Source organism: Anguilla rostrata, chromosome 15, assembly GCF_018555375.3.
Source record: "Anguilla rostrata isolate EN2019 chromosome 15, ASM1855537v3, whole genome shotgun sequence".
In the NCBI taxonomy this organism is placed as follows: Eukaryota; Metazoa; Chordata; class Actinopteri; order Anguilliformes; family Anguillidae; genus Anguilla; species Anguilla rostrata.
In genome coordinates, this window is record NC_057947.1 from 4,706,389 (window position 1) to 4,994,746 (window position 288,358).

The 288,358-nt window shown below is 41.6% G+C and overlaps 13 protein-coding genes, 6 long non-coding RNA genes and 2 other non-coding genes across 37 annotated transcripts in view; 10 read left to right on the forward strand and 11 right to left on the reverse strand.

The window, feature by feature from the left end:
• The first annotated feature begins 7,452 nt into the window (after positions 1 to 7,452).
• Positions 7,453 to 19,520, forward strand: LOC135241051 (NXPE family member 4-like). The gene is made up of 6 exons (XM_064311159.1): positions 7,453 to 7,652; positions 8,601 to 8,750; positions 11,066 to 11,715; positions 12,280 to 12,341; positions 15,643 to 15,861; positions 17,885 to 19,520. The coding sequence occupies exons 1-6, from the start codon at positions 7,617 to 7,619 to the stop codon at positions 18,424 to 18,426; spliced, it is 1,659 nt and encodes a 552-aa protein (XP_064167229.1). The 5' UTR covers positions 7,453 to 7,616; the 3' UTR covers positions 18,427 to 19,520.
• Positions 19,521 to 22,332: 2,812 nt separating this feature from the next.
• LOC135240996 (uncharacterized) lies at positions 22,333 to 30,708 on the reverse strand. Its single transcript, XR_010325849.1, has 3 exons — positions 28,262 to 30,708; positions 25,054 to 26,656; positions 22,333 to 24,939 (listed from the first exon to the last, which is right to left on the reverse strand). It is a non-coding gene; the product is annotated as an uncharacterized LOC135240996 (long non-coding RNA).
• Positions 30,709 to 40,880: 10,172 nt separating this feature from the next.
• On the reverse strand, positions 40,881 to 58,670 carry LOC135241039 (acetylcholine receptor subunit alpha). Of its 2 annotated transcripts, none has more exons than XM_064311146.1 (9): positions 58,620 to 58,670; positions 52,510 to 52,652; positions 52,375 to 52,419; positions 51,997 to 52,106; positions 49,933 to 50,128; positions 47,654 to 47,891; positions 46,915 to 47,138; positions 43,037 to 43,276; positions 40,881 to 42,387 (listed from the first exon to the last, which is right to left on the reverse strand). In XM_064311146.1, exons 1-9 carry the CDS (start codon positions 58,651 to 58,653, stop codon positions 42,256 to 42,258), a joined length of 1,362 nt encoding a protein of 453 aa, XP_064167216.1. In that variant the 5' UTR covers positions 58,654 to 58,670; the 3' UTR covers positions 40,881 to 42,255. The 2 variants fall into 2 exon arrangements, with proteins under 2 accessions (XP_064167216.1, XP_064167215.1); XM_064311145.1 differs by lacking the exon at positions 58,620 to 58,670 and adding an exon at positions 54,936 to 55,174.
• A 1,542-nt stretch (positions 58,671 to 60,212) lies between these two features.
• LOC135240608 (cyclic AMP-dependent transcription factor ATF-2-like) lies at positions 60,213 to 80,764 on the reverse strand. 7 transcript variants are annotated; one of them, XM_064310274.1, is made up of 13 exons: positions 80,611 to 80,756; positions 79,571 to 79,616; positions 79,339 to 79,409; positions 79,140 to 79,236; positions 78,942 to 79,060; positions 77,401 to 77,526; positions 72,912 to 73,090; positions 71,431 to 71,545; positions 71,157 to 71,246; positions 68,121 to 68,294; positions 67,106 to 67,312; positions 64,216 to 64,321; positions 60,213 to 62,385 (listed from the first exon to the last, which is right to left on the reverse strand). In XM_064310274.1, exons 3-13 carry the CDS (start codon positions 79,384 to 79,386, stop codon positions 62,153 to 62,155), a joined length of 1,494 nt encoding a protein of 497 aa, XP_064166344.1. In that variant the 5' UTR covers positions 79,387 to 79,409; positions 79,571 to 79,616; positions 80,611 to 80,756; the 3' UTR covers positions 60,213 to 62,152. The 7 variants fall into 7 exon arrangements, with proteins under 7 accessions (XP_064166344.1, XP_064166345.1, XP_064166348.1 ...); XM_064310275.1 differs by lacking the exon at positions 80,611 to 80,756 and adding an exon at positions 79,700 to 80,598; XM_064310278.1 differs by lacking the exon at positions 79,571 to 79,616 and having other exon boundaries at positions 71,157 to 71,243; positions 80,611 to 80,764.
• A 1,228-nt stretch (positions 80,765 to 81,992) lies between these two features.
• LOC135240609 (ATP synthase F(0) complex subunit C3, mitochondrial-like) lies at positions 81,993 to 85,721 on the reverse strand. 2 transcript variants are annotated; one of them, XM_064310281.1, is made up of 5 exons: positions 85,591 to 85,721; positions 85,299 to 85,393; positions 84,355 to 84,432; positions 83,395 to 83,582; positions 81,993 to 82,329 (listed from the first exon to the last, which is right to left on the reverse strand). In XM_064310281.1, exons 2-5 carry the CDS (start codon positions 85,335 to 85,337, stop codon positions 82,215 to 82,217), a joined length of 420 nt encoding a protein of 139 aa, XP_064166351.1. In that variant the 5' UTR covers positions 85,338 to 85,393; positions 85,591 to 85,721; the 3' UTR covers positions 81,993 to 82,214. The 2 variants fall into 2 exon arrangements, with proteins under 2 accessions (XP_064166351.1, XP_064166352.1); XM_064310282.1 differs by having other exon boundaries at positions 85,571 to 85,595.
• Positions 85,722 to 97,656: 11,935 nt separating this feature from the next.
• trnal-caa (transfer RNA leucine (anticodon CAA)) lies at positions 97,657 to 97,768 on the reverse strand. The gene is made up of 2 exons: positions 97,731 to 97,768; positions 97,657 to 97,702 (listed from the first exon to the last, which is right to left on the reverse strand). It is a non-coding gene; the product is annotated as a tRNA-Leu (tRNA).
• Positions 97,769 to 97,970: 202 nt separating this feature from the next.
• On the reverse strand, positions 97,971 to 98,081 carry trnal-caa (transfer RNA leucine (anticodon CAA)). Its single transcript has 2 exons — positions 98,044 to 98,081; positions 97,971 to 98,016 (listed from the first exon to the last, which is right to left on the reverse strand). It is a non-coding gene; the product is annotated as a tRNA-Leu (tRNA).
• Positions 98,082 to 103,923: 5,842 nt separating this feature from the next.
• LOC135240595 (endoplasmic reticulum junction formation protein lunapark-B-like) lies at positions 103,924 to 116,048 on the reverse strand. 5 transcript variants are annotated; one of them, XM_064310243.1, is made up of 14 exons: positions 115,890 to 116,006; positions 114,782 to 114,923; positions 114,627 to 114,693; positions 114,043 to 114,084; positions 113,398 to 113,585; positions 111,943 to 112,001; positions 111,749 to 111,789; positions 110,795 to 110,875; positions 110,644 to 110,695; positions 110,175 to 110,375; positions 108,576 to 108,681; positions 107,946 to 108,016; positions 106,265 to 106,426; positions 103,924 to 104,987 (listed from the first exon to the last, which is right to left on the reverse strand). In XM_064310243.1, exons 3-14 carry the CDS (start codon positions 114,651 to 114,653, stop codon positions 104,731 to 104,733), a joined length of 1,287 nt encoding a protein of 428 aa, XP_064166313.1. In that variant the 5' UTR covers positions 114,654 to 114,693; positions 114,782 to 114,923; positions 115,890 to 116,006; the 3' UTR covers positions 103,924 to 104,730. The 5 variants fall into 5 exon arrangements, with proteins under 5 accessions (XP_064166313.1, XP_064166310.1, XP_064166311.1 ...); XM_064310240.1 differs by having other exon boundaries at positions 113,398 to 113,605; XM_064310244.1 differs by lacking the exon at positions 103,924 to 104,987 and adding an exon at positions 105,646 to 105,788 and having other exon boundaries at positions 113,398 to 113,605; positions 115,890 to 116,008.
• Positions 116,049 to 116,464: 416 nt separating this feature from the next.
• LOC135240598 (uncharacterized) lies at positions 116,465 to 187,240 on the reverse strand. Of its 4 annotated transcripts, none has more exons than XR_010325729.1 (5): positions 186,799 to 187,240; positions 185,402 to 185,538; positions 121,186 to 121,319; positions 120,883 to 121,058; positions 116,465 to 116,707 (listed from the first exon to the last, which is right to left on the reverse strand). It is a non-coding gene; the product is annotated as an uncharacterized LOC135240598 (long non-coding RNA). The 4 variants fall into 4 exon arrangements; XR_010325728.1 differs by lacking the exon at positions 186,799 to 187,240 and adding an exon at positions 186,454 to 186,578; XR_010325730.1 differs by lacking the exon at positions 186,799 to 187,240 and adding an exon at positions 186,225 to 186,438 and having other exon boundaries at positions 121,211 to 121,319.
• Positions 132,856 to 135,499, forward strand: LOC135240753 (homeobox protein Hox-D12a-like). The gene is made up of 2 exons (XM_064310652.1): positions 132,856 to 133,419; positions 133,781 to 135,499. The coding sequence occupies exons 1-2, from the start codon at positions 132,894 to 132,896 to the stop codon at positions 134,017 to 134,019; spliced, it is 765 nt and encodes a 254-aa protein (XP_064166722.1). The 5' UTR covers positions 132,856 to 132,893; the 3' UTR covers positions 134,020 to 135,499.
• LOC135240687 (homeobox protein Hox-D11a-like) lies at positions 139,035 to 140,961 on the forward strand. Its single transcript, XM_064310526.1, has 2 exons — positions 139,035 to 139,669; positions 140,176 to 140,961. The coding sequence occupies exons 1-2, from the start codon at positions 139,063 to 139,065 to the stop codon at positions 140,406 to 140,408; spliced, it is 840 nt and encodes a 279-aa protein (XP_064166596.1). The 5' UTR covers positions 139,035 to 139,062; the 3' UTR covers positions 140,409 to 140,961.
• Positions 145,465 to 148,094, forward strand: LOC135240596 (homeobox protein Hox-D10a-like). Its single transcript, XM_064310245.1, has 2 exons — positions 145,465 to 146,374; positions 147,280 to 148,094. The coding sequence occupies exons 1-2, from the start codon at positions 145,648 to 145,650 to the stop codon at positions 147,552 to 147,554; spliced, it is 1,002 nt and encodes a 333-aa protein (XP_064166315.1). The 5' UTR covers positions 145,465 to 145,647; the 3' UTR covers positions 147,555 to 148,094.
• Positions 149,796 to 152,392, forward strand: LOC135240597 (homeobox protein Hox-D9a-like). The gene is made up of 2 exons (XM_064310247.1): positions 149,796 to 150,702; positions 151,039 to 152,392. Exons 1-2 carry the CDS (start codon positions 150,111 to 150,113, stop codon positions 151,281 to 151,283), a joined length of 837 nt encoding a protein of 278 aa, XP_064166317.1. The 5' UTR covers positions 149,796 to 150,110; the 3' UTR covers positions 151,284 to 152,392.
• On the forward strand, positions 165,555 to 167,905 carry LOC135240991 (homeobox protein Hox-D4a-like). Its single transcript, XM_064311076.1, has 2 exons — positions 165,555 to 166,627; positions 167,053 to 167,905. The coding sequence occupies exons 1-2, from the start codon at positions 166,234 to 166,236 to the stop codon at positions 167,352 to 167,354; spliced, it is 696 nt and encodes a 231-aa protein (XP_064167146.1). The 5' UTR covers positions 165,555 to 166,233; the 3' UTR covers positions 167,355 to 167,905.
• On the forward strand, positions 172,272 to 180,541 carry LOC135241098 (uncharacterized). Its single transcript, XR_010325884.1, has 3 exons — positions 172,272 to 173,049; positions 175,149 to 175,205; positions 179,227 to 180,541. It is a non-coding gene; the product is annotated as an uncharacterized LOC135241098 (long non-coding RNA).
• Positions 187,241 to 233,707: 46,467 nt separating the features above from the next.
• Positions 233,708 to 235,224, reverse strand: LOC135241348 (uncharacterized). The gene is made up of 2 exons (XR_010325976.1): positions 234,788 to 235,224; positions 233,708 to 234,487 (listed from the first exon to the last, which is right to left on the reverse strand). It is a non-coding gene; the product is annotated as an uncharacterized LOC135241348 (long non-coding RNA).
• Positions 234,658 to 288,358, forward strand: part of LOC135241338 (oxysterol-binding protein-related protein 6-like) — a 109,645-nt gene continuing 55,944 nt past the window's right edge. The window contains exon 1 of the mRNA XM_064311612.1: positions 234,658 to 234,750. The gene's annotated coding sequence lies outside the window, so the exon portion shown is untranslated. The remainder of the gene's footprint in view (positions 234,751 to 288,358) is intronic.
• Positions 242,215 to 246,756, reverse strand: LOC135241110 (uncharacterized). Its single transcript, XR_010325886.1, has 4 exons — positions 246,579 to 246,756; positions 245,137 to 245,179; positions 244,095 to 244,420; positions 242,215 to 242,862 (listed from the first exon to the last, which is right to left on the reverse strand). It is a non-coding gene; the product is annotated as an uncharacterized LOC135241110 (long non-coding RNA).
• On the forward strand, positions 251,027 to 254,458 carry LOC135240997 (uncharacterized). The gene is made up of 2 exons (XR_010325850.1): positions 251,027 to 251,307; positions 252,302 to 254,458. It is a non-coding gene; the product is annotated as an uncharacterized LOC135240997 (long non-coding RNA).
• Positions 281,501 to 284,342, reverse strand: LOC135240460 (cytochrome c-like). Its single transcript, XM_064309925.1, has 3 exons — positions 284,182 to 284,342; positions 282,564 to 282,738; positions 281,501 to 282,454 (listed from the first exon to the last, which is right to left on the reverse strand). Exons 2-3 carry the CDS (start codon positions 282,730 to 282,732, stop codon positions 282,309 to 282,311), a joined length of 315 nt encoding a protein of 104 aa, XP_064165995.1. The 5' UTR covers positions 282,733 to 282,738; positions 284,182 to 284,342; the 3' UTR covers positions 281,501 to 282,308.
• Positions 284,813 to 288,358, forward strand: part of rbm45 (RNA binding motif protein 45) — a 10,207-nt gene continuing 6,661 nt past the window's right edge. For both annotated transcript variants that reach the window (XM_064309923.1, XM_064309924.1), the window contains exons 1-6: positions 284,813 to 285,306; positions 286,089 to 286,211; positions 286,740 to 286,866; positions 287,585 to 287,704; positions 287,811 to 287,984; positions 288,317 to 288,358. The exon at positions 288,317 to 288,358 is cut by the window's right edge and continues 88 nt beyond it. In XM_064309923.1, the coding sequence (XP_064165993.1) occupies positions 285,031 to 285,306; positions 286,089 to 286,211; positions 286,740 to 286,866; positions 287,585 to 287,704; positions 287,811 to 287,984; positions 288,317 to 288,358 (862 nt within the window). In that variant the 5' untranslated portion in view covers positions 284,813 to 285,030. The remainder of the gene's footprint in view (positions 285,307 to 286,088; positions 286,212 to 286,739; positions 286,867 to 287,584; positions 287,705 to 287,810; positions 287,985 to 288,316) is intronic.

The window sequence follows — 288,358 nt, forward strand, 5'->3', positions numbered from 1 at the left end:
ATGCGCACTGCAATTCCAGGCATGAGAAGCACTATATCCAAATGCACTTTTACCCAGTTCAGAGTAGACACGCGGCACCTGGAGAATCAACCAGTCCTGAGAACGAATCTGATAGGCTCCAACTCTCCATTCAATAAGAGATAAAATATAAGGAGGTAGCTTTTGGAGAAGTGCTTTATATAAAAAACAGGAACCAATGTTGATAGGGAGGGCCAGCCCACAATGGTGAGTACGGCACCTATCTCCAGTGATGTAACATAAGGCTGAATGACAGATGGAGTCTAAAGACTTTAAGGTGGAAGCAGCAGTGTGTTTATATATTATATCACTGTAATCAAGTACTGGAAGGAATTGCCTCAACAATCCTCCTTCAACTGTCAAATGAGAAACAAGATCTATTTCTGTAAAGGAAACCAAGCCTCACTCCTCGTTTTTTTGATTTTGCATTCCTTACAGAGGTAGAGCACTTATTTCTTATCTGTCTGAAGGCCAGCCAATCCAAGGAGCTACCGGTGAATCTGGCTTGAGCCCAAGCTTCCTTTCTCAACTGAATCAAGTCAGTGAGCTCAGATGTAAACCAGAGATTTTTCCTATTTTTAACTCTAAGTCTTCTCATGGGTGCATGCTTGTTTGTCAGTGAGATAAACACAGATGAATAATGGTCAAGTGCAATCTCAGAATCATTTGCAGATATATCCAGGATCAGCATAGTTTGTGATCACGCTGGATCAACATCGGCAAATATCCAGTGTGGCACCGTACTGGGCGTGACGGTGCAGGCGGGGCGGCACAGAAATACCAGACCGGAGGTTTGGGGAAAAATAGCCCAACAGGGCCTTTTATTTAACAAAATATGATATACAAAAACAAAACCGAACTCAACAACTAAAGTCTCTTGTCTGAATTAAATTAAATTAAAGTAAAGTAACTGTAATTAGGGGTAACGACGACCGGGAGACCGCTGAGGGGATCCCTCTTCAAAGCAGGAAGAGGGATGTGATCCTGCGTCTCCACCGGATTCTGAAAAGTAGGGAAAAAGTTACAAACAGGTATCAACAGCTCTTCTGCAGCCCAAAAACCCTCCCTTCAAGGGAGACAAAGGCCTCCTTTTAAGCTCCCAGCCCATTTCCCTGGAGTGGCGGCAGCTGTGTCGCCTCATTGATTGCAGGTGTGTTGAGTGCAAAGGAGGGAGTTGGGGAATTTCCAGGTTGCCGCTCTCCAGGGTCCCGTGGCTGGGCTTCATAGCGTGGCGCTGTCCCGGGTCCTGAAGAGCTGGCCTGGTGGCAGGTTGGAGCTGATGCCTATAAGGCTGGGAGGGGCACTGCGGGGGCATGCCCCGATCCACGCCACACCAGGTTCAAAATATGCTGAGATGATCATTCTGGATCAACATGTGGTAATGATTCTGGGTCAACGTCAGACAATCTATCCACAGTCAACACAGTGATGATCATCCTGGATAAACATTTGCAAATATGTCCAGGAAAAGAACATGGAGAGAAGCCCAGCGAAAGTCTTAGGAAAACTGGTGAGGAAGAGGGACCCCATTAACACATTTTCATCAACTATATAATATGTACTGTAGTCGTTGTAGTATGACTGTGCGAACATTTGCTACTATAATGCTTGTTACAGGCAAGAGGAAACAGGAAGAAAAAGGTCAAAAAAGGATAAGGAGAGGCTTCATTCACAAGTCAGAGTGAGAAAAACATACAATAAAAGACATAGCAGACAAATATGAGAAGAGAATTAAGGTTCTACTGGTCAAAATACCTGAATCTCATATTGACTTTGAATAAGTAAATACACAGACCACTTACTTTGCAACACCACACTAAGATAAATATAACAATCTTCTGTAATTATAAACAAGATAACAGTTAATAAAATGAAAAAACAGCAGATAAGCATGCACAATAGTTTCCCAAAAATTCCTAATAGACTGACAGGCTATTAAAAAATAGAAGAGCCTGGAATCATTTTATTGGTGTACATTTGCACAAGTAAAAGTTTAAAGTGAAATTAACTGATGAAATTATTATGGGGTGTAATGGATTTTGGCATATTTTTCTCCTCAGTCATGTAACTTCCACTTCATACTGCAGTCAAATGTGAAATAAATGAATAGATAGCAGTATCTGCTATCTTGAGGCAGCGGAAAGTGATTGCGCGACTGACCAACAAAAACCTGGTCTTAAGTGGCGCAGTATTTTACTGTTATTTTAGGGGCGCATTATTAAGATAATATGCGCCTACATAGGCGGGTGCACAACGCACAATATGTTTTAAAAAATACATTCAGCGTTTCCCCCAGAAAAGTTGTTAGGCCCGGTGGCAGGTACCTTTTGATGGGGGCCCGGCGCGGGCCAGAGACAGACTGATGGCTATAGGTAGGGCCCTATAGTTTATGTGATAACAGAATCACGGTCGGAATCACGGAATTCAGAATTTAAAAAAGCTATAACACAGCTTCCATAGGGCCCTACATTAAGTCAGTGCTAAAAGCTGACTGGAGATTTGAAAATATGACTATGTAATGTGAATGTTGTTATAAATAAGTCATTTATTCAACACACGTAACGAATTGTGCTGAATTGTCGGCAGATGCTCTTCTCGGGCTTGTCGAAGCCGCGGCGGAGCTGGGCTTTCGTACAACTATTAATAAAAAACAATATTTTAATAAAAATATAAAACAGTGGATGAGCATGCACAATACATACTTAAATTAAATAAAACACTTGAATGTTACATTTTATTGTAGGCCGTTATGTATTTATTGTGTTCATTTGCAAAAGTAAATTATTTACGTAGAATTAATTGATGCAAGGCTTTTTATTTTGGGGTGTAATGGATTTTGGCATATGTCTCTCCTCAGTCATGTAACTTCCACTTATACTGCAGTCAAATGGGAAACAAATGAATAAATAGCAGTATATTGTAGTATCGAGTCACAATAATAAGTGTGTAGTAAAAACACAAAGAATCAAAATTGTATGGTATTGTGACAAGTATTCGAAATAATATTGTATTGTGAGGTCCTTGGTGATCCTTACCCTAACTGACTTCATCGTGGCAGGCACATGTCTGTTTGTATGAGAGTATTTAGAAGCAAAGTCCGGATGAATACCCAGTGTGGTTAATTATGTTGCTGTGATTAATTATAAAGAACAGCATGATTCAGTTTTGCGGATTGTCATTCCCTCTTCCAGCGTTCCTTTTCTGTTCTGTACCCACTGAAGGTACTGGATGTGTTTTACTTCTGCCCTCCTTCCATTTTATGAACCACTCCCCCAATTACCTTGGCGGTTCTGATGTTTTATCATGTACATGTCTGACTTGTTTTGATCCTTAGCCGACACACAAAAGGTAACTTCCCTATAAATTCAAGCCCCACTCGCGTTTTCACTGGTTTATCGTAAGGCTTAGTATTACGTAATATTATATTCAATATTATTTATTGAAATATTTATTTCATTGTGATGTTATAATTCTATGATTATTATTATTATTCTTATAGGTGCAACAACCTCATTCCATTTCAGATGGAATTTATTAAACCCATGGACCAACCTGGGGAGGTGAGTACTCCCGTGTAACGCTTTTTTAAAATTAGCTTTTTGTGCGTACTTTTTAATCTTTCTTAATGTTTTCACGCAAACTATTTCTTAATTGTTTCTCTCAGGCAGAAGACTAAAGAAAAGTAAAAAAATTAATGTTCCCATGTTGGAACATGTCTGAACTGGTTCCGAATGCACAGTGCAGACACGTTTGATCTAACAGTACCAAAACTTTTACTATTTGCTTAATATTATTGCTATACAATGTGATTATTATTTTCAAATAATTATTACTATTGTTGGTCCTCTAAGATTATGGGACCACAACATATGAAAACATAAAATAAAATTTAATTCAAAACATTGTTAAAAAATGTTTAGTTTGATAATAAACAAATGACATTACATAACAATGAATGGTAGCAGTCCATTACAGGACTGATGATCAATTTGGTTATGATAAGATGGTTTTCCTAAATACAGCCTAAACTGTATGATCAGGTCAGTAATACGAAGGAAAATTTAAAAAACCTTTTACATAAGTATAAGTGATTTACCCATATGCAATGTTACATTTTTCTCTGGGCGGGTTGCCCACAGTGAAAAGTGGCAAGGTCTCAAAAAGGTTAGCAAAGTATAAACAACAAACACCGTAAACCATGTCACATTATTATGTCATGTTTACTTTTACAACTGTGTAAAAATGCTCAGTGCTCTTTGGTGCTCTTTGGTGCTGTTTGATTTGCTGCACTTTTGAATTTTTAAATCAGCCCAGTCTGCTAGCAAACACATATTTTTATCTCTTGGTCTCCTTACACTTCTTTCGTAATCTATTATGTTTGTCTTACACACTGACTATAATCCTCTGGATCATTGCCAAGGCACACATCCTTAACCATCACATAGGCTTCAGCCTAACTTACAGGGACTGTATTCCCGGCACTTATTGTGTCTATAATCTGTTTATATTCATTTGTCCTACAGAGCGCAACAGACCCTCCATCAACTGAAGTACATTGTTTTGGAACACAGCAATGCAAATATTCAAGAAAGAAGTTCATATGCATTTCTCTGTGTGCCATAGGTGTTTTGTTTATGTATCTTTCCAGACTATACAAACGGACATCAATATGGGTAACAGCAATTCCATTTCTCGTTCACTTATGGTGGCAGTTAATTCTCAATGTAAGGATTTCAGAATACAAGTATCATTATTTGATATATATATATATATATATATATATAAAACTTCATCATGCTACTTGAAAATCAAGGTCCACATGGAAGGTGTATAACAGATGAGGGTTAACAATTCCAATGTAGGTCACCATCAGGTTTGTTATCTGTGAGCAAACATTTTTATCTGTGAGCAAACATTTTTATCTCTAACAGTAGATATGGTGTGTAAAGGTGTATGAGTAACAAACAAAAAAAACTGACTATGTCCACTTCATTAAATTTCTTCCAATGTAATGTAATGTCTCGAAAAGTGGGTTGGCCTCTCTGAATGTGTCCTAAACTGGTTCCAAACATACCTTACAGAGAGACAATTCTATATTAGTATAGGAGGCTATGAGCCAGAGAGATATAACGTCTCTTTCGGGTTTGCACAAGGAAGCTGTCTTGGCCCCCTCCTTTTACCAATATACATGCTGTCCTTAGGTAATATTATCAGAGAACACAATGTCAGTTTGCATAGTTAAGCTGACGGTACGTAATTGTACATTTCTGTGGAGCCGAACGATCTGAGTGCCTTATGCTCCCTGACTGCCTATCTGCAATTCAGAACAATGACTGTCTGAAACGAAATGAGGATAAGAGAGATTATCTCGGTTGGCCACAAGAAGAAAAGAGATATAATCTCAAAAAGGCTAGGAAATCTTGCCCATCAGATTAAATCGGAAGTAACAAGCCTCGGTGTAGTTCTGGACACTGACTTAAGTTTTAAATCCCACATAAACAAGGTGACCAAGACAGCGTTCTTCCACCTGAGAAATATAGCCAAGGTACGATCGTTTTTAATCAAGCAGGATGCCGAGAGGCTAATTCATGCTTTTATATCAAGCAGACTTGATTACTGTAATGCTCTTTTTACTGGCCTTCCTAAAAAGACAATAGAGAAGCTACAGCTGATTCAGAACTCTGCAGCTAGGCTATTGAAATAAGGAAGAGAGAGCATATAACCCCGGTCTTGGCTGAACTGCACTGGCTCCTTGTGTCTTTTAGAGTTGATTTTAAAATTTTGTCACTTGTTTTTAAGGCTCTTAATGGCTTAGCACCCCCATACATTTTAGAGTCCTTGGTGTCCCATGTCCCCTCACGAGCCCTTAGGTCCTCTGAGGCAGGTCTTTTAAATGTACCAAAGGTTCCCCAAAAGAAAATTGGGGAAGCCGCCTTCATCCACTACGCGCCAAAATTGTGGAACCTCCTGCCAAAAGGTATTAGAGAGGTGGACTCAGTAGACATTTTTAAACGACAGCTGAAAACATATCTTTTTAACCTGGCATACAATTAACGATACCCTTTTCTACTCCTTTTAATTATTTATTTATTTATTTTATTACATTTCTTTATTTATTTTTATTTATTGTTGTGATATGGTTCGTTGTGATTTGGTGATATGGTTTTATTCTGATATTGTGGTATGACTGTGTTGATCTGTCAAAGCACTTTGAGCTAAATATTCTGTATGAAAGGTGCTATATAAATAAAATTATTATTATTATTATTATTATTATTATTATTATTATTATTAATCACAGCCAAGGGATGTAGGTTGTTTGTATTTTTAAAAAAACGATGAATCTATCTCTACTAATATTTTCAGAATTGAGTCTAATACGAAAACCTTTATTTCCTGGCTCTCCCCTAACTCCTACTTAAGCTGCGAGCCAAACGCTTCAAAATAAAGAATGTTCAAAAGGAGAAGGGGACAGCAAGCAAGGTACGCGAGAAGGAAGTAACGCTTCTGGGCACTGCGGGAATAAGCGTGTCTGTGTACGCAGGCGGCAGTGTTAATAGAGTGGAAAGGTGGCCATATCAGCACGTAACTAATTGTGCTGAATTGTCGGCAGATGCTCTTCTCGGGCTTGTCGAAGCCGCGGCGGAGCTGGGCTTTCGTACAACTATTAATAAAAAACAATATTTTAATAAAAATATAAAACAGTGGATGAGCATGCACAATACATACTTAAATTAAATAAAACACGTGAATGTTCTATTTTATTGTAGGCCGTTATGTATTCATTGTGTTCATTTGCAAAAGTAAATAAGTAATTTTATTTACGTAGAATTAATTGATGCAAGGCTTTTTATTTTGGGGTGTAATGGATTTTGGCATATGTCTCTCCTCAGTCATGTAACTTCCACTTATACTGCAGTCAAATAGGAAACAAATGAATAAATAGCAGTATATTGTAGTATCGAGTCACAATAATAAGTGTGTAGTAAAAACACAAAGAATCAAAATTGTATGGTATTGTGACAAGTATTCGAAATAATATTGTATTGTGAGGTCCTTGGTGATCCTTACCCTAACTGACTTCATCGTGGCAGGCACATGTCTGTTTGTATGAGAGTATTTAGAAGCAAAGTCCGGATGAATACCCAGTGTGGTTAATTATGTTGCTGTGATTAATTATAAAGAACAGCATGATTCAGTTTTGCGGATTGTCATTTCCTCTTCCAGCGTTCCTTTTCTGTTCTGTACCCACTGAAGGTATTGGGATGTGTTTTACTTCTGCCCTCCTTCCATTTTATGAACCACTCCCTGCAAGTTCTGCTAGTCATGATGATGCTCTGACGCATGAAATTACCTTGGCGGTTCTGATGTTTTATCATGTACATGTCTGACTTGTTTTGATCCTTAGCCGACACACAAAAGGTAACTTCCCTATAAATTCAAGCCCCACTCGCGTTTTCACTGGTTTATCGTAAGGCTTAGTATTACGTAATATTATATTCAATATTATTTATTGAAATATTTATTTCATTGTGATGTTATAATTCTATGATTATTATTATTATTCTTATAGGTGCAACAACCTCATTCCATTTCAGATGGAATTTATTAAACTCATGGACCAACCTGAGGAGGTGAGTACTCCTGTGTAACGCTTTAAATTAGCTTTTTGTGAGTACTTTTTAATCTTTCTTAATGTTTTCACGCAAACTATTTCTTAATTGTTTCTCTCAGGCAGAAGACTAAAGAAAAGTAAAAAATTAATGTTCCCATGTTGGAACATGTCTGAACTGGTTCCGAATGCACAGTGCAGACACGTTTGATCTAACAGTACCAAAACTTTTACTATTTGCTTAATATTATTGCTATACAATGTGATTATTATTTTCAAATAATTATTACTATTGTTGGTCCTCTAAGATTATGGGACCACAACATATGAAAACATAAAATAAAATTTAATTCAAAACATTGTTAAAAAATGTTTAGTTTGATAATAAACAAATGACATTACATAACAATGAATGGTAGCAGTCCTGATGACCAATTTGGTTATGATAAGATGGTTTTCCTAAATACAGCCTAAACTGTATGATCAGGTCAGTAATACGAAGGAAAATTTAAAAAACCTTTTACATAAGTATAAGTGATTTACCCATATGCAATGTTACATTTTTCTCTGGGCGGGTTGCCCACAGTGAAAAGTGGCAAGGTCTCAAAAAGGTTAGCAAAGTATAAACAACAAACACCGTAAACCATGTCACATTATTATGTCATGTTTACTTTTACAACTGTGTAAAAATGCTCAGTGCTCTTTGGTGCTCTTTGGTGCTGTTTGATTTGCTGCACTTTTGAATTTTTAAATCAGCCCAGTCTGCCAGCAAACACATATTTTTTCCTCTTGGTCTCCTTACACTTCTTTCGTAATCTATTATGTTTGTCTTACACACTGACTATAATCCTCTGGATCATTGCCAAGGCACACATCCTTAACCATCACATAGGCTTCAGCCTAACTTACAGGGACTGTATTCCCGGCACTTATTGTGTCTATAATCTGTTTATATTCATTTGTCCTACAGAGCGCAACAGACCCTCCATCAACTGAAGTACATTCTTTTGGAACACAGCAATGCAAATATTCAAGAAAGAAGTTCATATGCATTTCTCTGTGTGCCATAGGTGTTTTGTTTATGTATCTTTCCAGACTATACAAACGGACATCAATATGGGTAACAGCAATTCCATTTCTCGTTCACTTATGGTGGCAGTTCATTCTCAATGTAAGGATTTCAGAATACAAGTATCATTATTTGATATATATATATATATATATATAAAACTTAATCATGCTACTTGAAAATCAAGGTCCACACTGAAGGTGTATAACAGATGAGGGTTAACAATTCCAATGTAGGTCACCATCAGGTTTGTTATCTGTGAGCAAACATTTTTATCTGTGAGCAAACATTTTTATCTCTAACAGTAGATATGGTGTGTAAAGGTGTATGAGTAACAAACAAAAAAAACTGACTTTGTCCACTTCATTAAATTTCTTCCAATGTAGAACATCTATCGTCTATTTGAATTAATGTCTTGCAAGAGAATGTGCTTTTTAACAGTTTTATAGCTGACAGTGGTGTCAGGAAAGTGAGGATTAAGTAAAATATCTTTACTTTCTGAATCCAGCAATTCCAGCAGTCAATGCCCATGTACAATTTTCAGCACTCTGGATACTGAACACAAGGGGTATTGCATGCTAAAACCCCTCACTCAACCTGCATTCCAAATATATTTTATGCAATCTCATATTACTGAAAAAGACAATCATCTAAGTCGCCAAATTTGTTAACAGGTCAATCGAACTTGAGACTGGTAAAATTTTTCAATAAGCCAAAGCAAACTCTATATCAGGTCTTAAGATGAAATCATTTTATATATGAACAACAGAACTGGTCAATTAGAATGATGAATTTAAATCATACCATCATTAATGAGTTGATCTCAGCTCACTACTTATTATTAGCTAAATAAGATATTAAAAAACATTAATTAGGAATTACCAGTAAAGAAAGATACTGATAAGCTACAACGTGCCAAACTATTATTTTACCCTCCACCAGGTATTTCACGGAGAGACCATAATAACCTACAGTATTTACATTACATTACATTACATTACAGGCATTTGGCAGACACTCTTATCCAGAGCGACGTACAACAAAGTGTATAACCAAAACCAGGAACAAGTGTGTTGAAAACCCTAGAGGGAAGTACAGTTCCAAGTGCAGGGAACGACCACGTAGTTTAACTTGGACCCTGTAGGTTAATCTGATTAACACAACAAAAACAGCAACAAAGCAGTCTATGCAAATAAAACAAGCAATAGTTATTGCACTTGTGCCTACTCAACTAAGTCAACTAAGATAAACAGCTTACCTAGCTACAACCCTAAGATTACAATCAACTAGAGACTACAGGGAGGTAGGGAGGGATGGGGAGAGGTGCAGCCTGAAGAGGTGAGTGGAGATTTGTATGCATTGTGTAGCCTAACTACCTGGGAGGGTGTGAGCTGTGAAATAATTATACCCAACTCCACAGCAGGTACAGTCCTGGCAGGGAACACCCAAACTTGTATTTTGAACTGAGATTTATCTCCAATGGAGAACAAAGAAAATCAAAAAAGTCCTAGCTCCAAGTTGACCCTTTCTACTGAACATTGAACAACAAAGTTGGTTCTTCTCTAAAACTGGGCAGCTAAGCTGCTTGCCGGCCTCACGCTGAGCTTGAAACAAAAAAATTGAAGACATATTCAGCAAATGGTTGCAAATGGACACTCGTAGCCAACGAAAGTGCAACCTACGGGTGCGAGAGAACAATCTACAGTTTCTGCAGCTCTTGAGTTGTGATGTCGATCTGATATTCACAATGAGGGCAGGGCTGTGTACTAAAAGTGACTGGAGCCAGGCTGCCAGGAAGCATCTCCATTCACTGACCATGCCCCTTGCTGCACCACAATGGATAAAGGGGGAGAGGGACACACAACAGGCAGCATTCTTATGGTCAGGTCAACCAAAGCAGGCTACTTAGCAACAATTCAGGCGGGCGAGGCAGGCATGATTCAGGCGGGCGAGGCAGGCATGAATCCCAGAACACAGTGACAGTGCGGTGCTTAATCACCCTTAACTGCGCCTCCTCTCACTTGCGGACGGTGAGTCCCCAAATGACATGCTATTTTCTATTAAAAATATATATAAACCAAATGGAGGAGTGACAAATGCAGGACATTTTTATTTATTCTGCAAGAAAATATTTGATGCTGTCACTTTGAAGAAAGGGAGAGAGTAAAAGGGATGTTGAAGATGATTAATATATTTAACATTTGTGGTGGGGTGGGGGTTGGGGATTAGATTATATGTTTCCTAGAACATTTATCTCTGCTTTGAGCAACCAGCACAAGAAAATCTAAAAAAAAAAAAGGCTTTTCAATTTGAGATATTTATGAATATCATCATTAAATTTCCCTTGTAATGTTCTGTCATTGCAGGAGCAATCCAAGACCACTCATAAAGAAATGACCGTAGATGAAGTAATATTCTCATTATCATGGCCTCCCTCAACTTCCAACTTCTCCTCTTTCAAGAACTCCACCAGTGCTCAGCACAGTGAGGTCAGGCTAGAGCAGTCTAGGGCTCAGTACTGCGTGGGGGATACACTGAATGTGCTGGTGGAGATGAGGAACTATTCAGGGCATCCAAAATCCTATGGAGGAGACTTCATCCTGGCCCGGATCTACACTCCAAAGCTCCAGGCATTTGCCTCAGGAGACGTTACTGACCTCCTCAACGGCTCCTACCGTGTGCGTTTCCGCTTGTTTTGGCCTGGCGAGGTGCACGTCTCTGTGCGTCTGATCCACTCCTCTGAGGCAGTTAGGGTCCTCCAGAAAGACTGGATGCAGGACTATAGTAAGGCTATGCACAAGGGAACCTTCATCAGTGGGAAAAAGAGGGAGACGTCTCAGTGCGCCCTCCGGCTGAGCCCAGACAGGCCCCTGTGTGAGTACAGGAAGAAGGAGGATGGAGAATATTACGCCTGCTACAAGCCCCAGACCCTTCCCTGCGACTCTCTGACTATTACAAAGTCCTACATTCCCCCAGGTCCTCATCTCACAGAGGAGGAAGTTCAGCTCTTAGCCAGGTAAGGTGTTTAGTACTCAAAATGCTGTATGTCTGCAAGTCTAATGTCACCCAATAGGGTAGTTTACATTTCAGCTGGCGGAGTCTCGCCTGCTGCTTAATAATGTTTTGAGCTTGTTTGGTATTAGTGATATGATGCTTATGATTAATAAATAGAAATATTTCTTCAACTTAAGGAATTATATCCTGGAGCTTGAGTTTGATGTTCCTGATTTGAAGGGATCCGTTTTTTGTGCATTACTGATCCTTGTAGTTGATCAATGTACATACAGATCCAACATATAGAATTGTAGGTAAACTGGCATTTAATTTTACAATGCAGTAGCTTTTGTGTTTAAACACAGTATAAACCCTTGTTTGATTGGCCTTTGCTTGGGGCCTCCTTACTATAATATCTGTAGTTGGCTTCATCTAATGTTTGCCTTATAAATCAAACAAAATGGTATTAGATGCAGCTGAACTTCAGCTAATGTGGGTGAGTTGAAATGAAACTCTTGAGTTTTCTGTGAAAGTTTATTTAAACATCTCATAACATAAATTTCATGTTCATTATTGTATTTTGAAGGAAAAATACTGGAATAGAAATAAAAAACAGCTTCAAGCCTGTGACAGTCGTTGGTTGTACTGGTATGTTCCTTTTCACCTGTGCCTGTCATTCCAATGCGCCTTCTTAAAATTCTAATTTCAGAAATCAAGGAATTAAAAAATGTACATGAGACGATTTGGATATAATTGACAGTTCTCAAGAGAAAATGTGTTATTGATTAGCGGCTTTATTTCCTCTTAACATTCTGCTAACAAATGGCTCAAGCCAAGGAGGGATGGGCTTAGTTACTGCTTGGATAGGAGACCTGCAAAATTAGTTGGCCAGTAGGCAATGCTATTGAGACCAAGTAAATAAACATGTGCCAATGCAATGACAGGGACACCTGGAAGACACCTTCTTTCAAAGATCTTAAACTGAGGTCCTGACGACTGAAGATCTCCCTATGCTTATCACAAAGAGTATGGGGCATTCTCCGGTATCCTGGTCCTATTCCCAATCTGCTTGACAAACTGGCCACCTAACTCTCTCTAAGTGTAACTGGCTGAGTAGTTCCCTCTCCCCTAACTTGACTGATGTATGATATGATCTTTCATACATCAGTCAAGTAAGTGATGTAAGCTTTCGGTCTAAAAATGGCAACTATGGGTGGTGGTCAGTGGTGGACAAAGTACACAATTCCATTACTTGAGTCAAAGTATAGATACCCCCTGGTCAAATATTACTCCACTACAAGTGAAAGCTGTTCAGTCAAATTTTTACTTGAGTTAAAGTACTGGAGTACTTGCTTTTAAAAATACTTAAGTATTCAAAAGTACATTTTATTTTTAATGTCAGCGCACTGTTGTATTGTTTCTACGATGCATTTACAGAAGCTCATTTACAGATGTATGTTTACTGTTATTAGATAGCAACACATGATAGACAGGGGTTAAATTGGGATATGGGAGGTGGGTGGACCCTGAGATCCGGTGGGAGGTGGGTGAGAAAAGGTACAAACCAATGAATGTCTCAGCTCAAAATAGATGTATCTTTAATGTATTGTGCACATAATTGTAAATAAGGAAAACAATGTTTTAAAAAGAATGTATACTATTGATGCAAGCTTTTACATAATATATTTCAAGTTTATTGAGTGTCATTAATGCTGAGAATTTTTTTTACCCACAAAAATAATCGGTCATCCTCCTCTTGTCATCGCTTTTTCCTCCTTTATCCATCTTTCTTAAACTGGTGAGGCGCAAAACTTTCCTTTAAACTAATAATTGATCTCAAACTGTTTTAATGAATTTTCAGTGATTAACAAGCATGCAAACATCTGACTAATCAAATGGAAAGGGACACCGCTTCTTTGCATTGTGTTAGGGAGATTAAATGATACATGCGATTTAGAAAAATCCGTTTTAAACGATAAGCAGTGGCAGAATCTTCCCCTGATTTTCCTTGAGTATCAATACAATAAATCCACAAAATAGGCTACTCAATACTATCATATATAGCCAGCTCTCCCCAAATAGGCAGTTTTAGTGAGTAGCCTAGGCCGTATAACCTACATTTATTTTCATTTGCAGTACAAAATAGTGCACATTTTTAATCAAATATCTGCAAAGCTTTGGCTAGACTGTAAACACAATTGAAGTGCAGGTTTTGTTTTTGCTGGTTATTCTGAGAGCTAACATACTAGATAACAGACCGGTGTATCTTATTTGTTAAGTGTAGACTACTTGGTGATTAAAACGGATTTTTAACGGATAAATTGAATTTATGATTTAATCCCCCTAACAGGGTATGAAGACGCTGTGTGTTAGGCTACTTGTCATTTGATTAATCCGATCGTTGGCACGCTTGATTATAAAGGAAAATTACTAATGAAAATAGGTTGAGATCAATGATTAAAGTAAAGTTTTGCGCCCCACCAATTTTCAGCTCACCAGTCGCCGCTGAATAAAACGTTATGTATGTGGGAAATATTCAATCCTAGCTTATAGCTGCTGACCAGCAACCTGCTGATTTTGTTCAAGCAATCAAAGTTGCCCTTAATAATAGCCGGCGTCTGTGGGGGCTGTTAAATTAAATGATTGCATAGATAAATTTAACATAAGCAGTGGAAACTCCTCCGTTCCTAGTATCAATCAATCAACCACAATGCTACTCAATATTCTTTATGCCAGTCTCAAAAGGAGTGTTCTCCTGGTAACCTTTTTTTTCATTTCTGATGTGTTTTGATCAAAGCAACTGGCTAGACGTAAACACAATGAACTGGAGTCTAATTTGCTGGTTATTTGATAGTTATTACTGATAACAGCCGGTACTTATTTGTTATTTACAATTGGTGATTAACGATTTAACGGATAATTAATTTATGATAATACATTCTAACATGTGAAACAGCTTGGATGGCTCTTGTCAAAATTTGATTAATCCATCTGACAACTTAATAAAGAAAATTACTAAATGAAAATAGGTTGAGATCAATGATTAAGCTAACGTTCACATACCCACAATTTTCAGGTTGCACAGTTCTTTAATAAAGTTCATGTGTAGAGGAAAATATTTAAAACAATATGAATCTTTTTGAATTTCACAAATCTCGAACATGGACTTGAGATATGGCCGTGGGTGCTCTGGTGGCGAAGAATCATCCTTATCTTCTGCCGTCGCCGTAATTACTGCCGCGGCGCCGCCAAGTTCAAAATTGAACTGCTCAACCACTGGTGCAACAAGCAAGCACTTTGAACTAGACAGACGGCGTATTAGGAGTAGGCTACTGTGATTGGTTTTTCTCCTATGAGGAACACAGCGTGTGGCCAATCGCATTTTAGAAAATAAAAAAATATTCAACTGTTGACTTCAAAGCTATGCTTCAAAGTTACGAGGAACGACAACCTTCATAGAAATGTAGTGGAGTCAAAAGTACAATATTTATCTTTCAAATGTAGTGGAGTAAAAGTCATACGTTTCCAAAAGTAAAGTACAGATACTCAAGAAATGTACTTAAGTACTGTACTCAGGTAAATGTACTTCGTTACTGTCCACCCCTGGTGGTGGTTGAGGTGATTTTCCCTGCTTCTCAGCATATGTACTGTGTGAATGCAATCCATTATTTAAATTCATTCCATAATCTATGCAAACAAATTCTGTTGTTATATGACTGAAAATGGGATACTACTTTAGGAAGATGTTGGTGCTGCTAACTTCTAAGATCATATTACATCTAGTGTAGATAAACTTAAATTCCAATTACAACTGCACTATACTTTTAAAACAATAGCCGGATTCATGTCTTTGTCTAAAATATAACATAATATCATTGAACATCATGGAGGCAATCAGTACATTTTTTACTATATTCATTCACTTTTTCTTTGTTTTTCCATTTTTCAGATGCAACCCACAGACCAACTGAAAAGTGTGTGGCTGGAATGAATTCCCCTTTTCCTGGGGGATATTTCTATTCAAACAGGTGGTCTTCTTCCATTTGTCAGATAGGCCCCTTCCTCGGTGAAGAGGCCATTACCAGATGTTTAAAGGGAAAGACTCTCTACCTATTAGGTGACTCCACTCTGCGCCAGTGGATAGAGTATTTGGGAAGAAAGCTGAAAGGTAACGACAACTCAAAGGGAAAAATACAACAGCTCAGGTTTACCATTGCTTAAGCCAAGAATGTCAGTTTACATATATGCCCCGATCAGAAATATCATGACTTTGTAATACATTAGCCATGTTCAACAGCCAACAAATACAATGTGTGAGTTCCTGTTGATTCTTTTGAATGATCATAGCAGTGAACCTTTTGAATGTCATGCGGTTTGTTAAAGGGAACCATGCCTGCTAAGACGTATTGGGCTTAATATGTTGTAATTGTCACGGTACGGGTAGGGGGGACCCAAACGCAGAGGGAAAAAAAACACAAACTCAAAAGGGAAAATTAACAAAGATTTTACTAACAAAAAGGGCAAACAACCAGGGAACAAACAAGGGCACGAAGGCCAAAACAAACTCAAAAAATCTAAATAAAACAGAAAACAAGAGGAACTCACAAACACAAGTAGGGCAGAACACGGGAAGGCAGAGCACAAGGGAAGGTCAAACAAAACACAAGTCAGGAACAAGGTACAGGCAGGTACATACGGTATGCAAACAGACATCGGAAACAAACACAAGGAACCAGCACCCGAGTCAAGGGGACAAAGAACTTAAATAGACAAGGGGTAACAAGACACAGGTGAACTCAAAAAACAATCAAACCAAAAGGAGGGGATAAGACACAGGTGGGAACAATGATGGGATAACGAGACAATTGAAACAATCATACAATTAACAGGGGGGGAGCAGGACACAAAACAGAAGTGCCGCCATCTGGCGGCCCAACAAGGGAAACACAGACAGGAAAACAGGACCATGACAGTAATGCCCACAACTATGGAAATATGTTGTAAAAATCACACAAAATATTTGGTTTTTGGTTTTTTAAACCCAGCCTTTAATAGAAATTTTGACCTGTGGAGATTGCCATTATTTTAGATGCACAGTGCACTTTGGGTAGATGATGTAAAATGGTTGCACTGGAGGTGAACTCAGTTGTTTTGTCCAGCAGTTGCGGTTATTAATAGTGAAAAATATCAATACAATGCCACAGAATATGTGTGACGTGATTCACAGGATATCTGTGAATAGGGTGGATTCAATAAACATCTTAGTGTATCAGCATGTATTATCATTTAGGGATTATGCATTTAAAGGAGGTATCACCGGTTTAAGCTCATATCGTAATGTTATTATTGATCCACGTCGTATATATATGTTACGTCAATTAAATTAATGGGGATGCTGACACGTTTCAGTTTCAACAAAAATGATAGTTTGACCCATATGGTAAAGTGACTTTGAACAGCTGCTGCTAGAAAGCACAGCTCTTTACAACAGGCAACTTTTCCATCTCTGTTGGCATAGGTGAGCAGTTGATGCACAGACAATCTCTAGTCTTATGTCCTACTCTCGTCTCCTCCGATCTTCATCGTCTTGATTTATTTGATGAGGGATATCCTCCGTGCTTTCCTCCTGAGTAATGTCCCGCTCTTACTCAAATCGAAAAAGCTGAACAGAAGACATTTTCAATGCCACTCAATGCACAACGGCAATGGACCAGAGACCGAGCGATCATTTGACGTCACTACCGAGTGCATTGCAACAGTAACAGTAATGGCGGCCTACGACCTGAAGGATTTTAAAAATATTTAAATAACTCAAATCTTTCATGTGGTTATAATAACACATTTATATAATTGAAGGCACTGACACCATATTAAAGCTGACAGGTCTTAACAGGCAGGGTTCCCTTTAAGAAATACTAAAACTGTAACTTCAGAAATCTTAAGTCATATTCTGTAGAATTTCTCTCATTCCATGGTGCTGAAAATAATAGCATGTTCTGGCCTCTTATTTTACACTGGACATACAGAGTGGCATATCCACTGAAAGCACTTGTCCTTTATACAGTGACCACACCTACTGTAAGTGCAGACCCAAATTCTGCCAAATGGGTTTGGATTTCTATGCAAAATAGTAGGCCACTTTGTCAAAAGGTACCAACAACTTGCCCTATTTATTCATTATGTTTCCACAGGCCTGAGATACATAGAAAAAGGAGATGATTCAAAGTTGGCTGCTGATGTCCATAACAACATCACTGTCCGGTGGGCAAGGCATTCTCATCCCTGGATTGGCTTTCGCGCAGCCAACATAAAGGCAACAATCCCCCTTCCTGAAATACTGGACAGGATAGCTGTTGGTAGTGGGCAGGACGACGTGATATTGGTCATTGGAATTGGCCAGCATTTCCGGCCCTACCCCCCAGAAGTCTTTATCCGAAGGCTACGAAATGTCCGCCGGGCAATCCTACGGTTACATGCTCGTAGCCCACAGACAACTGTTGTTATAAAGCTGGAGAACAGCAGGGAACTGGAGTCAAAGATGACACAATTCAGTAACTGGTATGGCTACATGCAGAACCTGGCTCAGAGAAAGGTGTTTGAGGACATGAAAGTCGGTTTGGTAGATGCCTGGGACATGACTGTGGCCGCCAACACTTTTGCCGTCCACCCGAATGGAGTCGTTGTATCTAATGAGCTGGCTCTGGCCCTGTCATTCGCCTGTCATGAGGCATAGGTGCCCTTTGAAAGGTCACTCTGTAATTGTATGTATTTGCGCACTTCTTTGTAAATTGCATTTGGAGATGTTGATAGCATAAGTATATAACCCGTGATCAGGCAGCTCTAAATAAATGAAGGTGCAATAACTCCTTTATTTGTTATAAACCTTTACTGAACCATACCACTTATTTATTGGCCTTATTTATCTACTCTGCGTGCCATAAAAGTTATTATGATTTCAAGATAAAAACACATGTTCCCAGGAGGATTATTGGTCAGCACAGGTTTATCAATATACATATCCCACTTAAAACCATCTCTATAGTGAAGCATGTTGATGGTAGTATTATGCTATGGGATGTTTTTCTTCAAACGATGACAAGTTAGACCCTATACACCCATGAGACCTCTCTGTTCTGCTACCTCTTGGTGGCTAGCACCCCTTTTTTTCTTTGGACAATATTATACCTATACCAGGGGTGAAAGTATAAAGGTCATCTTTCCAGTGGTTCTTTCTTAGTTAGGGGCTGAAGCCGCTGGAACCCTATTCTTTTTGTTAGGATTCTTTTCCCCCCCTCCCATTTCACCTCAAATAACCATGAGCTGGAATGGCCTAGAAATTGAGTGTCTTTCAAGAGGTTTGTGCTATTCTCTAATGTGGGTATTTCACATACTGTAGTGTAAGCATTCAGATGGCTCAATCGTGTTATGTTTGATGCCTGGTTTACCGTGAAGCTAGAACATCGCCAATATTTTTCTAACGTGGAATATAATTTTATTGTAATTTTATTGTATTAGTATCTCCATGGGCTATAATTGTAACTTAGAGTAAGGAAAATGCCCATTCAAATTCACTGTGTGCTCATTATGTGCTAGATGAACATAAAATTTCCCATGGAGTGATAATAAATGTAACATTTGTAAAAGGCCATCCCGCCCCCATGCAACAAATTCGAACATACTACAGAGTACAGAAAAACATACAAACATGAATGATTACAAATTTTGGTATGAGTACCAGTGTGTCATAATGATTTTGCATTATTTTTCAATGTGATATCAATGTTTCAAAATAAACCATCACAAGGGCCAAATGAATATGGTTTATAGTGGAAAACGTGTTATTTTATTCATTTTTGCAGAGGTTTTGGTTGTTTTTTGGACCCCTAGATATCATAGACCCCTATTGTTGTGACCTGACTCAATAGCCAAGACAAAAAGGGTGATGCACACTGACCCATTAAAAAAAATCTCACATTAATTTTAAATAACCTAATTATACAAAACACAAGACAATGTGTGGTGTGAAAGTAGTATTAGTATTATCAGTAGTGTAGGTGAGTGGATGTTTGAAAATTATGGTGAAGCATTGTTGTATGGTGCAAAGCAAAACTGCAGCCAGCACCTAAACAAAAGCCAAAAGGTGGGGAGAGAACTCCCCTCCAACTGGAGACAGGCACATCTTAACATCTCTGGAAGGCCTGGCCCATCAGTTGAGTGGAGGGACCGCCACACCTATACTAATGAAAAAAACAGTAATTCCCACTTGAAAATAATATAAAAGTGAGTTTCATGAGTTAAAAAAGCTGATCTGTAGTGAAATAAATGATGATGTTATGATTTAGAGCAATGCACAAATGTAGACATTTTGGACAGATTTGGAGACACTAAGGGTCACCAGGATACACTGCTTACTCTTTGCAGCATAGATCTTAAGCAGTTTCCACATATCACCCTCAGATTTTGCACACTTGTAGTCAAGGAGTTTATGATCCAGGACAGTTACACCTGTTTTATATATGTGATCTCTCAGCATTTCATTCCAAACTAAAGGAAAACAACTTTTGCATTTTCACCCAGATAACTGCATCTGTGTCACTTTATTTCCACTTATTTCCACTTCCAGTCATTTTACAAGTCTCTGTGATGAACACACCCGAGTTATGAAGCTTTAACCAGAACATCCCCTAAATGGTGAAGATTGGCTAGATTTGCATTTGAGCAAACGCGTTTAGAGAAAACCGAGGGTGTAGGTGTTCCTTTAAGCACGATCACGTGAGTGCGCTAGCACCGTAATTAACTAAGTTTAAAAGAGAACTAAGCGTAGCTAAAAGCCTCTTTGAAAGGCTAATTGCCCAAGATTCAAAAAGTAAACCTAAACATTCCTTTCAATACTGCAATAAGAAAAGAAAGTTAAGGAAGTGGTCAAGTGGATGAATAATAAATTAGGAGCATGTCTTTAAAAGAATAAGGATATTATTGATGCCTTAAATAGTTACTTTGTTGAGTTTTACTAGAAAGGAGGTTGCTAATAAGCCAGAAGGCATATTCAGTACTTCAGAATGTCTTAGCCGATATTGCGATAGGGGATTATTACATAAATTACATAAACTAAAGACAAATAAGGCAGCAGGCCCTGATGGTATATACCCAAGTGTACTCAGAGTTAGTTGAGATCATCTTTAAACCACTGAAATGGGGAAACTGTCATATAACCATCACGCTTCGAAGAAACGGAAAGAATATCTTTAAACCACTGGCAGGTATTTTTAGGCAGTTTACGGAGAACAGAGAAATACTGGACAACTGGAACCAAGGTAATATAATACCTAATATATAAGAATGGGGACCAGGAAACTACAGGCCTCCCAGTTTAACTTGCATCACATGTAAAATACAGGAATCAATCATTAGAGCCAAGTCAGAATTATACCTTGAAAATAACATCCTAAGGAATAGCCAGCATGGTTCTTTGGAAGGTCATGCCTGACAAATCTTTTGGAATTCTTTGAGAAAGCTACAAAGTGTTTTTATTGTAGCAAGGCTTATGATAGTATAAATTTAGATTTCCAAAAAGCATCTGATAACGTACCACATGACTTTAAAAGAAAATTAAGACAGTAGAAATTGCAGGATTACAGGAGGTATTTCAGAATGGGTTCGGAACTGGTCACAGGGTAGGACACAGAGTAGTAGTACAATGGATCTTATCAGGGCAGGGTAATATGGGAAGTGGTGTCCCACAAAGATCAGTGCTGGGACCACTGCTCTTCCTCATTTATATAAATGGCCTTGACAGGGACATTGAAGGTACATTAGTTAAGTTTGCAGATGATACAAAAACTGTGAGATTCAGCAATCATTTTTAAGTCCATTAAATTTAATCCTAGAAAATTTAAACAGAATCCATATGTATGTGGGAAAAGGCAGGATTACTTTATGGGAGGAATAAAATTGGAATGTGCTCAATTTGAAAGATTTGGGAGTAATAGTTGATCAAAGCCTTTCAGATTCTAGGCACTGCGCTGTAGAATAAAAATGCCAACAAGAAGCTGGGATATACAGTCGAAAGTATTGAGTATAAACCCAAGGATGTAACACTAATCATATACAATATCTTTGTCAGACCACACTTAAAAGAGCATTGTGTGGTCTGACAAAGACCACACAATGTTCTGTGCGGTCATACGCCAATATGCACTTATATCTAGCCAGCGCTACAGCATTTTCAAAAATATGGGAGCATGCAGCTGAAATCCTCTACAGAAAGCAACCTCACAACGATCTTATCTACGATCAGTAGGCAGTGTTGTGCTTCACTTCGGGGGCTTATTCCGCTCTTACAGCTTGTTTCCAGCCCAAACCACTGCAAAGAGAGAACTCTTTTATTTTATTTTTTGTCAGTGACATTTCCTTCTGACGTCTACGACGGCAATCGCGACCACAACATTTATTTGTTTAGTTGGCAAAACTCAAGTGTTGCACCTTTTTAAACGAGGAGGGATGCGACCAGTCCAGAATTGCCTGCACCTTCCAAGGGTCCATCTGCAGTCCATCCACAGAAATAATGAAAACTAGGAAAGAGACCGGGCTCACATGAAACTAGCACTTCTCTGGTTTGACATAGGGTTGATTGATGTGTTGTTCTTTGGGGTCTTTGGTGAATGTTGGGATGTCATCAAAATAGACAAACAAAAACCAGTTGCGGTACTCACAGAGCACACTGTAAGCCAAACGGTATCACCTGGTATTCTTAGTGCCCATGGTGAGTGTTGAAGGCGATCTTCCCCTATATGAACCAGATGATAGGCATTTCTGAGGTCTATTTTGGAAAAACCCTGGGCTTCTTGCAGAGATTTGAAAAAGGAAGAGATTAGTGGTTTGGGGTATTAGTTCTTTATGTTATTTTTGTTTAGCCCCCTATAATCTATGCAAAGTCTAAGACCACCAGCAAAAGAAAAAACCCACACCCACAGGAGTAGAGTCTCCATGGTCTGCATCTCGAGAAGGGACAGAAAGAATATGCGTCCTCGAGGCAGAACTGACTCTGGAAGGTTGATGGCACAGTCAAGTTACATTACATTACAGGTATTTAGCAGACGCTCTTATCCAGAGCGACTTACACAACTTTTACATAGCATTTTTTTTTTTACATTGTATCCATTTATACAGCTGGATATATACTGAAGCAATTTCGGTTAAGTACCTTGCTCAAGGGTACAACGGCAGTGTCCTACCTGGGAATCGAACCTGCGACCTTTCGGTTACAAGCCCAGTTCCTTACCCACTGTGCTACACTCCGTCCTCAGTAGTCTATGAGGAGGAAGCACGGTGCCGACGCTCTTACTGAATACCATCTTTCAGGTCCCAGTATTCCTACAGTACCCCAAACAGGTCTGAATCCTCCACCCAATCCCTAGGGGGCTCTCCAACAGAGTCAGGGGCAGAAACAGCACACATGGCACCACCAGACACCAGCCTGATATTCGCACCCCCAGTCCTTAATACTGCCTCTAAGCCAGTCAATGGCAGGGTTATGGTGTACCAGCCAAGGATGACCAAGCAATATCGGCAGCTCAGAATTAATGAGGTGGAACTGGATGCACTCTGAGTGTCCCCTCCATCAGGTCCAGATGTATGTGTCCATGCAGTGGAAGATGCAGCCCGACCCCAGGGGTTGTCCATCCAAGGCTCTAACACAAATAGGCACAGAGAGGGTAAAAACACGCACATGGTTTTTCTGTGCAAATCCGCAGTCCATAAAATTACCCGCAGCCCCAGAGTCAATAAAAGCAACAGTCTCTATGAAACTAGAGGCCCAACTAGCGGTCGGTTTCTGTCCTGCTAGCCCTGTGCTGTGCAGTTCAAAATCTTTGCTCATATCTTCTGCAAAAGGTTGAATGCAGGAAAACACAGGGATGCTCTCTCACACAGAGCAGTGGCCCAGGCAAGTGCTCTGCCGGACAGTAGGGAGGATTACAACAGCCACCTTGGAGTCATACCACTCAGGTGGTGGCAGACTGGGTTCATGAGCAAAACTTTGAGTGTTTCTGGCTCTCAGCTCAGGTGAGTCTTCAGGAACTGGAGCAGGAAGGCAGGCAGGCTGGTCCCTCAATTTACTGGAGAGGGCCTGCAGATTCTAAGAAAGGGTCTGCATGAGTCTTTTGTGTCTTCCAAGAGTCACACCTTGATTAGCGACAGCAGTGCGCACTTGGCTGAACACTGCTGGGCCCATGTTGTGTTCTCTGAGTCCTTTAAGCTCTATTCTGATGGGATACGCTTTACCAGAGGAGGTCCTATCATGTATTTTTTACTTTGTGGTTTATTATGTGGGTAAATCCTGTGGAGCATTCTGACGGGGTAAAAACAATCCACGATAACCCCACCTGAATTACTGAGCTTGTCCCAGCTGTTAGATATCAAGACTTCTGGTGGCTAAAAAAGCGGCACATTTTGCAACAATAGACAGCTAGAAGTTCCAAAAAGAAAATGAGACATTGGACTCTGCTACAGAGTCAATTGTTATACCACACAAGGACAAAAGTGCACCAGAAATTAATTACATTCTTAAATTACTGAGATGCCTATTCACACAGGACTAGTATTACCTCGGTTCCTAACTTTCTCCTCTAAAAAACAGTAGGTTATCCAGTCCAAGAAATCTAGGTAAAAAATACCGCCAAGGCAGATTCTGACAGGATTAAAATCACAGGAGTAATAGATAATAATTCCAATTACAGGACATCCTTAGGTAAAATAATCCTGTCAGAATAGGGCTTTAGTCACAAGGGGAAATCAGACGTTTGGACCCAAGTGCAGAGGTAACTCAGAAGCCTGGGAGCAAAATCCAAAAAGTCTTTACTAATTTCTTTTAGGTAAAAAATACACTAATCAATCACAGGAGACAAAACACACTAGAGAGTAGCACAACAAACAGGGCACATAAGAAAAAACTGTAAAAAGTACTCAAGGAGCTAGAGCACAAAGGGCTGATGAAGAATTAGGTAAGTTCACAGAGAGACTAGGCAAAGACACTTCCAAAGACAAAGTTGAACACACCTCTTGAGCTTTCCCCAACTAATTTGCATTACATACAAAATAGGGTCAAGCACGCAATGTCAAACTAAATAATGACTGTACATAAGTACTGAGCAATAAATTAGGAAAGCTGGTCTCCCTTGGTGAATGGCAAATGGCAGCTTTATCAAACCAGGTAACCAGAGACAGAAACGGCCCATCTGATGACGAACTGGAAGAATGAAACACACACACAGCAGAGATAAATGTAAACACAAAACACTCTCTAAACCAAGAAGACAAATTAGTGAAACTGGGTCGTATAGTGTATGGTTACAGCAAATACCTGTTTGGTAGCCTCAGGGGACTGCTGCTTAAGATTTGTGCATGGTGCCACATGCAGTTGTACATGTGATGTTGTGGAGTGGGATGGTGACAATACTACACCCATCCATGGCTTCACTTTGTATTGCACCACTGGAAAAATAGCAAAATCAGGAACCATTTCTCATGAAAAGCATGCTAGACTATAATTCACACATTTCAATCCTAGTCTGTCCTACCCCTAATACCTTTGGCTCCGTTGCCAACCTCCCATAGCGTATGGAGGAGTAATGTGAGGCCAGGCCACGTGTAAAGATTAAATTAATTTCTTCAAACGTATTGTTGGACAGTTTTTCAAACAGCCTGCTAAGAATATTACAACACTGAGAAACACATAACTATTTACAATTAACTGGTTATCTTTGCATTAGCTGTTCCATAAATAGACCCACATCCCTTGTTCAGCAGGGACAATCTGTACCTTTTAAAAATACATAAGAGCCTATCCCTGTGGACAATTTGTCAGAGCATTTCAAGGCACACCCACCATTCACTCACACACTCATACCTAGGGGCAATTTACACTCTCCCTCCAATTGCCATAACCTGCACGGTCTCTGGTCTTTGGGAGGAATACAGAGTACCCGGAGAAAACCCATTACATTACATTACAGGCATTTGGCAGACGCTCTTATCCAGAGCGACGTACAACAAAGTGTATAACCATAACCAGGAACAAGTATGTCGAAAACCCTAGAGAGAAGTGCCGTTCCAAGTGCAGAGAACAACCGCACAGTTCAACTTGGACCCTGAAGGTTAAACTGATTAACACTAACACAAACGAGAACAGTAACAACGCAGTCTATGCAAAAATACAAGCAGTAGTTAAGACAAGTGCGTTAACTAAGTCACCTACGAAACAGCTACCTAGTTACAACCCTAAGCTTACAGTCAATTAAGAGATTACAGGGAGGTAGGGAGGGATGGGGAGAGGTGCAGCCTGAAGAGGTGAGTCTTCAGTCGTCGCTTGAAGTGGGTCAGTGTCTCAGCTGTTCTGACCTCCATGGGGAGGTCATTCCACCATCGTGGGGCCAGAACCGACAGGAGACGTGTTCGGGAAGCGCATGTGCAAAGAGGGGGAGGTGCCAGGCGTCCTGAGGTAGCAGAACAGAGGGGTCTGGCTGGCATGTAGGGTTTGAAGATCTTGTGGAAGTATGCTGGGGCTGATCCCTTGACTGCCTGGTATGCTAGGACCAATGTTTCCAATTTGATGCAAGCTATAACAGGCAGCCAGTGGAGGGTAGTGAGCAGGGGAGTGACGTGGGAGTGTCTGGGGAGGTTGAAGACCAGACGAGCTGCAGCATTCTGAATAAGTTTCAGGGGTCTGGTGGCAGATGCCGGTAGTCCAGCCAGAAGAGAGTTGCAGTAGTCCAGGCGGGATAGTAGCATTGCCTGGACCAGGAGCTTGGTTGAGTAGGTGGTGAGAAAGGGGCGGATTCTCTGGATGTTATACAGAAAAAATCTGCACGCCCGGCTTACTGCTACGATGTTCTTGGAGAGGGACAACCTGTTGTCCATCACCACTCCGAGATTCTTGGCACAGGGTGATGTCACTAAGGTGTCCCCTAGGGAAATGGAAAAATTGAGGAGGGGAGAGGTTAGAGCAGGAATAAAGATTAGCTCCATCTTTCCCGGGTTGAGCTTCAGGTGGTGATTGTCCATCCAGCTCTGGATGTCCCTCAGGCAAGCGGAGATGCGGGCAGGGACCTGTGTGTCCGATGGGGAGAAGGAGAGAAAGAGTTGTGTGTCGTCGGCATAACAGTGATAGGACAAGCCATGGCAGAGATTACAGGACCAAGGGATCTGGTGTATAAGGAGAAGAGAAGGGGACCGAGGACTGAGCCCTGGGGAACTCCGGTGGCGAGGGGACAGGGCGGCGATACTTTACCCGCCCAGGCAACCTGGAAGGAACGGTCGGAGAGGTAAGACTCAATCCAGTCAAGGACTGTGCCACAGATCCCTGTTGCTGCCAGGGAGGACAGGAGGACGGAGTGCTCCACAGTGTTGAATGCAGCGGAGAGGTCTAGAAGAATCAGGACAGAGGAGAGGGAGGCTGCTCATGCGGCATGGAGTGACTCACTGACTGAGAGGAGTGCAGGCCCTGTCGAGTGGCCAGGCCTGAAGCCAGACTGGTGGGGGTCAAGCAGGTTATTCTGAGAGAAGAAAGCAGAGAGTTGGTTAGGTGCAGCACGTTCAAGCGTTTTGGATAGAAAAGGAGGAGAGATACTGGACGGTAGTTCTGGATGACTGAAGGATCTAGTGTGGGCTTCTTCAGCAGCGGGGTGATGTGGGCCCACTTGAAGGATGAGGGGAAACATCCAGAAGATAGAGAGGAGTTCACGAGGGAGGTGACAAATGGGACGACGTCTGGTGTGATTGCCTGGAGGAGAGATGAGGGGATAGGGTCGAGGGCGCAGGTGGTAGGGCGGTGGGAGAGCAGGAGCTGGGAAACTTCAGTCTGTGAGGAGAGAAAATGTGGAGAAACAGGGGGCAGAGGGCACGGAGGGGGCAAAGGAGCTGCGGATGTCTGCGATCTTTTCGTCAAAGAATGCTGCAAAGTCATCTGCAGAGAAGGAAGACTGGGGTGGGGGAGGTGGCACGCTGAGGAGAGAGGAGAAAATAGAGAACAGTTGATGAGGGTTAGAAATGGAGTTATGAATTTTAGTTTGGTAGAATTTTGCCTTAGCGGCAGTGACAGCAGAAGAAAACTCTGTCAGGAGAGATTGATAGGCTGAAAGGTCAGATGGGTCCCTGGATTTGCCCCACTTCCTCTCAGCAGCGCGGAGGCTGGCCCTGGAGGTGCGTAGGATGTCAGACATCCATGGACTGGGAGGGGATGAACGTGCTGGCCTAGGGACAAGAGGACATAGGGAGTCGAGTGCTGAGGAGAGAGATGAAGTTAGGGTGGGGGATGCAGAGTTAGTGGGGAGCTTGGAGAATGATTGAAGAGGGGGGAGGGAAGCAGTCACTCTGGGTGAAAGAGAAGAGGGTGAGAGGGAGCGGAGGTTACGGCGGACAGTGACAGTGGGGGTGGGAGGAGGAGAGGGAGGATGGGGAGCGAGAGGGAGGGAGAAGGAGATGAAGTGATGGTCAGGCGTATGCAGGGGGGTAACCGTGAGATTTGAGCTGGAGCAGTTCCTCAGGAAGATCTGGTCTAGGAGGTTGCCTACCTTGTGAGTTGGGGGAGAGTGTTGTAGGGAGAGGTCGAAGGAGTGGAGTAGTGGTAGGAAGGCAGCAGACTGGGAGGCCTGTAGGTGGATGTTAAAATCTCCCAGGAGGATCAGCAGGGTGCCGTCCTCAGGGAAGCAGCTAAGCAGGGTGTCTAGCTCATCCAGGAAGCTTCCCAGGGGCCCCGGGGGACGATAAATAACAACAATATAGAGGTTAGTAGGGTAGGTGATAGAGACAGGATGGAATTCAAAAGTGGATATAGACAGGTCAGGGAGGGGGAGAACAGAGAATTTCCAAGTGGGGGAGATCAGTAAACCAGTACTGATGGCAAACCACCACGGCCAGATCGCCGGGGGGTGTGGGAGAAGGAGTAGGCGGACAAGAGGGCAGCAGGAGTGGCAGAGTTGTCTGGTGTGATCCAGGTCTCTGTGAGGGCAGGGAACTGGAGGGATAGGAGGGAGGCATAGGCGGAAACGAAGTTCGCCTTGCGCGTAGCAGACTGGCAGTTCCAGAGCCCCCCTGTGACCGTGAAGTTCTCACAGGGGGTCAGCGGGGGGTAGCAGAGGTTAGAGAGGTTCTGTTGTCGAGGGGGGCCATGTCGCTGGAAGCGCCTTCTGAAGGGGAGAGAGCAGACTGGAATGGGGAGCTGACACAAACTAGAAGGGAGCGATGCTAGTGTCGCTCCGAGTGTACCTAATTAGCAAGTGAAAACCTGAATCGAATAACGCGCTGATTACACAGGTTCACAGTCAGTAATAACACAATAATCGCAATCGCTATGCCCAAGTAGCCAATCTATCAATTCTAAGAATAAAAAAGCGGCAGATAGAAACCTAACACAACCTAACACAAAGAACAGTTACCACACAGGGAAAAGTTTAAATCTAACGTGGTATGTAATTAGCAAATGAACACAGTTACTTAGCCAACTCTAGCGGGACGGCTTTCGGCAGTTCTACACACCTGGACAAATTATACACTTACTACCTAAACTGCGAGTTAGCAGGACTAATACAGCATCGCTCCGAGTGTACCTAATTAGCAACTGAAAACCTGAATCGAATAACGTGCTGATTACACGGGAACCCACATGGACATGGGGACATGAAAACTCTAGACAGAAAGGCCCAGGCCAGGATTCAAATCAAGAAACTTCTAGCCACTGCACCACTGTGCCACCCATGTTCTAATACAAGAATTGGAAACACCTATTGTTAGAAGCTACAAAAAGTAAAACAGTTTTATGGCTAGACCGTACTTACATTTCATATTACTGTTTTAAGACGCAGGTATGGGGTGAGGTACATTTTGGAGTTCATCTGAGAATATATTTAGCCATGTAGGCCTATGTTTCAAATGACTGTGGAAAAATTCCTTTCCTCTGCCTCTGCTACATTTTTGGAAGGTACTGTCATCAGACTATAAAGGGCAAACATAATCACGATTGTGCAACTGATATTAATAAGAAAAAAGAAAAGTACTCCACCTCATACTTGTGATCTATAATCTCACAGATAAAAAGATTTTCATGCAGATGACAGGGTGGAGTCAGATTCAGTCTGTCTCTCTGTTGTGCATGCCCTCATTCTCTTTTTCTGCCACTGCTACTTTTCTCTACTACCTTCGCTACCCTGGCCCCATTGGATAGCAGGGGCAAACTCTTTCTCTTTCTGTCTACTCTCTGTGTTCTCAAAAATTTAATCTCAGGATGTGCTCACAAAAATGTGTTCTCTAGCAAAAATTGGTACAAACCTAGCTAAACCTGCTCAGCCTTTTATATCTTCTCAGGACAATTTCCTACAAGCCTCTCACACATCTGTCTCATGCTATCAGAAACTCAGAAACACAGAATAAATAGGCAGGAAGTAGAAATTAATTTGAACAGTTCACTCTGAGGTATGGGAGTGAACAGTTCTTGACATTCTGTGTCTAGAAGGAAGATCAATATTGTCAATCAGCTCTCTCTGGTGTATAAGCTATTCCGATTCCTGTTATTTTATCACTAAAGAAATCATTACTACTACATGAATTTGGAATTTGATTGATATGTTTTGCATGATTATTCGTTAGTTCAACAACTGCTTTGAAGAGAAACAAGGAATTATTTGTATTCCCTTGTATAAGCTTGGGAAAGTAAGAAGACTTTTAAGTGGAATTGCATTTTGAGTTCCAGTTCACAAGACGTCTGTTTAAGGATCAACGTGTCCTCACTTACTGTACATTTCTTTGTTCTGTTTAAGACACCAGCGCATCGCCACTGAACCGGTTCATCCAGGACGCATCTTTTCTACATCATGTACTGAAGGCACTGCCTGAAGGGAATGCTTCTTTCCTACGTGGAGATTATGGAAATTTCTTCGTAATTGCGTACTTGGCTATTTTTTATAAACAAATTCCACCCATTTTTGTTTTAGAACTTTTGGTAATGAGTGGAACAAAGTTTCTACCTAGGGATTGCATCTTAAAACTGTGCAGACTGTTATGTTCAACACACAAGATAATAATAGCAATTATATTAAACTTTCATTAATAAAACAGCTTGACGTATATTTGAAGCACTATTTATACATTTAACAAATCACCAAAAGACTCCCATACCCCCCATTTTTGGATGCCCGCACCTGGTTCATCCATTCACCTTGAATTAACATTGAAAAAAAGTCTTAAATTTCAAGTTTTTTTGTGCTTACTTAAGTTATAAAGTCAGTTGCAGATTGCATCTATTTTCTGTATTATATGTCATTTCAGTTATAAATGTTATATGTCTATCCACTAATTTTCGTCAACTCTATTACATCTGTTATAAAACTGCATAAAGCCTCTAAATAAAGCGTCAATCTAAAAAGGATGAGACCTGCACCCAAACACTTGTGGAAAACATCTGCAAGATAGTGAGGCATGTCATGCTTCTTCTCTCATTCTGTACTCATTCTGTACAAAATGCTGAGAATACATCAGCAGCGTTTTAATTAGTTGTCAAATCTGTTATTGTAATATTACAATTAATCTCACAGACTATTTTTTGATGTGGGCCATGTTACTGTAAAGTAAACACTTGTGATGCACTACATTTCCAAAAGTATGTGGACACTTGAACATCACACCCATATGTACTTGTTGAACATTTCATTCCAAAACCATGACCCCTTAGCACACATGCCAAATTTGCACTTTTTTATTTTGCAATGAAATACTGAGAGGTTAACATATACAGCAGGTTAAACTACACATGTGCTGGATCAAAAACTTCTTGACCAAGTTCATAAAATCTAAGGATGGATATGTAGAACTGCTATAGATGTATGAAGCAAAAACTAAGCAGTGTACCCAGCGTCTCCAAATCTATCCAAAATGTCTAAATTATGCATTCTATTTTGATTTTTTGTCAAAACAATTGCATTTGTGGCACTTTATTTCTTCCAAAATTATGAATATAAAGTAATCTGCGTTAGTATTGTAAATTGTACAAATGTCTTGCTTCATTTAAGCCATTTTTCAAGTCTCTGTGGTGTTCACATCTGGAGTTATAAAGCTTTAAATAGGGTACCCCCTAAATGGGCAAGGATTGGCAAGATTTGGCTTGTGCGCTAAGGGGTTAAAAACTTATTTTAGTAAGCGAGAGGGAATACTGTCTAGGGGGCAATTTGTAGGCCGCAGATGATGAACTACCTCTCATAATAAGGAGAGTGATACACGGGCTCAAACTGATCGAAGACAGCTGGGCACGTAGGAGGAACAGAAGGGTCTGGGTCTAGGGCAAAGGAGGTGGATGGAGATCTAAGAGCAGTAATCTTATCAATAAAAAATTAAAGAAAGTTTTCACAGAGTGTAGGCGATGGCACAATATGAGCTGTATCACAAGGATTTATAAGAGAGTTAAAAGCAGTAAAAAGAACCTGAGGCCTATGACTGTTTTGAGAGACGAGGTTTGATATAAATTCTGTTTTGCCAGTTTTAACAGCTCTCTGATATTTTGATAAGCAGTCCCGTAGAATTCCTAGAGAGACGTGGAGCTTATCCTTCTTCCACTTTCTCACAGCATGCCTACATGCGCGTCTGAGAGCGCAGGTAGTAGGTCTATCATTCAGCCACGGCTCTGAAAGTGGCTTAGAGCATCTAGTCCTAAATGGGGCAACAGAGTCCAAGACATCAGTGCAAGTCAAAAAGGCTGATAAGCTCCTCTGCACTTATCACAACAGCCATTCAGGGTATAGAGCATGGAGTTTTTAAAAGCAATAGAAAACTATTACACTACTAACTAATGCTTAAATTACAGTGTGAAATATCCACATTTTATAATACCACTAACCTATTTAAAGACACTCAATTTAAAAAAATAACGTATATAACCGAAGTATTTTGAGAAGTAATACTTACATAGCAATGATGAAATCTTATCTGTGTACAGTAGATGGAGACAGACAGTAAATCAATGATACTGTTGTATTCGCTTCTGTTTTGCTCCAGAAAACGATGTCAGCTAGGTCTATCAGCAAACATATGGCTTAGCTATGCCGAGAAGTCCTCAATAATGATAGTATTTTCCAAGAAATTATGAAAAATCGTTGACCACGTATTTTACAGCTACCACAGAGTGAATGCGTAAGTGAATGCGATGATAAGAAAAATTTTGGTTACGCTGACCTAAAAAACACTATTCCAAAAGCAAAATTAGACATGTTATACATAGTTAGAAATCTTATACTCTCACCTACTGAATAAATGAATTGTCAATCAAGCCAGACTGTACTAAAAGGGACACCGCTGTAAACAAAGTCAAAGTGTCAAAGTGTTTTTATTTGTCAAGTGCACAGTATAACACAGGTCATTCTGAGCAAAGAAATTCTTGTGACATGGCAGGCAGCAACTACGTAGAAGCAAGAGGAAAATATCGAAAATATCTAAAATATATCAAAGAAATATCACACATAATAAAAATACACATAATATTAAACATAGTGTTAAATATTAACAGCAAATAAGTACCAGCCTGTACAGATGGGGGATATGGACAGTGGGAATAGGAGTATTAAATATTTAAATATTAACCATATATAAAGTGCAGGAGTGCTGATGAATATGTGCATAAGATTGTACATTGAACGTACATAGCATACACAGGAGGACGTGATCAATGTGATCCCAGAGATTAATGTTGCTGGTTGAGAAGCCTGATGGCCTGAGGGAAAAAACTGTTTGTGAGTCTGGTCGTTCGTGCCCGGATGCTCCGGAAGCGTCTACCAGACGGCAGCAGTGAGAACAGACCATAGCCTGGGTGGCTGAAGTCTTTTATGATTTTCTGTGCTTTCCTGAGGCATCGTGTGTGGTAGATGCCTTGCACAGATGGGAGGTGGCAGCCAATGATGCGCTCCGCTGTCTTCACCACCCTCTGGAGGGCTTTGTGGTCAGCAGCGGAGCAGCTGCCGTACCAGGCAGTAATGCAGCCAGTGAGGATGCTCTCGATGGTGCACCTGTAGAAATTGATGAGGGTCTTAGCAGACATTCCAAACTTCTTGAGTCTCCTCAGGAAGTATAGGCGCTTTTGGGCAGTTTTCACTGCTGCGTCTGATTGCCTGGACCAGGTGAGGTTATCATTTATGACCACACCGAGGAACTTGAAGCAGGAGACTCTCTCCACTTCAGCTCCGTCGATGTGAATGGGGGCGTGACCCCCCCCTGTCGCTTCCTGAAGTCTACGATCATCTCCTTAGTCTTGCAGACGTTGAGGGAGAGGTTATTGTCCTGGCACCATGTTGCCAAGACACTGACCTCCTCTCTGTAGGCGGTCTCATCGTTGTTGGAGATGAGACCCAGGATGGTGGTGTCGTCTGCAAACTTGAAGATGGCATTGGAGCTGCGTGTGGCCACACAGTCGTGCGTGAACAGGGCGTACAGGAGGGGACTGAGTACGCAGCCCTGAGGGGCTCCGGTGCTCAGGGTCAGTGCAGAAGAGGTGAGGTTACCCATTCTCACCACCTGGGGTCTGCCCGTCAGGAAGTCCAGGATCCAGTTGCAGAGGGAGGTGTTCAGACCCAGGTTCCTGAGCTTGGGAACGAGCTTAGCAGGCACAATTGTGTTGAATGCTGAGCTGTAGTCTATAAACAGCATCCTCACATAGGTGTCTCCTTTATCCAGGTGGGAGAGGGCGGTGTGCACTGTCAGTGCGATGGCGTCGTCTGTAGATCTGTTGGGGCGGTATGCGAATTGGAGGGGGTCCAAGGTGTCAGGAAGAAGGGAGCAGATGTGGGTCCTGACTAGCCGTTCGAAGCACTTCATGATGATGGAGGTCAGTGCTACAGGGTGGTAGTCATTCCAGCAGGAGATGGCAGGTTTCTTAGGTACAGGAACAATGATGGTCTGTTTGAAGCAGGTGGGGACTGCAGACTGGTTCAGGGAGAGGTTGAATATAGAGGTGAATACCTCCGCTAGCTGGTCGGCACACGCGCTGAGGACACGGCCTGGAATGCCATCTGGCCCTTCCGAGGGTTAACTTTTTTAAAAGCTCTCCTCACGTCAGCCGTAGATAGGGACAGAGTGCAGTCGTCCTGGTCCTCATCTAGCCTTACAGTAGGGATGGCGTTACTTGCCTCAAACCGTGCATGGAAGGTGTTGAGCTCGTCCGGAAGAGAGGCGGCGGGCTGGGCATCACTGCTATTTCTCCCTTTGTAGTCTGTGATGGAACGCAGTCCATACCACATGCGTCTTGGGTCGGAACTGTGGTAATCAGACTCCAACTTGTCCCTGTAGGCTCTTTTGGCGTCTCTGATGGCTTTCCATAGGTCATATCTGGACTTCCTCCAGGCCTCCAGGTCCCCAGAGCTATGGGCAGAGGACCGTGCTCTGAGCTTTGCATGGACATCACCATTAACCCAGGGCTTCTGATTGGGGAAGATCCTGACATTGACTTTCGGGATGACATCATCAATGCACTTGGAGATGTAGGCTGAGACAGAGTCTGTGTATTCATCAATGTCCCCAACAGCTGCAACACAGAACATCTGCCAGTCTGTGGTTTCAAAACAGCCCTGGAGGGTGGAAATGGATTCCTCACTCCAGCGTTGGACTGCCCGAAAAACCGGTTTTTCCTGTTTTAGTCGTTGTCTGTAGGTTGGGAGGAGAAGAATGGAGGTGTGATCCGCCTTACCAAAGGCCGGGCGGGGGAGGGGTTTATAGCTGTCCCGTATTTGAGTATAACAATGGTCGAGAGTCTGGTCACCACGGGTAGGAAAGTCAATGTGCTGGTGATATTTAGGCAAAGCTTTCCTCATATTAACCCTATTGAAATCGCCAACAACAAGGGTGAGCGTTCTCTAGTCCATTGATTACTCCGTAAAGGTCTTCTAGCACGCGCGTTTTATCCGCCAGCGGGGGTATATAGACGGCTGTGATTATAGCGGAGCTGAATTCCCGAGGGAGGTAGAAGGGACGGACTTTTATAGTTAAGAGCTCCAGGTCTGGTGAGCAGTGTTTAGTGAGTACTGCTACATCCGTACCCCAGCGAGAGTTAACCATAATGCACACCCCTCCGCCTCTGCGTTTACCTGACTCCGTAGTTCTGTCCTGCCGGTAGATGGAAAATCCAGCCGGAGTAGCAGCCGAGTCAGGCACCGCAGGGTCTAGCCAGGTCTCAGTGAACGCCAGCACGCAGCAGTTTGCAATGTCCCGCTGGAAGTTAATCCGTGCATGTAGATCGTCCATTTTGTTATCAAGGGATTGAACATTTGCCAGTAAAATGCTCAGTAACGGCGGATTGCAGTGTCTCGTCCGAGATCTGCATAGGATACCAGCACGTTTGCCTCTTTTCTTTCTCCTTCGTCGGCGTATTGGTAAACACGGCGGCGGCAGGACAAAGGGGTCGCAGCACGTACTCCGGTAAGTTGAAAAAAAGTTCGTGTCCAGTGTCGAACGAACTCCCAAAAGTGCTTGTCGATCATACTGTATGAGCGACAGTGCAGTATGTGCAAAGATAAAAACAATAAAAATAATAATTAACAAGATAGTAAACAAATAGCTACGAGTTGGTTGCGGAGCCATTGTCAGTGCAGCCTTTCCACGGCGCACCGGAACCGGAAAGCACGTGTGGAACCGGAAACGGAAAACACGTGTGGTATTACGCACAGCTATTTTGGAAGGTACCCAGGCATCACAAATGCACGTATATTTCACAAACGGATTGTCCAAGACAATATATGACTAGGGTTGGGTCGGTTTCCGGTTTTGCCGGTCCGGTCCGGTCCACAAGCTTAAACCGGTTTGATTTTATGTGAACCGACTGAACCGGCATGAGATGTTCTGGCAAATTAAAAAGTAGCCTACATTAGAAACCTGTGCCGACGGTGCTAAATCCAACTTGTATTTCATTAGTAATAAGCAATATGACAACGTGATTAACATAATATTATATTTGTTTATAAACGGAGCTAGTGTGTCTGAGTGCAAAAAAAAAAAAGATTGACAGGCCGTGCACAATTTAGTGCCGAGGCCAGCAGCAAGGAGATCAGATTTCAGTAGACCAATCAAATGTGGGTGGGGGGAAGACGATGCGCACGGCGCACGGTGTGTTGTTAACTAGAAAGTTCATGTGTTTTTTGGGGTGACAAGATGAGATGGCAGAGTTTTGTGTCAAAGAAAATGAAAACTGTGCCAATATGGCAACATTTTGGGCTCGAAGCCAACAAAAGAGGTGCATGGGCCTATTCTATTGGATAAACATTTGAAAGATTTCCTCCCAGTAATTGCAATCTGGTCAGGTCGCATTAAAGAATACAAAATCATTATTCTTAAACAACAAAAAACACAGGCTTGATGAATGCATAGAGAAGCTATACAATTTGTATAGAGCCAGAGAACGGGAATTCTGTGAGAAAATAAAAATAAAAACAAGAAAAAGGAGACATTTTTTTAAAGAGCCAGAAGAAGCCTGGGATGAAAAGAAAAAAGTCCCAAAACACCTTTGAAGGTCTTTCCAGAAGCCACCGCAGAAAAATAACAAAACGTTTTACCTCAATACAAGGACCAAAGAATTGGCAACATCTAATGCTTTACTGTCTAAGATATGCACATTTTCTAATAAGTACTCAAACTGTTGGTTTAACTCCTCACTGCAAAGCTTTCTGAATCTTAAATCAATACAGTTCTGCTTGAAAACAATAGGTCCACAATACATGACAAGAATTCCACGGAAATTTTCTGAAATGCTACACCATGCTGTCCAAACCCCTGGTTATTCATTTTCACCCAATGAAATTCATCTTGTTTTGATAGAGCTAAATTCCTGCATTCAGTCACTGCCATTCAACAACCAAAATGACCCATTAGATTTAATTTATCCATTCATGGAATGGGTACATGAACTGAAAATAAATTCAGGACATATCTGCACTATGAATTAAGCCAACAAGTTTTGCTTTTGTAAGTCACACAAAAAATGTCACTACAAAAATTCTGTTCACTGATTATTGTTATTGCTTAATGTGAAGGCCAGTTGTACTTTACATCCTGTTACAAGCCCAGGTGTCCAATACTGGCTGTTTCCTGCTATGAAATGTATCATGACTAATGACTATGTGTGTCATATTCTGAATTCATAAAGAGATTTTAATTTATTCAAGACTGTTTGACTTGTATGTGCACTTGTTAAAAACTGTATGTATTCAACAGTACTAGCAGAAGATAGGAATACACTATTTGCCGAGAAATTTCATGTTTAAACCCCAGCAACGTATTCTATGACACTTATTTGATATAATTGACACCATATCTGAAGAGTGGAGGGTCCAAGGTTTTCAAAACACCCCCATATCATTGAGACAACATGTCCAGGGGAGGCAGCAGAGCATGTTATCTGTTATAGTATCAGAAAGCAATTGGGACTTAATTGAATGAAATTCGTCCTATGTACTGCATGTTCAAACCCCAGCTACATTTTTTATGACGCCTATTTGATATAATTGACACCATATCTGAAGAGTGGAGGGTCCAAGGTTTTCAAAACACCCCCATATCATTGAGACAACATGTCCAGGGGAGGCAGCAGAGCATGTTATCTGTTATAGGATCAGAAAGCAATTGGGACTTAATTGAATGAAATTCACCCAATGTACTGCATGCTTATACCCCAGCCATGATATTCTGTGTGTGATGTTTTCACCTTTACAAACAAGTGTTAATACTGTCCTATTCTCCTTCCCATACTAGTGCAATATCCAACCACATTTTCATATTTATTTGTTTTAAGATGCATAGTTGATGTTACAATGTAGCACAGAATGTTGAAGTAATGCATTTTAAATTACTCTAATTCTTCCCTTACCATTCAGTTAAACTCATGTACTGATGTAATGTTGTATTGGATATTGCAATAATAATTAAAAGTAATGGGTGTATTTTATCTTTAATTCTACATTTAAAATTTTGCATTGTCATTGTTAAAAATGTATGGAAAAAAACATACATTTTTTTTTGCTCTCTTTGCAGTGGTTTGGGCTGGAAACGAGCTGTAAGAGTGGGATATGCACAACACTGCCTACTTATTGGCTACTGAATCTTACAACAATGTACAGCATTGGAATCCTGGGCACATTTCAACAACAACAAAATATCTATGTAGGCTATCTGTGTTACTGACTGTTTGGCTAGCTAGCTAAGTTAGCTAAATGACCATGTTGTCGTGCACATCAATGTCATCAAGCTAACGTTATTAATAAGCAAGTGAAGTCATTATTTCTATGGCGATTAATGTAATGTAATGTTACAGTGTATCGAACGTTACATTCATGCTATTATTTTAACGTTACCTACACACTGCATAAGTTAATATAAAAAGAACGTACTTACCGACGAGATGAAGTGATAACGCAGTTTGTAACGAGGTTAGTTAGCCTACTAAAGAAGAAATGGTGGCTTGCTATGTAACGTTAGCTTGTGATAGCTGGAAGCGTCAAGTGTTGAACGTCACTCTACGCACAACAAGGGTAAAGAACACTGATCTCAGACCACAGACATAGGCTACGTCTATGTCTCAGGCCTACTGTTTTCTAGTGCGTTCACGTTTTAACCAACAGATGTCGCTGGGGAGCTTTCCAAACGAGCCGCCCCACTGTAACTGTAGTTTAAAAAACACATAAAAAATACATTAAAGAAATAAAATAAAATTCCCCAATGCTTAGGCCCGGCGGGGGGTCAACGCCGGGCTTGCAATACACTGGCGGAAACCCTGATAGGTATTCTCTGACCTTCTCCGTATTTTTTACAGTCTCTGGTGTTGACATATGGTGAAAGTATTTTCGTGTGGGTGTCAACTCATATTTTTACTAAAGTGAAACAGGATGTCGCGGATGACCACTTAAGAGTTTACCAAGACTTTAAAAAAAGTAAAATATAAATGGCAACATACTTCTTTTAGTTCATAAGAATTTCTATGGGTGCCAATAATTATGACACGTGTTTTTGTAAAATGCTTATTTCTTGATGAATAATTTTCTTTGAACAATCTGACCTCAGTTAAAGGTTAGATTTCTGTTACATTTTGAGTTCAAAATCAAACTGATAAAGAATGTAATTTTATCATAGCCTGTTTTCATATTTACCAAAGATTAACAACAGTTCCAACAATTCTGGAGGGCAATGGAAGTGCATTTTCACTTAACTGCATATGTCCTTAAACAGTCCAAAAGCATTTGATTGAATTTCATATGCCCTTAAACAGACCAAGTGCTTTTGATTGAATTTCATATCCCCTTAAACAGATCAAGTGCATTTGACTGAATGTCATATCCCCTTAAACAGATCAAGTGCATTTGACTGAATTTCATATGCCCTTAAACAGACCAAGTGCATTTGATTGAATTTCATATGCCCTTAAACAGTCCAAAAGCATTTGATTGAATTTCATATGCCCTTAAACAGATCAAGATCATTTGACTGAATTTCATATGCCCTTAAACAGACCAAGTGCATTTGATTGAATTGCATACACCCTTAAACAGTCCACATGCATTTGATTGAACTGAATAAGCTCTTTAAAAGTCAGTGTTTTTTTTCCAGAAAAAATTGTCAGCAAAACAATTAATTTTTTTCAAATAATAATTTTATTAGAATAAATGTACATAGTTTTCCCAGGTTTCGGTGCTGTTTAGTGTACACAGCCCTTTCCTCAGGTTTACATTGAAGACCACAGCTGAGGAAGCCTGTGCAGAGGCTTGTCAAAACCAACGCAGTATTTGGCTGGACTGCAACAGCGAGGCCAGCCATACAAATGCGAATGTCTGTGACTGAGTGACTGAGTGAGTGATGAAGTTACACCATTAGTCGGCTGAGTTATGAAGTTACACCATTGGTCGGCCGGATCACATGTGTTAGGTCCAGCCATATACTAGGTTTTGACCTGGTCTTGTTTAATGTTAGTTTAAGTGAGCAGCTGTCACTACATTTTCAGCCATCACTGCACAGAGATAGTTGCAGCACAGGCTTTTAAGTCTTTGGTCAAAATGTCCCGGTACAGTATTTATATGTGCTCCAGGATCTGTATATGCAGCACAATTCAGAAACAAAAAAAACACCACCATATTTCACACAGGCACACTTCTGATCCCAAAATAACACTGGTGCATATGTAAAAAAAAAAAAAAAAAAAAGAGCATTTTTTAACAAGAAGTTAAACAAATAGCGAGCTAGTTAGCTAGGTAGAAATTAAACTTCACTTCATTTGACCTTTCTGTATATTATTGAAAATGAAATGGCTTTCGGTAAATGAATATGTGTCTATGTTCTCCTCTTGCCAGGCCAAGGAGAATAAAACTAAATACATGAACAAGCTCAAAAGAACAGTGAAATCAAAAAATGATTTTATTCTCTTATTCTCTACTATCAACACTGTCAGTTTAAATATACAGGAACATTTCATATTATTTTCCACTTGGAAATATAAAAATGTCACTTTTGCCTACTTTTGTGAACTTATGTTTGCCTCCGGTTATCCTTGCATCTCCCACAGTTTGACTAGTCTTTACATGATGAGTTTATTAGTTAAGAGTTCATTTTACCCAGACTAAACTGTATTTACAACACCTCCTTCACCCACCTCACAGCCTACTACTCACTAAAGAGTACACAGAAGTTTTTAGAAACCCATAGAAACCGAGAAACCTCCCCCCTTAGCATGTTTAACTAATGATCAGGTTATTCATCTTTTTTTAAATGAACCTATAGAATCACAGTAAATATAATCATTCATTCAGAAAAGCAAAGGGTAACTGAATAAATAAGTGAACTTTGATCACTAGTTTTCATTTTAATTACTTTTATCTTTAGTGTATTCAAACACCAGCTTCTTTTATTTCATTACTAATTTCATTTTTACTTTTAAAAATCTGTAAAGAACTTTGAAAACCATGTATGAAAGGTAACACCTAAATAAACTTCTAATTGTTCTTTTTTATAATTACAGTATTTAAAAAGGTCCGAATACCTCAATATTTTAAGAGTAACCAGCTGATTTGTTCCCCAGTTTTAAATGCAAAGAAGACTGGGTGCTATAACAACACCGGAGCAAAACAGAACAAGGCAAGCAAATCTAAACCTGCAAACCTCCAAAACTCTACCTCACTGGAAATGTCTGCATTGAAACCCAAGTGAAATTAAGGTAATTTCTCATTCAAGATTCCAAGGATTTGTGTCTCAAAGTTCCTCATTAGATTTTCTGAATGTGATAAAAACTAGTATTCAAAATTCAAAATTTCTTAAATGATCAGGCAATCAGGCAAGTATACAATCATCTCCATAATTTTTTTTGTTGTAGTTAAATTGTGTGCAAGAAATACAGGGCAAACTGGTTGTAAAGACTGAAAATTAACTGAAAATGAGTGAGTCAGGAACTGTACCCTGGGCGAGTGTGGGTGTGCAACTGTAACCTGGGTGGGTGTGGGTGTAGAACTGTAACCTCCTGTAGGACAGTTGAACTGTAATCACCAGGGAACTGTGGGTCTCAGGGCTTCTATCCTTGGATACTGAGCTCAATGAGGCGACCAGCAAATACACTCACAGTGCCGATAATGCACACAGCCATGAATACACACAGGAGAATGTGATCCAGTACCATGGCAACAAACTTCCACTCCTCAGCTGCCTGCAGAGAGCAAAGGAAAGAAGAGAGTCAGACAGTACAGATCAATGGATCTTTTTATACATAGTCACCCTATTTTAGGGGAGCAAAAGTAACTGGACAAACTTACAAAAAATAGGGGGAACTACAGACGGGTGGCAAATTACAGGAAAAACCTGAATAAATGAGTGAAGAAACATAACAAATGCAGATGTTTCCATACTGGTGTACTGCATGATACAATGATACAATTAAGCAATTAACATACAGTCATGCCCTGTGGCATGTATAAAAATACTGAGCAGGCCCAGCTGACCTAAATTTTGGATGAAGAGGACAAAAGATCTGAGTAACTTTGAAAGAGGGGCACGGATGGCAGTAGCTGCAGTTACAAAGACTACTTAACTAGTTAATGTTTCAACAGGAACAGTGACTGAAGTGACATCTGCATTTAGATCTATAAGAAAGACTTCAATAAATAGGGTCAGAAACTGTGATAGAAAGTGCACATTCGATGACTGGGAAGCTTGTGCATTAGTGCGATATGTAAGGAAGAACAGAAGAGCAACTCTTCCTCAGGTGATTGACATAATTTAAGAGACAGGACAGGCTCTGTTTTGTTTGGGAAAAGCCGAAGGCTCCTAAAATGCTAGCCTGTTGCTTAAGGCCTTACGTTATTGGATTCCTCATCAGACTTCATGGTTTCGGCAATGTAATTGACCCCCTCGATGGCTCTGCGGACGTCAGCGTTCTTGGTTATGGGGGACTGGAAGACGACAGCTTCTGGAGTCGGCTTGCCAGAGATGTCCGAGATGTCGAAGTCGGCTCCAAAAACAAGCTTTGCTTGCTTCTCCTTTGAAGGCCTCTTCATGGTGGAGAAGAACATGATGTTGGGAATGGTGTCGATGAAAACCTGCAGCAATAAGGAAGGAATGCATTTACAAACTCACGCACATTTACCACATGGTAAATATCACTCATGTACTATGTACATATATACATTCGAATGACCTATAAGGACCATGTTAATATCCAGTTGCTTCAAATATCCGTCCCGCTATTAACACTACCTATATTTAAACTTAAAATAGCCTACCCTTGTAACTTCACTTTTTTTCAGAAACAGGATGTCTCCCTGAAATGACTGACATATTCTAATATATATTTTACAATCCACTGAGGAAGTGAGGACATTTGGAATGTTCAATTAGCTATTTGCTACCAATGCCAATTTGGGAGGTGTGTAGGCATCCGCAGTTCTCCTCTGGAACACATGGTGTCACCAGTCTGCTTTTTTCACACCGCAGCCAACAGCTAAACTGCACCCACAGGAGGCTGGGTAATTTAGCAGTACCCACAGGAGGCTGGGTACTTTAGCTGTACCCACAGGAGGCTGGGTTGTTCATCTGTACCCACAGGAAGCTGGGTGGTTTAGCTGTACCCACAGGAGGCTGGGTGGTTTAGCTGTACCCACAGGAAGCTGGGTGGTTTAGCTGTACCCACAGGAAGCTGGGTGGTTTAGCTGCACCCACAGGAGGCTGGGTGGTTTAGCTGTACCCACAGGAGGCTTGGTACTTTAGCTGTACCCACAGAGCGCTGGGTTGTTTATCTGTACCCACAGGAGGCTGAGTACTTTAGCTGTACCCACAGAGCGCTGGGTACTTTAGCTGTACCCACAGAGCGCTGGGTTGTTTATCTGTACCCACAGGAGGCTGGGTAATTTAACAGTACCCACAGGAGGCTGGGTTGTTTATCTGTACCCACAGGAGGCTGGGTACTTTAGCTCATACCCAGAGGGGGCTTGGTACTTTAGCTGTACCCAGAGGGGGCTTGGTACTTTAGCTGTACCCAGAGGGGCTTGGTACTTTAGCTGTACCCACAGGGGGCTTGGTACTTTAGCTGTACCCACAGGGGGCTTGCTATTTTAGCTGTACCCAGAGGGGGCTTGGTATTTTAGCTGTACCCACAGGGGGCTTGGTACTTTAGCTGTACCCAGAGGGGGCTGGGTTGTTTAGCTGTACCCAGAGGGGGCTTGGTATTTTAGCTGTACCCACAGGAGGCTGGGTGGTTTAGCTGTACCCACAGGAAGCTGGGTGGTTTAGCTGTACCCACAGGAAGCTGGGTGGTTTAGCTGTACCCACAGGAGGCTGGGTGGTTTAGCTGTACCCACAGGAAGCTGGGTGGTTTAGCTGTACCCACAGGAGGCTGGGTGGTTTATCTGTACCCACAGGAAGCTGGGTGGTTTAGCTGTACCCACAGGAGGCTAGGTTGTTTATCTGTACCCACAGGAGGCTGGGTACTTTAGCTGTACCCACAGGAGGCTAGGTACTTTAGCTGCACCCACAGGAGGCTGGGTTGTTTATCTGTACCCACAGGAGGCTGGGTACTTTAGCTGTACCCACAGGAGGCTGGGTTGTTTATCTGTACCCACAGGAGGCTTGGTACTTTAGCTGTACCCACAGAGCGCTGGGTTGTTTATCCGTACCCACAGGAGGCTGAGTACTTTAGCTGTACCCACAGAGCGCTGGGTACTTTAGCTGTACCCACAGAGCGCTGGGTTGTTTATCTGTACCCACAGGAGGCTGGGTAATTTAACAGTACCCACAGGAGGCTGGGTTGTTTATCTGTACCCACAGGAGGCTGGGTATTTTAGCTCATACCCAGAGGGGGCTTGGTACTTTAGCTGTACCCAGAGGGGGCTTGGTACTTTAGCTGTACCCAGAGGGGGCTTGGTACTTTAGCTGTTCCCACAGGGGGCTTGGTACTTTAGCTGTACCCACAGGGGGCTTGGTATTTTAGCTGTACCCAGAGGGGGCTTGGTATTTTAGCTGTACCCACAGGGGGCTTGGTACTTTAGCTGTACCCAGAGGGGGCTGGGTTGTTTAGCTGTACCCAGAGGGGGCTTGGTATTTTAGCTGTACCCACAGGGGGCTTGGTACTTTAGCTGTACCGTGAGGGGGCTGGGTTGTTTAGCTGTACCCAGAGGGGGCTGGGTTATTTAGCTGTACCCAGAGGGGGCTGGGGTGTTTAGCTGTACCCACAGGGGGCTGGGTGGTTTATCTGTACCCACAGGAAGCTGGGTGGTTTAGCTGTACCCACAGGAGGCTGGGTTGTTTATCTGTACCCACAGGAGGCTGGGTACTTTAGCTGTACCCACAGGAGGCTAGGTACTTTAGCTGCACCCACAGGAGGCTGGGTTGTTTATCTGTACCCACAGGAGGCTGGGTACTTTAGCTCATACCCAGAGGGGGCTTGGTACTTTAGCTGTACCCAGAGGGGGCTTGGTACTTTAGCTGTACCCAGAGGGGGCTTGGTACTTTAGCTGTACCCACAGGGGGCTTGGTACTTTAGCTGTACCCACAGGGGGCTTGGTATTTTAGCTGTACCCAGAGGGGGCTTGGTATTTTAGCTGTACCCACAGGGGGCTTGGTACTTTAGCTGTACCCAGAGGGGGCTGGGTTGTTTAGCTGTACCCAGAGGGGGCTTGGTATTTTAGCTGTACCCACAGGGGGCTTGGTACTTTAGCTGTACCCAGAGGGGGCTGGGTTGTTTAGCTGTACCCAGAGGGGGCTGGGTTATTTAGCTGTACCCAGAGGGGGCTGGGGTGTTTAGCTGTACCCACAGGGGGCTGGGTGGTTTATCTGTACCCACAGGAAGCTGGGTGGTTTAGCTGTACCCACAGGAGGCTGGGTTGTTTATCTGTACCCACAGGAGGCTGGGTACTTTAGCTGTACCCACAGGAGGCTAGGTACTTTAGCTGCACCCACAGGAGGCTGGGTTGTTTATCTGTACCCACAGGAGGCTGGGTACTTTAGCTGTACCCACAGGAGGCTGGGTTGTTTATCTGTACCCACAGGAGGCTTGGTACTTTAGCTGTACCCACAGAGTGCTGGGTTGTTTATCTGTACCCACAGGAGGCTGAGTACTTTAGCTGTACCCACAGAGCGCTGGGTACTTTAGCTGTACCCACAGAGCGCTGGGTTGTTTATCTGTACCCACAGGAGGCTGGGTAATTTAACAGTACCCACAGGAGGCTGGGTTGTTTATCTGTACCCACAGGAGGCTGGGTACTTTAGCTCATACCCAGAGGGGGCTTGGTACTTTAGCTGTACCCAGAGGGGGCTTGGTACTTTAGCTGTACCCAGAGGGGGCTTGGTACTTTAGCTGTACCCACAGGGGGCTTGGTACTTTAGCTGTACCCACAGGGGGCTTGGTATTTTAGCTGTACCCAGAGGGGGCTTGGTATTTTAGCTGTACCCACAGGGGGCTTGGTACTTTAGCTGTACCCAGAGGGGGCTGGGTTGTTTAGCTGTACCCAGAGGGGGCTTGGTATTTTAGCTGTACCCACAGGGGGCTTGGTACTTTAGCTGTACCCAGAGGGGGCTGGGTTTTTTAGCTGTACCCAGAGGGGGCTGGGTTATTTAGCTGTACCCAGAGGGGGCTGGGGTGTTTAGCTGTACCCACAGGGGGCTGGGTTGTTTAGCTGTACCCACAGGGGGCTGGGTTGTTTATCTGTACCCACAGGGGGCTGGGTTGTTTAGCTGTACCCACCTTACGGACCCACTGTGGCATGGTGTGGGTGCTGGGGGAGCGGTGGTGGGTATTGATGACAATGACTGTGATGATGATGGAGGCTATGACGAAGACCATGGTGAAGAGCATGTACTTCCCGATGAGCGGCACAGCGCTGGAGGTGGATGGGATGAGCTCCACGATGACCAGCAGGAACACAGTCAGGGACAGCAGCACAGAGATGCTGAGAGTCATCTTTTCACCTGAGGGACACACAAGGCCCCACCAAGCCCACATGACACACAAACACACACACACAGACACACACAGAGACACACACACACACACACACACACACACACATCATATACACTGAGTATACAGAATATATAGAACGTATACTTTTCAATCCCATGGTCTTACATATTAGGACATAACTAACCCTCCTCTGGTCCTCACCAAGTCCTAACAGTAAATAAATCTTACCTCATTTGACAAATCACACAAACAACAGATTTACTTTTTTATAATTTATACAATCAATAATAACCCAACATGCCGAAGCCTTCTGTGAAAAAATTGCCCAAACCAAAATCCTAAATATTTTCTTTTTCAGACTTTGAATTGTAGGTTTACTGTTGTGCTTAGGACCGTTGCACTGTCCTGTACGGTCTGCTTTAGCTGTCAGACAGACAGCCTCACATTTTCCCCTGGAAAACGCTGGTATAGAGGAATTCACAGTGGACTCAATGACTGTGAGGCGTCCAGGGAGCCATACCTGAGTCAGTGGGCAGGTAGAAGACCAGGCCAGTGAGGAAGGAGAAGAGCATACAGGGGATGATGACGTTGACAATGAAGTACAGTGGCAGCCGTTGCATGAGGAAGTGGTAGGTGATGTCCAGGTAGGGTGTTTCCGGGCAGCAAGCGTAGAACACCCAGTGCTTCCAGCTGCGAAAGTCCTTCATTACCCACTCGCCACTCTCCATGAAGTTGCTCAGGTCAGGACGGTCACTGTCCTGGTGGGCAAACAGATCATCTCATGGAGATGAGTACACTAGCCACAGGCATTCAGTCACACAAGTAAATTAAAAACCCCGTTTCCAAATATGTGTATATACTCAGCTATTCAGCAAATTGAACTATTCAGCTATTCAGGATAATTGAATTGAGTGCATTCTTATCTACCTTTAAGTTTTCTTAAGCCACAGGTAGCCTAAAACATTTAGCCTGTAGCGCAATTAAAACAGGCACTAAAGTTGCAAGAAATATGGCAAAGAAGAAGGAGTTATGCTTAGATGTGTGCAACCAAGTAAACATATTGTAGCAAGAAGGTTATTCCCAGTGAGAAATTGAAAAGAAACTTAAGATTTCTAGGTGCAGTGTTCAGTACACACTCAGGAAGGTCCAGCTGATGGGCAGAGATGTAAACAGTAGAAGAAGACTTCCAGTAATTTGTTTAATTGTAATTAAAGCCAAATTAGGCTATTTTAAGGAAAGTCATGTCTAAGATTGTTTTTAAGTAAAACACATATTTTTGTGTTATTGTAGGTAGACATGGGAAAATGGTTTGTTATTCAATAAATGCACATAAATTAGCTGAAGTTTTCTCTACTTGATGTTTTTTTTTTTAAGAGCCACAGGTGACCTAATAATTTTAGCATGTACGGTATAAACACATAAACAGAATGTAAATGGGATCAAGTGAATGAGGCAAATTTAAAAATTGACCAAACAGTATCCCAACAGAGTCCTTTCCAGAGACGGTGAGTTTGGCGCACAGAGTCCTTTAAAGGGATGATGAGTTTGGCGCATTAGTACAGAGTCCTTTAAAGGGATGGTGAGTTTGGCGCACTAGTCCTTTAAAGGGATGGTGAGTTTGGCGCATTAGCACAGAGTCCTTTAAAGGGATGGTGAGTTTGGCGCATTAGTACAGAGTCCTTTAAAGGGATGGTGAGTTTGGCGCACTAGTCCTTTAAAGGGATGGTGAGTTTGGCACACTAGTCCTTTAAAGGGATGGTGAGTTTGGCGCATTAGCACAGAGTCCTTTAAAGGGATGGTGAGTTTGGCGCACAGAGTCCTTTAAAGGGATGGTGAGTTTGGCGCATTAGCACAGAGTCCTTTAAAGGGATGATGAGTTTGGCGCATTAGTACAGAGTCCTTTAAAGGGATGGTGAGTTTGGCGCATTAGCACAGAGTCCTTTAAAGGGATGGTGAGTTTGGCGCATTAGTACAGAGTCCTTTAAAGGGATGGTGAGTTTGGCGCATTAGCACAGAGTCCTTTAAAGGGATGGTGAGTTTGGCGCATTAGTACAGAGTCCTTTAAAGGGATGGTGAGTTTGGCGCATTAGCACAGAGTCCTTTAAAGGGATGGTGAGTTTGGCGCATTAGTACAGAGTCCTTTAAAGGGATGGTGAGTTTGGCGCATTAGCACAGAGTCCTTTAAAGGGATGGTGAGTTTGGCGCATTAGTACAGAGTCCTTTAAAGGGATGGTGAGTTTGGCTTGCACAGAGTCCTTTAAAGGGATGGTGAGTTTGGCGCATTAGTACAGAGTCCTTTAAAGGGATGGTGAGTTTGGCGCATTAGTACAGAGTCCTTTAAAGGGATGGTGAGTTTGGCGCATTAGCACAGAGTCCTTTAAAGGGATGGTGAGTTTGGCGCATTAGCACAGAGTCCTTTAAAGGGATGGTGAGTTTGGCGCATTAGCACAGAGTCCTTTAAAGGGATGGTGAGTTTGGCGCATTAGCACGAGTCCTTTAAAGGGATGGTGAGTTTGGCGCATTAGCACAGAGTCCTTTAAAGGGGATGGTGAGTTTGGCGCATTAGACAGAGTCCTTTAAAGGTAGGTGAGTTAGCGCATTAGTACAGAGTCCTTTAAAGGGATGGTGAGTTTGGCACATTAGTACAGAGTCCTTTAAAGGGATGGTGAGTTTGGCGCATTAGCACAGAGTCCTTTAAAGGGATGGTGAGTTTGGCGCGCTAGTCCTTTAAAGGGATGGTGAGTTTAGCGCATTAGTACAGAGTCCTTTAAAGGGATGGTGAGTTTGGCGCATTAGTACCGGATTGATCACCACCAGGTTTCCGTCATAGGTCCAGGTGCCAAGCTTCATGCTGCAGTTCTGCAGGTCGAAGGGGAAGTGCAGAACGATGATCTCACAGTAGCTCTTAAAGATGGCGGGTGGCGTCCAGGTGATCATGCCCGTGTACTCCAGTAGCACCTTGGTCTCGTGCACAATGGCAAAGTCACCATCAGCACTGCCAGGAAAAACAAACAATACTCTGGGTAAATGTCGAGCCATACAGCCTGTTCTCCTCATTATTCTTATGTTCTTATGTTCTAGATGGGCTCAATAGCCTGTTCTCCTCATTATTTATTCTTAGGTTCTTCTGTATTTAACTTTTATAACTTAAATTTTCTTGTTGTTTTGGCTCTGGACTCATCCAGGTCCTGTGGCTGGAAAACAGATCCAAATAATCACCCGTCCGCCCCCGTACTTGATGGTTGGCATAAGGCTCTTGTGGTGGTAGGCAGTGCTTGGTTTTCACACATTGGATCTGAAATGAAACAATGGCTATGAGGTTAAAGTTCAGAATGTCACCTTTATTTTTGAGTAGGAATTACAGCCCTTTTTTATAGATAGTTCCCCCATTTTAGGTAGAACCCTAACCCTAACCGTTGCTGCCGTTGCTCCATTTCAAATCCAATGTCCTGGAGTACAGAGCCAAAACAACAAAAAGTTTCAAAAAGTTACACTTTCATGTATATTCACATTAACTCATTTGGCTAACGATTTGCTGATTCTTTTGTCCTGCCACCCCATCCCCCCCCAAAATGTATTTTCAGGCCATCTCTGTCAAACTCTTTCAGGGAAAACAGCTGTCAGACTTTCTCCCGGATCACTGCCCTCATTCACAGGGTGGGAAGTGGTCACCCGAGAAGATTAAGAACGGCACCAGTAAAATGATGTAACAGGAACGTCTATTTATAAGCGGGTACGAATAACTCATAGCACATGTTTCAAAATGCATTTCTTTAATGTTCGCCCACCGAGAAACAGAGGATGTTAATCCATCCTGACCAGCTATTATTTAGGAGTAAAAGCATTCCTGTCTATCCACTGTGTGGTACGATCAGAAAACACACCATGCAACCTAGGATAACTTACCCCTGACATTCTTAGCATTCTGACAGAGCTTTGTTCTAATGTCCGGGGTAGTGGAACTACTGCTAAACAGCACCACTAACAAGCAGTGTAAATAATTACACTCCACAGAATTATTTCCACAAGTCAAGACCGGCAACTTTTTTTCTCCTACAGTATATGCCACAGCCATATACTGTATACACAAATTTCAGTGCAGGTAGTTACATTTAAGAGGGCTTTAAGGCCAAAATACAGGACATCCATGGTAACATCTATATGGCTGCTGTGAAATTTAAGCCCTAAGATCTACTCAAAACAATGTCATTGACACCTTGCATTTACACTCTTTAAAACTGAAACTGAATACTAGAATGAAAATCCAATTTATGCCTTTGTAGTATAAGAAAAGGTGGCTTTCAAACAAAAGGGTCTAAGTGGTCATACCATTATAAAATGTTTTTTTCTTTAACTGTGCCAGTGCTTTCTCCAGCATTGAGACTTTATATCCTCAAAATAGATCGTACAGCCTGTTGAAGCCACTTGATGAGTATTTCTATCACCCATAATCTCCTATTATGACACAACTAAAAATAATTATGAAAAAATACACATTCCACATACGTCAAGAAAGCTCTTAAAATAGAAAATGGAGCATTCCCTGTTCCTCCCATTTCTGTCTACATAATCAGACCTTGATCACAGGTACTTACAATGCTTTCAGAAACAGGAGCTACAGCCACACACTGTGGATTTCAATGGAATTGCAGGTTAAAAAACCTTTCAATTAAAAATGTGGGGTCTGCCTTTGGTAAACTGAAGCACCTTCCGCTGTAAGGCAATTAACTCTATTCAAGCAGGACAGATGGTGGAGAGTCCTCTGACTGGAGGATTTAATCTGCATACTCAGATAGGCTGAGGACTGGGCTGACCATCATGCATCAGTAAGATTAATAATCAGCGTTCTGTCCTGATTCTTACTTGTTATAGAGAACAAAGTCAGGACGCCAGATGTCAGTGGATGGGACTCTGATCTTTCTAATTCCACCATAATCAGATGGGTTCCAGTGCAAGTTCACATCTTTCCACGTCTGGATTAAAAAAAAAAAAACAAACACAAAAGCATACGTCCACAAATTAATATATCATGTCACTGTTCATAAAAACATTTATATTTTTCAGGGAAAGACACTTATATGACTAAGTGTCAGCTTGACCATCTGCATATAACTCAAAACCAGCAGCACTGGAAATAACGATGTGACACATTAGCGAACTGTTCCCAAAATGCACTGCAGGAATCCCTGAAGTAGCAAGCCGTTCCCAGAACACTCTGAGCTGCACTCCAGAAATCCACACCTGTTTCAGCCGCACATTGCTGGTCACGATCTGATTGACTTCATCCTATGAAGAGAAGGAGGCATTTAAGGATTAAAACCACGGCGTGAAAGAGGATAAACAGGAGGAATGCGTGGTGGGTCCGTTTATTCATACCACATTGATGAGCTGGATGAGCTGAAGGCCCACGGTAACCTCAACCGGATCCTTGAAGTCATTGACAGGCCGTACCACCTTGTTGTAGCCTTTGAAGAGGGTTTTGACCAGGCGGGTTTCGTCCTCGGAACACCAGGCAGAACCTGCAGAACACAACAGTCACGTCTGCAGGCCAGGCAGAACCTGCAGAACCGACAGGGCACCAGATAGAACTGGCAGGGCACCAGATAGAACTGGCAGAGCACCAGATAGAACCGGCAGGGCACCAGATAGAACCTGCAAGGCACCAGATAGAACCTGCAAGGCAGCAGACAGAACTGGCGGGGCACCAGATAGAACCTGCAAGGCAGCAGACAGAACTGGCAGGGCACCAGATAGAACTGGCAGGGCACCAGATAGAACCTGCAAGGCACCAGATAGAACCTGCAAGGCACCAGATAGAACTGGCAGGGGACCAGATAGAACTTGCAAGGCACCAGATAGAACCTGCAAGGCACCAGATAGAACTGGCAGGGCACCAGATAGAACCTGCAAGGCACCAGATAGAACTGGCAGGGCACCAGATAGAACCTGCAAGGCACCAGATAGAACTGGCAGGGCACCAGATAGAACCTGCAAGGCACCAGATAGAACTGGCAGGGCACCAGATAGAACCTGCAAGGCACCAGATAGAACCTGCAAGGCACCAGATAGAACCAGCAGGGTACCAGATAGAACCAGCAGGGCACCAGATAGAACCTGCAAGGCACCAGGCAAAACTGACGGGCTAAACTATTCAATGGGTCTTCCCAGAATTGGCTTTTGGAATGCAGAGCATTTGATGACACTGCCATTTTAACATCGCTGTCAAAACGTTACAGGTTCCTTGGATTTCTGCTCTCGTCTTTCTCCTGTCAGCGCCACCCAGGTTCTCCCAAGATTGCGACTGTCTCCTTCTAATCCCATTGTGTTTGAGTATAGTGCTACGCACTTTGCGCACAGTATGTTTGAGTAGAGTGTCATGTGCTCTGTGCACAATATGAGTATAGTGCTATGTGCTTTGCACACAGTATCTATGATTAGAGTGCTACATACTGTGCACAGTATGTTTGAATAGAGAGCTATGTGCTCTGTGCACAGTATGTTTGAATAGACAGCTATGTGCTCTGTGCACAGCAATCAGCTGATGGGAGACAGCAACTGTACAGACAGCTGGTAAGAGAGGAGGCCATTCCAGGCATGCCCCACATGCATCGCATACAGCCAGTCACTGTGTAATAGGTGGTCTGTGTGTTCTCGCCAATGCCTACCGTCATCACAACAGGAAAAGACTACAGGACTAGAGACAAGATGCTGCCATTCATCCCCCAGTAGTATTCAGCATTGCATGTATAGGCCAGCATTCCTTATATAGGCTACATACAGGAAGTCATAAAGCCCAACAAAGAGCAGGCTGGATGGCCGCACACTGTTATTGCATGATACTCTGTAGCTGTTTGAACACATAGTATAGAGCACAGCAGAAACCTGCCCCTTAATACAAGCTAAACCCACTGATGTCTCAGCTGTAGTCTTTTCTACAACCCATCCTAAATATGACCATCCCTCAGTCTGAATTGCCCCACTTACTCTTCCTGTACAAGAGGTGTGTGCCACCTGTCCCACCCGAGTTAGCTGATGATGCCTGTAAACATGGTAGGGTCAAATATGATTTCATCACTTCAAATCTGAGTGTCTAAAGGGTTCATAATGTGCTTGACTAAGGTCTCCTGAGTAAGTCATCATTATTGTAGAAAAGTACCCCCTAAATCCCAAGCAGGTTTGACCCTATCCCATTACTCTATGAATGACCTTGAAGTATAAATTTAAGCACAGAACTCCATCCAAAGATTAATTCATGATTGCTCTCAAATCCAAAGGAGAAAATTAGTGAAGATTAAATGAACGCACCAAAAGCCTTGATTTTATTTAAAGTCAACGGACCAGACAAGGAATACATCTGCCTGTTCTTACAACAGAATTCTGTCAATCAAGAAACTACCTCCTCGGCTGCAGAAAAACTTTTTATTATAAATTATTTCCCTAGGAGCAGTGAATCCTCAATGTTCACGAAAGTTTACCCAGATCTCCATCTGTTTCAAATACATTTTAAATCAATGGAAACGTGGAGTTTTGTCTTAGTGGGAAACTATAGGGTAAATATTGTACGAGAATTAAAGCTATCTGATGATTTATCTTTCATTTGTGAGGTTCCAGCCAAAGAAAGCAATTTAGCATTACACCTAGCCTATATACAGGAAGAAAAAAAAAAAGCAGACTGATACTCTCCGGTAAAAGCAAAATTCCAGAATAAGCGTGACATCCGGATGAGTCTCATTCAGGAAATTTACCGGTATACATTTCACAAATAGTAACAGATCACGGAGATGAAAGGCATAAAATCTTACCTGTTAGAATACTAATAAGTGGCAGAAGTTGCGAGAGTAGACTTAGATAATTCATTGCGTACTTTCACACCATAGATCTGATTTCAAATCCTGTTATTTCAGAAGTTTAACTCTGCGGTATTGGAAATATCCCGATGGCGGTGAAAGGCAAGAACATGAATGCAGGCTACAAACGAACAGTCCTGCGTGTTTGTCTTCGCGGCTGAGTGACAGGAACAACGGCACTGTTGTGTTCCAGTGTAGCAGCTGACGTTTCTCTCTTCTTTTACACGTGCAGTTATCTAAGGGATAATGTTTCATCATTATGTTATTCATATCGCTTAGGAAGTTTGACCTCACCAGGTTAGTTTGCCAATTTAAAAGAAATACGTAGCATCATAAAATATATCCAAACTAGCGCGAAATAGCAACATTTTCTCAACGTCGCATAAGGCTACATTTGTATAAGTTTGGCAATGTTGTAGCAGCGTTTTTTTTTTTTTTTTTTTTAAATAAGGTTGTATTTCTTTACCACTCTCAAACCACAGCTTTCCGGCAATGCTGTACATAAGTTCAGATGACTTATTCATTTAACTTTCCACGACCGAATAACCCAGTGTTATGTTTTTTTCCCCTTGGTTGTAGAAAGAAAGGGAAGCGTTTTCTTTTTCGTCAGATTGAAAACATGTCCCTGTGAAAAGAATAGGTCCTATGTATAATGTGGACCGATTAAAATGTAAATTAAACGATATCATGCCGTACAGCCCTTCTTCATTTTCTAGCGTGTGGCATTGGGTTAAGAGTCGTGGTTGGTCGCTCGCGAACGATATCTTATTTTAGGTGAACGAAATGAACTGCAGTACTTCGATATAACGATACATTCATTTGGTTATTCCTGTATTTTATTTCTCAACGACTGCTAGCATGCGGGTTCTCTTTGAATATGTCTAATGAAAGTCCACACGAACAATTTGAGAGAAAGATAGACCTAGATGCTTTTCATCTTGTCAGTCCGCATTTATGAAAGATCTCAATGGCGAGGACTCACTGAAGGCATACACCCCTAATCGGTGCATCCACTTGTGCACTTCAAAGAAAAAGTAACTTGATGGATTTGATTTACGATAATAATTCCAGACTATAAAACAAGTTGGCTAACTGTTCAAAACTCAATTTAGTTTAAACAGAAATGCGTATGATGTCATTTAGGAATACAATCAGTTTAGCTATTGAACCCAGCCAGACAGGATTAATTATGGACCCTTTTATCAGAATCCATATATTTTTTATCAGCAATGCATACTGTAGCGTCCAACATTAAAACTGATAATGCTGATATATATATAAAGCTCCTTTGGTTTTGTAAAGTAGGAACATGCACTCCCATGTGCTTCTTTCTCTCAGCACACGCACAGTAGTGGTAAGGTTAATACACATGATACACAGGTGTACCCAGGTGTTGGTCTGATTTTTGGCATTTAATAATCCACACTAAAAGCTGTTATTCTATCACTTTAAATAATATAAAGATTAAAGGATTTTACAGAAAATTAGAAACAATTTATCCAATTAAATGACTGAATGAATAAATGGATGTGACTCCAGTGAATGAAGAACGGGTTATTTAAATATTTGAAGCACCTTAACTCCCACAGCCCCTCTGAGACAGACACATCAATCACTGTGAGTGGCTGTTATGAAAATGTGATTATGTAAAAATATATATATATATATATCAATGCCCAGGAGCCTGTGCATCTCCTTCATTAGTCAACACAGGGACTGAGAGCCCATGGCTTTTACAGACCCTTCTGTTTTTTTTCTGATTTACGAACGCTAACATACAGAATGAATAAACCATCACTCCAAATCATTTATGCTGAACCATCATGCTGAAGTGAGCCTTTGCCTATTAATTAATATCTTTATCATACAGTCTACTGAAATAAAAATAAAAATAAAACTCGGCATCTACTACTGTCTAGCAGTCTTCGGGACAGAAAATGCTATTGTGAACTGACAGTCAACAGAATGCATTTGAATTGAGCTCTATTTTCACCGCACAGTGATCTCTTTCTCTCTAAACATCTCTCTTTTTGGCGTACAACATCAGACGTCAGCCAAGTCAATCACCTTGAACATGGATTCTGGGGATGATGTGAACTTAACCTCTGCCACTGTGATTTCTGCCCTACATGAAATGACCTGACCTAAGTGAGGTCTTCTTCATGACCTGACCTAAGTGAGGTCCTCTTCATGAACTGACCTAAGTGAGGTCCTCTTCATGACCTGACATAAGTGGGTCTCATTCAGACAGGTGATAATATATTTATCTCACATACAGGCATTTAGCTGGTTCTCTTATCCACACAGATTACATTTTTTTACACTATTCATTTATACGGCTGGACAGGTGAAATGCCTTGCTCGAGGGTACAATGGCAGTGTCTCACCTAGAAATCGAACCCACAACATCAGAATTACAAATTCACAGCCACAGTGCAACATAAGGAATGTTTTGACCAAAGACCTACTGTAAACCACAAACAACTACGACGCAGGGAGTTTTAGTCTACATTTTCTGTTCTGCTCAATTAAAAGTGCTATAAAAAGGAAAAGTTTAAACGTGCCCTACTGAATTAATTTTATGAATTTAAATTTGAATGCATTCCTCTGGTATCATTTGGATCAAGCAGGTGAGCATAGCCATTTCCAATGTTACAACCCAACTTCCACATCTAACGCCTTTAAATGGTTTAAGGGAAAATAGATTTATACTGTACCGTAGCTCTAACATCATACCAATCAAATCACCTTAGAAAACCCGCTATAGACTTCATGCATATTCTTTCCATTAAACCTGAGTTCTGCAACCCTGGTCCCGGAGAGCCACAAGCTCTGCCGGTTTTTGTTCTCACTAAAAAGTCAGCAGCCAGTTCTGACCTGAGTAACCAGGGGAAGAGTGTTATCTGCGTAATCAGTTGTTCTAATTGATTAATTAAGCGAAGAGTATAAACAAAAACAAGCAGAGCCTATAGCTCTCCAGGACCAGGGTTGCGGACCATGGCATTAAACCAACCACTTCCTCATAAACAAGGTTTTTCAAACACTGCCTTTTAACTCAAACAGACCAGAAACCAGCCGACAAGATTATTAACATCATCTGCAAAAACCAAATGAAAAACATAATTTTTATCATTCATTTTAGAAGAACCATAAACAGGATGATTGCATACATTTTTCTAAGGCTTTTTCTTACTGGATAAGAGCGTCTGCTAAATGCCTGTAATGCAATGTAACAGATTACGTTTGGTAATTGAAAGGTGCACTCGATGGGGTAAAAGTTTGAGTGTAAAAACTGTAAACCGTGACAAAAAGAAAAATCATTCATGCTTTTGCATCCAATCAAGATCATTTTCACAGCAGACATTTCAAGGCCAACAAACATCACAGCAGCACATATATGATATCAACTTATATCAAATTATATCAAATATAATCAGTCACTCAAAAAGCACACTGTACCAAACTTATGGAAGAGATCTATCACATTCCCTGTGCCAAAGAAGAACAACCCAAGGGATCATTATGACTTTCGACCAGTGAAATTAACATCTTTCAACATTAAGTGTATTGAGCACCTGGTTCTTTCACAAATCTAAGCAAGCATAGCTGAGCAGGGCAGACCAAGTACAGTTTGCCTACCAAAGGAACAGAGGAGTCGATGATCTTCTAACATTGCTTCATCTGGTTCAATCCCATCCGGAGATACCAAAACAAAGAAGAAAAAATAGTGATCAAAGTTATTTAGACATTCAATTGATATGCTGCAGGTAGCCGTAGAATGTATAATACCTGTTGCTGTAGTAGCTGTTTATCTCTTGGTACTTCATGAAGCTGTAGGATGTATAATACCTGTTCCTGTATTCGCTGTTAATCTCCTGGTGCTGTAGGTAGCTGAAGGATTTATTTCAGGTAACCGATGATGATGGGGGGGGGGGGAGAGGTTGTCCTGAAGTGGATGATGGAGAAGAACAGCTCACAATACCACAAGCACAGGGAATTCACCACAAGCACAATCATCCACCACAAGCACAGGGAATTCACCACAAGCACAATCATCCACCACAAGCACAGGGAATTCACCACAAGCACAATCATCCACCACAAGCACAGGAATTCACCACAAGCACAATCATCCACCACAAGCACAGGGAATTCACCACAAGCACAATCATCCACCACAAGCACAGGGAATTCACCACAAGCACAATCATCCACCACAAGCACAGGGAATTCACCACAAGCACAATCATCCACCACAAGCACAGGGAATTCACCACAAGCACAATCATCCACCACAAGCACAGGGAATTCACCACAAGCACAATCATCCACCACAAGCACAGGAATTCACCACAAGCACAATCATCCACCACAAGCACAGGAATTCACCACAAGCACAATCATCCACCACAAGCACAGGGAATTCACCACAAGCACAATCATCCACCACAAGCACAGGGAATTCACCACAAGCACAATCATCCACCACAAGCACAGGGAATTCACCACAAGCACAATCATCCACCACAAGCACAGGGAATTCACCACAAGCACAATCATTCACCACAAGCACAGGGAATTCAGAAAACGTACAGGAAATTTGTCTGTTTTTTTCCTGGTTATTTTGCTGGTTAAGTGTCCCCTTGTCGGACATTTTAAAGGACACACCTGCTATAGCTCCTCTCCTGTCTTCCCCACACAAGCCCTTTTCACACATACATCTTAACCTGTAAACGTTCTGGAAATTTTCTGTCGGCATCCTGTGTGAAGAGTTGAGGTTGAATGGAGTTTATTTTCCATGTAAGACGTTCCTCCAGTTTTGCCGTTGGGACCTGGTCAGATTTATGGGAATCGCAGCGCAGCACAGTAGCTCCATATTACAGCCGTGCCCTGCTGTCCACCATCCCACTTCAGTGAATCTATCGAAACTACAATCTTTTAATTTGGATGAAAAATCCGTTTCGCCCTGAAGACAGTCAAAGTCTGTCAGCTGATCTTTCCCTGGTAACACTTGACAAAGCAATGGACCTGAGATCATAGCGCTGGTAAAGTGTTCCTTTACTGTCCACAGGGTGGCAGCGCGCATCAGAGAAGATTCTTACAGCAATTTCAGCTATACTGTGCCTATTCAGCAGTAAAAAAAAAAGGCTTATATATGCAATATGAGACATAGGGCAGATTCAACAGCATAACTTTCACAGTCCATAAAAGACTTCATAACGAGCCAAAATAGACTTTAAAGAGATATTAAAAGATTTATTCCAACATTTTATATTTTATACAGAACTTTCACAAGTTACAAGTTTACTGCCAACACAACAGTATCACACCCTTTTAATGCAGTTAACCAGGATTAACTACTTACAAGACCAGTGATGAAGCTTGGATCACCTGGCCACAATCCAAGGTCGTACAACATGTTCAATTTTACTTCTTTAACTGAGACATTATTTAAATATTGGTCTAATTCTCTCAGAGAATTTACACATGCAAAAAGCACAAAACAATGAAAGTACAAACGACCTTAAATGTGAGAATTTTCAGTAGAAGATTAAAATAATGCTGCAATGTCTCATAGAACTACACAGTAGTAAGCAAATACATTTTAATGGATTTAAAATAATGATGTAGTGATCTGTAACCTACAATTAATTCTGGCTATTGTCAGTAATTGCATTAACTGATAAATACATTATACATTTTTTAAATTTACTGAGCAGCATGAGATCTTATTCTGATTATTGATATAAAATACGCAATCATGTATTCTGCTTGGTTTCTAGGATGTGGAGTTCTCACGTTAAGGTTAGATTTTTTATGAGTGTGTGTGTGTGCATGTGTGTGTGTGTGTGTGTGTGTATACACACATATACATATACACACACACACACACACATATATACACAGCTTATTTGTGGGACTTGTACAGCAATAAAACGATCCTATTAAAAACAATGTGCATATTCTCTGGAAGGCTCTAACAAAATGTATCATCAATAATGCCATTTACAATGTTTCCTAAAATGTCACACTTAAAAAAGTAAATTAAATAAAGTACAATTTTCATTGCACCAACTGCCAAACCCAAAAGTTGTGAGTAAGCAGAAATGATATAGCAAATGTAAATAAAACATATTTGATATTCAAATGAATTCATTATGTACAAAGGACACCTTCACGACTGCAACACTGAATGGACACGGCTGTCTAAGCATTACAAGTCAAAATAAAGTCTTAGTCGTTTAATAATAAATATTAATGGCACATTTAGTAAAGTCAACATCGAGGAGATGTCTAAACGTTGAGAAAAGAATTACTGCAACCCTACAATCAGCGCATCTGTGACAATCAGACTACACAGGGAATGTTAGTCGACGCAATGCTCTTAAAACACACGTTTCTAATCCAAGCTGCTCCTTTCAGACTATTTTACAAGTGGAGGCAACCGGCGACATTCAAACGACACCGCGCCACTGCGAAGGCAGCCACACTACTCACGCACACAAAATATCCTGCCTGCCCCCCCATTTCAGTTTAAATTGATGGGGGTTCAGTAACAAGACAAGTATCAAAACCTATTCTAAAAGCCAGGACTTCAAACTGCTATACAGCCAAAATCTGTAAAAAAAAAAAAACATATTTAAAACCTCTCTTCCTCATGTGCAAAATGAAAGAAGGCAACGAAACGAAAGTGACGTCTTCTCCTCACGCCTCCTGATAGTGCTTCAAACCGACGGAAAATCATAAAGTGAATGAGCCAATGAGCTCGCGGACACACTTTGGTAGGAATGTCCCATTAACAAATCACCGCCTCGTCCGCTGGAAAGTGACACGCAAAACATTTACGGTGCTCAAAAGCTTCCACAAATCAAGCGCATGGAATTATTTAAATAATCGAATAAATACAATCAACGGTAAACGGCAAACCACGGGAAACAGAAATGAGAAATCGGTCCGGATTTCACGTCGTCCCGAGTGTCCATTCCTTTTAAATAAGACGGATTTGGCATTTAAGTAACATAAATAAAACAATAACACCTTAAAAAAATAAATTAAATTAAACAGAAAATCAACAGGAAAGATAAATACAGCAGTCTCTGACACGGGCATGAGTGACAGGTCCTCCGGCACCGCCCCCAGCGGTCGTGTGAAGAACGCGGCGGCTCGTCCGATCAGCTTCCCGACGGCTGGGTTTGGGCGGGCGCGTCGCCCCCCGCCGGCGGTCGGCTCTCCTCCGTGCTCTGGTCCGCTTGGGGGGCGGGGGCGGGGGCGGGGCCGGGGGCGGGGCCGGCCGGGGTCGCGGAGGAGGAGCTGACCCCGTTGGAGGTGCTTACGGAGCTGTGCTGGATGGCCTCGGCCTGGGGGCTTCCGGGGACCGACATCACCTCGCTGTCATCCTCGGCGTCTGGAACAAGGAGAAGCCCTGGCCTCAGTCACCACCAGGGAGGCCCATGCATCTCCCTCTCTCCCTCTCTCCCTCTCTCTCTCTCTCTCACCAGGGGACCCATCCCTCTCTTGACTATCCTTTGAAGTGCTCAGCCATATATGCGCTGGAAAAAACTCTCACTCTGCTATGTGTACTTAAAAGCACCCACACCTTACATACTGTATAGTGCTTATAAGAACCCGCATCTGATTGTTACACGCTGTATAGTGCTTATAAGCACCCTTATCTGATTCTTACATGCTGTATAGTGCTTATAAGCACCGTTATATGATTCTTACATGCTGTATAGTGCTTATAAGCACCCATATCTGATTCTTACATGCTGTATAGTGCTTTTAAGCACCCTTGACTGATGCATTGTCCTGTACATGCTATATAGTGCTCATACACACCCTTATCTGATGCTTTTGGACCATGGATTAAAAGATTACATGTACTTAAATGGAACATCAAGATACATTTACCCTAGAAAAACCAACTAAATATGCATGAAAGGCATTAGCATGTCACGCCTTACCAAGGAAGTTTAGCGATATTTACATCTTTTATATTCGACTAAATACAATGAAATTGAAATTCCAAAAAAATTTCAAAATTTATGCTTTATTTCATGAATTTAAAACAGCTCAAATTTGTTCTGTGTATGAGATGTAATCAATATACACAAAATGAGAATAATCTGAAAAAAAAAATTCCCTTCACAGTTACCAAATTATGTATGGAAACACAGACTCATAGGTATATCCTGAGGGAAAGTTATGGTTTTATTTGACTGAGATTGCATCAGTCTGTCGAGCTTGTGCTAAGCTATTGCAGCGAGCAGTTGTAGCTGAAGTAAAACGTACAATATTCAACTTTTTGTAGAGCTGAAACAATTTCTGCCATCATGAACTGTGATCACATACAGTAGCATAATGAGTGAGACATTGTAAGTAAATGGAACATGGCATTTAAGGCTTCTCGCATTATATTATAAAGCGATATTGTCTCGATATGATGATCTAACACCAAAATGCAATACAATAAATAAAAATACGAAGTTATTGCCAACTTTGTTTTCAAGACCTAAGTCATACTGAGTGGAGTGGTGATTGTTCTACATTCTGCTGTGGTAACCCACATTTGGAAATGGCCTAGCATGAATATTCAGGAGTGACTGAGAATGTTCAAAAGTTTCACCAAAAAGAACCAGCAATTATGAATGACTTTTCCTTGCATGTAATCTATTACACCTGTGTGTGTGACTTGTGTTTTTAAACAGTGTTCTTCCTTGTGGACTTTGTCTTTGGACTCTGAAGCTGAGCTTCTGAGAATGCAGAACCCCAGGTAGGAAATAATGATATAAAGTATGAGAGTACGGCACAGTGTGGCACATATGAAATACGAGAGTAGGGCACAGCGTAGGTAAAAGCAGGAAAAACAGGTAAAATCACTCTGGGATTCATATTAGCATTCAACACTTTCCTGTTTCTATTTAGCCTTAGGGTATGGGTAAGCGAACACTCCCTGTGATTTGCCTGAATGTGTAGGTAAGGGAACATAACTCACTATGATTGGCCTGAAGCTACAGGTAAGGGAACGCCACTCACTATGATTGGCCTGATGGTGTGGGTAAGCAAACATTCACTGCGATTGGCCTGAGGGTGCGGTTAAGCGAACACTCACTGTGATTGGCTTGAGGGTGCAGATAAGGGTACAATACTCACTGTGATTGCCTTGAGGGTGTAGGTAAGGTAACAACACTCACTGTGATTGGCTTGAGGGTGTAGGTAAGGTAACAACACTCACTGTGATAGGCAGATTTCTTCTGCATGGCGGTCACAGGGCAGTCTTTATGAGCCAGGAGGAGCTGTTTGAGCTGAGCCACCTCGTTTCTCAGCAGGGTGACTTCACTCTGCAGAGGTGGAGACACAGCACAGCACAAGAAAGTCACTTTGAAGTACTAACACAGCATACTATAAAGTAGAAACCCAATTAGAAACCTTTAGCATGACCAATCAGATGCAACCCATTGTGTCAACCACATGGTGAAGACTCATTTTTTATGGGCCAGAACTTCTGCCCTCTTCCACTGTCTCTCAAAACACTGAGAAAAACTGAAACTTTGGAGAAGAGGTGCCAGATTGATCCTGAAAGGTCTGTTTTGGTTTGATCGACGTGTATGCGTCCATGGACTTACTTAAAGTGTCTTACACTTGTCTTGATGCACCTGAATGTCACAACTATTTTGATATATTTAATGAACTCCATGATCATGTATAGGCAAGGTCCCGATTACCATGCAAGATTTTTTTTAAATGACCCAAAACGACTCAAATTCTTTCAGCCAAAGTTTATAAGATTATGAAAATTAAAAAAATAAAATAAATACAATGCACTTTTTCAATTATGCTTTGTCTGGGAGATAATTATGATCTTTTAATGGCCACAGACCCACAAGTTAATCATTATGCAGGTGAGGTGCATTAATGTGCATGCAGATGGGGAGCATTAATGTGCATGCAGGTGGGGTGCATTAATATGCATGCAAGTGGGGTGCATTAATATGCATGCAGGTGGGGTGCATTAACGTGAATGCAGGTGGGGTGCATTAATGTTCATGCAGGTGGGGCGCATTAATGTGCATGTAGGTAGGGTGCATTCATGTGCACACAGGTGGGATGCATTAATGTGCATGCAGGTGGGGTGCATTAATGTGCATGCAGATGGGATGCATTAATGTGCATGCAGGTGGGGTGCATTAATGTGCATGCAGGTGGGGTGCATTAATGTGTATGCAGGTAGGGTGCATTAATGTGCATGCAGGTGGGGTGCATTAATGTGTATGCAGGTGGGGTGCATTAATGTGCATGCATGTAGGGTGCATTAATGTGCATGCAGGTGGGGTGCATTAATGTGTATGCAGGTAGGGTGCATTAATGTGCATGCAGGTGGGGTGCATTAATATGCATGCAGGTGGGATGCATTAATGTGCATGCAGGTGGGGTGCATTAATGTGTATGCAGGTGGGGTGCATTAATGTGCATGCAGGTGGGATGCATTAATGTGCATGCAGGTGGGGTGCATTAATGTGTATGCAGGTAGGGTGCATTAATGTGCATGCAGGTGGGGTGCATTAATGTGAATGCAGGAGGGATGTATTAATGTGCATGCAGGTAGGGTGCATTAATGTGCATGCAGGTGGGGTGCATTAAATTCTCACTAAAACAGGGGGATGCACTGAAGCAGATGAAGTACGGATGTCCAGGCTGGGAGATCAGCCCACCTGTAGCTGCCCGTTGAGGGTTAGGGTTAGCGTTAGCCCACCTGTAGCTGCCCGTTGAGGGTTAGGGTTAGGGTCAGCCCACCTGTAGCTGCCCGTTGAGGGTTAGGGTTACCGTTAGCCCACCTGTAGCTGCCCGTTGAGGGTTAGGGTTACCGTTAGCCCACCTGTAGCTGCCCGTTGAGGGTTAGGGTTACCGTTAGCCCACCTGTAGCTGCCCGTTGAGGGTTAGGTTACCGTTAGCCCACCTGTAGCTGCCCGTTGAGCGTTAGGGTTACCGTTAGCCCACCTGTAGCTGCCCTTGAGGGTTAGGGTTACCGTTAGCCCACCTGTAGCTGCCGTTGAGGGTTAGGGTTACCGTTAGCCCACCTGTAGCTGCCGTTGAGGGTTAGGGTTACCGTTAGCCCACCTGTAGCTGCCCGTTGAGGGTTAGGGTTACCGCTAGCCCACCTGTAGCTCCCCGTTGAGGGTTAGGGTTACCGCTAGCCCACCTGTAGCTCCCCGTTGAGGGTTAGGGTTACCGTTAGCCCACCTGTAGCTGCCCATTGAGGGTTAGGGTTACCGTTAGCCCACCTGTAGCTGCCCGTTGAGGGTTAGGGTTACCGTTAGCCCACCTGTAGCTGCCCGTTGAGGGTTAGGGTTACCGTTAGCCCACCTGTAGCTGCCCGTTGAGGGTTAGGGTTACCGTTAGCCCACCTGTAGCTGCCCGTTGAGGGTTAGGGTTACCGTTAGCCCACCTGTAGCTGCCCGTTGAGGTTAGGGTTACCGTTAGCCACCTGTAGCTGCCCGTTGAGGGTTAGGGTTACCGTTAGCCCACCTGTAGCTGCCCGTTGAGGGTTAGGGTTACCGTTAGCCCACCTGTAGCTGCCCGTTGAGGGTTAGGGTAACCGTTAGCCCACCTGTAGCTGCCCGTTGAGGGTTAGGGTAACCGTTAGCCCACCTGTAGCTGCCCGTGAGGGTTAGGTAACCGTTAGCCCACCTGTAGCTGCCCGTGAGGTTAGGGTTACCGTTAGCCCACCTGTAGCTGCCCGTTGAGGGTTAGGGTTACCGTTAGCCCACCTGTAGCTGCCCGTTGAGGGTTAGGGTTACCGTTAGCCCACCTGTAGCTGCCCGTTGAGGGTTAGGGTTACCGTTAGCCCACCTGTAGCTGCCCGTTGAGGGTTAGGGTTACCGCTAGCCCACCTGTAGCTGCCCGTTGAGGGTTAGGGTTAGCGTTAGCCCACCTGTAGCTCCCCGTTGAGGGTAAGGGTTAGCCCACCTGTAGCTCCCCGTTGAGGGTAAGGGTTAGCCCACCTGTAGCTGCCCGTTGAGGGTTAGGGTTACCGTTAGCCCACCTGTAGCTGCCCGTTGAGGGTTAGGGTTACCGTTAGCCCACCTGTAGCTGCCCGTTGAGGGTTAGGGTTACCGTTAGCCCACCTGTAGCTGCCCGTTGAGGGAGTTGAGGTCCTCGGCCTTCTTCTCCAGGGACTGGACCCACACTTTCCTCTTCTGCCTGCAGCGGGAGGCGGCCGCGCGGTTCCGCTCCAGGAACTTGCGCCGTTTCTCGTCGGGGTCCTCGCTCATGGCCCTGCGTCGCCGCCCCCCCGTGCTGGGGGTGTGCTGGGCGGGGGGCGCCGGGGAGGCCTGCCACAAACACACCACGTCACCTCGAGTCTCCACGCGTCATTAGTGTACTGACGGTGCATATGCACGCGAGTACTTACACACACATGCTGACAAGCATATGCATGCACATACTCACAAACATATGCATGCACATACTCACAAGCATATGCATGCACATACTCACAAACATATGCATGCACAAAGCACATACACTCGCACCTGCAAGCACACACACACACTTAAACACTCTCACACATAGACATGCATGCGTACACACCCACATACACACACAAACATATATGTACAAACATGCACACACAGACAAACATACAGGTGTCTCTGTTAGAGGTGGGACACAACTACACACATACGCACGCACAGGTGTCTCTGTGGTAGAGGTGGCACACACACACATTCACAGGTGTCTCTGTTTGTAGAAGTGGCGCACACACACACACACACACACACACTCACAGGTGTCTCTGTGGTAGAGGTGGTACACACACACACACATACACTCACACACACACACACTCACAGGTGTCTCTGTGGTAGAGGTGGCGCACACACACACACACACTCACAGGTGTCTCTGTGGTAGAGGTGGCACACACACACACATACACTCACACTCACAGGTGTCTCTGTGGTAGAGGTGGCACACACACACACTCACAGGTGTCTCTGTGGTAGAGGTGGCACACACACACACACTCACAGGTGTCTCTGTGGTAGAGGTGGCACACACACACACACTCACACTCACAGGTGTCTCTGTGGTAGAGGTGGCACACGCACACACACACACACACACACTCACACTCACACTCACAGGTGTCTCTGTGGTAGAGGTGGCAGGCTGCTGCAGAGACTGTGGACAGGGCTCCTCAGCTGGGGCAGGGGGTGGAGTATTAGTATGAGTGACAGCACTGGTCTGGGCATCTCCCGCCTCTCCATTAGGTACCTGAGCGTGCTGCTGAGTCAGAGCCGCTTTCAGCCTCTGGAGAAAGAAGAGGGGGAAAAAGCCAATCAGAGAGAGGAGACAATAATAGCCAATCAGAGAGAGGAGATGAGGACAGCCAATCAGAGAAGACAAGAACATCCAATCTCTCTTTACCTCTCTCCCTCCCTCTCCATGTCTACCTCTCTATACCTTTCTCTCTCTTTATCTCTCTTTTGCCACCTCTCTCTTTCCTTCCTCCATACCTCTCTCTCTTTTTATTCATCTCTCCATACCTCTCTCTATCCATCTCTGCATCTCACTACCGTGCTCCTGAGGCATGCACTGCAGCCCGGAGTAGGAAGTGTTCCAACAATGCTGTCATTAATCCGACAGACTGTCAGCTCACTGCTAATCCAACATAGGTCACAGGACACATATTACACATATATTTATAGATGCTATTGTACTGGAAAAACAATATCAATAAGGTACTGAACCTTACCATCATCGACGCATCATAAAACATGACTGACATCATAAGAATGTGCACGCAGATGCATACAGAATATGACAGCCATCAGGAGACAGGGATATTATCAGTGGCTGCGCTTAAAATACTCTTAATTTATAACGGACTAAACTACTCAGACATCAATCAAACGCAAGCAGTAGGTTACCAACTAAAGCCTTTATGAAGGTGCAGTGATTTGAGAGAAACCTGACCACAGTTCTCTATTATCCATGGCTGCCTATTGGGTCATACTATCCCATCCCTTTATTCAAGCCCTTTACATTGCAAACTCTCGATTTATCAGGATAAAATTACACTGCTTAAGGTATAAAGCCAACTAGCCAACATTTTTATAGAGAACTATGAGAGAGCCGTGTGTTGTGTAATTAAATACCGTTACGACATCAATTAAGCAAGAGTAGTGAGTGGTTTTTCAGTTCACTGCTTACAGTCACTTCTAACATTTTTAGTCAAGTGTATCATGGGAGTGAGATCTGTCACAACAGAGGAATACATCTTAAGTCTATGCGGTAAAATGGGAAACAAAAGGCATAATTCTTAATGTTCCTTTTGTATATGTAAATATTGCTAACCACCTTCTGTGCCTATGGAAAAGAGGACTCGGATAACTCACTGGGAAGTTTCCTTAGAAAAGGGCAGGAATCTGAAGCTTTTGTACCATGCTGGGGCGACATAGCTCAGGAGGTAAGACCGATTGTCTGGCAATCGGAGGGTTGCCGGTTCAAACCCCACCCTGGGCGTGTCGAAGTGTTGCCTTTTTACTATGAAAAACTAATATATTCACAGAAAATGACCTGGACAGAAGAAAATAACTTGCATATTTATTCTTCCACATTCAGCATAAGTACACAGCCTTCACAATATTAATAGAAATTTACATGGGTAAGTAAAATATTTTGTTTATAAAAATAGTGCTTTCATCTACGAAATTAAAATAATCCCAATATTTTACTGGAAATGCTTAATCTCTTCAGCAGAAACAAAGCATACACCTGAGTTACAGCATACCCGAATACAACCTCAGGAAAAAAGGCAATAGACTTATATATATATAGATATATATATATGCTATAAACAATCTGAAGATGAATGAACCATTCTGCGTCCTTACAAAAGAGAACATTTTTACACTGAGGAACATGAGACCTCAAACAGACACTCATGCCACTTAAATCTTTCCACCAAATTAGGTTTCTGCTACATGGCATAATTCTCCCAAACAAAAGCTCCATAATTCACAAACGAAACATATGAAAGAAACATTAATTGCAGTCTTCTTCCAAGGGGTGTTACTCCACCATCTGCTGGTGTTTCATATACTTTATTATACAACTGCTTAACAGCACAGTCCACTAGATTCAGCCCAGTTCAGTATTACTTTTGGGGGAGAGGGAAGGGGCTGTATGCTGCTGACCTTGGGGTGGGTGGAGAGAGCGGGCAGGACCACAGGCTCTGTGGCAGGCAGGGCAGGCACAGTGGGCCTCTCTGACTGTGTGCCAGGGCAGGATCACCCTCTGCAGGTGGGCTGTGTGACACTTTTGGAGCTGGATATGTGAGTATGATACCTCTCACTTGCCTGATGTCTAAGCATGTGCAGATGGGATTCCTTTGCATGCCAGCTCTGGAAGTTGTTGATGCTCATGTTTCCGTTAGCAAAGTTTATTTCGGTCAGGAAAGTCAGGTTTTGCAAGGGGACTGAAATCAGCTGGCATAATGAGCACATGGCATTAAAACTACCTGAGTAGAGCTGGAGATTGTGTGTTTGCCACACAACAACATCTAATGCTACGTTTGCCTGATGGAAGAAATAAACTACCACTGTTCCCACATTGAGCTGTAACTCCCAGTGTCTGAGCTGTTACTCGCACAGTGACTGACCTGTTACTCCTACAGTGACTGAGCTGTTACTCACACAGTGACTGGGCTGTTACTCACACACTGACTGAGGTGTTACTCCCACAGTGACTGGGCTGTTACTCACACACTGAGCTGTTACTCTCACAGTGACTGAGCTGTTACTCCCACAGTGACTGAGCTGTTACTCCCACAGTGACTGAGCTGTTACTCCCACAGTGACTGAGCTGTTACTCACAGTGACTGGGCTGTTACTCATATTGACTGAGCTGTTACTCGCACAGTGACTGAGCTGTTACTCACACAGTATGCAGACTCATTTGACGATTCAATGCGGATATACTAGAAATATATTAGAAACAGGTTAAGTGGCTAGTTAGCAGGGAACTTTCTTAGCTTTATAGCTGTGTATGAGCAGTTTTAAACTCTAGCTAGTAAATGAAAACTGTCAATCGATGTGAATGAAACCGAACTTGACAATCACCGCGCCCCGCCAGCACACACACACGCTCAGCGAGAGGAAGGAGCATTACCAATTTGGCCTCTGATTGGATGGGTTGTGGTGATGAGGGGCCTGGGATTCCTGGGACGTTAGGCACTACGGTGACAGGTCTGACCAGCTGCTAACAGACACAAGGAGAGAGAACACATCAAAGTGAGCAATTTTTTTTCTTCCTGGAAGTACATTCCAGTACCACCAAATCCTGTGTAATGAAAGGAAATGCGATATAGGTTCAAATAAAAACAGTTTCTAGGTCGGAGTTTGACAGGCCTTGCATGTGCACGACAGAAACAAGTCAGACTTACAGGCATGGTAGTGGGAATATGCACACTTGGGTTTGCAATGGATGCTGGGATAGCGACAGGCATCGTCTGTCCATTGGGAAGCTGCAGAAGCACGGGGAAGGTTCCAGACACGGGGCTACAGACAAATAAGAGCATATTCTTTACACAAATAAATTATGCAGCCACCAATCACAAGACAAAACAGGAAAAAACACTCATATGATTCATATCACCCACAAATACTGACAAGCAGCTGTCCCATCTTATTTAAAAGGAAAACTATAAGATTTGAAACATCTATGTAAAGGTGACACACTACACAGATAAATCATTTCATTTCATATATGAAGAGCAGTTAGACTATTAGCCTGTTGGCGGATGGCACCTGTGTACAGTTACTCACACTATGGGTCTGTTAGAGGATGGGACCTGTGTACAGTTACTCACACTATGGGTCTGTTGGAGGATGGGACCTGTGTACAGTTACTCACACTATGGGTCTGTTAGAGGATGGGACCTGTGTACAGTTACTCACACTATGGGTCTGTTGGCGGATGGGACCTGTGTACAGTTACTCACACTATGGGTCTGTTGGCGGATGGGACCTGTGTACAGTTACTCACACTATGGGTCTGTTAGAGGATGGGACCTGTGTACAGTTACTCACACTATGGGTCTGTTGGCGGATGGGACCTGTGTACAGTTACTCACACTATGGGTCTGTTAGAGGATGGGACCTGTGTACAGTTACTCACACTATGGGTCTGTTAGAGGATGGGACCTGTGTACAGTTACTCACACTATGGGTCTGTTGGCGGATGGGACCTGTGTACAGTTACTCACACTATGGGTCTGTTGGCGGATGGGACCTGTGTACAGTTACTCACACTATGGGTCTGTTAGAGGATGGGACCTGTGTACAGTTACTCACACAATGGGTCTGTTGGCAGATGGGACCTGTGTACAGTTACTCACACTATGGGTCTGTTAGAGGATGGGACCTGTGTACAGTTACTCACACTATGGGTCTGTTGCGGATGGGACCTGTGTACAGTTACTCACACTATGGGTCTGTTGGAGGATGGGACCTGTGTACAGTTACTCACACTATGGGTCTGTTGGCGGATGGGACCTGTGTACAGTTACTCACACTATGGGTCTGTTGGCGGATGGGACCTGTGTACAGTTACTCACACTATGGGTCTGTTAGAGGATGGGACCTGTGTACAGTTACTCACACTATGGGTCTGTTAGAGGATGGGACCTGTGTACAGTTACTCACACTATGGGTCTGTTGGAGGATGGGACCTGTGTACAGTTACTCACACTATGGGTCTGTTAGAGGATGGGACCTGTGTACAGTTACTCACACTATGGGTCTGTTGGCGGATGGGACCTGTGTACAGTTACTCACACTATGGGTCTGTTGGCGGATGGGACCTGTGTACAGTTACTCACACTATGGGTCTGTTAGAGGATGGGACCTGTGTACAGTTACTCACACTATGGGTCTGTTGGCGGATGGGACCTGTGTAATGACAGAGCTGGAGGTTGGCGAGGGCAGGGTGGGCTGGACCACCAGGCTGGCGTCTGGACCCGCCAGCAGGACGCTGGGCACCTGCAGAGACGCGGGGCGGATGATGGTGGAAGCCGGCTGGGACGAGGGCTGCAGAGAAACGTCCTGGAAATATAACCACGTGGTTCAGAAGCAGCGAGAGCTGGGGCAGATTCAGACAGCACTGGGGCAGTTTCAGACAGCACTGGGGCAGAATCAGACAGGACTGGGGCAGTTTCAGACAGCACTGGGGCAGTTTCAGACAGAAATGGGGCAGTTTCAGACAGCACTGGGGCAGATTCAGACAGCACTGGGGCAGATTCAGACAGGACTGGGGCAGTTTCAGACAGCACTGGGGCAGTTTCAGACAGAAATGGGGCAGATTCAGACAGCACTGGGCAGTTTCAGACAGCACTGGGGCAGATTCAGACAGCACTGGGGCAGTTTCAGACAGAAATGGGGCAGTTTCAGACAGCACTGGGGCAGTTTCTGACAGAAATGAGTCAGTTTCAGGCAGCACTGGGGCAGTTTCAGACAGCACTGGGGCAGTTTCAGACAGCACTGGGGCAGTTTCTGACAGAAACGGGGCAGTTTCAGACAGCACTGGGGCAGTTTCTGACAGAAATGGGGCAGTTTTATCATTTGTGAAAGAGTCCAGATTGAAACTAATCCAGGGCAAGACAAAAGCCTGTGAAAAAGAGCCTGGGACCAAGAGAAAGGTTTTTTTTTACCCTTTACCAGCCAAATTCACGGGTAAAGCTATGCAGAGTCCCAGCAGCTCTCTATACTCAAAACCTCTGCTTAATTATAAAATAAGAAAGTTTAAAAAAAAACTTTATTTGCTAAACAAATAAAGATATTTTGTTCCCATACGAGTTATTTGAAGTTTGTGTTCATCTACTTCTTCCATGAATGAGAAAACTTGCATGGGTGCTTTTAATGAAAAACAGGGAGGCATCAGTATAATTATTATAATTATTATTAGTAAGATATAAACCGTGAATTATAGTCACTTATGAGGAGATAAATACTCATCACTGAGACTGGCTCCAGAATTGACATTTTGTGGACCCTTACTTATTTCTAAGGATGCCAAGAATTTTGTGCTTTCTTCAGAGTAGTAGACCTCAGTGCGGACTTGCCCCATCTATCTGTACTGTATGCACTCCTGTCTACAGGTTATCTGTCTATTACTTGTTATTACTGTACATGCTTTCAGAAGCTTTAAACATAAAATTCCGACCAAGTGCAATAGTAACCATCTTCTGAGAACTGGACACAGTAGGATCTCTTAGAAACAGACAAGAACACTATTAGCATGGAAATCATCAACGTCTACACATGCATCCCTAATAGCTTTATGATTTGATGCCGTTTAAAGCAAGGAAATAAAATGTGCTGTCAGAGGGCCTGTTGACAAAGCTTGATCTTATTCTGACCAGTGCGATTCTCTGGGTCCTTCATCTCTTACGGTGTTGTTACTTGAAGGACATTATAGTGACCTTGTTTGGTTGTCCAATGTTTGCTGTTATGTTTTTTAATCTGTGTATTCCTTTGTCTGTGTCACTTGTAATGAGCATTGAGCTGAAGGAAATTTTCCATTTTATTTTATATTTAATGGACAATAAAGTTCTCTATTCTATTCTATTCTTTGGATATAATGGTTGCCTCAACTAACAGAAAAAACTCACTCCATCACACACTCTCACATCCGTACAACGGTTGTTCAAATCTGAAGCATAACCCCAGATAATATATGACAAAACAATGAATTTGTGAATAATTCTGGATGATTATTGTTATGATGTGAAAAGAGAAAAAAATACAAAAAGAAAACACTTGGAAATATCTGTCTGTGCATTGTCACAGATCTGTACACCAATATTTTTCTCAATAAAGCGCATTATAATAATGCATACAACCATAATAACATGGGAAAGAATAAATACTGCTGCCAAGTTTTTTCACAGACATGAGAAAAGCAGCTTAAACCAGCTGTGAAAATCTGACTGTTACTTGTCTAAACTATGAAAGAACTTTATTCTCTTAACTAGGCGATTAACTGCATTAACATTCCAACTCACAAAATACAGATCACTGCCTGTATTGTGTTTTATTACGATGTTAAAGTTCTGATAGCAATATAACTACACAGGCAGGCAGCAGTTGGACAGGCACCTTTAAAAAAACCCAGCCAGAGATCTGAGCCTAAACCAATAGGGACCAAATGCAAACTAATCAAAAACCAAAAAAATGTAAATAATAAAGACCCACACCACCACCACCACTGTGTGGCCCACCAACATGCATCCAGGAGATGTCAAAGCAGCCTTTATGGTGGCAGGTCAACCCAAACTCAGCTTTTACCCCACACATCAGCAGCAGGTTAGCCATTACAAAAACCCAACGAACACACGGAAAAATGACCGCAAGGTAACTACAACACACAGGCGCCATATTTAAGAGGGCAGCATTGCGGGCTGCTGTAAAGCTACAACGTTCGGTCCTTAAAGGCTAAGTGGAATTAAACCATGAAACCATAAGGTTCCCTGCTAAATTCAGCCATATAACACAGCACAGCTGAGCTTATTCTATTCTTTATTTACAGTTGTGTCAGGTGTGCTTGAGGTGGAATGCATCAAATACCTGGATCTGGCTAGGATTACCCAAGAAGAGGTTTGCAGGACCAGTGCTCTAATCTGACCGTTAAATATTGGGAAATCAAAGGTTACACATTCAGTTATTCAAGTTGCAAGGAGCAAAAGAAAGAACAATTATGAGTGAATTCATGGCCATTATTGTGTATTTTTTTGAGTACCCTGAAGCATGCAGCGGTCATCTTTAATGTTTAACTGCACAATTACATTGAGTCACGAGGAACTGTGAGGAATCTGAGTCTACATAAGCACGGACACCACAGGTGTCACACTCCAGTCCTGGCGGGCCGCAGTGTCTGCCGGTTTTCTGTGCTGTTTTTGGCACACGCTTCACATAAGTGATTAATTGGCTAAGGAATCCACACACTTTCTCAAGGCCTTAACTGGTAGCAGACTGAAAGGAAAACATAAAAACCCGTAGACACTGCTGCCCCCTTGCATCCAGTTTGACACCCCTGCTTTACACACACAAACAAAAACAGGAGAGAAGGCCCAAACAGCACTGCACACACATGTTACAGTCAATGCTCAGCACAGTTTATCCCACTGAAAAACGCTCTGTGGCATCTTGTTTGGATGAGCCATATATTTACTATTTGTCCCATTAATTTAGCCACTTAACCAGCTAAATCACCAAAACACCACATAACGGCACTGTAGCAGCAAGAGCTAATGTGTGGGCAGCAGTTTTAAATAAGTCTAAACTAAAATGAAAATGAACCAGAAAACTTTAACAGTGAACAGCGTGAGTCATGGCTAGGGCGGCCGCTGTATCCCGTGGTGAACAGACGGAAACACGAAAAGGGATAATTGCCTTGTTTCGCAGTTTATTAACTCGCAAACAAAGGAGCACCGAAACCTTCCCACATGAACTGGAAAAAAGGCTCAAAGAAAACAGGTCCACAATTGGAAACCCAAAAGTGAAGCACACAGAATACCTCCCGGTTACAGCCAACCAATCCTCCTAGGCTTGAAACTCAGGCCTCTTTAATAAAGGCACAGTTGTCCACTGCCAATGTGATTACCATGAACCACAGCTGCGGCTAAACCAGTAACTAGGGTAGGTGCTGCCCCCTGGCAACAGTTACAGTATCTATGCAGCAGCCTTTGCTTAGCCTGCATATAAAAGTCCATTCCAACAACTCAATAAGGAAAGCAGATGACAGATTGTGGTTGACTCCGGTACTGCAAAATGGCAAATATTTAACTTTCTTCACAGGCTTAGAAGTGAAGGATATGGTATGCGCCAAACAGTTTCTTTCTGGAACCTGTTGGTGTGTGTTGCCACCTCCGTCTCAGATGCTGGTCAGTGTTTTTTTTTAATTAGCTTTGGGTATTTATGACAATAGTAGGAGTTTTGTGGGTTTTATTTAAAAATGTGTTTAAAATAAAATTCATACTGCATGACTGGAAGCTCGCCTACTTAATTTCTCTGACAACCAGAAATTGCTTATGTTCTACTCCTTTTTGTGAATTATGTTTTGACACAACTATAAGAGGTTTTTTGTCATTCGCAATTGTAAATACCTTATCATTGATGTCTTTTTAAAGGTAAATTAACTAAAAAGCAGAGGTCCTAAACTGACACCCGGAGCACCTCACCTCCCACAGCCCTGAAAATTCCTCATAGACAAATGGACCTGAACCTTGGAATAAATTGTAAATCCACTTTGAAAAAAACATTTGGCTGCTGTAATTCCCTCTGGTGTCAGTTTTTCAGTCAGAGTTGGGAGGCCCACCACATGAGCCCCTAAAGACACTGTGGCAGCTCCACCTTACCCTGTCATCACTGGTGGTGGACTCGGGGTGCGGCAGGGGACTGTCCCGCTGGGAGACTGCAGCGCAGGGCTCCTCAATTTTACTTCTGATGACTGGCGTAGCAAGTGGGGACAAGTCCAAGGGGAGCTGGGGTACACCAGAGGACACCAAAGCCAGAAAAAAAGACAGAAAAACAGAAAACAAAAATCTGTTATTAACTTTGCACTGACAATGTCGCCAAGAAACAGTGAGTAATACATTTAGGACTCCATTTTAATGCATAGGTAGTCAACACAAGAAAAGCACTGGCATGGATTAATAAAGCTCTTAATCAGTTTAGCTATTATTAGGACACTAACGAAACACGTCTTTCGCTGAAGCACATGATGTCATCTGCCACTTCACATTACATCACAGTTCACAAGTCAGGCTCACATAGACAGGAGTCGGAGGAAGACACTTAGTGTGTAGCTCAGAATGCCAACCACAGGGGGCACCAGAGAGAGAGGAAATGCTTTCAGCCCAGCTGACACAGGAACGTCCCAGATTCTACATATTCTAATAACGGGATTATTCAGTATTGAGTAATGCAACTTCTGTCACACTTACACTGCCAGTGAAGTGAAATCATGCAAAAATGTTTCAAGTTACACATGTCAGAACCCAGCGATTGAGAAATGGATGCTCGGAGGCACGGAGGTCATTGCTGGTTTATTCATTTTATTAATAACTGGTGCATATCACATAGAAGTGATAACAAGTTCTAAAAGACAAGTTTTGCCGTCATGTCATCATATTGCACAAGTAGAACATTTTACTGTTTATGTACTCTACATAGAGCCCATAGCATTTAGGCCACCTTGTCTGTGTTGAACTGCAGGTCTATACTGACATTATTACCACACCTGTACTTAAAACTGACTGATCCTGTGTGGTCCTGATGCTCTTTGCAATCGCATGTTTACAGATTTACCTTTTCTTTCCCAATGTAACATTAAAAATGGTTGTACAATGAAAAGACCATAATTATTTATTGTCCTATGATGGATCTATGTGTGGATGCCAAATATGTTTTGGCAAAAAGGCCACCTATCAAAGACTCTCGCTCACAAATGGTTGACTCAGTGCTAAGACCTGGGGCCTGCCTCACAAAGCAGGATTACTGAGTTAGCTGGATAACTGTAAAACCTGGAACAGCTCTTGTTACTTTAATCCATGTTCCAGTTTCGGGAGGGTTCTCAGTGCAGTTATCCAGCTAACTGAGTAATCCTGCTTCGTTATACAGGCCCCAGGTTATTGGGAGTGTAATCTTTAGACCCCTTAAACTTGTCAGAATAACATTATGCCATGTACACCAATCCACATCCCAAACAAAGAACCCCGCCCCCTTTTCATCCAACCAGTGTGACCACTAAAAATCATAATGAAAATATCAATCTGCAATGCTCCAAAACATACATCTGAATTTGGGAATTCTGAATTTAAAATGGAGCCCTTAAAGTTCTTACACATTTAAGGACACTGGCTCTTATTTCTAGCCATTCCACAACAATGAAAATTACCTTTTTGATGTCCTCTTCTGTTGCTTTTTTGAAGTCATGTTCAAAAGGACTAGCAAGTTCATTAAACAGTCCCACTTCTTCACAGTTCTTCAAAAAGCGAGTGGGTGTTGGTGTTTGGTCTGAAAAAATTAAACAATTAAATTAAACTCATTTCTCACACCCAAAACAGCTTAACCATTGACCACACCGGAGACCTACCAGCAACAATGACACTGTCATTCCGAGCTGGACCAAACTTTAGTGTCATCTCATGTTTGTGTTTATGGACGGCCAAATGGTCTTCATTGGTGAACCGCTGTTAAAATAAAATAAAATAAAAGTGCGTTTTTTATTGAGTTAATGTGTCCGGTTAAAAGTTCTTGCATAAGGAACGTGAACATGTATAAGTCTTGCATACCTGACCACACCCAGGAGCAGTGCATACGAAGGGTTTGTCATCACTCATATTCAGTCAATCCGTTTTATATCCTGAATAAAAACATATGTCAAAGGGAACAGGAATCACAATTCATCAAATTACAGTGATTAGCAGAGCAATTGACGTTCCTAAACGAGACGTTAAATCTTTTCCATGTTTCCAACATCTCTTTTTTTTTGGTGAATGTATACACCGGCACACTATTACTCACATTTTAACACTGCACCGGCCATCGTATGCTCCAGATCTCGGCTAAACTATAATAAACCCAATATTCGTTATTACATTAATGCATGTGCAGCGTTATTATCATAGCAGCCTTCTATTTAGCTTTACTCACCAAACTGGCATTTCTGATCGATTTCTGACCAACATTCTGGCGTGTACATATATAGTATTAGCACAGCTTTACGGAATCGTCCTCGCACAATCTTATTTCGGAGTCCCCCATTTCCTCTTATTGCTGTTTTTCCCAGATTCATCAGGACATTACTCAGAACCCGCTGGATGATAAGTGTTCTCAGCTAGAGTCGCTAAAATGATTCGGCTTTCTGTGCGAGATAGGTAACTGGTTCTATTTAATCGACGATTAGCTATGCCCGCCATCCAAAACAGGTGTGCGAGCTGTCAAAATTATACAGTCAAGCAAATGCAGGTGTCTGCTACATTGCTGTGGATCTTGTGCTAACTGTTCATATGCGAAAACAGCTGCTTTGATGGCACGTTTCAACAGTTCCATACTGGTAGTTCTAGGCAGCTAGCATTAGCTAGCTTGACAGATCATAGCAACATTGTCTACGGTAAGTTGTCAGCTGGTGAAACAACGATAACCATGTAGCTACCTGCTGTCGTTTACGCCTGCTGATAATTACTACCAAGCAAATTATTTTCATTCTTGCAATAATGGTAATGCTAACGGGGAAACATGCTAGCGATCAATCAAACAATGTCACGAATTATTGTCGTACACATCGATTGTTTTGACTCGCCAGTTAGCACCCCTCTCTTGCTGAGGTATCCTACGGGTTGGATTTGGCTGAGGGTAATGTTAGCCACACTGTTACCGCTAGCTGGCTGCAATCACCGTCGCCATATTATAAGCTATTATTATTACTACAGACCCGTGCATGTAGTAATAATTCAGAATGAGCATCATATGATAATACTGAACATCTGTAGGATTTCACTTAACCCGTGTACAATATCTTTGTTTCCAACCGCTATCAATTTAAATGGAGTATTTACACTTACCCACGGGCTCAACCTTTCCACGCGCAAAACCCCACGACTGCCCCCAGATCTCGCGACGTGCGTGCTTCGAAGCTGTGGGCATCTTCCGTAATCGTCAGTGGAGTAAAGACACATTACGTAATCAATCTCCCTGTGCACACGTGTGTTTTGACAGATACACTGCAGCCAAATCTTTGAGGTGTCGGTGTACTAACTTCAAAACACACTGTCTTACAGCGTGGAAAATTATTAGAGCTCCGGAAAATTAACGTTCATATCTGGATAATATTATGGAACAGAATCAACGAGCTTACATCATTTGCTTAGCATATTTGTTTGTATCCAGTGACATTGTGATACAAACAAATATGAAGTGAATTGTTAAATAATATTAATTTATACACCAGAGTATATAGTGACTGAAGCAATTATGGTAAAATACTTTGAACAGAGGCACAACAGCCAATTTATAGCTGGTGTCAGTAGAACTGCTTGAAGAAAAATTAGAAATGCATAACGTGAACAATGAATGTGCAAACATTTTTCGTATAATCGATTAGATTCTACATACCAAAGCTTACATTTTTTTTTTACAATGAACAATTTGTTGCCACATGTTGTTCAGAATCTTTTGCACAAATCCTGTATTCAAAACACAACGGCTGCTCAATGAGAACAGAATTCGCTGGTTACCCAAGTTTACCCAAGCAATTTACTCATAACAAATTAGCGAGCAAATTATGCGTTGACCGGGGCATTCTGCTTGTAGACACGCGGCCAAATACAGCGCGTCAGACATACGATTGACCCCTTTTAATCACCGAGATTAAAGATATTCAGATGCATTGTTGCTACTTCCGAACCAGCCTCGCCGTGCATCCGATTAGTGACAGAATAAACACCAGCATTTCTTATTTAAATATTAGTTGGGATATGTAATCTGCTTTTTATATATTTGGTCTGCAGTTGGCTCATGTAAGCAGTTGTTTTCACCCGATCCCTGGCTGTAGCAACCTGATGTGGGGGTGTTTAAAGTGGGACATCCTCTGGAGAAACCACTTTACATATTAAACTATGCACATGAAACCTTATCTATGCAAAGTGCCCCCATTCGTTCATTTTTGTTTTTTGTCAACCTTAATAATTGGTACAGAGGCAATTGATCCACTGCGGATCTGAGATGAGGTGAAGGAAATGTTATATTATGAAATTGTGTTATTATAATTTCCAATTGCAACAGTCCAGCACATTTATGGAAAGAAATATGTAAATTCAATGCATAAATCCACATTCTCAGAATGATTGCAGAGTCACCTTCTGATGTGGATGCCCAAGTTGACTTCCCTTTGAAAGCTGATCATATAAACCAAGTCCTACAGAAGAAAAATGCCCGCTATAAGATCTTTAAAATGGTCAAAGACACGTATTTTAATTCTGTAATTGGTTGCATTTGTACAACACGTTTTTTTTTATTTTGACAGAACTGAACAAAAAAAACCAGGAAAATGTACATTTTCATGACACCAACACAGAACAATTTTGGTAGCCACCCTAAAATTTGTAGATACATCTGTAGATACATCTTTAGAATCCCATCATGTGAAGCTGGTCTTTATTTCCTTTCTTTACATGGCAAACAAGATCAAGAAAGCAACCATCAAGCAGAACAGACCCATGGCTTCAGACAGGGCAAATCCCAGGATAGCATAGGAGAACAGCTGTTGCTTTAGAGAAGGGTTCCTGTAAGAGAGGGGACAAAGATGGAGTCAACAAATACTTCAGATGACAGACAATCCTTTGGGCTCACTGCAGACGACCAAAAGAACGTGGACAGAAAACACCGAGTGCTATATTTAAAGGCATACTACGCAGGATTTTTACCTTGAAAATATTATAAAATAACCATGCTAAGGCATATCTATGATGCACTGGCAATCCGTATGCACTTTCACCGAATTTGTGCATCTTTAACTGTATTTGTTATTCTAACAGGTGTTTGGAATGTTTCTGGGCGTGGCACTCTTTTCTGTGTGGGGAGGGGTGGGTGTGAACTCGCTAACAAAGAAGTCCACATACAGTGAAAAAAGACAAGCCAACAGCGCTCGTTCAAGAACTAGTTAACCTTGGGATTGCTTTTCCTCTGTGGCGTCAGCTGAAGTTCGCCAAGGGGATTAAAAGCAGCGTGGAGTTGGCTTGTTATCTGTTGGACCTGTAAATAGGGGGGCGACATAGCTCAGGAGGTAAGACCGATTGTCTGGCAGTCGGAGGGTTGCCGGTTCAAACCCCGCCCCGGGCATGTCGAAGTGTCCTTGAGCAAGACACCTAACCCCTAACCCTTAACTGCTCTGGCAAATGAGAGGCATCAATTGTAAAGCGCTTTGGATAAAAGCGCTATATAAATGCAGTCCATTTACCATTTACCAAATAACGTTACTGGCAGTGTGAAGCTGGCAACAATAAGGACTTTCACAAGGGTCTGAAATTTTTTAAAATGATAAAACCACCACCAAATCTGCCTTCTTACTGTTCACGGTCACGGTCGATCACTTCACACTACTGACATCACCTTTAGCTATCCAACTAGCTACGCTAGGTGGGGTAACCTATTCGCCGTGAGTGGGTGGGGTAAAAGACAGAGGAGGAGACTCCATTGATTGTAAACACAGGCTAAGAAATCCTGCACAGTATGCCTTTAAAGCAATTTCTTTCACAGAAAACACAAGCGGGAAAGGTTTACAAGCACAAGTTTTCAAATCGGAGACAAGAAGCATTTTGTTTTTCCTTAGTAGAAGGGATGGTTCAAACCTGGCGTAGCCGATGATGAGGCTGCCGAAAACCGTTCCGATTCCGGCCCCGGACCCCGCCACCCCGACGGTGGCTGCGCCGGCGCCGATGAACTTGGCGGCCGTGTCGATGTCCCGGGTCACAGCACTGGTCTGGAAGCCTCGCAGTGCAACCTGGGACATGCTCTGCGGCCCCAGGACAGGGCTCATCTACAAAAAAGGAAACATCCCTTTAGACAGACAGTAAATATAGCAATGAGTGAAAGAAGGGGTTTAACTTTTTCAGTCAGAAAATTCTGACAAATCACAGTGAAATTGCACATGGATTCCTTCTATAAGCAATGCAATGGCTGTAGCTAATCAACTAACAGCAGGAGAGGGACGGACCAATGTCCCTCTGAGACAGTGAGGGGAACAAGTCCATGTCCTTCTGAGACAGTGAGGGGAACAAGTCCATGTCCTTCTGAGACAGTGAGGGGAATGACCCCATGTCCCTCTGAGACAAAGAAGGGAACAAACCCATGTTCCTCAGAGACAGAGAGAGGAACAAGTCCATGTCCTTCTGAGAAAGAGAGGGGAAGAAGCTCATGTCCTTCTGAGACAAAGAGGGGAACGAGTCTATGTTCCTCAGAGACAGAGAGGGAAACAAGCCCATGTCCTTCTGAGAGGGGAACAAGCTCATGTCGTTCTGAGACAGAGAGGGGAACGAGCCCATGTCCCTCTGAGAGGGGAACAAGCTCATGTCCTTCTGAGACAAAGAGGGGAACGAGCCCATGTCCCTCTGAGACAGAGAGGGAAACGAGCCCATGTCCCTCTGAGACAGAGAGGGAAACGAGCCCATGTCCTTCTGAGACAAAGAAGGGAACGAGCCCATGTCCCTCTGAGACAGAGGGAAACGAGCCCACGTCCCTCTGAGAGGGGAACAAGCTCACATCCCCCTGGGACAGAGAAGGGAAAGGTGAAGCAAGAGGCAGAACTGTACCTCTCCAGCTTGGAGTTCTGGCCGTGACACCACAGCAGCAGAGAGGGGTCTGTACAGAGCCCGGGATCCAGCACGCACCTGCAGAAACAAGAGACACGCCCCCCACAGTCAGCCATACCGAACATCAACCACCAGTCACGTTTAAGTCTAGCAAAACAAAACTAAAGAATTGCTGTTTGACAGTAGGCTGTTCACTACTGGACAAAATAGTTGTGCATATATCCATCTGTAAAGGGTTCAAAGTTCAGCTTGTGCTTAAGGTTCATAAATGCTGGTTTGAGTTGGACACCTGGTTATACAACTGGTGAAAAGTAAGAGGCACCTTCAGGGCAGTCAGGACCTTCAATGTCTTATCTACCACAGACTTGCAGCATATTCTTTACATTTGACATTGGTAGAACTTATGAACACGGAAGACCATTAACCAGGGTTACCAAATATTAGTTAGTACTGCAGTCATAGATAGTGATTTAATTTCGCCACACAACCAAGTCCTGTGTTAGAGGGCACTGTATATACCATTACAAACAAGGTCAAAATCTAACGAGAAAAACGAGCTGCATTCACCCATTGCTCTGAATATATACCTCTTTCTAGAGAACATAACGACTGATCATGATTCATGACCTTGGAATCGCGAAAACCGCATCTATTTAGCCACAGTTAGCTACAACTAGCTAGCTACAATTAGTTTGAATGACAGTAGCGATAGTTTGCACTGTAATTCAACAGACCGACTGTAAAACTATTTTCACTCAATTTGGCTGTAGATGTTCTCAAGCCCCAACAAACAGATGTTAAAATGTTTGCATATTTTCCAGCTATAGTTAAAATGTTCGCTACCTACAGTTAAATATGGCTCGCTCGTTAGCAAATAGCTAGCTTTTATATAACAGGCCCGTGCAAATACACATATGCATTAATATATCTGGAGAATAACTCACCAGTGCAGGCGTGGAGACGAACTTCGCACAGGCATACATTATATCTGCTGTATTACCGGCTATTATAAAAGTTTATAAAACACCGGGCTCTTTCTCTGAAATTACAAGACACAGTTAAGGTCAATGAACATTTCAACAATCAAATTACATAACAGCAACCCTAACATACTGAAAGATCGCACAAATACATAAGTATTCAATGCTCGTGCTTTTAGCATATATTTAAAGGTTTTATAGTGGTCGATTAGAGTGGATTATATGTGCATATTCACAATTTCCAGTCTCCATTTACCTCCCCTTCTTCTCTGAATTGCTGTTAACAGAGGTCGAAGCGCAGCCTACAGCGCATGCGTGTACACCCTCGCACAGGCTCCCGGATGTTGGCTTTATGACGTGCAAGGTCATTTCACCGTAACTTCATACAACAGATTCAGATTCAAAAGGCAAACAGGATGAAAGGTTATTTAAAATTGAAAGGGAGAACTATATAAAAATGTCGAAAAATGTAAGAAGTAAAAAATTCAAACGTAGCCTATCTTTGATTTATGCCGTCTAAATTAACGTTGATGAAAATGGATAAGACCATCCTCTGTATGTACACTAAAATTTTCAGATCTTAACATGCCAGAGCAGTGAGCCAGGTTTTCTCTGTGATGGCTATTATACGTATAATTGCTAGTCAATTTGTTATATATGATGATTTGGTGAAAGGGTGTTTTGTAAAACTCAAAATCAGAGCACTGAAAGTCCTTGGATGGCAGTGATCCAAAAACACTGTTAGTGGACAGCCAGTCGGGTTAGGGTTAGGGTTAGTGCAGATCAAGATGTCCTTTCATACAAATCACAAATCCTGGTTCTGATGTGCTGTGGTTCATAACGTTTCTGAAGTATGCCAACACAGAGTTCACACCATTGCTAGGTCTACAAAGTGGAGATGATGGTGGTTCGTTTGCCTGCATCCTGCTGCATTGGCACCGATTTCTGTGTTCTCTGACTCAGTTGTGGTGTGGAATTTGCATGTTACTCTGAGCACAGGTGTTTGTGCACCTCTCTGTTTGGAATTCATATGAATTCAAGAAGAATTCATTTTCTGGACCATGATTCCCCAGGCTATAGGACAGACAGGTAGCCAGCATGCAGAGAAATGTGTCTGTCAGCACCTTCTGCAGCTCATGATGTCATACTAGTTCCAATCTGTGCAACTGGTTTTGACTCACAATCTCCCGATCTCACACATCTGAATCACTCACGCAAAGTGCTCCATATTCTCCAAGCCTAAAAGACATGTTTTGGAACGTGGCCTCTTTCTCAGACAAACAAATTTACAGAATTATTTCTGCTGCACAGTTGCAATGAAAAGACTGACCACTAATGACATTACTGTAAATTCAACTGAACTGCAAAAAGGAGGAATTAGGGGTATGGTACAAACGCTGTCCAACAGAGGGCGCTGTTTCACCCAGTATAACTTAGTGAGCTTGCAGGTTTTATCAGTTGCAAAAAGCACATTAGTACAGCATTGGACGAAACAGACCAGCCAATGAGACCAATCAGAGCAGGACTGGACGGCTACAGGATGGGTGCGTGCGAGTCCCAACCTACAGAAAAGGAAATGTATTTAATTTAATGGGGGATTCACAGACCATAGATGTATTTAATCTAATTGGGACTTACAGACCATAAATGTATTTAATTTTATAGGGGGCTCACAGATCATAGATTGAATCTGTTCTGTTCTGAAAAACTTCAAGGTTAGACTTAGGCTAAACCTTTGAAGTGGCTTTGAAATGCACATTTTTATGAAGCCATTTGTATTTGCACAGAACACACAGTAAAAGATCAGCTGCAATAAACTGAGCAGCCTCAACTTTAGGGAAAGAGACCATCCTGTCCTTAATTAGCAGACCTACATCAAAGATGAAAGAGTCAATGGGGCTAGTCTGGCGTTAACTGTGGAACTGCTGTATGTTAGCTGCAGATGATATTCTCAAAAACACCTCAACACCCACTTAGCTGCTTTCATTGGGTTCATTAATGAGCATGGAGATATGAGCACAGTAACTGCAGCCTCAGTAATTTCACACAGAGATTTTTATTAGATACTGACAGAACTGAGTACATGACACGGGGGAGGTGGGGATTAAGCATGTACATGGAGTTCACTCTAAAAATAGAATTGGTGACAGTTTCTCAAGGTAAGATACAGGAATAGATTTGAACTATTCCATGCATTTAGTACAACGGGACAAAGTTCTTGCAACTGATAGTCTAGTCCATTTTCCTTCACCACTAATGTTGATTACAAGCGAACTCTCTCAAAACTAAAGAAACGACAAATAAAGAAAAGTCAGAGAACAAAAATTCCAGTTTTCATAGAACATAAACAAGCAAACAAAAAAAAAGAAATGCACACACACACACACATCAGTCATAACCCCATTATTTCCTGGTTGCCACAGAAACATACAAAGCCTGGTATCACTCCTGCAACGCAATAAATGGATGTGGCGGAGGTGCTCTGGGATTGGCTGTTTGCGTTTATTAGCCTGTAGCGCTCTGCTCAGTGTAAGCAAGTTCAGCTCCTCTGTACCCCCGCTAACCGCAGCTGTTCGGGCACATTAAGATAAGCACAACGGCGACTGTGGGAGCCCGACAGTGTTTAACAAATAAACATTAATCTGTCATATCGGCCGCGGGGGCCTCTGTTCTCTCAGCCTCACAGGTTTTGTGGGCTGTGAGAGACCTGCGGAGTGCGGGGGTCTGCTGCCTGATAAATCCTCATAAAACCACCATCTGAACGGAATGCCTCCTGTTCCGACTGCAGGCAGTACCGCGACGCGAGCCCTACGGTTTCCGATGCGAGCTATTCATTTGAACTTTATCGTGTCCCTTTTGCTTAGCTTAAGCAGACCGCCCTGTCTTTTTCACAAAACAAATTGAATCCCCCGCCTCGCCCCTACTGTCAGTCAAGAAAAGAAAAAGAAAAAGAAAATGTTCTTAATATAAATGGAAAAAGAAAACAAACTCCCAACAGACTTTAAATAGTCCAAAATACATGTATAAATCTTTGGTCAGTCAATTTTCATAGCATGGAGCCCTTCATAACAGTGAGTTATTTTTGACCACAAAACAACTCACCCAGTTCAGTTTTTGCTTTCATCTAGAAATGTTTACATTGCTGTGTAGCCTTGTATAATTAAACCTTAAATAATCCAAGTAAAATAAGTCATATTTTTCACATTTAGATAACAGTTTTTACATTAGATAAATAGGGTGGGTAGCACTGTGGCCTCACAGCAAGATGGTCCTGGGTTCAAATCAGGCCTAGGCCTTTTTGTGTATAGTTTGCATGTCCCCGGTATTCCAGTTTTCGTCCACAGTCCAAAGACATGCTAGTAGGCTAATTGGAGACTCTAAACTGCACGTAGGTATGGGTGTGTGGGTGAATGGTCAGTGAATGGTCTGTGTGCACAGCGATAGACAGGCCAATGCACACTGGGATAGGCTCCAGCACCCCCTGCGACCCTGCTCAGGATAAGCAGGTATACAGTAGATAATGAAAGGATGGACAATAGATAAACAATGCTGCACTAACACCTTCAACCTAAACAGTCTAAAAGTAAAATCCATACCTTAAGGTCCAGATCTCATTCCCCATCTCAAGAATATATGTCTTGAGAAATAAATAATAAATAATAATAATCAGCCGAAGTTTCCACAGCATCATATGCATCTATTGTGAATTTTTAAAAATCATGCTAAGTATGAAAACTAAGACACAATTCTAAATTCTGCTGGTTGAGCTGTACACTATGGAGCTGTTGCATCTTGTTTAAGAGGGCGTGTCACAGCGAGATGTGCCTATTGACAGCAGGATTTGTTGGATGACAGCAGAAAGTGTCTGTTAACGACAGGAAGCATCCCATAGTGAGCACCCTCCCATAGTAAGCATCATCCCATAGTAAGCATCCTCCCATAGTAAGCATCATCCCATAGTAAGCATCCTCCCATAGTAAGCATCATCCCATAGTAAGCATCATCCCATAGTAAGCATCCTCCCATAGTAAGCATCCTCCCATAGTAAGCACCCTCCCACAGTAAGCACCCTCCCATAGTAAGCATCATCCCATAGTGAGCACCCTCCCATAGTAAGCATCCTCCCATAGTAAGCATCCTCCCATAGTAAGCATCATCCCACAGTAAGCATCATCCCATAGTAAGCATCATCCCACAGTAAGTATCCTCCCATAGTAAGCATCCTCCCATAGTAAGCATCCTCCCATAGTAAGCATCCTCCCATAGTAAGCATCCTCCCATAGTAAGCATCATCCCATAGTAAGCATCCTCCCATAGTAAGCATCATCCCATAGTAAGCATCCTCCCATAGTAAGCATCCTCCCATAGTAAGCACCCTCCCACAGTAAGCATCCTCCCACAGTAAGCATCATCCCATAGTAAGCATCCTCCCATAGTAAGCATCATCCCACAGTAAGCATCCTCCCATATAAGCATCCTCCCATAGTAAGCATCATCCATAGTAAGCCCCTCCATAGTAGCATCATCCCATAGTAAGCATCCTCCCATAGTAAGCATCATCCCATAGTAAGCATCATCCCATAGTAAGCATCCTCCCATAGTAAGCATCCTCCCATAGTAAGCATCCTCCCACAGTAAGCATCATCCCATAGTAAGCATCATCCCATAGTAAGCATCTCCATAGTAAGCATCATCCCATAGTAAGCATCTCCCATAGTAAGCATCCTCCCATAGTAAGCATCATCCATAGTAACATCCTCCCATAGTAAGCATCATCCCACAGTAAGCATCATCCTAGTAAGTACCTCTCCATAGTAAGCACCTCCATAGTAAGCATCCTCCCATAGTAAGCATCCTCCCATAGTAAGCACCCTCCCATAGTAAGCACCCTCCCATAGTAAGCACCCTCCCATAGTAAGCATCATCCCATAGTAAGTACCCTCCCATAGTAAGCACCCTCCCATAGTAAGCATCCTCCCATAGTAAGCATCCTCCCATAGTAAGCACCCTCCCATAGTAAGCATCCTCCCATAGTGAGCACCCTCCCATAGTAAGCATCCTCCCACAGTAAGCATCCTCCCACAGTAAGCACTCTCCCATAGTAAGCATCCTCCCACAGTAAGCACTCTCCCATAGTTAGCATCCTCCCATGGTAAGCATCCTCCCATAGTAAGCATCCTCCCACAGTAAGCACCCTCCCATAGTAAGCATCCTCCCATAGTAAGCACCCTCCCATAGTAAGCACCCTCCCATAGTGAGCACCCTCCCATAGTAAGCATCCTCCCACAGTAAGCATCCTCCCACAGTAAGCACTCTCCCATAGTAAGCATCCTCCCACAGTAAGCACTCTCCCATAGTTAGCATCCTCCCATGGTAAGCATCCTCCCATAGTAAGCACCCTCCCATAGTAAGCATCATCCCACAGTAAGCACCCTCCCATAGTGAGCACCCTCCCACAGTAAGCCATAATATTGCTACCCTGTAATATTGCCCCCTGCTGTCCACCGTCCTCCAGAATAACGTTCAGAGGCGTGTTAACAAATGAGCATCAGCTACAAAATGTGCTGTCACTCCTTGAGAGGCAATAAGAGTGTGTTTAGTTCCCTTAGCTGGGGACCACTGGTCCTTTAGCTTGGCAGGCTAATCATGTCTCTGTTCTGGAGCACAGCTGGTGTTGAAAGCTGGCAGCAGACCCTCCCCTATTGCACCACCACTCTGAGCTGATCAAATATACACAAATACATTATTTAAAACCCCTGTACAGTGCCAGCAGGGGGAAACAGAAAAACAAGGGAAAATGGAGACTAAAAAACACACTCCCCAAATGGTGACAGTAAATAAATAAAAGGCATCATTGAGTCCATGGGGCAATTTTACATTTTACAACTTTTTCAATGAAGTAAACTCTACTGCCACAATCATAATGCCATTTCCTTGAAAAATACTGCTTTGTGTATGTGCGTGTGTGTGTGTATGTGTGTGTCTGTGTGTGTGTGGGTATCTGTGAGAGTGTGTGTCTGTGTGTGTGTGCATGTCTGTGTGTGTGTGTGTGCGTGTCTGTGGGTGTGGGTGGTGTGTGTGTGTGTGTGTGTATGTGGGTGGGTGGGTGTCTGTGTGTGTGTGTGTGTATGTATGAGGTTGTGTGTGTGTGTGTGTATGTGGGTGTCTGTGTGTCTGTGTGTGTATGTATGAGGGTGTGTGTGTGTGTGTATGTGGGTGGGTGGGTGTCTGTGTGTGTGTATGTTTGTGTGTGTATGTATGAGGGTGTGTGTCTGTGTGGGTGTATGTGGGTGGGTGGGTGTCTGTGTGTGTGTATGTTTGTGTGTGTATGTATGTGGGTGTGTGTCTGTGTGGGTGTATGTGGGTGGGTGGGTGTCTGTGTGTGCGTATGTTTGTGTGTGTATGTATGTGGGTGTGTGTCTGTGTGGGTGTACATCTGAAACTGCACTAACAGCCTATGTTGGTGTTGTGTGTTGGGCCTGACAGTTTCCCAGCCTCAGGGAGCTATTGTGTCAACTGCATGAGCACGAGCAAAACAATCCCTCGCACATGCTCAGTGGGAAAAAATGTGTTGAGAATAAGTGAAAGAACTACTGTAGTGGAGAGTTTGCATAGCAACAGTGAAATATTTGTTATTGGTATGTTTTAGCACTTTGCTGTTGGAGAAAAAGTCAAGATTAAACTTTTTATGTTTGACATGGGTATAGTTTGGTTGTTTAGGCTCTTTATTGGCAGTCATCGCTGACTGTGTGTGTATGTGTATTTGTACTTATTGTAAGTCGCTCTTGACTTACATCTAAGAGGGTCTGTTCTGACCTGGGGAAAGCCTAGCAGCTACCTCAGAGGGTCTGTAGGAAGACGGACCATGCTGAGACTGTGGCCAAAGGCACTCCCTGATCAAGGCAACGAGACACACCTGACCACCGGTCAACCTCAGGAGACCAGTCCTGTGTGTGAGGCCAGCGCTGTCCGTGGTGCTGAGAGGGCCTTCCAGGCTGCAGGAGGGAACAGCAACAGTCCTAGGGAGTGGGAGGGAGGAGAAACAGCCCCAGGTAGTGGGAGGGAGGAGAAACAGCCCCAGGTAGTGGGAGGGAATGGAAGAGCCCCAGGTAGTGGGAGAGAACAGGAACAACATCACATTGTTGGAGGGACTGGAAACAGCCCCAGACCATGGAATTGAAATATAGGAACAGCCCCAGGCCGTGGGAGGGAGGAGAAACAGCCCCAGGTAGTGGGAGGGAGGAGAAACAGCCCCAGGTAGTGGGAGGGAATGGAAGAGCCCCAGGTAGTGGGAGAGAACAGGAACAACACCACATTGTTGGAGGAACTGGGAACAGCCCCAGACCATGGAATTGAAATATAGGAACAGCCCCAGGCTGTGAGAGGGATTGGGAACAGCCTACAGAAAGGCAGAAATTGTGCTTTTCTCCCATGGTTCCATGGGAAGTGATGAATTTGCTGGTGTAACTGGTGGCTTTAAGGCTTCGTGGAAGCCTCCTAGTGGACAGGAGGGCAGCATCCTGAAATTACTCAGCTCAGACATTCAGTGCTCCTGCAACCAAACTATGAGTGGAAACAACAAATTATGTAGCTTTACACAGAGTTTCTTAGTACCACCATTGTCACATAGGCCATCCATTTAAGAAGCACCCCCTTCCTGCAGCCTCCTCTGCAACTATACCCCCCAAGCATGACATTGTGTCTATCTGGGAGTTCATAAAAATATTTTTGTAACCACCAAAAATTTGTATTCATTCATAGCAACAAGACACACCAAACAATAGCTCAAAGGCATGCCAATACAGCGATGAAATAGCTCACTGAATAGCTAAATACATTTCTTATGGAATTATACCATGTGATCTTACTATCAATATCTGCAACTAAATATGGAATAAATACATAATCTTACCATTGGTTTTACACATGAAGATCTCTTTCAAGATTCAGTGGTCGTATAATTTGTTTGAGAAATAAACAGGGGGGCTACCTCCATATGAAAAACAGCACTTGCGATTTAGACAGGTGTAAATCTGCTCAGTTCATTGTGGTTTGATTGATACCTCAGTTATCCACTAAAGGACAGTACAAGCTTCCCAACTGTGCACCGCGTCACAACAGCCTGAACTGTTGCTTCGTCACAGCATTGTACATTCAACCGTAACATTACCCAGTAATATGTAAGCACTCGTTGTGATGCAATTGTTTTTTCCTTCAGTTTTCAGAAGATTTTACTAATTTTGGAAACACATCAGCATGGCTAAAGCAAATTCTCAAGGGAGTGGGGCAGAAGAGGAGGAACCATGACGTCTAGCCTGGACACATACGAAGACGTAAGTATTACAGCTTGTAACACTTCAATTATTGACACTGTCATATTTTTGATATTGTTAAGTTTGCATTAGTTGGAAAAGGCAACTATTCGCCTTTGCTTATAATGCTCAAAACCTTTGTATTGGTGGTTAATTAACAGGCCTGATGTTTGCATAGCAACTTCGTTAAGCATACACTGGGCAGTGTCAGTGTAGTGTAGTGCTCGGCTAAATTGTGTATTATGTATTATGTTCAACTTCCTGTGAAACCCGAACATTGCCAACATTTTTCTGATGACAGAATGTAACTTATTGTAATCTTATTGTACATAATGCGAAGTATTAGAATCTCTGTGGGCTATACATCACTTTGGGCATTTTTGGAGAGCTTTTGGATTTTTTTTTGATGCAAACATGAGTTTCATGGGTCAACAGTTGATTTCTATCGAAATATATGATCATGTCATGATTTGCAGAAATGCTCAATTTAGACATTTTGGATAGACTTGGAGACACTAAGGGACACCGGAGTACACTGCTAACTCTTTGTTGCACAGATCTTTAGTAATTATGCATATCACCCTCAGATTTTGCATACTTATGGTCCAGTTTATAATCCAGGACATGTATTTGTTATATATATATATAGTGTGTGATCACTCAGTATTTCATTCCAAACTGAAGGAGAACAATTTCAGTTTTCTATTTTCGCCAAGATAATTGCATTTGTGACACATTATTTCTAACTAAATTATGAATATAATCTGATCTTGCTTCATTTAAGCAGTTTTCCAAGTCCCTCTGATGCTGACATCTGGGGTTATAAAGCCTTAAATAGAACACCCCCTAAATGGGTGAGGATTACCAAGATTTGCCATCTACACAAAGGGGCTAAGATTGCTGAACAATGCTCTTCATTATTTGTTGGACTCCATGCAGCTTGTGGGAAGATTCAATAGAAGGACACTGTAGTTTGGAGAATTTGCAGAAATGAAGCTTTGATATCACACTACATCATTCAATCTGATTGGCCACTTACAAGCTCCACATCCAGCAGAGGTCACAGTGATCAGAGAGGCGGACGAACCTGCGTCTAATCAGCCACGCGTAACTGCATTTTCCTTCCCCTCGTCCACACGTTACCCACTCGAAAATACCCTTTTGAATGTATTTGGGTGGTTACATTTTTAAGGGAGGCATATCCTAGTAATTTTCATACTGAGCACCTGAAGCCTACTTGCCATGTGTCAAAGTCATGATTTTGAACGTGGGACTGACAGGAGGGACAGGCAGCACCTGGCTGTGTTGATTGCAGCGGTTCCACTTGCACGCCTACCTCCGCGGTGAGTTTGACTCTTATTTTGCACGATTACCTGATCAAGTGGGGGGGCGACATAGCTCCGGAGGTAAGAGCGGTTGTCTGGCTGTCGGAGGGTTGCTGGTTCGATCCCCGCTCTGGGCGTGTCGAAGTGTCCCTGAGCAAGACACCTAACCCCTAACTGCTCTGGTGAATGAGAGGCATCAATTGTAAAGCGCTTTGGATGAAAGCGCTATATAAATGCAGTCCATTTACCATTTACCAAGTCCCTTTAAGATGCCTTGTAACTACCCTCGATTAAACCAAAAGCTACTAGTAAGTGCTTCACATCCCCATTGCCTAGGAATAACAGGTTCTGCTACCTTTGATGGACTTTCCCGGTACTGGGTCATCCCATTTGGCCTTCAATAGGCAGTCAAGAGACAACTTACCTGGACGACAGATTATTCCCACAACCTTTCCTGTCCAGAGAGATACATCCTAGAGAGCTCTTCTGTCTTCTGTCCCAAGGATATTGTAGTGGCGGCTGGCTGGCGGACTGGCTAGCCACCACGTCTTGTGCATAGTTTGTGTGTATGTGTGATACTTCGTGGTTTACAGTATGCAAAGTTATTCTAAGTAGCAACCATGAGAGTCTTTGGCTGTTATGTGTATGGTAGATTTGAATACGCGCAACAGATTGTGTATAAAAACAGCAGACAGCCCAGCACTCCCACCAGTTCTCTTAAACCTGTGCTTGTTCCAAAGCTGTGTTTTACCGTACCTGTTAATGACCGCAATGGCTCAAAGAAATGATCCACTCGGTCTGTCCCTTGCTGAAATCTCTACAGTATGATGGCACAGAACACCTGATCATCAGTCACAAGCTCTGCTGGCCTCCCTGCCAAACCTTCGCTCCAGATTCTCCGCTACTCCATAAAACCCTCAGCGCTTTTCTCACCAGCTGCCACCAGAGGGCGACAAAATGCCCCTTCTTATTTTTTTTTTCAGTATTTTGCTTCACATGTTCTGGTGTTTTTTTTTTTGTTGTTGGTTGAACCCTATGAACCAATACATTGGCTTGGTTTATGTTGATTCCTCTGGTCTGAGAAATAAAAGCCATATTGATGCAATATTGAACCATGCTTGTGTTCTTCTATCATGCTCTTGTGTTAGGTCTATCACACTCCTCCTGTTTAGTTATGTTGTGCTACCCAGAACACCAACACCGCATTATATTGTCAAATGAAGCAGGAAATGCGCATCTTCAACAGCTATGATGCTGAGATGGGTGCTCGCCTGTCTGTTAAGCTACACATATTTAAGCAGAAATTTGAGCAAACTTAAGGAGAGGTGTTTTAATGAACATCAAAATACTGGGGCTCTGTGTGCCACAGGCAGTTCAGAGCATCCATTCTTCAGATTTCACAAAGTTCCTGCTGTCTTTTGCTTGGATGGTGAACAAGTTAAAATCTAAAGACACAGCACTCCAGACGCTAGTAAAAATAAAAAGAAGATTTAAAGGGGGGGGGGGGGGTTGTGAAATTCCCCACAGCTCTCACACCCCTGCAGTAAGGAGCACAGATGTTTCACACCACACAACCCCGACTGTTAAAACTGCAATGGCCATGGGTCAGCAGCAGGGAGCGCATGAGTTCCAGAGTCCAGCACAGCCTGTGACGCACAGAAGACTGCAATCTGAGGGACCTATTGTAATGACTCTAAAATCAAAATGTTTTATTCGAACGACCTCAATTAGTACAAAAAAAGTGAGCTGGTCTCTCTCACGTTAATCTCAGTGGCTGAAGGCATCAAGGCAGTTGAAGCACATGCAAAATGAATCCATTAAATATGAAAAAAATACAGCTGTTGAGTAAAAAGTGATTTTCTACCTCTCATCACCAATGGTTTTTAACAGTGGAACACCATGGCCATGTTTATGAACATTAACCCGGGCATTCACGGTTGAAATTATGGCTATATATTAAAAACCATCAGTTTTAACAATACATTATTTACGTTTTATATTCCAGTCAAAGTGCTGCTGAAATTGTTATTGTCATGTAAGGCATCTTTCCAGCTGCATGAAGTCATCTGCCCTGTCCTCTGCTATTGTTTTGCAGGTGCACAGAGCTAAAGGAGATTTTCATAAGTCAGCAACCATGAGCTTTAAGCCGTTTAGCTGCACAAGCTGCGTTGTGCTGTCCGCACAGTCGTTTGTGGCTGCCTTTTGTTGCACAGAATTAAATCCATATAATTGAACACGGTACCTGATGAGCGTCAGGTTAATTAACATTCAGGAGGTTTCAGGGATACCAACAGAAATGGAACAAATTCACTGTTTTGAATGGAATTAAGTGATACACAACCCTCTCCTAGACCATGGCAGGTAAGAAGGAGGAAAGAGCTTCAACTGTGCATGTTACAAGATGCAGTTTCATTTACATTACATTTATTTGGCAGATGCTTTAATCCAAAGTGATGGGCATAAAAATTTGTCAGAAGATGGATTTGAACCCATGCCTCCATTCAGAGACCAGAATACAGGCAGAACAGGCAGAACAATACAAATACAATACAAAAAAGAACAGGCAGAATGTATAATATACTTCTCAGAACAAAATAGACAGAACTTGGGTCAAATGCAGTTCCATTTATATTACATTTGAGATATGCTTTTATCGGAAGTGATGTGAAGAAGCGCATAAAGTCTTGTCAGAAGTGGGATTTGAACCCACGCCTCCATTTGGAGACCAGAATACCCCATATGATAGGAAGGTGATCAGCCTTGAGTCTGGCGCCTTAGACCACTCGGCCATCCTGACAACATGCAGCTGCAAAACTGGCAGAATGTGTTTCCCTGAATGGAACAGGCAGAGCATATCCCCTGAACAAAAAAGAACAGGCAGAATGTATAATATATTTCTCAGAACAAAATAGACAGAACTTGGGTCAAATGCAGTTCCATTTATATTACATTTGAGATGTGCTTTTATCAGAAGTGATGTAAAGAAGCGCATAAAGTCTTGTCAGAAGTGGGATTTGAACCCACGCCTCCATTCGGAGACCAGAATACCCCTTTATTAGGAAGGTGATCAGCCTTGAGTCTGGCGCCTTAGACCGCTCGGCCATCCTGACAGACTCCCCTAAACACAATATATTTCCCTGAAGAGAACAGGCAGCGTATATTACCCTAAACGGAAAAGGCAGCACATATCCCACCTGAACAGAACAGGCAGAATATATTTCCCTGAACAGAACAGACAGAATGTATTTTCCTGAACTGAACAAGCAGAATATAATTCTGCGAACAGAACAAGCAGAATGTATTTTCCTGAACTGAACAAGCAGAATATAATTCTGCGAACAGAACAGGCAGAATATATTTTCCTGAACAAAACAGGCAGAATGTATTTCTGTGAACAGAACAGGTAGAATATATTTCCCTGAACAGAACAGGTTTGGTGTTTATGAGTAACTGGTGCAGTGAAACAGGGGGAACCTTGATATAAATCCAGCTAGTCCTGTAATTTATGGGGGTATATGACCGTATTTTATCCACCACCCAGGCTGAGGAACAGTCATATATTTCCAATCTGTGTGGTTATTATGAGCTTGTACCTCCAGCTGAACCCATCCCCCACCACCACTACAGTACAACAGAAGCTGAGGCTGAAATCTCACAGAAGAGCTACCAGTAGCCATCCAGTCAAGGTGAGAGGCAAGCCCTCCAATTAGATGGGTGAAGGAGCAAGGTACACACCTCCAATCCCACATTTTATCCCCGGCTTCCTGTGTGTTTATTTCTGCGTCCCCCGATATGCTGGGATTGAGCTGATATACACATTATCTGGATTTACTTTCTTGACCCATTTAAAAGAAGCAATGTACGAAAGCAAAGATCGGTGTGCGAAATCTATATGGGATCATTCTGGCTGAGACCCCGATAGTTTGTCTTTAAGAGGGAAAGGGGCACCGTTCTCTCATAAAACTCAGAATAACTGCCCTCACACTCGAGCGAGTTTATAACCAGCCAGTCCCGGGGCCTCAGAAAGACAGGATGTTTAATGTTCCTGTTTATTTATTTATGGGACATGTCAGCTGCATCACTGATAAACACCGCCATGCATCCATTTCTCCAAAACATAAATAATGCTGCCAAAAAAATTAATGTTTTTTGCATTTTACATGTCCAAGCAGGAGCATTTTGGTTGAATCGTATACTAAACAATTATAAAATTGCATTTTCTTTTAATGTTACATTTCTTGTTGACACTAAATTCCATTTAAAAAGATTTTGAGGGAGGAGAATTAGGACGGGGGAATAGTAATGGCGCTCTAATAGGGAGCGAAAAAGGACACAAATCTGCGGAGTTTCCATAAGCGCGCGGCTGATTTACGCAGCCCTTTATGACAGAGAGAGAAACGACGTGCTGCGGGTGTAAATCAGGAAAAGAGCAGGAAACTGAACTTGGATATCATCGTGTCAGATGCTTAATGGCCGTCTTCATGTCACATTCAATAGAGCAAACTTGGAGATGTAAAAAAAAAGACGGTTAACAATGCCAGTGGAGTCATGGATAAAGCTGTAAAAAATCAACCTGCTGGCTATAAGTTACTCTCTATGAATTCCACAACCCGCTGGCTATAGGCTACACTCTATGAATTCCACAGCCCGCTGGCTATAAGGCTACACTCTATGAATTCCACAACCCGCTGGCAAACACTACACTGCTATGGAATTCCACAACCCGCTGGCTAAGGATCACACTCTATAGAATTCCACAGCCCGCTGGCTAAGGCTACTCTATGAATTCCACAGCCCGCTGGCTATAGGCTACACTCTATGAATTCCACAACCCGCTGGCTAAAGGCTACACTCTATGAATTCCACAACCCGCTGGCTAAAGGCTACACTCTATGAATTCCACAACCCGCTGGCTAAAGGCTACACTCTATGAATTCCACAACCCACTGGTTAAAGGCTACACTCTATGAATTCCACAACCCGCTGGCTAAAGGCTACACTCTATGAATTCCACAACCCGCTGGCTAAAGGCTACTCTGTGAATTCCACAACCCGCTGGCTAAAGGCTACTCTGTGAATTCCACAACCAGCTGGCTAAAGACTACTCTCTATGAATTCCACAACCCGCTGGCTAAAGGCTACTCTATGAATTCCACAACCAGCTGGCTAAAGACTACTCTCTATGAATTCCACAACCCGCTGGCTAAAGGCTACTCTATGAATTCCACAACCTGCTGGCTAAAGGCTACACTCTATGAATTCCACAACCCGCTGGCTAAAGGCTACTCTATGAATTCCACAACCCGCTGGCTAAAGGCTACACTCTATGAATTCCACAACCCGCTGGCTAAAGGCTACTCTGTGAATTCCACAACCCGCTGGCTAAAGGCTACTCTGTGAATTCCACAACCCGCTGGCTAAAGGCTACTCTGTGAATTCCACAACCCGCTGGCTAAAGGCTACTCTGTGAATTCCACAACCCGCTGGCTAAAGGCTACTCTGTGAATTCCACAACAGAGTAGAGCAGGAGCAGAGAGCACTGCGCAGATTCTAAGCCTGTCAGTTAACACTGTATAATCAACACTCAGAAAATCCACACTAAGAACAAGCAGCACTAAAACCCCCTTTCACACAAGGAAAACCACAACATTGCCTGGCTCCAGTTATCTGGGTAAGGTAGTGGTTTTCCCCATTCGCACATATAAGGATTTCTATGTGGAAAAATTCTGTCGAGTCTGTTCACATCCGTATAGATTAGACAAGGCAAGAAGTCTACCCTCTGAAGCAATGCAGAAAATATTAACGTTACATTAGTCTTTAAAACAGCCTGAGATTTAGCTGAATGATAGTTTTGGCAGATAAAATAAATCCTACCAACATAACACAGTTGAGGAGTGATGGATGGATTTTAAGTATTGTACGATAACATCTTAAGCCAATAGGCCTCAGGTACATGATTCAAAACAGCTAACAACAGATTAAAAATGGTTAACAATGGTTCCTCAGCTAAAAATCAATACTTACAAGCAGAGTTATTTTTGGTAAAATGCAACAACAATAATTCTGTTAGCCAAGTTAAATAACTTGAAATAACTGATATGACGACTACATAGCATGTTACATTGGGTAAAAATTCAACTTAAAACTGCGTGCGGGTTTAACTTGTGTATGTACTATACATTCACAATTTTAAATCCACCGAACATCTGAAACTACGTTGTGTTATATGATCCAGAATAATCATTTGAACATTGGTAAAAATTTTATGTCATCACATTGCAATGTCAAGCAAAATCACACAATGAAACTCCAATATCTTGCATGTGCCAAGTCTCATATTTGTGCGATTTGTAGACAGGGCACATTCAGTAAAGTATTTATTAAATAATTTTCTGAGAAATTAAAGGTCTTACATAAGTATGGTGTAACCTTTTGTGATCTCTACCCAGGAATGTTGCTGCTCTTGTTCTCATTAGAACTATGATGGAAGATTTCCATAAATCTTACTAGGCGCTGACTTGGCAAATTGTGGGAACCTCTGACTTGAAATATTGACTCCTGCTCAAACATAATACCAAGATGAAAAATTGCCAAAACATTTATGGGTTCTTATAGCCCCAAAGACATTTGAATCAGACACTGTTGTGCAACTATAATTTTAAACAGGCCGAGGGGGAAAGCAGAGTTAAAATGCATGTGTGAACAGGGCTTAAGATAGAGAACTTACCAGTCTGCATTCACGGGAAGTCCATTACACTAAGCATACTCAATAGTGTGTGCATTCATGGGAAGTCCATTACACTAAGCATACTCAATAGTGTGTGCAATCATGGGAAGGTTCTTAGACTAAGAAAGAACACTCACCAGTGTTTGCATTTGTAAAAAGGTAATTACACCACGATAGTGCACTTACTGGTGTCTGTATTCATTAGAAGATGATTAAACACTTTTAAAAAAGCAGTTTCTGTGCTGTGTAAAGAAAAAAAAAAACCTAATTACATTTTTTAAAAAGGTGGCTGACATTCATTGTTTCTATTAGATGTTTTGACAACAATTTCTTGAAAATCTTGGAAATAAATGAAAGTTATGAAATTGGTCTGTAGTTTTTAAAAAATTTTTGGATTGCACTGTAAGCTACTCAAATGAAAAAGTCACTAAACGTTACAGTTGGAAGCGCTCTTTTTTAGTCAGATTATCTGATTAGAATGGAAAAAGTTGTGTTCATTTAGAACTTATTTCCTCTCCTTACAAGTAAAGGAGGTTACACTAATTAAATTAGCCTACCTGCACGTGGGTGGACAATGGGTGGAAACTGGAGAACTCATAGAAAACCCACACAGACACAGGGAGAACATGCAAACACCACAGACGCCTAGGCCAGATTTGAACCAAGGACACCTTTGCTGTGAGGTGACAGTGCTATCCTCTGCACCACAAATACTTTTTGAGATTTATTTTTTGTATGTCGCATTGAGTGTGCATTTCGAATGAATTTTTTTCAGACAGAGAAAAATGTATGTACAAAATCAACCTGCAAGATGTGTCATTTTGGATCTGTTTCTAATCTAAGCCCATCTGCTCCTGCAGCAAAGAAAGATGAAACATTTACATGCAGTGCAACACCATTTCACTATTGCCTGTGTTTCTTTTGTAATTATATACGGGAAATCCATCTAAATGGTGATGTGCGTGCTTGATCAAAATTCCTTAACTGCCTAAACACACCATTCTTCTTCATATCCCGAGAGTTTATATTCAAACTGCACACAATTCAACAGGGCCAGCAACTGCTCATGTCACACTGACGCGTGCCCACATGCACAGGGTCATGTGAGTGTAAACATACATCACCAAATCCCGGGGGACCATGTTCTACGGCAATCCGGCAACCAGACGATAAAGAAGGGCGCACACGGTGCAGGAGCCACAGAGCCGCGGAGACCGCGCTGTGCACATGAACAAGGTCAAGCAATCAAGCCAGGCTGGAGATCCGCATCAGCGCCATTACCGAGCACTGTCCCCGGTGACCAACGAGCTGCAATAAAACCATCACAAGCCAAGAGAGCCCGGCTAATGAAAACGGAATGCCGCGGTTCAACGTTCTTTCCCCTGTCCCCCGGTGACGTGAACAGATAGCGCGCTGACGGGCTAGCGGGCAGAGAGCGATAAATTAGACCCGCGGGGAGGCCGAGGACCTCTTTTCAAAACAAGATGGTCTTTCACACACGATGCTGAATCTGCGGATATGGATCCGGATCTCGGGAGGTCAGAAACATGTTTTTTAGATTAATTTCACTGTTCATTGGGTCAGCTGGTAAAATAACGTATATAAAAAATTGCGCATGCTTGTAGGTAACGCATGCACACAGATCACTTGTAATCAACAGCTATATTTATTTACTTACAATACATCTTTAGCGCCATTTAAATTCAGAATTCTTTTTTCAAGGGAGACCAGGCCAAGTAAAACATTACAAACATCGGAATATAACACAGTAGTAGATATAGAGTTCCTGAAGAAACTCTGTTTGCTTGCTGAAGGCTCAAGAGATAGTTAAAATAGTATATTCTTACTTCAAGTATAGCAAGTAGATGAGTTGCAGAATTGTTAGTGTAGTAATAGTAGTAGTGGTAGTGGTGGTGATAATGGTAGTAGTTGTCATGGTAACAGTGGTAGTATATCAGTAGCTGTGAAGAATTGCATTTTCACATGCGACTTCAAAAAGTGATCTGAATTTAGTTGTTATAGTCATTGACAATCGTTAGCTAGCTGGCATCCATGCATTTTTCCTGCTAATACACACAGCCAATTTGGCACAACCTTTAACTAGCTATTTAAAGAGATTTTAATATTATAACTAATTCATTATAACCATTAATTAGGCATCCAATTTAATGCACTGAAACCCTAGCTGAAGGAGATGGCATGAATGAACAAAGTCATAGGCGCTGGGTTTTAAAACATTTAATGAGCGTGCAGCAAAACACTTGACAATACCAGCCTTTTACAAAGGTGTGCTGTTCGCAAAACAAAACCCGCAGCGTGAACATAAAAAAAAAAATCATGTTTTTTGTTTCTTTTTTCATTTCATCTCATCAGAGAACTGATAAAACACACAGACACACGGGTGGGCAGTTTATGACTTCACAGGAATAAATAAAAGGGATTTCTGCTTTCTCCTACAACTGTAAACGTGAGGCGGGCCCTCCCTGTGCTACGAGTAACCAATACCTCACAATACTTTCATAAAAGGCACCGTACCACAGATTTAAATATTACTCATAAATAAGCTTTAAAATGTTGAAACATTAGTCATTCGTTTATACTGTAGGTATCCTGTTACACACACACACACACACAAAAAATCTGTAAACTAAAGCGAAACAAATCTGTACTCGTTTGGCAAATTATTTTGGTGTTCAAAAAACTGACAGAAAAGAGAAAAGGTCCACCCGCATGCATTAACTCAGCGACAGAATGAACTCCCTCCTAGCATCTCTGCTGTGCATACAAAAGTGTTTCAGTTATCAAACCCCTGGCCGAGGACATAGTAAATGGAACATTTTTAAAACTGTTACTGTTATTATTCCCATAATTCCCGTTTCCACCCTACTGAATGTCCTTCCTAAATCCTAGACATGAATTGGTTACGTACAGCCTCAGTTAAGCTAGTATTCGTTGAATAATCACTCTGAAAGCAAAACAAAAATAAAAACTGTGGACCAATCACTTGCTTAGTTGAAATCATGTGACTTTTCTTATTCAGCTTCCACTTGAGATGTCTTCTGCTCGTCTTCAGATCCTGGAGACTGCTGCTCTTCTTCAGATTTTTCCAAATCTGGCATTCGAGGAAAATCTTCCCCAGGGGTCTCCTCAGCTGGCTCAGCCTCGTCTTCCGGGAGGCCAGGTACTGCAGGGGGGGTTTCCGAGCGGGGGGTTTCAGAGTGGGGGGGTTCTGAGCCGGGGGATTCAGAACGTGGGCTTTGCGAAGACGGGCTTCCTTGCTGGGGTTCGTCTGGAAGGTAATGGGATTCGTGCCAGTTTTAGTAAGTATCCTGAGATGCAACAGGTACACAACTTAAACACAAAGGGTGCACGTCTACACATTCTTTGGCTCGTCAAATCTTAGTCAGATGAACATGCTGGACGAAGTGGTTATCGTTCCTGTTAGGCATTTTTGTCATATTTTCATGTATATCACAAAACACTTTTAACATCAATATATATTTTGATATTTTTTGTCAACACAACACTGCACTGCACTCATCGAATTGGGAATGCCAAAGTTGTGCATGCAGGTCCCACAGAAGGACCAGCATGCACAATCACTCTTAGGGACAGACACATCTACAAACACAGCAACAACAACGAAGACCATCCAAACTGCACTTCTGCAAAACAAGGCAAGCGGCGTCTTGAGGAAAAGAACTAATGAGAATCTCTCTCAAATGTTTCTCAATCGTCGAGAAAATAAAATCAGATCATCGGAAGAAAGGAAAAGCCCCTCGTTTTCCGAATCGAGCAAAAGGAAAGCAGATTCTCGTGCTTTTGGTCTTATTCTCATGCAGCTTCGGGCGACTGATTTCAAAAGCGGTTCCAGCAATCGGGCTGCACAGGCAAACAGGTTCAAACTTGATTTGAGCGCAAGCGGTCGGAGAGATCGTCCCGGGGGGGGGGGTCTAGCCGTGTTAAGGGAAACCTGTGTGCAGGCGCTGAACGCGGATGAAACTGTGCACTTCGCTCCACGGAGCCGAGGCTAAAGGCCGAGCGCTCAGCCCTTCCTGAACACTCCGGCCGGCCCCTTCCCTCCAACGACCTATTTAAACAACAGCAACACCAACTGTCATCTACTGAAGCCTGACTCTATGGAATAAATACTACACGGTTACTACAATACTACAGAGTCTTCCACATAATTTACTGTGTGTTTAATTAAACAATACTTTTGATAATCACTCGCAGCCAGCAGTCCATCAGCTGAGCTACTGGAGGACCCAAACAGGTCAAGTAGAAAGCAGGCACGTGATTGGCCAGAGATCACATACATCACGCTAAGGAGTACGGACCACCTTCCACGCCTGGGTGGAGGTACAGCTAATCAGCCCATTGCCTCTCTGGACTATCAGGGGCCAGGAGCCAATCGCGGACCAGGAGGCATGTCCCGCCCTGGGGGCGGTGCTTCTAACCACCTGACCCAGGACCGCAGCTGTCCCAGGACCCCAGCTGTTCCCTTACAGTGGAGCTGGAGTGAAGGCAGGTTAAATGCGAGGGTGAAATATCAGGGCGGGGTACCTGTGGCAGAGGGGGGGTCTCCATCCTCAGAGGCAGTGGAGGGGGCCGGCGTGGGTGACTCGGGGCGCTCTCTCCTCTCAAAACTGAACTCTGGGAGCCGGGGGGCCTGGGGGCGGGTCTTCCTCGCGGGATTCAGGAAGTAACAGTATGCGCATCGGAAGGCTGGAATAAGAGGCGTAAACAAAAACTCTAAACACGCAAGTAAACGCACGCGGGGTGTGTGAAGAGCACCAACAACCTCTCAGGGCTCCTCTCTCACCTCATGACATTCAACAGCAAAAGTGCGAGACGTAGAAGCAGAGCTGGTACCAGTGCAAGCCTCACAGCCACCATAATAAATCTGTATCGGTAGTGATATGACGTCACACAGCCACACACGCTAGTTAATAACACTGCTATATGCAGAGTGGTGCTAGTTAGCTATACATTGCTAAACGGAGTTTGAAGCTAACCACCGACGGGTGGCTTATTACATAGTTCGAAATAATGACTCACTTCAACGCTGGACATGGTTTATGTGAATTAACTAGTATGAAACAAGAAACACAACACACAATGTGGCCAGAATCACAATCTGCACTCTGTAAAGTTCACCCTTTGCAACATTAGCACAACTGATGCGTTAAACTTAAGATGATCTCTACCACCTGTCCCACATGGTACATAGTGCAGGAGAACCAGGATGAATCATTAAATAAAGCATTATCTGGGGTTTTTCCTGCATATAAAAATCTTTGTCTTGCTCCAAAGCAAACTTTGTGAGCGCCAAAATGGAAAAAAGAAAGAAAGAAAAAAAAAAACATTAAAATGTAGTTAGAATATTATTTATTTGGCAGCACAACGCAGCCCTCTGACAATCGGGTAAAAAGCAGAGGCAGAGGCAGAGAGAGAGAGAGATAGGCAGAGAGAGAGGCAGAGAGAGAGAGAGTGTGTGAGTGTGAAACATGACAACAAGACACCACACATGAGATCTGTGGGCAGGATTAATAATTATATGCAAGGACGCTTGGCTTGTTGGCGTTGCCACATGCTGATTGGGGCTAAGCTATGAGCTGGCTGAAACCAGTTTTGAGTTAGAGGTCCCAAAGGCTTGTCTGTATAGAAACACCATTTTTGTCAGACACTGACAGTTGAACTGTGGAGCCTTATTCTCAAAAACACAGTTTGGTGACAGTTATGATTCAAACGAGCATTAGCACTGAGCGGTACACTTTATCTTTAGGCATACCGGTATGAATTCATGCAATGGTAGGCCTACGTGGTTTTTCAGCACTATGAAAGATATTTCATTGTTTTTCATGCAATGAATATTAAAAATTGGACATTACAACAGTACAACAAATAATTTGCGGAATAAACTTAAGGCGAATTGTCGGTTTTGAATGAAACCATTTCATTAAAAATACATGACAGGACTTTGAAAACAACATGTACAGAGAAAGTATCTGATGAGATATTTTGGCCATATCACCCAGCAGTATCCACATCTCACAGACAATTTGGAGTAGAAAGATGACCTTGGCTCAGTAATAGGGAGCAGCAAAGACCATTTTCATGCCAGTTAAAAACTGATTATGGTGTACAGTACAAACCAGCCATACAAAGAGGCAACATTGCAAAAGAGGGCAAGGCAAACAGCACTTATTAAGACGTACTCCACAGACACAGACAGCAGTCTTACCGATGTATTCGAACTCCTCTTTCAGTGCCATGCCATTATGAGACAGACACTGCTGGCATATCAGGGCATATCTACAAAGAAAAAGAAAACAAAAGTTATTTCATGTTAATACAGCTTACACTACATTACACAAATGTTCAGAAGGAAAGCATCTTTATTCCTGAATTACTGTAGATACTGCTTACTTCGCAGCCAATGAAACTCTGTAGGATCTACAATTGTCAGTGATTAATAATAAACTGAAATCTGCCAAACCTTAATTTTGAAAGCAATTTAAAGGAATAGTTCAACCTTTTGGGAAATGTGCTTTTTGGCTCCTACCCATAAACGATAGCATTAATACCAATTTCATCCATGTCTTGCTTACCTGCCCAGGGACTACGGGTGGAAATTAGCAAATTGCTATAACCCGGTACATTACATCTTTCCTTGTTTTATATAAGGTTAATGTTCTTTGTACACTGTCCCTGTTTAAATAAACTAAATAAATAAATAAAATAAAATAAATAAATGTGCGTCCAGCACAAACATATTAGACGATATCTATGGGCTGCATGCTAACTGTGCTGCCTCTGTGTACGGCTTGCAGACGCACGCACGCGCGCAGCATCCTCGCAGCGCAGCGCTGACCTGTTCTGCGGGCCGTCCCCCACGAGGTACTCGATCACTCGGTCCACGGCGCCCCTCTCCCGCGGCAGAACGGGCCGGGCGAGGGGCGGGCCCGGAGGGTGCATCCCTGCCGTCATACACAAAACCGCAGACACGGTCAGGATTTACTCGCTCTTACCAAACTCCTGCAAATGCGTTATTTTTTAATTTTTTTCAAAGAAAATCCTGCATATATCAAACTGCATCTGAATTTGCCATTTCATTTCATTTCGAAACAGACTCATTGTTAAATCCAAGCACAATCCAAATGTCGTCCTAAAATAAAGAATTAAAACAAATTCTGTTTTCATTTCTCACTGTAATTTCAGCGAGGGCAACATACAACATCAGTTGCAAGCTTATCAAGCGCACCACACTAGCATTGTTAGCCATTTATGCAGCTGGTTGGGTGTCCTGTGGTACAACGCAGTGTTCTCAACGACTTTGAAAGGCACACTGTCTCTGGGTGCGTAGTGAGCCAGCGTGCCTTCAGCTGGCTACGCTACATTAAAGGCGCTGTGGGCACGAGCAGCTTCTTGTGTGAATAATTGTGCTCAGACTGCAAAGGCATTATTTCTTCCTCCTAGTATGGTCAGAATACCGTTTAAGATACTGCATTTCAATACGCAAACCTCGGTATTTGACTAACATACTTCAAATGTGACTACACATATACGCCTGAGAACAACGATAAATACTGATAAATCCCTTAGGAACCAGCACGGATTACCGAACGGGCCCAAGCCCAGGGGCCCAAAGGTCAGAGGGGCCCTCAAGGGCCACAAAAAACTCTGTTGTGCTACGTGCCCCGGAGGCGGTCACGCCAGGGGCCCTTGGAAGGGACTCATGATCCGTCTGTGCCAAGGAACGCAAGGCTAATTCCAGCGCTAAGCCTCACGGATTTACATGTTCTCGTTTTACCCAGAGATATTAAGGTCTTTTAAGGTCCTGTTAAATCGCTTCTCCAACTCATACCTTTGCATTTTCACTGGAGTTACCAGTGGGCTATCATTAACAGCAGTAGGACCCAGGGAAATTTTATTTTAAAGGGTTCTGAAGTCACAGGGAAAAAATGTATTTATAGTTAATATTTCCAAATGCATAGATGTAAAATATAACAAGGGAGCCAGAGGATTGAGGGAGCGTGGTCATTCTCTAATGAATATTAACCAGTTTGTTCTTGATGGAATGCCCATTAAACAGGCTCACAGCAGCATTGGATCAGTGGTGTGCGTCGTGTAGTTAATCAGTTACCCATCGGGTGTTGACATGCGTTCGACTGGACATCCAGTTTCGCATGTTCCTGTATGGTTATCACTTGTTGTATTTGGATAACTGCCAAATGCTTGTAATGTAATGTAATGTAGTTGGCTAGCACACAGTGCATTATGGAAAATGACCCAGACATTGATGACACCAAAAGCAGAAGAACCAGGAGCCCGTGTTCCCTGCGTTAGTCCAGATGGGCCATGCATTCCCAGGGGGCATTCCCACCGTGGGGGGGGGGAGCTGGCCGTTTGAAAAGCTGCAGAGGTGTAGCCCAGCGTTCGATCGAGCTCCCGCTGCGGGCGTGGCACTCACCCAGGCCCGGGATGGGCGTGGCCGGACTCATTGGCCGCCGCAGCGGGCTGTGGGGGGTGCCCGTCCTCTCGGGCGGGCCCCCGGGGGCGGAGATCAGCAGGGGCCCCGAGGGGGTGGCGCCAGGGGCCAGCGGGGGCCGGGGGGTGCCGACCGGCGTGGCCATCACCGGGGGCCTCTGGGAAATGTTCCGCTGACGAAGTTCTGTGGAAGCGGCCAGCGAGACACCGTTATCTTTACCGGTCACCGGTACTGGAAAACCATTTTAGAGTCTTCATCATTTCTAAGGGCTTCATTTCATTTCAACTCTGTCAATTCAGGAACTGAGTTGCAATTACATTCATGAATTTAAAAATGTCCTGTGAAGATCCTTAAATTCATCGAGTGAATTTGAACTCACTTCCTGCATTGACTAAGTTGAAATGAAATCACCCTCAACCTTGATCGCTATACAGAAACAGCACTCACGTACCTTGGCCTGGTCTTGGAGTCATTTGGGGCCCAACTGGTGTAGATTCTTGATCCTTAATGAAAATAACAGATTTATTTAGTTTGATGAACTTTTACTTATCTTATAAATAAATCAAATTCACCCACTTGTAAACTCCTAATACCAAACTTACCTTTTTCTTTGACTCTGGATCGAATCTTTCCAGGATTAGTTTAGCATTTTTATACGTTTCCTTCTCCATAACTTCTTCAAGCTTTAAAACAGAAAGAAAAAAATAAAGACGAAACCACTCCAGCTACAGACAGTATCATTACAACTGGCACATGGACAAAATCAACTCATTGCCAAGCCTTAGTGTTATAAAATAGCAAAATCTCCAAGATGATGTGCTATTTGTTCTGAACACAGAGGCAGAGCAAATATGGAAATGAATGTAATAAAAACGCCTGATGAGACCTCTATTCGTGCTGACCTATTTTGAGCTATAACCTACAACGGTCTAGCCTGACACATTTTTCTGTCTTCTAAGTGCGCATATGACCTTATAAAAACTTTACACACGCTTTTTAAATGGACAGATTGAAGCAACTAGTCTTGTGCTAGTGATAAAAATCAAGCATTACAAGAGTCCTCACGGCTGACCCAATGACTTTAACACCATTGCTTTCAGTTAAATTTGACAAGGAAAGAGAACATGATCTGTGTGCGATAAAAAACTAAAGTCATCACTACAAGAATGAAAAATCCATCAGCTATAATTACTGGAAATTATTAAACATCACTGTATATAGCCTTCCATTCTCACAGATCTGCAATAATTATCATTTTAAAGGATAAATTTAGAAGGTGCATTTCCACCCAAGATGTAAATCATCAGCATAATTCAATTTTAAATTATGTAATAAGGCAGTTTCTCTTTTTGGACAGCACCTTTCAGACCCTATTCATTTAAGAGCAAAATGCTGTTGAAATTTTGCAGGACTTGAAAGACACAGCATTATTCAGGTCTAATAAAGAATGGTTTTCAAATCAGCAGAGAAACACTGCACAGATCCTAATAAGACAAAACCAATTCACAAAACAGGTAGGAAAATATGCTTTTCAAAAAAAAAGTATGCAAACTCACTATCTTTCTTTTCTGGTTTCTGAGATCTCCCAATTTTTCATCTGAAATGCAAAACAACATTTGGGTGACATCAAATACCGGCATGCATTTATTTTCAGCAGGCTTTTTTATGTTTTGAATTAAGATTTACTCAATATAAACAGTCATATGAATGAATGAGAGATTTCTGCAGTTACGAGTTAGGCGGCACTTACTGTTTCTTTCCGTTCTTTTTGAGAAGAGGTAAATCAGCAGTTTCCGCATAAACCAAATCCTAGGGAAAGAGAAACAACTGTGACCCCTCCAACAGCAAAAAGACTGTTTACAATATGCAATAAAAATTTTGATCACAGGAATAACTAAAACATGTTCACGATACCACCAAACGTGTTTACTGTTTAGTGGTGAATCCCAATGTAGGCCGGACTCAGTAAGAAAAGCCTGTTCTACTGAGAAATCCCCAGGCATCAGGCATGCAAATTCAACACAGTTGCTGGGTAACCTGAGCCAATCATGTCCTGCCCTGCCCTGTGGGGCTGCTGGCCACAAGGCACAGGCGTGGTCTGGATTCAAAACCGGACCATAGACCCTATCCATGTACTAGAACATTTTCTTAACATATACCAGACCACAGAGCCCAACCATGCACTAGAACAGATCCTTGACATAAGCCAGACCAGAGACACAAGCCAGAGTCAATCCATGCATAAGAACAGTGCCTTAACAGGACAAGCCACCCAGCAGCCTGTGTATTGGCACTTCCGTAAGGATAAAGTACTACATATCTCACTCAACTGCAACTTGTATTCAAATTTTTACAGTACGTATTCAAATTTTCTCTTGTTATATGTGCAGGCGTAGTAGTGCAATGCTAGTGCCAGGTGCTTGGAGCACGGGGCTTAGGAAGAAGCACATTTGCTTCTGTTAAAGCCTACATTTCCCATAATCTTCAGCCCAGTTCAAGACAAAGAGCTGAAACAGTGCACAATGTAAATACAACCAATTAACAAAACATCCCTTTGGGAGGAGGGGAAAAAAAACCAAAACAAACAAACTGGGATTTGTTGCCAAACTGCAACAAAATCCCACCACAAATCCAGGCACCGCAGGGAAGGATAACAGCGGGATGAAAGGGGAGCTTTTCACAGCAGCTCGGAGTTTACATTACATTACAGGCATTTAGCAGACGCTCTTATCCAGAGCCACGTACAACAAGTGCATTAGTTCAAGGTGCAGAGGTGCAAAAGAAACACACTAGAGTGAAGTAAAGATTGTAGTGCCAGAAGTGACCACATAGATCAGGACTCCAACCCTGTAGAGTAACCTGTTCAGCAAACAAACAAACAAACAATCCTGCCAAGTACAAAATAGCACTGAAATCACATTTGCCTAATCAGAATCAGACAAAAACAATCCTGCCAAATAAAAACTAACGTGATCGTATTAGCCTAACTAGGTACATTGAGCTAAACTATAGGCTAGGGAGGGGTGGGGAGAGGTGCAGCCTGAAGAGATGAGTCTTTAGTCTGCGTTTGAAGGTAGTCAGATTCTCTGCTGTTCTGACCGCCACGGGGAGGTCATTCCACCAGCGAGGGGCCAGGACAGACAGCAGACGGGAGCGGGAAGTGCAGACGCGAAGAGGGGGAGGTGCCAAGCGAGTGTTTACTCACAGCACGGGGAAAAGAACGAAGGGCAGGGCCAGCAAGAGCCTCTCTATCCACTGCTCCGGGAAGCACCAGAGATACACGCTCACGCACGTGACCAGGTACAGGAGAGAGGAGTACAGGAGCAGCCTTCCCACCCACAGCTTCAACAGCCTCTCGTTTTTCTCTCGGAATTCCTCCAGGTTCTTTATATCCTGCAAACAAACGGCACTTCCTGTAAACATACGCGGATTATCCAAATTTGCAACACAAAACTTTACCAAACTTTGAAACCATGTGACTGGTGACTTACTGGTCCAAAATAACAGGGCAGAACACAGCTCTCTGTGAAAAGCCACAGCCTTTTCATGAATCATATGACTTATTTGAGCTTTTATTTTGATTATTTAAAAACCGTTTAAAACACTGAATGGCAAAGCCAGCCCTTTCTGTTGTTAGTCTCCCCATTAAGACACATGTGGCTAAAAGTTTCTGGTTCAGTCTTCAGGGCAAACCACTGGCTGAGGTCTCTGTGCCGGAGAAGAACCGGCCCATTGAAACAGAGAAGCAACGTCCAAAAATATACTTCTGCTCCTCACACTCCATCCCGTTTGGGAATGTAACCTAAAATACCATGTAGCGTTCACAGGAATGACAGTAAAAGCGGTTTACCTTGTCTATAGTTTCCAGAACATCCACGGTGGAAGGTTTTGCCTGTTAAAAGGAGGAAAAGGGTATTAAAACTGGGCATTTCCATGACAGAACAGCAGCGAGTCACCTGGCTCTGCCCTGGATCACCGCCGTGATCAGAAAAAAGAAAGAAAAGCAAACGCCCAGGAATAATGTTGATTTTTAACGGTAAAAACCGGAATGAACCTGCAGAAACGCAGCACAAACTATTAATGGTGATTTATTGATTTCTGAGATATATGGCATGCCAACTTCACAGAGCTCCATTTAATCTGGTATTGACTTTACCCTGCCATGAAGATTCCCCATTTCACAGTTGGGTCATTTCAAGCCGAAATGGACCATTTCGCAGGCTGAGCACCTCAGATTTTACTAGAAGAACTCTGAGGCAATAAAGTGCTGTTTACTGCCTTTTCTCCAAACTCTCCTTTGACATGTGACTGGTCAGCATAAAATGAGAAACTGACTTTTCTGCTCAAGGTCCATGTCGAAAATGAATGCCCAGGTGAATCTGTCCACCAAAATCTATCGTCAGCACTATAAAATTGAGGCTCATTTCCACTTACCTTCCACCGTGACACGACATTCCCCATCTCTCTGCGGTGGAAACGCAGTCACACTACTTCTCTGCTCCTGTTGAAAAACATGGTCAATCAGAACGTTTACGAGGCATTCTAGATGGCCTAAATGTTGTGATGCCATGGTTTTGACGTCGACTTACAAATTTAAGCATGGAATATATACGGACATGTACTGCTGAACATAACCGGCGGATGTCAGGTCAATGCGCCATCGTGCAGTAGACTGACCACCCATCTTGGTGTCCAACTGTATTTACTGTAAGGCGGATTCCCTTAGGCACACTGAGAGTAAATAAGAGCATTGTCTATCACCTCCCAGACCCATCTTGACAAGCACGCGTGTAAATTATGCATAGATCTTAGCCGCCTGTCATGCAAATGCGCACCTGCAGTCTCACAGTCTCACACATCAGGCGCGAACACAGTTCTGTGACAATGGTGCGGGACTAACGCACACAACAGATCTGGATTTTCAGTGTCGGACACCACATATCAAGCATATTTTAAAATCGATATTATACCCTCCGTGCGCATATTTTTACGATCCGGCCGGAAGTGGATAGTTCACTCAAACACTCAGCAATGCTGTACTCCTTTGTCAGCGTTAAAACTTTGCTCTGGTATTATCGCGCACTATTAAAAATATATATATATTACCAACTGTCTATCTAGGGAGATGGTGAACAAGTCCCAGCAAACGTGTCACGGCAAAGTTAGCTACCTATATAGCACCACTCATATATAATGAGCTATACGACATTGTTCAGTCGCCAGCTAGACTAAGCTTGTGGTCAGAGCAAGCAAGCAGGCGAGCTGGCAGCAAGCAGAAGTAAAAACTGACATAAACGAATACCAACATTTAGCGAGGATACTGTAGCTAACTTCAAAACATTTCCGGAAGCTGACGGTGACATATTAGTGTTACATATTTTACACCATTTCAGGTAACTGTTAACTAGTTAGCATATGCTAGAAAATAGAATCAATGACATAGGAAATGAATCAGCCTTCAGGCAAGCTATCAACGTTAGCAACACACGACACAGAAAACCCAGCTAACAAGCTAATGTTCGCCTAATCGCTTCACATTATATAGCGTTGAACCAGCAGCACCATACACTCAGGCCCTCACTAACTATTGAGGTTTACAATGAATTACGACATTGGTAAGGTTAAGCTGATGGGAGTGGGGCTGCTTAGATTCATATTTTCTACATGAGAGCTTTAGCCCCGTCCTCACCAACTTACCTCTGGAGCGGTTTCCTAGCTTGCGCGGCGACACGAAGAGCCCAATACACCCGCTAATAATGTTGGCTAACACTCCCATTTGCTAGCATTTCAGCCTCCTTACCAGCCTGTGCGAAACTCCTTCCCATCATGCCTTGCCACAGACCAGCCGCTCTGGCTTCATCACGTGAAAGGGGTTTATAACAGAGATTTTTGACGAACCCAAATGATACCCAAGCTGTCACATTTTCTTGCACGAACTACAAACACTGTGGGCAACTTGCAAGCAAGCTAGACTGGCGGACGTTGTTTTGAATTGATCTCCATTAACATGTATATCTTAGCACAGCTTTCAACTTTGTTTATGCTTTGCAGCTGGCGTACAAGCCATTCTACCCCGCAACTGATGATGCTTCTGTAAATGCACTGTTAATTACAGAACGGACCACTGAATATTAACTTATCACAATCTATTTGGCACATTTCTGCAAAGATCCATGCTGTCGAAACAGTTAAGACAAACTTCAAAACATACTCTTTAACTTGTGCTTGCATTGTTTTCACACAATGAATCCCTCATACCCCAAGAATAACCAGGGGACCTTACCCCTGGCAGCAGGGTGAGACGTGTTGTGTCCCACACCCCCCCAGAAATCCCTGGAGTCACCGCATCGCGTGCACTCTGCCTTGGCTAAGGTGAATGCGCAGAGAGGAGCAGACTGCACACGGGAAGACTGGTGCTTCAATTTCTCCTGGGTACTAAATACAGTCCCCCTGGGGTAGAGTCTCCAGTTCCGCGGCCAGCTTCCACCGTTCAACCAACTACAGTGGGGGACTCCCTGAAAAGAGAAAGCCTGTTAGACAACAATGCAGTCAGGCCTATCAACAGCCGAGAAGGTTCTAAACAACCCATTTCTTGGTACCAAAGAAAGATGCTATTGGTCCAGGTCAATGGTTCACTACCATCAATCTGAAAGGTGCCTACCTCCATGTAAAAACCCATCCAGCTCCTATGTGTTCAACGGCGTAGCTAATGTGTGCCAAAAGCTGCCTGCCGGTCTCCTCGACAAGATCATTTACTGAGTGCATGGATGCCTCACTGGCCCCTCTGACATCACAGGCATTAATAGCCCTGAATGACCTCAACGGTAGCCTAACATGCTCAGTCTTGAGGGCAAACGGCAATAAACATAGCATCTCTCCTGAGGCACAAATCAGATATCAATATATCAAGGCACATATTAAATTGCAAACTGCTGTTTGGTCTAATGGAGGCAATTTCCATGGATAATTGCAAACACTTTTTAATGCGTGGCCACATAAAAGGTTTTACTTCTGAAACTGACTTTAGACTCTTCTTAACTGTCTGAGGCGCTGGCCTGCTTTCAAAATGTTATTTGTAAACCATTAAAATAAGAAAACCTCCAAACTGCCCATCTGGTATGTGAATTAACTCCCCATTCATCATCATTATGGGTTGATACGTTAATGTAATCATTTTGCTTGGCCTTAATGAACTTGGCTTAAATCATGTCACATAATAAGCTAAATGAAAGTAGAATTTAAATGTGAGCTCTTATATGAGACACGTGGAGGGTAATGGCGTTTTGGATGAAATACCTTCACTCAGCCTTTTAGATGCTGGTTAGTTTCAATGAGGGGTCATTTTTATTGTCAGCTAAACCAGGTGCACCATATGTTCATGTCCCTATACATAATTTTCTATGGAGTAATGATGATTCCTAATGTTTGTATTTAATTTACACACAGTGAAGACTTAAATCAAGTCTTACCAGTTTATATTTAGGGTCTATTCAATACTCATTTAAGTCCAACATAGTCAAAGATTGCTCAAGAGTACTCCATCAAAATGCACTCGGTCAGAGTTGACTTAATACATTCATGTCCCATAACCCTGAGTGAGAATTTGACAATTTACTTCAAATTCCAAGCTCCTTTGGGTACTTAGTGTCTCCTTCAGGCCAGGACCTGACACACTTCCTGTAGTTCGGGTACCTTGACCTCTTGCCAGCAGCTGTCAGTCTGCATTACTGGCAATCAGCTACATGAAACATTATTCCAAACATATGCGTCGTATTCTGCTCGGCCACCGTTATTAAGCCAATCAGTCACTCGGGAACAAGCAAATTGGTCTGTAACAGCTCATAAACGGTGCGCGAGGGGAACCCGGAGCACAGCCTGATGGGGTGATCAGGTAATGTTAAATCAATATGGCGGATGCCAGTAAATGCAGTTTTCATGCCATTTTATAAGATCTTCAGTTTAAAACAAGCAGTTCAATTATCCAACACAGGCAAAATCAGGATGGCCTGACAGTGTGGGTGTACTGTGGGGGATAATATATATTCTACTTTTCAAAAAATATAATAACATAGCTTGTAATAACTTATTTGCTGATTGGATATGTGGATGGTTGTTATTTTGAGTGCTCCTGTGTTTTATTTTCCTATGCAGCCTATCTCTGAGGAGCCAAAAACCACCCTAAGAAGCCCACAAGAAAGCAGGATATCTAACCAGCTTTTTTTCTTGTATTTATTTATTTATTTATTCATACGTAATCCATCTATATTTTCTTTTATCGGGGAGTTACGGCCCAGAGAGAGCATTTCCAGTATCTATAAGTGAAATTGAAAAAACATATTGTTTGTATCCTTGTAGGAATACAGAGTGATATGTGGAAGCACCAAATTGACCTCTGATAGTCAGTTCGTGTTTCCCAGCAGTTCTCAACACCATTTTAATTGATCCCAACCAGGCATTCCAGAAAGACAAAATGGGGTATAAACGTGTCAATAAGATGATAATGGTTTTAATGAGGAAAGCTAAATAGGCCTAGGCCAACTCATTTATCACTTTTAATGGAATGGAAATTCAAAGCAATAGGTTTGTGTTTTCCAAGAATTTAACATTTTTCAGTCCAGCCAAATGATGACATGTAGGCCATGTAAAAAAACAAGTCATGAGAGTGAACAATATTCTTTCTGAGAAATGAGCTATTTTTTTATAGAAATAGGTAAATTAAATGCTTCTATTTGAAATACTAAAACAAAAAAGACATGCCATTATTTTTCTAACCTGTGTAATAAACCCACATTTAATTTGTCCCAAAAAAGCGAAATAAACGTAATTTTCTGGGTAGCAAAGACTTTCGGACGCGCGCTAATATTTTTTGTAACAATGTAACCTTTGTCACCTATTAACGATGTTATGCCGGTATGATGCTTTAGAATGCTCTTATATGATACATCTTCGACTCTTAAATTTGTAATTCCTTGTGTATGAAAAAAATAAACGATGCAAAAGCCTATAAATAATCAGACATGCTCCGGGCATTCGGATATACATTCTAGCGCATATTATCCAGCATCAGTGGGATAAAGCGGCTCTGTTGGAACTATCTGGTTTGATTGAAACTATGTTTACCTTCACTGGTACAAATCAGAGGTCACACCAGTTAATTGCAAAGAAAAATAATACTCTTATAGTTTACGTAATTAACTCTGATAGTTACTGAAAATAACTGTCTGGAATAGGCATGTGGGCATTTTAAATATTGGAGTAAGAAATACATTAGTACGGAAACATAACTGGATAAATAATACAACAACGATAGAAATTATATTTTGTAAACATTTTCAGTTCCACCTTAGCGTCTTGTGTTTAGTGATTGCTCCCTCGGATCTGGTGAGAGAACGGCAGTTTTACTACACAGATGGAATTATTGTGTAAAAAATTCCCTTTCGGGAGGACAACAGTAGTCTAACAGCTAAGTCAGAAGCATCGAACAGTACCGGAAGAAGCATTGACTAAAAGCATAAATTAAACTTCAGTCAATAGTAGGCCTATCTTATTTGAGCAGCATTTGGACTATGTAGTGAATTGAACAGAATACGCACTGCCTTTATCTTAAACATTTATAAAATGTATTCTTTTAGAAAATGTTGGCATTACTGGTACTGGCATTACTGGTAATAATACTAATTCTGCTGCATTAAAATCCTCTAAAGATCATATTACCGTTATGTTAAACGTATTAAGGTTACGGTCAGTGTTGAGTAAACTACTGAAAGCGTAACTACCAATTATTTCACACTGAAAGTAGTTGAACTACAGCAAAGCTACGCTAAAGTGAAATATAGCTTGTGAAACTACAAATACTGAAAGAATTCCACCCAAACTACTTACAATAAATTAACATTATCATTATCATCCCCAGACATGACGCGCATGCGTGAGCAATGCGTTCTCCTTGCACATGGGGACCACAACTCTCAGTAGGGAAAACCAGCAATGTGGGTCATTTGGCAGTTGACCGCTGGCAACTATAGTGGAGCGGAATAGTGCTCACCAATCAGGATTAGAGGGAAAAGGGAGAGAGGTGGCAGGGGAAAATTAAGGCAAAAACGATTTGGTAGTTCCTGTAGTTAACTACACCGCAAAATGACCAACATGTAATTTACTACAACCACTGTACACATTTGAATGTAGTTGAACTACCAGCAAACTGCTGTAAAATGTACCCAAATAGCCTACTTGTTTATTTACATATAGGTAAACTAATCCCCAGCACTGATAATAGCATATATCTGATTACAAATAGGCAACATAGCCCTAAATTAAAGCGCAATGGTTTTAGGTAAGCTATAACAAAGGTAGGCTAACGCAAGCTATGGGGAACTAATGTTTCATTGTAATGCGATCGAATGAAGCTATTACAAGAGGAATGATCGTAATTAAAAGTATAGGCCATTTTTGGCAACAATACTTTACACGTAAAAATCTCCTGTGCCAATTCATCTATTACAGTTCAGTCCAACAGTGGTCACAATAAATCGATCTTGATTTAAAACCGAACATTCTATGATGAAAAAATCTTAAATATCATTTAGTTTGTTTACAATACACTGCAGATGCCATTCGTATTTGTATATAACTGGAAGAATATATTGCACCATACAGAAACTTCAGACTTTAGATTAAAAATGTGACTCACCTTTGTTGCGTTCCTTGCGCTGGTTGAGTTGCTTGCTGATTATCCCATCACCACCTCGCTCTTCATGTGTGAGTCGTGTAACTCCTGGATATAGGCCGATTGTCTTTCTGTTTTCAGAGTGGTGTGATGACGAGAGATGGACACGATTTACGCGCGGCGTCCACTTTGCTTTTGTACTGTAATCAACGAGATGATAACGCACATCAACTTAAATTTATCTCAGGCTGGGGCAACCGCCGTGCTGAGAATTTTCCAGCGCTTTGCATTTCTAACTGAACCTGACACATTTGTGAGTCTTTAAACCTCAGCGAGGCTGTGAAGCGCAAACCGTCGCCAGAATCACCCTGTTCGCTCCCTCTCCATCTTTGAGTTGTATGGGAGAATCCAACGTTCCAGTCCTCCGATGAGTTGTGGCGCACGCTAATGCGCTTTCAGCTCTGCAGCGAGAGAGAGAAAGAAAGAGAGAGAAGTGCCCACAGTGAGTAATCCACACCATCAACGCAGGTGTCTTCCGAGGTTGTGTCCCTGGCTAACTACCGCAACATCCGGCGCCACCACCGCTACGACCAGGTACATAGGCCTACATATTAACAAGGAGCCGGTAAAAGTAATAAAAGACTGCACTCACCACGACCTTCACCAGCATTCACAGAGAAAAGAGGAAATCGACTAGCCTACTTTTCATCTAAGCCCAATGTCTTCATTGACTAGTAGGGCTAAAGCCATTGCAATAATGTGGCATTTCATTAGAAACTGAAATGTACTCAAAGGGTTTTCTGGTCAGCGTCAGCAAAGAGAAAATCAAGTTTTAATAAGATCAAGTTTGTGAAATATTCGTATCAGATCCAAGCGTGTGAAGCCACTAATCCTCCATAAAAAGGTAGCCTAACCACGAGGAATGCATTTGCATCAATAATCCTGTAATATTTTGTATAGATTGTGTGTATTTTTAAACCTTTCTCGCAATGGCGGTGGATCTAAAAAAATAAAAAAAAACTTACTGGGAAGTTGGCCTATACTGGCATATATAATTGCCTATATTTTTTGTACTGACATATCTGATAAACACTAAAATGTTCAGTGTTTAATTAACTCTTACAGAGTACACATAGTCCCTATTGTGGACTCACATGTAGCCGACTCCGTTAAAGTTGAATTTATACGGGACATTTTACTGTGTGGACTATATTAAATGTATTTTGCGATAATTTAAGTTGCGTTTTATGTGCATCGCCAGTTACACTGAATATATAATTTTAAGATGCTGTTTACATTTTCATATTAAATTTATTTACACGGCTTATTTTCTGTATTCATCTCAAATGTGGTTATATCGATCGTATAAGGTTCTACAGCAGTAAGGGCTGAAAAGAAGCGTCGACCTACAACATACTTAATATTCCCAAAATTTTCAGCAAAGCCTTAACTTCGACGAGTTTACAATGAGAAGCCCTTTTAACAATAAACCTTAGGCAAATAATCGCATGGCCCCTTACTGCATAAAAAAGGTAAAGCAGGGCAGCTGCATACATTTTTTACTACACCCTTATCTCACCCTTTCTGTTATACCCATATCTTACCCTTTACTACTACATCCTTATCTTACCCATACTATTACACCCTTATCTTACCTATGCCACTGCACCCTTATCTCACCCTTTATACTACACCCTTATCTGACCCTGACTACTACACCCTTATCTTACCCTTTACTCCTACACCCGTATCTTACCCTCCCTACTACACCCTTATCTTACCCTTTACTACTACACCCTTATCTTACCCTTCCTACTACACCCTTAGCTGACCCTTTACTACTACACATTTATCTAACCTGTACCACTACACCCTTACCTTACCTGTACCACTACACCCTTGTCTTACCCGGACTTCTACACACTTATCTTACGCTTACTACTACATCTTTAATATACCCTTGCTACTACACCTCTATATTGACCTAATAGAGCCATCTAGTGATCAGTGTGTTCCATTGCAGAATTGGCTTCCTTTGCAAGCATTGTTTCTGTAGACTTTCTGCACAGGACTCCAATTGGCTAAGCTTCCCTGTGGCAAGAGCATGTACAGCTTCAAATCCCTTTCCCTTGAATTAAAAACGGTAGCCTGTTGAATGGAAATGCGATTCAGAGTCAAGTGTTCTTCAGAAGGCTCATGTTAAGAATGGCCTGTTTCTCCATTTACTTCATACTGGCACACATACAGGCCAAGGCGCTCTCTGCATTCAAATATGAGGAACACACTCCACTTTCTAATCTACTGAACGAATCACATGAAATGCCATCCAAGCTCTGCCTTCCATTGCCCTGAAAACTGTGTTGGGTCCACCGAACTTCTTTCAAAAGCACAAATAATTCACAACCCAAATACTTTAAATATTTTAAATATTGAAAAGCCCTGGAAAATACAATAGGTGAGAATTTAGTTAATAATGCAATTAGTCAATAATATTATGATTTAACTTCTCTTAAAATGGAAAAAGCATATTGCTATCTAAAATTTAACCCTTTGTTGTCTCAGAGGAGGAAGACACAGAGGTCAAACCGGCAGTGAGCAGGTACAGCCAGAAAATACATAAAGAATTTATCAATGAACAGGTGCAGCGGTTTAGATTTTATTTAGATTTTATTTAATCCATCTCTATGAAATCCATTGACGTTTCGGCCATATTGTCAGGCCTGCGTCAGAATCCTTTGTTGTCTTAAAATGTTTTACTGTAAATCCACAAAATGAAGATGAGCTAAATCCATTTCTGGAGTTGTGTCATTCGGTTGTAATAGCTTCCAACAAACTGGGAACTAGGTATTACTGTATATGACTCTCTGCTTCTATTTCTGTGACAGCACATTCGACTGAATCAAACTCCTGTTGCTCCAAGCAGTATTTGCCGGAAGTGATTTTTATCACTTGCAATCTCGGCGGTTATTTTGTCCTGCTTTTTAACTGCACGACACTGCTATGTAGCACGCAGTTCAAATGCAGTGCACATGCGGTGTCTGTCAGCCCATAATAGACTATGCCTGCATGCCGTGCTTCTTCGGTCCAAGTGCATGTGACACTTTGAAAGTTATACGCAGAACCTTAAAGTCAGTCTTATACTTAAAGTAGCCAGTACAGCAGTGTAAACATTGTGGTAAATATGTTCATCCTTCGTTGTTCTAGTCAAAATACAAAATACAGAATATCCAAGCTATGCAGTTGGGTCTATGTTTAAGATCGCCTTTATTGATGATAGACATTAACAAGTTTGCACTATGTTTGTGCCTTGTTATATGTTAAGTTTGGTTTTAATATATGCAGGCTAAACAAGCTTGTACTTAATCATTTTTGTAAGATTATCAAAATGCATTTTATATATTGACTTAAAATCAAACCAAAATTTTAAACCAGGTATTTAAACCATTTTTTTAAACTTATTGCTTGCAGCAGTTGCAATAAAACTAATTTAAGCAGGAACATCTTATTTACATCTACATTTCCATCTTATCCAAAGCCAGTTAAACAAGTGATTTGAACTTCAGAATGCCAACCTATAGCTTTAAATCCACATAGCATTTACAAGCTTTGAAAGCGGTTTTTAAAGATGCCGAATCTGATGAAATACCATCGGCTGTGGAAAAAACAGCAGTACCAGCATGTACATGGATGCTACTGTTATTGCATACACTCGGGAGGTCATTCACAAATCTAGAAAAAAAAGCAAAGGACCCAAGATGGTGCCTTGTGGTACTGTCCTTTCAATGGCTAGATGTTTGGACTGATGTCCTCTTAAACACATAGAATATGCCACAGTGCATTAAAACCTGTGAGGCCCTATTATGCTCCACATACCATCAGTGAGCTGAATAACATGGTTGCTGAGATAGAGACTGAAAGCTTCTCATTCACTGCTGTATCTCACTGACTGAATAACTCTGGACTGAAGGACAGAGCCTGAAGGGTCGGAGGCTCATTACTACACTTGCAGCTGATTGGACAAATCAGAAGTACTGCTGAATGAAGAGTCACATGGGAGCCAAATCAACCAATCTTCACAGAGAATGGAGCCAAACCATCACTGGAAGGAGACAGAATGCCCACCACTACTTCCTTCCCAAACCCTAAGCTGTACTGAATAACTACTCACAAATTTTGTTTTTTCAATATGCAAAAGCCACATTACTCACGGATGCAAAACATACTGCTTCCATGCATCTGTTAAAAGGCACTTCCTAAAATCAGTAAAAAATACCAAAATACTAATATAAAAATGGCAACTAAACTCAAAGATACATATTCACCTATTTGTTTCAAGCGCACTAAACAAGCCCTGTTCCAAAGCGGTAGGACATACATTTCCACACATTTATTAATGTAACTGTCTTTTTTTCCTTTTACAATCTCATCTTTAACGTTCTCCAGATGCTGTGTCACATCGAGCAGACAAATCTCCCAAGTCTAAGGTTTTGTATATAGACTGCACTTGGAAATAGCAGCACATAAAGCCTTTATAAATCCTTCCAATCACGGTCATTGATATTTCATACTCCATACTTAGGCGTCCCAAAGCATCTGCTACAGTGAAACACACTGAGACTTCCAACGTGCTTCACATTTTTATTATGATCGGTATTCTATCAACACTAATAGACATAAAACCGCATTGACCTAATTAATCTGCTTTCATTTCCAATAGCTTTACCATGTTTTATTAAGGCCAAAAATAGCACTGATCCTACAAGAATATAAAGTACGTTGATAGTATGAAAACACTTGCACTTGCTTTCTTGTCTAATTCTGACTTCCTGTTAGCTGCTGTCACTTGCTTTCTGGGTTAGCCTCTGCTAAGCCGTTGATGCTCTGGCGATGAATCCATATTAGTTTGAGAGCTTGCTGAATTGGTTGGTTTACATGGTCTCATATCAGTCCTAAGCTTGACGCTCATTTATTGAAATATTCCACAGTAATCTCTTAATACGCTTTCATGCATCCTACCATATTCGTATGCTACAGGTATTCCTTCTGTAAATATAAAAAATTAACACTCATTAAAAAGCTGCGCACAAAATCAGGTTGCATAACCCTGGATACTTCCATTTTTGTTCTGTACAAAACATTATGATTTAGCTGGTTTACATGGTCTATATATTTGAAATTGTTGGTTGTTTCGCCTTATGCATATAAATATTTCAGTGAACATCGAATTTAAGCCCAGACTAAAATTCGTTGAACCTGAGGCTACCAGGGCACTACTAGTATATTCTTCAGTTTTTGTGAAAGGACCTTCTGCTTCTGAATTATTTTAGGGTCTTGAAACTGCTATGTCTGCCCCGTAAACAGCTAATCAAGTTAGATTATTATTAAGGTCTGAAAATTTTGCAAGTTTTCCTAATCATTGCAAATAATACCGATTGTATTTCATTGACGGATTTGCGTGGCGGTACATTGCAATGTTCTCCCGTATTTCTTCATGTATTCATTTTATTATTTTTGCAAGTTTTCACAGTTGTTGATGGCATACATTACATATATTCCTCTTTTTTAATTTTTTTGCTGTAAATGAAACTTGAGAAAAAAATCCACGTAAAAATAAATACACTGTAAATACCACTTTCTCAGTTTACCGGGAGTTAAGAACATGCTTTAGTTGATTCGAATCTTGTACTGTATTTGGCATATACTTTTTGATGCAGGTTCCACATACTGTATTTGGTATTCATTAACACCATCACCATGAAGAATGAAAACAAAACCATTTCCCCCCTATTCTTTTCGTGTTGATATAGGAATACAAAATTTATTTTGTATTTAATTACAATTATAGTCAATGCGATCGGTCTTAAAATGATTTCGACAGTGAACACAATCCTTGAACAAAACATTGTACCACAGAAGGATATCGGATGGTTAAACAGTATTCGCCCTTCTATTCTATTAAAACGTTTTTGATGTGATATTTTATTTTTCAAGCCGGTTTCTGAAGCGGTGATAGCTTCAACGCAGTGTCTTTCCCAATACCTTAGGCTGTCCTGTCGTGTGATATTGGACAGAGGGTAAAAGCTTCTTCGATTGCAACAACAATTAAATCAAACGTATAGGTACATTTTCATAATTAGCATTTGGAAGCAATTCATCATTAGAGCATGCCAGTCAAGCGTGTACACACACACGCGCGCGCGCACACACACAAACTTTCGATTTCATGTAAACGGGACAATGTAGTCTGTTCTTGTGCACTTTATTTTCGTCCGTCTTTGGAGTTTTATTTTCTGCTCAAAATCCTCCAGAATGAAACCAAAACAACACCGGGAACCTTTGTTTTGGAACGGCACCATCACCCAAGGCCGATACTTTTGTTAAAATCATGTCAAATATGTTTTGTTATAATTGAACTAAAATTTGACTGTACTGGATTTGCTTATTTTGAATCTTTTATGTTCTGAATTCAGCATTTGTTCTGACCAAATACACTGAAAAAATGTTTCATTGGATAAACATAAACGTTTAGTTTGTTACATCTAAATATAGATTTTTCTCAATTGAAAATGTAGATTCAGTCAAATTGACAAATGTGGTGTAACAAACTAAAGTATAAATGTTAGTTTCATCCTTTGAAATATGTTTTCATTGTATATTTTATTATACTTGCAATTCCATACATTCGCTTGGACCAGCGTATCTAAGCTTCTCCTGATACACCACATACTTCAAAGCATGCATTTCCAAGCTCAGACTTCATCAGAAGAGAATCACTAAATTAAGTGCAGGCTCATTTGGATCAAACAGTCTTGCTTTCAGAGCAGTGCTGTATGTGGCAGATATTATGTGAATGATCTGTGTAGCTCAAGGCTTTGACAGCCATAAGGTCCAGAGTTAAAGCTGAGCATCAAGTTTATCGCATAATCACACTAACAGTGTCTTACGCGCACAGTCATCTAAAACACCAGCGGGTTCGTGCCGTTATGTGAGTGACTCATTTATATGTTGTAATACTGTAATACGGACTTTTGTGAAGAGGACCGTGTATGTTTGTGAACAGACAAGCGGTTTTCAGTAAGGAGCGGTACGGATATCGACAGCAAAATGGAAGAGAGGAACTGGGTGTGGAAATCCCTCCAGTTCAAGTGCGGATATTTTTATCCGTCTGTGTGTGAAATTCTCGCAGCCTAGAATCAACGGCATATCCGCTTCTCGACTCAACAGTTGCAAATCCGTTTGTCGATTTAGGTAGTAATGTGGGAAGTGCTTTGTATCCTGTTGTACGATTCCAAAATGCGCGCAGGGCTGGCCCCCAGAATAACACAATAACATGTAGGCTAAGGCACATGGACGGCTAAATTCACTGACCTATTCCAGGTTTTTTCACCGCCAACAGACGCTTTATGTCAGTTTGGGAAAACTGATTTGATATTTACTAAGGAAAAACTGGTTCTTATTCCTAGATATCTGTTACGGATAGGATACCAGAAACTCTTTTGGCCACTGGTGTTTATTAGCGCTAGAAAATTAATACCAAATGAATACCAGCAGAAACCGAACCCAGAACTCACCTATCTGGACAAGATCTCTCACATATAGTATTTCAACGGATTTCAAACTGAGTGGGTTAAACAATAATAAAAATAATAACGACAAGGATAATAATAATAATGCAAACAGAATCAACAGTCATAATCATAACAATAATTAAATAATGACAAGTAGGCTTTAGTTATTTTACATAATGATAATAATAATAATAATAATAATTACAATTATAATAATTATAAGATGACTGGTTGTTGTTTTGTGGTTGTTAGTAGCAGTCTTAGCAATATTAGTATAGTGTTCTTGCTGGCGTTTCAGACTTTAGGGGTTAGCCCAATGTTCTGTTTTTTTCCGCGTTTGCGCTTTATAGATACACATCATTTACACATAATTAAACGAAAATACTCGTTTTATTACCTTATGACTATGTTGAACATGTGCCTTGGCATAAAACCTACAAATAAGTACACGTATTTTGCCAGAGTAGTCACAGGAAAGTATTTTTCAGAAACATGCATCATTTAAAATTATTAACCAGAAATGTTATTTTATTAAACTGGATAAGCGCAAAACCCGTTGAATGGAACAGGTTTTTGGCTAGGCCACAAGCATTCGTTGCAAAAAAAAGCTATGAACACTCTAAAATGTGATACCGATATTAACAACAACAATAAAAAACGAATTAAAATATATAGGCTAGTCAGAAATTCTCCATTACAATCACATTAATATTTATTAGGCCCAACTGAAGCAAAATAAATATTGAGAAAGTTAAGGACAAATATAACAAGAAAATTGAAACTACAGCCTGTAAACTGCATTATTTCAATGCATTAGGCTACACGGATGGCATACACGAAACCTGTACGACTGTTGGATACCATGGACACCCCAAATTAAAACGGTTTTAGATTATTATTTTCTTTGGGAACGAAACTACTGAATTAGCTTCCCGTGTCAACGATTCCAATGGGCAAGAGAGAGAAAAGAGAGGGCGTTACTACGAACTGCGGTTTAAGAAACCCGAAGAATTAACCATTCCCATCAAGATACCAAATATTCCTGAATCAGTCCGCCACAGACACAGGCCACAATTTAACATCAGATTCGTAGAGTTCAAGACAGTTAGGCTATATTTACGAACAAAAAGTTAAACGCATGCTGCCAGAAAGCTAATATCGGCCTAAATAGCCGACATAAGCCCCAATCTGAATAACCTGACCTGAAATCTGTTGAGAAGCGAACATTTTCTTTTCATGTATAGTATATTTCTCAATTTCTTTCTGTCCTTGGTTACAATACATATTATTTCTATGTAAAATATTTGTTTTCATTCAGTCAGTACAACATTTATTTATTTTCAAGCCAGACTATTTAAATATTTATAATTCAATGCGTAAATCTGATTTTCTTTTACTTTTGATTTTAATGTATTTTTTTTTTAGGTTTAAATTTAGGTTGCATGTACGCGTGTGAATATCATACCTAATATTTGCATCAGATATGAACAGATAAGTACTTTATGAGGTAAAGTAGTATTGCTCAGTTTAAGAGTACAATTGAGTTGCGCTTTTGAAAACTACTTTGCAGTTCCTTCACATTTGAGACAATTACAACAATATATATCCGAACATCTACTGGCCTGCTCAATGCAACTTTGTTAAACTTGTTGATATTCATGTCTTGACCAGCTCATAGCCTACAGGATCTGTAAAAGCAGCTTTCTGGTTAAATATTGGTTAAATATTGTTCGGATGTGTGGTACTGGGCACGTGAAGTTGAAAAAACGCTTCAAATGTAACCTTGATAACTCGTTTAAATAACAAGCATGGCTATATAAATATCACTATTGTAATTAGGACACAATCGTAATTATTATTACGGCATACGCATGCAATGGAAATGGTTTCTTTTTTGGAAGTCGATCCTTTTTGCCTCCAGTCTCTTAAACATGGCCAGACATACCGAATAAAATGGCAGTCTATTTATAGTGATGCTTAAATTGATATGAACGTCCGTTTAAATTTAAATACGTTGTACATAATATATCACTTTTAAATAAACAAGTAAGGCACACATTACTCCAAATGCATATTTGACATATTAAGCAACAGTAATACAAGTGATTTTGTTAATAGTCAAATCCAATCACATTGGATAGCCAGCTCATATTGTTCAAAGGTAACTGTATTCCAATAGTCTTGGTGTAAACTCTTCAGAACAAGTACCAGCACGATGCAGATTTTTTTTTTCAATATCAGTCCTAACATTTAAATTAGAAGTCGTATTGCAGAAGTATAACTTAACATTTTCATCACTATCACTTTAACACTATTTCAGCAGACCGTGACCTTCACTTAATAAACAGACTGAAATCTGGACCAATGTTGCCATCTGGCGGATGAAGTATGTTATTGCATCGCAGAGGAGACTCCGTCGATTTTAATCATAAAATGGGCGAACTGATACAACGTTCGAGCAGTAGTAAGACATAAGCTGCTTTCTTTGGGTAGCTTAAAGGATTGCGATTTTAAAAAAATAACCAATAGATGACTATAAATAACCTAACTGTAAAAGAAGACCAGGCCTAAATAAGGTCAAAGCTAAGTAGATTTCTATTCACCTGACGCTGTACTCGGCTCTCTTTGCACCTCCGCACATTCAGAAACACATGCTACTGACAGAGTAAATAAAATAATGCAGACGAAAAGAGTGCGTTTGTCTGCGCCGCATGCGCCTTGTGTCTGTAGCGCTCATTTGAATTTTGAGACAACACTATGCTTTTTCCCGCTTGACGCAAACTGCGTTTCATGATAGAGCTGTGTGAAAGCTGCCATTCGAATTGTTTAGTTTTAGGATTTAGCTGTCTGAACTCTGAACTCTGTTGCAGCATATAGATTCTTAATGGCTGATTTTTTTTCTGGCAAAGAAACTGCTTTAAAGAACTCAAGTCAGAGCAGTATTTAACAACAAAATAACATGTGTTTTCCCCGGGAGAATAATGTATTTCAGTCTCTTCGAGTATATTCGACTGCCTCTTGAAGCTTTTCAGCGAAACGGTCTTTATCAAGTGGGAACCACGATTAGCGCTGAAGGGTAATATACACCGGGCGCGTGCACTTGGGGACATACAGTCGCAGATGAGTCTTATATGTCGCACGGATAGTTTACGTCATTAATAATCGTTTATATGTTGGGCTATATGATATATTTAGGAAGTTATTTTCTCTTTAAATGTATTCTATTGCTACAAATTATGAATGACGAACGCAGATGGGCTGTATGGCCTGTTGTCCTTAACTTTTCTAATCTTCTTATGGCGTCATGTACAGCGGCAATAATAAATGAATGATTGTTGTCGATGTTGTTGTTGTTGTTGCTAGTAATTATGCAAAACATAAGATATTTAAAAACATGGATTTAACCTATTAACATTGAACATGGCATTTATAACATTTAGCCTATTTAGTTTATAGTGTCTGTTTTCAGAATTGTATTTACAAGAAAATACATGTTTTGGTCGTGCATTTTATTTAGATCAAAATTTCATGTATTTTATGGATGTTTAAATATATTCATACAGTGGTCTACTTACAGAATTTTATGCAAATATTATAGTAGGGATTTGATGTCTAAGCTCGATAACTGAACGAATGAATCAGCACGTAAAGCAGATACAACAGAAAAGAAATAACAATATAATACCATTATGGAATTACATTTTTGCAATAAAATGATTTAAATATATAATATTCAATTTTTAAAATTTATTCTGACAATACATCCCAGTATTGTTCGAGAGGAATAATTTTATACCTGAAATTCCGTATTATTTACATATTCGGCATTGTTATGCTTCAGTGATGAAAAATAACCCTTTTTATAACTCTTGCATGTTGACGCACAGCGCGTGCGGCACTGGGGCTCAGGTCAGGCGAGTGCTAGGCTATTTATTCATTGCATGCATAGCAAATTGTAACTGTAGAACTGTAGTAAGGGCATTTAATCCTTACTGAAGTCACTGGCGTTTTCCTATTACTTTTGCTACAAGAGCAAAGCAATAAAAAGGTGTAGTGGTTTGCTCACTACCAGTGGCTTGAAAAACACTTACTTGTAGGAAGCACACAACTGGATTTAAAGTCAATAAATTAATACACGCGTGGTATTTTTCACAGCATATGAGGAAATGCTTACTGCGGTGTTGGCCCACAATGATTCTTATCAAAACAACTTAATTCCAAATAGAAAACATGAACACCTAACTGACACATATGATTCATACTATATATATATATATATATATATATATATATATATATATATATATATATAGTTGCATATCTCAGTAAAACTGGATGGGGAGGAGCTGTACAACATGGTTTGCATATCACGTGATACAGTTTTACCAAATCAACTATTACCTTCCGTCTACTCTTTAGGTCAGGCTAAAAAGGTCTGCAAGAATCGTTTGTGTTTTCTCCCTGGAAATGTGTGAGCACAATATCCTTAACTCTGGCTATGTCGGTTCTCTTTTGAATTTTCCCTCACCGGACTCGTTTTACTTCTCCAACATACGAAGCAATGGAGGCCAGGTCGCGGGGCTTCCCCCGATTTCGTACAGCAGAAGAGACGTATGCTCGTTCCCGTGGACTTCATCAAGTTCGTGCACATCTCCACCGCAGAGCCGAGCCTTCAGCGGTTACTCTCAGCCGTTCATTACGAATTCAACGCATCAGTGTACAAGCCCAAACAATCACAAGGGCCAACGGGAAGATTCTAGTAAATACTATTTTCAGGATACAAACCTCAAGCCCGAGGAGTCTGAAATGCAAACATCCTCTTTTGCAGGTGATTGTGGAATAACATATTCTGTTGCTTCCCTCAAACATGGAATTTCAAACTTGGAGAGACTTTCGCAAAACGCTGGCCACGCTGAACTCAATTCCAGCACTCAGGCAATAACCGAAGGCATCAAACAGTCGGTCAACTCCAATGTTACAGTGGCATCTTCAAGTAAGTGAGCCAGGGCATCGCTTTCCGATGGTACACAACTCTTCATCAATATTCATAATGCTTATAGTCGCACTACATCCAGTAGGCCTTTGCAGGCCTATTTGAACACAGATAGTGCTGTATGGAGTAGTCTTTTGATTTTTAAAAATTACGCATAACCTACAGAGACATTTAGTATAACTCACATTTAGGTATGTATCATATTTGACCTTAGTGCAAAGAGTCCACCGAGATTAAGCACATACTATATATATACTATATATATATAGTTAGTCAAATGAGTTGACCGATATAAAGTGTGGTTTTGATACTGGTGCATAAAAAAACCATTTGTTGATTGGATTTGATTTCTCTTTTGCAGGTGTACACTGGGGCCCGTTACAAGTGAGATCCAGAAAGAAACGTAAACCGTATACGAAGCCACAGCTCTCTGAGCTAGAGAACGAATTTCTGATGAATGAATTCATAAACAGACAGAAACGAAAGGAGCTCTCTGACAGACTGAACCTCAGCGACCAGCAAGTAAAAATCTGGTTTCAGAATCGAAGGATGAAAAAGAAAAGACTGATGATGCGCGAACGCGCATTTTCAATGTATTGAGAAGTCCCGGCGACAATGACCTGCGCACGAGCCTAGGCGAGTTTCCTTTCCGGATGAAGGGGACCTTTTCGGAAGTCAGCCAGATGAAGTCCACCGTCGAGCTATCGGCTCAAGATAGCTATGAACTCTCACTAAGAAGTGTTCAAATGTGTCTATTTCTGAATTAATATGAAAGCATACGTCCCAGAGGTTCTGCTTTGCAGCTGCATAGTAAATTGATTGGAATGTTTGAGTATATGAACGCATATTATCTTCTATTAAATCGTTAGAATTTAGAGGAAATGTGGAAAAACGTTTTAGCCTTACTCAAGTAATGGAAGCAAGTGATGAATAACGCGTATTGTGTCAAGCATGCAATTAGAATATGAATACAGTGTTTAAAATGTCTTTATCTCCCCTTATGAAATTCTGTCATTTACTGTAGACGACAAATTATATTTTAAATTTGACAATTTGGCATGTTACAAAGTATTTCCAGAGGATCTGTTTGCGCCTGTTTTAGTGTCGCATGATCAATATGTCGTCCATGATTATTTGTGTGATATAGAAATGCAGTAACTTAAAATCCAAGAAGACCACCTCGAATAATGTCCAAATGATTGCAGGAAAAAATGATGCACAATACCGCTGTCCCATGTATGGGTGTATGTATGTGTGTATGTGTGTATGGATGTATGTATGTATGTATATATTTGTTTTAATGTATAACCAATTCAATTGTTTTAATAAATATAAAGACTGCAATTGGGCCCTTATTCTGCTGAGTGAAACAGAACAAGTTAATCGTGTTAATTATTGTACCTGTATTATTTGAATGTTTATCTAATAATTTAGTATATCCAATTCATAAAGCGATTGTTGTTCATACATACATAGTAGAAAATGTTCAGTATTTGTACAAGTCACAGGACAACGTTGTTTGTTGTTTGAGACAGATGTCCTTGAGTGCGAGTTGTGTATTCTGTGGGTCTTTAAAAGTTTAATTGCGGGCAGAGTCCAAGCTCAAGTTCGCTGAGAAGTAAACCAAGAGAAGTATAGACTAAGACTAAGAGTAACTAAGTTACTACAACTCTCCAAACGTGGTTCATTTACAACGAAGCTTAGATGTGTTTAATAATATATTTTGGAGCACACAATGGCCTCATAAAATCATTTTTGGCAATGCTGCATCACAAGTTGTTGATTATATCTGTCAGGGCGGAGTAACAGGGTATTTCTGTTGCTATGTTTATGATTTGGTCATTTGTCGATGCAATGTTTATAATAGATCAAGGGTAATAGATAAATGTTGTCAGTATAAGAATGCTTACTTACATTGGTCTTTGTTGTGTATATTATTGCGTAAATTGAATAGTTTAACAGCATATAATCTGTTCTGGGATGCATTATCGAAAAGAAAGGTAACAGGTAGAGATGTATCAAATGCTATCGGTTTAAATGGTGCACTGTAAGAAACTACCACAACTGCAATTAAATAAAAGTGGACTACTCAAATAAATAAAGAAATTGCATTACATTACAAATATTTCATTTGAATACGAATGGATTCACAATTTTCTGTTTACGGATACTTGGGAAATACAATTCAATTCAAATTTCGTCTATACCATATCATTCTTTAGAAGAATTTTGATTTCAAAAATGAAAATATGATCCACATATGTGCCTAAATGAAGAACTTGTAAAACTTCCCACTGAAGTCAATATTATTTTGTTTCTGCTTTGAACACACGCGACATACGAACAGCAGCGAGGGCATGATTTTGTTGATATTCTGATTTGTCCCCTTTGGCTTTTGAACCGCCAACTTAGGATGCGTGCCATATAATAATTTAATTGAAATGCAAACGAAAATCAAAATATTGTTAACGTAACGACAGCTGATAAGAGTTTTTTTTCATTCAGCAATTCAGCAGAGCCAGCCGCTAGCATAAACACTGTATGTTGTCGTTTAGGGTCTCAGGCGTTCCTGGGCCTCATAATTCAAGTCTTGATATACTTGAGCATTTTGGGGCCACAACAGCATTCTTATTTTAGGCCACCAAAACCCAAAGGTTCTGTGTTTGAGACTAAAGTCCTCCGAATGTTCGAAGGTGTACCACTCAACAGATTTCCGGCGTCATATTAAAGTAGCCTGACCACTCACAAATATAGGCAGCTACTCCCCGATGCCACCACACATTTATAAAAAGAACAAAATTGTCACTTGTAAGCAGTCATTTTGATTTAAGAAAATAGAAATGCATCTATACAGGTTTTGAAAACATGTCTCCGCAAATGGCTGGGCACATCATGTCATTCTCAATTCTTACCAGCTAGACCATGAGACGGTGAATTTCTTGACCTTCAAGACTGCTTTCGTCCTTGGGAAAGTAATTTCACTTTTGTTGTTGTTGTTGTTGAGCAATTTATCCAAAATAATTTTAGGAAACTTGAAAATGAACAAATGTTGAATGACGTCGTTTTCCCATTCTGTGGGGCTGTTCACGAGAGCCCTGCCAGACGGCGTCTGTTCAAGGTCTCTAGATGCAGGACGCCATAACAAAGTTAAGGTCAAGTTAACGTCCCATCTCGCAATGCAGTAATTTAAATACACACCCCTCCATTTAACCAAAAATGTAGCCATACAACCTTTAAGTCACATTTAAACAGCTTTTTTTTTATTTAAAGATGAACGAGTAATGTATAGAATGTATATAAAAAGTAAGGACTTGCCTTTATGTTTGGTATGTGTGTATGTGTATGATTTTGTAATTCTATTTAAATGATTATTCTTAAAGTTACTGTTACTTTAGTACGTAGTTTCAGCACGTCACATTGTAATGTTAAGAGATAATAATGATATTTTTAACAATATGTTTCCAGTTTACATGTATAACGAAATAGTTGATCTTAATAGGCGACCAAAAAAGTGATTAACAAACTTAATCGACTCTGTTGGTATCTTTCGTTGATAGTCAAGAAATTAAAGCCACAAATCCGTTGTTTTTTTATTGAACATGCAACACATTTTCACTGTAACTTATATTCCAATTCTTGGGTTGATCTTGACATTGTCGGCAGCCGATCTCCACCCTAGTGCCTGTACACTTTAACACAAACATGTCCCTTTGTCTGTATGTGATAAAATGAATTGAATGGTGACGGTTACTGGCTAATGTGGGGTCTCGTCGTCAAACCGTGGCAATTCCCAGCCAGAGGAGTTTTGTACTTTGAGGTGTAAATGTTCTTCAACAAAACATTTTAGAAGTAATCTAACTTTTAACTACTGCAGCGGATTCGATTGAAAATGTCAAGTCTGTGAATATCATTGCCTGGGTAAAGTATCAGTTTTTATTTAATATAGTTGCATTGATTGAACTTGTGTTTGCACTGCAAGTAGATCTGGATAAGAGCGTCTGCTAAATGCCAGTAATGCAATGTGATATTCTATTTAAATTTATGTTTGCTTAAAGTCCATCACCAAATCAGCACAATTGTTTCATCGCGAGATAAAAAGCGGCGTTGGTGTAAGATAAAGGGCGTTTATAATAACGTAAGATTGCGTGCAATCTGCACGCAGATCCAAATAGTTAACATAATAAAGTAATGTAATATCGCTTTTTCTTTTAAGATTCCTTCCTTTCTTTCCACTTATTTTCTGTTTTTTTTTACTGTATTGCTTGAATTAATCCTTCGCATTGTTTTTTTTCCTATAAATTTGCTCTCTGTCAGAAAGTTAGTTACGCCTTGAGAATATACTCGAATAACTAAATGCTAATGGTCATACAGTATAATCTTCCGTGTTAATTCAACTCCGAGATGAGAAATAAATGTACTCGATTACAACATACTCTTTCAGAGTAAAATTCACCCTATCAAAGTTCAACACCAAACATTTTGTTGTGTAGCCTGTAGTGCAGATTTCAGAATTTTAAGATAAATAGTTTAAATCACTAGCAACAAAATACTATTTATCGAAAAACAGTACTGGAGAGTATGTCAAGTAAGCAATATAATTTCCTCAACTGTTTATTATTAAACAATGTGCATATTTATCTTCGTGTTAAATATAAAACGTTTCTTGCTTCAGCGCAGAAATGCCACAACTAATCCATAGCCTATACTTAAACAAATTCTCATTATCTTAGAAGTTATTCAACAATTTTCGCTTTCAGTGCCACGTATTTTACTTGACACGTATTATGTGGGCTAACTAGTTTGTACTGAGGTTTATTTATTTATTTAGTTATTTATTTATTTATTTATTTTTGGAGAGGGGGGGCGAGGGACCTTGTATATATAGTGTAAAATAGGCTGTATGGGCTATTTTAAGAGTTTCTGGGACGATTTTGTTTACGCATTCATAAATATAATAATTTCGCTATATAATCCATCTCAGGGAAAAACGATAGCATGATGCGCCTTGAATCGTAACTTCTCGGTTAGAGATTTTGAATTTAATACAAAAGAGTTGGCTGCTGTTTGGTTAAAAACAAATATTTTAAACCCAGCTAGTGAATGCTCCACCGAGCAAAAAGTCACACAAATAGATAGTCGGGCGAATCATGTTTAAACCGCGTTTTCAACTGTGATAAAACATGCATGCAGCCTACACACTTTATATTGTTATTGGTGAAAGAAGTAGGTTTTGATATGTCTGATGTTTTGCGAGATTGTGATGCTTGCAACTGCAACCCAAACAGATTCCTTGAGAGCAGGCTACCCTTTGATGCAGTATTTCAGCAATTGTTTACTAACGTCTAATTCGTGGGCGAAAGTCTGATTTACATTTGGGTCTCTGGCCGAGGCAACCAATGAAAGGACTTGCACATTCGTCTACGGGTTGCTCAGGATAGCTTATAATGACCGATATTGATATATGGTAATTTCTTTACCAGATCACATGACACGATTGCCTCAAGAATCGATCAAGATGAACTGCACGTCAGCCCACGTTTCCGATTTCCCCTCTCGCGGGTCCTGTACTCGCGCCTGTAGTGCAATACATGGCCAAAGTTTAACACGCTCGCGCTGCCTCTTCCTACTCGCAAAGAAGAAGACATGACGGAGTGTGATGATCGCAGCAACTGTACCTCAAATATGTATTTGCCAAGTTGCACTTATTATGTATCGGCAGCAGATTTTTCATCTGTCCCGTCGTTTTTACCGCAGACGTCTTCGTGTCAAGTAAAATTCCCGTACTCTTCCAACATAGCTCAAGTCCAACCTGTTCGAGAAGTTGCGTTCAGAGACTATGGACTCGATCACCCGAGCAAATGGCATTACAGGGGTAATTACGCTTCTTACTATCAAACGGACGACTTTATGCATCGAGATCTAATGCAGGCTTCGGGCAGAACGGACATGATATTCAAAAATGATTCAATGTACAGCCATCACGGCGGCACAAATCCATCTTGTAATTTTTTCGCAAATACTGGTAGAAATGGCGTTCTCCCACAAGGATTCGATCAGTTTTTTGAGACCATGAACTCCAACACTGAAAAATCTAACTCGGACTCTTCGAAAAGAAAGTCGGAATCCACGCCACCCGGAAATACGGAATGTACTAAACTGTCTTCAGATCAGGCGAAACAAGAGCCAGCTGGATGCATGGACGAAGACTCCTCTGTATCAAACAGCGGCGAAGAGAAGAGCGACGGCTCAAGTAAGTACAATCATTGAATGGAGGTTAGAGTACAAGTCCACTTCTTTGTCTTCGTTCATTTTACGTACATGTTTAAAATCATGCAAAGGTTCTTTTACACACTCTTTAAGTTTTACTTGAATGTTGTTAACACATTTACGAGGGTAAAACCGTTTTGGTGGCTATCAGTAATATTACAAATGAATAATGTCAATCTGTTTTAATAAGCAGCAGTTTACATTGTTGTTCGCCTTCTTTTATTTTTATTAAATAATGTGAATGGGTTTATTATGTCTATATTGTTTGCTGTTGAATTGTGTTCATGAGTATAAGCGCTTTTTTGTCCATTTAAAAGACCTATATAATTTGAATAAAATACCTGACCATTAACCTGCTTTCTGGTGAAGTGAATTTATGTGACCAATACATTGTAAACAACGATACATCTACTACAGCTTAACTAAAGGGGATCTGGAAAAGTATATTGATTTTTTAAAATATAAATAAAATGCAATCTTTCTTTGTAGGTTTATTAAAGTCAAGGAAAAAGAGATGTCCCTACACCAAATACCAGATCCGAGAACTTGAAAGAGAATTTTTTTTCAACGTATACATAAACAAAGAAAAGAGGCTGCAGTTATCAAGAATGTTAAATCTGACAGATCGACAGGTGAAAATATGGTTTCAGAACCGAAGAATGAAAGAGAAAAAACTGAACAGAGATCGGCTCCAGTATTTTACTGGAAACTCTTTATTCTGACATTCTGAACATTGAATTCGTGGATCTTACCAGCAACCTCCAAAAAGGAACGCTTGTGGGTCGTGAGTGTTCGGACGTTTTATACACCGAGCTTCCCTGCAGTTATGCAAGCTGCCTTAACGAGCCAAGAAAAAAGACCGAAATGACATTAACTATGCAAACCTCGTAGCACGAAAAACTCGTATCACAAGAAAAATGGACGCAAAACCGATTTTAAAAACAGAAGAAAGTAAATTGTTGGACAGAGTTACGGAAGTAAGGACATCATGACAACCTCACTGTCCATTGTGCCTCCGTTGAGATGTTAATTGTCACATTGATGTAATTGATGTGTACTATATGTTTACTTATTGCATTTCACCCAGTTCATTCGAATGATTGATATATAATATTGCATTAAGCAACGAATGGTTTGATTACAGTAATCAATGATATTATCTACTACTGGATCTATCTACGTGCATTTATTTCTGAGACGCATGTGATGTATTATCTTTATGAATGGGAAAGTATTAAATGAAACTAAAAATGGCACACGTTGAATTCTGTAATTACTTTCAATATGTTGTTTTAAAAGCATATACTATATACTAAAAAATGGAGTGCGCTGCCTCATAATGTAGATAACGGAATATTTATGGATTTTATTAGAATAAAGACATTTAACATTGTGTAACTTTTACCCGCCACAGCATAATGGATATCTGGCCTGTGAAATGTTAAACCCCAACCACAACATTAGACAGTATATGTTCAGGAGAATCGCGGCGACGCCTCGTAAACGCATTTCATCCAAGCTTCAAGAACATAAAGGACATTCACTAAAGGGTGTTTACTAAACCTTGAACCGTCTAGACAACACAATATAAGGTAGTTGTAAATGTCTAAATGGGAGGATGTTGGACGTTCTTGTAATACTCGAAACAACCAGTGCGCCCCAAACGGGCAGCGTGTTAATTTTCAGGAGGATATATTTTATCCGAAATGAGAAATCTTGAACTCGGCAGAAAGATTTTACACTGGTAAATTTCAAATTTTAATTTCAAGTTGCCTACTATTTATTTTCTTATCTGCTTACCTACGGTGTGTGTGTGTGTGTGTGTGTGTGTGTGTGTGTGTTTGTGTCTGTGGGTGGGTGGGTAGGGGTTTGTTTGCGTTTGTGTGTGTGTGTGTGTGTGGGTGGGTGGGTGTTGGCTGTTTGTGTGTGTGTATGTGTGTGTGCGTGTTTGTATCTGTCTGGGTGGATGGGTGTTTGTGAGTATGTGTGCGTGTGTTCGCACTGTTATATTAAACATTCTAGATTGCAGTCGTGGAACTTTTATAATGTCGAGGTCGTCACCTTTAGCCCAGGTATTCGAGACTGTTCTCTGAAAATTTCAAATATCTGCACTGCATCAGTAGATTCCAACATGGCTGTCGGCCCATCGTTTCCAAATAACTAAAAACTCATTTTCTTATTTAGTAAAAATTTGTTGTTCTTGTGGTGATTTTGTGTATTCAGAAGAATTCTTCCGTTTTTTTAAAAGATATGCTTTGTATATTGTATACTATATATATATATATATCACAAAATGAAACATCACTTCAATAAAAACAAACTACGACGACTAATAATAACAATAATACTAATATCAGAGGTGGCATCATATACATGGTATTACATGTAGGCCTAGTTATTTTTTCTGTAAAAAAGAAAAGAAAAAAATAGGCAAGAGCGCGTGTGAGTTCACACGCGTAAATATTGTTCCGAATGATTGAAATATGTTCCATGTTTTAGACTCAAATATTAAGAATAAGATCACTTTCAGTGCAAATGTATGGTATATTAGTTTCCTGGCGAGGTAAATAATGTTTTATATTAACGAATTGTATCATAATGAATTGTAATAAATGTAGGAAAATACAAAAAGACAGCCCATCTCAACCAACAGTTTCATAACTGTGGCATAAACGTTACGGTTTAGAGACCACGCCTTCATAAAGAGAAAAAATTGCTTAAGGGTTAACTTTTAGTAAAGTGAAAATAGAATACAATATCACTAGGCCTAACTTTATTCAAAATATATCATAGGCGACTGAATTTTTTAAAAAAATTCAAAGACATGTTTATGTTTTAGTGATAATGATATTTTTTGTTGTTATTAACGGGTTTTGAGAGATATGTCGGTTGAAATTCCAGTTTATTATTATTATTATTATTTTTTGGTGCTTGTCATTTGTTGTTGTAACCGCACGAGGGCGTATCTCTACGTTAGTAATTCCTATGTATTAGTAAATAAACGTCTAATGCTATAACTGCTGAATTACTTTACATCTGCAGTGATATTGTAATACTATTGCATTTAGCGAGTAGGCTACATATCTAAACTGAAGAAACTCTTCAACTTATACACATATATTGCGATTTCACTCAGCGTTTTAGCTCTGGCTTTGTTCGGTCAAAATATCACACATAGGCCTACAGCAAAATGCGTATATTCAAATTGGTACAGTTTAAAAATGTATTATTATTTCAATTTTAGCTAAAATAATGTCTACAATTGCGTGCAATTTTTTTTTTCGGTTAAAGAGCAAATTAAGGGTTTATAAGCTATAAGATATTATACGGTAATGATAGTAATGCAGAAAGACCTTTATAACCTAAAAAGCTACATGAACTAAGACAAATGATGTCAGTAAATAATAACGCGTTTATATGAAAAAGGGCCTAGCGATGAAGTTGTGGTAACTCGTATTATGTGAAATATGTATTGTATATTAGTTGCAAGATTAAGCAATATTGTCTGAAGAGCAACTCGAGTCGAGTCTAAAATGGCCAATGTAAGATGTTAATTCAAGTAGCCTGCTCGTGGTCTTTTGCTGTGGAAATAATGAAGGCAATAGACAGGCAATAGACAAAATTACGTTTTCGGATATAATTTCAGTGCTGACTGAGTAACGAGTCACAAACAACTTAATTAATTTTTTTTTTTGATGTTTCAAGATGAACTACGTACATATATTCAAAGGGTGTCTTGCTAAGCTCCATAACACTCAAAATCAAGTTCAATCACGGTCATGGAAACACACATGGATATAAACTCTGTTGACTAGTTTTCATATTACTATCAATGAATAATACATAAATGAATTTATAGGGGAGGGTAAACATTTTGTGTGTCCACAGAGACCTATAGCCCTATCTTTACACTCACAGACTTCAAAAAGCATCGTTAGTTTCTCAACGTCTGTGTTTTTGTTTACTGAATTTAACGCAGATAAACAATTGGGCCTATTTCGCGATAAAAATAAAAAAACAGATAAATACAAATAAACGAAAGCCTACTCCATTTGAAATAGCGCGTAAAATGGTAAGCTAACATAACAACAATGTAATGTTAACATTATCATCTCATGGGTACGTGTATATGCATCTCAAAAATTATTACTAAGCTCATTTCGTCTTTGGTTTGTTAACATGTACTGAAAAAAATGAATAAATAAAATAGCCTTAGCTTTGCTCCACAGTTTGTTCAGCGTGTCTCGTTGATCTTATCTCGTGGATCATATTTTTGTTCTAGTTGTTCAATTTTTTTGTTGTTGGCAATAGACTAATTGCATTTTTTGTTCATTATTTAGTTTGGCGTCTGTGTATAAGTTAAAAACCCAGCTTGAACAAAATTCGGAAAACTGCCTTGTGTAATGGACGGGTACGACAGAACCGCTTGTATAAGCGAAACCACCTCTCCCACGACTATTTACATCTAACTTCCTGTGGTTTTAACCGCTTACAGCTAATCATTCAAACTGAATTTAGGAGATAGAACCACAGCAGCGCACAGATACAAACACTGGATTTATTTCCAAAGGCCGTCAAAGCCTTTATTGTTCGGACACTTGAACGTGCACGCGGTCATTTGAAAGTAAGTACGCCCTTCACAGAGCCGGAAACAACGTCATTCTTTTTTCTAATTGCAGTTTATTATATTATATTATATTATATTATATAAAACATTTGCATACTAGTGTTACAATTCTTGGTATTTAAAAAAGTATTTTGTATGTTCAAAGAAAACTTTTTTTTTAAATCACATTGTTAAAGTACACACGCTTGGACAACAACACACCTTTCAACCAGCTACATGATATTTATTTGGAAAATGCTGAAGGCAAAAAGGTCAAATTAATAAGCATGCAAACACACATAGCTTTAAATAAACACACACACAGACGCACGCACACAAACAAAAAATTCCAAGCACAGAAAATAGTAATTACATAAAGCATTCAAATAATTAATAGGGTTACAGCATACAAATATGAATCTATTAATCTTGTCCTTTACAAAATCGCAATTGATTTGGCAATAAAAGGGCCGAAGACTTGCTTTTACTGTGGGTATAATTCTGTAATAATTTTCAAGACCAAAAAAAATTAAAAAAAAAGACAACAACTGAAAGCTTACGAATGCAGATGAGAAATATATTGATCGACCTATCTCCCAGATATATATTAATAAATTCAACAACCTTTGGTACCCAGAATGTCAGGCTTAAAAAGCTTTTACCTATCTATAATTCATACGTACATTCGTCCAGAATTATAACTACAATGGTGGAATTCATGAATGCACTTATCTAGCAAAGTCTAGCGTAAAATTATCTAGCTGTACACCTCAGCACTACTTTTTTAATAGAGGTCCTCTGTTAGCGAACCTTGTGAATTCGTTTGTATTGGATTTTCATAAAACACATTTGTTAGTGCTGATTTGTTCCCCATTAAGTTAACATAAACGGTGAAAATTCACTTAAATACATATAGAAATGCTTAAAAGAGCAATCTGTTTATCGTTGAACTTGAATTGAGCATTTGGTTCTAAAAAAAGGCAGCTATATATGCAAACGTGCCTCGACAAAGTGTTTCTTAAATAAGGTACAAGTCCTCTGAATACTGCTTTATGTGTGTTTTCATATTTATTTGCGTCCAGTAAAAAGGGGCGTTTAATGTTCAAGTTGTATTTTGCTAGTCTTGGAATCAATTTCAAGTCCGTGTTCTGGGTGTCGCTGTCGACCACTTCTGAGATCCCAATTAAGCGTAATGCATCCACGTGACGAGCGCGGAGGCTGCGTCTCAAGGCCATTTTCAAATTTCATTGGCGAGGTCGTCATGCGGTAGTAGAGAGGCATCTGGAGTAACACGGGGATTGTTAGATATGTCAGCCTACAAAGGACATCTCTCTTCTCTTTAAAATCTCTCCAAAATGTCCTTTCCAAACAGCTCTCCCGCTGCTAATACTTTTTTAGTAGACTCTCTGATCAGTGCTTGCAGAACTGACAGTTTCTACTCCAACAGCAACATGTATATGCAATCCACAGCAGAAATGGAAACTTATGGAATGCAAACCTGTGGACTTCTGCCGTCTCTCGGTAAAAGGGAAGTTAGCCACCAACATATGGGCATGAACGTCCATTCTTATATACCTCAATTTGATAACTGGGCAGATCCGAACAGAACGTGCAGAACAGAACAACCGTCCACACAGATACCCACCTGCACGTTCTCACAAAACATAAAAGAAGAAAGTAATTGCTGCATGTATTCCGATAAGAGAGCAAAGGTCAGCTCGTCCGAAATCCCCACGTACGCTAATTTGATTCCCGAATCTTGTTCAGCTGATGGTCCCGAAATTCCCGTTCCGGGTTATTTCAGACTGAGCCAAACTTATGCGTCTGGAAAAAATCAGGAGTACAGCAACGATTCGAGTCCAAGCAGACTCTTGCAGCTGAACCGAGTCGCTCCTAAGTCGCCACTATCCTCTCCTGCCGGGGTGGAAAAGAAAATAAGCGAAAATCAGAAAAAACAAGAGACAACTGAAACACCAACCCGCGTGGACAGCCCAGATCCCAAGTCGAGTCCTCGAGAGGAGAAAACGTGTTCTACTGAAGCGTCTACCTCAAGCCCCGAATCGCAACAAAAGGAAGCGAAAGGTGGGTATAATGAAAGGACCCAATCTCGAACGCTCTGGCATCATAAAACTTGGTATAAAACACAAACAACCCTAAAGTCGTAATGTTTAATGAGAGCCGTAGTCAAGTTGCAGTAAAATGCTTTTACAGGAAAAGACGAGCGACAGCCGCGCTGTAGCGTTCATGCGTCCGTGTCCTTGGCCACTTATGGCTTAGGCAATTATCTTACTTTTAGATAATGCTTAGAAGTACCATGTATTATATGCCATATTTTCTATACAGTATATGTGCGGAATACACGTTTTTTTCAGGTCTTCATATGAATTTGTAAAATTGCACTGTTTAGTATCATTGGATATTTTCACCTTTGCCCTGCACTTTATGATTTGATTATAATGAAATATTTTTTATTGCAACAAAATATATGTCAAATATGTGTGTTATACTACACCATACTGAGCATGCACTTCTTCATGTTTTAACATGTTCTTCATGTTCTTCATGTTTTAACAACCAAAGTAGTATATTGAAGTGCATATATATATATATATATATATGTGTGTGTGTGTGTGTGTGTGTGTGTGTGTGTGTGTGTGTGTGTGTGTGTGTGTGACCGTAAAAATTGAAGCACTCAGAAATATGGTGTTGCCAGCTGATACCAACAGAAATGATAAATAGTATAATATCTAATATCTAATTCTGTTTGATTGGTATGTGTTGGTTTATGAATTCCTTTGATTTGAAATGTCCCATTTTGAATAAATGGATAAAATAGCATATTATTAATTAGGCCTTTTTTCCAACGGAAAAACTCATGAACGATTTCGTCTTTTGTATATGCTATCCATAGCTTATAGAGAACTGTGCGAATGTCTTGGACTCAATATTTGCGTAACGTTCTATTTTGTTGTCTCGTAATTTTTCAGACAGTAAAAGTGATTCTCCCAAGACCAGCTGGTTAACGACAAAAAGTGGTAGAAAAAAGAGATGTCCCTATACAAAGCACCAGACACTGGAACTGGAAAAGGAGTTTTTATTCAATATGTACCTGACTCGAGAGCGCCGCCTAGAGATCAGTAAAAGTGTCAACCTCACCGACAGACAAGTGAAAATTTGGTTTCAGAACCGCAGAATGAAACTGAAGAAAATGAGCAGAGAAAACCGAATTAGAGAACTTACTGCCAACCTAACTTTCTCGTGAGCAAGTGCACGAATGCATATTTTTTTCTCTACGCTTTCCATCGCAACTCTCTCAACATAACTCTCAATGGGGAACACTGGAAATCTGTTTTTCCCTCAAATTTGGAGACTGTGGCCTGTATGCTTCTTTATATTTCTTTATATTTAGTTTTGTATTGTATTGTATTTACCTTCTGGTCTATCTAAAGTGATACATTGTGTAATTTAAATATTGTCGTCACAGGGTAATGAAGGACTGGTTTACGTTGGGGTTAAATTATTAGAGTGTTCCAGAAGATCAATCTGCGAGGTTTTTGTTTTCCAAAGCCAAGCTTTTGTTGCGATTTTATATTTCAAGAACATTCGTTTGAACATTAAAGCTTATTTAGTGTTTATAATCGTGCGAAAGAAGAGAAGATTCCATAAAAGTACACTCTTTCCATTTTGAATCATTTTAACGTTATTTGTAGACTATGTTAAATGTGGTAAGTATTGTTAACAAATGGAACTAGTTTAATGCATGTTTTGTGGCACGTACACTGCAATAAATTGAATATTCACATATATTGGTTTTAATTGTCTTCTGTCTTTATAATCATCCACAATCCATATACATTATCTTATACAACTAGCAGGCTACACATCTCCGCTGATAATAAGCCTACAAATATTAGGGTTAACAAAATAAGGGAAGCAAAACTGGCTAACACTGATCGTAAACATGAATCTCAAACTCTTAACATAAATGTGATCATAGAATTAAACTAGTCAAATATGCTACTAAATTGATACTGTGTGTAGACAGCCACCTATTAGCTACTGAGGAATTCATTTTTCATCGCCACGCGATGTTTCAGTGAAAATTATTCGCCAGATATTATTTGTAAGATGCAACTTCTCGTTACATGTTTTACACAATAATATTTTCCTACATAGCCTATTGCAGACATTTTTGATGGCATTGCGACTTAATCTCAATTTATTTTTGTTTCCTCTTTGGATTAGCATACGCTTTGAATTAGCAGCGCCAAGGATAGGTTAGTGAACATAGCCTACTTTCACCGTTTAAAACGCACACTACATGCGCTCAGATATAGCATGAGTTTTAATTCACATCCATCGAATGCTAATAAAATAACCGGAGTACATGGACACATTTGGTTTTAAACAAGACTAATGAAAAGAAGGAAATAAACTGTCTTAAACAAACATACAAAAACACGCGCGCACAAACATAGCGCACACAAAATTAAATTAAGAGGGGAAAAGAGGGAGAATGAAGATAGGCCTATCTCTTCATTCATAGCACATTAGTATTAATTAATTAATCTATTTATTTATTCATTTATTTTAAGAACAGTTGCATAGTACTGTTTCGTTTTTTTCCAAATTCAGACTAGTCGGTGAAGTAGGGTAGCATTACACATTTAATAATTAGGAGTGTTTTGCAAAGTCAAGCACAAGTTGATTGTTGTATGCCTGGTCCGTTCACGGCTACCAATGATACTCACTCACTGCTACTCACTGAAGCACTTCGTTTTGTTAAGCCCTGAATATAAGCGTCTACTGAATGAATCAGCTGCTTAATGGAAGTCGTGTCGCTCCACTCTGTGTGTTTTTTCATTTAGCTTTTCCGCCCCATGTAGCATTATTGAACGAAACACAATTCTCGAGGAAACAGCGATGAGATGATTACTGTACAGCCGAATTCTTCATGTCAGACTTATGCAGAATTGATCAGTGAATCGAAATATGCTTGTCCTTCCCTTTAAAATCTGCCAATGGTTGATTTGCACTTGGTCAGGCCCTAATACAACAGGTCTAGAAGTTCAAAGTCTATAAACTTGAGCAAACACATTACCCACTATAGTTTCACATTGTTGTGGTGTTCGTTTACTAAGGGCGCATTAATGTATATCATAATCAAATGCGCCTCGTAAAGATTTTATTGATACACATAAAAATATTATGGCGCTCTTCTTGGTAAATACAACCAGTGGGTACAACAAAGATTACTTCCTTTGCCAAATATACAACACCACCTGAAAAAATGTGAACGAGGGTACTCTTCTTTGAACAAACCATAAAGGAATATAAAGCAACGTTATTTTTATTTTATAGCACACTGTTGCGTTCATTTTACGAGGAGTTACTTCTCACCAGTCTATAAAAATATTTACAAGCGTGGAGAGTACAACATACCTTATGTCGATCTCTTTTAAGATTTTACACACATATGAAATAATTTGCCAAAGCATCAATGCTGAGTGGGGCATATGACATTAATGGGCGTATTAATCTGTCTACGTGAAGAAATAGTCCCGGACCACCATCCGCTTTTGTCTAACAGCCGACATTAATGGACGCACAGATCCAGCGAATGGCTTATTGTTTAAAGTTCAGTTCATTTATGAAGATGTTCCTTTCAGTGACGAGCAAAATGGCAAAATTAAAGACACCACGATGTGCGGATTAATTTACTGTAGCTATTGGTAAATATGATCACGTGAGCCACTCAACCAATCACCGAGGATGAAGCCAGCAAAAATACTATGATTGTACAGAGGGAAGGTAGCCTATGTGCTGCAGTGTAACCTTTTATATGACTACGACGGGATTAAAAATGTCGACCAGCGGTACACTTAGCAATTATTATGTGGACTCTCTGCTAGGAAATGACGCAGAGGACGTGTATGGAACTTGCTTTGTCCAAGGCTCGCACACCACGACCTCAAGGCCACCAGGTGTAGGAGGTAATGCAGATTTTTCTTCCTGCAGCTTCGCACCCAAGTCCGCAGTTTTTCCCACGTCTTGGCCCTCCGTTCACCCGCCGTCCACCGCCGTCTCAGGCATTTTCCATTCTTACTTGCCCCAGTCTCACCTTGCAGCAGCGGACAACAGATACGTTCGCTCCTGGATTGAGCCAATCTCCAGCTCAGTTTCCTATCCCGGTTTCCATCCAAATTCGCGGCACTGCGGGACGAAGCTCGAAAGCTCACCGCCGAAAAGGACAGAATCCTCCACCTTTGAGACACCGGTTCCAGTTGTCTCTGACTATGCTAGTGCAGCAGTATCAGAAAGTGAAGACAAAGCAACCAAAGACCCGTCTGGCAGCGATATTTCGAGCAACGGCGAGGCCAAAGAAGAAAAGCAACAGCAACTTGACCCAAGTAAGTAAAAGAAATTGACCCTTGATTTACAGCCTCAGAAAATGTTCGAACCAGGGTGTGTAAAACCGAGGGGTTTTACTAACCTATAAAAGGGTCTTGACTCTTAGTATAAGTGCGAAACAAACTGCAGTCATCGTTGCAAATTAAGTAGACACAATTTGGCAAATTTATATAAGAACAGTGTTTACGAAGTTAATTACCTAAGTAATATCAAAGCTAACTTTGTGGAGTATTCATTATAAGAACAGTCAAATGCGTAGACGGTTACACAGAATAGGCTGTGTTAGCTATGCCTGATATTTGTTGATTTACTTCTTGTTTGCATTATTTTTACAGGCAATCCGGCAGCAAATTGGATTCATGCTCGTTCGACAAGAAAGAAACGATGTCCATACACAAAATATCAGACCCTGGAACTGGAAAAAGAATTTCTCTATAACATGTACCTCACAAGAGATCGCCGCTACGAAGTTGCTAGAATTTTAAATTTAACAGAACGGCAGATAAAAATCTGGTTCCAAAATCGAAGAATGAAAATGAAAAAGATGAACAGAGAGAGGGGCAATAAGGATTTACGCTAAATCCCGGCTGACAGCACCAAAAACGAACTATATTGTCTTTCCTATTCTATAGCTACGTAGTAGGCCTAGTGCGCAGCCATGTGTGCTAGAATAAAATTAAAATTGGTGCTTGTGCATCAAATACTAATGTTTTCTCAGATAATTGTACATATATTCACGAAAACTTTAATACACCTGCACGTATGTTTTATAGCTTCCAAACGAAATAAATTATGAGCATTAGTTCAAACAAACTGAACACTGTGATCCCCAAATTAAATTTAACGGGCCATTTTAGAAGGCTGATATCGAAACTTCTCCACCGTGCCCTCTTGTAATCATGAGAGCTAATATTTTTAATTTAGGAAGTTTAACTACTATATGGGCCAAAGTGCCTATTTATGAGGAAAGCATCCATATAATTCTATGGATGCTTTCCCCATACACACACACACGCGCGCGCGCGCACACACACACACACACACACACACATATATAATGATTTTTAAATTGGTAATAAATTCATAATCCATTCAGAATTCCCGTCTGTGACAAAATGGCGGAATGTATTACAACGAGTGCCGTGTAAACATTAGGCCAGAATTCCGAGTACATTTATATTTGAAGTTTATGTGTCTACGCAATGGGTTGATATCCCAAATCTTTATTTATCATTGTATGGCTGCGAGGCCTGTTGAATTCTCGTGCATGTAAAAAATGAACCATGTGAGAAATCGATTCAGAGGCTAAAAAGTAGCTCAGTTTATGCCTGTATACGATGGCCTATATTAAAATTAAACTTTAATTTGAAGTAAAAATGAAAACGCACAGCGCGGTTGCCATCATTTCGGAGGCGGCTTTTTGGTGTAATCGTTCTTGTGTTCCTTTTTGTTGGTATAGTTCATATTTATCCTTTGGAACCCAATCATTTAAAATCTGAAATACTTGGGTAATTGAAATGTAATTCATTAGTCTTTCAAAAAAGATTAAGAGCATGTGATAAAATAGCCTATACTGAAGCATTTAAATGAAAATTTCTATCCTGTTATATATGAATGTGTATATATGAAGATGACTTACCTATATTACCCCTATACTGAATGTTAAATACAATTTAGACCTTGTCACAACTTCCTGGCTCGAATTTGAACGTCTTTCCCTCCCAACTTAATTTTTAAATGGTTAAATTGTGGAGAAAACCCTAAAAAAAATTATAGGATCCTTAGCTAGAGGAAGTGTTTATGATTGAGAAAGGTGTTGCATACCCAAAGATAATGTCTAAGCTCTAGTCTACCTACAGGCCAAATTACTTTAGAGCAGGAAGACATGCAGTCTAATAAAGCCATAGAGGTGGCTAGACGTCTGGTTTAAATGAGTTTATAGAGGAGGGTTGTAATTGTACGGTTCTTTGAAACCGTGCTATTTGGGTGCTTGGGTCTGTTGCTGACAAACAAAAATGCAGACAGTTTTCTACAGGGTGTCTGGTCAATAAATTGTCTTCTTGAGTAGCAAAATGGAAATCAGTCGTCTCTAAAACACAGAAAGTCACGTTCATTCATCACCACCATTCCTCCGCTGCGACGGTTCTTCGAAATGGTCTGGTGCAATGTTTTTCACTGTCATATTTAAATATTCACTATGAAAGGTTGCACACCCTTTTCAATGATCTCAGCTACACGGTTGTGATTGAATTTGAGATTGAAAGTGGGCGTGCAGTATTCGTCAGAAAACTGGTCAATTTATTTGAGAATCATAACTAACATAGATTATATACCGCGATTTGTTGACTTTAATTTGAACATCGAAGTACATATAAAAAAGCATACGTGCACGTGTGTGAATCCAGAAAATAAATATTAATCTCATTCTACATTTCCTTATAATTATCTTAACTATAGGGATAAGACGAAGCAAACAACATCATCACTGCTCAATATATCTGTGGTCACCTGAGGGCGCTGCTGTTCCACCGTAGAGCCTGGCGGTGTTTCTCAATGTAGGCCTATTTGGACCAGCGCTGGATTTATTTCCAACTGAGTTCTTCGTTAGTTATGTTAGATTGAACAGAAATAATTGAATACTAATCTTGGTTTAACATCACTTGAGATGTAACTATGTGGCGTTTTGCCCTTTCAGAAGTTGCCTAAATGTAAGCCTACTCCGTGGTTGTTTGAGATCATAGCCTGTTTCTTCCCATGCTGCCTTTTAATACGAATTAGAAGGCCTATTCGTTAATGATAAAGTCGTTTTTATGCCTTAAAACAATTAATTGGCCAATGAGTTATGGTTAACTGAGGCCGTTATTGCTTTTATGTCCCGTGGAGCCGCGTGGTCTGTCGATATTCGTTGTAACCCCACACTTTAAATAATACGAAATTAATATTTTTACGATTTTAGAAATTACATTTATATATAATTATAAAAATATAATTATATTTAATTAATGATATCAGCAAAGATCACCCCCATATTATTTGTTTTATTTAATCGCAATTATGATGGCTTATGGGGGTATAGGTTTATCTTATTCGTCCGTATATTGCAATGTTTGCGCACGTTGCAGTTAGACTCGGGGTCGTATTAAATGTTCATTTTTCAGATTGCATTTTGCAATATAGTCAAATAGGAAATAATTAATATTTTGATTGGGATAAGAAATTATAAAGGAGATTATCTGAATCGTATATCGTGATTATATTGGTGTCGCAATTGCGGTAAATGTTGGCCATGTATTTAATTAGTTCATAAAACTGCAGGAAAGAGTCATATAACCTGCTGTTAGTCGCCGCTTTTCTGCACATGTAACCAGTGTTTGTATTTATAACACAAACCAAGCTAATTCTCCAATGAATTCAGGAACAGTGGAAAAGTGTCTTCATCACAATTAAGACGTTAACACCAATTGCATGTGCGATCGTATCACCCGCATTGGCCTATTTTAAGCGATTACAAAGCAGAGTTACAGTCTTGGGATCTCTCCGGTCCGCACATTTTATTACGCATCTCAGTTAAAGATAATGCTAATTTCAGATAATCCGCACAAGGATAAATTGGCACATACGCATTGCGTAACCAGCGCAAATTAATGTTTGGATTCACAATTAAAGCTGAATGATTTAAAAGATCAGCGTATAGTGTCGACTTTTAGAGGAGGACAGTACAAGCAAATAGGCATTTAATTCATTAATTTAATTTAATTCTTTTTTAAAATTATTATTATTACTAGTAGTAGTAGTAGTAGTGGTAGTAGGCTAGTAGCTAGTAGTAGTAGTAGTAGCACAAAAGACATGTTCATTTATATTTTTCATTTAAATAATATAAATGCTTAATTCCTTTTGGAACGTGGAATAATCTTTTTTTTTTAGCGTGGTTAGTAGACTGATGTTTATTTTTCTTCTTACGTTTCTGGACACAACTGATGTTTTAAAATCTATGCCTACCATGTTCAGTTTAATTTACGCAGGCCTATTTACCAACACTGATTATGATATACAGACCTAGGCCTACTTCTCTTAATAATGTAATACAATATTTACAAACTTTCTGAAATTAGACCATATTCGGATTAGAGATCCATTTTGGGCCCGTGCAGAAAATGTAAAAAAAAAGAAGACACACACACACGTTTATATATATATGTGTGTATGTGTGTGTGTGTGTGTGTGTGTGTGTGTGTGTGTGTGTGTTAAACAGTAATTGACCGCATTATTATTATGAAGCCACAACGAGTTCAAAATATAACCATGGATGCCAGACAGCTTCAATCAAATGTGATATGTGGATATTAATTAATCAACTAAGGTCTAACTGTAAAATGCATCCTCATGTTGTCAGTCAGCAAATCCGGTGAGAAAACAGGCCTAGTTGCAGCGCAACACGATTTTAACAGAAGCCAGATACGTTAGCTATTTATTCATGCATTCGTCGTATTAGTGTGGGACAACAACCCCAGGTTGTGACAAATCCCAAGTCGAGGAATTGTATATCACGCAGTGCAGCAATGCCGAACACAAGTCATCAACCGAATCGCTGCGAAATTACGTGTCATGGCGTCCGCTCTAAATTTTACGTAAACGATAACTTAGAGACAGCAGCCCTTTACGACCGCGCGAGATTCTGCGCTGCTACAATACTCCGAGCGTAAATCGCCCAGCAGTTGTACTGGCCAGCAACCAGAACACTTAAATCACAAATCGTCCCCCTCTTTGACGATTCTGCTGGTGAGATCTCAAGGCTGGGAGCCATATAAGAGGCTTCCAAAAATCAGGGATATTCTGGAATTTTACATTTAGCTACAAATACTCTTCTCAGTTACTAAGTTTGAAAAACTTGGGCAAAATAATTCTTATTGCAGGGTAAAGCTATGTTCACAGAAGCAGCACCAAATTAATGAATTTATAACCCGATAAGTACAAACATTACAGAAGAATGTGTTGTGTTTTTGGCAGAGCCGACAGAAGGTATAGTCCGAAAATCGTCAATCAGTTAGGTTTTCTGTGTGTGCATGTTTTCCGCGATAACTCGGCAATCTGCATTTCATAAAATACAATCTGCACTTTACTATTTACAATTGAGTCATTTGGCGGACGCTTTTATCGAAAGCACTTTACCACGTGGTAAGCAAACATAGTCATGATCAGGACCAGGATGTTGAGGTGCAAAATGAAAATACAAATTTCCAGATTATGTCCATATTCAAATGATTAAAAACCGAAATGAACACAGGAGTCTCTAACAACGCATTGCTTTAAGTATATGAGGCGTTAGGCCTACAAGTAGCCTATAGAAAGGTGTTAACTTCCCACAGGGCATCTGACGGTCTATTAAGATTGTTTTTTTGTTTTGTTTTTTTTTTCTGTCGGGACGCCACATTGTCGAATCCCGAGGTTGCCTAAAGGCAATCAAAATATGTGGTTAATACACGACGTAAAATTTATATCAAGAACACTACAAAGTCGTCACCAGACCACATATCACCCCGAAGGTCAACAGAATTCTAAAATCAAATGTTGGGTGTGGATACATTTTGATGAGGTCTCGATGTAAAATCTAGTGAAGTGGCGTGTAATCACATAGGCTACCAATCCCCAACAGTTTAATACGGGAACTGCTGAAACCTAAAAAATAAATAAACAATTTTTTTAAATCCTTGATAGACTAATAGTGACAAATTCACTTTAAGACTTGTGCAAAGTGAATACATGTTTCATAGACACAGATTAAGTTTAGTCCTGGTCTAAATGGAATTTTGTATGGAGAATCTCCATTCAAAATAGTATATAGTCTAGGCCTAGGCTTAATCTGTGTGCGAAACTGGCACAACACCGCACACCAAATTTCAAAGAAAGAAACGTTTCGTACCTTATTGAACCTGTGTTTTGTAGTTGTCCATGACCATGAAATGCATTTTTGTACGTCGCTTTGGATAAAAGCGTCTGCTAAATAAATGTAATGTAATGCAGCCTAATGTAATGGCTGTTGATTTCCATTTGGTACGCCGCAATCACAGGCGACGGACATTAGACAAAGTAGGCTCCATTTTAACCCCCGTGTTGCCAAAACGGGATTAAAATTAGTAAACAATCATGCAGAAATTACTCTTTTCACAACATGTCTCTCTTAAGGTATTAGGAGTATTGCTAATGATAAAACCGAGTGTCTCCATTGTGTTTTATTCTTGAAGCAAGACACCATTTGTAATATCTCATATCGAATCATATGACCCATAGTAGTCATACCATTCGAGAAACTCTTATGCATATCTGCAGGTCGTTGGCAAAATGTAACCAAAATCCCATGTCAGATTTAAAAATCTTCAATGGCTGTTAGTCAGGGTATCCTTAAAGCAAGATGGATAGTTTCTCTTGTCAAGGAGTATCATTTCTGATGTGACAGGAAATTTTTTATGAATGTCTATTAGGCATACCGTTTCTGTAAGGAAAACATGCAAACACCCGCGGTTTGCAAATGTGGGATTATACATAAATTTAGCTAAATTCTCTAATTTTCGTAATTTCAGAGGAAGTAGAAGCTATATCTACCGTTTGAAATCAACACAATCAGTAAAACCCATACCACAGCACGCATCAGTCAATTCATACACCTAATTCATAGTGCGTAGATGTAGCCTCCTTTTTTCTTGAAATCATTTGCAGTTATAAGTCTCTGTAACCCTACGAAACTGCGTGGGTCTTCAATTCCGACATCTAAGATGTATTTAAATAATTTGCGATATAGACTACAACATATACAGTCTACAAAATCTGTTATATTGTTTCACATTACAAAATATTTAGATAATTTCGAACTACAGACTACAGAACTATAGCTACTGCACATAATTAATCTTAATTAATTTTACGCAAAATGATACCGTGGGTGTACCTGCATGTTCGGTTTGTGTAAAATTATATGTGCGATTGCATGTATTTTTTGAGAGGAAATATTTGTTTTGTTTTTTCAAATGGAGACCGGTCATTTTACGGAGGTATTTACCCCCCAGTGCTGCAGGTCAGATTAAACAAAAACAATCTATTTCTGATCCATTTACAAAACACCGTGACTTGAAATCTACACATCCGAGAGGCCACTCCTGCCAACTGCAGTAGCCTACAAAATCCAGTTTGACAAACGCGAGCACTTTTCAGTGTGATATTCATATTCGCATCAGGTACCACTGCAGATTTGCTCCCTGGGCGTAGGAGTCACAATAATTACAGTGGTTTTATTCAGTAGTGCATGTTTCTATGCAATGTTTGCGACTAAATTTTGTTTTATATATTTAGTTTTATCTTTAAAAAACTAACATAAATTGTAGGCTAGTTTTATGCGGTTCAGCAGTTTAACTGGTTCATTTCATTCCCTGTGTTTTAACAGTGAATCCAGTTACAATGTAATCTGCTGCATCGTAGTTTTCTGATGTTATAACGTTGTAAAGCCAGGCCAGCGTTCATTGAGTCACTTCCGGCTTTCCCTCAGTTTCCTTTTATTGTCTTGAGTTCTACCGTTTGTTTATGAACCCTAATTATACTGGAATGTCGAGTAAAATCTCCAATTTCCCTAGGCTTGGTACTTGGCTGTTTGTTTGTTTGTTTGTTAGTTTTTTAGATAAAATACTGTCCAATAATAAAAGCATATACTAGTACTTTGCATCAGCTAATACAACATAATAAAATGAACGTTTGTCCAACACACTCTTCTTAAAAGATACATTTTTGTTGATGGAACACTTGACATGCCATCTGCGAAAGACACTGCCGCATTGTTCATAGAAATAGCTATTCCATCTGTTGTTCATATCTGAACGAAACATGATTAGACATTAGTACGCAATCCTACAAACTATTATTCATTCGTGTTGGAGGGTATTTTTGCTGTTTTCGGACCGAGTTCACACAAGTGTTTGGCTGTTCGTGGCTCCAGAGCTTGCTCGCTTTCACTAAGAAAGGGAAAGGCTTCCTTCATTATGCGCAAAAACGCAGTGGTTTTACAGCAGCCTAAATTCCTTTTTGTTTGAACACAATTTACAACTTGGTAACAGACCTTTTTATGAGCAGCTATCGCCTGTCATTGGGCGCCCCTGGTCATGTGGAAGACGCTAACGTCTTCATGGCCCCTTTTCCTCTTTTCCCAAGCGATTTTTTTCCACTGCATTCTGCTGCTAAAGCGTTTCAATCCCATCCTGTCTACCTCCTCTCTCTCCGCGCTAGTGTTTCAATATCGGTGGTACGACAGAGGTGTGAAGTTGGTCGTCGATTACAGAGATTCTGCATCTTTGCTGTGTTCCTGTGTATCTTCAAACGCAAGTTTGAGCACTGAGTATCCCATGTTCTGTCAATGTACACACTGTCTCCTAACACTAAATAGCTTCTTTCTTTTCTTGTTTTGTTAAATCGTATTAACCTGTGAAGAAAATGGATTACCCCCCTCAATCAACAAATCTTGGTAAGTTACGTTTGTGTCACCTTTACGTTTTTGTCCATTTTTGAATTTTTGTTAAATCTGAAGGATAAAATAATCTGCTCATTCGAACATCGATAGATTGGGTTGCAACACGACATTTGATGGACAATATAGCTTGGTGTTAACTTACAAAAATTAAAAATTTAAAACATGAACGATAATTTTCCTGATCGTTCATACTTTGGTTTTTGCTAACGAATTAAATTGGTTGTTTTGTTAAATACAATTTTTTTTAAAAATCATAGCGTATGTATTACACAATGTTGTAAACATTAAAAATTGCATTTCATGACAAATTTCGTTTTTTCATCCTTTAACAGGAAGCATGTAATGCTCATTTCATTTTACAGCACGACAATAGAAATAGGCTACGATTTAAGACTATACTATTTAATACTGTTATATTTCTGTGAGTGTTGACATTATTTTCAACCAACTTTTAAAATAATACACATTCTTATATAACGGAGTTATCGTTGTTGTTGTTCTTCTTCTTCTTATAATTCTGTATTATTAGTATTATTATTGTTATTGTTATTATTATTATTATTATTATTATTATTATTATTAACATCAGTATTATTGCCAATAGCATCGAATTACGATCATGATGGTTATGACAGATTATTGTCCTCGCTATTACAACGTCAATTCATAAAAATCTGACTCACTTTTCAAGGCAACCTTTTGTTATTATAAAGACAATTTTCAATAGTTTAGTTTCCAAAAGTAAGCCACTTTTGACCAAATGTTGTATATTTCTTCTAATTATACGATACAGTACGTTACGTCATTGCCACTGACATTTTCGATATGAATATAATTTTGTTTTAAATTTAATTGATGCAATACGTTTTATGTGTAATGGTTATTGAGTCATGTAAGCTTATCTACACTTTAAATGAATGAAACAGTGTATTCGCTGTTTGGAGTAGCACCCTGATGCTGGACGTGCAGGCTACTGTAACATTAGTCTTAAATACGACGGTCTTATCAGACGTTAACATAGACACTACTACTGATATTGAACCTGCATACGTTCAATGATTTAATCGAGAAAAAAAATGATGTGTGTTTACATTTGAATATTAATGTTTTAAATGCAGATGTTTTTCAGACAGCAATGACCAGGAAAGATCAGTCCCCCTCCCCCCCCCCCCCCTTCTCTCCCCCCTCTCCCCCAGTTGTAAGCTGCAGTTTTGAGAGGCGCTCTCATTGGCTGGTGGGTGAGGTCTGTGGAACAAAGACAGTATTTCACCGCTGCTAGTCTGACAGCTGCGGAAGCATTTACTGCAATACTGCAATGCGGCAAACGTGTTAGAGACTCCAAACAGGGCGGGAACCAGGCCCGGCACTGAGAATTTGGAATTAAAAGCGCAGGTGAAGATTCGCTCTAACGTGGAATTTTGCTGTGGTAATTCAAAGTAGGAACCTAGTATAGCCCCTCTCATTGAAATAGTTTGCATAATTTGGAATGTAAAATAGCCCCTCCGGAATTATTTTAATCTTAGGTATGTAGAGCCTGCTCTAGTAAAACTGCACGTGTTCACATACCGACATGGTAAATTATATAGAAATTACTTTTTTTTTTTTCAATTCCACGGATACTTTAATATGCTGTTAAACGGAGCTTCTAGTTCATTGTAAAATTATCATAAAAAGATAACATTGAAGAAACCCTTAAAACATGAGCCGTGATGAATGGAATCAGTTCAACTTGGCTACCACATGTCATTCAAACTTACTGGTGATTCAGTGAATAAACTGTAGTCTAGACACAAAATTCAATATTTTTTTATTGTATTTATGTTGTCTCCGAAGAACAATGGTTGGGGAGATGCAGCATAAAAACTGGGCCTACCATGTTACAAACATATGCTAACGCTAAAGCTACATTTGAAGAAATACGTGTGGAAATCAGAAAAACAAGGTAAAGGTTTGGTTTTCCCTAGGAAAAACAATGGCTTTTTAAATCCCATAGACGGCGCTGTTGCACCACAGTCTTACAAGCCTCCCCCTTTCTCTATTAACCAGGACGCCAAGCGCCAGAATTGTTACTGATCCGTTCCGTCACGTGATTCACATTCATACTTTGTCTCTGTTAGGAAATAAAGATTTTTTGGGGATTATAAGATTGCTTATTGGTTATGTCCCTGAAGTGAAAGAAAACGGTATGTGGACAAATTAAAAGGGAATACTGAAATATGCACATAGATTCTAACATGCATTCTTGTGCAAAATTGCCATTTGGTTGTAGCCTCTCTCCTAATATGAAAATATTCATATTTGTTATTAGTACGGCGTATGAAAAATTTTATAGTCGCATGTCATAAATATTAGGACACATCTGATGTCCATTCGCTCATCAGAATTATTTGACGCGATAAATTGAATCAAATACTTATTTTTTTTATTTAATATAAGAAGTCACTCATAAGAAATGTTTCAATTGACTATTCTTTTTAGAAAGTAAATATGGGCAGCTCACCAATGCATGACCAGCCTTCGACACGTGATCTATCCTTGCCAATATAGTATGAAGGTATTTTACATACGGGAAAACGAAAAAGCGTAATTCTATTTGATATCCAGAGGAAGCGTTGCATGTGCAAGCAGTTTTGCATATTTTAATATGCAAACAGACCAGGAATACAGGAGCAGGATATTTACATCCTAGCGCGACTAATGTAAATGAATACATTTTGACATTTCATTAAACTCCGTTCACGACTTCTCGACATTACATTCTTAACGTATTTAAATATTTACTTAAACAAATAAAATCTTATGAATTAATAAATATGATTGAGGTGTTTCCTGGATGTACATGTACAAATCTCCATATTCAATCTAATCTGAAGGAGCGTTGTAACGATTTCAAGAAGACGTTTCTTTGCGCCCGATACAATATCATGCGTTTGGCTGTGGCAAAAATTAACTTGTCGCTCGCAGATAAAGTGAGGCATTTGTGACGAGCCAAACATAGGCCTGAAAGTGTGATAAATTCACATTGCTTGGATTTGGCGGTGACAGAGGTTCAACTGTCATTATTGAATAAGTGGAACTTCGAAAGTTATTTATGGCACCAGAGCAGTGTCATGAATGGCTACGGAGGAGCACGTGATTTCATTAAACTTTGTTTAATAGCCAGCGAGTAGAAAAGCCAAAAAAAGTAACAGACATTGGATATTACCACAGAGCGGCAGAATGCTGTACAAGAGCAGAGCGGTCACTCTTTAGGAGGATTAATCCAGTGGATTTCCCTGCATCATGGCTCTGTATGAAGGCCGGAGCCCGCCCTATGAATGCGCTCATCAAAGTAAGTTTATGTTCTGTTTAAGCGACTGAATGTGCACGAGGAACTGGAGCGGGTGCATACGAGTTCCTATCGTCAGTAAAAACGCGTGTATATTTGAAAGCTAAATGTAACCATCTTAAACATTCTTCAGAAGAAAAAAATCATATTACATAGCCCATGTAAATGAGTGGTGACAAATACATATTTGAGAAGAAAGATTTACTGCGGCTTCAGAATGTGTGAATTCATGTACCTGGTTAATTGGTTTTAACAAATTTTCAAAAGCCTACAACATTTTGTTGATAACTTTACAAGAATATAAAAATATTCGTATATGTTTTACGTATTTCGTAGGATGATGTCAGAGCCATACCATTAGGTTTTCTAAAACTTTTAAACTTAGCATTTTGTTTCACGCTTGGGTAGCTCCAATAGCTAGTTATAATACAATGGAATGGCGATTTTGCTTTATTGCAGGCAGCTAGTGGCTAATCAAGGCAATGGGGAGCACTTCCAGTTGTGGGACAGAGTGCGGTAGCATAGGGAGAATTAATATGGAGATTGATGATTATTATTATTATTTTTACATTTTCAGTATGAATGCAAATGGTCTTATGCTGGGTACAGTATTAGTGTAGGCCTCCCTTGGCCATCCACGTTCAAAGTTAATGTACCGCACAGCGCCCCCCAGGGCGCAGTACAATAATGTGTTACATTTTAGTTCAATGTTGAACAGCTTTAACACTTCTTCATTCTCGTCTGTAGAATTGTTATGGTACAGTAATTTTAAGCGCGGGTATTTGCAAATTGAAAATTTTAGTTTATAAGAGCAAACGAATAAGAGTTCCCTGAAAAGCCAAACAGTTATTGGAGGAAGTGTCTGGGTGTGGATATAAAGACTGATCCTCCGTGTCCTGCCTTAAATCTTTATCCAACTCTTTCCGAACAAAAGACAGTTTTCCATTTCAATGTAGAATGTTAGAGGGAAATAAGCTTCCATTCTCTGCTATCCAATGACAAGGAAACCCGAAACAGTGGGAGAAGTGTATTATGTTTACGCGTACATGTTTACGTTGGCTATAGCCAAGTTACTGCATATTTTGTGCCAATTTCTAGAGGAGACAAATAAGCTAACACTTTGTGTAAGTTTATACTAAAAGTGCACCCATCTCTTTGAAGAAAATGAAATCGTTTGAGCAAATGTATATATTTCCACTGTCATGTATATCCCAAAACTACAGTCCATCAACATCAGACGATCAGAGAATAATATATTTACAAGAACCTAATAGGTTGAAATTCAAATAAAACATGTATATTTAGGAGCAGGTCGGGACAAGAACGAAGATCCCTTAAATCTATTCATCAGTAACATGGCTTTGACCCGTCTAATCATGTGGCGCGCGCTGAAGGTGAAACGCAGGTCACGCTGTCTAACAAATATGAAAATGCAAACTATCCAACAGTGATGTTTTGGATTATTTTTTTTAACCATGTCGTCCCCCATTTCCACATTTCTAAACTCAAAATATGAATTTCTATTTTTCAAAATGAAAATTAAGCATATATATATATATATATAGTCAGAAGAATTATTGCGTTTTTTTAAATGTATGCTTTCTATACTAGACTATATATATCATATATACACACACACATGTATATATCTCACGTCCATATGATATCCGACGACGTTTTCTTTCAACTGAGTTTTTGGGAAATAGGTCTAATACTATTTAAATACATTTTATTTATTTTTAGTAACACTGAATTACGAAGACACATTATTCTTTCTCCTCGGTGGATTGTTCGGTTATTTTAGAAATTATATTATTCATATTACAAAATACTCCAAAAGTGTATTTAATAATAATATTAAGAGTAAGAAGGAGTAATTACATTTTTAAAGCGTGCTAAGAAGAGTTTTCCACAGTTGCTTCACTTGGACTGTGCAGGTTAAACCTGTGGCCCAAGTTTTCAGATGGTTCATGTAGAATTCATGAACTTTGGTTGTCTTTGGATTCGGCTGTCGGCCTAGAAAAAATAATGAAACTTTGTGAATGATTTGGTTTGACCTCGCGCCCTATAGCCTCTGCCTTCGTCCAGTCTATAAGATTTGGAGAGTGCGGACGCCGTATGGCTGCTGAACTGCATTTTCAATGAATAATCACACCTTTTGACAAATTTAAAATAAGTAACGCATGGAACTTAAGATGCACAAGAACTTAAAAAACACAATAAAACGTAAAAAAAAAAAACTTCATGCCAATACGTAACGTTTACTGTAACTCGACATGTTTATCCTTTGGAGAGAAGGGATCACAAGGATTTTCAACATACATTTGTGTTTTGCACGTAATTCCGCTGCACACGATGCCTACAATGATAGTGTACACTCATTCTTTACATTGGTGTATAATATTTTAATATTCTTATATTCCGTCGTCTATATATACCCTGTAGAACCGAATTTGTGTGATAAAATCACGGTCACAGATTCGATTTTAGGGGAGTATATGGTCGATGCAAGAACTTCGAATATTACATGCCATTCACAATTTTGCTGTGCAAAGTATTTTCTTAATTTCGTACGATTATTAAAAAAGTGTTAACTTAAATAACAGGATAATTTCTTTGCCAAATTATCATTTCTTGAATGTGCAGAGGAAGTAAAACATCGGGTTTTCTTAATTAGTCCACCTGTGACTTCAAAAAAAAAATCTAAAATTATAATTGAGAGAGAAAGTGTGAGAGAGAGAGAGAGATAATAGCTTTGATAGAATGTAAGAAAGTATTTTCCGTAAAGCACTACAATGTTTTTGGTATGAGGTGCTATAGGCTATAAATTATGATGATGATAATGATGACGGTGTTTACCACAGCCTTAGTTATATGATAATATATATTATTACATAAAAATAAAAACACCGTACTATATATATATATATATATATATATATATATAATTAATAGGTTATCATACTATATATATATATATATATATATATATATATATATATATATATATATATATATATATATATATATAATTATTTTTTTCTTTTTGGTCTTCTGGATCGCTTTCAAGTGAATTAAGATGAAATGATGAGATTCCTGTAACTTTTGGATGACCCCTTACTTGACAAAGACCGTCCCCATCAATTGTCCTGAGAAGTTAGGCTCTATTTCTGCGTGCCACGGGACGTCTTTCATGTGATTGTTTTGTGTTTTTTTTTTCCCAAACCACTGCCTCAGTAGTTTACTCTGATACAACACAAGTCAAAATATGCAACTACTGAATCACTGAACACACGAATTAATTAATGAACATCCCTGAGAGTGCACGTTTTATTTATTTTACTCTTTACTTTCTAAAAGATAAATCTATCGAAGAGATAAATTGTTTACTTCCACTGCCCCAGGGATGGTTGAAATTATATTAATTGTATTTTGTTTAACATTCATCATATTTAACCAGCTGTGTTTCAATTTTTCTACTTATTTATTTTTTTTAATTGAAATAGGTTGTTTAGTTTATGAAAATAGCTGCTATGTGCACACACGTCCGTTTATGGATTCACTTAAGCTTGATTGGCTAATCCGGTCACATGGGTGTCTAATATTATTCAATTGACAGAAAGTAGGAGGGCTTTATGGAGGGAGAAAAAACACAGCTCGACAAAAATTAGGATTTTCCACCTTTAGAAATGAATGGCCATGAGTTCGTATATAGTAAACTCCAAGTATGTGGATCCAAAATTCCCTCCATGTGAGGAATATTCGCAGAACAGCTACATCCCTGACCAGGATACAGGATGCTACAGTCCATCGCAGGACACTGATTTCCAGAATTCAATAACCTATTCACGGTCAAACTACACCGAGCAGCACTTCAGCTGCAACACTGCGCGGGGCTCCACCGTGCAGCCGCGGGGTCATGCACAGGAGCATGCGAGCCGAAACAGCGCTTTCGCCGCGCAGACTGAGCCCTGTGCCCCGATCCAAACGTCCGGGCCGCATCAAAACACAAAGAGCCAAATCGGAATATCCGCCAAACAGCCAGCGGTAGTTTACGCCTGGATGAAGAAAGTCCACGTTACTACGGGTAAGACCGACTTTGTCCTACTATCACAAGCCCACAATGACCCGGTGTGCTAAAGTATTCTTCTCCCTAAGAATCATTCCCTGAAATATTTATGGTCTCTTTTGAAGGGGCTGCCAATTACACCAGTCATAAATTTTTATTGCTCAGGAAATAGGCCGCTAGCGCTGAAGCCGACTCTCCAAGCAACTAAGAAACCATACTGCTTTTAAGATTGCGCCGCATTTTATTGTCTTCACCTAATCGTATTCTTTCTTAATATTGAATTTTTCGTTGACCTTAAAATCTGCATTTGAGGCTACTTTTGATTCATACTAATTTCAAATAGAATATTTCAAATTAACAGGCCGAAGTTCATGAACAGGCTATGTGATTTTCCATTGGAGAGGCGGGTGTTTTGCTTATTTGAGTGCTTTTTTTTCCTTCAGTGAACCCGGATTACACAGGACCAGAGCCCAAACGGTCACGGACCGCGTACACGAGACAGCAGGTTTTAGAACTGGAGAAGGAATTTCACTTTAACAGGTACCTCACGAGGCGGCGCCGAATTGAAATCGCCCACACGCTCTGCGTCTCCGAACGTCAGATAAAAATCTGGTTTCAAAACAGACGGATGAAGTGGAAGAAAGATCACAAGCTCCCAAACACGAAGGGGAGATCCTCCACGGCTCCGAGTCAGCATTTACACAAGGCGCGGGAGGACAGCCAGGCCGATATTACAGTATTATAGGAGGGGGAGACACCTCATGGCCGTGACTGACTTACTGACAGTGTTTCGTGTGGCCCCGGCATGGTTTCCATTCATTACATTTTTTGGTCAGTGTCATTTAACATTGAACTGAATCCAAACTGGCCAGTATACAGCCTGCAGAAGATTAAAAGACTCGCTGAATTGCAATGTATCATTTCTAACTGTAAACAGATGTCACGGAAGCAATGTGGAAGAAAGAAATGAGTAAACGAGGTACAGGAGATCCTATGTAAATACCTAATATTGCATTTTTGTACGTCAAATTATGTTTTTTGTTAACGTTGTTCACTTTGTTTTTATCCAGGTCCACATTTCCCATATGTTCAGCCTATGTGTAATAATGGGCTGTAGTCGATTACTTGTTTATTTAAATTACAGGAAAAATATATATGTGGAGCTTTTATGTAGGCTACAGGTATACCTAATTGCTACTCTGTGGTCATGTTAAGCTTTTAAAAAAATAAAAATTAAAAAAGGAAGACTGATGCATACGACTGTACATAATAAAACTCGGTAGTGCATACAAAATAGCAGTTTGGTGTAGCATTCTTATTTTTATTTTTTATTTGTAGGCTATATTCGACATTTGAGTGTGGTTTATCTGTAGCATTAACGCGTGTTCAGACGTGTGGATATGTGGGTCAATTTATTCGCTTTGCTTTCCCCCTGTATAACACGTTTAACTTCAATCACTGAAGCCCAAACGAAATCTTGGAGCATTTTTCATAAAGAAGCAAGCAAGCCTTGTTTGGTACTCTAATATGTGCGTACTGAACTCTGTTAGGCTGTACATCTTTTCATAACATATTTGCAAACAACTTTTTGCAATTGGGTTAAATAAGAGCCAGTGTACTATGTAGGCCTACGTGTATGAATAATATGTCTGCTTACGTTGTTTATGTATTTAATATGATTACAAATTTTTCTTAAAGCGTTCTTGTAGAATGAGGAACATTGAGAAGGCCAATTATGCGCCAGGAGCCTATTGCACTTTCACTGAGGAAGGAATTATTTTCCTATAATAAATCAGAAAATAAATATAAATTTCGCTTTCTACCTTCTTTTTTCACTCACACACAAACAAACACACACACACACTGTATGTGCTCAGATTCTCTATATACTTAAATAGTTTAGGGTACTATCAAACGGGGTCATTTTGAGGCTAAGATGAGGACGAGACTGTCTCTAAAGGCTCTCTTTAGGTCTAGCGGTAAAACAAATTGCACATCTTAACAAGGGTTTCCGCGTTGTGATATTTAAATTAATATGTTCAGGTCGTCAGTTTCTGTTACAAAGAACAAAAATGTTGAGAGATGTTCAGAAATGGTGAAAATATCTTTGGTGCGCAGAGAATTTAAAAGGGTATTTTTTGAATACTGAAGTTCGACAAAGCTGCAGAGGCAGGTTCATCTCGAGGACACGTTTTCTATCACTTCAGCAGCATTTCAGCCGCGAGGGCTGACCTTTAACCCCTGGCCTGCCGGACCAACCATCTATTGTTCTGCAGACACGACTCGCATTCGGCAATTGTAAATGAATTTCGTTAAACAGAGTGCATTGTACAGTTAAAACTGCAATTAATAACATAATTTGCTTGCATACGGTGCCTCACAGTCTTTATTAAACGCATGTAGCCCTGGTTGCGTCATGTCTTAAAATATTGTATCCACTGCTGTGGAAACCTTGCGGCAAAAGTAATCAATGGATTATCGGTTTAATTCAGCCCGTTTAGATGTATTACAAGCTCTTACATACACACACACACACGTAATGGCATACAGCAGTAGAAGCCTAAGAGTACAAGCGATGCAGTTAATTCAAATAGCATTTAATTGATGTTTCTCATTGATATTGCATATAGTACGCAATTGCATTTATATCTTTATATTAATATAGATACCACTGGATATCTTAACTTGGAACATTAATCAGATGGATTAAAATTACTGGTAATACAACAAGCTTACATTTTCTATCAGACACGTTTAAAAACTACGAACTCCTTACAGCAACAAATGATTGCATCCATAACGTCTCCACATTCAATAATTAGTAAGACTTCAGGTATCCTTTGAAGGATGGGATTTTTTGTTTCACCTCACAGAGAATTCATAATTAATTTTTGGTCAGAAAATAATATCATTACGGTCCTAAACGCTACTTCTCGTTTTTTAATGAAAAACAGGAAACGATTATTGTTTTTTTCCCAAATACATAATTTGACGAAACGTGTAACAGTGTCAATAAAAATGTTTTATAATGCACATAAATGGGCAGTCTCAATACATTTGAAAATACACAGGTTTAAATGAAAGACAGTGATTGTGCGCGCACCCCCACACAGTGTCAGCCATACAGATATGAAATCAATTGATTTGCATGTTGCATGCATGCTTTCCAAATTCAAAACATGTATTTCTAATTTCACCTTATTGTTAAAGAAAAAAAAAACCAGTCTAATATTGCTTAATGCCCTACAAACGTCCACCACATGTACATTACAAGCGATCTGTATTATTTGTAAGTTTTTTTTTTTAGTTTGATTGTTTCATCAGAACTCACTGGTTTGAGGATATTCGGTGTACCTTCATTTAAAAAGCCTCTTTTTGATGCTTTGAGGGAAAGCATTGAACCTACAGGTATGTGGTTCATTTTTTTTTTTTTACAGAAATATGTGGAAGTAACATCCCGTAGAATTCAGGTGCGAATAAATCGTGACAATCAGCCGACGTTCCGATCTGTATTAAGCGTTACATGAACGCGCGAGGCAGGGGAACCGAACCACCACTACCACGCTCACAACACACGGCCATGTTTATTGTCCAAGTGTTTGAAGAACCTATGTCTTTGCCCTTCAGTGAAGCTCAGTAAGATATACGCAGCACTGTTTTTGCATATCACAATATATGACTCGGGACGATATGATTCCTTAATTATTTTTATTTAACTACACATGATTTTCTAAATAATTACTGCAATAGGCTATGCCCTCTGAAAGCCCGGTATCGTCAGTAATAGCTAGGACTCTTGCCAAACTAGAAAACTGTGGAGAGATCCCGATAAACTATAAACAGAAACTCTTATCCTTCGCACTGTAAAAAACATACGCATCTGAACGAATATAAGCTTGGGTAAGCATTTGTTTCATTTTGAATAAGACCGTAAATTAACTGATCTGTCGTGCATTTGACAAATAGCGCCCTTTGATACTTGAGCTTGGGCTTGAGGCAGCTTTTAGTTGAAATGAGTTATTATGCACAATGAGCCTTTTCCACCGAAACCTGATCCTTTTCAGTATCAAACCAAAAGAATGAAAAACACTAAACATTTTGCAATTATATCACAGTTGCGTTTAAAACTTAAATGTTTTCGGGCGTTTATGTCGTTTTGTGGTTCCTGAATCGTAGCGGACGTTGATTTGAGAAGTAAGGCGGTGTTCTTCGTCAGCTATTGCCTGTTCTTCGTATCCATAATGAGCGGCCTTTGTCTGGTGTACGCTAAGATTCTGGAAATGCTTCTTTCACTCACTAGCTTGTTGCAAAAAAAGTGCATTCTTGAACATGTTTAATGTCATAGGCCTATTTTGTATTATTGTTTTGAAAAAGAAATAAGAGTAAGCAAATGTTTAATGCGCCTACTGCACAACAAATTTCGAAAATTTAACTTCGTTCTATTTTTCGTTTTTTTTCATGATTATGGGATAGAAATCTAGAAGCTCGACAGAATAAAAAAATTGAGAAAGCATTTAAAGATATATTTGACATATGTTGTTTACTTTCCACAGAATCGTAAACAAGATGGACATTTTGGCTTAGATTCAAACGGCAACAAGTAAGATCATACTCTGTAGCCATTTTAAAGCATTAACGAACATGATAATTTCACTGAAAAGAAGAGGTGAGAGATATTTGGCAGTGGTCTGCCTCGTTCTAGCTTAAATCATTCCCAGTCGTTCCTGAAAGGGTACGAGGCTGCTGGGGGCGGGTGTAGGCTGTAAATCTTTCGGTTTTATTGCACCGTGAACATACGCTGTTTTGCATCTTTTCCCCGGGACGTATTCCCCCGCAAGCAGGCTCTCGTCGCGGATGAAGGGTTGAAGGGCACCACGTCTTCGCGTAACCAACCTCGTTTTTAATACCATCTTCCAGTGGAGATAAGACAGTTTGGATGGAAGAAATCCGACGTCATGAAATGACATTTTGGTTGTATTTACACAGACAGTGCTTACAAATTCCATGGATGCAGAAGAAGAAAATCTCAAAGAACATTTTAGTCACTCCAGTTTTGCAGCACACTCCGTTTGCACAGGGACGCGACATGTATTTAGACTTACACACCATAACTGTCCAATTGCTCGCTATCGTCTCCGTAGGCATACATTACATTACATTACATTATAGGCATTTAGCAGACGCTCTTATCCAGAGCGACTTACACAACTTTTACATAGCATTTTACATTATATCCATTTATACAGCTGGATATATACTGAAGCAATGCAGGTTAAGTACCTTGCTCAAGGGTACAACGGCAGTGTCCTTACCCGGGATTCGAACCTAAGACCTTTCGGTTACAAGCGCAGTTCCTTACCCACTGTGCCACACTCCGTCCCATACACTTTCAAAACTGATGTTACATTGTGTACTAAAGCATAACATGATGAAACAAGTATAAGGAATGATTTTCAGAACCACTGCTTTCAATAAACATTGGTTATATCGAACCAGTATTTAGACTACCGATGGGTTGAAACTGTAGCCTATTTCAGGTTAAGTGACCTACCAGAAAATATGCACGTCAGAGTATATTCACTGTAGGTGGATTATTGGGCAACTGAAACAGTTATCCTAAAATTATTATACAAAATCAACGAGAATATAATAGGCTACGGCAGGTAGAAAATAATCCCGACGTCACAATGGATGATTTGTTACGATTTGGAAATGCATACAATTTTGGAGTACAGCAGCAATACTGCAATGACTGCAGCTTCGTAGCCACACGAGCATTTTAAAAACCAAAACCTTGTCAGCATGCAACACACGAGTATATATAGATACAAAGCAGAATTCTGATTTGTGCATGCTAATCTCCCAGCCTCCCTAAAAAAGATGCAGAAAACGCAAAAGAAAAATGGCTACATTTCTATTTTATATTCGATGGGAGGTGGAATATGGTGAAGAGGGAAAAACAGATGAACCTGTGCACACACCCACTCAAACTCCGCCACGTAAAAAATCGTGTGTGCTGCACGGCTTTGTTGAAGGACCAGCCTCAGCAAAGACAATCGGGCACCACGTGAACGAATGTGCTTATATGGGACTGCCTTTATGTGCCGTTCTAAAGGGATTCCAAACGGCTATCACAGTCATAATATGTCACCTTAAAAATTGGACGTAGTGCTAAACAACGAGAGGGTGATTGTCAACCATATTTTAGAAGGGTATCAATTGCATTGGCTTTTTTATTGGTCGTACAGCGCGCGCCGGTCTTTATTTTACGGGGAATAGCCTACTGTCCACACATTAACATGGGAATGCCTTTAAAACCGCATGATGGGGTTTAGGACAATATTATCAACGGACAAAGGGCAAAGGATGAATCCAGGCAAGGAAGCATGCTGAGAAACAGAGACATATGATGAACTGATTCACAGGTAAGCAGTTGCATGGTAAAACGTAAATTTTAACGCACTGTAGGCCTATATAAATACAATTAATTCCGTCAGAATTTGAGATTTTCCATGTACATTTTGGAGAATTAAAAATATATATTCCAAAAGTTAATAGTTCTTTATAGCAACCATGGGCAGCGTACATGGACGAATGGAGCACCGAAAACAGGACACAATGCACACGCGCACAAACACACGCCACACTTACACACACATGATACTTAGCTGATCCTGCAATTTCAGAGATAGAGTGAAATAAAAGAGGACGGAAACTGACATCTTTAATCACATTCATTCGTTGTCTCATTACCAATGTATGTTGTTTGGACGTGATTCATGTGTTGTAACCTACATATACCCACATTAGGCTACTTGGGTTTTAGGAGTCCTACCATATCTTTTAAAATTTCTTTATTCTAAATTCAGATTTACATGCTCACAGAAGGCTAATCTAATCTTGCCTATTCTCAATTTAATTGTAATTTAGTTGAACTAGGTTACACACCTGGTTATAGTCCTAAATGTTCTCTTTCTTCTAATTATTACAATTGTTGTTAATAGTTCTGTAACGACCGCAGCAATAATAATAACGGTATTATTATCTTACGATCTTGGTATATAAACTACTTCAAGCCGGTGAAATTATGTGATTTCTAGTTCTCCACCCGAACCTCTTCTTTTAACACTGATATGTAAAAGCGGACTAAATATTTAAAAGCCAGTTTATGATTTTATAACTTTAGCATGTATCGTACTGCTGGGGGCACTGACTGTGTCTCATTATTATTATTGTTGTTTATTATTATTATTATTATTATGGCGTTGCAGGGATTTAAGCTAAGTCGTCTGTGATGTATATGGATTGTCTAAATAACTGTCCAGTAAGTAATAAAAGTGTATACGATTAGTAACACGTGGACATAAAAGCCCAAACCAGTTTTATATAAATCCATTGTTTACAGAGACTGGCATGAATGGTTCAGACATGGGAAATTATCGGACAGAATGCAGTTACTTAATCCACAACCCAAGCGAGCTGGAGGGAATGCTTTGGCTGAAAAATTCTCAAAATAGCAGCAATATATATTAAGTTATTTTGTAGATTCAAACAATAGCCTAGCTTCTGATTTTACACATTTAGGTGAAAAGACCGAACCCAGAGACACAAAACTGAAATAAGTTCAACTGATCGTCACGTTAGGCCCACTGCGCTATTACAAACTTGCCGTAACATTACTTGGGCTAGACACATTGTTTCAGAAAATATAACCATGCCAAGATATAAAAATCTAAATAACGATCCCACGAAATGAACAGGGGAGCTGAGGTTCCCATTCCACTAACCAACTTCACACGTTAAATCATAAGCTCCTTACATCCATCGTAAATTAAAGTAAATAGTCTCCTCGCATCGCAAAGTCCAGGATATATTTATTTCATGTGTGACTTGCGTAAAAATGCAAACATCGTTTGGCATATAAACCCATCTCGTGAGAACATCTAAAAGTAAGATGCAGCTCATTCTTTAAGAGCCTTAAATATTAGCTTCTGATTTGAAATCTTTAAAAAATGATAAAAGTTTAGCGACGGGTAGCATTCCCAGTAACTTGAGTGCCTCTCGTTCGTTGTTCATTAATCTGTGAGTTATTGCCGAAGGGGTCAAAGGTCAGTCTATTACTGCTAAATATTTTGGCCGGCTATCTTTTGGATAGTTTCCATTTGCGATTTTATAGCATTAACCATTCTTGATGAATCCATCAAAAGTGTGGTAATAGTGGTACAGCGTGCAATAATTACAGTCAAAATAATACATTTGCATTTAAATAACAGGAAAAACACGCGCACAGTTAATGATTAAAGAGATGTGGTTTGATCAAGGCATGTGGAATGGGTTATGCACACACTCACTCTCTCTCTCTCTCTCTCTCACACACACACACACAGAGGGGGGCTATAAACAAAATATGCTTTTTAAAATAACTTCATCCTATATATGGTTAAATGATCAACACACAACACAGGAATGAAGAGATAGCACCAGAAACAATAGGCCACCTGTACTGGATAATTTGCTTTTCGCCTTTTAGAACGGGGAGTCCATTATGAAGAACCCGCGAAGGAAAAAAAATATTCCCGATTCAACACAAGGACAAGTAAGATACAACTTCAAAGAAACACGACCTCATACCACGCAACAGCAACCACCACTCCCTGGTGATATTTTGAAAAGTACGCCAGGTCTCTGCACACAGATATAGTTTACATTGTATTGTATCATGCTGAGTTTCAAATCTAACAGCAAAATACATATGCATATGCTGCATTCAGAATATTGAATAATTCGAATAAGGATATTACAGTTTTCAATGAGCATCTTAAACAGGCATTTTAAATATTTAAATAATTATTTATTTCACATACGAATTATGTTAAAAACATGTTCGTTCAGGCATTCCTACCAGTATCCAGGACATGACTAATAACAGCATCGTAAAAAAACAAAAAAAATTCTCCCCAGATCGACGAGGAAACATCGCTAACACATTTTATACGACACAAGAAAGCTCCTAAAACGGGACAGTTCTAATGTCTCAAAACACAAATTAGACGCATAAAGAAAACGAAATAGTCTGCTCATTCCTACTCCTAGTGCCATTAACAATTTCCTAATTTGCGGCAAAACGGATAATCCTTTTCATTGTTAATATTGGCGCCTTCTTGGTTTCCCGTTCACGGTGTTGGGCAGGAAATGGCAGTGCTGTGGAAGCTGAGAGTTCCGCTTATAAGCAGGGGAAGAGGCAGCTGAACAGGGAGTTCTACGGCTGGTCTTCCGCCTACGGACTGTTTAACACTTCTGAAGGTGCCAGTCTTGAGGCGTGCTTTTCTTTTCATTCCTAAGTAAGGCACTGAAGACCACAACGTCAGCACTCATAAATTCTTCCGCACTTCTCATTGACAGACGCATTGATAAGCGCCGTGTGGACTGCAGCGCTTCCTAACTGTATGTCAGTTGGGCTGACCGCGAGTACAACCTATTATGTCGTTCGGGACATTATCTGTGACACAGAAATAACCATCTCGATATTTATATGTGATATATATACTGTATATAGAAGCATGTAGAAGACAGTCATGAATCTGCTTGCTTCCCTTCATATTTATTTTCAGTACTTTTTTCAATTATGTCTGCGGAACAAGGTCTAAGCAAAGTACATAAATACAAATACAAATACACGAGTAGAGAAATATTATGAGATAATAGTGAAAGGAATAACATGGGCCTCAAAGACAGACTCACTCCTTTTTCATTAATGAATTTTATGCAAAATAAAACAAACAAAAAAACTGTTTTATGCTTGAGTTATCCTTTAAACCTCCTATTGTGTCCCTGGTGCTTTCAACTGAAAAAAACAAAACAAAATGTGGGAGCAGAAACCCACTCACACAAACATGCACTCATACAGACACACACACAGACATACACTCACACAATCAGACACACAAACACAAGCTCACACATACACACACTCACACATACATACTCACACAAACACACACTCACACATACACACTCACAGAAATACACTCACACAATCAGACACACAAACACAAGCTCACACATACACACACTCACACATACACACAGACACACACACACGCAAATATTCACAAACACAAGCTCACACATACACACACTCACACATACACACTCTAACACAGACACACACACACACACAAACATTCACAAACACAAGCTCACACATACGTACACTCACACATACACACATTCATGCAAACACACACACTCACACATACACAAGCTCACACATACACACACTCACACATACACACTCAAACTAACACAGACACACACACACACAAACATTCACAAACACAAGCTCACACATACGTACACTCACACATACACACATTCATGCAAACACACACACTCACACATACACAAGCTCACACATACACACACTCACACATACACACTCAAACTAACACACAGACACATACACACGCAGATATTCACAAACACAAGCTCACACATACGTACACTCACACATACACACATTCATGCAAACACACACACTCACACATACACAAGCTCACACATACACACTCACACAAACACAAGCTCACAAATACACACACTCACACACAAACACAAGCTCACACATACACATACTCACACACATACTGTACACACACACACACACACACACATACAATCACAAAACCACACACTCACACACACATACTCACACAAACACACATAACTACAAAGTGGTTTATCTGGCTACAACATTAAGTGACACATTTCAGTGAGAATCACCACTTCATTGCACAGATAATATCTGTGAGTAATATCATTTGGTTTTCTTTTGTGAATACTGTGCTAAAATGGTCCTATTGCTTTTAAATGACCCATTTGTCTTGCATGACTTCTGATCCATTCGAAAAAGGAAAATCACAATTCATTTCTGGAGTCCAATGACTGCAACTTCAGGGTTGCAGGTTTGATTCCCGGGTGGGGCACTGCCCTTGTAACACTGAGGAAAAGGTACTTAGGCTGAATTGCTTCAGTAAATATCCTGCCACATAGTGTGCTTCATAATGTTTGGGACATATTAATGTTATGTAAATGAAAGTGCTTATATTTACTACTTTGTTGCATATCCCTTGCATGCAATGACATGCTGAGTATCTTCTCTGGTGAAGCTCTGCCAGGCCTGTACTGCAGCCATTGTCAGCGCCTGCTTGTTTTTGAGACTAGTTGCCTTAAGTTCTCTCTTCAGCATATGCAATGCATGTTAAATTGGATCCAGATTGGTTGAATAATTGGCCAGTCAAAACGTTTTGGGCTTTTGGCTGTGGAAAAGTCCTTTGTTGCTTTAGCAGTATGTTTGGGATCATTGTCTTGCTGTAGGAAGAAGCGCTGTTCAACGAGTTTGGAGGAATTTGCTTGAACTTGAGCAGATAAGATGCTTCTGTACACTACAGAATTAATTCTGCTGCTGCTATCTGCAACATCACCAATAAAGACAAGTGAGCTAGTACCTGTGGCATGCCCAAACCACAACACCCCCACCACCAGGTTTCACAGATTAGAAGGTGGGGTACAGATTGGATCCTGGACAGTACCTTTTGGCCTCCATACTTTGCTCTTGCCATCCAACAGCACAGGGGTCCTCAATCTTACACAGAACGGGCCGGTGTGGGTGCAGGCTTTCGTTCCAGCTAAGCAGCTACACACCTGATTCTACTAATCAACCACTACAATCTTTGCTAAGGGCCTTGATTAGTAGGATCAGCTGTGTAACTGCTTGGTTGGAGCAAAAACCTGCACCTACACCGGCCCTTTCTGGATAAGACCTCTGCCATAGCAGATTGCATCTTGCAGTGTGGCCTCCGTTGTCCTGTTCCTGAAGTCTTCTGCAGACACATCCATGCCTGCCTACTGAAGAGCGTTTCTGATTTTTCTTAATGGCGAGAATTCTTTGGTCATCAACTGTAGAGGTCTTCCTTGGCCCATTGCAAATTACTGAGCTCGCCAGGGCTCGGATTCTTCTTAATGATTGCCCAAACTCTTGATTTTGGTAAGCCTAAGGTTTGGCCGATGTTCCTGACAGTTTTTTTATTTTATTTCTCAGCCTCATAATGGCTGCCTTGACTCTCATTGCACAGCTCTGGTCCCCATGTTGACAAACGCCAGTAACAGACTCCAAAGTCAACCAAAAAGCCTAGAATAATGAGTAGATACAGAAAGCTCTCTTATACCTGCACTAAGGACGCAACAAAACACACCTGTCTCATCAGAAGCACCTGTGACGCCATTTGTCCCAAACATTATGTTGCCCTGAAATGGGGGGACCATGTATAAGTTCTGTGTAAGTTCTACATGGTGAAATGAAAATGTCAAAAAATACGCTGATTACAAATCTAAAATTGTGGAACATGGAGCCAAATCAAGAAAAAAGTATTTGTCCCAAACATTTTGGGTCTCTCTGAAAATGGGTTCCATGTACAGTAAGTAAAAAATACAGTAAGAATGTTAGTCCTATGTAAATAACTCAAGATTTGAGCATCTGTCAATTGCCCAAAATGTATATGTAAACGCTGTTCTTGTGGGTTAAAAGTCGAACTGGATTCCCTAGTATTCTCTTACAGGTGAAAAAGAAAACAAGAAGTGGGCTCTTCCAGTCACGTGACAGCATCAAATCCATGCCTTTGGATAAGAGCACGCAGACCTTCTCAGTTTAAATCCTAACAATGCAGAAAGTCGCTTGCTATGACAATTCGGGATTATATGGAGGCTACTACCCAAAATGGGATTCTTATACGTGCAGATCCACTGATCAGCCGTATACGCTGAAAAATTTGAGGGTCCAGTTTTCCCAGTACAATCACCGATGGGCAGGTGCACGGGAACAAATAATAGCCAGGTAAATGGACAAGTACCAAGCAACCATAAGCGACAACATGCTTCTCCTTCGCCAGCGTCTCCAAACTCAACTTGCACCTCCCAGAAAAATAAGTCATCCCACAACAGTGCGTCCAGTACTGTCACCCCAGTTGTAACAAAGAAAATATATACATGGGTGAAGGACACTGGCGCAAAACTGATGTTGCCGCTTTTTATGAACTCCATAAAGTTTTCCAAGAGTTGTTTTACTAGCCTTGTTATATACCGTTATTATTACTAAAACTGCAGTGGCACATTTTTCTGTTCGATGAACATCCGTACAGGGATTTTTAAAATCTATTTCAAAATCGGTATACTGCCTAACATAAAGACTGAAAATACAATGCCATTTTGCTTGAAGGTAAGTCCTGTGTAGCTCACCATGTTTGCAAATCACCTAGATGGCTTTAGGCAAAAACCACAAGTGTGAAAAAACAGCGGATTTCTTTATCTGGATCTGGATCTGGTATTAATTTCTCAGATTGACAATCAATGCTTATATATATTACATTATCACTTAATATACACTTTGGCTTCACGTCTTAAACGTGCGACGAATACGAAACAGAACCTTTATTCTTTTTCTACCTGCTTTCTTTCAATTTTTGATAACTATTTTTAAATTATATCCATGATCATGCAGATACATTTTAGACTAAAATCTCACACAAATGTGCTAAATGCAATCCTAAGCAGAGGATACTGCACAGAAGAAATAATATGAAATAAAGAAGCAGACCTCCATATGCTTATTCAAAAATATACTTAGACTGTGTTACTTGTATTGTTTTACAGCCTGATTCGTCAACCTTAAACCCCACAAAAATTATGCTAAGGCCAGTCAGACCTTAACGCCGACACTTGGCACCATTGTGGAAAAAGCGTAACATTAAGATGATTCTTTCCTCCTTCTATGAAAATATTTGTGTTCGGATTCCTCTGAGAAGTGACTTCGCACTAAAGAATGGAAACGTGTTAATTTTGTTAATTTATTATTTGTAACAGCACTGACAATAAAACAGCGATGCATTACAATTTTAACCGATTCTTGATTTTTTTTCCCCCCACGATATGTGTAGGCCTTCTTTGTTAACAGTTGCAACAATATTTTAAATATAGACAACACAAAAAAGCCAAACATTCTGTCACACGGCTGCAACTTAATAAAAGCCAATAAAAGCACAAAAAATATTCAGTAAGAAATACAGATATTTACACAGCTCTGGTTTGAGCCGCCTCAGACGTGCCTGAGTATGCAAGTTAAATGTGTGGAAGTTGATGGCAACAAACTCGAACCCCCCACCTCTTCCCCAAGAAATCAAGAAATATATGAATGACTGCGGAAAACTGTTAAATAATTCACCCAGTTCCCTATCATTCCCCCAACAATCTGTCGGCACACCCCCGTCATACTTTGTCATAAACATTAACATTATGAAGTCATTCACTCACTTATACTTACTGACACTGATTGACTTACTTACTTAAAATGTTAAATGAGAATTATCCTGAACAAAAATTAGGTGAAATGCAGCACAGAACTTCATGTCAGCCACCAAAGCAATGGCACACAACTGACAGGGGGATTAAGTTTTACCTGCGAATTAAACAGCAATATAAACATCATAAAAAGGCAACATTAAGGCTATTTAGAGAATTTGAGGTCATGGAGATGCACGTGAACAACTTGTATGCATGCATATGATAATGTGTGTGAGTATATGAGGGAATTTGTGTGTGTGTGTGTGTGTGTGTGTGTGTGTGTGTGTGTATGTAGGTATATGTGCATGTTTCTGTGTATGTGTTCGCATGTGCGAGAGAATGTGTATGTGAGTGTATTTGTGCATGTATGTGGTAATGCATGTACGTGCGCATGTTCCTGTGTAAGTGTGAAAGAATGTGTATGTGTGTGTGCCTGTGTATGTGTACGTGTGTGAAAGTGTGTGCACAATCACGTGTGAGCAAGTGGGTTTGTTGTCCCTGTTACACACCTCAGGATTTGAGGTGGCAATCATTTATACCACCAGTGTCTATGACGCCACTCGTAGGTGTCCTGTCCCACCACAACTGAGGCTGAGCAGTATTTAACACTGTAGATTTTCAGCCCCTTCCTTATGATACATTTCAGTACGCAACACCACACACAGCAGGCATGTGCAGTGCGTAGTAAGCATGTTGCCTGCATTAAAAATGTCATCGGATTTGACGATCTTCGTGAATCTAGCATTATCCCGGGAAGAGCTGCAAGGAAGTCAATGAGCCATGCAGCTAACATGGGCTTTAGGGAAGCCATTTTCCTGCAACACTGATGCCTCGTGCTATGATGGAGTTAAGACATATCAGCATACAGAGCTTTATGGGGCTTCGGGGAAGTGCATTTATTTTTAATAATGACACATAACATGAGGCTAATTCACAAGAGTAACCTTTCTTCATTATTCAGCGAAAGCCAACACACATACATCAGCCTGTGTTTCAGCAGACAAACCCATGCACTGTATAAGCAATGGAAGATAATACAAAATCAAACATATAGACATTTGGTTTTAGACTTTGGGAGCATTGAGAACCACCTACAAAACCCTATTAACTCAATGCTCCTCTGCACACAGCTCATGGTGTTAATCACTGAACATGGTCCTCTGCACACAGCTCATGGTGTTAATCACTGAGCATGCTCCTCTGCACACAGCTCATGGTGTTAATCACTGAACATGCTCCTCTGCACACAGCTTATGGTGTTAATCACTGAACACGCTCCTCTGCACACAGCTCATGGTGTTAATCACTGAGCATGCTCCTCTGCACACAGCTCATGGTGTTAATCACTGAGCATGCTCCTCTGCACACAGCTCATGGTGTTAATCACTGAACATGCTCCTCTGCACACAGCTCATGGTGTTAATCACTGAGCATGCTCCTCTGCACACAGCTCATGGTGTTAATCACTGAACACGCTCCTCTGCACACAGCTCATGGTGTTAATCACTGAGCATGCTCCTCTGCACACAGCCCATGGTGTTAATCACTGAGCATGCTCCTCTGCACACAGCCCATGGTGTTAATCACTGAGCATGCTCCTCTGCACACAGCCCATGGTGTTAATCATTGAGCATGCTCCTCTGCACACAGCTTATGGTGTTAATCACTGAACACGCTCCTCTGCACACAGCCCATGGTGTTAATCACTGAGCATGCTCCTCTGCACACAGCCCATGGTGTTAATCACTGAGCATGCTCCTCTGCACACAGCTCATGGTGTTAATCACTGAGCATGCTCCTCTGCACACAGCCCATGGTGTTAATCACTGAGCATGCTCCTCTGCACACTGCTCATAGTGTTAATCACTGAGCATGCTCCTCTGCACACAGCCCATTTGGTCTTAACTTCATGAGCATGCTCCTTCACACACCATGGTGTTAACAACATGCTCCTTGCACACAGCCCATGGTGTTAATCACTGAGCATGCTCCTCTGCACACAGCTCATGGTGTTAATCACTGAGCATGCTCCTCTGCACACAGCCCATGGTGTTAATCACTGAACATGTTCCTCCGCACACAGCTCATAGTGTTAATCACACAGCATGCTCCTCTGCACACAGCTCATGTGTTATCACTGACATGTCTCTACACAGCTCATGGTGTTAATCACTGACATGGTCCTCTGCACACAGCTCATGGTGTTAATCACTGAGCATGCTCCTCTGCACACAGCTCATGGTGTTAATCACTGAGCATGCTCCTCTGCACACAGCTCATGGTGTTAATCACTGAGCATGCTCCTCTGCACACAGCTCATGGTGTTAATCACTGAGCATGCTCCTCTGCACACAGCTCATGGTGTTAATCACTGAGCATGCTCCTCTGCACACAGCCATGGTGTTAATCACTGAGCATGCTCCTCTGCACACAGCCATGGTGTATCACTGACAGCTCCTCTACATGCCTCACACAGCCCATGGTGTTAATCACTGAGCATGCTCCTCTGCACACTGCTCATAGTGTTAATCACTGAGCATGCTCCTCTGCACCCATGCTCCTCCAAATGCACAACAGCTCTAAAAGGCTCATCAGAAGCGAGTGGGGGGGGGGAATTGGGCAGAGACCAGTGACAACACTCCACCCTTCATTTGGGCGCCGCTAGCACGTCGCAGCTGTCAGAAGACGCCCACGCAATGAAGACCGACAGCGGCCGGCCTCCGTCTCGTAACCACTCATCTTTCCCTGCGGCGAACGCGCCCTCCTCCTCTCGCGTCGGGCCGAGGCCGGGCTCACGGCGGTTAATTTATGAGAGGTTTACGCGGCGGTCGCCGGGCGGTTTCCGTGGAAACATGCGCGCGGTTCGGCGCTAAACCGGGTCATCTCAGGCGGACGCCGGAGGATGTTCTGGTGCGCTGTTATCGCCTGTCTAAGGGAATGCCATCAACTCTGTTTTACAGATGGGCAGACACTACTGCTACACCCTGCCTCTACACTAGCTGTCATGGTATGAATGCACAGGCTAAAAACAGACTGGTCCATTTATTATGAAGCATTAGCAATGGCATAGCTCTACAGATTGCAATGCTCTACAAGGCAGCTTGTACTTCTAATATTAATTGCATTGGAGGAGGAGCAGGCCTTTTAGTGAGCCCATAGTAAACACCCATCGCTTTCATGTGTTTATCGTAGATTGTTCTCAACTTCTTAATTATCTACATGGCTAAATAAATGATATTTTGTTCATAAAACAAATCTGTTATCAAGACGGCACCTGCCGAAATGCTGAAGGTGTGAACAATTCTGTCCACCACATTTATTATGAGTGATATGAGAGCATTTTCATTTTTTTTTAAAAGTAATCATTCCTTTCACACTGTACTGAGGATATGACAGATATGACATATGAATGACTCCAGCCATAATCCACCCTCTTTCCAGCCCGAAAAACAGCTCACTGGTTACAGACGAACAGGGTAATAAACAATCTCCATCTTGTCTGTAATTTTTTGGAGCAAAATATATTAAGAATCCTTTTCATCTTTTCTGTTACCTGTGTGGACAACCTTTACGGCATTTTCGATATAAAATTACGGCTGAATAAATTGCATATGCATTTATCTTCAAAATCTCCTACTGTGACAGCCATTCTTGGCTTTTGGTTCTTCCGGGAAGAATCGCATTACGACATTAAATTAGTTCTGCGCTTCACTGAGAAATTGATTGTTCGAGAAAATGAAAATGGCTTTGATATAAATTACGAGTATGGATTTTGTGGAATCTGTTATTTTATCTATCAGAGTGCCAATGGCAGTAAAGGCATTTGGAATGTAATTTGTCCGTGGAATACAGAAGCATCACTTAAGAGTAAGAAAAATAGACTGATGTGCAGACAGCTTCAACCAGGATTTTAGCTCCTTACGGTTAGCAGTTGTAACCACGGAGAGGATATTGTTTAAATGTGGCCAACTGAATAACTCTTCTGATGCTGTCAAAAGCTGCGGAATTACCATGGAAACCTGGTCATAGGGAGATGGGCCACACCTGAAGCAGGAAAATCTGTATAAATAATGTTCATGTTGTGGAGAAGAACTCCCATAAGCCAACAATATCCTGGCCTGTCCGCAAAACTGGTTGCCATCAGAGGAAAGAACCACTTTGCATTTCGACCGAAACGTATCAACAGTGTCTCCTCTAAAAATAAAGCTTCACTTAAATACCTCCTTGCACTACTGAGATGGGTTTCCTTCCTGCCGCTACCACACAGGCCAGTTTAACCGAGTGACCAAGGTGTTTATTTCCCTCTAAATCAAATGGCTTTTTCAAAGGCACCACTGGCCTTGTCATGGTTTCCCTGCCCAGCTTCAGAAATTCTGACAGAATATTACACCAGCTTACCCCCAAATCCTTCTTGTCCTTAATGATTCACTCTGCCACCATCTTTAAAGCAGCTGAAAATTTCACTCGCTTTGGTGCACCTGGACAGGAAGTTCTTGGCACTGCAGCTCAAAGCAATACGAAGCAGAGAGACCCATCTGTATCAAAGAGAGCCCCAGAATTATATATGCACGCTATCCAAAAGTTTCCAGAGAAAATTATAGGCATCACCACGTGATTACTGAAAATATCCAAGGTCCTCCCATTTAGCTACACATCAAAAGAGAATCTTTAATGAGATTAAATCTTTCATGTTAAAAATGCTGTATCCATTAATTTCAGGTATAAGCTGCTCATTTCAGCAAAGTTGAAGGAACAAAGGAAGATTATCAAAAGGTGTGTTGCATGTATGGACAGCACAGAAACATCAAGATACTCTGATATTGTGTACGGTTTTAGTCTTGGATCATAGCTAGAGAATACTTAAGGACCTTGTGGACAGAGTAGTCAAAATAGTTATTGACTACTTAAGGACAGATTGATAAGAGTGTTAATTATAGCTATACAATATTTAAGGACATTATAGATAGTGCTTATTATAGCCATAAGATACTTAAAGGCATTGGAGGCAGCAGTGTAGGAAGGAACTGGTCTTGAAAGCTAAAGTTTGCAGGTTCGATTCATGGGTAGGACACTGCCTTTGTGTCCTTGAGCAAGTTCTTAAGTGTATATCCAAATGGATGCTATGTAAATGCAAAAATGAAATATAGGAATCCTACTAGATAGCTCGTTACGTAGCAATTTACCAAACAATGCAGACGACTTAGACAGCTAAGCACCTTACCAGCAACTTGCCTGATTAGTCAGCAAAACGGAGTGGCTAATTAAGTAAGCAGCACGCTTAATAGCTAGCTATGATACAACGTAGGATACATAACCAGCTTGCTAGAAACTCGGCAGTCAAGTGTGTTAAATGGTTAGCACAGAATGATAAACTGGCTCTAGCTACAGAAAGCAGTGTGCTAGCAATTTAACGCAAACTACTTAGCACATTACGCATCGCACCGACGCACCCTAGTCCGCTTGAGAAAGGACTCCGGAGCGCTTCCAGGTGAACCCCGAGGGCGGAGGGAAACCCATTTAACGCTGTTTTGTAACGCTTATTTCCAGTTGAAGACAATGTATAAGCTTATGGTAATGGCTTATTCTATCATTAATATTGGACTAAAAATTAAATAATATTTATAAGAAATATTGTCTTGATAGGCTATATTATTTAATAGCCTATTGTATCGTTTGTGTAGCCAAAAATAGTCTACTTTATTTACTCTAATTGTATGTTATTAGTTAATCTGTAAGGATTAGTGTAGCACTGCCGGTAGACATTTTTGTCTGTTCATTTTTCAGACTGTAAGCACCTGGCTTAATTTGGCCTACCCACTCGTCTTCCTCGGAGTGCAGTTCCGAACGGGTCATGAATTGTCGTCGCATCATATAAAGCCTTCTGTGCTTTTATCTTCGCCTGATGGCAGCGCGAGCGCGTCTGCTTTGGAATGTAGGCTACCCTAGGTGTAGGCCTAATTGCACACTTTTGCCACCTGGTGTCTTGACAATCTTTCCCTTTCCCCTTTCTCTTATTTTTAGAGCCACTTTTAACATATCTTTAATTTAAACCTAATCCCCTATGCTTATAGCTCTTATATTGAATGTAGCCAATTTTTCCTCATGTTAGTCTTCCACTGTGCTTATGTTTGAACAGTGACACCTGCATCTTGCTGTTTTATTGTAAACAATGTACTCTTTTTTTTTTTAAGAAAGCACTGAGCTGTGTTTGGTTTGGAGCTGTGTCAGAATGAAACAGACTAATGAAAAAAATAAAATAAAGCAATGTATCCCACCTCAGCAATCAGTGATAAAGCGCCAGATTGGTCATGTAGCCAGCGAACTAGCCAGTTAATTTGCGAGCAGCTTGCTTGGCTACTTAAAGCACATCCCAGCTGACAGAAAGACTCAATCCACATTAACAGTGAGAACGGACACAAACATAAACAAAAGACAGATGCACCAAACATCATGGCTGCCCTGTTTAGCACCACCAGAGTACTCAGGCCATCTGACAGCCAAGTACCCTCTGCAGCTCTGAGCTGTGTGGCTACTGGCAGGACAGGCCTGCTTAGAATACAGATCACCAGTGACATCTGCCCTAAACCCCCCACCTTTACACACACACACACACACACACACCAAGACCACTGCAGTCAACCTGTGTTTGATTTAGGATAGCTGGGTCCTTGAAAGATTAAAAAGTTTGGCTGCTATGGACCCTCACCCTGAGCCAGCCCAGGCTTTGGTTGATCCACTAACACACTTCTTTCCTCAGACATGCAAAGTGGTTACACAATAAATAGATAAAAACATCTGGCTGAGGAAGAAAATGTAGCATTCTGGTATGTGGTCAACAAAGCTAAAAAGCATTATACCTGGAACTAGGAATGTTGATCGGATCTAAGTCTGCTAATTGAATGTCTTTTGCACATCTGACTCCCCCCTCTGAAGGCACATCTGAGGATGTGCAATCTGCCCGTCCGCGTAACCGGCCAAGCCAACGCTCGGTACATGCCTCCATCTGGTGGGGTCTCCATTCTCCCCACAGGCTTCGATGGGACGCCGACTCCAGCCCGTCACCATTAAAAACCTCATCTAGCAGCTGTAGAGGGAGGCTTGTGCTGGCTTGTCCAGGGTTGTGGGAAATGGGGGCCACCGCTTCAGTGTGTGTACTGTGTCCGTATCGGTCTTTAGTCTTTATTCTGCCAACATCGCCGTGCTTATGGGTAAACCTGATTAATATTTAAATATGGCGTCTGGCGCTGTCTGGCCTTATTGTTGTTCTAAAGGTAGGAGGACAGATTGAGAGCGCTCTATTGGTTATGGGTGATTTGTTACAAGCTCAACCGTGTCAACACTGGAGTAGCAAGGTGTAACATTGTAGCTGCAGTAACAAACACTTCCATTAAGCCTTGGGTCATTTAGAGGAATTTAAATGGGGCCAGCTTGCAGTAGCTTTAATGCAGGTGTGAATAATATCTTTTCACAAAAGCTCATTCTTTCCCTCTGATTTTTAAAGATTTTTTGGCAGAGCCTGCACTAGCATTACTGCCATTTCAACCCACCTATAAACCTACCTAAAATCCCACCTATGGCAGGGTTTGGGGCAATCTGGGGCACGCCTACTGGTTAAGTGAGAACATACACCTGGGCTGAGAAAGAGAGAGAGACATTACATGTACAGAACATTTTTCGCTTATAGATCTCGAAAACAAGGCACAATAGTCCTGACTCCTGGGCCCTGAACCATCCATCCATCCATCCATTTTCCCACCGCTTGGTCCAAATCAGGGTTGCGGCGGCAACAGGGCAAGCAGAGCAGCCCAGACGCCTCTCTCCCCATCTACTTCCAATCATCCCAGGGTATTCCACAGTGATCCCAGATCCAGCACTGCCTAGATCCAGCACAGCCCAGAGGCTGCACAACCCGGATCCAGCACAACCCAGATCAGCACAGCCCGGATCCAGCACAACCCAGATCAGCACAGCCCAGATCCAGCACAGCGTGAGGTATCCAGGCGCCCAAGCCTCGGTTAAGCCACGTGTCAGACGTCCTCTCACCACGAATGGCTGGCGCGGCACAGCGGGGGCGGGCTGTGGAGGTGAGGAGGAGAGGAGCAGCTTTCGGCTGCTCCGCGTGAGTAATCTCAGGACTGAGGATCCACATCCATCATCCCCCAGGCAGGCCGGCCGGCCGGCCTCAAGCCATCGCACAGCCCAGGTCCCTACCGGCGCTTCTGCACACAGATGGCGCCGACGGCCTCGGCCGTAAAGAGCTGAGCTCTGCGCTTTCACGCCACTCCCCACTCCTTTCCTTTCCTTTCCTCCCTCCCCCTCCCCCTCCCTCCCTCCATCTCTCCTCCCTTCTCTTCTGGACGCAGGACGCCAGCGGGAGGAACCGTGTGTGAAAGGCGGTGTGAGTTATCTGGCGAGCGTGCGCGGGGCACTGGCCTTGTAATAACCGTCAGCGGAGTGTCAGTAGGGGCTGTGAATTGTGTCCCTGCTGCTAATGTTTTTTTCTGAAAGGCCTTTCCGTTGCTCTGGGCTTTCGGTTCTATCGCTCGGCGCTGCCATGGCAACATCTACTGTACTCCGCTGTGTATGGAGCGCCGCGGAGAAGCCACACTGTGAAATGAGCGATTTCGCTATATTGCCGAACGGATATCCGAGCACAGCATAATTATGACTTAATAAAAGTGTTGTTTTGATTGCAGCAAAGAACAGCAGCAACAACAGCACATCTGCTCTGGTATTACAGATTAAATTTATGTATGTTATATACTGTAACTCCGCATAAAACTGCCTTTTAAAACATTTTTTTGTGTTCATATAATCTTATCCACTAATCATAAATTTTAGCTTCCATCTTCATGCAAATGAAGGTGAGTGAAATAAATATGTACAATATTGTAATATGATGCAATAATTAGGACATTAACATTTGGTAACAGCTGGGACCAAAGAAAAGCTGCAACTCCACTGCAGTTCTCCCACTTAATTGTTTCTTCTTTCCTCAGCAGATTTGTTCTGTTATGATGGAGGAACGTGCACATTGCAAACATCTGTTCACTGCATGATGGACGTAGCACACCTTAACTTTAATGTTATATACATTGTCTAATATATATTTTTTGTGATTTAGCATAGTCCAACATGTATTTTAGTGTTTCCTGATTGTAAGGTATTTATAAGTTCTATGCAATTTATGTATGGACGTTCTAACTAAAATTTCCTGGGTTGGAATGAAAACCTACAGGACGGTCGATCTCTGGGAACAAGGTTGGGTAGCCCTGCTTTATTTCCCTCTAACCTTAACCCTACCCTCAACACAGTAAAAGCTCCATTAACAGAAGGATCATGCTTCGACAGGCATTAGATTCACAGCAGTCAGTTCTATTCGACATCACCAGGCAGCTACATTATCCTATTAGAAGAATCAAACCTGAACCTAAAATACTTGACTTATATGATACACATTTATCTACTGGCTGTTTTGGAAGGGGGGGGAAGAAGAGTAAAGGGGCCTGGTGGTGTTAAGAAATGGCATATGATAGTGCATTAAGCTGTACTTATGGGCTGTAATATGGAAGGCAGTGGTGAGCAGTGCTTGAGCTGTCATTAGTAATGCAAACCTTAGCAAACTCTAACTCTAAACTCTGGAAGCTCTGAGACCTGATGTAGATGGGTGTCTGCTCCAGGAGCTCAGTCCATGTGAAACAGGAGAATTCACTCCTGCATTAAAGAACCATTCAGGTCTTTATTCATTCAGATTGTGGCAGGTATGTGTTTTATTGTGATGTGTATGGTATGGTATTTTTTCAATGTTCAGATTGCCTCATTGATAAAAAGCCAAACAGCACCGTGTGGCAGGTCCTGCTGAGGGAATTAGAGGTCGGACGGTTTCTTCGTGTTGCATAATGCTCTCAGCAGTACACCTGCAGCTGCCAGGTGAGATAGATCTACCAGCAGACAGGAAGTAATCAGCTGCCTCACATTCCTGCAGCTCACACAGCAAGGAGCTTGCTGGGAAAATGAGCTTTACTGATAGCCCAAAGATTGACTACAAAACTGCTCTTTAGGCAAAGATAGTGATGGAAGAAAACATTTAATTGCATGTGCTTTTGAATACCAGCCGTATATTATATTTTTTACCATGTAAAGCATCTTTGTGACAGTTCTCTGTAAAAAAAAAAAAGCGCTAAACAAATAAAATGTAATTGAAATTAAACAGAATTATTGTAGTTGCAGAAATGGCATGAGGGTGCATAGAGGAACAGGACGGAGTTGAAGGAGTCGAATGAGAGCCCCAGTATCAGCAAAACGAGTCTCTGTCTGGGGTCATGACCTGGTGAGGTGAGGAGCTCTTCAGGCAGGCAACTCAGCTGACTCAACTAGATACTGCATTTCAAAATGGCTGCTGCGTTTCATCTTTAAACGTGTGGCAACATGACTCCTCAATCTCAGCAATTTATGAAGTCCCACCAGCAGAGAGGGTGCGGAAACACTTAGTGAGGACACATTATAAGCAGGAATAATTCACATGAAGGTCAGTTTCAACATGAGGTCAGCTTAAGCTGGAAAAGCCTTCTCTGCCGGGGTGTCAGTCTGATTCCGCGAGGTCGCCCCACGAACAGGGAGGGCATTCCGTCACATTTCGTCAGTCAACAGCAGTGTTTTATGGCAGCCATTTTGCCAGGACTAACACTGACCCCACTGGTCCCTGACTAATAGTGCTCTTCCATTCATTAGATTCTGAATGTGGGAGGTGATGTGTGAAACCAAAACAAGTTTTTTCTGTGTTTGTTTTCATATATAAACACTCAGGGGTGAATTTATTATGTACTATTTATTATGTATAATCTATCCAGTACTGGGCAGGACCAACTTCTGCCATCAGACCAGACTGAATTCTTCATGTCATGAATTCAACAGGGTTCTGGAAACATTCCTTAGCGTTATTGGTTCGTGCTGGCCCAATAGCACCGCACATTTTTCGACCACACGGTCATAATGTGAGCCTCCCTTTCCACCTCATCCCAAAGGTGCTCTATTAGGTTGAGATCTGGGGACTGTGCAGGCCTTTGGAATGAGCTGAAGCCACTGATATGTTCCTAGAACCAACCTGAGATGATGCATGCTTTCAGACATGGTGGATTATCCTGCTGGAAGTATCCATTTGGAAACTGTAGACCGTGGTCATGAAGGGACAAACGTGGTCAGTTTTGGTGATCACATGCCCACTGTAGCCTCACCTTCCTGTTCTTAGCTGATAGGAGTGGAACCTGTGATCTTCTGCTGCTATAGCTCATCCGCTTCAAGGTTCGATGTGCTGTGCGTTCAGAGCTGCCCTTCTGCACACCACTGCTGTAAGCAGCTGTTATATGAGCATTTGTGACCTTTCCATTAGCCTGAACAAGTCTGCCCATTCTCCTCTGGCTTCTCTCAGTAACAAGGCACTTTTTCACCCACAGAACTGCCACTCACTGGATGTGTTTTTTTTATTATCACACGGTTCTCTGAAAACCACAGATACTGCAGTGTGTGAAAATGCAGTACATGAGAGAATGATATTTATTCATTTATTATTTTTAATATATCATTTTCTACAAGTTTTATATCTTTTTTGTCTGATTTTATTACACCCTGTTTTGTTGATTTAAGCCACTCAGTTACTATACCAAACACTTCCCCCATTTGAACAATATTTCCGGAAACCTCTTTCCAGCTGAGGTCTATAGTATGTTTTGTTGCTCACTTTGGGGCACTTACTGCCTGGTTATGATGTGACATTTTACTTTCCCATCCTCAAAGTAGTGTACATGCTGTCATTTCATCAGAAAAAAAACCTTCAATGAAAAACGCAGAAATTATTGCATGTGTGTAAACCTGCAAAATCAATCATATAATGCAGGTCACAGAGAGCTTCCGAGTCGTTGCATTGACCGTGCTGTGAGAGGTTCCAAAACATTTAGACTGTGAATCACACCCCCTAGTTGATCAACTTTCTGGACATTTTCCCAGTGATTTTTAAAAACCATCTTTCCGTAAAAGACCTGCCACATTCACTAAGTAATGCGTCCTAAATTAGAAAGAAAAGGGATTCCACCGCAATGCATTTTCACCCCAGGTAACTCACGCCTTTTTCCAAGCACGAAGTGAAGAAATTCACCGTGGTAACCCCACGCTATGTTTACAAAACCAGCCGTGTAAACCTCCATGCTCGCAGTAGCCCTTTGTTTGCCTGGCGGTGTTGTTGTTGTAGAAAACCGAGGCCCTGGGTGTGAATGCGGTGGATTAATTGCTGGCACAGCAAAGATGAGCCAAGAGCCATTAGTGCTGAGCTGCAGTGGGAGAGAACTCTACAGTAGAGCAGGTAGCCAGAAACACAGATAAATCACGGCAGTGTAGGGGAGGGGGAGGAGGGAGGGCATGCCTACAGTAATGAGCTTCAGTTTCCCCCCATATCACAGATGCTCTGCTTCCTTTCAGAAATCAGCTCATACCAGCATGTGTAAGACACCTGGTATAAGACAGAGCGGTGTGAGGGGGGTGGAGTCAAGCATCCTCCAGCCAAATTTTCACCCTTCATTTTTAAAGGCCCCATCATGCCAAACAGTTTTTTTTTTTACCTGATTTTGTTTCCTTTGTGTTTTCTTTCATCTTCCCAAATAAACCAACTACTCCAATGTTGATAACAAACATTATAAAAGGCCTGAAGCCTGGGCTGATGTGGGCCAATGTGGGAAAATGTGTGCTGATGTGGGCTGATGTGGGCTGATGTGTGCTGATGTTGGCTGATGTGGGCTGATGTGGGCTGATGTGGGCTGATGTGTGCTGATGTGGGCTGATGTTCTCTGATGTGGGCCAATGTGGGCTGGTGTGGGTCAAAGACGTCTGTTAAAATGTGAAGTTTCGTATTATGGATACAGTATGTATTTAAATTCTGACCAGCCCTTGACTGTGGGAGGACTTGTTCGGTAGAATCTGGGCATGCTCTGTTCTTTGGAAATCCATCATTTCCCTCTGTGAATGGAGAAGGCTTTTACTGTTGATTTTTGAGTGTTTATGGAGGTGAAAGTCATTAGAAAATAATTGCAGATACTACTGCAGACATAGCAATAACTGCCTTCACTTAGGATGTTATTTTATACTCCTGCTGTTAAATACACTTAAGGGACTATTTCCTGATTGGTGGAGTGATGTATAAGCATTTTGCTGATTGGAGGTTGAGATAACAAGTGTGGCTCTCATGGGATTTTCTTGCATTGAACACAGTTTAAATGCTGGCACATTTTCACAGTAATGCGCAGCCGTAAATATCATATCATTCATGCGCGGGCTAGTATTTATCAGGTAACTGATACATCAAATTAATAACAAAACATACTTATGGCCTCTTTCACAGCACAAGAAATCGGGAAAAAACAGATTTAAATGAATGTGTATATATATGTCTTAATGTAAATCAGGACTGCCAAACCCTGTTCCTGGAAATTGGAGTGAAAACCTACTGTCCTGTAGGTTTTCACTCCAAACCTAGCAAAGCAGACCTCATTCAAAAGCGAATAAGCTGGCTAATTATTAGAATAATTTGTGCCAAATGAGAGCTGAAATGAAAACGTTTAGGACGGTAGATCACCAGGAAAAGGGTTGGGCAGCCCTGATGTGAAGTTTTCAATGCCCTCTTGCTTTCTGTATTAAGAGCTGATTAGTGGTCTCAAGATATCCCTCTGCCGTTTTTTTGTCTCAGTTTGCGGTATAGAGCTGAGAGTGGGCTCCCCCCAATGGGAGCACTTGGTATTGCATACTCTGCAAACAAAAATGTTGGCCACCAAATGAACAGCAGTGAAGGCCAAGTTTGCCAATGCAATATATACTGTACATCACACAAATATAGTGGGGATGACACATTTGTCTCCCTGTTTATATTGGAATTTTAAAATGTAATTGAGTTAAGAGCATATTGAAATTAGTATTGATTAATTAACTGCATACTTCACGATGACACAAAGTGTTTTCCAAAATGCAACGGTTTCCTTTGGATACCCAGAAGTAACAGACTTTTCAACAATAATTGTCATTTTCAGAACACTTACTGGGTTTTGAATTATACAACCTTTATGTTATGTGAAATGTACAAAGGCATATTTCACTGAATATTTATTCTCAAGAAAATTATGTTTACAGATATGTTAACTTTAATGATACTAATGAAAGATATAGCCATTGCAAAGAGGTTCAGTGTATGAGAAACTCATTCAGTATTCCTGAAGAATTATGACATGTGATCATGTGATCAACGGATGGCAGACAGTGTAGCATTGTCCAGCCACAGGACTTTAAAGAGCACTTCCACCCTAGGTCACTTGTTTCTGATAGAAACAACTGGTAGAAAATGCTTTGGTGCTGCCCTCTAATGTTTGAAAAATGCTTTCTGCATTCCACTCTGGCCCCGCCCCAACTGAGACATCCAGAGTACCTCTTTGGAGGTGCTACTACGTCATGTAAATGTCAATCAAGATATCCAGCTGGAAAATTGTTGCTACCCACAAATTAATCCGATTATATTTTAATATGACGAAACGCTGCCAGCGCCTGTTTGGCTGGGTTGGTTTCGGCCAAACATTTCTCAAACCAGAGAAACACGACAGCCTGTTCATAAACTTTCTTATTCCACATAAACACTCCACTAAAATATGTTTCTGAAAACAGAATGGAGAAATAGGCCATGTTGTTGCTGAGTCCTGTTTCCTATTTGAGCTGCAATGCCTAGTTTGACGGTTCGATCCAAGTTTCATGAGCCAATTCATTTGCATATAGAATACTTTATGCAAATGCGAAGGACACACCTACACCACCCACCCCTGGACGCGTTTTGCGAAACTGTGCCGTAGGCGGAGCCTTGCAGAAACAGTGAGTGCAATCACCCTTTAGGGGTCATAAGGGTAAGCAGAGGTTATCTGTTATCATATTTCAGCAAACATGAAAATAAGCCCTCTCTGTCTCTCAGAGACAGCAGTCATAGTGACAGAATCCTACCTGTGTCTGACAGTGCAACACGACAGACATTCTTGGGGGCACAGATGCTTCAATAACTTACTTCACTTTATTGCACAGATATTTTTTGTTGGATATGAGAGCAGGATGAGAACAGCAGGCTTTATTGACACAATCACGTAAGTCCGCGTTACCCAGTCCAAGTGCTTTCCTCTAACAGCTGTCTGCAATCCCCATCAAAGACGTCAGCCATAGCTACACACACAAACATGTCTAATCATCCCTTAATAAGTACCCTCTATTCCCTGTGTTTTCCATTTAATAGTCATATAAAACACTTTATTAGAAGCGGGTTTTAATTTATATTCTATGAAGTCATGTGGCAAGAATCAAATGATTCATTTTGTTGTTCATTCCCAGTGAAGGCTGCATGTGTGTGGATGATGAGACAAGAAAAGTGCTGTTTATTAATAATAAGATGAACTTTGTTCATATTAGGCACATTAAACTGTCCTCAAAAATAGACGAAGGACAGCTTTGCTGAAGACAGGGACATTTTAGTCACGTGTGAGCATAACAGCACGTACTGTATTAATAAAATGTTGGATGCTGTTTTAGATCAAAATGAAAGCTTTTGTCCAAACAAACCAGCAATGAGTTTGGCTGGCATCAGATGAATACCTTTTATGTTGAGGAAGATCAGTGAACAGTGAAGGATTAAAGGGGGATCTTTGACGTTATGGGGCTGTTTTTGCATCTTGTGGTCCTGGGGCTCTTAAGGTCAGTGCAATCATGAACTCCAGACAGTGGCCCCCTCTGACAGGAGGCTTGAAAGGCAGCTCACCTGGCTGCTACTGCGTCTTTCGGCAGTACAATGATCCTAATCCAGCGGTTCTCAAACTCGGTCCTGGGGGACCACTCTGTTTTCTGGTTTTCAGAGCTGGGGCCCCCAGTCTTATCCAGAAAGGGCCAGGAGGGTGCACACACCTGATTCTACTAATCAAGGTGCTTAGCAACAACTCTAGTGGTTGATTAGTAGAATCAGGATCAGGTGTGTGCACCCACACTGGCCCTTTCTGGATAAGACTGAGGACCCCAGCTCTAAAACATGAAAAGCACCTAATTAAGAAAAATTAACAGCTTGTTAAAATTCTGGGTTTGCAGTTGAGGTTGGAATGAAAACCAGCACACAGTTTGAGTTTGAGAACCACCGTCCTAATCATATCTCAAAAACAACCAAGGAATGGCTAACTGACACCAAAGTAAATGCATTGTAATGATCATCTTAGTCACCATGTTTGAACATTATTGAAAACAGACCAAAGTGTCTGAAGGTTCTTGAAGGGTTCTGTCTGGAGGATATCAAAGCATCCCCACAAAATACTACAGAGTCAGCAGTGCTCTCCTTGCAAGGGAGGGTACACAAAATACTGAAAACAGGCATATCTAACAAATCATTTTTTTTTGAGCAACTGTAATAGTATAAAATATTTTTTTCCTGTTTTTGAGAATACAATATATCTTATTACCTGTTCTGCTTAATTCATTTTTTTGCATACCTTTATCAAGGATGTGGATAATTTCGGAAAGCTCTGTACAGTCCATAAATTCCATTCGCTCCTTTGGGGTTGCTAGATTTTTTATGATTCAGTCCAACTGTTTCTGTTTTTCTATCATTTTTATGTTTGCTAAATCATTTAATAGGGTTCATATTTCTCGCTGCAGTTTTACCCAATTATCTCCCACTCGGTATATTCATATTTTTATATGTAGACAATGTCAGTATGTAGATACTGACATTGTCAAAAGAGAAATAAGTGCAATGTTTGTACTTTTCAGTCCTCGTGAGAATGGTGGGGATTGTTAATGATTTAATTTTTCATTCAAATGCTTCTCAATAAGAACTCATGAAAGATCATTTATGCACAGTGCATGTAAAGATACATCTGTGAAATCCATCCTCTTTCTGTGGAAGGAGGGAATCCAGTTGTTCTGCAGCCAATGGGAAGGCTGACCTTTGCCCTGTCGGATGACCCCTCTGTCTCCTTGAAAGTTCACCAGAGGGTCAGGGGGATCCTGCCTCTGTGGGCGTACTGGTTGTTTTGATTGACATGACCCCCCCCCTCCCCCCCCCCGGCCCCTCAACCGTGCAGGCCCAAGCAGCGCACAAGGGGCCCAGACGTGTACAAGCTCAAAGTCATAGGAGGCACACTGCGTATGTAAATTTATATATTTCTACATATTTATACAATTTAGTCAAATGAGCAGATCTGGCTTCTGCCTGTGTAGGGGACGCTTGGCCGTGTGTTATCCCACACAGCAATGAGGCCAGCACCTCATACAAAAGTAGAATCAACGTGTTCAGCAGAGAAGTTAAGGAGAAATGAAGGGCTGCAGGACTCCTCATAAAGGCCTGTGACTCCTCTCATGGGGCAGACTGCAGAGGTGCTAAACCAAGAGGATTATGGGATGCATGCAGGGAGAGCTAAAAGCTCAGTGGTCACACTATCAAACACACTACCAAACGCACCTATTAAACACATCAAATACATCTACCATGTACAGCTGCCAAACACATCAATCAAACACTTACCTCACACCTACTAAACACATCAAATACACATGCCAAACACTTACCAAACACACCTACTGAACACACTACCAAACACATCAAATACACCCACCAATCACCTACCAAACACATCTACCAAACAGACTTAAAAAACACTTAAAACAAACCAACCAAAAACACCAAACACACCTACCAAACACCTTTACCAAACACACTTACAGAACACATCAAACATACCTACCAAACACACTACCAAACACACCTACCTAGAACTACCATACACATCGACCGAACACACTACCAAAAACTTCAAACACACCCACTAAACACCTACCACACACTTACCAAACACATCAAACGCACCTACCAAACATACTACCAAATACACCTCCCAAGCACTATCAAACAGACCTATTATATGCCTTTCAAACACATACATGGCAGAAGGAGAGATTGGGAGGTTTGACGCTGTGAGCGGCCTCTCCCTGTGGTGCGGGGGAGGGGGGTGTTCCATATGCACTGGTCGCACACTGCAGCCTTCATGGAGGGGGGGGTGGGGTGGGGTGAGTAACCGATAGCAGTCCTCAAACACAGACCCCCCATGGTCACTGCTGTACGGTCTCTCACTAGCGTAGCGCTGTTTTCATCGACAGTGAGGCACCGGTTTGCATTTAAATGAGCTCTTCAGCCACAGCCCTGCGTAGCCTGATGCATCTGCAGCCGCAGACCAGTGATGTCACTCCCACTGCGAGATAAGGAGACTCTCCCAGGGTCCTTCAAATCAGGGCGCTTTTGTGAAGGATTAATACGATACATAATTAATACAATAAAATGATATAATAATACTAACTAAAATGGGGGAAACCTACACAAAACCTACTAGCACTACCACAAAAACTACTAGCGATGCAAAGAATGGAGCTGGTGCCTCACCGGTTCTCTCTCTCTCTCTCTCTCTCTCTCAAATTCAAAATATGAAATAAGATTATGATTATTTTATTGCAATTCATTTATTATAATTAATATTCATTAATATTAATATTAATATTGATAATAAATCATTAATATGTACATGTTTATACGTTTGCCGTGGATGGTCACTCAGGGTCAATTGCAGTGTGCTTAGCTGAAGTTTAAACCTCAGGTTTTAAATGTGAATACCACAGAACTGCATGGCAACTGGAACAGCTATCCAAGCGCTGTGGAATAAGGATTAGCAGTTTCAGTCATAAATCAGTTATGTGGTCTAGAGGTTTAAACCTCAGGTTTTAAATGTGAATACCACAGAACTGCATTGCAACTGGAACAGCTATCCAAGCGCTGTGGAATAAGGATTGGCAGTTTCAGTTGTAAATCAGTTCTGTGGTCTAGAGGTTAAAACCTCAGGTCATGACATGTCTGAAATGAGCTGTGCTGTAATTGGGGCTGTTGGTCCTTCTCCTAACATAACTGCACATTTTTCATCTTTTGATAGGGACATGAAATTATTTAAATTCATTTGAATTAAAATTGAATTAAAATAGACTCCCCCTCTCCCCTCTTTCCCTCTCCATCTCTCTCATTCCCTACCTCTCCCCCCCCGCCCCCCCCCCCCCCCCGCCCACCCTGCTCCCCGCCACACAGGACAAAAATACTGTTGTGCAGATGTATGTGGCTTTTACATCCTCTCCCACTTCTTGCTCCATAGTGCCCGGCCTCATTGCTGCCGACGGTGTCTGACTGGGTGGAAGCCTGTGGGCAGACAGTTTAACTAACCTGCTTTGCGGTCACATTAGGACCACGTGAACCCGTGTGTAGTAATTTACTGCCGCTAATGCCAAACTACTTCAGGCATGTAGCAGGTTTATAGTAGCCAAGTGCATGTGATAGTGTGGATGAACTCTGGTCTGCATCCCCTAGAAAAGAGACTGATCTACTTGCCTTACGCATTAAATCAGGGGCTGTCCTTTCCCAACACTCCCTTAGCGAGTGTTAAAAGGGCCATTAGTTCGGTGGCAGGCGAATCGGGAGCGTCGTCAGATGTCCGCCGCTCGCTGTCAGTCCAGGAACCTGAGCACCTCCAGCACGGCGGCCATTAGTGTCCTTGCACGCCTGTGAGGATATGTATCGTAGGCGTGCGGCCAGGGCCGTAAGAGGCAGGCAGAGATGCAGAGATTCGGCTGCAATTGTGGCCATTCCTTAACCTTTAATGTGTTATATATAGTGCACTGTAATGCAGTTCCTGTGTTACCTGTATTTCCTGAATTGTATGCACTTTCTGTGCGGCGTGAATGCTTTTTGGTCATATGAATTCACCTTGGTTCCGCTCACCTCGGGCCATGATGAAGAAGAGTAAGGCAGAGCGTGATGAAGATGAGATGCAGAGTTTCATGAAGATGAGAGGCAGAGCATGATGAAGATGAGAGGCAGAGCATGATGAAGATGAGAGGCAAAACATGATGAAGATGAGAGAAGCAGAGTGTAATGAAAAAGAGTAAGGCAGAGTGTGATGAAGATGAGAAAGGCAGAGCATGATGAAGATGAGAGGAAGAGTTTCATGAAGATGAAAGGCAGAGCATGATGAAGATGAGGCCAGTAGTCCCATAGGCTTCCTCGGTGGGAGAGCGAAACAAATGGCCTCACTGCTCACTGTTTGTCTCACCTGAAGTGGCTGTTTCTGCAGACAACTTTATGGATCTTGCCAAAAGCTGCAATCGCTTGGGCCCTCCCCGTCATGGCTTAGACCCGCCCCCTCCATGGCTTAGACCCGCCCCCTCCACCCTCCCCCATGCCCTGACTCAGAGACCCAGTGGCTCCTCGCCCTGCCTGTTGGGTTTTATCACCCTCATGCCCTGTTCACTTCAACCTTCGAGGTGTAATTCCAAGTAGGAAATATGCAAACTTTCTGACGGCTCTGATATCTTGGATGAAAAACACAGAAATGTGTATATGCAACTTGGCAACTGTTAAAGAAAGCAAAATCAGAAGATCATTTTATATTTCACCAATTCACCTCCACCTCACACTCTGATTAATAGTCGGGCTACTACCTACTGTAGTTGGTTGGGTGTACTTTCATGTGAAATACAGGGAGCTATCATCTGCGATAACAATACTTCTAACTAGAGATTCAGATGGACTTCATGCTTTACTGGTGTCAATAGATATTGGATCAAACTATAACCTTAACCTAATTTTTCTGGTTGTGTATCTGCGTTCAACAATGACAACATGCAACTGTTTTGAGATCCAAACAAGTCCACCCCAACCAGTGTGCAATGTGTGAACACATCCAAGTCTGAGTAATGGGAAGTCATCCCATCAAGTCGTCCCATCGTTCCAATTTCTCCTATCAGACACAATGCAAGAACCCCCTATACAGCCACGCCCCTTATCTGGGTGGGGCCGGTCACCATACAGCCACGCCCCTTAACTGGGTGGGGCCAGTCACCATACAGCCACGCCCCTTATCTGGGTGGGGCTAGTCTATGCAGCCGAATCTCATCCCCATTGTGTTTATGGGGGAAGGGGCTGGCTGTGTGGGCAGCGTGCTCCCCGGCTCACAGTGATTTACGGCTCCCGGTTATTCCGGCACATTCTTCCCGCTGCTCAGGCCCGAGCGGCTGGACACCCGGAGGCGCGGGCCCCAGAGCTCCGCCCTCTCTGGAGTACAGCGCGGAGAAGCGGCCAGTCCTGGCACGCAGCCGCGGGGTCCTGCCGACTTCCTGCCCGGACAGGAAGAGCCCCACGCAATCCTGAGCAGAGCAGGGAGCGCAGCATACACACCTCCAGAGAACTGCTGCTAATGCACTGTGAGCAGAGCCACAAGCTTCAGAGCCACACCCTGCAAAAGCGATTTCCACAGCAGGCTGTCTTTCCTTTCTGTGGCAGTGCTTTCAAGCTCTAAATGAAGACTTTAAATCTCGGCCTTATTATTAGTAAATTATTCAATTGTTATTCATTAGTGCACAATTTTCTATGAATTGCACACACGCACGCACACACACTCAGTTCGGCCATCCGTAGTAAGATTTTTGGACTTCTATTGCTACCTAGTGGTCACATAGGGAATTACACTCAGAATTTGGATTCGGCAAAGAGGAACTGGAGGTGAAAAGGATCTCTTAATTTGTACTCGCCTCAGGGGGATAGAGAATTAATTATGCATCCCTGTCATCTTACTGGGTGTGTGTGTCTGTGTGTACATTCTAGCACCTAATAAAATTCTAGTATTTGCATTCAATGTTTACAATACCACTTCACCTTACAGTGCACCTGTGTCCTGATTTACCTGTTTGTCTGATATCTGAGCTCAATGGAATTAACAAGATAGAAAAAATTTACCATTAATATTTCTCTCACTCACTGTCCTCAAGACAACACCTAACAGCTAATTCCCAGATACAGCTGACAATATGTGAGACTTTTTGAGAGAGAGAGAGAGTGAGAGAATAAAAGAGAAACAGACAGATATTGCTTGTTGTGGTTTCCTGTTGGTATCTCACAGATCCCGTCTCTTTCATCTATCAGTCCCGGGCCTCCAGACCTCCTGCTTCCTGTCAGTCTTGGCCCCTCTCTCCCGAGCTGGACCTGGGGCCGTCCGCCGGGTCCGTCGCGCCGACCAATCGGGGCAGGAGGACCGCGGCCCTCACCCCTGACCCCGCTGCCATCGCACCGGTCTCCCCCTTATGCGCGCCTCTAATTGGGGGACCAGCAAAGCCACATGTGCGGGAGTGAGGGTCAAACGCAGTGCAGCGCCTCCACGCCCCGCCCCCGGCCATCTTCAGCCAACAGGGCGATCCGATCTACCGGGGCATCCACTGGAAGGTCATTTCCTGTTTCACCATAGACGCTACCTGAACCTAATATTACACAAATACAGCACGGCTTATGAGATGGTTCAAATTATACTCTTAAAACATTTTTAAACAGTGAAAACATGTTGTCACAAGCACGTATGTTTTCTTCCTTACACATCCTGTAGAACTGTGGATTTCACTACGGACGAGACGTACTTTTTTCCCCTTTTTTCTGCATTTCTTTCACTCACCGACTTTACTATCCGTAATTACGCTGCGGTATGTGGTAATATGTGAGGCATTAAATGCCAGCTTTGAACTGTGACTTCCCTCTGGTGTCTTGTCGCGGTTATTTACGGCGATCGTAAAGATGAGAAGCCGGGTTGTGCGTAAACCATTTTACAGGTATGCACAGAACGGCCGTTAAAGCCCGCTGCCGCCTCGGACGCAGGTGGAAACACGAGCTTCCACCGCGAACCGAAATGCAATTCGCGAAGCGACGCTCGTCCCCGACCGAGCGCTGGCCTCGGAGCTCGCCTTGTTTGTGTGGACGAGGAGCCCGGCAGATTGGTTTTAACTGCAGAAGGGATGTGTACACAATGTCTTATGAGCTTGATTATTTCAATTCTCTGCACTCGTGCCTAAGCCAGGATGCATTATTCCTTCGGCATTTGGCTCAAAATTCAGCTGCTGGGCTTCTCACCAACAGAAACAAAAGATCTCATCAACCACATATACTAGCTTCCAGTATCTTTTAGAACTGCTTAAAAACTTTTAATGCTCACTTATAAGGGAAGGTCTGGTTTAGTCCCAGAAAACACTGCCAGCACACCGCCCCTCATTGTGTCATTCACCAATTTTAAAACGAGAGGGGACCTGGCGTTCACAGCTAGGGCTGCAATTTAATGACAATAATTTGCCAGGGTCTCTGAATCTTTACATTACATTACATTACAGGCATTTGGCAGACGCTCTTATCCAGAGTAACGTACAACAAAGTGTATAAATCTGCATCTTTTTTTGCATATTATGCAACCCCCCCCCCCCCCTTTAAAATATCTTTCAAGCCTATGTAATTTTTTTAACCAGTATTACAGTTTTTTTATTTAGTGTCTATGTGTTTAACCTACATTTTATTTCGGAAAAGTGCTTTGCGTGCCATGTAAGAAAAGCACACAATAATAATAATGATAATAATAATAATAATAATTGTTATTATTATTATTATTATTATGACATGAATAGATCTCCGTGTGTCTAGTTCTGTCAATTTCCTTACATGAACGGTGAAGAACAAATCAGATAACGTGATTACAGTTAAGTGTAATTGTGCTTGCCTAGCCAGGGGGCAGAGATTATAGCAGTGAACAGGGGGGAAGTACAGTGTGTGTTCCGCTGTAGAGCTCACTGCTGTGGTGTTCATACACAGCGGGGGTTCAGGAGGAAAGAATATTGCTGCATGCTGTCAGTGACCTGCTGATTTTCAGCATGTTGCTGTTGAACGCTCCTGTAAATATGTTGGTTGGTTCAAAGAAATCAATGATTGATAGCTCCTTGTATCTCCACCCCTTATGCTTAAAAAAAATTTTTTTTGAGACCTCCTATTCCCATCACCATAGCAACCATTTCCTCTCTAGTTCCGCCCATCTCCGCTCTGGGCATGCTACCACATGACGCGAGTCGAACAACACCGCCATGCGTAATTCTGTTAGCCTGCGATGATCAAAAGAGGAGATTTATATATATTTTTCAAAAACCCCTATTGGTAACTTACACGGCATGCACCTTCAAATCAACCACAAGCGTGTCATTTGGGTTCCGTATAATTTTAGCGTAGTTTCAAATTTCCATCCGCTCGTAAAAGCACTCTCCCCGACAGAGGCTGTCTCTGTTATTATAGGCCGGTGGGCTGCACCATGTGACCTCATAAATAATGGCTTCTGATCCAGCTGATAGGACGCGTGACTAGCGGCGCGGTCAGGGCAAGCAGGGGCTGAACACTCGGGGTGAGGGGAGGACGAATTCCTCCTGAACATGGGCCATTATCGTTGTGTCAGATCACAGGGAGGGGGTTTGGATCATAGCAGGAATAACTAAACACCCCCGGGGACTGTGGCTCCTCCGTCTCTGTGCGTGAGATAGCATCGCGTGTGCAACAGCTGCGGTCATATTCACCCTACGGTCGCCTCCAGAATGAGGCTGGAGACAGAGAATGTGCCTGCAAAGAGAACCTCTTTCAATCAGAGGATCTGAAGCGCACACTGACTTCATATTAACACTGTAACCACACATGGTAAACACACAGTCTGACCACACACAGGACCCACACACAGTCTGACCACACACAGGACCCACACACTGTCTAACCCCACACAGCAACTAAACACAGTCTAACCGTACACAGTAACCACACACACTCTAACCATACACAGTTTAACCACACGCAGACTAACCACACAATACAGTAACTACACACTATAACCACACCCAATCTTACCACACAGTCTAATCACATACAGTCCTATCTGTGAGAATCACACACACATAAGTAGCAGCCCTGCAATAGATTGGGGGCCTGTCCAGGGTGTATTCCTGCTTCTTGCCCAATGCATGCTGGGATAGGCTCCAGCACCCTCTGCGACCCTGCTCAGGTTAAGCGGGTATAGATAATGGATGGATGGATGGATGAAACGACATTTCGTATTTACAGTATAACATGTTGGCCGGGTGCATTTCCATTTCAATAAGCTAATAGAATTCAAGCAAATTTTTCCCCCCAAAATGCCTTGATATATTTTATTATGGCCAAGAACTGTCACGTAACTGCTGTTTGTCTTCTTAATGCATGCAAATGTAAGACACATCTGCGATCAGGACTTTAAGATCAAGTTTATTCTGTTCTTTCTCTGAGAATATTCTATTAGCTCTAGGTGGTCATTAACCCTGTTTATAGTATACACCCTGCACAGCGGTCAGCGGAGCTCCTCATTGGCTTTCATTTACTGCTGTCACAGCCAGCGGGGCTGCTGATTGGCTCTGCTTTAACTGCTGACACATAGCCAGTGGAGCTGCTGATTGGCTCTTATTTATTGCTGTCACACAGCCAACATTATAATTGTTTGCCCGTTGAACATTGCTCCCTGTTTAGTTCAAAGACCGTAAAATTCTATTAATTTGTATTTATAATGCCATCTCTGCAAATATGAAACTGATGTGATGATATTGCAACCATTTGGTTAATGCTTGCTGTTACATTTCCACAGATTTTTAGATAATTAAGATAATCAATGAATTGATCTGTCATTGTGAAACTGCCACAATATGTTTATTTGAAGAGCATAGTAAACCTATTATTGGAGAACAGCCAGCAGGGGTGTTAAATCTTGCCCAGCTTGGGTTATGACCAGAGTGGGAAACATTACTGTCCAGGTTGAGTCCGTCAAACGTGTTGCAAATATCTGCATTTTTGCGGAGGAAAACATTTTAAAGATGTGTTTTGTCACCTGACAAGGTCATAGGAAAGAAATATTTCAGCTGGCTATTACAAAACCCAAGACCGCTAATTGCAGATGCTTCCAGATTTCTATGGCTGGAACAAAAACAACCAATAGCTGTCATGGAACTCAAGGGGGAAAGTGCTCTGGTACATTAGTGCTGTTATATACCCTGTCTCTTGGGCAATAGGGCTGATATATACCCCCATGTCTCTGGGGCAGTAGGGCTGTTATGTACCGCCTGTCCCTGGGGCAGTTCGGCTGTCAGGGGTCAGGGATTGGAACTGTGACCACTCTCTTCCATTTTGACCTCATACACACAGACTGAGCTCCACTGGTTCCTAACAGTGTGGGTCTGACAGTATGGATCTAACAGTGTGGATATAAGAGTGTCAATCTAACAGTGGGCGTGATAACTGCATCACTGCAGTGCTGGCAAGAGAAAGAAAGACAAAAAAAGATGAACGCAGGAGGAGATGCAAGAGGTGATCCAGGAGGTGAAAGGGGGAAGTGATGCAGGAGGTAAAAGCAGGAGGTGATGCAGGAGGTGAAAGCAGGAGGTGCTGCATTGAAACTGTTTAAAGGTTAGAGATTCTTAAGTCCAAACTCAAGGTCCTCCCCTCGCCCCTCCACTTCACCCAACACCTGTATGCATAGCGCCATCTAGCTGCCAGGAGCTCACATCCATGCGCACCCTTACAAACAGCCTGAACCTGAACGCCACAGGGAAATGCAGCGGTGCTGCGCGGCGGTCAGCTTCACACTGACACTGTGACACCGCTGCCTTGTTTACACTCGCAGCTGGAGCGGGATGGGGGAGCGACCCTAAAGGCTCCGCCTACACCCAGCACTGGGACACGCCCACACATTTTGCCTTTTGTTTCTACTTCTGTTTAAGCAATGTACAGCAACCTCTATTACTGACTCCATGCCACACTTTGCTTTACACGCTGACATTACATGCCCCATAGCTTTCGTATGTGTTAACAGCATTTCAGTTTTATACTAAACGTCTTGTTTTATGCCAAATCACTGTGGTCTCCCCTGTTCACGTTTCAGCCTTGAGCCAGTCGTAATAGTAATACGCAACATTACGTTTCTTCTGCCATTTCTTTCTATTACCTTCATTCAACAGGCTGGAGAATAACGCCACATGTCGCAGAGAGCGTGACTGATTGGACATGGCAGTGAAAATGAACTGAAATGGTAGCGATGCGCCCCCTGGTGGCCAGAAATTGTGCTGTCTGTGGAAAGGTGATGGATTTTACATTGCCAGTGTAATAGTCTTTTCATGTCTTTTGTACCATGTTTTTTCATTCTATGACTAGAAAGGGAGCAAAAGTGCAATCATATAAATTAGTTAAATTTTTTTGTACATGAATACGTTTTGAACCTTAGCATTGTTAAATCCATTGTCCATTATTAATGTGAGTGTGTGTATGTATGTGTTTCCATGTGTGTGTGTGTGTGTGTGCGTGTGTATTTCTCAGGAGCAAAGTGTATTGTAGGATGATGTAATCAGGGTCATCGTTATGGATTTTTGGACCTGCTCATGTGTTTTGCTCGAGGGAAATAGACACAAGTAAACCTGATAACATTTTTTTTTCGTAAATTCAGAAACTACAGGTAGGAATGTTGTTTATTATATTTCCAATTTTTTGTCAAATTGATATATTTATAAGGCAATATATTGCTTATGTCAGTTAATTCATTTGGAAATTGTTAAGAGACATCTGATTGACTTCTTATGAAAAATACCTATGTACTCATGTAGATACAAATAAATTATTTCAAGCTCTTGTTATTATTTGGGTTCGCAAATCTAAACCTGGAAAATAAGACATTAAACCTCAAACAAATCCAAGTATTTTCATAACAATTCAATCAGATTGGTGCTGAAATTTCTCCCTAAGGAACTGTGACTGCTAAAAGCAGATTAACCTGTAACTGAATGACTGAACACTTGCCTTGGAAATGTTTTCCCATTGAATCAAGCTCCAGGACTAACTCACTTTGGCCATGCCTGTCTGTATACATGGACTGCACTCAACGCCAGGATATTTTGCCCTCAACATTACGGCTTTCTGCTTGTTAAGGAACGAAAGTGGGGCCTTAAACGTTAACTGGGCCCCTCGTGGGTGCATGTAAAGGCTTGTCTCTCCGTGCGATGAGTGATGAACCCTCCCCATTTTTTGCTAAATATAGAAATATTCTTGCATAAGGGAAGACATTCTTTACAGATATTAAGAAAATATATGGAGATAAAAATGTATATTCAAGATATTTTAACAGTTCCTGCTTATTATTTCTGCTTTCAGTTGTCTTGGTATATTTAAAAATGAATGGGTGTGAAGTATATTTACCATTGAATTCTCCAAAAAGAAAATCATTTTTGAACATATTGGGATTTATTACATTTCTGTAAGGAGTGTCAGTGGGACAGGCAACCCCAAAGCATTCTGGGAGAAATCTTGGCTTTTGCTGCAGTGCGGAGGCGTGGCAGGGCTCGGGAGTGGAGAATGACTGAATGATGACACATTTCCTGCGAGTCCTTCTCGTTAACGTCGTGCTTAGAGCTCGTCAGCTGAGAGTGTCCTGACGACCCTTATTTCTCAGGTGAACAAATTAGCTTTTCCCCTTGTGGAGATGTAGTGAATAAATAATTTGAGAGGTGGGGAACACCCTCCATCCCCCCCCATCCTCCATCCCCACCCCCCAACCCCACAATTTCCTCAGTGCTGACTTGTGGAAATAATGATTAACCAGAATTGGTTCAGGAAAGCTGGGATGATTGGTCATTTTGAAACAGAGAGGAGCCTATCGTGAGAGCTCCAGCCCCTCCCGGCCCCTCCCATTTCCTCTCACATCAGGACTGAGATGGTATTTCCTCTTCTCAAGTGCCATAAAGACTCTGCTCAATGGTGCTCGAGGTTTGGAAGCACGACCCCAATATGTCAGACATAAAAAATATCAATCCCACCTTGTTTAAAACACATTAAGGTTGAGGCTGATTGCGTGTAAAATGCTTTCTAGCCAGCAATTCATAACCTTAAACGCTTAAACCAGCCAATCTCCACATTAACTCCACCTGAAAACACTTCATATTTCCTGTGCCCTGTTCCACAGTTACTGATGATTCAATTTAAATACATATGTCAGCCTTTTAGGCACCAAAATGGACAAAATGATCAGTGATACTAATTTACAATCTCATTCTTGGGTGCTCTTGTTCCAGTGAAAACCGAGACTTGTAGGAATACTTTATTCTCAGGTGAAACATTCCATGTGAAATACTCTGTGCATCCAGTCATCTGCGTGCCAGGAGTTTATAGCCCAGATGACAGACAGAGAATAAAACAGGGCTTCAGGAGACTGAAACTGTATTTTTTTTTTTTACTCTGGCCAAATCAGGCGCCTCATGTGGTCTCATTAAAATTGTCTAAATAATTTCATGCCTGAACGCAACAATTGTTTCGCAAAGTGACTGCTTCTCTGAAAAAATTTGGCAATCAATGTAAAATTCCCTGAAGTTAAATGGGCTCTTTATTTGGTTATTTCATTTTTTTTTCACATATTAGAGAATCAGCTCCATGGAAATAGTTTAGTAAGATGTGTCAGTCGTACACCAAGCTAACAGCTTACAGAAGATTGAGTTGTCCTCTCAAACAGTGATTGCAGATACCTTCGAAAGCATCAGCACCACGTCATAATTCCTCAGGCATAATGCGTATTAAACAGGAGTCCCCGCAAGGCTGTTTAATATGCGTGTGTAAGAGTGGCTGTGCTGCTGAACCTTTAGCTTGAGAATACGGGTTGTTGAACTCCATGTGAGATCAGGCTGCTGCCTCGGTCCTCATTTACACTCCTTTTGTTATTGTTCAAGTCTCAGTTAAAATGTCTGCAGTGCTATTCATCGGCAAAACGATTCTGCATCTCATTAATATGCATGTGCTTCACCAGCATCTAATTAATATTAATATTTTGTCATCTGCATCTAATTAATAAACAGTGATTTGTCTCTTGTTTTAGGCTGATTCTCCATTTCATGTACGAGACTAGAGTATGCAATGGTAACATTTTCACACTGACAGGTGACACCGCCGCATTTGACCAGATGGGGATGTTAGTTTTGTTAGTTTGTGCACACTTGCAGTATAAAATCGAGAAGGATTTATCACATGTTCATACATTTTGGACTTTACTCAAGTTTGATAAATCAGATGTAACACACACACACACACACACCATCCATTTCTCACGGATAAATCTATGGGCAGGTTCGTGAGCATTTGATAAATGAGGACAAATTTGGTGACCCATTCTGTGTATTTTCTCCATGCAAAAGTGGGAAAATCCTGCTAATTTCAGCTCACTAGGAAGACTCAATTTTCTAACAGCAGGAGGGAGGACGGAAAGACTGAGAGAAGATCCAAGGTCAATATATTACATCTGACCGCGACCATCAAAGAGCCATCCGTCTTCCTCTGCTAACGAGACCCACACTTTAATTACATTTGATAATGCATTCCCCCACTCATACCGGGGTGATAAACAAGGAATTTCCACTGAAGTCCCGGTCCTAACAGCCAAATCCCTGTGAGCTGGACTCTTTTCTTATCACGCTTATGCCGTTTTGAAATTTATGTATTTTTCAGGACTGCCACTGAATCGGAGGGCTGTGCCATTTAAAAGCGGTGGAAATGTGACTCTCAGAGCAGATGTCTTTGACAATTTCTATTATTTTTAAGACGGTTTGAACAAGCACAAACTATTCCAAAAGAAATTACTGGATCTTTTTAAATCTAATTTCATGTTTACATTAGCGGCCAAGCAAGTCTTTTAAATGCATTTTTCATTTCCGGTGAATTGAGAACTGAAAGGACGATTACACTATAATTCCACAGCCATTAAGGCCAAACTTCCACAGAGCTCCTTAATCTGTTTGTTCACCCGACAGTGAGAGAGTCTAAGAGATCTAGCAGTAGAACTTTACATTATCTCATTACATTATTTGATGTGAATATTCAGAAATAAGTGCAAAGTGCAAAAACGATGGAGACTAGTCAGTCTGGAATCAATGCAAACAACCTGTTTTGGTTATTCTGTCACGACTTGCTCTTTATCTGTTTCCCAGTCATACCTCCCAGTTCTTATTCTGAACTGATTGCGTGTGTCCTAGCAATGTGGCATGAGATGCTTGACTGTTTCTGAGAAAACCACATGCAGTGTGGATGACTGTGAATAGAAAGACTTCCTGCTTATACGCTCTCATTAAGGATTGATGTCGTCTGCACGCAGACCATCAAGTTGTGCTCTGAGCAGCAACGTTGCTAATGTACTGTGATGTTTTGGAAGGGGCGGGGGGCAGCTCATAAATACGCTTCTGAGGCCTGTGGTCCTGGGACAGTCCGGAAAGTTTGATGAAGATGAGTACGAGTCGTTAAAACAAGCGGGTCGTTAAATGTGTCTGCGGGGCTAAAGCTGGTCTGACCGCGTGCATGTGGGGAAAAAAATCAGAAATATCAGATGACTTCTGGGACACTGGGGGTCTGTGTGGACCGAGCTATTCGTGCAGACCCATAACAGTCCATCGATGTATTAGATATATTGGGGAACACACAGGAATAGCACGTCAAGCTGAGAATGTTTTCCTTCACGGCGCTGGAAACGCTCCAACGAGCCACTTGAGATAGGAAAACACTGGAGGTAACTGTTAGAGAGAGGACGCGCCGGAGTCCGTGTGGAAAATGTTTCAAGAGGTTCCAAATACAGCATAAAACAGCCTGGCAACGTGGGAGCAAGTTCAAAGTTTCACTTCTCTTTGGAACTTTACTCAAGTCATATTTATTCTTTTTTTTAAATGAGTTTTATTCGTTTAATTATTCTGCCATCAATTACCTTGATTTGATCAGCAGGTCCCCCAGGGTTCAGTCCTTGGTCCTCTCCTATAGTCTCTCTAAGTCTCTTGGTCCCATCATCTCCTCCCTCAGCCTGTTATTTGGGAGGAGTTAGGAGCAGCCAAAAAGCACTTGTGTTTTATCGCCTAGGCAGAAGTCTCCTACCACACCATGTCTATCATCACTATGTGGGAGGAATTAGGAGTAGCTGAAATGGATCTGGTGTTTTATCCCCTGCCCAGCAGTCTCCACATCCTGAGCCAATCGGCTTCTGGCAACCAAGTGGTCTGTTTATGGCATTGGATAATAATTAATATGGGAATCAAATTCTGCCCCATCTAATTCCCCTTAACATGATTATTGAAGTGCTAATTAACATTGCACAGTTTACTTTACAACATGCAAGATATTTAGAAGTTTTGTACGCATCAGTGTTACTCTTCTGTACTAGAACAACTCTGATTTTGTTTGTGGAATCAGCTTAAAAACTTAATACCTCTTACAGATCTGAAAGCCTTAAACCCACCAGTAAACATGAATAAACACAGGGATTTACTGAAGTGTGTTATCCATTCTGAGGCTGCGATTCTGATTATTTTGATTTTGTTCTCCACAACATTCTGTGTTCCAGGGTTCTTCAAGTTTGGTCCTGAATGCCCACAGGCTGTGCTAGTTTTTTTTTCACCTCAACAATAGTAACAAGCAACAGCCATTTCAGCCCTAATAATGCATATGTGGTGAATTAACTGTATACACCAGCAGATCCTCTGTGACTCTCCAGAACTATGGGGCAGGGGACCTGCTCGGCTCATGGATAACCTGTAGTAGTCTATATCTCTGGTCAGCAGCAACAGGAACAGATGCATGCCACAGATCAGCGCTGTCCTCTAGCTTATATAGGGGAAGGTTTGGCACAGTTGCAATAGAGTGGGCGGAGTCTGATTCCTCACTAAATTGTCCATTACAGCATCGCTGAAGCTGACGGCACAGAGATGATTTCTGTGATATTTCATTATATGAATTTCAGCAGAATACATTTCCATACAACAGATATGCATTTTGAAGGGTGTTTTATTAAGGCATGAAGTGAATTGCAAGTGCATTACATTATATCTGGGGCTTGGTTGTCTGGGGATGGGGTCCCACCTGACTGTGGGAGGAAATTATTGAGCCTCCAGGTCATTGGGTTCATGCACAGCACTGCCACCTTGTGGAACAACTAGGCATAGCCAGCCTTGGAGCAGTTATGGTTTGATACCCGACCATTGGGCCCCATCAACACACCAGAACAGGATGAGTCATTTAGCAGCTAGTGGGTGGGCGGTGGTTTGTGTTTTAGTGTGTCTGCACGTTCATACGTTTCTGGGTTTAAGTGAGTCGGTATGTGCATTAAAAGTAAAAATAAAAATATAAAAAAGCAAAAATGTCAATTTCTCCAGCACTCTGTTCAAACCTTTCCATAATAACAAAGGTTCTGGTTTCATGCATGCACAGGTTCATAATGCATATCCATTAACCTTGTGTACAGCTGCTTCACATATGTGAAGTACTAATGCTTCAGAATGTTCCAGAACTCTCTCTGAAATGCACATCACATTTCTCCCACATTCTACTATCCCACCTGGCCTGGTCACAAGGGTTCCTGGGGGATTTCAACCCATCATTTCATATCCAGCAGCCACGGAGGAAGAGCTGGTAGCTTCACCTTGAGACGTCTCAAAATCAGTATGCCACAAGGGCGACGGGCTGGTAAAAACGGACACATGACTGAATTTCTTAGAGGTTAACCAGAAAAAGTCAATCTGCCTCGTGCAGGTTCCTCAATAAAACTGCCAAAAACCGAAACTTATTGCCAGCTGGAAGGTAGCGCTGGCATAACAGAAATTACAGTCCTACACCTCCCTTACACACACAGCATTGTGTGATGGATGAGCGTGGAGCTCCACGTGTGTAAATCAACTCGCCCGGGGAGATGCAGATCCGTTTTCTTGCTTAAAGCTGAAGTGCTGAAGTCTCTTTTTTTTCTTCTCTTGCTGTGATTTCAACAGTCCTTCCCTAGCATACTGACAGGAAATGGCTAACGCAGTAAATTTGGCTTGCGCTGCTATTTGGACCTAACTATGATTTCATCCTTGTATTGGACTGATAACTCAGATCACAAACTATGAGTAATGTGGAGATTAATGAAATGCCATAATAATAAATTATTCTCAATTTATTAAAGTGAATGTTAAATTAAATATAATTAATCTTATTTTCTCCAAATGGGATTCTTTAGGACTGAATTTATTGAGATTAAAAGCCTGGGACTACACAAATGTGACTGTCAGATATAGCCCAGTCCGGGTGTGACTGTGACTGTGACTGTCAGACGGAGCTCAGTCTGGTTGAGACTGTGACTGCCAGATAGAGCCACTCCGGGTGTGAATGTGACTGTCGGACAGAGCCTAGTCCGGGTGTGACTGTGACTCTCATACAGAACCCAGTTCGGGTGTGACTGTGACTCTCATACAGAGCCCAGTCCAGGTGTGACTGTGACTCTCGTACAGAGCCCAGTTCGGGTGTGACTGTGACTCTCATACAGAGCCCAGTCCGGGTGTGACTGTGACTGTCATACAGAGCCCAGTCCGGGTGTGACTGTGACTGTCAGACAGAGCCCAGCCCGGGTGTGACTGTGACTGTCAGACAGAGCCCAGCTGGGTGTGACTGTGACTGTCAGACAGAGCTCAGTCCGTAATGAGGTTTGCCGGCCATTTCTCTGGCTCTGGTGGTTGTTAGGCCTCTATATTCACCATCAACATGGGGAGCGCAAAGCCCTGGCTCCAGGGATCTGTTTTTATGGTTTTATTAGGTCGGCCTTCTCCCGCTATTGAGCCAAATACGGGCCATCAAACAACACGATTTATGACCCCGGCTAGATTTGACCTTGGAGCTTCTCAAAGGCAAGACAATTGCTCATTGGAAGCGAACGAACCACGGTGCAGCTTTGAACGCCCAAAGCACAAGCATTCCGTTTCTTTTCAAGCCTTCTGCTTATTTCCTAATAAGTGCAATTAGATTCAGATCATTCACAAGTATGAGCGTACATCTCCATGTGACCTCACCAGAGAAAAATAAATATCTAGTGAATAATGTGGGAAAATGCTTTGGCCGATACATGGATATATGTGAGGTTTGTACACCATAGCCTGTGTCACAGAGACAGCTGCCTCTCCTGTTTGACTGCTGTCAGTTACCTGCCCTTCCGAAGCCTTCAGGGGATCAGCGAGTGACGGCCTGCCCTGCACACACACCTGAGGCTGACTGGTAATCAGCCCAGGTGTGGGTAATCAACCCAGGTTTATGGAGGTGCAGCCCACAACGGTTGTAGGAGACCTGCAGGGCACTGATTTTCAATGAGGACTACAATTAACTTGCCAATCTGAGTTTGTGAAGGGAAAACACAAGCCTTGCATTTCCCTGTCTGAAACGCTGATTGAATCAGTCAAATATCTGGGTATCCTTGACCACAGACCAAAGACTTGTGTTTGTGTATACCGACTGTATAGTCAACAGTCAGTATGGACGGGGCAGGGTTCGGCGGGTGGTCAGCTCTGATTGGTGCAGTCAGTATAGAGAGGGCAGGGTTCGGCGGGTGGTCAGCTCTGATTGGTGCAGTTAGTATGCAGTGGGTGGGGCTCGGCTGGTAGTCAGCCCTGATTGGTGCAGTCAGGGCTTGGCTGGTTCTGCCCAATGCTTTACAGAGGACTCTCAGGTCCTGAGCCTCCCGACCTCATGAGATGACACCGCTTCGGGGCTCAGGTTTACTAGGGGGAATAAAACGGGGAGAGTTTTACTGCTGGTCCCGGCGCTGACCTGGCGTGACCCGCCCTTCCTCTGTGCTCCTCGGGGCGCAGCGGGGCCGGCCTGTCCCGCCACCGCGGCCGAGAGGCTTTACCGCGCGCCCCTAAATCAGGGTTACGGTCCCGGGCCCGCCTGCGCTTCCATCTGCGCCCCTGACCTCGTTTCGGATGGGAGGGAGCACATCCACGCGCACACTACATTCTGACATCTGACATTTCCCAGCATGCCTTGCCTGTGATGGCTCCTGCCATCTTACTAGCAATCTTTGTCCCCGCTGACCATTCCACTGACACACTGTTTATTCATCAGTCATTGGCCAGAGCTGTAGTACTTACAGACCGACTTAAGCCAAATACATGCCTTACACTTTACTCCTGAAGACTAACTTCTGAAAAAAAGAAAAATGAAAAAATCAGGTGAAATCTACTTAGCTAACATAATTACATACTTACCTTGCATACATGTTTAGCATACATACAGTACTACACTACAGAAGTAAACAAATAATGGTTGTAATAGGTGTTATCCATCAAGCATGATACTGTGTTCCACAGTATCAATGAGATTGTATCACTGTCTCATTTAAACATGAAGTACTCTCCCATTAAAAAATAATGCTTCACTCATAGATAAATAATAATAATGTAATGCAATGTAGGTCAAATACTCTACACTCTACTTTTATACTGCTGTACTATATTTTAATTAAACATTTCAGAAGGCCTTGTTGTTCTTCTGTTATTTTTCTGAAGTCACATAATTAATCACTTTTAAAAATCAGCCCAGAATATTTAAATAACAAACCAGCATGTAAATACATGCTGGTACATAAATGCAAGGTGTATCGTGCTTCTGTTATTTGTGAAATGAACTACAGAGGATTATCTGTTTAATTCAAAGTGAATAATACGTGTCTGAGAATGCACGACACTTACAGGAATTTAATTGACTTCAATTTTTTTGTGCCTAAAGTGAATATGCGATGCATGAGCACGACTGAATTCATGAATATTATATTCCGCTGAAGCTGGAGATTCCATCCTCGCCCTCCCGCGCGGACCTGTTTTAGATTCTCGCGGGAAAGTGCGGTATAAATCAGGGCTGTTTAGCCGCCTTTCTAATGCGACCTCGGCTTTTATTGCCTCGTAACGGTCATTCTTGGCCGTGACTGCTGCCGCGAATTCAGGAGAGACCAGTCGCGCCAGAACCTGCGAAATCCGTACAAATTCCACGTCTCCGCGCCCTCGACGGTGCTGTAAATTACACGTGAAATTTAAACTTGCGCAGTTTTGGGTGAATAATTTGTTGTTCGCACGTACGCGAGGGGCACTCCAGGAATCCACAAACCCCATAGTCCCAGTTTTGTTAAACAAAATTTAATTTTATAGAAATGTGTAGGCGTAAGGGCCCTACAGACAAAAGGAGAATGTATGTATTTTGTGCAACAAAAACACTGATGATCCAATATTAGTATTAGCTTTATCATATTTTTGACAGCAAAAGGCTCTGAATTTTGCATTAAACAGACAATTGTTTAAACATTAAATATTAATATATTGGCTTGTACCAGATAATATATTTCAAGTATGTCCATGTATTTAAAAAAAAAAAGTATTATTCAGTGTATTAAATAACATATTTCAACATTTGGACATATTTTTTGGGGGTTTTCAAGGATTAACAAGTGAGGTATATTTTTAGAGGGAGAAATATTTTCCAAATAACATCCCCATCGTAATTCACATTTACAGCATGGACTTCCTCTAGAAACGGGATATCAACGGCCATTTTCTTTAGCCTTTATTATACATGTTATAAAAGAAAATATTTGAGGCGGTTAAGCGAGCCAAAGGAAACAGGCAGCTGTACCGGCCGCTTCCTCGGCAGTTCATCAGCTGAAAGGGTGACCAAAGTCTGCCATTAATAAAGTACAGAAGCACAAGGGGAAAAGTAAGTCTCGTTCATTTTTAAGTTTTCATACGAAGGACCAATAGCCTATCACTTAAAATGAATAACACAATATATTGAAATATAGTTAGGACGCATATAATTCTTCTAATAAGGCTGAACGTATGTATGGCTTTATCTTAGCACTTTAAAAACAGAAGAGAGGCAGTTATTGGTTTTTACTGCGGTGGGAAACTCACAATAAAGGAGATGTTGCTGTTGGTATTCAAAATGTCCTCCGGTGGTGGCCACTCACACGGTGGAGGAGTCGTTAACTTTACGCTCCATGTGCTCAGAGCTGATCATTAAAAACTTTTCATTAATCGTGGAATAATATGCTTATGCATAAAAACGTGAAAGCGTTTTCATCGTAAAGTTTTAGCCATTTTGGGCCGCACCCAACGTGGAGCCCGCTGAATCATTGGGACCTCCCCCCGTTAGCGGCACCCCTGTTAGCGATAATTATCATTCAGTTTTGTGTAATTGCTGATACTAACATTTTTTTGGCTATATGATACACTGTGCTGTGTATGGAAAAGACACAGATGTAAATTACTGTATTTTTATTCTTACACAAGAATCTTTATTCAAGGTCTTTCTAACATCTGCAGAATATTGTTTGACATTGAGGTGCATAAGCAATGATATGGAATCAATGCAATCAGTCATTTATTGCAATAAACACAAGCTGAGAAGTGTGACTTTTCTGCCATGTGTAACTTCTACTTGTCTGTTTGTGGTACTAAAAACACTTCACCTAAGTACAACATCCTTCTATTGCCATTTGTGTACATGGGTGATATTGAGCTAGCAGTGCTACAGATTAATACAAGATTAGGCCTTTTTCTGCATCCTCCAGCCTGCCTGTGTGTAGGGAAAAAAAGGCAAGTTAAAATTTAAATTAATATCCATAGCAGTAAATGAGGTTGTGGCTAATTTTATAGGATAATTAATCATAAGGCCCTCTAATTACACAAGGGAGTTAAACAAATTACTTTTTAAGGTAGCAGGGAGAAAGAAGAAAGATAACTCCCCTAGCCATCAAAATCGTTGGCTTCCTACCAACATCCGCAGCAAGAGTAATTAGAGCAAATGGCCGCCGAGCTGCACTGGCAGGCCCGGGGAGGAGAGAGGCACATTTTTAATGGCAGTGAATTAAGACCATCGCTCCTACACGGAAGGAAAGTAATCTTCAGACCAGAGCTGGTCTGTAACCATCACCAGGTGAAGGGTAAAAATAGCCTCTGACTGTGAGCAGGGTCTGGGGTCCTCCCAGGGCTGCCCCGTTCCTGCCTGCATTACCGTTCATTGGAGGAAAAACGCATCTCCAAACCTTTCCCGCTGGCTGGCTGTCTTTTGGCAGCGGAGTCTGACCTATCTAATGCAAATCGAATCAAAACTAGTGAGGAATGAGGAATGAAATGGGTTTCTTGTGGACCCCAGGAAGGTCCCCAGGAAGCTTGTTGCTTTCGCATCAGCTAATGGGAAAACGTAATAAATTTAAACTTAACTTTATAAAATAGTGTTATTTAGTATATATTAATATTATTAGTTCACACATTAATTTGTGCGTACTAATAACGCTGTTTGATATGTGTGTATTAATTGTTCTGTATATTGTGTGCTAATGGTGCTGTTTAATATGTGAGTACTAATAACGCTGTTTAGACTGTTTAAACAATGTTATTATAACAAACATACTAAAACCCATTATTAGTACACACGTATCAAACATCATTATTAGTGCACACATATTAGTGTTATTGGTACAAACATTAAATGGTGATATTAGTACACACGTACCAAACAGTATTATAAGTATACACGTGTTAATATTAGTACACACGTTATAAGCAACATTATTTGTACACACATATTGAACAGCTTCTATAGTACACATATTAAACAGCTTTAGTAGTTCACACATTAAATTGTGTTACTAGTACACAGATACTGTATTAAACAGTTGTATTAGTGTGCAGCCTGTAAACATAATGAATCTAGCTAGCACTAGCTAGCATGCAAACAGGCAGCGGTTAGCCAGATATCAGAAACACAACCGCACAGCAGTATCCAGAGCCAGAATGAAGCCAGACAGTTACGAAACTGAGTAATAAAAATAAGAACGAAATATTGATGCCTGGAACTGAGACAAGCAAACGCAAGCTGCCAGCTTTGTGACTTTGCAAACGAGTCCATCTCCGTCTCCAGCCACGCAGTTGGTCTGTGGAGTTAATAGCTTGGCCGTAAGAACCCTCCTTAGCTCTTGCCCATAGATGACCTCAGATATCCTTTAATTTCTGCTTAGCGCTGAGCTCTGAAAAGATGAGATTTTGGGGTCTGCACTCTCCCACCACTCGTAGCATCAGGTCCATGGGCCATACTTTTTCATGTTACACATGTACCTCCTGTACCACTTTCTTATCATATGTACCTCCATCCAGCACTTATATTGTACTTGTATCGTTATCTTGATGTTGTAGCTTGTTGTCATGCCTCCTAGTTTGACTTAACATTACTCCCTGACCTAGCCTACACTTACTGTGTGAACCGACTTGATGTTTTCATGGCTATGAATAACTGTTACATAATGAGTATTGTACCTTATCGAGCCTGTGTTATGTAGTTGTTCCAATGACCTTTGGTATGTACTTATTGTATGTCACTTTGGATAAAAGCATTTTCCAAATAAATATAATGTTATGTAATGTACCTGGCAGAGACTCAGGATTAGGGGTGTGTGCAAAATTTGAGTGGTAGGTTAGTCACTTGGAGAGAACTTGTTCCAATGAGTATTGAGGTAAATGAAGAGAAATGAATTGATGTCATAATCACCCTCAGCAATGGCCAATTAATAAAATAATTTCAGTGAAATGGCCATGCCTAACTTGATCTATCGAGGTCTGGCACACTGGACTGCAAATACACTTAAGCATGCACACTTCTGAGTGGGCTAGAGTGAGAATTAATACCAAAGGAAACTGGGGTAGTCATGATTTCACTGCAAAGACAAATTCACTTGGATTATATTCAAAAACCTATTGCAATCAATGGAAATAAAACTCTATCCTCGTCTTTGACTCTCAGGGTGATGCAACAATTAACTGAAGTACTGTATGCTCAGAGATGATTTCATTAATATTACAGACACAACCAAAAGAATTTCCAATTTCCCCGCCGTCAAATAAACAAGTCAAATAAATGCAGTTACATATTATAAAATTTTATTACATTTATAAAACACAATGTTCTTTTATGGCTGCCATTCCTAGAATGCTGCTGCAATTTCAAAAAATACATTTATCCGGCAGAAAAAAAAAAGAAAAGCAAAATAACTGCACGCAGAACTTTGTTAGTATTAGTGTTTGCCATTAGTATATGTATTTAGTATTAGTATTTGTAGTAAACAAAAAAAAAAAACCTATCTCCAGAGTAACCTTCACAGGGGAAGCCCTTACTCTCCTGAGAAGGTGTTCGTAAAGGGCAGGGCCATGGCCCCCTACGGCTAATTGAACAGAAGGACCTGTCAGTGGCTATCGGCTGTGCCATTCCTTTCCCTCACCGGTTTATTAGAGTGGGGAGTACTGCTGATGGTCCTCACAAAGACAGTCATTTCTCTCTGTGTGAAACACTGCTCAATACACCACGGAAGAGGTAATCTCTTACATGTACACCTTTAATGTGTAATTTCACAGTTATCCTCTCAATTAATTAAAGATTGAATGTGTGTGTGTGTGTAAAAGGGGGGGGGCATAGCATGGGGGGTTAAGCTTGGTACTTGCTGCAGAAATGGACTTCATCCAGTTCATACGAACCAAACAACGTAAAATGACGAGTTTGCTGAGAAACAAAACCCCACCTTGAATTCAGCCACCGCACTATGCACATCTCTCCTGGCCGAACTAGCCGAGATGTTTGCACACCGACATCAATGCGGAGATCATTTGGTCTAACATATCAGATAGATGGCCTCATCTATTTCATGAAAATAACACGGACGAACATACCATATTCTCTTAATTTACTTTTTTCAGTGCTAAATAAACTAAACTACTTCTAAATTACCCTCTTCCATCTGCCGTAGCTTCTGCTTTTTCGCCGCAAGTTACCATTGTTGTTTTCTGTTTTGGTGCGGAAAACGTTTTCACGTAAAAATGTTTCCTGTGGTTATCACAACCATAGAATGTTAATTTGTGCCACCCAATGGTGTGGAGTGTGACTAAACAAACAGTTTGAAGCGGCGAGGAGTATACACTGGTTTGTATGCGGTTGGGTATCGATTTCAGCGGAGTTCGCCTTTGTATCAAGTATACACCCGGCTTTTGTGATCGAGCCCCATGATAAACAGTAGCCTCTCTGTTAGTGCACTATTTCCAGTGCCAGTTAAAAAAAAATAAAAAAATCTCATAACATTCAGCAAGCACACAGCTTTATATATGCCCATAATCTAACAATGTAGTGTAATAACTGGTTATGAACCGCTATGAATATCATTTTGTAATTTTGAATGGAGCATGATTATGTTTTATATCTATCACTCTTAAACTCTGAGAAAAATGTCATCCATCATGTAAGAGAAGGATGTGTCAGGAAAACGTGGTATGTGCACCGTAATGTTTGACTGCTTGAGTTCTCCACAATAGTTACACGGGTCTGAGTATGTTCTGTGAGGGTGGGGAAGTGTTAACGACCACACGCAACTACAGTGAATTCAAAAGGGGGGTTTCTTTAAAGTTAACCACCGAAGTGGAAACCAATAGGTCTCAGTAAGGAGGGGGTAACGAAAAGAAATGACTCAACTAGTAAGGGAGAAAATCCCAACACAAAGTAAGTATCTCAGCAGGAAAACAAAACTAAGGCGTAAAGGGTGAGTAAAATTTTGGTAAAGAATGCAGTGCAGTCTGGAGAAAAGCAAAAGAGGTGCCTCATAACGAGGAAGGCAAAAAAAGGCATAGCCTATTAAGGAAAATAAGAAATAAAGCTAGTGACTAGTAGGACCAAAGTCTTACTACTAATCAAAACAAAAAGCTATATTCAAAATCCTATACCCTTTTCCTTACCACACTTTTCTCTAAGAGAGCTTTTCACTGTTACCGGCTTTCGTGTAACACGAGTAGACACTAAAGCGAAGAACAGACCTCACGTGAGCGTATATAAGCTCTCCCAATCACGTGCAAACAATAGGTCGTAATCAAAATCAATCACGGAGCCCCCTCAGGCGGTTCTGAAGATTACCACACTCAGTTACCTGAATCAGCACTCAGTTTCCTCTACAGGGATACTGAGTAGCCGATTAGCACGAAAAGGCGTCGATTAGCACAAAACACGACGCCGAGTAGCAAACGGAATATGGAACCATGACAAGTTCAAGTTGTCAGGAATGAAGCTACCGTTCAGTGCCTCATACTGAGCTGTGAATGAATGACTTCCTGTCTTTAGCTTTGTCTTGTGGACGTTTACAGCACAAACGACTGCCGGTGACGAGGAGGAAGTGTTCGTTTCCAAGCAGGACACATGGAACACGCTAATGCTGTTTATTATCCAGATCTTTCCCAACCCGGCATGCTGGAAATGCTGTTTATTATCCAGATCTTTCCCAACCCAGAATGCTGGAAATGCTGTTTATTATCCAGATCTTTCCCAACCCGGCATGCTGGAAATGCTGTTTATTATCCAGATCTTTCCCAACCCAGAATGCTGGAAATGCTGTTTATTATCCAGATCTTTCCCAACCCAGAATGCTGGAAATGCTGTTTATTATCCAGATCTTTCCCAACCCAGAATGCTGGAAATGCTGTTTATTATCCAGATCTTTCCCAACCCAGAATACTGGAAATGCTGTTTATTATCCAGATCTTTCCCAACCCGGCATGCTGGAAATGCTGCTTATTATCCAGATCTTTCCCAACCCAGAATTCTGGAAATGCTGTTTATTATCCAGATCTTTCCCAACCCAGAATGCTGGAAATATTGTTTATTATCCAGATCTTTCCCAACCCAGAATGCTGGAAATGCTGTTTATTATCCAGATCTTTCCCAACCCGGCATGCTGGAAATGCTGTTTATTATCCAGATCTTTCCCAACCCAGAATGCTGGAAATGCTGTTTATTATCCAGATCTTTCCCAACCCAGAATGCTGGAAATGCTGTTTATTATCCAGATCCTTCCCAACCCATAATGCTGGAAATGCTGTTTATTATCCAGATCTTTCCCAACCCAGAATACTGGAAATGCTGTTTATTATCCAGATCTTTCCCAACCCGGCATGCTGGAAATGCTGTTTATTATCCAGATCTTTCCCAACCCAGAATGCTGGAAATGCTGTTTATTATCCAGATCTTTCCCAACCCGGCATGCTGGAAATGCTGTTTATTATCCAGATCTTTCCCAACCCGGCGCGCTGGAAATGCTGTTTATTATCCAGATCTTTCCCAACCCAGAATGCTGGAAATGCTGTTTATTATCCAGATCTTTCCCAACCCACCATCCTGGAAATGCTGTTTATTTATCCTTATTTCCTCTATTATTGCTTATTTGTCACGTGTAATGGTTTCATGTCTTTAGGCAAAATGTAATATTAAACAAAGGGAACCTGAGTAAACACAAAACACATTTTTTAAATAACGATTTCATTTTTTAAATGAAAATAATTATCAAAAACTCATGTGAAAAGTAATTGGCCCTTTAATCTTAATAACAGGCTGCACAACCTTTAGCAGCAATAACTGCAACAAATTGCTTCCTGTAATTTCATATTAATCCTTCACATTGCCTGAGGAGTAATATTAACCCACTGTTCTCTGCAGAACTTCTTTCATTCAGACAAATTGGCAGGTTTTCAAGCATGAATTTCTTGTTTCAGGTCCTGCCACAACATCTCTATTGGGTTCAAATCAGGACTCTAACTAGGCCACTCTAAAACTAAAATTTTTTTCTTTTCAGTCATTCAGATGTGGACTTGCATTTGTGTTTTTGGATCACTGTCTACCTGCATAACCCAAGTACGCTTCAGCTTCAGCTCACGGACGGATAACTGGACATTCTCCTTGAGAACTTTGTGGTACAGAGCAGAATTCATGGTTCCTTCAATAACGGCAAGACATGCAGGTCCCAAGACAGCAATGCAGCCCCACACCATCACACTACCACCATCATGTTTGTCAGTTATGATGTGCTTACAGCAAAATGCTGCATTTGCTTGATGCCAGACATATTGGGACCTGTGTCATCCAAAAAGTTCCACTTTTGACTCATTAAATTAGCTTAATCAGTTGAGTGAGTATCTAAGGGGCAATTATGTTTTCACATGGATGATATGAGTGTTTTTTTCATTAAAAAATCTAATCATTTAAAAAATGTGTCTTGTGTTTACTCATTTTCCCTTTGTCTAATATTACCTTTTGTCTAAAGATCTGAAACCTTTCAGTGTGACAAATATGCAACAGAGAAAACCAGGAAGGGGGCAAATGCTTCTTCGTGGCACTGTGTAAAGGTCAAACAGAATAGCTTTTTTTTAGTGCTCTTATAGGACTGGGTATCATTGGGTTCTTTGGTGAGGAAGGGAAAATAATCTACTTCCTTTGCAAATGCATCCGAATGAGGTTGTATATTCACATGCCAGTGGCTGTGGCTGACGTGACTTTGACCTGGCTCGGCATCTGCGAGATAAAGAAAAATCACCAGTTCTGAAATGCGAGGGCAGTTATCAGCAATTTCCCGAATCTGTTAAAGGGAGCATTCTGTGTAAACAATATAAATATTCAAATTTATGTAAATGTTTTCTGGTAAACGTTGCGTTCCGGAGTGTTATGTTCCTTGTAGCCATGGTTACTCGGTGTGGAATGAGATTGGCCCGGTGGACTGTTTATACTGTACACGTTTTATTTACACAACGCTTTCACCCCTATTACTGGTGAAATATTGGCGTGAGCATTTGGTGCGATGAGAGAGCTATCTCCCAGAAACATATATTCTCCATGACAGCTACTTAAAGGAATGAAAAGTGCCTTCTGTGATGTGTGTTCCTGTGCTTTAGCAAAAAAGAGTGCTGGAATAGATTTATCTCTACATACAGTACGTACATGAAACATGATATTCTTTCACAGCAGTGGTGTCCCGGGTTCGACTGCAGTTTATTGAGAATGCAGGAACTCGGAGACCACCACAGCTTACTGTCTACACCTGTGATTTCGTTTTCCTTTGTTTTTTTTTTCAAAAGGAGATGAACCAGATGCGGTCAGGCCCATCCTAGCTGGTCATTCAGTACGGTTAAAAAAACAACCCGAGCACTTCGTTCAGCAAATGTGAATAAATTCACGGTTGATTCGCAACCACATCTGCATATTTCTTCTTCCTGCGGTTGATCTCTCTGTGGAATGATGACTTCATACAGTCGGCTGTGATTCGGGGACAGGACGGGCTGGACCGAGGGCTGAGTTCAGTTTCCCCTTTTTGTCGTGGTCTGTTCACCAAGTCTGGGTGTGTGAGTCTGGTGCTTCGGCATTCCTACAGGTTAAGACAGCTGATGTATTTATGTGTTTAGTCATTTCATTCTCTTGCAGTAAATCACTCTTGTGTAGCTTTAATTTTTAGTAATGCTGAAATCCAATTAAATTAGTTCTAGATTTTCTGTTTGACTTTATTATCCATTCAGGCATTATAACTGATGAATGCCACTGCATACATTTGAAAGTATAATTAGACACTAAAAGCTTCCTTTGCACATTTCCTAATATGCTAATATGTTTAATTAGAGTGTTCCGGGCATTTTGTGAACAATACAGCAAGTTGATGTGAAATTATTTCTCCTTCCTTCAGCTATAAAATTCCTCCTGACGGTATTTCAGTCGAATTAAGGTGGAAGCCATTTCAGCCTCCGGGGGAGAAAGAGAGCGCACAGCCTTCTGAGCCACAGCTGGAGCTCTAGTTCATGGCCTTAGCGTGTGCCCCACCCCCCACCACCCCCACCCCCGCCCCCCACCTCAAAGACAGGGCTCCAGAAGTCAGCTGCACTTCAGTTCCACACAGGAATCCTTGTTGCCGTGGCAACGCCCACCTTCTGTGTTGTAAGGTCAAAAAAGCTGCAGGATGCCCCCTCCCCGACAGCCCTCCCCCCCCCTCGCACACACCACACACACACACACACACACAGAACAGGCATAGCCAGAGTCCTTCACTTTGAGCCCCTAGTCATAGCCGACTGTACAAATACTCAATCAGACCGGCTGAAAGGGGAATGAGTTCCTGTCTCAGCCAGTCCTCAACCACGATGACATCATTATTGCCATGGCAACAGCAACTGATTGCAGGGGTGGCAGGGCAGAATTAAGTATTGATCAGCAGAGGGGGCTGAGACACTCTGGGGAGAGATTTTAAGCAACAGATATCCCTACCCCCTCAGATCTACTGAGCGCTAATCTACCCCCTCAGATCTACTGAACCCTCAGGTCCACTGAACACTAATCTACCCCCTCAGATCTACTGAACACTAATCTCACCCCTCATATCCACTGAACACTAATCTAACCCCTCATATCCACTGAAGACTAATCTAACCCCTCATATCCACTGAACACTAATCTAACCCCTGATATCCACTGAACACTAATCTAACTCCTCATATCCACTGAACACTAGTCTAACCCCTCATATCCACTGAACACTAATCTAACCCCTCATATCCACTGAACACTAATCTAACCCCTCATATCCACTGAACACTAATCTAACCCCTCATATCCACTGAACACTAATCTAACCCCTCATATCCACTGGGGGTTAATCTAACCCCTCATATCCACTGAACACTAATCTAACCCCTCATATCCACTGGGGGTTAATCTAACCCCTCATATCCACTGAACACTAATCTAACCCCTCATATCCACTGAACACTAATCTAACCCCTCATATCCACTGAACACTAATCTAACCCCTCATATCCACTGAACACTAATCTAACCCCTCATATCCACTGAACACTAATCTAACCCCTCAGATCCACTGAACACTAATCTAACCCCTCATACCCACTGAACACTAATCTAACTCCTCATATCCACTGAACACTAATCTAACCCCTCATATCCACTGAACACTAATCTACCCTCTCATATCCACTGAACACTAATCTAACCCTTCATATCCACTGGGGGTTAATCTAACCCCTCAGATCCACTGAACACTTATCTAACCCCTCAGATTCACTGAACACTAATCTACCCCCTCATATCCACTGAACACTCATCTAACCCTTCAGATCCACTGAGCACTAATCTAACCCCTCAGATCCACTGAACACTAATCTAACCCCTCATATCCACTGAACACTAATCTAACCCCTCAGATCCACTGAACACTAATCTAACCCCTCAGATCCACTGAACACTAATCTACCCCCTCATATCCACTGAACACTAATCTACCCCCTCAGATCTACAGGGCACTAATCTACCCCCTCAGATCCACGCTAATCTACCCCCTCAGATCCGTGGGGCAGTAAAATCAGCATGGTGCTGCTGTGGGGTATCAGCTGTAATGCTGGAAATGTGAGCACTTTCCAGAGCAGCTGCTGCACAAGGTCATTGAGTGGAACAGGTTTCCACCGGCATGGAGAGGCTATCACACTGGGTTATGGACACACCACCAAAGGACATCTTGTGATGGAAACCCAAACACATCTCAGGCTGACTGTGAAAGCATTTACGAGCATATCATCACAGCATTACAATTACCTAAAGAAATAGTGCTTGCTATTGGAGCGGGGGATGATGTTCATACTCATTTAAAAATGCTTCTTTATTTATGAAATTCTTTTTTCTGTATAAATACACTGAGCTTCCACATAGCAAAAGGAGACGATGGAGAATATACAGATCTATGCTGTATAAATGCACTGTACTTCCACATAGCTATATTGTCACATCTGTGTATTCTCCATCGTCTCCCTCTGCTGGCCAATCTTAGAAGTGCACAGGCTCTGGAATTCCAAGGTCGGGTCCATCTTCTGAAATGGGCACCGCACGGTAGTCGTCACCTACCACCTCACAGGTACAGAGCGTCTGAATCTTTCACCTGCAGGCATAAGTCTTTCGACACGGCCATTCGCTCCCCCTTTTATTTCTCAGTCCGTTTCTGAACTCGAATACCATGGCAGTTCAGCTCCCGTATTTCACTGCTACAGGAATGAAAGAAAGAGTCCTGATACCTCAGTTGTATATGCTGTAGAGAAGCGTTCATGCATCTAGCCCCCGAAACAAGCAGATGGCTGCAGTACTGGCCTGGCAGAGCATCGCCGGAGTGGATATTCAGCACCTGGTGATGTCTGTGGGTCCCAGACTTCAAGCGGCCATTGCATGCGACAGTATATGCGATACAGTATGAAACATTTACCTGACATGAATATGTCCCAAGCATTATTGTGCCTTGAAATTTGGGAGTGGGGGCTATGTATAAAATATACTGTAATTTCTACAAGGTGAAACTAAAATGTATAATGTATAAAATGTAGGCTACCCTGAAATAAAAGCTGAGAATCTGCACTTTAACCACGTGCATTATTCGATTACAAATCTAAATCTGTGGACTATACAGCAAAAATCAAGGAGAAAAAAGCCTTTGTCCCCAACATTATGGAGCTCACAGCAGATGCCTATGGCTGTAGTCCTAACTGGGCTGTCTTGTTAGTGCCAGTCTTCCACAGCCAGAAAACATAGCCTAGCTTCGTTAGCTGCCCACCGTTGGCCCGATGTCGGCATCTATCCAAGTGAATGAGATAATCTTTCTCCAGGGAGTTATGGCCTGGCCCAGATTTAATTATACGAGCAAACATTAAACCCATAAGAGAGAGAGAGAGATGATATGAATGAGAGATCGCTATCACACGCCTGGAAGGAAGAGAATCACTGGAGCACAGAGAGATAGGCAACTGCAGTTATCACTGAAATTTTGCGATTGCGCACAGATTCTTGGCATTCGCAAGTGAGCACACGTTTACCACCTGGGTATTTAGCACCATTCGCTAATGCAAACTAGGTGTGTGTGCCCAATCAACGAGTAGGTGTGGCCCCAGCCCACCATAGATATAAAAGCTATTTTGAGATCGAGTGGATTTCCTGTCCAGGTGTGAGTGCCATGGTCTAAACCCCTGTTACTCAAATCACGGCCCTCAGGGTCCAAGAACTGCTGGTTTTCCACCCTCCCTTTACCTGGGAGTCAGGTGTGAACACAACTCGGTCAATCAGTAGCAGTAATTGTTCAGTTAATTACTGGAAAGAACAGGCGGATCTGATGAGTCCAGATTGAGTATCCATGTCTAACAGGGTGCACAGAGGCGGATGCAGTTCATTCAACATTAATGCTGCCTAATGGTCATACCTTCAGCATATGCTACTGCATTGAGCCAGAAATAGAATTATTTGCATGCGGTCACATAGGCGGTCACCATTGGCACAACTGCCTACAGATTTAATATATTAAAGATCTGGCTGAAATGAACTGCAACACGCCCATGGACGGTTAACCTGCAAACCCTGCATGAAGACACACACTGTGATCATTCTGACTATTCTGTGCCTGTGTGTGTCTCAGCAAGGAATAGAAAGTTCATGAGGATGCATGTGCGCCATTTGGTTTTTATCTTTTGATGTTGTGTTTTTGGTCATGGTACAGTCAATGGCTTTTTCTGTCCTCTTTATTGAATGTCAGGCTGAATGGATGTGTGATTGCACTGAGCCGTTCTGTCATATCTGAGAATCAGGTCCATATTTCCCAGAGTCACTCACATTACTCTTTCTGCCAGTTCTGTGTGCAGATCTGCTGAAATATGCATGATGGCTGCACTAAATATACACACACACAGTCAACGCATGACAGCTGGGGAGCCGTGGCATTGAGCTGTCCTTCAGAGTCTGCTGTCACAATAACACACACACACACACACACACACACACAGATGTGCATGCACGTACACACACACACGCAGATGTACATGCACGTACACACACACACACACACAGATGTGCATGCACATACACACACACACAGGCAGATGTACATGCACATACACACACACACACACACAGATGTGCATGCACATGTACACACACACAGTCCCATACTGCTATTCTTGTGGGGACTTCCCATTGACTACATTCATTCTGTAACCTCTTACCCTAACCCTCACCCCAACCACTACATGCCTAAACTTAACCTAATTCTAACCCTAACCCTAACCCTAAATCCTAATCCTAAAACAGCCTCTTGACCTTGTGGGGACCAGCAAAAGGTCCCCTCAAAGCATAATTTTCCTCATCTTTCTATCCTTGTGGTGACATTTGGTCCCCGCAAATATAGTATTACAAGTTCACACACACACATATATCTACACACACAGACCACAGACCCAGCCAAGATGAGGAAACATACAATGAACTTCAGCACTGCCTTCTACGGGATGAAGGACTGTGATTTGGAGTGTGATGCAGGGCTTCTTTCCACTCTCTTTCTCTCCCTCACACACAGACTTGCACACTCTCTCTCTCTCTTGCACACTCGCTCTCTCTCTCTCGCACACTTGCTTGCCCTCTCTCTCTCTCTCGCTCTGCTGGGAGAGGGTGTGGTCACTGATTTGATGAATGATGTGGCTTGGAGCAGTTGCCTCTAGTAGTGGGCGAGGCTGTGTTGAGATTGGCTGCACAGTGTAGTGGCAAGGGGGCGGAGTCAGGGCAGCTGGCCACTGAGAGCCATGGAAAGTGTGTGATTGACATAGAATATGATTTTGAATCAGTATGTTTATTCCTGATACATTGCCTCAGCGTGGAGATTTATATACGCTATTGAAGTAAAGGATTTTCTTGAAGCAACTTGCCAAGGCAGTTTATGTGAAACTGATGCTTATGCTGATAAATTCATTAGGTCGGTTTCTGCCCTGCAGAAAGTGGTTGGCTTGGTTTCTCACTCCCCTGAGAAATGGGATCAAATCAAAGGATGTGCGAAGAAACAGAGACTTCTAAAATAAATAAATGGTTTTTCATATCTTTGTTTTCTTTATAAGAGAGAATTAACATGATGTGCAGGCTGGGATGCATAACTGTTTTAAATAACATGGAATGCATTAGCTCTCTCTCTCTCTCTCTCTCTCCCCCTCTCTCTCTCTCTCCCACCCCTCTCTCTACCACTCAGAAATATGAAGTTGTTTGCTTTCAGCATTTCCCAGCTCCCATATCAAACACTAATAACCACAATGCAATTTCCAGCGAAGAGCATTAGCACATCCTCATCTGGATTTATGAGCCCGATAACCGGTATTAGCAAGCCTTTTAATCAGCCTCCGAGAAAGCATTGCTCTGGAAATTGAATGTGGGATTAATTTTCTTTCGGAGAAATAAACCGCCGAGACTTGCTTTACCGAGCCGTTCTCACGGCTGATGTACACGAGGGAACGGTCCTGTATTCATTTTTTCCAACACACAGATTTCCTCGCTGAATATAAGAATTGTGCCTTTGTGTGAAATGATACCACGTTTTTTTTTTTTTTCATAGCGGTAAAAACCAGTTTAAATTGTGAGTGAAAACGAAGGTGCCCCGGCATCTCAGTTGGAGGGTGGGCGTTGGGGAGGGGGGGGGGTCACGTAGAACCTGTGTGATCACCTGGCTGCAGGTCACATGACACATTTAAGTGAGGAGACAACATCGATAAACACATCCGACTGGCCAACTATTAGTTAACCCTCATATAGAAAATAACCTTTTCTGTGCGTTGGGCATAATTAAATGTAAGCGCATTTAACTGGGAAATGCGTACTAACTGGACGATTCAACTAAACCAGTGGTAACCCACACTGTTCCTGGAGATATACCGTCCTGTAAGTTTCCACTCCAGTCCTAACAAAGCATGCCTCTAGCTTAAGATCTTGTTGAGCTGCTAATTAGTAGAGTCATGTGTTACCAAATTAGGGTTGAAATGAAAACCTACATGATGGTAGATCTCCAGGAATTGAGCTGGTTACCATTGACTTAAACAGTCACCCCAGATCACCAAATGCACAGCCCTGGGTTAATAATGCTTTCCACATTTAAGCTTTCTGCTCTTGGGTACTTTGAGCTGGAGCCGACCGCCATCTTGTGCTTCTGCACAAGTACATCCAGCTACGACTAACCGCACTGCAGGTTTCATAAAGTAGAGCAGAAAATGCATCGCATAAAAACAATTTATGCAAACAGACATTTCAGATATTCAGTTAATATACATTTCATGCCATTTCTTTTATACATGTGACGTGTATGCCGGCCTGTACATATAAATATAGGATTTTAACAAGACACTAAAAACATTGCAGCGATCTGAACACCTGCAAACTACTGCAAACATAAAGTTAGATTGCATTTGTAATTCACTTCAGTCCAGTGCTGGTTGCTTGTTCATCAAACATAAACATTTTCCACAGGAACCATCTTGTGGAGACTTAAGACTATAGGATGCCTTCTTGATAAAAAAAATAAAAAAAAACTAATAAGAAATACCACACACTGGTGACAGCATGCTGTGCAAGATTGTTATTGAAACAGATTGCTCGCAAGCAAAAAAAAAATTACTTCTCCATGTTCAAATTAAACCGTTAAGTTCTGAATTTTGTTTGACATTAGCTGGTGAAACATCGTCTGGGGAGCTCCTGTCCTTCGGCCTCCAAAGCTTGCACAATGTCCCCTTCGGCAAACACAAAATGGCTGCCCTGGAAGGTGCGTGTGGGTGTGCGTTTAGCCTAGGTTCTCGGCTACGCCGCCATCTGTGAGTCTGCTTGTCTTGCCGTGTGCTTGCGTCCAGCCTGCTGAGAACGGTTCAGAGTTGAACCCTATTGACCTCACTGTGACCGCAGTGCCATGCGAGCACCGTGGAATCATGGGACAGCTCTGGGAGGACATGCTGGCCCTCAGCTCCGCCCCAACGCGAGACTGACAATGAGATCCAGAGGCTCTGTAAACAGACAGACGCTGTCTGACGGACAACTTACCTGGTATAATTATTGCTTGTATTATTTGCATAGACTGCTTTGTTTCTGCTTTTGTATGTGTTGACCAGATTAACCTACAGGGTCCAAGTTAAACTACACGGTCGATCCCTGCACTTGGAACTGTACTTCCCTCTAGGTTTTCAAAACACGTGTTCCTGGTTATGGTTATACACTTTGTTGTACGTCGCTCTGGATAAGAGCGTCTGCCAAATGCCTGTAATGTAACGTCAATGGTAGTCCTTCGTTGCCGGGTTCCACTCTACCTTTGCTTTTCCTGATCTGCCACCCCATCACAGATTGCGTTTCCATGTTCTGCGTGTCTGCACAACGACCTATCTGCATAGGCCTGATTACCCTGGCCCGGCCCTGGTGATTAACATCAGCAGAATTAATTACACCTGCCTCTGGGGCTCCAGGCTGCACATGCTAATCAAGAAAAATTAACCCCTCCCTCCCTCCTAGGCCCCTAAATCACCTCACCTTCAGAGAGAGGGATGGGCCTTCAGTCGGCTCCAGTGCCAGCTCAACCAGATTACATTTCCTTTGCTTGATAAACAAGTGTGTCAGACATCTCTTGGTAAATGTAGTCCCCAAAGCCGCCCTTTGATATTGTTTTACACTGTAGCATTCTGTTCCGCACATCAGAGAATGTAAAGAATGGTTCATTTAATTAAATAAATCTGTCATTTTGAGAATACACTCCGAGGCGAATCCTTCTTTGTCGTAAATGTTCTTTGAATTCAGGCGCAGTTAACGTAAAGTATGTTTTATCCGCAAGTTAATATAATCTGTGGATATTTGAAAATGCTGCACGGCTTCGTTATATTAAATCAAAATGTATTCATACGGAGCATGTTATAAAACATTTGTCACCATTCACGTTACAACAAAAAAAAAGCCTTCTCCTTCCTTTAATGATGTAAATGAAAAATGATACTTTCAAGATATAATAGGCAATAAGCAGCATATATGTGCTTGTGTTGATAATTAGGTTAATAATTGCTTGATTGCTGATCCAGGTAATGCTAACCTGGGCCATGCTAACCTGCCCGGAGGAGGACTGATGGTGGCCTGTCACGTTTATAATGATGTCAGTAAACCTCTCAAGCATTATCCAGTTTAATATGACAAGCGCAGACATCGAAGTGTTTTACCACCCTATATGGTGCTCCTCCTTTCATTAGATTTACACAATCTAATTACCTTCTTATGCTCCTCGGAGTCTTCAACTATACACACAGTGTCGTTCTTTGAAAAATGCCATTGAGCTGCAAACAGCATCTTGCTGAATAAGGATAGTACACAGTCACATCTCAATGTACAATTGTAATCTTCATCTGAGGAAAGGCACTATGTGATCAGTAATTAAGGTTTTTAAAAAAAAATTAAGATATGGGTTATATTTACAAATATATTGTTGTTTGTATGTGCAATTTATTCACTTATATTTCATTGATATACAATTCAATCTCACTTCATCATAATAACGTCTCTGCATACATTTCTTACTCTTGATGATGAATCAGTGTCTACATTACTGACAGGTTGACTGCTTTGTTAATTAATTAGAAATTAGAAATCTTGAAATTACTTAAACAGGTATTGGTCCGGAAAGGTTTTTTTATTTTAATTTTAATTTTTAATTTTGGCATTGCCCTATGAGAAAGACTACTGTATATCACTTTGATTATGCAGTGGAGTTTGCGTATTGTTTTGCTGGAACATTTTGCATGTCGATGTTTTCATTCACATTTTTTAACCTGAGAATGTCTGTTGCTTAAAGCTGAACTATACACCATATTGACATATGCAGGCTAACGAGCTGTTGCCTTGGAAGCGAGTATATTCTGGCTGCTGGTGCCATGGTTTCCAATGATGGCAGCAGGCTGACGGACATTTCTTTATCGCAGCTGCACACTAGAACCTGGGGGATGTGCGCAGACCACCAATCAAACAGAGCACCCATCACCCCATAACCCCATAGGCTGCTGCATGTCACATGACCATGGTCACTGCCACCCATGTCATTGTGTGTTTTACTGTTATGTATTGTTTAGCCAGAAAACTGTAACATATGGAGTACAATAAGGAAAACGATATGAAAGAAACAGTGAATGTACTGTACCTTTAAGGGGAAAAAATGGAAAAGCAGAACACGCATTATGACCTTTAGATAAGCCCACATTGGGATTGGGCCATTCGTGCGCTCTGATGCACCGCCAATCAAAATACTGAAACATTAACAACCTAGCGTTATGTTTTAATCTGTCACCAACATGACCTGGACTTACTAACCAATAAACACAATCTTAGCCTATAACAACACCCCATATGGCCAAACATAATAATAATAATAATAATAATCATCATCATCATCATCATCAATCCTATAAATATTATCTGAGGACCACACACTGCAGTCTCCATATACGGAAGGGCCAAATACACAGGGCTGTTTAGATCATCCCCTGCGGTGGTGGTGGTGGTGTGTGTGTGTGTGTGTGTGTGTGTGTGTGTGTGTGTGGTGTGTGTGTGTGTGTGTGTGTGTGTGTGTGTGTGTGTGAGTGTGTGAGTGAGGGGTGGGGGCACTGGCTTATTACCACCCTGCTGCTAAACACTGAGCAGATAGGTGGTGTGAGAGGAGAGACAGAGGGAGATTTCATGAGATCGCACCAATACCAAGAATACTTTAGTTTTTACTAAAGTGCATGATTAAGGAATACAGATGGACAGTAGTACTACAGTCAGAACTGTATTCGAGTTAGTCTGTAAACCATTACTGTAAAAAGTAATAGTAATTATTCTTTGCACTCTATATTTGACTTTTTGAAACACATTTACAGGGCAAAAAAACTCTGTTTTAGGCATGCTTTTTAAAAAAAAGCGAAATCTATAGTTTGTAATTCGTTAATTACTCTCTAATGCAGCTTACATCAGTTTCATCCATTCATCAGTTTTCTAACCTGTTATTCCTGGTCAGGGACATGGGGGGGCTGGAAGCTATCCCAGCATGCATTGGGCGAGAGGCACCCTGGACAGGTCGCCGATGCATTGCAGTGCTACATTCATTTCAGCCATTAAAAATCACATTGATATTCATGAAAGTGTGGGTGATTAATAAATACAATCACAGCACTGGACTTATTGACACTTTTCTGATCATGGCACAAAATTTACAGAACAGAGATGTGAGCGCATAGAGGTGGGCGTGGTTATTGTCTGATAAATGTATTTAAAATCCAGCATGTAAATGCATGCGTTATGAGATCTTAAAATACAAGGTAAAATCCTGAAAACCCAGCCCCCTCTCCTCATAACCACAGCCTCTCTGCAAACCCCACCCCCTCTCCTCATAACACCAGCCCCCTCACCTCATAACCCCACCCACACTCTTCATAAAACCCTACTCCCGCTGCTGAAACCCCAGCCCCCAGCCACAGGGCACCTCAACCTGCCAATTACACCACCCCCACCCCCTCCACCATTTCTGTACATCCAGGGCCCATTGAGTGTGCCAGTGTAAAGGCAGACCAGTCATAGAGTAAATATTAGAATGCTAATAATAAAAATGTTAGCATTCTAATATCAACATCTAATATTAAACATTTCAGAAAATGACTGCAAAGAAGCCTTGCAGGTTATTTCCATAAACACAGCACTTACACAAATAAATCTAAATTCCTAATTAAGGCTGTACTGCAACACGCCCATTGACCAATAGGATTGTCGCATTACATTTACATTACATTTATTTGGCAGACGCTTTTATCCAAAGCGACAAAAAGTGCATTTCATGGTCATAGACAACTGCTAAACACAGGTTCAGTAAGGTACAATACTTATTTTGTACAGCTATTTCGCCTTTGTGTTACTGTAATATTTTACCTGTATTTTTAGAAATCTCACAGCTTACATTAAATTAGAGATCTGTGTGTGCTTATAGTGCATTTTGTGTTGTATTACCATGTACAGTAATATGTTGAATGCCAGTATCTATATTGTGCTTATCAAGCATATGATGCAGTGCTTGATGTACAGTAATACGTTGAATGCTAATATCTATATTGTGCTTGATGTACAGTAATACATTGAATGCTAATATCTATATTGTGCTTTATGTACAGTAATATGTTGAATGCGTGTATATATATATATATATATAGAGTGCTTGATGGTACACAGTTGAATACGTGCTGTAACAGAAGCAGAGGATAGAACCTGAGCACCCAGTGCTACTCGCCGGAGTGTCCGCGCGGATTCTATTTTTATGTGCCGTGATTTACGGCCAGATTTGCATCCTCCGCGTAATCACGGAGGAAACAGATGCTCACAATTGCTTGCTTCCTGAATTCCTTCGAGGGGGATCTCGGCTAACGGTGACGTGCAGGTTCGGCTTTGTACTCGCACGCGCTAAACGAGCGCTAGTCCAGATTTTAGCATTCCTGGCCCTTAGTCTTCACTTCCCCACAGTGTACATCCTTCCTCCCGAACACAGCTCGACACTTTCTTAATGGCACATCTCCAAAACGCCGGTGGATCTCCAGAAAAATGAGAAGCGTTAAACATCATGATAGATTAGCTGCTGAAATGGCGCAGCCTTTCAAGAGACTGTATTCATGGCAATAGAATGCTTGCAATAATCTTAATAACACAGAGGTTCCACGAGCCTTTAGATGCATGATAGGAGCCATGGTAAGATTCTACGATATTTGAAGCAGTAACTCATTGGGTTGACTTGAAATATCTCAACATTCCATGGGCAACAGCTCTCTCTAGTGGAGAACATCAAACACAGCAGACATAAATTGCCTTTTAAGGAAGGGTATGTCAGATTTACAAGAATGAGAATATTTAAAATATATATCAAAAAGAATGCAGAGTGACACACATTTTTGGCACAGTGATGAAAACCACGTGACCATTATTTTTTGTTAACATAGTTAGTTAAATATTTTGTTATCGTTGCACTGAAATATAGCAAAACCTTGTCCCACAAAATGTCAGTAGCATATTTCTATAGTTTAAGTGATAGATAATGTCATTAATTTCTTACAGATTACTGAAACCCCAGTTCATCATCATATGCAGAGAACTGTAAACATCGTTGTATTTTTAAGAAATTCTATTATGTGAGGAAACCTTATGAAAATAAGGAAAATCAACTATGTTTATCTTATTGGACTAAAATATAGTATTTTTGTGATGAAATAAGGTATTTATGAAAAATGTTCACATAGAAAGATGTTTTGTGGAAGTGCGCCTGAGAACACACTGGGTTTCCCTTTATGTGCATTTTACTGTGTATTAATTATCTAATTTACGGCTCAACCTGCTAAAGGGAGCAGGAATATTTCTAATAGCTCCTGTTTCCTTCCCCGTCGCTGATACTGCACTTATATACTGTGTAAATTGTATCTGAAAACAAATAAAAATGATTTGTTCTCTGTTATACGGTGTGGTGGTTCTGAAGCCACACAACAGCGAAGAATTATCGACTTCTGAAGATGAAGGTGGAGCCAGCTCGCAAATGGGTACACAGCGCCATCTACCGGTCACGCAGAATCACACGATCTCAGAGTTTACTGGGACGGCAGGAATGGTATTCACTAAGTTATTGGCTGGAGCCCGCCGGAGCTTGCCCCATATATTAATTTATAGGCCTTAGTGGACTCATTATAATTAAGTACTTCATGTTTACTGATGGTTATTCACCACAAAACATCTCTTTAATCTTCAGGGCTGGAGCTGTATGTCAGGGAAGCATCTCAGCACACACTGATTCCTCCTTCTCCTCTGATTCCTCCATACTCTCTGGACTTTTTCAGTGGAGGTATTAGAAAGAAGAGGTGAGCAGAGGTTTGTGCACACAGATTGGGTTCCCAGCAGAGATTTAGCCTGACATGCTCATCTCCTCTCATTGCCAGATGCAGAATTGGCAGACAGAGCATCAGAGGTGTATCCTGCCAAAATGTGTCACCACCCTGCCTTTCACTGAAAAGGAAACCATCTGTTTCTTAACCCCAGCATCGAGTCCCTGTCCATTTCATAACCCCAGCACTGAGCGCCTGTCTGTTCCATTACCCCAGCACTGAGCCCTGTCTGTTCCATTACCCCAGCACTGAGCCCTGTCTGTTCCATAACCCCAGCACTGAGCCCCTGTCTGTTCCATTACCCCAGCACTGAGCGGCTGTCTGTTCCATTACCCCAGCACTGAGCGCCTGTCTGTTCCATTACCCCAGCACTGAGCGGCTGTCTGTTCCATTACCCCAGCACTGAGCCCTGTCTGTTCCATAACCCCAGCACTGAGCCCCTGTCTGTTCCATTACCCCAGCACTGAGCGGCTGTCTGTTCCATTACCCCAGCACTGAGCGCCTGTCTGTTCCATAACCCCAGCACTGAGCGCCTGTCTGTTCCATTACCCCAGCACTGAGCCGCTGTCTGTTCCATAACCCCAGTACTGAGCCCCTGTCTGTTCCATTACCCCAGCACTGAGCGCCTGTCTGTTCCATTACCCCAGCACTGAGCGCCTGTCTGTTCCATTACCCCAGCACTGAGCGCCTGTCTGTTCCATTACCCCAGCACTGAGCGCCTGTCTGTTCCATTACCCCAGCACTGAGCGCCTGTCTGTTCCATTACCCCAGCACTGAGCGCCTGTCTGTTCCATTACCCCAGCACTGAGCCCCTGTCTGTTCCATTACCCCAGCACTGAGCGCCTGTCTGTTCCATTACCCCAGCACTGAGCGCCTATCTGTTCCATTACCCCAGCACTGAGCGCCTGTCTGTTCCATTACCCCAGCACTGAGCGCCTGTCTGTTCCATTACCCCAGCACTGAGCCCCTGTTTCAGAGCTGCAGTGTCCTGATTGGCTCTGATTAGCGCTGCAGTGTCCTGACTGGCTCTGGTAAGCGCGGGAGTGTTCTGATTGGCTCTGGCTAGTGCTGGAATGTCCTGATTGGCTCTGATTAGTGCTGACTGGCTAGCCAACGAGCGAGCGATGCTCCTGGAGTATCCAACATCCTTCCCTCTGATCTGCCCTCCTCCAAATAGGCAGAAAGTGCCCTTTATGAGCACCAACTGAGCTCTCCTGGACCCATTGCTGCTGCCATACCTGCCCAGCATTGGACTCTCTGCATGCAGGTGCTTTATAACCATATGAAGAGATTCACCCAGCACCGAAGCATATAGTGATGAATGTTCTAACTGCAGGACAGGCCAGTCCTGAGGTGGCATGCACACGGTCAATACCGTTTGCCTAAGATACCTCTGCGTCCATTCTGCCAAGCACTGTTTAGAGAAGGCCAAGGGGAGCCACTGGGGACGTGACCTAAACAAAACATTCTCTATTTTGGCTGCAGACAGAGAACAGCTTCTTTGAACGTAAGAATGTGCTCCCGGTGACTCGTTGGCAGAATCGTAATAAATCGTCACCGGCAGAACAGAAACAATAACAGACACAGAGCTCATTTTCTGTTTAATTTATAAGTATGTTTATTAGAACGTAACAAATGTCTCGTTATGTCCTGAATCATAGGGCTTTCACACATGTGAAATAGAAGGCAATTTCCACTACTGCAAATGAATACATTTTCATAGATATTGCGTGTGCACGCATACGCATGTGTGTGTGTGTGAGTGTGTGTGTGTGTGTTTGCGTGCGTGCAATACACCCATGACAGTACACACACACAGGTACATACAGTAGGTGTTTATTCTAGAATGCAGGCATCACCTATTCCTTTTTACTGTCTAATGTTCTTATCACATGCCTCAGATCATTCGCACATTGATCAAATTCTTTTCTTTCGTATTTTTATATTTACCCCATGCAATAAAAAACAAAAAAAATAAAAAAGGCACGGTTTCCAACACCCCCTCAGACCATGAATCAACAATAAGTAAATGTCATCTTTAATGACAGTGAAATATGGTGATTTTTATGAGGGCTGTATTTCCCCGGCTCTCTGTGATGGTAATAGGAGACATTATTCCGCGCTATAAAGCGGTCGTAAATCCAGAGCCGCGTGCGCGTCCTTTGTTTTTCTCGAGTCTCGAGTCTCCATCTGCAGCTCCGAGCGTCCTCGCTTCAGAACGTAGCCTCGACGCGGCGCCCGGCTCCCTCGATTCCCCGCCTGCCATTCATGTAACTTCACATCAGGTGGTCGGATTCCAGAATGTCAAGAGAATACAGAATTTGCCTCATCTTTCTCCCCTGTTGGGTCTTGGTACAGAAGTAATATCATGTTCGCCTTCTCGCGGGATGGTGGTGGTTTCAAATGGATCCACCTTGTAATTCAAACGTAAGATGATAGTACTGTTTTCCGTATGGTATGTGAAAATACTGCAACGAGAAAGATTTTATTCATAATATACAACCAAAGTGCACTGTGCAATCTGTAACTGATGGCACAACACATCCAGTAGGTGGCAGTGTAGTGCAGGGAACTGCACATTTGGATCACAGAACTGATTTAAATTCAAAATAGTAACGTTATATTTCCGTGACACTCATCAGAGTTACAGCAGTTAAAGAATAATGAATATTGCATATTTTGCAACTTTTCTTTCTCATGATGTTCTATGGAGATTTCTAAAAGAATATATTGATTTTTTTATTTAATTAACCTTCTATTTTATTTTTTCCCGTTTCAGCGGCTGGGGTCTGGCTTGTGGCCATGGAAACTGACCCTGGATCAGTTTGTGATGGCAGCGGATCCTCACATGAGCACTGCCTCTTCCTTCTACTGCAAAATGGCAGCTATTTGTAGTTTTTATGAACACTTAGTGTGCATGATGCCCACAGAACTGTACGAGAACTAGAAAGGAAATGGGAGTCACGTGATTCAGTTTTTCTCCAATTCAATTTGGTACTTCTGCAAGATGGCCGCCATGGCCTGGAAATGCCATAAGCCTTGAGTTCTGCCATTTATTTCCCACGTGGGTTGAACGATTCGTGAAATTCACTCACAGCACAATTTAGGCGGCAAGAGTTCATGCTACGGTAATCGATAGAAGCAGCCAATAACATTTAATTTCTTCCGGGACAATGAAATTTTCTAGGCTGAACAGAAAAGAGAGAACATGATCATGTGAAACACTGAAAGCACTGAAGTGATGAATGGAGTGCCAGATTGGAGAGACTGCATCTTTTTGTTCCATTTGATGATCATGACACTGTTGGCAAATTGCTGGTGGGTTTTTTACTTTTCAAAGAGGTCAAACTAACCGCTCTGACTAAAGTGCCAAGTTTGTGATCAAGACCGATCTTTTTCAGCTCAATGATTAATTGGATCTCCAAGTGAGAAGGTCACTCTGCCAGAAACTTCAAACATTAATCAAATGAAACTGAATCTCCTACCTCACCTTGTGAATACCTTAATTATGCATTTTACTTCACCCTGTCTTAGCACTACTGAAATCTGCTTCAGGAGGAAGCTTGCATTACATCTCAGCAAAACCAAGAAGGTTTTTTACTGAGTTGAACATTTAGCATGCACTGATTAGACTATTAGCTTGATAAAGGACATGGGATTTGATACTCTGAGAAACTGATGGGCTAAATTGTGTTCTCACCTTCACACTGGAGGTTGCCTGGTTACCCAGTCACTGCACAGCGCACAGGGGAGAGGAGGAGCCTCTTCAGGTGAGTGACAGTGTGCTGTGTGGCCGCATGGTGTTTGGCTGTTGCTGGCTGTCTGGTCGCTGCACGACCAGAGGGGAAAACACTGCACCTCCTCCTTTTGCAACTCCTCACATACTTCCTCATGTACCTCCTTGTGTACCTCCTCCTGCTCCCTCTGCTTCTCCTGCAGCTGGAGATAATTTTCCTTCTGGCACGGGCTGTAGCCCCACATGCAGGCCAGCGTACGCCCCCACAGGATGTCAGTCAGTTCCATTTCCTGTCAGCAAGTGTTAGAAAGGAGGGTTTATATGTAATCTCTATGGCACTTATGGTTTTGTTCATACAAATGCAAAGTCATAGGCCTATGATAAACACTGACCCATACTCTACACAGTGACTTCTTTGTACCACCCTGGCATATATACTCCCAACCTGTCCTATGCAGTCCCACTGTTTCTTTATAGTCTCACTCCTTCCTGTATTGTCCCATTCATGAACATCTTCTTTCATACTAAAATGGCAATTGTGATAAAATAAATGCAGGTTTCCTACTGCTTAAGGATCTGGGTCTCCTCTACATAAATGGTAATAGATTCACTTCACACCAGTCTAATAGGATCAGCTCTAGTGGTACAATATCGGAATGAACACAGCACATTAAACAGGCTGAATCAAACAGCCTGAAGGCACTGGCTGAATCAAACCGGCTGAATCAAACAGGCGGAATCAAACAGGCTGAATCAAACCGGCTGAATCAAACCGGCTGAATCAAACAGGCGGAATCAAACAGGCTGAATCAAACCGGCTGAATCAAACAGGCTGAATCAAACAGGCGGAATCAAACAGGCTGAATCAAACAGGCGGAATCAAACCGGCTGAATCAAACAGGCGGAATCAAACAGGCTGAATCAAACCGGCTGAATCAAACAGGCGGAATCAAACAGGCGGAATCAAACAGGCTGAATCAGTGCCTGATTAATGGGAAGAACTCACCTTCCTCTAGTTCCAGCTCATAAACTCTGGGCTCAGCGCAGGCCTGCATTTCAAAATCAGAGCTGAATATTAATCTGCCTTTTTCAAGGTCGAAGCTATGTCTCCTGGCAGAGCCAGAACAAGATTAAACACTGTGTCCGTAAGAATTGTAGCTGCCAATTAAAATGTGCGCCGTTGTTCGGTCTCCTCTCACGGACACATACTAAGTAATATACTGATGGCATATTTCCTTTGTAATTGACTTTATGTATATAAATTAAACTGCGTAAAATACACCCCACCCCCATTTCCACAAAGAGCAGAAAAGGTGTGGACTCAAACCCAGTCACCAGTGCTTATGGGTTTGGGGAGATGGGTGGCATTCTGAATATTGCTGTGTAAAACTCAGCTATACTAACCACAGCTGATCATGACATGACTCCTGCTCATGGTACACAGAACTGTGCATGTGTTATATTCACAGAGCCTGCACACAGTATACCATTTCATATTTACGGCGACTCAGAACACAATTATCTTTTCAAATGTTTGCTTGATATTATGATTTCACACAGACAGATATTTCAGACCCACCTGTTCAGTATGCAGGCTTCAGTATTTCTGTATTTTCATTGCAAATTGAATTAGTATATTCACAAAGAAACATTTCAAAGGAACTGAACACATTTAAACAACTTTATTATTATTATTATTATTATTATTATTATTATTATTCAGGCCATCTACAGTTATGCAATCAGATTAACTGATAAAAGACCTCAACTGTAATGGCCAATGCAATTATTACAGAGATTTCAAGAGGTTACTCAGCGACACGGAACCTAGGCTGCATTACCAATATTGGTGAACAGATCAAAGTTTTCACTTTTTGTTAAACTTTCAATTTACTTAAGAAAACGGCCTATAATTCTACTGCTCATATGCCTTTGACTTCTAAATCGTGAGATGAGCGAATTGGCTGATTTGCACCCACTGGACAGACTTCAACGATTTCGCAAAATTTTGCATGAACTTGCAAGTGCCGCAGAACCTGAAAATGTCCGTTAACGTTCGAAAACGCCCAAAGCAAAAATAATCCAAACTTTGCCATTCATAACAGCCTTCGTCATAGAATAATAAAGTGGATAATAAAGCTTTATGAGTTCAAGTCGTAATTTAGATACACTTTGATATCAACGTTTGAGCATACATTTCATTTGGTCACATCATTTGTATTCGTATTTCGTAAGCAGCATATCTAACGGGGAAAAAACACTCACAGTATCGCATTTCAATCTCGAATACTACATTGCGTATGCAATAAAATTATTACAAAATCAGTCACACGTTGCATAGCCTGTATTTTAAAAATGTTGTTTTTGTTTTTAAAAATGTGAATAATAAAAAACAGATGTAAGCTTAACCGTTTAAACGCGATTAACTTAATGTACTTCGCTGTTTACCTGTTGACTTTGGCAACTCAATCTTCACTATGGTGAGTTCGAATCTCTGGTGAACTCCAGATATCCCATATAAGGGTATATTCCCTTGCAACAAACTCTGCCGTCCAGCGGGGAGCGCCCTGACTGTGAAGTGCTAAGGCTTGCCCTGTTTTAAGTCTTGGTGACGTGTAGGGAAAACTCCAGCCGCTAGACAGACCGACCCACTGACGACACAGCCGCCTATTGCGGACAGATAGTACGAAAAGCCAATGTGCTGTAGCTACTCCAACTGAAACCTCCCGTCCAGCGCGTGGCTATCAAATGTGTGTGTGTGTGTTTTTTTAACAAAGTATGCAACATCAAAATGGTGTGTTTACATATAGTATTTTGTCATTTGACACGATATTTTTTTCTAGTTATATTTTGTATGCATGCACCCGTACACTTATCCTATGTTTGTGATTGTTTGTACACAAGAAATGTATTTTTAACTGCAATGTAATCGCATTGTTTTTGGCTAATACCCTAGATCTGTATACCAAATATAGGTGCACGTCTATGTATTATTTATTTATATATTGCAAATATAATGACGAGAAACACGCATAACTACTGATGTAAACTTTCATATCAAATAGGAGTAGAGCTCTTCTGATTTTCTTAGCTATGACATTGGGAGTCCTTCCAGGAACACTTTTATTAAGTAGGATATTACATGCATCTGAGTGTTATTGTCTGCAGAAAGTTATATTAAAATATTATTTTTTAACTGTTGGGTGAAGGTTTCCTTTATTAGGTGACCATGTATGCACTTCATGTGCTTTGAATATATTGCAAATAATTCACAGACTCATCCTGTTTAAAGCATAAACTGCTTGCTGGGTTTTTAAAATATATTTCAGTTTTAATGTTGTGACAGTTTTTGTGTGTGATGAATGATATTTTAGAAACTGACAGACGTTTCTGATGACCTGTCAGCTTTATGGCTTTAGACCATGGTGGTTCGTGGTCTAAAGCAAGAAAATACATTTAAACTAACTGTGAAGTAGCTTACGATTCCAGCAGAGTATGTGGAGGCCAAAAGGACCTGCCCAAAATCCAAAGCACCCCTACTCATCTGTGAAACATGATGAGGTTTTGGCATGTATGGCTGCTACAGGTATTGGCTCATTGGTCTTCATTGATGATGTAACTGCTGGTAACAGCAACTAAATGAATTCTGATGTGTACAGAAGAATCCTGTCTCCTCAAGTTCTAGCAAATGCCTCCAGTCTCATTGGATGCTACTTCATCCTACATGCAAGGCAATAATACCAAACATACAGGTAAAGCAACAAAGGAGTTTTTCAAAGCCAAAAAAAATGGGAAATTATTTACAGGCCAAGTCATTCATCCAGTTGGAATCCAATTGAACATGTGTTTCATATGCCAAATGAAAACTTAAGGGATCAAGCCCCCGAAACAAGCAGGAGCTGAAGATGGCTGCAGTAGAGGCCTGGCAGAGCATCATCAGAGAAAAGGTCTGGTGATGTCTATGGGGCACAGACTTCAAGCAGTCATTGCATGCAAAGGATACGCAACAAAGTAATAAACATGACTACTTTCATTTACATAATATCAATATGTCCCAAACATTTCATTAGTTGAATCTACAGAGTTTAATGCATTATTATACACGTACACAGAATTTTGTAATTATGTACATTAGTCATCTTGATATTTAGTTGCTATTCAAATCAAGACTGGTTTAAAAGTAAAATCATCTGACTGCTTAGGAGGTTTGTACGATTTCAATTACGATTAGCCATGTCTTTGACATCTCCAGTGTAGCCTCTGTAGTTCTGCTTGTAAACTCTTCTGTGGACAGTTGGCTACTCACCGACACAACCACACCGGAATCCTGGACAGTGTTTCTGAAAAGTCAGTCAGGTGTTTCAGGGTTTTTCTTCATTATAATGAGAATTCTTCGGTCATAAACTGTAGAGGTCTTCCTTGGCACTACCAGGCCCTTTGCAATTACTGAGCTCACAAGCGCTCTCTTTCTTCCTAATGATGTTTCAGACAGAAATTGATTTTGGTAAGCCGAAGGTTTGGCCTATGTCCCTGACTGTTTTTTTTTCTTCTTATTTCTCAGCCTCATAATTGCTTCCTTGACTTTCATTGGCATAACTTTTGTCTTAATGTTGACAAACGCCAATAACAGACTCCAATGGAAATCAAAAGCCTAGAATCAAGGCTAGATACTGAAAGCTCTCTTAGACTTGTACTGAGGAAGCAACTGAACACACCTGACTAATCAGAAACACCTGTAAAAACATTTAAAGATCTGGTTCTCTGAAATGAGGGGACAAAAAAGGGCTTTTATTTCTACATGGGGAAGCCAAAATGTATTTCAAAAAATACCCTTTAATAAAAGCTGAAAAGCTGCACTTTAACCACAATTAATTGTTTGATTACAAATATAAAATATTTGAAAAAAAATATGCCTTTGTGCCAACCCAAGCATTATGGACCTCACTGTATGTATATATGTATATATATATATGTATATATAATTTGATTGAATTTCACTGAATGTATATGATGCAAGCTTAACTAGTGGACTGCACAGTGAAAGGGTGAAAGGATGTCAATGAACTTGAAGGAGGAGTTTCGAATGAGAGCAAATTCTTGCCTACGATGTAGCGATGAACACAAACATGATTAATTGCCCATTCAAAATTTGTATGAAATAGGGTTTGGTGTGAATTCAGTCTAACTGGAATCTATTTGTTAAGCAATCATCTCAGCAAAACATGACATCTATTTCATTTTGTTTGAGGCCATTACAATCAGTATGATGTGTTCTGTTTTTGATTATTTACTCTTTTCTTTAGTCATAGCTTATTAAATACACAAAACCATAGAAACACTATGGAGTTACTGATCCTTTCAAGCCTTGGCAAAATCAAAATCACTCAGAAATATCAGGACACCCGCTATGGTGCAGTTAAGCAGAAGATTTACCTTTATTTAAAGTGCAAGAGATCTTCCATAATTTATGGGTTACTACTGCATTGTCATAGCAAAGTGTTCTTTGTTATTTAAAAAACCTCTCTCCATTCAATGTTTTTTTTTTTTGTTTTGCAAATGCAGAATGAGATGTAATTAGGCACTTTTCAGTTGATTTATTAATATATGAAAACTTCCCTTCTGTGTCCTATGTAAAAGGAGGAGACTAAAGGTCAGTCAGTCCAGCACATATTACACCCTGAGCCGACCAGAGGAGGATGGGTTTCCCCCTTGAGCCTGGTTCCTTCCGAGATTTCTTCCCATCTGCCACAGGGAGTTTTTCCTTGCCACTGTTGCTTTAGGCTTGCTCCTGTAGGGGGTTTAGACCAGGGTTGTCTGTGAAGCGTATTGTGACAATTGCTGTGAAATAAGCTATATAAATAAAATCTGATTGATTGATTGAGTCGTTGAATATGTTGGTCGTTTTTATTACTCACCATGTAGAATCCAAAACTTGTCAGAAAGTGAGTTTTGGCGGTGGTGGTGACGGGGGAAAGCTGCGGACCGTGAGCGAGAGGGAAGACGCGGTCCCGTCTGACCGCACTCACCCTCTAACAGCCAGCAGGGCACCGCGAGCAGGGCCCGTTTCTCAAACCAGCCGGGCCTGTAGCAGATTTACTCCGCCTCCGATCCAGGCTCTTAAATCTGACAGGGTCGCCGCTGAACCAGACGATGCCTGAGACGGCTGTGGAAACGTCCCGTGTGGCAGTTTTATCGTGAACTTCGTGTTTTATCTATGGTGCCATTAACTTCTGTTTTTGTGTATTGTGTTTGTATAGGCCTATGTTATGAGTTCTAAGTTCCTTTGATAAAAAAGTAATTGTAATGCAACGTGACATAGTTTGCGTGTTGCTTTCTGTCTGTAGTGGCTACCAGTGCGTTCCATATGGCATTTAAACTGTGGGCACATTGTGCTTTGATGCATTCTGCTCACTCTTAGCAATGGTCCCAGCATGCGCTGGGTAAACAGTAGTCCAGTACCAGTATTGCAGCAGAGGGATGTGAATTTAAAAATCTTGATTAACCTTCTTTAACAATATGTTATGTTCTCGTAAAAAAAGTACATCTGTTGATAAACTTTCTAATAAAAGAATAAGAAGTGTACTACTTTCCCTGTTACAACACACAGTACCAGGAAATATAGAAGCAGATTTAAGAGACCTCACCTCTTCCCTAAACATTCTGACACCCGAGTGTAAATACTATCGCCATATGCTGCAATCGGGCTGAGCTGAAATATGCCTCCCTGACCAGATGAGTCTTGACACATACCTGTTAAGAATCTCACTCTCTTTCTACATCTACATAGAGGGCAGCCCACTGTCTAAAATAACACCAAAAATACTCTCTTTCTATTCAGTATGCCATCTCTCTCTCTCTCTCTCTCTCTCTCTCTCTCTCTCTCTTTTAAGCGCGTCCACGAGTACACGTTCACGCTTGGCAGCTCCACGTCGACATTCTTCCAGCTGCACAGCTTTCTGCACTGAAATGGAAACTCGACTTACAGCGGTGGAAAAGCACACGAACAGTTTGCGGAAAGTCCACGGAGGGCAAGATAGCTGCACAGTTAGCTTATAAAATACTTGTCATGTGTTTCGGCGGTTGTCTTGACAATGTTCGAAAGTAACTTTTTTGTATTTTGTGATCTATCTCTCGTTTTGGACTGCAGCTGGTAACTAACCTCTTTCACGTCACCCAGGTATGTATTACAGCACGTTACTTAGGTGAAGTGTTTTAACAAGACATTTAGGTTGCAGAATCTGAATATGACATTTTCTTAAATACTAACTGAATGCATGTTTTACTTGGGCTTTGCCTCATTCATCATCCAAATATAAATTTCTATAGTCTAACGACCAACAAAGTAGTCCTGAATATATCAGAAAAAGTATTTTAAAGCTTTGCAAATAAAGTTATACGTCAAATCTGTGTTTAACTATATTCGAGCGTAGTGACAACTTCATAACAAACTAAGTCCCCTTTGAAATGGACGAAAAGGTGCTTGTTCTGAAACATTGATTTAAACGTTTTGTTTCATATGTATAAATGTGCAGCCTACATTTATATTTGTCGGCACTTTTTATTCTGTCATTTAATATAAACTGCAACTGCAATTTGATATCTTCGGGAAAAAAACTTGAATGCACGCTAAATTTGGGGAAAGTTTAGACACGTCAGCTGTTCCATATCGTTTACCCAGTTAACTGTAGCTTCTATCCTGAAAAGAGGCATGTTTTGACAGTAATGCCGACACTGCGAAAATATTAATGTTCATTCGTTGTCAGTTCTGACTTAATTATTTGTTCATGCTTTTACTTCATAATTTTATTTTTACATTTTTCCACGCTGCGTTGTGAACTATTTTTAGACACTGTTACGTTAAACCCAGAGGGGCCTTATCACGTTGAAGTGATATCGAGGGTTTATGTTTCATTCATTGCCAGAAATTAGGCGATTCACAGGAATTTTCCTTGAGGCTACTTTATTATTAATTTGCCTTAATGTTCTTTATTTATTGACTCATACATTTTCTCTTGGTTTTCCGAACTGAAGGCAGGCCTGGATTTCAGGCCTTTTCCTGCCTGTATCGTTTGATGACTTACAGGTGTGAGTGCACAAACTCAGGTAGCTTGGAATAACAGACCTCCGGGAATGTGCGACATTTAGAACTGCTCTGTGTTTGGTTTTTAAAGCCAGCGGCTGAGAGCTTGCGAGGACGACGAGGACACGGATGTGCCGAGGTTCTCCGAGCGAAGTTCTGCAGTACACTAAGACTCTTACCTGTCTGCAGTCAGTGCATTACAGAACTTTGTTTTGAGAGTTTGATGCTCCGGCTTGGACAATGTGGCTGCTTTGGAGGGCAACGGATTCCATATGGTACTGCTCAGTTCTGCTTAATATGATCTGTCTCTATTGAAATAAAGTTATTTGTGATGGTAGATTACCTTGGTACCCTTCATTTGGTTTTTATGATTACCTGCTATTTGACAACCCGCAAAGTTTAAAAAAATAATAATGGTAATAGTTATAGCATTGGTTCGGGACTACTCAGACAAAAAATTAGTAGCTATAACTATTTAACTATTTAGTTTTTAAAAAGCTTGCATTATATATTAAAGCGTCAGTTGTGTATGAATAAAACGTCCAGCTCAGCTTTGCGGGTGAATGCGTAGAGTGCGCATGCGTCATGTTGGAGGGTTCTGCGGTTTCCAATCGGACGCTGTGTGTGGTGTAATGCAGGTAATCCCTGCAGAATTTGTCTCACTTCTGCTGCTGCCTTACCACGTGGCCCGAAGACCAGCGAAAGTAAACCGGAAACGGGCTCTTAAACTGGGAGTTTCAGGCCTGTCATTACATCTGTACTGTTATAACTGTGACATAACTCGTATGAGAAGTCTTTTCACAGACAGGCATTGTTAAACTATTCATGTCATCACACTTTGGTCTCCACTGATTTAACTAGATTTCAAATTTACATTTAATCTGAACGCCGAATGTGAATGGTCTAAATGAACTGTGTTTATCAATAAAGAAAAACTATGGCACAGTGAAGTCAACTGATTATTTTACTGGTTTCTGTGGTGCGTTTGTGTTACGTGTGGAATATTTTGAAATGATTAAACAAATGCTAAAATGTATGTGTACTATAAGACTGTAAAATATATTTTGTGTGATTTGTTTTGTATGCTTATGACTTTTTCTGGACAAAATTGGATATTTTATGTGTAAGAAAACAAGTTTGGGATGTAACCCTTTGGAAAAGAGAATCTGTTGAAAATCACTGCATTCTTCATGTAAATATTCATGTAAATATTTATCTGTATGGATTCCTGAAGCTGTAAAAGTCTACATGTTAATATTTGATTGAAAGCCAGAGTTTTTTCTTTGTACATAAATAATATAAAAACTCTGAAACAACTGTACAGAATTGGTTTGCTCAAGTGAAATGCACACCTTTCTAAGAATATGGACTTTGAAAAAGAGAAGTTGCACAAAGTGATTTCAAGTACAAGCATCAGACTGAAGCAAGAGCCACAAGCAGCAGCTCTTGCAGATGCGCATGTACACTGCTGAGTACAGAGAAACCTTTACATGACAGTAACCTGAACAACCTGGTGGCTTTTTGACTGTTAAATCTTCATGATCTTTCCTAGTTCAGTGTGTCTTTATGGTCACTCTGCCCATTAAGGTAAAGACTGGTGTCTGAAAACATATCACGTTCATGCTAACTGCAGTTATGCTTTCGTCTATTTTTTTTGCACCTCTGTGCGCCATGTTTCAAAAAAGTGTAATTGGAAGCTCCACAGGGGCAGTTCACAATTTGGCTTTGCATTGCCCAAGGGATACAGTATGTGAGAGGGATTCAGTGTTCCTTGCTCGAGTGACCCTTGTTACTGCATGTGTGATTGGTTCTCCTCCACCTCTGCTCTGCGCATGTGCGGCTGGTGGCTGCAGTGTGAAAAGAAGAACCTGGCTGGCAACACGTGTTTCGAAGGAGAACCGTGCGTTGTCGTCACTCTCCCGAGCTGCCAGCAGGGGGCGCACATGAGCATAGTTTGCAAATTGGACATTCCAAATTTGGGTGGGATTGAAGATGCCAAATAAAAAAAGAAAAAAAATGTATTACTGAAATTAACCAAGCATTCTACTATTAAGACACCATTGAGTTTATGACAAAATGCATTGAATGCTCACAACTTTTTTTTCCCCATAAGCCTGTAAGATTAGCAAGAACACTGGAACCTCTTTCTTTACAACTTTATACATACTTAATCATCATTGTAAATGCCTTTGTATTTGCCATTTGAATGCATATGTATATAGATTAAAGTTTCTATAGCACAGTCTAACAGGTGTTCGGATTTATTGTAGTTTGTGTTTGGACCTTCGGTTGTACGGTGTCCTGGAAACTGACAATTTGGCAGACCTGTCAGAATGAAACTTTAAAACTTAAATACTGCTGCAAGGAGTCTATTCAAACCTGCTCAGGTTTTGTGTGTGCATGTGCATGTGTGCAGGTGTGTGTGTGTATGCGTGTGTGTGTGTGTGTTTTAAATGTACCCTCTCTTTCAATTCTATGGTTTTACATATTAGGACATAATTAACCCTAGTCCAGTCCTCATGAAGTCCTAATCACAAATAAATCTGACCTCGTGACAAATAACAGATTTATTTTATCATTATTTATTCAACAGAAAAAATTTAAAAACACAATTGCAGAAACCATGCATGAATAAGTAAGTGCACTTCTACTGTTTTCATATCAGTTAAGAAGGTACTTAGAACTAGGTGCTGCTAATTATGTTCATGGTTAATTGATCATCAGCACATTCTACCACCTGTATATAAAAGCAGAAAGTTTGACAGTTTTGACTGGTGCATTCAGGCTTGTGTGAACACAGCATGCCCAGGACAAAATATGTCTTTGATGAACCCAGTGAAGCTGCTCAACAGCCTGGAAAGAGTTATAAAGCAATTTCGGAACAATATGAAATCCCTCATTCCACAGTGAGAAAGACCATTTGCAAAGGGAGAACAACCAAGCCAGTCGTCTACCCAGACCGTATGATTCTCTGAGAAATAGCAGAGAACCCTAAAGCTGCATCCAGGTATCTATAGGACAAAAACGGAACCAGTGTGGCCTTTCTGAAAGGGTAGGCAGGAGAAAATCTCTTCACTCCAAAAAGAACACCGCAGCACAGCTTAAGTTAGCAAAATTGCACCTCAATGATCCACAGGACATCTGGAACACTATCCTCAGATTTGGCTGTAATGCACAACGCCGTTTTTGGCAAAAACCTAACACTGCATACCACTACAAGAGCCTCATGCCAACTGTAAAGTATGGGGGCAAAGGAGTGATTATTTGGGGCTGTTTTCCAGCCACAGGACCTGGACGCCACACAAACATTGAGTCCACCATGAATACCATCTCTATACCAGCGTATTCCAGAGGAAAAGGTGAGACTGTCCTACTGCTAACACATACAGTATATCAGGACAAAGATCCTAATCACACCAGTGGAACTACAACTGAATGGCTGAAAAAGAAAATAACTGGGGTTTTTCCAAGTAGCTTATTCAAGATCCAGACCTGAACTTCGTTTAGATGTTGTGGTGGGAGAGTTGAGCATAGACAAATGCCCCCAAACATCAATGAGCTGAAACAGGTTTGTGAGGAGTCAGAATTCACTCAAAGTAACGGGTTGTTGAGTGAATTTACACACGGAATCTGTTGGCTTGTTTGTTGAATGAATAATGGCAAAGTAAATCTGTTTTGTGTTCTTTGTCACATGAGGTAAGATTTATTTAGAGTTTAGGACTTAGTGAGGACAAAATGAGGGTTAGTTGTATCCTAATCCGTAAAACCATATAATTGAAACAAGGTGCACTTTCTTTTTCATCTCAGAAAAAGCCTTTAACACTCATTGATACATCACAATTGACATAATCTTCGCTTTTGTGGCACATATAGCCTGTTCCTTTCCCAAGATCAGACAATATGGTTAACGCAATACTCTGCTGCTAATAATGTGTAAGAAAACAACTGCTCATGAGATTTTATTGCAGTCCCGTTTAGAATAGTATGGAGTAGCCTACCTGACACCATCTGTCACCATCAAATATTTTGTAGACAGTGTTCAGCGAGCCTATAGAAAAATGAAACGACTTTGCAACCTTGTGTTTGCCATCTCATACTACAATAGAGTGAAGTCTTGCTCCACTCCTTATATATTTTATAAATATTATACATTTTATGCAGCATTTATTAACCCTCCTGTTCTGTTCATTTTTTAGGTACAGCAAAAATGTTCCCGGGTCAATCCCCATACAGGGGGGGTTTGCAAATACATGAAATGAACCATTTTCATTTAAAATGTTTATTACACTAATTAAGGCCAGTAGAAGAAGTTTCATACTGAAAAAATAATTTTAAGTATTTTTCCTAGATTTTCAAACTTTAAAAAGGGTCAATTTGACCCGCAACATAACAGGAGGGTTAAGATGGCTACAGTTTGCAGCCAGGTATCATATGAGCATGCAGATCGTTGACAGCTCAGTTTAATTCAACATGGTAGCATCTACAGCTGTTTAATTAGCAAATCGTCATTAATCAGGAAGCTAGTTAACTGTTAAATTTATGGAAAATTACAGCGTACATTAGTCATAAATGATCAGCCAGTTTGTTGAATGGCCTTAGTGTGCAGTATTGCTGGTTGGCATGATGAATTTGGTTATACTGAAAGGGTACAAACGATTATCGGGGCCTCCGAACATCCCTTTGCATTGCGTTAAGTCCATCATTAAGATCAGGTTAAGCGTACCATCCTACCTGCCCGCTGCATAATCCAGGCTTTCCCTGAGTAAGCAGGTGAGGACGGAACTGGCCGGGGTAACCACGGCGACTGAACGCGCGACGAGGGAAACAGCCATGAGCTAACAATAGCCTACCCTGCTCGCTCCACATAACTGGCCAGTGCGGAAGCCATTACCGAAAAACACATCTTTATTTAGTTACCATTGTGTGTCTTCTCCGTAGTGACCATGTCCTAATTTCTTTACTCTCGTCACCTGGGAACCATAAACCAAATGCGAGAAGCAGTCTTTCATAGTGCCACGAGAAAGCTCTTTATTTGGATTAGGGTTATGGAGACAGGAGGACAGATGTTCATAGTGCCACGAGAAAGCTATTTGGGCCAGATGTACTAAGCCTTTTGTGACTATGATGTATTCTGCCTCAGAAACATGCGTGTTATGTATCAAACAGGCGCACGGGGCTGGAAGCGCAGTATGCGTATTATTTGCGTGAGTCATCGTAAATTTAGCTTCTCTCTTTAACGCATATGCATTTAAGGGAAGACTGCGCAAATAACGGGTGGAGATATTATAAGTGTGGCTGATCATGTATCCCTGCGTGATCTGCCGAACAATCACGGAAAACGCTAAAAAGAGAACTGCAGAAAAAAGAGACAATATCATCGTATCCGTGACGCCTGCGACTTCTGTCACAAACACCGTAGAAATAATTACACCCCTGGAAGTAGTAAAAAATTACATAGAACCTCCCACACAACGTTCCGATTCCATCCCGGCAATGGTCAAGCTCCTGGTAACGTTACACTATTTTGCATCTTGATTAATTCGATTGCTGTTGCAGTTGCTGCCTCAGCAGGGATATGACAGACGCATTTTGTTGTGCGCTGTCCGTAGTGCTGGATGCACTCATGGAACTCCAGCAGATACATAAATTTACCCACAATCCAATGAAGATATTCAAAGTACTGAACAGTAGATTTTTTTTTTTTAACTGTGCCTTGTGAGCTCTGCTTCATATGTAGAATGCGATTCGTGGGCAGTCCCATTCGCAGATTGCGTAATTAGTGGTAACCTTGGTAAATAATGTTTAATGTTTGTAATGTTTGTAATATTAAGCTCTGCTGCGATTGCAGCTATACTAATATAAACTACACAATAACACTCAGCTCTACATGTGTCCCTACAGTAGGTCAATAATTGAGCTATTTTTTTCAAAGAGAAAAATATTGTTTCTAAATACTGATATTAATGTTTATGGAAGTACAAACAAAATAGTATTAAACATAGTATGCAACTAACTACAGAAAAATGTATGTATGTGATGTGGAATTCAAAAAGTTTCATTATAACATTAATGCTGTGTCAGCAGAAAGTTGGAGAGAACATTCTGACCATAAGGATGCTAGGCAAACGGTGGTAAACAATAACGCGTTTAATTACGCCAAACTTTAGTTCAACAATGATTTCCTACGCAGAATTGTGATTCAGATACTGTCTCAGTGCAGATGTGTGTTTTCATTGCAGAAAGTAACGAACAACGCAAGGCTTTCAGTTTATTCATTTTTTGAATGATCTGTTGTTCTATTGTCGAAAGCAAAACTGAACTGGATAAATATTTTTTCTGATTATTAGCTGCAATGCTGAATCATTATTCCTTTGATATAAAAAACAAAAACAAAAAACAAATTTGTGGAAATTCTGGGATGTGATTGGTTCATAGACATGATTGCCTGGTTGTTGACTGATATGATGTTATGGTGACACCTAGTGTCAGACATGGTAATTTTTCTTAAATTATTATGCTGTGCGTTATCCTCAACAAACAGTATCAGGTTCCACAGTCAGAGGAAAATGGCAAAATGACAACCCAGTACTCATTAGTGTGATATCACTAAATGTTGTCTTTTAATAATTCTGTGCTGATACTAATTGGACTCTCCCAGATAAATGCAGCTATTCTACTGCTAAAGGTAACCACAATGAAAACATTATCAGAAAAACATTATACATAATAATTTTTTTTTCTGATAATGTTTTTATGGATTAAACCTGTCTGGTGGGTTAAAAACCTATCATGGATTAGACTGGTTTGGTGGGTTAAATGTTTTTTTTTAGTTTTTTTTTTTCAAGCAGAAACCCTGAGATGATGGCGGGATGGTGGTACAGTGGGTATCACTCCCGCCTCACAGCAATCAGGTTGTGGATTTGAATCTCAGCCTGGGGCCTTTCTGTGTGGAGTTTGCATGTTCCCCCTGTGTCCATGTGGGTTTTCTCTGGGTACTCCAGTTTCCTCCCATGGTCCAAAAACATGCAGACTCTAAATTGCCCATAGGTGTGAGAGAATGGTGTGTTCAGATGAGTTACTCAAATGGTTAAAATATCTTTGAATATTTTAGAGCATGCTGTAGTGTGATGAGGTTCAAAATGAGCAGTGATTTCCATTGTGCTCTGGAGTCAGTTGTTGTTACTGCGGCACAATATCCACAGATAGGCAGTTACAGGATTAACGCTTATATATCTGCCGCATAATTTCCACAGATAGGTCATTATATGATTAATGCTTACAGAGAGCGTGTATGGTGGCCTGTGTTTGATTTACCCATTAAATTAATGAAGCTCCTGTTAAGCAACGCAAAGGGTGCATTACTGGGTGAAATCGCTCCAATTCGTACCGCGCCACGTTTCTTTAACTACTCCTCTTCCGCAGGTTTAAAAGTTCAGTGTCCGTGGAAGGGCTCTCTGTCTTCTTCTCTATCTGCGGCATTAAAGATTTATTTGTGATTTATTCCCCAGTTATTCCTGTACTGAATGCCTTCAATGCTGAACATAAAACACTTTTTTTTTCTGTTACACTTGCACAGAGGACTCTGTTTAATGATTCCAGATGCCTGTTATGGTTTCAAATCATTTGGAAGTAGATCGTATTTCCAGCATTGCCATGACAACCGGCTTGCATCTGACTGTACACACCCATCAGAGGGGATTCCTTTCCCTCGGCAACAAGGTTGCCATGGCGATGGGTACCACTGCTGTGTCCCGGGAGTCCATTCCTGTTGCTAGGGGCTTTATCAGGGATGAGACAAACGGTGCCTAATGCCTTGCGTCTCCGCACAGATTCTCCTGGAATCAGTCTTTATTGGACTAAATCCTCTGTTGGTAGTTTATTGTGTTCTTTGTACCTCTGTAATCTGCTGCCCCAAAACGTAAACCCCGCAGCTGTAAGTTATCCAGCTTAATAAAAGGGTTTGAAGGATTTCGGATTTTCAGATTTTCTAATCGGATGTCATCTCTGAATGCCTGTACATTATGTCTTCTGTAAAATACCCAGCTTCTGTCATTGTAGCCTTACATTTTAAATGTCATTTCAAATATGGCCCAGATAAACAGAGTCCATGGTCACTAGAGCAACCTATGGTCAGAAATGGTTACCTCCACAACAGACATTTTAAAGAAAATGTGTTATTTTCTCTAACAGGATATGATGAAGTGGAATGGCTGGAGGTACAGTCACTCCAGATTGCTCTTCCATTACCGGTTGCCTAATTAACACACAATCAATTTTCAATGCATCTTATTTCTGTAGGTTGTCACTTGAAATAATCATGAAAATTGTATAGGCTGTGTATCAACTTATTATTTCCACGATTTCTTCTTTAAACAGTATACCATATACTGTTTATTACCAGTATGGAGTATAACAGATGGGACTGTGCTGGAACATAGTCAATTTAATGTTCAGGCAGTGCGAAGCTGTGTAGAATGTAGATGAGAGCATATCTTTACAAGGTGAGCCACTAAATCATGTTTTTATAAATGTCAGCATTTTGAGCAATGGCTTCTTTCTGGTAATCTGATGGCAGAAAGAATGAACTGTATTGTATATATTTGAATACATTTTTAAAATTTAAATACACTTTAGACCAAAGCTATTTATGGTCATCATCACAAGGATACATTTCAGCCCTATTTCCTGCTATCCCACCCCCTTCGACTGTGAGCTTCACAAGTCTTGTGTGATGCTACTGCCATCTAGTGGCAGATATGTGAAAGAACCCTCATGGGTTAATTTTAAAGAATCAATAGGGAAAATTGAATTTCTTTTTCCTCTGAGAGAACTTTCATTGTTTTATCTGTATTACACTTTCTGTTATGAGGAGTGGAAGTAACAAAAATGATTAAATAAAGACTGAATCGATTAAATTGCAATTAGATGTTGAATCAAATAAAATGCAAACAAATGTAATGTTGCATCAAATAAAATGCAATCAAATTAAATATTGCATTAAATAAAATGCAATTAAATGAAATATTGAAGTGTTAAAACGCTATCAAGTTAAATAATCCCTTGGTGATAAAATAAATTAATTCACAAATCATTTTATCATTGTATCTGATTGCCTTGACATTTATTTATTCACTAGCAGTTTAACCAATGCGATGTGCTGCAGTTCCAATCACCGCCACTTTTATCAGTTCACTGCTGCTTTCCCTACAACGTTCATCAATTCAATTCCGCTTTCAACACCAATTTTATTGATTTGAGGGCGGTTTCGCTATGTGTCAATCAAATTGTCCTACCCAATGACGTAGCCAACATCTATGCACTTGACGACTGACTGCACTTGACCCTCAGTTTAGTCATGTAGATAGCTAATCATTTCTGGCTCAATCCTAACCGTGACCCACGCATCCACAGAGAGTGAATCTGATGTAGGGGATTTTATTATAAGCATACTAAGATTTTGCTAAGATCTGGCATTAAATCGTTCAAAGAGTGGAGGGGTGTGAAAAGACACAACCTTCCTTTCCTCCACTCCCCCACTACCATTTATCGCCTACCTAGAAGTATGTGGGGGAAAGGAGGGGAGGAAACGAGTTTGAATACAGTTCAGTGCACTTCGCTCGCCACGGCATGATGACCTCGACGGCTCTGAAACTGACTCAAAAGAGTTGTCCTTCTACGTGGAGGTCCCTGCTGTTGAAGTGGAATTGACTCAGGATCAAAAAAAGCGTCTGCAGAATACTGATTCTTGCAGTATCTCTCGTTGCCAGGGTGACTGTATTTACTTGGAGGTTCTTGACATATTAGAAATTTAGCCCTTCATGGAATCATAATAAGAACCATATATGCAATGCCTTCAAAAAGTCCTCAGCCATCAGTTTTACACTGTGCCCAGTTATTTGCATCTGAGAGTGATGCGTCTGTTATGGCCTGTGTTCAGTTTTGAGCAATTCAGACATTCCATATTTGAAAAATCATACTGATAGTGCTTTCTGCCATGTACACCACATGGCCAAAAGTATGTGGACACCTGACATCCAACATCTCATCCAAAATTATGGGTATTAATATGGAGTTTGTCCACCTCACTGTGTTCTGCTGCCATACATTGTCATGCTGAAACAGGAAAGGGCCTTCCCCAAAGCTGTTGCCACAAAGTTGAAAGCACAGAATCATCTAGAATGTCATTACATAAAGATTTGCTTTCACTGAAACTGAGGGGCCTAGCCCAAACAGTGAAAAACAGCACCAGACCAATGGGGTGTCCTGATACTTTTGGTTATATTGTGTATTATGTGTTATATGGTAACATTATTATTATATGGTAAGCTCAATTTGATTCACAAATCGATGGACACAATTTTTACTGAAACTATTTTTTTTATTTACTGAATAGTGTTTGGAAAGATATGCCTTCTGTTTGAACTGAGTTGCAAAGAACACTTTTATCTTAAAAGAAGTCACTGTTTTGTAATGTAGTTTACTCTACATTCTAATGTCTTTGAAACTGTTTCTCAAAATGAACAGACTTATAAACAGGCCATGATCTCTTCCCATAAATTAAAATAAATTTGTACATAAAATAAGATGATAAATGGTCCAGTATTCTGTGAAGCAGAGAGGAATTGTTTTCTCATGAAACGTTGCAGAACAGGGTTTCTGTCAGTAGCATATTCGAGCCTCAGGTTTCCAGGAACCCTTTCCCAGAACTTCAGCAACTCCTTCAGGTCGTCTTCTGATGCTGAAATACCATCAAGAGAACATAGCTTAAAGCATTGCTTCCTGATATTATCCAGTCCATGAACTTAATGGTATGTTAGTTTTTATCACTTCAATATATAATTTAATTGCATTTTATTTGATGCAAAATTTTATTTGATCGCAATTTAATTGATTCGGCCTTTACTATGGAAGAATGAGCTGGTAAACAAGATTACCGATTAAACTGAAGAAAAAAAAACCCAATCAATCATTGTTTAACTTTTTTAAAAACAGATTTCTCTTTTACTGAAGGAATTGTGGCTGAATTAACATTGGAACATTTTTACATAAAAACAGATAGACCCCATGGGCAGGTATGGAATTCTGATAAGGAATGACCAGCAGAGACTGAAAGATCATATTGAGAGATTGGTTGTGTCATCATATAGACAGATTGGTTGTATTTTCATATGAAGAGATGGGTTAGAAAAAGATGTCTTACAAGTCACACTTATTCTGTTCAGTATTGTAATAATTTTGGGGGAAAAAAATATTTCCAATTCCCACAAGTTGTTGAATCGGTACTGTTTGGGAATGGGAAATTGGGTGTGGTTTGCCCTGCATGGGAATTTTCTCAAGTCTTTGTTTACCTCTCTCGGCTTAGGTGATTTAATGGGTTAATATCTGCGGAGGGAGATCTGGCTGGCGGAGACATAAATATGCATGAGAAGCATCATGGGATACGCATCAGACGTCCAATGCGGGCGGGTTTAGCCCACCAGCGCGGAGAGATGACTTATGTCCTCCAGGCCTGGCTGAGGCTAGTTATGGCAGCCTCCATTTTATCATGCAAATGAGCATTGACTGATCGGTGGGACTCCACTGGAGGGCTCCCAAGCAGGCAACAAATCATATCGCTTCCGTTCCAGCTTTTAAATTGGAAAATCCCCCCCATTTTTGTAACCCTCCCCCACTACAGCATCCCCCAAAAAAGGAATGCTCTGGGCCAAACCGTCCCTGAAATGGCCTAATGTCACGACTGCTGCGTATTCGCTTCCCCGTATCCGAGCACAAGGCCCGTTACGACGGGAGGGAGTCGTTCGGCCCGCCTGGCCTCGTTGCAATCGTGTGACAGTGTGCGCTACACGAATTGCTTCTACGGTTTTCCAGAACGGCGTTCCGGCAGAATTCCCGTACGATTGGCACCGGGCGAGAGCACCTCAGGAGTGGGGATCAGTGGAAATGGATGCTAGCAGCTAGCAGCTAGTCCTCCCGCTTCCAGCGTGTTTTCTGATGAATCTTTAATGCGTCTGTGATTTCTTCAGGGAAAGAGGGCAGCTGACGGAGGCTGCAGGTTTTTCTCATTAACACGCACAGCTGCGCATCCGTGTGTGTGCGATTGACTGCAGCCCCTCTCTCGCTCACAGCCCCTCCCTCCCCTCCCTCTCTCACTCACAGCCCTCGCACGGCCAGGCACGCCATCCTTGCCAGCTCCGAAAACCCGCGCTCCCGCGGGACGGCATGTTTCTGTCGTATATCAGCTGTGCCGCGCACCAGTCCATCCTCGGCAAATGTTATACGGAGTCAAAATCTCAGAAACGCTTGTTAACAAGTCGGCGCACGTAGTATGTTTGTGCGCTCAGACATTTTATACCTTCCGCAGGTTGTGCTCAGTCTAGACTTTTTATACCTGGTGCAGATTGATGAAATTTAAAGCATTTTAATTTTCCACCCAGGAATTCCTTGCCGTGCCTCGCTGCGAGATTGAGAAATATATTCGGCACTTTTACGTCGTTCGTATTCAGAAAAGGCGCCAGGAAATATAAAATTTGCAAGCTTGCTGAAATTGATATATGTGAATCTATGTGAAATATGAATGACATAAAGGCGGTTCACACTGATCTGTACTGGCAGGGGTAAAGACCCTAATGTGGATTTTAGATGTCTCTTTCGCTAGTGTGGGGACTCAGATGGAGTACAGTACACACTTTATCACTGAAGACTGAGTGAACTGAGCAATTGGACTGGCTTGTCACACCTATCCATTTAATATTACCTGGACACCTCCCACTGGCTTTCTCCCACTAGAGGGTAGTAGACTTCCAGGCCGGACATAGTTGTACAGGTCAGGGGTCATGCCCAGCCCAGCTGTAAAGGGGGTGGAGTGTGTCTTTGGTGATGTGGTAGGGTTGCTCTGTACTTAGTTCTGCTTCACCATGAACTGCACTAACGCACTTCTACACACACACGCACACACACATGCACGCATGCACACACTCACACACACGCTCACACACACACACCACGACCATCAACTACTTACACACAGCACACACTACACGTAGCAGCGACAACAGCAACACTGCGCGGCACAGCAGCCGCGTCTGTTAATGCAGACAGCTACCTGCGTGTAGCCGTTGCGGCGCAGTCGTGTAATGCAGAAGGTAACGCGTGCGGTAGCAGCGGTTCAGCGGCGCAGTCTTTGTTAATGCAGACTAGGGCTACACGCAGTCGTTCAGCAGCTCGGGCTAGCAGCGGTTCAGCGGCGCAGTCTGTGTTAATGCAGACAGGCTAACGCGTGCGCGGGCTAGCAGCGGTTCAGCGGCGCAGTCTGTGTTAATGCAGACAGGCTAACGCGTGCGCGGGCTAGCAGCGGTTCAGCGGCGCAGTCTGTGTTAATGCAGACAGGCTAACGCGTGCGCGGGCTAGCAGCGGTTCAGCGGCGCAGTCTGTGTTAATGCAGACAGGCTAACGCGTGCGCGGGCTAGCTAGCGGGTTCACGGCGCAGTCTGTGTTAATGCAGACAGGCTAACCGTGCGGCTAGCGCGGTTCAGGCTCTGGTAAGCAGACAGGTAAGCGGCCCGGCTAGCAGCGGTAAAGCCTTTCGCTTTAGGGAGTCGAAGCAGGAGCGTGGCGGGTAAGGAAGCGTTTTCCGCGTGCGTTCGCGGCGCAGATCACGTGCGCTGCTATCGTGCGGGATATCAGGCCTGCCGACTGAGGGAACAGAGCAGATGGACCCATCAGAGTAATTCAGATAAATGGAGAAGGAGCTGGGGCTTGGTGGGGAAGAAAGCGCCGGTGCCTTTTGCCCATAGAAAGGCTCTATTGACCTAGCAGATGGCCCCATATCAAGCCTTTCTTCCTGGGGAGATCTGTAATAAAGACCAGCCTGTCTTCCCCTCTGATCACCTGTGTGACGGGGGCGGGCAGAGCTCTCTGCTCTGACCAATAGGACAACAGCAAGGTGGGCTAAATGCATTAACATTGTACATAAATACTTAGTGCATTAATATTGTACAGAAATGTGTTTGGCTGATAAGGCCTGTGGGGACAAAGATGCAAGTTGCAGCATGAGTGTGATTGGGCTTGCAAAGACAGTGATGAGTGTTGCAGCATGGGTGTGATTGGGCTTGCAGGGACAGTGATGAGTGTTGCTGTGTGAGTGTGATTGGGCTTGTGGGGACAGTGATGAGTGTTGCTGTGTGAGTGTGATTGGGCTTGTGGGGACAGTGATGAGTGTTGCGTGATTGTTGCTTGTGGCAGTGAGTGTGCAGTGGGGATTGGGCTTTGTGGAGGGATGCAGGTGAGTGAGGTTGTGGGGAGATGGTGAGGTGTGATCTGGGTGCTTGCAGTGGACGACGTGATGAGTTGTTGACAGTGTAGTTGTGTGATTGGGCTTGCGGGGACAAAGATGCAAGTTGCAGTGTGAGCGTGATTAAGCTTGTGGGGACAGTGATGAGCATTGTAGTGTGTGTGTGATCAGGTCTTCCTGAACTGGGAAGAAAAAGAAGAAATTTTATGAGAATGTGCTTGTGGTTTTATGAATAAAATGTAATTTCTCTCAATCACCCCCAGGTGGTGGGAGGGAGGGGCAAGTGCTTTAGTGAAAGGAGGAACAAAAGAAACAGTAGCCTGTTTTTGAGGAACTCAACTCTACCTGCTCTTGAGTAACTCCACCTGTTCTGGAGAGCCACTCTATCTGCACTTGTGGAACTCTGTTCTGGTTCAGAGTTCATGGCTCATGGTTTCAGGCCCTCCCCCATCTCAGCAGCTGATTGGTGGAATAATGTGATAAGAGGCCAAACCACACAGAGCTCCACAGCAGAACGCACAGAACTCTCCATCTGTTCCCAGTACCCGTCAGTGCTCTCTTTCAGAGACTGATTGACAAAACTACTCTACTGCATGGTTCAATAATTCCTGCTTTTAATTGTTAGTCAAAGTCAAGGGTTAATATTGAATCTCAACGTATCTGAGCTTGCATCAGCAACAGTGGAAAATGTTTTTCAGATTTGCCACTTTCTGGACCACTGATTTTTAGTGAGGCACTGTCTTTAATGACTGAATAGCAGGTTTTTCTGGTTGGCAATATAATCTTAGTCGCTCATGATATCAGTGACCTTATGACTATATTGGGGACAAACAGACAGGGCGAGAATATCTGTTTTTCTGCGGTTCTGATGTGGCCTACATCTTATCAGCAAAGATGTGTATATCCTGAAGCGATGAACACACTTAAAATCCACAAACAGCTGAGGTGGTGGATGTCGTGACAGCAGAAGGCGTAGATGCTAAAGTGAGCTCAAATTAATGTTTCCACTCCCATAATTTCAGCCAATGGCAGTTTTTGGGGGAGGGGTTGATGCTATTTACCACTGTGTTTATACTGCCTCATAAAGATGAGGTCATCATTAAATTGTGTCAGTTTTTGGTTTATGGAGCCTGTTTGCCGGTTTGTCTGTGTAATTTGTGAGGTGCGAGCTCGGAGCTGGGATTCTCATTACCATGCATATCAGGTGGGAGTGTGAAATATTGTGGACGAGAGTTCTAGGCTTTGTACCTTCACCACTGGAGTGTTTGGCTTCGGGCTGTCATATTTTTCAATAAATAATCGTAAAATGCGCATTTGAGCAGATGTCACATTAATGCACAGCTGCGTCAGAGATAAGAATGTCTGTGATCCTGGGATATCCTTAATGTAAATATTTGTCAAAGTCAAATCTAGAATATTACCATCCCTACTGCCTTCATTCTGCCACTCTCATTTTGGTAACATTTAAATATAACTCACAAAGCCTTCAAATATTATTATTGACCCTCGTTTGATAAGGTTCCCCAGCTAAAATGAGGGTGCGGTTAATGGCCCAGGATGTTTAGTCTGGAGAGATTGCGACAACAGTTAAGCAGGACTGTTTACTTTGATCTGACAGCGAAATTTAAACTCAGAGCTGCAATTTATGAAGCCTTGCTTCCTCTGGTCACAGGAGGATAAACTTTACACCAGGGCTATTCAACTGGTATTTTATTAATGGTACATGGAAAATGTTTGACCCGTAAGCACCATTTTAAAAAAAGAATCTGGTCTCTAGGAAGTAGCTGTAAAATGGTGCTGAGCACCCAGGGTAGCATGTCGAGCGTGTAACTGGAGACCCAAAGGAGAGAACCGTGCTGCTACGTTTGGAGGCCTAGATTCACGCTGAGAGGGCCTGTATATTTAATGTGTCTCCTGGTGTTGGCTGGAGACTCCCTTTGATATGGTTATATTTTATATTTTATGTTTTATATTTTATTGTCTCATTCTGCGTGTCAGTAAATCTCCGCCGTCCCCTGCGTTTAAGAGGAGAGCAGATTGCGAAGGAGAAACGGGATCCATAGATCACCGGCAGACACTTAAATGCAGAGATTATGCTGTACTGTATCAGTGCTTTATTGCAGGGCCAGCCCAGGTTGCCTAATGCCTACGTTCCGCTTTGCTTTTTTAAAATCCCGCTCACGTCTGTATCTGTTTAGCTCGTAGCGGTAACGTGTCCCAGGAAATGACAGGTTTTAAAATGTTTTCTGTTGTCCGTAATGTGTCCCTCATGGCTTTCCACAGAAATCCTGGGCGTCGCTCACTAAACTAACAATGAAAAGCCACCCCTTCCCTGAGTACCAGCAGTATGGATCGGTGACCTTCCCGTGTCTTGAAAACAAGGATTAATTTAGTCGAGAAAGCCGGAAAACAAGCAAAGCTCTACGTCTGTATTTACTTTCCGTTTTGGGGGAAATGTCTGTTTTTAAATGTGCCAGAGCTGTTTGGTTAGTGATGCTATACCGCGGTATAAGAAATGTCACGTATAAAACGCACAAGAAGCATTTCTGTCTCACGATACTGGGTTGGCTGGTTTATGAGATTGCGCCTGACTGTACAGGCCAGTTTGGGTAGGTTACTCGAAGCACTAGACCTAGGCTGGGATATTAGAGACAGCAGAGAATGCCTGGTCCAGGTGAACCCATTATTGACCGCTACATTCCGAAGATTTATATGGCTACATTCATTACCGTCATAGAGATTCATTCGGTCACAGACCACTCCTTCTTGCCGGCGTACCATTAAAATATCAGTCACAGTACTGGGCTTTATTCGCGAAGCCCTCTCAGGAGTTGTACCGCAATCAGTCAACGCTCGGCTAGGGAGGACTTACCCACCTCGGGACAAATGTGCGCCTTTAACATATTGCCTTCACCACGGGGTACTAGATCATACTGATATTATATAGCACCATTTTGAAATAACATAGTAGTTCTGCTGAAGAGGTCTTATGAGGTATTGTGTAAGCAGACACTCATCTTCCTTAGGTACAGGTTATTCTGAATTACGCATTAAAATTAAGCTGATAAACGTAATTTTGGCGGTCAAATAACTCCACGTCAGCATGTACGGGGGAAACGGCATTAATTTGGTTGTCACAGCTCACGAGAGTTCTATTTATTGAAATGCCTTCTGATGGCAGCATTAGATATGATTGGTTCTATCAGGCACCCAATCAGAAAAAGGAGGAGGCGGGGTCATTTACAGTTGGAATTGCAAGCCTGATCTCGTTCAACTGAGGCCTTATCTCTGAAATTAAATGTAATGAACAAAAATTTGAAAGAAAAAAAAGAGAAATTAAGATTGCCTTCCCCCAAAATCCGTTTCTCTTGGACTGAATTGAATGATATTTGATTGAATAATTCTGCCACATATGCTGTATTTATGCCAAGCAGCTTGATGTATTAATATTTTAAAACAGTCTGCAAAAAACAGAGTTATGGAAAGGATTTGGTGAGCCTCAAACCCGGATCTCTAACAGGACGGACTGCCACGCTAACCACCGCAATAAATCTGCCTGCTCGTAAGCCACCACTTTCTGATTTTCTGATTGGACGCCTGATAGAGCCAATCACATCTAATGTTGCGTCAGAACACATTTCAATAAATAAAACTCCAATGTGCGTTGTGGCACTTGCCATGGTAATAAGTGATTAATGAGAGTAATGAGAGGACTGGCAGTTTGTTCAGGCCACGGTTTACTCAGTGCGGCCAAACGTCCCTTTCTAAAAGCGAAAGATTATTCCCAACAAAAACAAGAGCACTTGAAGACTGGAAGCGCTTTAAAATAATATCTTTAATATCAGAGATGAGGCTGTGAACGTCTGTACAGGAATATCAGTCTCCTCCGCTGTAGAGCGGTTGGTGACGGGTGATATTTTTTGCCTCAGGGGAAGGGTGTGTTTGTGTGAGCTAGAGAGAGAGAGGAAAGCGCTGCGGTAGAATCGGCCTCTGTGCCAGGCTGCGTTTATGTATTTATGAACCCTTGTTTGTCTTAAACGGCGTGTCCCGGTCCGCACCAGAGATAGGACACTGAATTAGCAGCGAGTTCACACGCACGAGGGACAGACATTCAGCTAGGCCTGCTTTTTTTCTGGAAAGTGTGTGAATGAACTGGTGTGTGTACAAGTGTGTGTGTGCGTGTGTTGTGTGCGTTGCGCTTGTTAGCCTGTGACAGCCTGTGTATGTGTGTGTGCGTGTATCTGTGTGTTAGCCTTTGATTGAGCCGGTGTGTGTCTCTGTTTGTTAGCCTGACATTGAGCTGGTGTGTGTATGTGTTTGTGTGTGTGAGGGTAAATCCATCATTATTTGCCCTGGCCCAGGGGCAGGCACGGCAACTCAACGACAGCAGTGTAGTGAGAAATGCCTTTTTCACCAGTTAGGAATTTCCTTTATTGCAGGGCTGTAATATCATTCGTGAGACCCCAAATAAATCTGGAAACGTGGAGACTTTGGAAAACATGCCAGCCTCCCAGGAGCTCTGAGCTGTGTCTGAACTTCCCTTTTAAAAAAAAAAAAAAAAAAAAGGGGCTGGACGAGTCCAATTCATTTCCCATCCTAATTTTGAATGTCCAGTGATCTGTGATCACAGCCGTGTTCATGCGTGAACCCCACTGTCGATTTGGGAGAGTGTAGACATCCGCGGTTCTCTCCAAAACATGTGCTGTCACCAGCTGCTTCTTTTCACACCGCAGCCCACAGCTGAGCGTACATAGTGTGGAATCAGAGGAAGACCTTTCATATGTGGCTTTGACATGCAGTCCATAGGTGGTCGATCGACCAGTGAGGGTTGCTAGAGAGTCATGAAATACGGACCCCTGACTTCCATACTATGGGTGATGTAATCGGCAATTGTGCATCACCCTAAGGAGTAATGGCCACAGTCTGCACAGACACGGTCCGGATTCAAAACCTGACTGCCTGTAATGCACTTGTTGTAAGTCGCTCTGGATAAGAGCGTCTGCTAAGAATCTATAATGTATGTATGTATGCAGGACCTACCCATGCACTAGAACAGCACCTTAACAGATACTAGACTGTGGGGCCCATCTATGCACTAGAACAGCACCTTAACAGATACCAGACTGTGGGACCCATCTATGCACTAGAACAGCACCTTAGCAGATACCAGACTGTGAGGCCCATTCATGTTCTAGAACAGCACCTTAACAGATACCATACTGTGAGGCCCACCCATGCACTAGAACAGCACCTTAACAGATACCAGACTGTGAGGCCCATTCATGTTCTAGAACAGCACCTTAACAGATACCAGACTGTGAGGCCCATCCATGCACTAGAACAGTGCCTTAACAGATACCATACTGTGGGGCCCACCCATGCACTAGAACAGTGCCTTAACAGAATGTATCTTCCTTTTGAATTTTTTAAAACTTAAAAAAAATCCTTTTATTTCTTTTTTTATTTTCTTTTTTAACGATTTCTTTAGAACTTGAATTTCCTGGAACCACTTAGCTGCATATTTACGACAGAGGTGTGGATTTGAATGTGAATCATTAGGAAAGAAGCAATGGCCCCCTTTAAAGCGACTGAAGAGAAGAAAGTGTTTACCCTCCAGTAGCCAGCGGCAGCCTCACGGTGATTAATACCTTTCCTGATTGGTCCAGCTTGTCATATTTGGATGTTTACAGGCTCTTTATTGTCCAATCAGGGATAAATCAAAATGATGGAATAAGGAAGGTTGATTCCACCACTCTTGAAGCTTCTGCAATTTATTGGTCCTGTCCTGAGTAGCCACTGCCCAGCTGTAAACTTATTCAAATATGCAGTTAATTTTCCTCCTATTGTTTAGTGCTCAAATAAATCTGACAGGGTAGTGAGGAGGAAGAACGGACTCAAGCGTCGGGTAAAATGTTTATTCTGTGGTTTATGGAATGGAATTGTGTTTCCACGTCACTCAAGTGGAGAGGTTAAGATTTAGGTCTCATATAAAAAGTTCTTTTTGTCAGTTAGATTATTCCCCCCCCCCACACACACACACACACAGTGCAGGTTTTTGTTCTAACCTGTTGCCCAGCTGTACTGCAGTGTTGGTTCCCTCCTGTACACAAGCAGTCTGCAGCTGCAGATATAGGGACCTCACTAAACCAATCAGAGCAGAATTAACACAACTGGCACTGAGAAACCCTGCAGGGACTCCACAGCTGAGTGTGACATTAGGGCTGCCTGGCTGCACTGGCATATCAGTGAGTGTGACAACACAGAAACTCTAACAACACAGAGACTGTAACAGCACAGAGACTGTGACAGCACAGTGAGTGTAACAGCACATTGAGTGTGACTGTAACAGCACAGAGACTCTAACAGCACAGTGGGTGTGAGTGTAACAGCACAGAAACTGTAACAGCAGAGAGACTGTGACAGCACAGAAACTGTAACAGCACAGAGTCTGTGACAGTACAGTGACTGTAACAGGACAATGAGTGTGACAGCACAGTGAGTGTAACAGCACAGAGACTGTGACTGTAACAACACAGAGAATGTAACAGCACAGAGACTGTGACAGCACAGTGAGTGTAACAGCACAGAGACTGTGACAGCACAGTGAGTGTAACAGCACAGAGACTGTGACAGTACAGTCAGTGTAACAGCACAGAAACTGTAACAGCACAGAGACTGACAGCACAGTGAGTGTAACAGCACAGGGACTGTGACAGTACAGTGACTGTAACAGGACAATGAGTGTAACAGCACAGAGACTGTGACTGTAACAACACAGAGAATGTAACAGCACAGAGACTGTGACAGCACAGTGAGTGTAACAGCACAGAGACTGTGACAGCACAGTGAGTGTAACACCACAGAGACTGTGACAGCACAGTGACTGTAACAGGACAATGAGTGTGACAGCACAGCCCTGCCCCACCTCACCCCGCTCAGCATCCCTCAGCACTGCTTGCCGTTGGACAGCGAGGGATGCAGCTCCCCCGTGTGAGCACTGCTGTTTAAAACTGGGCTCTCTATGAAACATTGATGGCCTTCGAATGCTTTACCAGTTTATTGTGTGTGGGCGTTAGTGTAAGACCCCCACATCCTGCAGTCACGTAATATTAACTATAATTGCACTCATAAATAAAAAGAATATGGTTGGTGTTACTCCCACATGCAGACACACATTACATTATATTACACACGCACGCACACACACACACGCATGCACAAGTCAGAATGTGTCACTTCCTCTATTTTGTTATTTCTAAGCAGCTCTTGCAGGTAATTTTCTGTGAGCATTTCTAACCCTTGGAGTGAAATGCAGTGCATTTCCAACGGAGCCGGTGGATTTAGGGTTCCATTAAGGAGGTGGGCGGGGTTTCTGTACGCCTGACCTCCCCTGGCGACCTCCCTGACAGCGAGGAGCAGCAGCCCAGCTCCGCGTCTCCACGGAGAGATTAGAGCGGAGTGCGATTGGTTTCCCCTGCAGTAGCTGCCAGCCGACCGCAGCAAGATTGATTGGGCCCTTATAAAGCCCTGTGAAGATGAAGATGGGCGAGGGCAAATTAGGGCAAAGGTCACCGTCCCCAACCGCCCCCCCCCCCCAGTGTCATAAGAGAATAAAACTTTTCACCAAGGCCGTGCTCTCGCCCGACCTTAATGTGCATCCTGGATCAGACCTGGGACCAAACCTGGCGAGATCACAGAAGACACGTCCGCTGCAATCCGCTGTGTGCCTGAACATGATGGAGGGCTCCTCCGCTGGAGGTGGGCGAGGACGCCGTCTGATTGGTTGAGTGGAAATGCGCTGAGCCGCTGGAGCCATTTGCTTCCACATCATTCTGCGAGGCCGTCGCCTTGGTAACGGCGTTTAGGGCAGGTGCCACCGCAGTAGCACATCAATTTGCTGTTGTTGTCTCCAGTGTATTATTTGCTGAGTGTGATTCTTGGTCAGAAGAGACTTATTTGCATAATGCAGGGAAAACTGATATCTGATCAGAGTGGGGGCTCATCTGGGACAGTTTAATTGCAGGCATAAATGATTGGGCAGACAATCCCGTTCCTGCTGTTTCGATCTTCATAATGTCATGCTTAAAAGAGGCCCAAAAATGAATGACAACAAATGTCATTCAACTCCCTCTTTCAGACAAGAGGGGGGGAAAATTCCTCTTACGTTTCAACCTTCTTCATTTCCCCCTTACCAAAAGTCAAGGTAAATACTCTACAGCATAGCCATATAAGGGCAGAGTGTTCTGTGTTTCATGCCTGAGATTATCATAAATGGTTCAAAGTCTGTCCTGTCTGTCCTATTTGTCTAGGGCTGAACTTTCACACACACACTTTACACTTCTTCACAAACGCAAAAAACTGTCATTAGTTCTTAGGAATTCTTTCGGAATATAGCATTGCTGATGTATTTACGGTTGTTTACATTAACAATGGGAACCAAGGCTGATACCTTGGGGGTGGGGGCCTGGAGGAGAGGGGGGGGGGCATTGGTCTGTGAACTTGTGGTAAATATTATTGAGTGATTCTCCCACAGAAAATTTTTTCTGGGCATGGGACTTTCACCCAGCGGCTCTGGCCAGACCTCAGTGACGGATGTCTAAACACCCTGCACAGTGGCAAGATTTGTAAAAGTGTCAGTGCTTTGTAACATTAGGAAGGTTATAGCCTGCATTTAGGGAGGGAAATTCTTTATCAAGGTAGCAGAGGCACAACAGAATGGTAAGAGCACATGAATCTCTCAGTCCTGCCAGCTAACCTGCATCCTGAGGGTGAATCACTCAGTCCTGCCAGCTAACCTGCACCCTGAAAGTGAATCACTCAGTCCTGCCAGCTAACCTGGGTAATGGTGTTTTATCTGAGTAACACACAAGGCTAATGGGTAATGGTGCTTTAACTGAGTAACACACAAGGCTAATGGGTAATAGTGCTTTATCTGAGTGATACACAAGGCTAATGGGTAATGGTGCTTTATCTGAGTAACACACAAGGCTAATGGGTAATAGTGCTTTTCTACTGAGTAACACACAAGGCTAATGGGTAATAGTGCTTTAACTGAGTAACACACAAGGCTAATGGGTAATAGTGCTTTAACTGAGTAACACACAAGGCTAATGGGTAATGGTGTTTTACCTGAATAACACACAAGGCTAATGGGTAATGGTGTTTTATCTGAGTAACACACAAGGCTAATGGGTAATGGTGTTTTATCTGAGTAACACACAAGGCTAATGGGTAATAGTGCTTTAACTGAGTAACACACAAGGCTAATGGGTAATGGTGTTTTACCTGAGTAACACACAAGGCTAATGGGTAATGGCTCGTTGTTTATAGTGAAACACATGTTGTGGAAGGTTGAGCAGGCCCTGCTTTAACATGAAAGATTTACTCCTGTTGAGACCGCCATCTGTTCCCATGTCTTTCAGAGCATTTCACAGATCGTGCGTGAATCTTGCCCTTTTAAAGATAATCTCGCCTCTAACGATCCTGATGTGGAAACACGGAAGGCTGAAGGATCTGCCAGAGCTTGTCAGGACCTGCAGCAATAGATCATTTAAGGTCTTTTCACTGGCACTTATTCACTTTGCTACAGACGTGGTTTAATTTTTTTCCTGAGGCTAAACTGCTCGTTCTCATAGCAAAGTCTGCCTCTGACTGTGGTTTTAGGACATTGCGTCATGGCAGCTTGTCCTGGACTGTGAGAAAATAGCTCATTACGGAGTGGGAAAAATTCCAAGTCGGCTGGGTTGACTTAAGGTTGTTTGACTGTATGTTTTGTCGAAGAAAAAAATTTGCTCAAAGTGGGATATTCATCCTCATGCTGGCTCCGCCATTAAGGCCGTGCCTCTGCCCTCTCGTTAGCGCTAATAGCCTCCGGGCCTGCCGGGGAGGAGGAAAACAAACAGATTACTCTCAGCTACGCTCCGGCGTTCGGCTTTCCACGTCAAACACAAAACTTTATTAAATGCTGCGAATGATAAAATACGCGTATCGCTTACACAGGGGTACTTTAAGTATACAGGAATACTGGGAACCTGAGAAAAATGCACACACACGTACCCACCCTGACTGTGGGGAATACTGGGAACCTGTGGAAAATGCACACACACGTACCCACCCTGACTGTACGGAATAGTGGGAACCTGTGGAAAATGCACACACACATACCCACCCTGACTGTGGGGAATAGTGGGAACCTGTGAAAAATACACAGACACATACCCACCCTGACTGTAGGGAATAGTGGAAACCTGTGAAAAATACACAGACACATACCCACCCTGACTGTAGGGAATAGTGGGAACCTGAGAAAAATGCACACACACGTAGCCACCCTGACTGTAGGGAATAGTGGGAACCTGTGGAAAATGCACACACACGTAGCCACCCTGACTGTGGGGAATAGTGGAAACCTGTGGAAAATGTACACACACGTACCCACCCTGACTGTGGGGAATAGTGGGAACCTATGGAAAGTGCACACACACGTACCCACCCTGACTGTGGGGGTACCAGCATGCCCTGCTGGGCCTGTGCTGTCTGTCTGTCTGTCTGGCAGGACTCCGCCCCCATTCCTGGCTCCGCCCCTCCCCCAGCAGCATAATGAGCTTGATAGTCAGCTGGGCTCCATTAATCATGCATGCAGAACATTTCTTCTCTCCGAATAAAAACATATAACCCCCTCTTTATGGCCTCGTTACGTATTACTCCAAAGCCAAACAATCCATCGATGGTGGCGCTGCCCTCAGATGTTTTAGATGAAATACTTCGCTGTTGGAGTCACTTTGTAATTTTCAAGCCAGCAGGCTCTCGGAACCTGGTGTGGTATTGATATAGCAGTTTATTAAGCAATATACTGGCCCCTTTTGTTCATCTATCTGAATGCACATTGTTGTTTGTCTCCTCACTTGTCTCTTGTGTAATTTTATTTTATTATTGTGTTATGAAGAAAACATAATTTCCCTTTGGGGAATAATGAACAATCCGCCTTCCTTATTTCCCGGTAAGTATAAGAGAAAAGGGTCATTACGATGCTGTCAATGAGAAAGCTTCACAGTTGGAAAGCCACCGTAAGGTGCATGCTAATGTTCACAAATCGCGAATCACTCATTTGCATGTAATTCAGGGAGTTAGCCTGGAAAAGAGCTCGAGCTAAAATGGTCCTGTCCCTTTTAGCATTTTCCTCGGCTGTCCTGCTTTACCAATGCATCGTGGAGAATGTAGTGCGGTGTGTAGAATGTGGGATAGCAACAAATGTCCACATGAGGGCAGCATTGTAACACACGAGCATCAAGAAAAGCATATACCTGTAGAATTGTCAATGCATACCTATATAAAGCATCTTAACCAAACATTACACCAAGGGTATCCGGTCTTTTCTGAAATAATTCCGGTGTGAGTGCAGGTTTTTGTTTTAGCCCAGCACTATGACACCTGATTCAACTAATTAACTAATCATGGTCCTCAGTCAAGACCTTGATGAGTAGAATCAGGTGTCTTAGTGCTGGGCTAAAACAAAAATCTGCACCCACACCAGAATTTTTCATATAGGATTGGGCACTGCTGCATTAGACATTACCAAATAACATGCCTTCAAATGTCACCTCACAAAACATTTCACGAGAAAGAACACCCACTGCTGAAAGCAAATGTAAAATGTATTCAGATTTTTGCATTAACTCTTCATTTTACATAACGTAACAACATACCCCATCCAGTTTCAGTTAAAGGTATGTATGGCTTAGGAATACCTTCATTGGCATAAAGATTAAGAGTTAATTTATTTGAACATTTAATAAGTGACAGGCAATAAACTTAAAATTATGTTTATCCTCAGTTAATTTTGAAATCACTTTCATTGCCATTAATCTCTTCCCTTACATAATTCCCTTACTCAATTAGCATTTTATAGCACATAAATCCATGCTTCAACAGAAGAGCAATTACACCAGTCCCCAATGCTTCATCACAAATAAAGAATAAAAGCATATTTAAAAGATCACCCAATCTGTTATATTAGCATATGACAGTATCTTGGGACAGTATCCTTTCAATATAGCAAAGCTATGAGAATGATTTAGCTAATGTGTTGCCAGTTCTTAAGTTTGAATTGCCATGAAAATTCTTAATTTTTTCTTCTCTTTTTCTAATTAGATTTTGGATAAAATCATTCTGGTATAGCATTTAATGGAAATATACCTGATAACATCTCTGACAACAAACAAAAAAAATGATAAAAATCGATCATTTTGTTTAAAACAATGAACTGTTTCAGTATGTGGAACGGGAGTTTGTCCACGTAATAACCCTGTTTGTACAGGCCAGAGCTGTGGTCACATGAGGGGCTGGTGTGTTTACAGTAAATGCACTTTTTACTGGCCTCAAACCAGTTATAATAACCCTGTGAAACAGACCCTCCTGTTTGTAGGATGAACGGTCATAACAGTAATTCTGAACATTCAGATATTTCTATAAATTAACTGCTTTGAGTTCATCACATCTGATCATCTCTGGACACGTTCATATGAATCAGTCAAAAACATAACTAACACATAACGGTATAAAGACTAAGACGACATACTGTACCCTGTCTGGGTGGCCCTTTGTAGGGGTGTGTAGTGGGTGTTTTTTTTGCAGGGGTGGTTGCACAGCAGCGGTCTATGGTGTAACACTGTGCGTGGTTGCCGTGGTTTCCTTTGCTAGGGGGCAGGGCCTCTTCCTGGTTCTGCACGAGCTCTCTGTGTAACCCCACCCACTTGGCCCTGTTCTCCTGGGCTGTGTCCAAATCAGGGCACTTACCTACTATTGACTATACAAATACAACGGAACACACTTGATGTTTATAGGAAAGACCTGGAAATCTGATGTAGGGAATAACCGGGACGTAGTGATGGCAATCCATTGGACCGAATCCACCCAACTCCATTCTAAATAATAGAGCTGTCCTTTTCTTTTTGTTCAAATGAGCCAGTGTAAAAATGTGTCAGTGTTAAAACAAGCCAGTGTTAAAATGAACTAGTGTTAAAATGAACTGGTGTTAAAATGAACTAGTGTTAAAATAAGCCAGTGTTAAAATGAACTAGTGTTAAAATAAGCTAGTGTTAAAATGAACCTGAGTTAGGGTGCAGAGGCTGTATCCTGGCCTTCACTGCAGAGAGAGAGAGACAGGACCTTCACTGCGGAGAGAGAGAGACAGGACCTTCACTGCAGAGAGAAAGGCAGGACCTTCACTGCAGAGAGACATGACTTTGCATGTATTGAATATGTGCATGTGGGAAAGCTTTTCCCTACTTTGCCTAAACTGCCAAAACAGAATTGATGCAAATGTCTCGGTAATACATGAGGTCTCTGTGCCTGCATCTCATGATTGTAAATTAATTGTACAAACAATTTTCTTTTTCAAAAGCAGCGTCCATACAATTTAGATGCCAAAGACCTGTAAAATCTCATTGCCTGTATCTCCAGTTTGTAAACTGTCTTATATACAGTATTTGAGCTCTGGTAATCTTTGGCTGTCCAAAGAATCAGCGGACCAGCCAGGGCAGAACTGTTGCCATCACCACAGTAGAGTAGCCACGGGACTCATGGACACTGCCCAGTTAGCCCACAGCTCAAAGCAGCTTGGAAACCCTGGGATGCTGCTGTGATTACAGACAGGGGAGCTGTGCTGATGACGTCTCATCCGTCTTTTGGACAAGACGTTAAGCCAAGTCATTAAAGACCCCACGACAGTTCTCAGAGTAGAGGGTTCCCCGGAGTCCTGGCTAAATTCCCAACCTGGCTCTCTCAAACGTGCCACCTAATCTTCCCCTGACTTAATTGGCAAAAAAAAGTTATCTCCCTCTCCTCCTTAGCTAATGTGTAGTGAGCGTTCTGGCGTAAAATGGCAGCCGTGCCATCACCCAGTTGGGTGCTACACATGGGTGGTGGGTGAGGTGAGTTCCCTCTCACCACTGTAAAGCACGTTGAGCATTCGGAAAAGAGCTATATGCAATGCAATCATTCATTCATTCATTCATTCGAGCAGGGAGGACAACGTCTCCAGCCTCTGGTGTGGGTGTGTGCGGCTGGACTGGCAGTTGCCATAGTAGAGGGAGACAGCCAGCTATCCAGTAGACTGCAGACCGCTCTCTCTAATTTCATGCCAGTGCTTCACCACTTTCTGCTTCTGAGGGAAGGGTAATGTAAAGGAGAGAGGCAGGATGTGTGTGTGTGGTTTTTTTTTAACCAGATAATTTAATTTACAAATGACTCTCCAATAACAAAGCCCTTTTCCACCGTGCGTTCTCAGTCAAGGCTCTTAGGAGCATCTCCCTGAATGAGCGTCTGCTTTGTAAACATTTTAAAGGGGTATTATTTTAAACCTGCTTTTAGCTGTCCAAGTCCTGTATTGTAGCTGTGCTGTCATTTATCACTATTTTTACTGTAGGTTATTACCAGTTTTACCTCAATCTATTTTTTTTTACTATGTATTTGATTTGTTTCAGTTTCATTGAAAATCACGTCACAAGAAAAGCGCTTAAATTAGTTACTGGTTTTAAAGCAGACCTCATCTTTCTCCAGCCCTTTCTTCAAATTGCGCAAAACCAGTATTCCAATTCCAGCAGCAGAAAGCCGCATATTTACAGTAAACAAAGCAGTTTAAATGAGACTGAAGTACTTCAGCCATTTCGGTTCTAAGAAAATGCCCATTTCCTATAACCCCTCAACTTTCAGTATCCCCCCTGATCTCATGCTAGTGCCAGTTGCCTGACTGATAATCAGTTTTAATTAAGACTTTGCATCCGATTTCAGGCCCTAAACGTTGCCACTGACAATGCTGATGATCTGGCAATGTGTAGATCGGACGCAGAATCAGCGTTTACCATTCAGATTGAGTTCCATTAACAAGTCCAGCTAAGGTCACCTCCATTTTGGCCCCTACAGTACCAGTATTTTGCTGTACTTTTGTGAGTAGATAAATCATGTTTTATTCCCAGTAAAATCAACAAGCCACACACATGATTTCAAATCAGTAATTTAATGCATGGCAGTAAATACAGAGGTATTTTTCATGCAAGTATATCAGCAAATCATGTCCAGAAGGGTATTGTTGTCAGCCATCAAAGGCCAAGATCAAGTTGGACCTTAAGACTATGGATCAGTTAAAAAGAAACTTCAAGTGAAAAGCTCCAGTACATGTTAAATAACAGTCCAGTTGAATTCTGACATGTAATCCAACGGTTTCACTAAAAAATGGCGTTTCCTTGCCAACCCAGGCTGCCATTCCAGTAAGACGGTAACGTGCAACCACAGACCAAACGCATTCGCAATCACCGAACAAAAGAAAATAAACTTACAAAATTCTCACTCTTTAGTGACATTCCTTCAGATACATCACAGCTTGTGTATTTACAGCTACTGTCAATCACCCTGTGCCTCGTAGAAACACAGGCGCTTGCACAGTGAATAATTTAAGTTGTATATAGCACCTGTGAAACCAGGAGATACGTTTTCTCCATCAAAACAGGAGACATCGCTGGACCTGTAAAAACCACTTTGACGACCGTTCAAAGCTGCACACTGGATTCTAGCCAGCGACTGCAAAAAGTTAACACCATAAATTGAAATGATGGCACAAAGTTTTTCCACTTGAATTCCTGGCAACAGGCTTAAGGCAAATGGGTCCTATTTAAAAACAGCAAGAATGGCTGGACCTGGTCTTTCCTGAAAGATTTAAACAAAAAAAAAACAAAAAAAAACTGTTGGACGTGTCTTGCTGAAAGATTAAGTAAACATCAAGTGTACAGATAAATTAAGACCAAGGCATCTCCTAAGAGGTGGCAGACTTCAAATAGGCAACTAGATCAGCTCGTTCTCCCTTCTTCTTGATGCCGGCGAAGATCATCTTTGTCCCTGGAATGTACTTCTTGGGGTTTTCCAGATACTTGTTTAGTGTGTCATCTGACCAGGTGATGCCTGAAAGACAAGTCAAGGCGTGGCTAAATAAAAATCCAGAATGACGGAGAAGACAGGCATTTAAATCATTCGCGAAGCTAATGAGGGTTGGGCCTGCGAACTCAATTACCTTTGCTCTTGTTGGCCTCCGTGTATGAATAGCCCACGGCCTGGCCCGTCTTGCGCCCGAACAGGCCCCAGAGGTTTGGGCCGACCTTGTGCTTTCCATCTTTTTCCACCGTGTGACACTGCGCGCACTTCTGGACGAACACTTTCTTTCCCTTTGCGACGTCACCCATGTCTCTCTGTAAATATGAAACAGGATGGATAACACGAATACATGTGAAATACGCTAGCGTGAATAAATATGTTGTAATATGATTAACAGACATTCTGAGGGTGCTTTCAGTGTTCGCACCAATACATAACAAAGCCAACATATGTAAAAACAGTAAAAACGAATGATAGACAGCTTACGAGCTGTTATAAAGCACAAATAGTAACCATGCAGTTATGGCCAGATAACCCTCTAGCTATATTTGAATGAAAGAAACTCGTCCATACAAATAGCCGAACAATACAAGGTAATGTAACGTTAGTCAATCTTGAACAGGAGTTTAGGAAAACATGTCTTATTACGATATCGTCACCTTATATTCGGACACTTGCCCAAAACCGGACACGCACTCTTGCGGCGTATGTCCCGTTCTTTTCATATAAAATTCCGAAAGGACGTGGGCTAAAAAAGTAGTAGTACCGTATTTATGGTAATTAAACTACCTCTGTGTGAAATATCATGTCGACCCAAACATAGGCCTATAGGTTATATTACTTAGTCGTTAATAAACATCACTGTCCAATTGCATAAAATGGGCTAATTCGGCACTGGGCAACAATATCACGACAGTTAACAGGCTACTCTCGCAGGCTTTGAATGGGGGAGTCAGTTCATGGGTAGGCTAGCCATGCGGCTAGGCTAACCGACGAAGGTCTTGTAGTTTTACCACTAGGAAGAAATTAAGGTTACCTGACCTTACAATTCATATATGTACGTGTTTATGACTAGTGGTGCTTTGTTTCAAGCTGTTTATTTATCGGGTTAAGGGATATGGAACAAAGCAGGCACACATTATACGAAAATAGCGAAAAGGCGTCCGTCTAGTGGTAACCTGACGATACTTGAGTTGTGAAGTTAAATGAACACACGTTTGTCCACCGGCAAGATGCCGACACAGCGTCTTAGTCAGCTGTTGAGTAATCGCCATCTTTATGATATCCCAATACAACTTTATAACTCAATTATCTTTAACATCAAAGAGCCATCCAGCTTAACCGAAATGTGACTTCTTACTAGCATATGTCGGCTAAATCAACTGACCACACTGCCGATCGTGAGTTACCGGCGGCCGTAGCTCCGGATGTAAATTAGCCACGAAGATGCACGGAGCGGGTACGATTAGTCCAGCTCAAGTTCTGCCCAGATATCGAACTTAGCTTACTACATAAATATGTGTTAGCTCCGTAATTACTGCCAGAGAAACAACTTTCATACATTTTCATCATAGTCCACTAACCCCAACATAACCAGACACTTAACTACACGATAAACTACGGTTTACCAACTTTGTCCCGGGCTCCACACAAGAACAGGCCGCCGCATATGCGCCGCGGTGTAAATTGTGTTTAACAAAATTAATTGTTACCCACAACGTTAAGGCGTTACAAGAGAACAACACATGTCGACTCACCTTTGAAACAGATTTCTTGTCTTATTGAATTGCTTGTATTGCGTGGCTCAGCTGAAAACAGCACGACTGTAACCCGCTGTAGAGTAGAATTGAATAAGAAGGTCACACGCTTGCCGCAGCTCAGACACCGGCGCCGGTAAATTACGTCAAGCGGGCGGTACCTTATCACGTGTTCGGTCTATTATCGTCATCGCTATGACGATAGTACTGCTTGTGCAACGATTAATGCCATATATAGGATAAGCTCTACCCAGTAGGAGATTGACTAGTGGTACTTAAACAAACCTATACTATTCGTTTCTTTCGACAATAGCCAGAACAAATGATCATAATTCACGTTTGAAAACAGAGGGTTCTCCAATAAAAGCATGGGGTTATCTAACATATAAGAAATTATTTACGAAATTCCATGTTATTGTGATTCGTCTCATTATCAGTTTGTGGTCGCAGTTATTACCTTTCCAAGTATTGCCGATGTAACTCAGCATGTTGGCTACATATATGAATCAGATCAAGATTTTCTTCACGTGATGCCACTGGGTGTGCAATTCTGTGAGTGGCGCTAAATGTTCTGGAAACGTCTACTGATCTGCAGGTAACGCTACAGGCGGTTGGCTTTGTGTCGTTAGATGGCGCTGTTGAAAAGACGGGACAGGTGGTGTAGGACATGGGAAACCATAGAGCAACGCAGTCAGGGTCAGTGACGCAAGAGAAGAGAAGCGAAAGGAGCTACCTTAGCTTAGTAGCTAACTGATCTCTGTCCTTATCTACATCGCTGCGGTAAATAGTGAGCATATTGCTAGACTCGTTAGCTGTAGAAAAGCATACAGCTTTTTCTGAACGCACACCATGGAGGACTGCTCATTTAGGCCGTCCACTGATAGTCTCGATGACCCCCCAAATAGCCGCTTGTTTCTGGTGATAAGCAAATCCATAACCGAGGATGTTATCCGGGAACATTTTTCAGTTTTCGGCGAAATCCAGGACATTTGGATGGTAAAAGACAAGCAGACAAAAGAGTCGAAAGGAGTTTCGTTTGTTAAGTTTGCCAAATCCTCACAAGCATGCACAGCCATGGAAGAAATGCACGGAAAATGCCTTGCAGAGGGAACCAAACCCATCAAGGTGGGTAACGTTCGTTAGCTTAGCAAGCTAGCTGCATCTTTATTTATGTGCTCATCTATTCGAATGGTCACTAGCCTACCTTTGTTTCCCATTGTTTTTATTTTATTTTATTTTTAAAGAAACTGAGGTAGTATTGCCTAGCTAATTTTAACTTTTGAGTGCTAGCCACTCATTAATGTTAGCCAGCTAACCATTTTAATTTTGTATTGAGTGAGCCTACTAACTTAGCTAACGTAGGTCTAATTGTTTTGGAGAGCCCATTAAGAGTTGAGTTGAGTTTATCTGGTTTACTAATCTCTGGTTCGCTGCAGCTAACTACAAAAAATGGGACTGTCTTTATTTGAACCTTGTATATGGTTGTCGTTGCCATCCTCAATCAGGGGTGGGGGTGGTTCAAATCTTCATAAGAAGCCCCTCGCGTGTGCTGGTTTTTGGTCTATTTCTTGTCACCAGTTTCAGTTAGTTTCAGTCACCAGATAACCTTTCAGAAATTAAAACCCCACCGCTTCACTTGTCAATTTCTAATCATAAAATGTCACGTCTTCCCTAATGAGTGTAACTTGCCCGCATAATGGCATATTAAAAAATAAGTGATAGTTCAACCAAGAGATCAAGAGACTAAAATCCTGGAATTTGACATTTTTTTCCTCATTGCATGCACAGCTATGTCTGCCATAATATGTCCTTAAGAAGACTGTTAAATGTTTCAGCAGACGTTCGGAGACTAATTATGGTTGGAGATTCTCCAGTTCCTGAGCCCGTGGTCCTGTTGTCATTTCTAGGTGTTCATGGCGCAGTCGCGGTCCTCCGGTAGCCACAGGGACGTGGAAGATGAGGAGCTGACCCGAATATTTGTCATGATTCCCAAAACCTTTACAGAAGATGATTTGAAAGAAACGTTCAAGGTAGAGTACCGGCCACAAACGGAGAGTTGGGCTTTGGCAGACCTTTGCCGTGTTAGCAAAGGCAGCAAAATGTAGCTAAAACAGTACTGCTACAGGTACCATAGTCAGCTGAAGATGATTGCAGGTAATTGAAAAACTGCCAACAGCCAATGTAACCTGTATTAATGAGCTTGTTGTTACTCTGTTTCTGACTGAATTTGCCCGACTGTTACATTAACGATTTTGATATTCCTAGCCTGTGCATTTGTGTTCTGTGCTTGAATATAACAGTAATGGCGATTAAGGTATGAGTGACGTCCCTTGTGCTGTACGTCTGTGATCCTCAGTTATGTAGCAGAGATAATAACGGTCAGGAGTCAGTCAGTTGATTTAATGTGTTTCTGCACTTCACAAACGAATCTGCGACAGGCATGCCAAGTGAGCCATTTTAGATATTATTGTCAAGGTGTAATTGACTGTTGGCATCTGCTCAAGAGGACTGTTATGCAAAAAATATAAATAACTCACTTATTTCCGGTCGTTATGCAGGAGTACGGTGACATAGAATACTGCATTATCATTAAGAACAAAACTACCGGCGAAAGTAAAGGCCTGGGGTATGTCAGGTACCACAAACCATCACAAGCAGCTACCGCCATAGAGAACTGTGACAAAAGTAAGTATTAATAATTATTAACCCTTTTTGTGTGATTTATAAGTAATAATTCTGCTTCACTATACCCTGACAGTACAGCGCTTATGTTGTTTATTAGGAATGCACAATAGAGAAATTCTGCAGTGGATATCAGAAACTGATATTTGTCTGTCCTTATTGGCTGATGCTGATGCCTCCCTGTTTTACACTGTAGTGCAAATGCAAACTACAATCCCAACATGCATGGAAGAGATGAGCACTGAAGTCAAGCTATGAAGGAAAAATAAAATTTTATTTATATAACAAAATATTTGAACTTTATTATTAAGCCTTGAGTCTTAGTATAGCTTTGCTTGTGACTTTGACTGGTAAAAAAAGTGATAATTAAAAAGTACTAGAAGAGGTTCAGTTGAGTATGATTGGGCTACTTTTTGAGCTTGACATTTTCACTTAATTTACAGCATCGATGAGGCATGAATGTTGCATCACCATATCAGCCATAATGTTAGCTCATTGGCTGATACCCATAAGTTTGAGTTTAAGTGGCTACCGATTCCTGTAATAGATTTACTAATTTAATTACCACAGAAAGCACATTTTACACAAATCTCATTGCGGATGCCATTGCCCAATTTTTTATCTCCATGTCACACGGGCCACTTGCCCGGTGCCCTGACCCGCCATCCTAACCGCTGCACCGCCCAGTTTCAAACTCACGTGCCCCCTGTTCTGTCCCCAGCATTCCGGGCCATCCTCGCCGAGCCCAGGACCAAGAACTCGGGCGCCGACAACGACTACTTCAGCAACGCGCGGGCGGACCACGCGACGGGCGACCCAGGGATGAGCGGCTACCCCTTCGGTGCGTCTCCGTAGCCCCCGGGGCGAAGACCCGGCTTCGCCGCCCTCGCCGCGCCGGCCTCCTCTGATCGGATTCACACCCGATTCCGCTCCTCCTCTCTTTGCAGCCGACGCCAGCAACTACGCCATGGGGGACGGCCGGGGCTCCGACATCATCACCAGGTGCCTGATGGTGTCGTCCAGAGCGAGCATCACCCAGGAGCAGGTCTACGGCCTCTTCGACCTCATCCCGGGGATGGACTACTGCGAGATGCAGAGAGACCCGTACGGATTTAACAAAGGTACCGCTTTAACCTTCAACGCTATAAGGCCGGCAGTGTAGCATAACGGGTAAGGAGCTGGTCTTGTAACCTAAAGGTCACAGGTTTGATTCCCGGGTAGGACACTGCTGTTGTATCCTTGAGCAAGGTACTTAACCTCCATTGCTTCAGTATATATCCAGCTGTTTAAATGGATGCAATGCTACCTAAAAAGTTGTGTATGTCACTCTGGATAAGAGCGTCTGCTAAATGTCTATTGTAATGTAATGTTGACCAGACCTGTATGCGCTGGGCACAGGACACATGCTCTGCGTTAATGTTTACGTGTATCTGTGGTGCCTCGTGTTTCGCAGGTCAGGCTATGATTCGCTACAACAACCTGGGCTCGGCTGTGT

Excerpts from the sequence above, each read along its gene's own strand:
- LOC135240991 (XM_064311076.1), top strand. The coding sequence starts at position 166,234 with ATGGCCATGAGTTCGTATATAGTAAACTCCAAGTATGTGGATCCAAAA. Across the intron at positions 166,628-167,052 it reads GAAAGTCCACGTTACTACGG|TGAACCCGGATTACACAGGA; the intron begins GTAAGACCGACT and ends TTTTTCCTTCAG.
- LOC135241051 (XM_064311159.1), top strand. The coding sequence starts at position 7,617 with ATGGAATTTATTAAACTCATGGACCAACCTGAGGAG. Across the intron at positions 8,751-11,065 it reads ACAAACGGACATCAATATGG|GAGCAATCCAAGACCACTCA; the intron begins GTAACAGCAATT and ends CTGTCATTGCAG. Across the intron at positions 15,862-17,884 it reads TTTGGGAAGAAAGCTGAAAG|GCCTGAGATACATAGAAAAA; the intron begins GTAACGACAACT and ends ATGTTTCCACAG.
- LOC135241039 (XM_064311145.1), bottom strand. The coding sequence starts at position 54,990 with ATGAATTATCTAAGTCTACTCTCGCAACTTCTGCCACTTATTAGTATT. Across the intron at positions 50,129-51,996 it reads GACTTTGTTCTCTATAACAA|TGCTGATGGTGACTTTGCCA; the intron begins GTAAGAATCAGG and ends TTTTCCTGGCAG. Across the intron at positions 47,892-49,932 it reads ACCTGGTGGTGATCAATCCG|GACAGTGACCGTCCTGACCT; the intron begins GTACTAATGCGC and ends TTTGCCCACCAG.
- LOC135240595 (XM_064310240.1), bottom strand. Across the intron at positions 114,085-114,626 it reads ATGTCGTGTCACGGTGGAAG|GCAAAACCTTCCACCGTGGA; the intron begins GTAAGTGGAAAT and ends TCCTTTTAACAG. Across the intron at positions 110,876-111,748 it reads GAAACCAGAAAAGAAAGATA|CTTGAAGAAGTTATGGAGAA; the intron begins GTGAGTTTGCAT and ends TCTGTTTTAAAG.
- LOC135240609 (XM_064310281.1), bottom strand. The coding sequence starts at position 85,337 with ATGTATGCCTGTGCGAAGTTCGTCTCCACGCCTGCACTG. Across the intron at positions 84,433-85,298 it reads TCGTCTCCACGCCTGCACTG|GTGCGTGCTGGATCCCGGGC; the intron begins GTGAGTTATTCT and ends TTGTTTCTGCAG. Across the intron at positions 83,583-84,354 it reads CAGAACTCCAAGCTGGAGAG|ATGAGCCCTGTCCTGGGGCC; the intron begins GTACAGTTCTGC and ends CCTTTTTTGTAG.
- LOC135240596 (XM_064310245.1), top strand. The coding sequence starts at position 145,648 with ATGTCCTTTCCAAACAGCTCTCCCGCTGCTAATACTTTTTTAGTAGAC. Across the intron at positions 146,375-147,279 it reads GCAACAAAAGGAAGCGAAAG|ACAGTAAAAGTGATTCTCCC; the intron begins GTGGGTATAATG and ends GTAATTTTTCAG.
- LOC135240597 (XM_064310247.1), top strand. The coding sequence starts at position 150,111 with ATGTGCTGCAGTGTAACCTTTTATATGACTACGACGGGATTAAAAATG. Across the intron at positions 150,703-151,038 it reads GCAACAGCAACTTGACCCAA|GCAATCCGGCAGCAAATTGG; the intron begins GTAAGTAAAAGA and ends TTATTTTTACAG.
- LOC135240687 (XM_064310526.1), top strand. The coding sequence starts at position 139,063 with ATGACGGAGTGTGATGATCGCAGCAACTGTACCTCAAATATGTATTTG. Across the intron at positions 139,670-140,175 it reads AGAGAAGAGCGACGGCTCAA|GTTTATTAAAGTCAAGGAAA; the intron begins GTAAGTACAATC and ends CTTTCTTTGTAG.
- LOC135240608 (XM_064310274.1), bottom strand. The coding sequence starts at position 79,386 with ATGAGTGATGACAAACCCTTCGTATGCACTGCTCCTGGGTGTGGTCAG. Across the intron at positions 79,237-79,338 it reads CTGCTCCTGGGTGTGGTCAG|CGGTTCACCAATGAAGACCA; the intron begins GTATGCAAGACT and ends TTATTTTAACAG. Across the intron at positions 68,295-71,156 it reads TCCAATCAGAGGCCAAATTG|AGGCTGAAAGCGGCTCTGAC; the intron begins GTAATGCTCCTT and ends TTCTTTCTCCAG.
- LOC135240753 (XM_064310652.1), top strand. The coding sequence starts at position 132,894 with ATGTGTGAGCACAATATCCTTAACTCTGGCTATGTCGGTTCTCTTTTG. Across the intron at positions 133,420-133,780 it reads TGTTACAGTGGCATCTTCAA|GTGTACACTGGGGCCCGTTA; the intron begins GTAAGTGAGCCA and ends TCTCTTTTGCAG.
- LOC135240460 (XM_064309925.1), bottom strand. The coding sequence starts at position 282,732 with ATGGGTGACGTCGCAAAGGGAAAGAAAGTGTTCGTCCAGAAGTGCGCG. Across the intron at positions 282,455-282,563 it reads GGAGGCCAACAAGAGCAAAG|GCATCACCTGGTCAGATGAC; the intron begins GTAATTGAGTTC and ends CTTGTCTTTCAG.